This window comes from Exophiala aquamarina (genome assembly GCF_000709125.1).
Source record: "Exophiala aquamarina CBS 119918 chromosome Unknown aczIA-supercont1.15, whole genome shotgun sequence".
Taxonomy (NCBI): Eukaryota; Fungi; Ascomycota; class Eurotiomycetes; order Chaetothyriales; family Herpotrichiellaceae; genus Exophiala; species Exophiala aquamarina.
In genome coordinates, this window is record NW_013550573.1 from 526,918 (window position 1) to 774,108 (window position 247,191).

The following is a 247,191-nucleotide window of genomic DNA, read 5'->3' on the forward strand; positions in this document are numbered from 1 at the left end:
TGTTCTCCATGAGAGTCGGACAACGATGTGGATACATTCTGGCCTCCTGTCGAGAGCTCAGGGTTGGCATTGCCGTTGGCAGTTCGGAAATCGCTGTCATGCCATGTTGGGGCTCTTTGAACAATGTACCCCGACCTCTTCAGTCCAGCATAGACGTTGTACCTTTCCAGAGTAAGCCCGTCTTTGCCGATAAAACTAGCGTATGCGCCCTGGAGACTCATGGGAAGTTCCCCATCTTTTGGAGCTTTTTCAGATTCTGGGACTTGACCAACTTTGTCTTGATCCGCGTTCTCAGGATTTTCTGAGTTCTCTTCTGGGGAGATGTTCCCTGTCTGGTCACAACTGATATTCTCTGCCTCTGAGGAAATCTCGTCTAGATCCGGCCATCGAATGTCCAGGCTCCCGCGCTCTAGCAAGTAGAGTGCTTCTTCCGGGAGTAGCCACATCCAATTGTTCCTGTCCGCTTGACCCATATTCTTAGAGTGCGTACTCTTGAAATTGTGAATCACGACACATCTGCCTGTCCTCCTTACGACTCCATCTTCTTCCCACCTCCATTGCTCCTCGTCCGACAGGTACTGGCCTATGACATGAGCCCTCCCTGAATGAATCCTGGGTGCACTGAGAGCATTGTGCATGGCTAGACGGGAGGCATCGAGGGCAGAGGCTTGCGACCGGGTAGGATTTGGTTCGAAGTCCTTGGTGCCTCGCTTCGGGACCACAACGGCTGCTCCACTGCTCGAGGCGGCTGCAGTGAGTTGGGCGAGAAATCGAAAGTCCTGGGTTTCATCTTCCAGGTCGTCGGCCTCAGGCTGGTGGGAAGCCGATGAAATCGCGTCTTCGTCAGCGTCGGCCATTTTAGCTAGTCCGCTATATTTTTCCGCGAGTGGGAGGAAGGAATGAAGGGCGGACTTGTGGACGGTGAACACAATCCGTCCAGTGTCGTTTGTTCGTCGTTCACAAAGTCGGAGATTTTATGACTCAGTCTCAGAAAAATAGCTGAGCAATGCGAGTCAATCCTCCGCTCCAATCTTACGTATCTTAGCGTTGGAATATTAATTAAATACACACCTAACCTAAATACGGAGTACAGCAATATGCTCAGCTACATCTTCCACCCTTCATCAGAATAATATTAGTTTCTCAACGGAAGTAGTCGGATGACTATTTCCGGAGTACAAGAACATTTCCCGAGACAGCCTCGCCTTGCATGCATGTAGCACGTGCATAGCCAGGAAACATCTAAGATCACCGGCCGGATGAGTCACTACCAAGCAACGAGATCTCTAGCACCTCGCCTCGACGAATCGGTGAATCTGCTAACAGCATCAAAACTTAGTGAGGTAAACACGAAAACCAAACAGGATAGAAGATTCATCACTAGGGCAATATTGTGCTTTTATCCGTTCTCGGTCACAAAGATCCCTTTCTCCGTTCGAGCAAGGCTAGAAGCTCTAGCACACTCCGCCATCTTGCCTTCTCAACAGACGCATTCCGTAAATCTTGCCTGCTTTCCCGCCCCATTCAGTTTTGCATCTATCCGGCCAGCCTCTTCAAACAGGAACATGGCCGCCCCTCAGCTGCCAGCATCGCATTCAGACACCCCGACCAAAGCTCCCTCGCAGGACTCTTCGACACTCAACCTGATCTCCTCCGTTTTGGACTTCATTCGTGGGAATCTGGGCAACATCCTCGAAACTTGGGGCCGTGATTCCCCACAGTACCAGTCAGCCAGTGTAATTATGCAAGCGTATCTGGCTGAGAACGTGAAGCGGATCAAAGGCAAGGTCCAAGAAGGTGAGATCGAGGCATTGATGCAGGGGTTATCACTGGAAGACCGTCAGGGGACATGATTGAACCACCGGTCTGGTTCTGTGGAGGAAAATACACGGGGATTCAAACTGCAAGATTGCCATTGAGGGTGGCGCAGCTTTGAAGTATGGTTCTTGTTAATGGTTCTTGTTCCTTTCAAACATTTTCAAATCAATCCATCACCGACCGCTACGTTCAAGTTACTGTGCGAGCCACGAGAACTCTCCGTGTCGCCCGCGCTTTGAGATGGATCCGTAAAGCGGGTTCTAACCGCGAATCCTGCACCACCCCCTGCAGAAGGCAAAACAAATCAACACCACAACGCGGACCTGATCACCAATTTCGTAACATCACCAACTTCTGAAGATTCCCTTACAAGGGCCCCTACGCTTATAAAATATGCATCGAGAAAGGAATCAGATGTAGCGATGATGGCTCGGACAGTCGGATTTGTGGCTGCGACACTCAACTTTGTTCCCAATTTTGGCATTGATGTGAAATGAATAGAGCCTGATAGGATATATAGGTAAAGGGGAGTTTCGTACAGAGTAACACCCGCAGGTAATTGTTAAATGATATAGCAATAGAGGTTGAATTTTCAACCCCGTTTTTAGTATGAGAGATATCTCTTCATGTCCCATAAGCAGTCAATAGTAGGCTATGATGCTGATGGCGAAGGGGTGGTTCAGCCTCACACGTGACCCGGTCAAACCCATCGCATCTCTAGCCACTGACCTTCATCCAAGAAAGCATGTGAAGATCAGTGCCAGAGGCCACGCAGCTTCCAAAAGTTGATGTACAGCATGCAAGGCAGACCTGGATTCGCTGCTGAGAAATCCGGGTCCAGAGAACAATAACAGTTCATCTGGGTGTATGGTAATGGTGCAGACCTTCTGACACCCGCCCTGCTCCGTTGGCTTACCTAACAGTGAGCCCGGAGGCTTAAGAGATAGCCTAATACAACCAAATGTCCTGGACTTGGGATTCTTCCCTTCTTTTCATTCTTCGTCCGTCATTTCCAACCACCTTCTCTCCTCGGCTCTGAGATGATTGGTCATCAGACTCGGAAAGTGGCATAGCTCCGCTCGCTTGACGCAAAGTGCTCGGTTCAGTCATCTTTCTGTGTCCTGGGATGGGATGTCACGATGCGTAATGAGGCTTGGAATTGTTAATCAATCAATGATGTTCCGAAGCTATGGATCCATAGGACGCGAAAGCAGGAGGTGATGATGCGCCGCGGAAAAGAGGATGAGAGGACATAAAATGGGGCCTGAGAACCCGCGGAGCCCTAATCTCCATTTACTATCTATTATTCGTCAAGCATCAACCAGCTCAGTCGTCCCTAAGTCCTAAAGAAAAGAAGAAGAAATGGAACAGAAATGGCCGCAGAAATATCGGCCCTTCCAAAAGGAAGCCCTGATCCTGATCGTGATCACAGGCGTGAATGGATTCGTCGCCACCGAACTTGCGCAGCAAGTTCTCACACGAGCCTACTGAGTTCGAGGCACCGTTCGCCCCACGACGAGATGGAAATGGCTGGTCGATGATCTGTTCCGCGCCGAAGCCTCCCAAGGGACTCTTCGAAATGGTCACTGCTGTTGGTGCCCTGCTTCATCCTAAGCAGAATGCGTCCACGAATGGTTGGCTGTTTGCCCTATATGTAGTGACCTGACTGCGTCGTTAAGAGCTGGTGAGTGGAATTATCCCTCGTTAATATGACCATCAGGAAAATTGAATCCGCTGACATTAACAGTCACGCTCACCACCACCAACAGGCTATGTACTCCATCTATCTCCAAGGCGTGACACTCCTCCACCTCGCGGCTTTTCTAAATCCCTCCATCAGGAGTGAGCGGATTCAGACTCATTATACCATCGTCTCCACATATGTTGTTCCCATTGATTGAATGTCTTTCTGAAGTCGTTCTTTTGCTTGGTTCCAAGAGCCAGAACCTTCGGGGAACGGCCGTTGCTGTATTCGGTTACATAGACCCATTATTAAACAGAAGATATTAAAAGTGGCGTGGCGAGCTGGCCATTTGGGAACCACCGAGGTGTTGCGCGACCAGCCCTCACATTTAGATTTGCTTGGAGGGTTTGCCTGTGTTGAGCCGATGGGAGCCTAGGAAAGAACTGACAATTTCATCTACTTGAAATGATTGAACCCTTGGACAGAGGTTAGGCCCCCCCAAAACCAATGATCAACACGGGAACGATACACAAAACGGAAGCAAACCCAAGAGGTTAATCATGAATGTATATCAAATCCGTCATATCATTACTATCTCAAAAGCCTGACCTGACCTTTCCCAATCATGGTCTCTACCGGATCTCGAAAAACCCTCCTGAGATCAACGCCATGCACAAAGACATGAGTAAACAAATACGGCCCAACGCGTTTGTTCTCACGCGGCCAAGAATTCTGGTTTTCATCGGCAAAGCTGGGAGTTGCTGAGGGATTGCTGAACGAGAGCGGGCCCAAAAACTTAGTCTCGTACTGACCTGCTTGCTTTTTGAACAAGTCTGATTTTACGACTCCAGCGTGCAAAGTACACAGTGATTTCGTGCTCAAACTTGCTGAGCTGTCTTCGGTTTAATTATCAGTGTGAAGTTCTCCTTGAAGGCGGCAGTCGAATTTCTTGGATAGGCTCATTGGTGAATGGGATTTCCATTGCTGGTAGTGTTCGGTCCATCTTTGGAACTGCAGACTTCCGCTTTTCAGTCGTCCCAAGTCGCGTCCAAAGTTCCGATTTCTAATCTGTCTTACTCCTCAATCGGAAACAGCCCAATTTCATGGGAGGGCGAAGCCGGAGGAGTCCAAACTCTCTGGTTTTTATTTGTGGTAGCTGCATATCTTTCCGTAAACGAAACAAGGATTTGGCTGGTGTTCCGTCAACCGTTGGGGAAATGCAGTCCATGTGTTTCGTTAGTTTGAAGCGTCTGCTGTCCCTCCTTCAATCGATCAGTGGTCTCTTTGCCGTGCCTACGATTGCTACTCCCAAGCAGCTCAAGGCATTCGGATCCGAACTCCGTATTATACGGGCCAGGGGTAGGCGGGGGTTGTCAGCGTTCACGTGCGCTGCGTCTCGCGCCGCCTGTTCGATTGCTTCCATTTCTGCTTTACACGCAGCGTGGTCGAGTGGGCAAACGACAATCGGTTGTTTTAATACAATGTCTTTCGCGCCATTCATCGACGCCTGTAGAGGATTATTTTGTGCACGATTGACACATATTGTAACAACTCACCTTGATGGTCAAGTAATATTCCACCTTGTACAAGCCTGCTGTCGTGGTGAAACCCGTTACAGCGTATGACGGGAATGCCGCTTTGCCTCGGGGCATAATGCCATCTGAATCACGAAGATCATGTGCAGGGAATACAAGGCCCAAATTTGTGAAATAGCCGGCTTCAGGCATCTTTACGCCAACATTTTCGGTTTTCTTGACCAAGTTCTTGGTCTTTCTCTGAGGCTCATCCCCTTCATGATTGTAGATGACTTCTTCGTCAACGCCAATCTCGATCTTCCGTATGGTGACTTTGCGTGCTTTGGAAAGCCAATCTGGGTTTGGTGACAGTTTGATGTAAACGCTGACTGGGTCAAGTGGACCGTAGGACCATCTTGGTAGAGAGATGCCCAGAGTGACCAAGTGATCCGTCACACGTTCAGCAGATTCGGGGCGATTGTACATGCCGAAAGTCGACAGTGTATCGTATCGCGCAATGGGAACGGGGAAAGTATACTGTTTTCGATCGTTAGAGCCATACCCTACGGTCACGACCATCTCGTAGAACGTTTCAGCAGTGCGTCGGGGTAATTGAAGACTGGCGGGCGGAACCCTTCTGGCGGTCTCTTGTCCGCCCCGACCAAACGGAATGAATATCACAAAAGGCAGGTCCATATACATTATCTCTTCGTAGTCTCTATTGGCTGGGCATCGGAACAATAACATCTCTTTCCCCACGGTTTCGGTGGATTCCTTCCTGGGCGCAGCCAGATGCTTTTTGGTGACGGAGTCGGCATGGGGATGAATGCTTTCTCTCCTTTGGAGAGCGATCGTGACGATGGATATGTTGACGGGACTGGATATCCCGACGCCGGGACGGACTTCGACGGTTCCCTCAATGCGAGGCTATAACATGTCAGCTTTGACTAGTGCATCGCTCACAAGTGGGGGCAGAGAGTGCGCACCAGCGTAGCAGATATCCCAGGGTAACCAACGAGGAAATTTGTGTTCGGACGACCAGATACTCGCACGAAAGCGTTCATCTTCTTGCAGAGGTATGCCTTAGACGTTGACCATCAGGTATGGACTGCGAAGGAGTTCGTTTCGGGAGGCCTAGAACAGGACTTGCGATTCGCGGCGGCCTTGTTCTGAATGACAGTATGAAGCCCATAGAGACGTCTTTAGAGCAGGCGTTGCTACATGCGAGCAATCAAGCAAGGCGTGGGAGTGGGATCCTTTGTTATTCCATCAATGGAAGGCTGAGTCTGAGTGGGTGACACGGAATTGAGGGTGCTTTGGCACGGGGCGGAGGACAAAGCTGGCGTGGAGGTAGGGATGACAAAGGATAAAGATACCGCAGAGAGCGCAGGCAAGATCAAAGGGATGATATTTTTTGTGTAGCAAAAATGATTAGAAGCGAGTGATGACTGTGGGATAGACTCGTGTTTGGGCTGTTGTGAGGCCACTGGGTCTGTGTTGCTGAGCGCGGGATCGTTCAGTGTTCGGAGCACCAGGTATTGGGTTACGGATATGGAGTGCTTGGTTCAGATTGTGGAGGAGGTTCAGGTCGACGAGCACAGTAGGAGCTCTAGGCACGGAATAGTGTTAGGTGGAGGAACACACCGATAGGGCACCTGGGCTTTACTCGTAGGTGTTGCTCCGGACGCAGGAATAGGCACAACCACAAGGGTTGAGGGCTCGGGGCCTGGGGCTCAAGGGCTTCATGGTTAGCACTTGGTGGCCCATCGGGCTTTGATGTTCGTACCAATGAAGTTAGTCAGTACCTTGAGTTGACGGGCCATGGTAGGGCTAGGACTAGCATTCGGAGGAGGGAGCGCAGCTCTTACCACTAGCACTGTGCATACGTAGCCGCCAAGGCCAACTTAGTCAAGCACTTAAAATGTCAGTTACTTGTCCTCAACTCCCATCCTGACATTTGTACTCCGTACCCAAGGTACCCAGATTCCCAAGAATGCAACAAGTTGAATTTGGATAATCATATATGTAACTCGTTAAGTCACTAAATTACTTCCTCACTCTGGTATTTACATGACGACTGGGTTCTCGTGCCTCTACGAAGAAAGCGACAGCGCTAGCGAACTGATAGCAGAGCAAGAAAAGGACAACCTGCGTACGGAGTGCTCGTAGTATCCTAACTAGCACCATGGCTCACGACCTTATCTGCATTACTCGTAAGTACTCGTAGGTACCAACAAATAAGTCTGGTTTTGATCCTTTGTCGGTACTGTCTTCCGTACTCCGGGCTATCGAGTCTTGCAGCTGTCAACTGAATTGACATTCCGCATGTTCTTCCCCTGATCCATCCGGCTCAAGTAAACTACAATACTTTCGAGTCTTGAATATATGGATCCTGTCACGTCCACAGCCTTACCAACCTAATTTCTTACCGACCAAGTGCATGCGAATATGCAACTAACGCACTGACTGATTGATGTATGCATACACTTACGGCTTAACCTACATGCTATGGACCCCAAAGTATGCTCGCCTTCAAACCTTCTTTATTACCGGTAGTCGTACCTTGTAATTCGATCGGGCTTCTTTCGGCCCCCACGAAAGACCACCACTGCCACAGGGCCACCAAGACATAGGCGCCTACACGCACTCAAGTTTGGGCCCCTCGGGCTGCTTTGGTGCCAATCCTGCACGTTCACGTCCACCCCCATCCACATCCACGTTCATTTCACGTCCAATGCAATCAACACGTCAGTCAATCTGCAACCCGCTCTGATAGCGATTCTGAGTTCACGTGTATCCCTCCTGTTCCCGCATCAGCCATTGGCGTGCCTGATAAAAGTCCGTCCACGGATTCTCTTTTATTCTCCGTCGGCGGTACGTACAGCTGGGCATTGGATATTCTTTTGAGGCCAGCCATCCACGCCCGTTTGTGGGCCCAATAATAATTCCGTTCCCTGACACCGTCGTACTACTCCGTATGCGAACTACGGTACTCCTCAGACTTGATCACCCCGTGCCTGCCCCTTCCCAAGCCGGGCATCTATTGCGACCTATGTAATGAGGACCCAAGAGTGCCACTCTTGGGCCCGTTCGCTGCCAGCAGTTCGAGTCTTGCCTTGACGAAGAATCAAACGTCGCCACTTGTTCGGGAATGATGGCATCCTTTCGGCTCATCGCTGTCGCTTGCATGTTCAGCACTTTTAGCTGAAGTCATGGTTTCCTTCCTGATACGGTGTGGTGTAGCTGAGCCAACACCTCGACGAAGATGCAATATGTCTGCAAGGATCTCTGCATCCTGAATTTCCTGCCCTAGCTAGCCAGTGGGTTGGCATGGATCGTGACCGCATTGAGCGTAATCTTTTCCCCCTTTGGTCGGTATTTTTTGTCAACTGCGACAGCTTCCATCTTGTCCAGAGTACCTCCTTCCTCCGCTCCTTCGATGATGCGACCAAAGACAGTGTTTTTCCCGTCAAGATGTGGCGCTTCCTTGAAAGTGATGAAGAATTGACTTCCGTTGGTTTTGGGCCCCTTATTCGCCATCGAAAGCATGCCCCGGCCCGAATGTCGCAGAGCCGGAATCTTGATCTCGTCCTCAAAGTATTCTCCCCAGATCGAGGTCCCTCCCTTCACGACTGCGTCCGTTGTACCTTCACGAGATGACTGTGAGGTGTCGCCGCCTTGGATCATGAACTCGGGGATCATTCGATGAAAGGGGGTCCCATTATAAGCTCCGGACGCGCACAGTGCTAGGAAATTCTCAGCCGTCCTAGGAACGGATTCACAGAAGATCTCAATCTTGAGGTCACCGTGAGTAGTCTGCAGCTGGTTATTCATCAGCGGAAACCCTCGAATACCTCCAAAATACATACCGTGACAGACATGATTTGGAAACTTCGGGGTCTGAAGTGGACAGCTCCGAAATTCACAAAGATACCAGACCAGGCCCAATGGCGCCGGTAGTCTAGGCCGAAAATCAAATAACCTTTGCCGCACCTTCGCTGTCTCGATGTTAAATCCTATGGGGATGGACCGTGGGCTTGACGAATTGGAGAAGAAACTTGGTTCTCACGTGATCAGTGAGAGATGACAAGGTCACGTGGATTACCTTCTGGCCTCGCATATTCGTTGGCATGTACCTTAATGCTTTCTCTTAGAAGCAACACTCTCACGGGAAATCTCAACATCACAAAAGAATATACCCTGTCAATCGGTCAAACCCGTTTCCGAGCCTCATTGGTTCGCATGCCTAATGCCATAACTCCCCAAACTCGTAGCCGTCCTTCCCCTAGCCCTCACCTTGGGTGAGGGAATGCCTGTACATGTGCGTAATCTTTTTAAAGTACTATCCACAACTGCGATCATTCGTTCTGAGCTTTAACGTCGTAACAAGAAAAGAAGGGAAAAAAGGCCTGGTCCTGGTCCCTAGTAGTACAAGTCGAGCTATTGCTCTGACATGCCGAGAAATGAAAGTTGTACAAATGGATCCATCTAGGTTCATTGGCCTGAAAGAAAACCCCTGGCTTCGATGGTGCTCGCTTTTAGCTCGTTGCTGACAATAAGTTCGAGTTCTTTTTGCCCATCCAAGTCATTAGCATAGAATCAAGCTGGGATTGCATCTCCGCGAGCTTGCTCCGTTCAATCGAAAATAAATTGCTCATAAGTGGGTGGTCAGCCCCAACTGGTGTGATATTCGACTTGTCATGAACAATAATCAGGAGATCCTTGATATCTTGGTCATTCTCCATGTAGGATCTCAATGACGCGTCCGACCACGTTGGTGTGGATCGAGAGGTAGAAGGTGTGTGGGTTGCGGTAGAAGGTGACGGCTTGGATGTGCTGGCAGTCCCTTCAGACTCCGCGTGGCTGGTTTCGATTGGCAAGGGTGTTGACCGCATAGTTGTCTCCTGTCGCGCTTGCTGATTTATCGGTCCGATCGACTCTATCGGCGAAACTCGTATGGAGGAGTCTGAGCGAGATTGTTCATCCTGACCCTCTGCGAGAGGTGATATGCTCTTGCGATCTTGGTCTTCAGCCTTGGGTGTGTGTCCATCGTCTTCAGACCCACTATCATCAATGGCGAATCGTTCTTTCGCTCGCTTGGAATAAATCGGCTTAACAGGAGAGCTTGTTTCTGCATTAGCAGAAGAAGTAGATTTCAGAGCAGTAGTAATTGGCGCAAAGATGGATCTCTTCTCTGTGAGTGAGGGGAACCGATTCACCTGGCCAGTCGGTTGATTCTGTGTTGTGGTAGAAGACAAATCTTCAGCTAGCTCGGACTCAGATTCGACCTTTCGAAGTGTAGGCGGTGCTGGTGCTGGTCCTGATAGGGCGGGCGGGGTCACAACTGGCGCGGTTACCACGTCTCGCTGAGGCGCACGCGCCTCCGTGGGCGAAGACTTTGGTGAGGCCATTGGAGGTGTTTTCTGCAATTTGCTAGGTTTGCGCTCCAGGCCACCGTCAGGCTTCGAAAATGTGACTGATTCCATAGAGTCCTTTGATTGCGGGGATTGTCTCAATTCTTCTGACGGTCTTTCTTCTCTCTCTTCCTGAGGGGCACTGCCCTTCTTTCGCTTGAATAAGCCGCTTAGCATACCCTTCTTTTCCTTCTTTTTGTCCTTGTCCTTGTCCTTGTCTTTGAGTTTTTCTTCCGCGCCGACGACCTTATCAAACGTGTCCAGGCTTTGACGCTGTCGCACTTCTTGTTCTGCAGATTGACCAGACTCCGAGTCACCCCTCAATAACCGCGGAGTCAGTGAGATCTTTTTGGTCTCGACGGTGTCGTCTCTAAAGAAGGAATCGGTGTTGCGAACCACGCCTTTCCGGGACCTTGAGACGGCATCTTCGGTTCTGTTTTGCTCAACTGTAGCAACGTCTTGCTGCTGAGCCTTAGTCGAACTAGTCGAAGACAGGTCACTCTTCAAGCTGTCATTACTTGTCATTCGCTGGATTCCATTTGCTGAGGCGGCATTTTGTTGGGCTTGAGGTTCTCGATCTGCTTCTTGTCGGCTGTCGGCATCGTCGTCATCATTTTCGTCAGTTCCTTGGTCAAGCTGGCTATCATCGCCCTCTTCTTCTTCATCGGAATATTCGTAGTCGGAAGGCTCATAGTATGTGGGTGCAGCAAATTGGACTGTTTTTGCGTTTCTTCGGCGCATCGCCTTCTTTAGGGGATTCTTAGACTTTTCTGGGTTGTCTCCAAGCATCGACGCTGACAGCTATAGTCATGTTAGCAGCTATCGACCACTTTATCGAGTGACAAACATCAATGTTCCTATGTTTATTTAGTCGCGCCAAGCGCTCTGTCGGTGTTTCTATGTGCTCAGCGGGCAAGTACCCTGTTCGATGTTAGCATTTTCATCAAATGTATATGGGTCTTGATGACTTGCCAATGCTGCCATCTTTAACCACACGAACCAGCCACCAATAGCTGTTGCTATCATCTAGTAGCACCATGGTGTCGCCTTTTGTAGCGTTGGCTTGGCCCTCGACAGTGGCCACAAAAGTATGTAGTGCGTATACGAATTCGAAATCGATATCCTCTATTTCTCGTAAGCATTCTCCACCCCAACCAGAGTCGATCAAACGATCATCGTTGGAAAATTGGAAATCCTCAGGGTCATCATCAGAACTCAAATCAGGGTCCACCAGAGAAGAATCATCGTCTTCCCAGTCTTCCTCTTCATCATAGATGTATTCATCGTCCTGCGTCTCGGACACGTCTTCCAAAAGCGGGTCATCCACGGGCAGCAAATATCTCCGAAATTCCTGAGACTCGGAGAGCGGTATGCCTCCCAGCTGGGTGTCAATCCCACCATCAGAATACGTGGACGAAGCGAACGACGAATCTTCATCTTGCCGGGTCTCAAACCGTGTTGTACCATTGATCTGGTAGCCCCCACACTCACCAGGATGACTTGCCGATTGGGAAAAGTGCAGGGATCGCGACGGGAAACATTCAGGGTGCGAGGTAAAAGGTGAAGAAGAAAGGGAAGAGTGGCAACTCTGATCCATCGATGAAGCCGGAAAAGCTCCAAGATTGACCGAATCGGCTCTAGGGGGCCAAACAGGAAGGGTATATTTACCATCTTCAATTGAGGGAGAACTCGAGATCTTGTCCAACAGGTCGTCATCCATATCCTCATCATGGGAATCCCCACCATCTCCGTCATCGACATCCTGGCCATTATACACGAGTCCGTTGGTACCATTGGAATCATTTGTACGGTCGTCGTTTTGGTCGTCTTGGTGATTGTAGCCATACCCGCCATTGGCCCGGTCCTCGGACTCTCTGGGACTCGTGTGTTGTTCCTGATATGCATCATGTTCAGCCTGTCTCAGCGTCTGTGCTTGATGCGGTGCGGCGGGGCCATATCCATAGGGTGATGGTTGGGTCGGTTGGCGAGAGTGGTCTTTAGCAGAGGGGGCATCATGATCTTGCAAATCAAGAGTATCTGAAGGCACAAGGCGGTGAGCAGCAATTCAGCGAGTTAATATCGTAGCGCAACGGATAGTCAACTGACCTGCTCTCACAAGCTGAGGTTTCAAGGACGTCATGGCGCGAACCATTTGGGCAAAATACTGAGGCGGAGGTGGAGGTGTCGAGTTGGGTTCAGGCGCACCGAAACCAACAGGCCCTGGGCTGGTTCAGAGCGCATAGAGGAGCTGTCGGCTGTCGCACTGAGGATCAAGGATCGGTGACACGGCGAGGCTAGAGAAAGGAGAAGGGCAGCGCCAGTCTTGCTCGACAGAGTTGCGGTTGCGGTTGAACGGACGAGGCGACACGCGCCTGGGGTAATGACCGACGGAAGGGGAAAAGAGGAAAGAGGACCAGCTCGTGCGGGAAGGAGCGACGCGTTGAAAGATAGTAGGGAAGCAGGACGAGAGCGAAAAGAGAGTGTCAAGGCGAGCCTGGCGAAGACATGAAGGTATGGACGAAATGGTGGTGTTGTCTGTCGCTATACCAAGGCGCAGTTTGACGTTGCAGTTACAGACTCAGTCAATCGTGTGGTGTGGTGACTTGAGGAGAAAAGAGGTGCGGTGCGATGTGGTTCCCCTATCCACACCCAAAGAGGATTTGTTTGAAAACCAGGCACGGATAGAAATAAAACTGGCGCCAGGGTGGGTGCTGCAGGCTGGGACTGGGACCGGGACCGCGACTGGGTGTGGCCCCCTCGGTGCAGGGCCCAGGGTCTTTAGTAGCCCGGGGGGCCCAGCGGGCAGCTTAATCCTTGGGAACGAGGCGCTAACAGGCTTATTAGGCCATTGGTCGAGCGCCGAGTGGGGGTTCCTGGGGAGCCAAAGCGAAATCTCATGCAAGTTGCATGTCCAAGGTCGGGCCGTTGACTTTGAATGGCCGGAATGGGCGCCGTCGTCATTGATTGATGTCACGGTGCTTGATGGGATACATATCATTAGCTTTGTAAATAACACATCAAAAAGTCGATCTTCTTCTGCTTCAAGTCCGGGCCTTTGCAAGATGCAAATCAAGCATTTTTGCAGCAAGCAATCACCCTTTCTCCAGGCTGTCTTTGTGCTGGCACGGGTCACGAGCGCCAGGTGCCTCCACCCATTATGATTATTCTTTCACCTTTACGGGGACTGCCGCCCGCCTAAGGTTGCTTGCTCCTGCCAACAACCACCACTCTGGAGTCTGCACATGCCCTCCCACTCCCACTCCTCCAACTGCTGCAAATCGCTGCCTTTCACACGACCAACTCCGCGAACAAGCGCTTCTACCGTTTACTCCCTCTCGTTTTTCCACTCTCCTCCCACCTTCCCCCCGCCACCCAGCCTGTGCCTGCGTCCTTCTCTTCCACGTGCCGGTGAAGAGAAATTTCATCCGTCTTTGTCCTTCTGACTGAGCTTTCTCTATCTTCCCTTCTCACATCTTCGTCAAATTCACCCTGGGTCCCTTTACATTTTGTGTGACTGAGAAGTCATCCTGCATCATAGTTGATGGCGTATGCCAGTGCTGACAATCCGGAGCCGCAACATGAATTTGGCACCCAGAACACCTACGACATGGATCTCGCTGCACGAGCTCCTCCAGCACGGCCACGACTGAGCTTCGAAAGCTCAGCTGTCAGTCAGGAGACCATTTGTCCTACTGCCACCCCTCCAATCTCTATCCCGGTCCCCATCGAGAACTCCACCATCACCGAGTCAGACGAGACTACTTCGACCGCGATAGATAGATACATGCGAAATCGCGAGACCTCCATAAGCTTTGATGATGAAATCAAGCTGGATTCAGGACTACGCCAGAGTATCCAAGAACCCCTCCAGAAAACGCCATCGAGGGAAGATCGACGAGGAAGACCTTTCTTGATCCCAACCGAATCAAAGGCCAATCGAGCCCACAGCGAGTCTGAACGATCCCATTATGATCAAATTACGGGTCGCCATTTGCCCAAGTATTCGACCAGTCCACCAAGAGAGCATCCCCGTATTGGTGAAGCTCGCTTTCCGTTGCTACAGAGGACAGTTGATGAGATGGCTCGCGAGTCTACCACCGACCTCGGCCAGTCACCTAACATTCCTCCCCCAGAAGAAGTTGTGACTCCTCGTTATGACGATGATTATGCGCTCTCACCTACCATTGCGTCGCCTAGTGAAGGGCAAGCGTTCTCCTACGATGAATCTAGGCCCTTTCGTCGCACTGCCTCACAACGATGGAGGGATGGTGAGTTCTCAGCGTCGCCCCAAGATTTCTTCTCCCGAGCAGGAAGCTTGCGAAAGAGTATGCACGATATCGCAAGTCGAGCCTCACGTCAGAACACTTCAGGTTCCACAAGATCACCTAGATCGGCAGCATCGTCATATCTCCGAGCTTTCTCCGTCAGCAGTGGTACCAATGGTGATGGTCTTGATTCGATCTCAGCATCTGTGGACGGAGAGGGGCAAACCATTGGTGACGACTATGTTCTAGGCAAGCGAATAGGTTTTGGTGGTTTCAGCACAATCAAAGAGGTGACTCAACTTCAGGATGGTAAGCATCGGAAACTTGCTGTCAAGATCGTCCGTAGACGGCTGGAGGGTAAGAGCGAGGTTGAGAATGAGCAAGCACAGGCTGAGTTCGAGCACGAAGTAGAGCTTTGGCGCTTTCTCAACCATCCTAATATTCTACCGCTTGAAGCTGTCTACAAGCTCGACGAAGCTACGTTCTGCTTTATCCCTCTCAATGGAGGCGGGACTTTGTTTGATCTGGTCAGAAGCAATCGTAAGGGTGTTCCTCTCGAAATCGCCAAGTCCTACTCCTATCAGCTCGCCATGGGCTTGCGCTATCTTCATCTCGACGCAAGAGTAGTGCATCGAGACATCAAGCTTGAGAACGTTCTAATTGAGCCTTCTCAGGATGGACAGCCAGGTTTACTCCGCATTTGCGACTTTGGCATGGCCGAATGGATTTCCAGCGACAATAGCTCAGGGCCACCAAGCCCTTCAGTTCACGACTCGGACCGGCCGCCTCAGAAACATATTGGACCAGCAGATACATCGACATCTGCCTTTACCGGTGGTAGCCTTGAATACGCCGCCCCGGAAATCCTACGCATTGCGGAATGCCTGGATTCATGTGAACCTGCCGAACGCGCGATAGTTTCACCTGCAGTCGATATTTGGGCATACGGGGTATGTGTGTATAGCATGGTGGTTGGATCTCGGCCATTTAACGATGCTTTCCAGCCTCGTGTAACAATGAAAATCCTGGCTGGTGAATGGGATCGACAGAAGCTAGCTGACAAAGGCGGGGATGATGTTCTCGAACTAGTCAGTAACTGTCTGGCAATGGAGGACTCCTCTCGCTGGGATATCAGTCGTGTGTTGGATTCAAGGTGGCTGGAAGACCTTGCCGTGAAGGAAGAATCGCCTCAGCCTAATACAACGGTGTGGCGACTGTGAGATCGTTCAGCTGCACTCTTTTCTACGACTGAGGCTATGCAGCCCTAGCTTCGGAGGAAGTCCTTCAGTCTCGAAGGACACCCAAGACTTGTCGAAGGACTCGTTCGCCGAGCGAAACTGGGCAAGACAGGATGTGGAACACCCTGTCATTTGATGACGCTACACAACTTGTTACGAATCATTCAACTCCTATTGCCCTTCATTGGGCCGGGATTGGGAGGCGAAGAAAGATATAATTTACTTTATGACTCACGACTGGAACTTTGTTGCTTTTTCATGCATGGCGCTTGTGCTTCCTCATGGTGGGTTCTTGGGCTTGGAGAGTTGGACAACTTGACATCCGGAATGTACATTAGAGGGTTTCGGTGTTTCTGTCTCAACCTTGGTCCAAATGACAAGCATGAAATAAAGGCGAGCATTGAAAGCGTCTTTTTACTAGGCTGTTAATGATAATGAATGATACCCTCTTTCTCAATAGCTAGGAGAAAGTCCGTCGAGTATCCCTGGTACTCAGCAGTGTCGAGCTGTCTAGCCTCTTAAAGTAAGAAAAAGTCACGGATGCCTTCGAGGGGCCCAATAAGCTTTGGTTGTATACCAAAAGTTGCAAGGACGAGGAATTCGAGGCATCAGTATCGGAGTCAACCTCGGGCTTGAGGCCGGAGGCTTGAGAAGCGAGAGAAGGAAATTTTAGCGGTCTCAACTGGACCTACTACTAAGTGCCGCCATTCTCCATCAGGACTTCTCCATCTACTAATAGTTATTTCCACATAATACGGAGTACAATATCCGAATAACATAGGATATATACTAACAGGCTAGAGTGGTGTTGTGCACAAGGACTAGCTGTGAAATGGGAAGCCACTGAGCCACTGGGATGTGTGACATTGGCGGGCAGAAGACAAACAGTACCGTGCACTGAGGATCCTTTCCCAAGACGTGGAATATATCCACATATCTCCATCAGACTTGGGTCGCTTATCTACTCGTACACGATACCGAAATTCTGTTTACCTCCTGTTTTGCATCGTCCAATATCTTCCTTCGAGTCACTGGATCCTGGAGAGCACTTGAGGCAAACATGGGCATAGAAATCCATCCGATCACCGCAGCAGACATCCCGTCGGTGGCAGACTGCATCCAGGTGTCGTTTGCGGATGATCCATATCACCTGTGGGCATTCGACACGCGACCGGGCAAATTCAACAAGGAGCGTAACCTAGCTAGTCTGAAGGCCAAATGCGAATGGGGGATGCGACATGCGCTATTCTTCGTGGCCAAGGACACGGAAGACGCCGAGGGCAAAGTCATCGGAGTCAGCATGTGGATGAAGCCCAGAAGCGTGGCCGAGAAGGAGACATGGGCCGAGTGGTGGGATGGATATCTCCTATGGTTCAAGCAAGGCTGGAATCTGTTCCGATACAAGGGCCGCGGCGGGTTGAACAGCAAGCGATATTGGATCTGGAAACAGGAGCAAGCAATGGCCCAGGCTGAACTATGGGACGACCCGGCAGGATACTACTTCTGCAACATGGTCACAGTCAGGCCAGGGATTCAAGGGAAAGGGATCGGCCGCAAATTGTTCGAAATAGTCACTGAAATGGCAGATGCTGAGGGCCGCAAATGCTATCTTGAGAGTTCCAAGGAGACACCCAACATTGCCATCTACCAGAAGCTGGGCTTCAAGCTGGCCAAGAAGATGGTCTGTGAAGACGATGGTGTTGCCTGCGATCTCTTTTGCATGATCCGCGAGCCCCAGACGAAGCCCTGGACAGGGCTGGGTGGGTTATCATCGGATAGGACTACGAGCAATGAGGAGGAGGACAGCCGCTCATCATAGTACTCCGTATGCCTTGAGCTATTCCCCAAGATGCCCTGGAGCCTTGCACCCACTTGCCAGCGACGCCTGGATTGATAAGCATGCACCGGCCCGAACGATGCGCCATGCACACAACTACCGTCGAGCATGAAACAAAGGCTGTCTTTGTAGTACAAGGGCCTCGCCCACACGTGACGAGGCCTCGACGCCATCACGTTCTCACTCTCAAATTCTTGGCATCCGCCGTGCGAGTACTCGTGCTCGTTACGGAGTACAGGACGGAGTAGTACACAACAAGCAGCAAGACCTCAGAGCTCAGAAGCTGGAAGAACAGAACGCGAAAGGAGGCCTCTTCTCGGTTTTATCCGTCGGCCGGTGTTCTGCAACAGTCAAGTCTACATCGTCCGGTCACCGTTGAAGCAGCGGCTGTTCGAGATTCATCCAACGACCCTTGCTGGGTGGTGTCATGTAGGTCCCCTGACAGCGACGCGCCAATCAACCAGCCTCCAGCCCCTGTCGATCATACATCATCCTGCGTGACAGTCGTTCATCCCGCCCTCCACTCTTCCTCCATCCTCGACTCACGGTCCCTCGTTGTCGACAGCCTCGCGAGCCCTCCCGCACCCTCCCTAGCTCAGGGTCCTAAACTGTCGCAGAACAAATGCTTTCACTCCATGGTGAACCGTAGCTATGCCCTTTAGCAGCCGCCCAACTCATGGCGCCCTATCAATCGTAGCCATCTATCCCGATCACGCTTCACTGCCGTCGTCAGCCAGAACCTTCCTGCCCCCTGTCTGATCTCTGTACATTTCATGCAACACACTGATCTTTTCACTTCTCTACTCCATACCCAGCTGTTGCCCATGCAGCAGGCACTGCACTGACCATTTGCGATCCGTCATCATCCTCCTCGAGTTCATCGACTGAACCAGAGCACCCTTTCCTTCGCTTCGCTTCGCTTCCCGGGCTGGAATCCGACGGGCGTCTCGAGTCAGTAGATTTAGAAAGAGGCGGAGTACATCCAAGATCACGGCGAGAGCACGTTCCTATTGCAATATAACCAGGCTGCCCGCTGCGCACCCAACGGCCTGTCATTGCCAACTTACTGTTCGCAGCATCTGTGCACCCATCCGTTTCAGACCAGAGGTTGGGATCCGCTCAACAGCATCATCTGACGATCTCCCTTTCCCTATTTGCCCGTCGACGCTGCGCGGCTTTGATTGCGATCGGCAACGATCTGTCGATTGCAATATCCCTACTCTCTTCCGAACACTGCCTTTGCTTCTGACTGCAGTGTTTGCTTCGCGCACTAGGATTACTTTCTTGGAACGGACGTAGATCGTTGTTGATCCTGCTGGCACCAGGTAACCAAGAGTAACTTGACTCCCACCCAACGATTAAGAGACCCCTTCTAAAGACCGGGTGGCGTGGGAAGGAGACAATCGAATATCTTGGGCTCTGGCGTTGGCAAACCGTGACACGGTTACCGACGACAAAGTCACTCCGCGGCAGTCGACTCATTACCGGAATCTTCTGCTATCACACAACAAGCGACAAATACTACTGTGTTGGGGAATCCTCATCTGTGATGCCGCTGGTCTGAACCACCAAGCCTGTCCTTTCTCCCCCCGCTCCCTGTTTGCGAGACTACCGTTTGGCTCGATTGTTTGCGCTGCACTGCGCTCTACCTCATGTGGTATTGACTGCCTCACCCAGCATAACCGAATCGGCCAGCCAGACTTAAAAGCGTCTGTCACCTTACGAACCGACTGACTGATTTATATCTGCCCGTCTTTCCAAGAACGACCCAGCCTCTCCATCCGTCAAACATGGGTTCGAAATCATCGTCGTCCTGGGCATTGGCATGCCTCCTGTTCATTTTCGTCCAAGATTCAACTGCCACTTTCCGATTCTCCGACATTCAACTCGTCGTTGGATTTTCTTCTACTTGCACATCATCCTATCAAAGCAGCATTAGCAACTGCAATCTCAACGACTTGGCCGGCATTGGAGGGTCGGGTTCTTGCTCTTCAAATTGTCAGTCGAGTATTCGATCCGCCCAATCAGCGGTGCAGCGCGCCTGTAGCCGAGAGACAGCCGACCTGAATTCTTTAATCGGGAAAATCTTTGTGGGAGAAGCGGTTGAGTTCTTGTGTGACCCAGTAATAGAAACATCAACCACCACTACCACTGTGGGATCCGCCGAAACCACTGCTGCATTAACAAATACAGCGACAGCGGCAGCGACGCAGACCACCGCAGCGACGTCAACAGCGGCTTCAAGCAACTCCCAGTCTGCAAGTCCCTCAACCGATAGCACCACTGCCACATCAGAAACGTCATCCTCCTCCGCCTCCACGGACTCAACTACGTTCAGCATTACCTCTTTTTCCACCATAAGTACAAGCACGACCTCAGCGTCGGCCGCATCAACCACCACCACTCGTTCCAACACCAGTGGCGGCAACGCTGGTGGCGGTGGCAGTCCTTTCGACCCCGCTGGCAACACTGCCACTTTCTCCAAAGCTATACAGCCACATTTCTTTGTGCTCACTTTGATTTTGATCTTCTTGGTCTCGCTATGACATTACTTCCAGAACACAGATGAGACTCATGATACTCCTTTGGGGAGGTAACTGAGAGATAGTGATAAATAACCTCTTTTCTATTGCTCGACCCCTCCGCTTCCCCGCAAATCCAACCCTGAAGCTGGCAACCCTGCCGTCAACAACGATGGACAGGAGCAAAAAGAAACAACCAAACAAGAACTGAAACGAATCAGCATCATCTGGTAGCAGTTTCAGTCGCTGTACATCTACTTTGCAACAGCAAATACCACACGCGCAGAGCCGCATACCCTCTGACTGAATTTGACGATGAGATGAAACAAACCAACAAACTTTTGGGGGTGGGTGGGAGCTAGCGATAGTCTTCCTCACAACACACACATACACACATACCGTATGCGAAACCAGCTCGAACTGAGGGCATCTGAATGATGGTGTCTCAGCCAGAGGCGGTGCACGTGATCCCCCCGGCCCTACCGGGCAATCACAACAACACCTGTAATAACAACAAGCATAGCGAGAAAGAGCAAGCGAGCATTGGAATCGCAGAGCAGAGCATCAAGTATGGAGTATTGCTTAATGACGAAAACTTGGGCGGAACAGACGAGTGGAGCTCCAAGGCTAGCGAGGAAGCACATAGAAATTGCTCTTTGAAGCTATCGTACACTGCAGTGGATTGGATGTCTAGCTAATTCGAGGTGGAAGAGGGAACCTTGGAAGCAAGAGCCTTCTGAAGTCGACTATGACTTGGCTTGGCTTTCGCTTTGGAAGTTTCATGGCTGTCGAAATGCCTTTTTCCTTGTTAATTCTTGGTAAATGTCGGCGCGTGCACACATAGCCCTGGCCTAGCACTAGCCTGAAGATGAACATGATTTCCCCCCCAAACTTGTCTATCCCAGGAAACCCCCGAGTTGATTAGCTCCGGGAAACGCCGCAAAGCGGGCTACAATCGATATTCACCATGAACATCTCATGTTCTAATCGGCACCAAAAAGAAAAGAGTAATATCTATACCAAATACTCGGCCGTCTGAAATTGGGATTGTGTGGTTGGCGTGCTTGGGAAAGCTGCAACGATTATTGACATTCGGCTGGAGCAGTGTGAGAGGAAACCTCTTGTGGTACGTTGTTATTTGCCACCAAAGTATATGTGTGTCAGAAAGTAAAAAGACGAACAAATATGCACACCCGGCCGGCTGGATGAGACTTGTCTCCCGTGTCTTACTCGCGGGAGAGGGGAAGGGGGCCCTGCAGGCGTGACATATAGATGAATGCCGTGCTTTCCAAAAAGTCATTCGCCCTCGCCGCGTCGTCCTCGAATCAAGGGGAAGCAGTGAATGATCATAATTTACTCTTCGACTGCTCCACAGCTTCCTCAGGAGGGCTGGTGGTGAGGCTCGTCTTCTCGGCCGCCGACGTCGCACTGCCGCTGTTCGGGAAACGCATCATGCCATCCTGGATGGTAGTAGCCAGAACGCTACCTTCTGCGAAATCCCACAGGTAAGAGTTATGACAGCCTCTCTTATCCGCGCTGAAAGTCGTCCACGACTCTTGCACGAACCATTTGGGTTTCCCCTGGTCATCGACCATGCACAGCGAGTCCGCTGGCTGATGGAAGATCACTGTGTGCGACAGGGAGGCCATATCTGTCCGAATGCTCTGGAAGCCGGCGGCGTGTTGGAGGAGGAAGAGCGAGTTTCGGTCTGAAGCGTAGAGGTGTGCCGCCGCGTGGAGATTCAAGTCGGTCGGCTCGGTTTCTTGCTCGTCTAGGATGATGCGGTAGAAGAGTAGTTGCCGCCATCGGGTGGTGCCTTCGCCATCTTTCCCGCCTCCTTCTTTGACCACTCCGTTATACTTGTGCATATTGACTTTTCTCGTCTCAACACCGGGGAAAGCGGCGGCGGCGCGAGACCATGCTTCTTGCTCCTCTTCTTCCCACCTGACTCGTTGAAAACCATAAGCAAAATACCACCGAAATGCGCAGTCGATAGATAGCTCTTAGGAAGTTCAGAAAACTTACCACAAAGCATCCGCCCCGGGCGCCAGCGCATGGTCTTCGAAATCCTTCCCTTCTAGGACACTCTGGTAAGTGGTGGTGATATGGTCACGGGCAATGCTCTGGTGATTGAAATCTTTCCATTTCTTGGATCCTTTTTCGGGCCGCTTGAAAGAAATCGTGGCAATGAAACATGGAGTTTTCCCGAACCCTGCATCTTCGGATTCTTGGAAGACGTCCACACTTCTCAGGCAATAATTCCCGCCGTCACGAATCCTTCTGATTCGATACACAAATGGAGTGTCGATCGCGCCAGGCAGGATGAAGTGACCGGTCACTTGCTATAACAGCCACCCGACATAATTAGCTTCTCATTGGCCAGCTGAGCTTGCGGGGAGGGTCCTTGAATCTTCTTTCAACGTACATGCACAACGAAGCCCTCGCCGACGGTGTGACTAGCAGCGTAAACGGCCTGACTGTAAACATGTCCCCCAAAGGCTCTCTTGTGCGGAGCCGGCGGCCAGGCGGGCGTTACAGACTCAAATTGATCATCACCGAGTGGCCTGAGGGCTATGAGGCGCTTCCACGAGATGGGCACTTTGCCTAGTACAGCCTCAAATTTGGGTGTCATGTTCCTTCGTGGTGGAGTGGATGTGTGATCGCTGAACAATAGTACAGGAAAGGATATTTTCTCATCGAACCTTCATGCTGCCGTATGGCTTAGCAGCAATGCTGAAGTAAGATTGATCAGAACAACGACATCCACGCCGTATCACCCGCGGTGATCGAGGAATATAGCCTCGGACTTTCGAGGTTGAGGTCAAGGCCGTTGATAGCCAACCAGACGCTGCTCAATAAGGATTGAACTCAGCCGCTATTATTGACTTACCTCGGTCGCACCTAACGTGGCTTAGTTGCGGTTCGGACAATTATCTATTCCGCAACACATGTTACTCCCTGCAAGTTCTCCCAGTCAGTGGTGCAATCCAGCTGGATGCTCCTTGATGCTGTATAACGCAAGCAATGGTTCACCTTGTTCTACCATGCGGTGCAGGAGGGGCGGTCAGGATTGGACTTTCACGAGTTGCCAAAAAGCCGCCCAAACTTCAGCGACAGTACGTATGTATGATTGGTTGGGAAATGTGTCACGGACCAAGCTGGGACTCCGGGATACGGGGTATCATCTGAAAAGAGTGACATCATCCATCTTCATCCAAGATGCACCTACTCGTATGTACTAGCATATGATTGTCACTTCAACGCAACCATCCCGCTTGCTTTCATCCTCGAAAGACCGCCTTCAAATACTGACAGCCAGCCAGAAAGACTGTAGGTCAGTCGTATTGATAACCCCCCCCGCCCACTAGAACGAAATAAACACAGGACACCACCCACCACCAGTCCACGATGTCGTCGGACCAAAACCCAACCTCAGACTCTTCTCAGTCTCAACCTTCTATGATTGCAGGTCACGCAAAGGTACGTTTACTTCTGTTCCGTCTCGGTTATTGCTGGCCGTCGACAACCTGAACCTCGCTTGCTAACTGACACCACATCCATAGTACGTCCAAGGCACCGTGTCCTCTGCCCTGGGCTACGAGTCGGGTGAGCAAACCAAGAATGACGCGGTCAAGGAGATGAAGGGCGTGCAGGCACAGTCCGCCGACAGCCCACCTGCGAAGTCGCGAGTCCTGGGTGTGGTCGAGAGTGCGGCGGGCAAGGTCACGGGCTGCGAGGGCATGGAGGCTGAGGGCCAGCAGCGTCTGCCGCATGGGGCGGGCGCAGAGGAGGCGGGTGGCACTGGCTAATGAGGTTGATAAGGTTGCAGTCGTGGAGGGTGGGTGGTTGAGTGCTGAAATTCCGCTTGCTGAGTCGCTCAGGGCAGGGCACTAGGTGGAGACAACCAAGGAGGAGCCGCAATTTGCGTTCAAGTTCTCATCCCGCGGGAAGCATGCACAGCAGAAATCACCACCGAGCCTGCTTTTCAATGAGAGCTATTTTATTGTGTGCTGCACCGGACACCTCAGATGTGTAGGTGTTGATATCATCCTTCCTTCCTGCGAGTTTCGAGTCCTTGTCAAGAGTAATCACGTATCTCGTGTGCCATACCCATCCACCTTCTTTGCGCCTTAAGATCCATTCATTTCTGAAACTTGGCATCTATCGTGACTTTCGTGGTTCTGCATATTATACGTTAAAGCATCTTGGTCTGTTTCTTCTTCTCGTCCTCGATTCTCAATTCCCTCGCGAGTTAGAGCCCGTCATTAAAACCCAGTGTCAGCCCTGGGTGTTGGCAGCGGGACTTCGCCATCTGCTGCCGCTCTCTCTACAATGACACTGTCGTGAAGGTCTTCGCCGCCTTCTCTCATGCGGAACTCATCGTCGTGATCGTGGAGCTCGTCACGGCCCTTGTGAAGATCAACGCCTTCCCAGTCATGTGCGAGGCTCCCTTCAACGTCAGGCTCTGGGTTCGTTTTCGCTCCTTTGTCGTGATCTCGTTCGCGCTCTTTGGCCTTGACTTCCTCAGCGTCGTAGTCCGGCTTCTCCCAGCCGTCACCCAACTCACCGAGAGTCACACCGAGCTCCTTCCCCAGACGGGTTGGACCGTCGCTGGCCCGGTACCAGCCCTGATGCACCCATGCCGCGAGTAGCTCTTTGGAACTCTCACCCAGTGAAAAGAAACCCGGGTTTTCACGAGGGTAGAACATGGAGACGTGGGCTGTTGTTTCGTCCTTTGCTTTCTCGTTGATCGCTGCTAACCAGCTGAAGGCGGACCCTGGGCCCTGAGATGCCTTGATTTCCTGCCCTTGCTTACTGATGCTCACGGGGAGGTTGCAAAAGGTGCGGTCCTTGCCGGCGACACTACTCGTGATGCCGTAGCCCTCCCGTGCGCCTTTGCCCAGGTTGGTGAAGAGATTGGCACATGCTGATCCTCTCTCCCGGCAAGCATCCTCGACATCGTTGACTCGTTTCTGTAGCCTCTCTGGCTTGAACAGCTCACCTACAAATAGTAGATGATCTCCTGCCCATTGCCACCCTGTACTAAGTTTCTCCTTTTGTGAATACAGCGCTGCTGCACCCCCAGCCACAACTGCACCCGCTGCACCGGCGAACATGGCATATTTACCCCATGACTGCCATTTGGGTGCAGCGGCTGCATCCGCCGCAGCCGATGTAGGTGCAGGGAGGGCTCCCACCGCTTTGCTGGAAGAAGCCGCCGATCCCATGGCAGGCTCTGATTTCGAGCCCCAGCCAAATATGGAAGCCACTTCACTATAAGTGTTGTAAGCATTTGCGACAGCTTTGTGACCGCCTTCGATCGAATGCGCAACCATTCCCGGTGCTAAACCAAGGAACGGTGTGTCAAAAGCTAGAATGCCTTGAATATGTGGGAACATGAATGAAGACGTAGGGGAGTGGTCTCTATCATGGGCAGGAGTTGGGTGTGACGTAGAGGTAGAGGAATTCAATGTGGTGTTCGAGGGATAATTCGGTCTTTCGGGATTTTGTCTCGAGGACGCCGCAGGAATCGGCTGCTCTCTTGCAAGGAGAAGATATGTTTCTGCAGCAACTATGCCTCCCATCGAATGCCCAATTAGCATGACATGTACGGATGGGTCGATTGTAGGTGACGGAGTCTGGTGAGCGACCTCCAGGTCGATGACTTTATTCTGGAGCCTTCCGGCGCCGATTTAACGTCAGTTGATTTCCAGATAGTTCTGAGATGTTCACCTCCTCTTCGTTCGCACGTACCATTCTCTAAAGCGAGCGACACAGTCCTTTAGTTCTCCTCGAGTTTCGAATTTGGGATAGGTCACCGCCAGGACATCAATGTTTGGTAGCGCATGACTGACGAGGGCTTGTAAGTGCTCGGGGAAGTTTCCAAACGTATCATCACCTCCCTGAGCAGAATTGTGAGCATCACGATTACGGTATGACTCAATGGCACAAGGAAAGGAAAGAGTGTTGTCACTTGGTCCCAGTTTTGTTGGAGGAAAAGCTCACCTTAAAGCCGTGGATGAAGACCAGAAGTAGTGTCTTGCGCATCCTTACGGAATAGGCTTATACACGTCTTCCGCATCATTTGTATCGCATAGAGGGTGGTGCTGAAAAACGCTACAACTCCTCGGGCATTCTTTCTGATTTCGGGTCGAGAGCGGCCGACGGGCTATGATGTATTCACATGGTATGTACATAGTAGTAATCCAGAGTGCGGCGCTCTCTTGGCCAGACCACTAATTTACGAGGGTACAGCTGACGTTGAAATTACCTCGTGTTCGTGTCACGTGCAATGCCTTGGAGCCTCGTTCTGACAGGGCATTTAAGTCACGTGTTGCTAAGCTCTGTCCTGGTTGGTGAATGACGTCTAGATAAGCTCTTGAGATTATGAATAGATTGTCAACGCTGTGATTTAGGGTGTATAAAACTCTCTGGTTTGTGATCATTTCAGTTTGCTAGTCAGACTGAAATGATATGGGTAAAATCTATCGAGGAGCAATCCTTTTACAAGAACCTTCGCCTCGGACTGTGTCAATCCCGACGGATATGTTCGCCATAATGTACCTTTATTGAAGCGCCGTAAATGCATGTCGCTAAGCACAATTCTTCCGACAAGGAAAAGACGCCACGCTATGCTTGAAGCAGATCATGTCCGCCGCTTATAAATGAAGTCGCTGCCTAGGGATTAATAATGAAAACTATGGTGCTGCGCAATGGGAGTAGAGGCATTGCTGTGCTGCCAACTGTCAAGTGGCATCAGCGGCAAGAGTCCTACTCGACGCTGCGTGGAGACTTTGCTCAATGGTTGATAATGGATTTGATCGGATGGCACAGTCCTGACTGGTCCTTGTAATGCAGTTGAAGGTGGAGGGATCAGAAGTGTGTTTACGTGGCGGACTGGCCGATACGGAGAGGCTCGATGGGTCAAGAAGTAGGATGGAGATAATCCAGGCAATGTTGGTGTGCTCGTTTGATACCCGTTAGAGGGCGAAGTATGTGCTGAAGGAAAATGGGCAGGTTGTCTGGCACCCTCTCCAATGCTTGGGATCGGGTTCTGAAACAAGTTCTGAGGTATGGCAGACATTGGAGTTACCGGCTGGGAATATCCACTAGTAGTGATTGGGTAGACTGAGGACATCGCCCTAGTCGAGGGGACCGTCAGGGGAGCAAGGTGTGTAGTAGATAGACCGAGCGATGATGGCACTCTGGGAGCATCAAGCCTAGGCGCATCGAACGACACTGAAAAGCCTGACGGCTCTGCCAGGTGGCTGTTTGTTGATGGAGATATGCGAATATTGCTAGGAGGATGGAGCGTGGCATTCGGGACACCATTTGCTGGACCCGAAAAAGAGCCAGAGTAATGTGGCCTTTTGGCCGGGGGGAGGTCTGAGGAATAGTCCCGGCTTCTTTTTCTTTCTGGTTGAAACGAGGGGAGCATGGGTTGTCGCAGTGGTGAGTTAGGCAGCTGAGAGGACGCTGGTAGGGGATGTGGTAGGGTAGGGTAGTTGTTGCTTAGCGACCCCTGGCTTGCAAATGGGCTGACGCTGTGATGGGTCGATGGTGGCGACGGCAACTTGCCAGAGAAGCTTTGAGATGTTGGTGTAACCGGAGCCGTGATACTTTTATTCTCATCCACCGAAGGGAGTTTCGATGCTTTGTCATAGAAAGCGCCAAACCTTCCCAATTTGGCCTTCCACTGGCTCCACTCCTTAGCCGAGGCATAGAGATCATATCGCATATTGCTGAGAAATTCCACTTCCATAATGTGAATTTCAGTTACTGAGATTCCCGAAACCTCTGCCCATGTCTTGTTTGTATAGGTATTGTCGTCCAAGAATTTATTTCCCAACATCAACGCAATAGTTAGAAGGCGGAATTCGCTCCCACGTTTCCCACTCACGCTAGGATTGAACCGTTTGAGGCGGTAGATGAACATCAATGCTAATAGAATCACGTTTTTGCCCACCTGAGTGGTACTTATTATTGTCGTCACCCATTTTCGGAACCCGATTGATGGTGTTGCGTCTGGAAGTAGGCCCCTGTCGACGACACTGTCCAAGGGAAGATCCTCAGCATACTGGAGAGTTTTTGCAGTCTCAAACCAGAATAGACAAGTGATCTCTGCTGCAAATTCGGCCAGGCTTCCCTTGCTCTTATTCACAGACTCGGGAATTTGCAGATGAGGAGCGATTGCGTTTATTTTACTTTGGTCGACCGCATGAGGATTGTAGGGATTGACATCGTTGGGTGGAGGGGCGACAGCATATTGGCTGGTGCTGTTGCTCGAAGAGGCTTGCCCTCTCTGGGAATTGACACCATAACCTTCTCGATGAGTAGCTCCATCGTGTTGAATGGCCTGGTTGGAAAACCCAGAGTAGCCGTTCTCCAATATTACTCCAGGCATGGCCTTGGATGCCGGGGGAGTAGGGAGACCTGTAGCGTACGAAGCCCTGCTTTGTTCCCACCTTTTCAACCCATTCGTGATGGCGTTTTCGTGAGCAGGGTTGGGGTTTGACCTCGGCCAGTCAAGGTTGTAAAGGGGGTCGTGAAGCACCGACATGAGCAAATGCCGCCTGCAGAAGATGATGAGAGGCTAGGAAGGATCCCGAGGAGACATTCAAGTGATCAAGCCGATCGGTAACGAGCACGGCATTGAAGAATGACTGTGAGGTTGAGAGTGAAAGGTGAACGAGCTGGTTTGTAGGTGAAGGAGAAAGCCTTATGCAAGAAGGTTTCCGAAATCAAGGGACATTGCAGAACAAAAAGAAACAGTTCAGTCAGTTAGTTGCTAGTGACTTGGTAGTAAGTGACCAGCATGTCGGATGTTTTGGAGTGATGGGCTGAATTGGGGACTGGAATGAAGGCTGTCTTTCAAGGTGGATCCGCGAACGGAAGCCTTTCACCCAGGCAGGAGGTGATTATGAACGCAGAAGGGAGGATGGAGTATCAAAGCACGCACTTCAGGAGCAAGCCGAAAAAGTCAAAGGCAATAAATGGCAAGAACGCAAACACCGGGCGAGTTGGCAGGTAAGGTTTGTGGCGGCCCAAACGAATGGATCACGAAGACCAACCTGGGTGCTGGTGATGATCTCGCGTTTTGGGGGATTTCATGGATACAGACTTACACTGGGCCTTTTCTTGGATGGTGATGGCAGGCGGTTCGAGGCTCGGCCTGAGGTTGATGTCAGGGCCCTCGCTAGCCCTCGCTAGCCCCAGTCTGGAGCAACAGGTTGAGCAAGATGAGGCCAGGTCAGTTGCACTTGCACTTGCAGCAGGAGACGAGGCAGGAATCACACAGAAGGGTGAAGGCAGGCCGCAGAGGCAAGCTACGAGCTGGGTACAGGCGGCGAGCCAATCATGGATGAGGCGCAGGGACCTCAGGATGGAGAAGGAAAACTGGCGTAATGATTGCCAGAGTGGACTAAGACGGGATGGCGGAGTCCAAGGGCAAGTTTCCTGTAATGGAGGGGACGTTTTGGAAAGAAAAGGATTGCTAGGATGATGGGATGGGCTGGACTGGCGGAAGCAAAAAAGAAAACGAGCGGGAAAAACGGAGTGAGGGCGAGCAAATGACGAGCCAGTGTGAGTGGTGACGGCAACTGAGCGAAGGACCATGCCAACCGATGCGCAATAATGTCCACCGACCGCATCTAGCTCGGCTGTCGTATCAAAGGCTGTACTGTAATATTAATGTACAATATGTAGGTCCAAGGGATGGAATGTTGCAGTATGTGTGGTTACCTGGGGCACTGAGCCCTGACCTCCGCCCTGAGCCCTTGGAGGATATTTTCTGAGCTAAGGACTAGGAGAAGCCTTGGGTCTTAGTGAGCGAAGGGAGGGGGAAAAGGGGGGTGATGGTAGGGTGCACCGTACTTCTATTCAGGGATGTGGGTAAAGTGAGCACCACGAATACTCCGTCCGAGTAGATTTTGCTGACGCCTCCATGCTGTCGTCCTCGCTCACGCCGCCTGGGTGCCGCCCAGTGCACGCCAGTACTTAGTCATAGTACTACTCGTAAGTAGTGCACAGGGAGAATGTTTGGGTTCAAGGTAGACGGGTCCGACAATGGCCAAAACGGAAGGGAGCGACTCTGCTAGTAGTGGCCCGGACTTACTCGTACAAGGTACGTGCTGGGTACGGACGACTAGGGGAGAACGAAGCGGGGATGCTTCATGCTGGGCGCAAGGAACGTGCTACAAAAGGCCTAAGTGGCCACAGTGCACTTCTATTTCCTTGGGCGATAGGCAAGGGCTAGGGCTAAGGGCTTGATTTAGCTAGTGCGGGTCACGATTGTGGGAGAAATCTTCTCAGTCCCTCGTACCAGAGCTCGTACTGTAAAGGGTTTAGCCCAGAATGGGTGATTGACGGTAACAGCGATGGTCAAGTCCGACCAGGCAGGTCAAATGACAAAGTCAAGGGAGCGCACTCTTCCTAGGCTTGAGTCAAGGGTCAGGTGAGACGGTGGTGACTCGTGAGCGTCCGTCGGAGCGGCGCCAGACTCCAGCTCCAGTGCGCTAAGGGCTGAATAAGTGACGTGAGTAGACGCACGGCTCTGCGTTAATGGAATTACAGGTGAAATTGGAGCCTGGGTTGCAAAAGCGTCCGCCGCTTCCTGTTTGGCTGCAGGCTGCATTCCAGGTGGGTGTCGGCAATGATGAGCGCTGAGCGGCGTGGCCAGGGGCGCAAAGAATTGAGTGTGAAGCCTGAAAGCAGAACTAGGAGGGAGGAAGGCAGGTTTGAAAATTGCTGAGGGTGCTGGCTTGGGCCTGGTTGGATCCGCTAAGCCAGTCTGTAACCACATGAGGAGCGGCATTGGGCGGGGGGTGTGTGTGGCCAGCAGGGCTATCGGCGCTGGCCTGGGTCATAGCGTCTGGATCAGCAGCACATCCACACACCACTCAGTGAACAAAAATGAACAAAAATGGGGCGTAAGAATGCCCAGGATCCCAGGCGGTCACAGGCCGTAGACGGTGTGATATGGGCGGGTTGCACTCAGGCGATAGGCACGGGCTAAGCAGCACGACACCCTAGGAAGTCATGCTTCCTGCCGTAGCGCGGGTGCGGTGTTCCAGAGTCTTGCTGTTGTCTAGGCACTAGCCACTAATCCAAACTATCACTCCTTGACATTGCTGCCACTGAAATTGATGCAGCTGATCCTCCGACACGATTCGACGCGTCCTTGCTCAGCCTAGGATCGAGGAAACTTACCAAGTGCAGACTTTGTCAAGGCCGCAATTCCCAAAGTTTGTAGAGTGGACCTAATACAAGCACGGGTTCAGGCACGTCACTCGATGCATCAAGAAAAGTACCGAAATGCGGATACTCCAGCTGATTTCGTTCTTGACTGTTTCATTCAGCCAGGGCACATTTTCAGATGTCGTACAAGGGACTGAGCAGGCTGAAGCCTTCCGCCTGAACCAGGTGATGGATGCAGTCGGTCGGTAGGCAAGCCGCGGCTACTGTGCCACGGAGCACTCATCATCAAGGCCGAATGTCTACAATGCGCAATTGCCACCCACCTGCTCGGGAGGTTGAAGCCACAAGTATCCTGAGCGTCAAACGATAATGTAGTCGTACTAGTGAGATGTATATGGGTGGAACTGTCGAGAATGCAGAACCGAGGCCGGAGCCAGTCAGAGGGGTTCCAGGCATGCGGTAGTAACATGACCATGATGTGCAAGGGATGTTGGATCCGGCGCCGCGAAAGAATAGGAGACGATCGATGGTCGGAGAAACACCAGAGCATAAAACCTGCGTAGAGCATGTGAGTAATGGATCCGATAAGTCCACCCAGAAACATTTGGATTTGCATCAATACTAGTCGCTAGTCTAAGCGAGGAACGAGTGAAGGGCTACATTTAGGAATGTAGCACTGAATAATGACGATGCACGGTTTACGGGGTTAATTGTTAGTTCTCCCACAGACGACACGTCTTGGGTTGATATTCCGCTTTCCAGGTGGAGCGAAGTGCAAGAGCAAGTGGACGGAAGGGATCAAGGTCTGTGGCGTGTTGACGGCTGACGAGTCTTGACCGTGGCCATGAGCTGGGACATGCAAAAAGAGAAGGGTCACGATTTGAGGGAGGGAAAAGGACCAGGTCGTGAGTTAGGGTTATGGATCCTGGATCAAGATCTCGATTTCGCAGCCTCAAACACCCAATGCCAATAATAATCATAAATCGTTGAAGGTCTCACGGTAATACGGAACTGGGCCCTTGCTTGCGGATATCAGCCATTTTGTTGACAGCGGTCAAAGCACTAAACCCTAGAGCGAGATGCACGAAATAGTGCCAGGGAGTGGCCGTGATGTAGAAGCATGATAATACTGACTACTAGTGATACGAGTACATACTCATCAGTACTAAGTTGCTAACACGTTTTCCACAACAATCTTCGCAATCGAGCATGGATTAAGTTCCCGGACGGAGGATTTGAATTGAAAAGCGGGTCTGGCAGTGCAGTCGTTGAGTGCGAGTGCATTTTTCTATTTTGGTGGCGTCCATTTTTTGCCCTGCCTACAACCCTGCTACCGGTCAGGGAAGGATTGTGAGAAAGTTGAATGTCAAATCCTAAGGGTTGCCGAAGAGGAGACGCAGAACTCTCGGCAGAGCCACTCCTGCTGGGTGCCACACGCGACGATGATTACGAAACGGCCGAGTTGTCAGAAGGGATGTTGGGCCAAAAGGGCAAGGGCCCAAGGGGTAGGTCATGGGCTGAACGAAGATAGGCAACCCAAGTCAGCATCAGAGACATCTCGTGCACCCGCAAGGACATGGACGGTGTAGGACGATGGTGGCACCGAGAATTACATCGAAGAATCAGCATAGAACAGCATACCACCGGGCGCCAGAAAGGGGGCGATGAACCAAAGGCCCGAGTGCTGTACAGTAGGAGGCGTACTCCGTAGTCAAGATCCAAGACTCAAGACACAAGAGGCAACATCTAAACGACCCATGGAGCAACCCGACGTCTCACGCTGTATCTGTATAGGTACGAGGTCCTCCTGTACCGAGTATGATACATTGGTCTTTGCAGCTGGAGGACCGTTAAGTATCAGGCGATAATTTGATTCACAGCCCATACGACGACTTTTATGGATCACTTCTAGTTTGAGCGGGTCCGACACGGAACCCCTACGAGAAGTAACGAAGAGCTGAGAATGGAGTTGTACGGAGTACATATGGAGGACTCAGAGGATCAGCCCTGGGCCACAGGAATTATATCCACTCGTTAACATCGAGGTCGTGTCCGGCTCCAAGAAGTTAAAGGGGAAATGGGCGAGGACCGAGTCAACTTTGCAGGGAGATTCCCAGGGCATTTTCGAATCCGACAAAGCTATTCTTCCACCCAATTACGAGCGGGAGGGCCAGGCGAGCTGGCCGGCACAAGGTATAGATGGAGTGCCAGCCTGTGGGTTGTAATACCGTGAAAGACGGTAGTAGGTCGGTTGTAGGGACTGTTTCTCATCGTGTGCGTTGTGCATTTGGCAGTTGGCATCCATGCCTGCACTACTACGGAGTACTGGCTCTACTTACAAGCTACAACAGTAGCGGCAAACCGGAGGAGGTCAAGAACGGAAATAGGCAGGCCTTGACAGGCCTTGACACTTACTCGTGCAGACTACGGGGTCCTCCGTACCGTCCATGACCTCTGCAGCCATTATAATCGATCAACCCGAGAGTCCAGGAAATGGACTGGCAGCCAATCCCAAGCCGCTGGGAGAAGCATGACAGACTTTGACAGAAACGAATATTGTCGCCGACTCATTTGTAATCAAGGCGTCCGATGCACGAGTCGGGAACGTTCTTCAGGGAGCCCTCGGAAATATGGCCAGGAAACTCAAATGTGGGCTTGGGCTTGGGCTTGGGGTTGCCCTCAGAGTACGGAGTCCATACCGAGTATGTACTCCGTACCCAGGTACCTAATGGCTCTGGACGCTTGCTTGACCGTAGTGCCAGGTGTGCAGAACTAAGGTGGTTAGGGCCGAGGAATGGCCCTCAGGCCTCTCGGTAGCTGGGCGGGCGAGCTGGCCTTACGCGTAAGGATGGGCTCCTGCTGGCGCCAGCCCCCGAAGAGTCCACCTAATCTTGAGCCGCCAATCAGTCCCCCAAAGGCGTCAGTCCAGCTCTCAGACTGCACGCAGGCCGTTCTCGAGAGAGAGCGAACGCCACCACAAGCCTAGGCTGAAAATCAGCAAGGCCTAGCAAGGCAACTGAGGCGGGACGTTCAACCTTTCCAACCCTTCATCCTGTGTCGCTCACCCTTCGCCACCACCTGGCCAAATTGCAATAGCTGCAGAGCCCAGTAGCAGCGGCAGTGGTACTCCGTGCTCGTCGCTTTGGTATCTTACTCGTCCATACCATGCACCACACGTATCGACCGTTTTGACTCCTTGACGCACCCACTTGCACTACGAGTACGAGTACTTCCATGCCCACTCCTCCTTCCACATCATCCGAAGACGCTTGCTGTGACTGGAAGGTTCAAGTCAAGGCTCACATTACTCGTACCTTCATTAGCTCCGTGCCGGTTCATGCCTGGTCAACTGCTGATTGCAGTTCCTTCGTCCGACCATCAAGCCGGCCTGCCGATGCTCGAGGCAGAGATAGCCTTTTCTCTTGCATTGATTTGACGGTCGCTGTCTTCTTGGCCCCCTCCCGGACACCTTCCTTTTATGCCACTTGCTGCTGACCACGGTTGCCAGTGTGGCAGTGTGGCAGAGTCGCAGACATCTTGGTCCTTGTCCTTTGCTCGTTACTCCGTATTTTACCCGCAACAGCACCAGCATTGCATTCGCTCCACCACAACCATCCTGGCACCTTGATTGACGCTTGCGAGCCTTCGTCCCCTCTCGCATCGATGGTCGGTAGCTGTAGAATTGCCACTGGATCACCATCATGTTCTTGATCAGCCTTGGACCCCCCTCGTCGATGTCTGCCTAGCCTGAGGAACAACGTCGTCGAATATCCCTCCCTACTGGAAGGCAGATCGTTGACCTCTTTTAGCAGACCTGCGGTTCGGAATGGAACCCTTCATGATCCCCACCTGAAGGCGTCGTCAGTGCCCGGCCTACCTCGTATAGGAAAGCCTAAAATCAGGTAAGTTACTCTGTTTCAACTTTCGGCTTCTTTTCTTTTTGCACACTGCTGGCATACGACGACGTACAGTACGATCCACAACCTCCGCCAGATTACACTCCCTTACGGTTGGATAGGTACACCGAGACTGATCTTGGGATTTGCTCCGTCCTACACTATCCTGCCACTGCCTTTCGCGAGATCGAGCTTCCGTGTTACAGGCATATCTTCTTGCAGTGTGACCTCATCTCCACACTGGGTCGAAGTGTCACATCTGACCTCGCGTTGCCCAGCGGTGTTCTACATTGTTACAAGATCGGTGGGTGCCTTTTCATTCAGGAGGAACGCAGCACCGAAAATTTCGCGAGTGTGTATGGAAAGCACATCATACCCTCAATCCCCGGGTTCAACGATCTTACTGTCTTTGCTTCAGTCAGACAGCACGATATCCAATATCTCAATGTTGCTGATTGACATGCAATCTCCGGCCTTGAAGTATGATCAAGCTGAGAATTAGCGCTACGAGTAGAATCATTTCATGCAACGACTTCTCGGCTCAACTCATTGCTCGCAAGTATTTATCCAACGGAGTCAAGCAGGCGCAATGAGAGGCTGAGTGGTCTAGGCTTCCCATTCTTAAAGCAACGCGACTACGTAAATTCTGGGAAGACGAGGGATCTGTGAGAAGCCTTCTTCACGGCCACGAATCCACGATGGTTCACGTAGTAGTGGAGGCAATACCAATCATTAACATGGTGGTATTAGATTGTCGACACTGAGGGGCTGATATGACTTGCTGCAGACCCAAGTTGTACTGACGACCCCGATGTTCACTTGGTACTTGCTTATAGTGATGAGCGCAGCTTGCCAAATCATCATCTGCAGCAGCATTACCGCCATCAGGATCATGAACGCTCCGGCACTCGGCACTCGGCACCAATGGGCAAGATCAAGTGAGGAGAAAGCCACCAGCTCGCTCTGGTTGAGCCTGCTACGTACTCGTACGTGTGCACCTGGCATTCCCTACTCGTGAATCGATGGCTTCGAGAGTCCAACTGTGATTGAAATTAATCAAGACACATGTTTCACCTCATGCCTCTTGAGAAAGCCAGACTGGGATTATGCAGGGTCTGGATTGAACAACGTAAACTTCCAAAAGTCACCTGTGAGTACGATTCCCCACCATCATCGACTCACCTCGCGTGTCGCCAGCGGGCAGGGGCACTGTGAAGTGGGCCAGTCAGTCTCCGGATAAGCCATAAGATCTCGCGTTGAACGCTCCGCATCGGCTAGCCAGTTAGTCGCACCGACTAGCTGGAAGGCCTCCTCCACGTGCCGCTGGATTCCGAGCTGACCACCAGGGTCACTGGCTTCCTTTCTGGCGGCTGGGACTCGGTTTTGCTTGCTTATCACAACCTGTTGCCAAGTCTTGTGGGAATGGATGGATATTCACCGACATTGCATCTATTACCAATCTATCGTCACCCGGCACTCAACACTACGAGTACCTCATCCTAGGCACATATGGTACGAGGTATCCGGGTGTCATGCAAATCGTTGCACAACTCTCTTAACTAGTGAAGGGGCAACGGGGGGGATGTTAAAGCCAAGCGAATCATCTCACCCTCCTTTTGTCCACATGTGCAGAGGGAGGACCTCTTACCGACCTGTACCATGTTTGTACTCGGGTAGGCCGTCAGAGATGTTGTTCGTTTGCTTGCCTACATGCCACCCGATGGGGTCGCTCGGAAGGTCCCTCTCCCCCAACACTCACTGCGCTAATATCACCAAATTGCACCCAGTCCGAGTCTCGCTAGCTCGTCGTCCACATGTTTGACAGAGCTTGAACCGCCCCCTCGTGTGACTCTGATGCCTGAGAGCGCGATTCTGTAGCTACGAGGTAGTAGTAACTAAGTGCGGAGTCGCTGGGTCTCTCCGTCTCTCCAGTTGAGGCATCTGCAATACTGTCATGAAAGGGTCGACATGAATTGTTCTGTGGTCCCGTCGTCGATCACGTACAGTACCGCCCACACCATCGCGTGATGACGATGATGACGAGAATAATTAGGAGGATGACGATGCGGATGCTCTCCTTCGATCCAGCCTGCATCAACTCAACATTGCCTTTATGCTGGCCACCATCCACCAGAGGGTTTTCGCCTCTTCACATGCAACATTTGCGTCTTGCGCTTCATCCCCTCTGGGCAGGAGAAAAGGGCAATCAATTTCTGGGACTGCGATTGGGCCTATTACGAGTCCTACTCGACTCGACAATGGTCAAGGACACCACAGCCAACATGCAGCTGGCCACAATCGGGTCGATTTGCAAGCTCCACGCCCATTTCGTTTCATGGACTCCAAAATACCGCCTTGATCAAGAAAATCTAGCATTGCTGATCCCAGCCCATTCTAAGCGTTGTCCCAAATCTATGGTCAAATCACCACTGTTTGATACCATGAGCTTAGGTAGGTTAGATTCTAGCCGACATGGTCGACAAGTAGGCATTTGGAAAAAGCTTCCTGTGCTTGTAACTACTAAGTCATATCGCAAACCATCTTTTTCAGTCATATCGTGACTGTTTCATCATCACTTGACCCATCTAGCCTTCCCCCCTCTACTGCTCTGTTTATTTTTGTGGCGTTTAAAGTTGCAAACCAAGTCTACATTTTTGCTTACCGTGAGCTGTCATATCAAAAACTTCCTCTGAAATAGACTGGTTCCTCCCAACGATCATGACTTGCCCTTGACCCAGCAAATCTGAATTTGACTCCTTGCGAATGTAGGGCAATATTGGTTACGTCATTCCCAACGTTTTCAGCAAGAAACTCGCACCCAAACTTGTATCTAGCCAGCCTTGTCTAAACAGGGTCCGATGGCGGATAACACTTTCGGTTCAACTACTCAGACAACAAAGATGACTGCTGTGGGACGGCTTTGGCATGGGTAGAAACTTAGCATACCCATCGGCACGTCCAAAGGAGCAATCGTCGATGATTGAGGCTCCGGTGTCCAGAGCGGGGAAAGACCTTCAAGCCCACAGGGACCAAGACTCGTCTGAACAAACCAAGCTTACAGGATGGTAAGGATAACAATAAAAACACAAACGTCTCTGTCGTCGCATCACGACCGCCGTCCACGAGTGGAAAGGACTGAGGCTGATGACAGGCTCGAACTTTCCACACCATTAGAGGAGGGACGGAACACCCTTGCAACAATAGGCCCAAGGCTGTCGACAGACTTCGCTGGCCATCTCTCCTCCCCGAATCTCGAACACCCATGTGCTTATCGCATCTGCATCTCGGTCGAAACGACTGCGAGTCGACGAGCTCGCCCAAGACCCCTGAAGCGTCCTCCACGCACGCCGGAGAACCCATCAGGGCCATCGGGGGGGGGGGGGATATTAGCTCTCTGGGGCATTGCAGCACCGAAGCTGCCAGGGCCTGCAACTATCGCTGCTTGCTCACGACCACCATACCATGGACACCTAACAAGGCCTCAAGCTCGTCAAGTTCTCGAGCAGCAGGACGTGAGTCTTGCGTATCCTTTGTTTCTTAATCTTCATTCATCCCGACCGACAAAGCCGGGCTCTTCATGCCTCCTTCCCTGGCTGGGTCAAACAGCCGCCGGCAATTCAGGGCAAGTAGCCAAGCTATGATGTCCAGTCTTAACTTCCGTGCCTCTGCCCTTCTGAATCTGAGTTCCCAAGCTTGAGATGGTCAGTAGCCCGATGGCGCCAATTAGTGCTGGCCCCCCTCCCCCTTTCACCACCCCAACAAGGCAGGGCAAGGCTCTGTATGCTCTGTGTAGGCTCTGCTATCCTGTGGTCGGCTCTGCAGTACTTTGTTGTGTGTGCTTCGATCGTTGGAGCATGTCTGCCTGTCTTCACGTATTTTGATATACATTATCGAATTGTATTTATTGCATATCTGCAAGTTGGGGAGATATCACGCTATGCTATGCTATGCTAATACTAATGCTAATTACAGAGAATCCTTCATTCAAAAGGGGTATTTGTTTCCTGGTGCAATACCAATCTCAATCTGCCTTGGCCTTTTTGTCGTTAGTTATACCATTCAACCTATATGCTCCGCTGGTAGTTGTTGGGAATATCTAAAGACCTTCATTACTTGGATATCAAATCTCCTAGAAGACAAATCCACAACATCCGAATCTTAGCATGCCACTCAATGCCTCCCATCGGTTGGCTAGACCGTAGCGTAACGCCATGAGGTCTTGACCCAAGTGATATCCGAGATGAACAACCTTTGCCCTAGTATGAGCAGGTTGGCCGGGTTGACGATATATGGATGACGAAACTGCGACAGAGACCGACAGGCCTTTCAGTAAGTATACTCCCTTTCCCGATTACGATAATTCGGAGGCTGGGATTCAAAGTCCTCGTAGGTGCCTAACTGCTGTCGAATGTCTCCATACTGTAGACCTTGTCGAGGTTCGTATTGTGGGCCTTGTTGAGGGGCCTGGTCCCGGCTCAATGTATGGTGGGGAAGTATTTGAGGTTGGTACTCTAGGCTGCTTGTTTCATAAACGCTCTCTCGACCGCCTCCGTAGATGCTCGTACGGTAGTCCTCAGTGGGTTCTAGCAGGGATTCCTTGACGTCCCAATGCCCCTGCTTGGTACCCACACTGAACTCGAGGTCTTCTTTTGTGATACTGTCCCAATACTAAAAGCAAAATTAGTCCAAGTTGGGACACGATTCCAGAATTTGGGTTTACCTTGTAGACCATCATCACAGCCAATAAGTTACAGACAGTTGCGAAGAACAAACCGTCCAGATAATGATTTACTCCTTCGCAAATCTTTTTGGCAAAAACATACAGAATGACCTGACCTGCGACAAAGAAAAGCCCGCCAAAGGCAAGATCTCCCAATGGCCACCGGTCTTGAAGGGTATTAGCCACCAGGATTATTTGCATGATAAAGTAAACGGCCACACAAATAGCGTTGATGATATATAAGACAACAAAAAGGCCGGTGGTGTTGGTCGGGGTCAAACCAGCCCATCCCTTGAACGTGAGCAGACTGACAGCGAACCCAATGACAAACATGAGCACACTGCCCAAGCGGAGGAGCCAAACGGAAAGGGTGGTTCCGTCCTCATACAGTTGAAAACCCACAAAGCCGTTGATGAGCAGACTTGTGCATAGGGCGCTGGTCAGGCCATTTTGCACAGCAACAAACCAAGGGAACGGGCCAGAATTTGTGGCTTGTAGAACGCCCGCATCTAGGACCAAGCTGATGATGGTCAACAGACTGTAAATGTAAAAGAATGTCAAGATCTCTCTTCTTCCAACAGCAGTGAATTTGGACCGGACGTGAAAAATCATGATTGCTGTCATTCCCAAAGCCGCAATGTGGGCGAAGTCGGTGGCGGCCTGGAAGATGATGGTGTTGGCCAACTCAATAGACCTTGCGCTGCACGTTGGCAACAGCGCGGGATTGCGCTCAGAGGTAAATTCGGTAGGAGCCCCGAGGACGTAGCAGAGAGGAAGAGCAGCCTGCTCGCATATTGTGTCGAAAGAACCAAATCCCATCGTGGTTGGTCTGCCCGGTAGGGCCCTGAATCAAGGGGGTTTTGAGGCAGAGGTATATCAGCGATTGAAATTCTGTTGTCGAGAACAGAGGCGGTGGAAATCAGATCAGGGTACGAAGTACCGTCCGGCGTCTGTCGCGCCAGGAAGATTTCTCAGGTGGCGTGAGGTGGCGGGAGAGAGATGGGTGGAACAAAGAAGGCTCAACAGCCGGGTGAATTGAGATCGGGGACAGGAAGCAAATGCTCAGAGCCAAACGAAAGTCGAGGGAGCAAGTCGAAGCGTTGGCTGGAATAATCGGCAGTGAAGCAGTAACGAATGTCGCAAAATGGAATGACGGACTTGAAGCGAATGGATGCGATAAGGCGTAAGTGAAGAGGCGTTGGCGGGCAACGAGGAAGTGGAGGGACAGAGTCAAGGAGTCAAGACTGAATCTGTCTCACCTTTTTTGAATTCCAAGGAGGGCGCAGGGCCGCGCAGCCAAACACCACTGCCAAACACCAGTGACCACCCACGACATCGTTCTACTTCGAGTTTAGCGTTGGCCGCCCCGTTGCTGTGGCCGCCCCTGAAATAGAACCACTGCACTATCTGCTCTATGCCTCAGCCTACGTATTGCGTCTTGTATGGTTGTGATCCGACCGAGTCTCACCTCACTTCATCCGTCTCAAGCGTTTGCACCAGGTAGGAGCACTCAAGTCTTTGATCTACATTGTGTGATTGCTTCTGAACTAAAGGCTACTTCCCCCCGGGGTATCATCACTCAATAATCTTAGGTTGCGCACACTGATCATGCTTGCCCAGGCTTTGCTCGCTACCAGCAACAAATACACTCAAAACTGCAGTACTGCACCTCCGTGACCTTCCGATAGCAAACGCCGAAATGCTTCGTGCTATTCATACTCTCGTGTAGTGGCGGTCATATTCCATAAATTAGCCCTGCAAAGTAGCAGGCAATCGTCCCCTCATCAACCACGAGTTTCGAGACTCGCTTTGAGCCGCCTCAGTCGGTTCGCCGCTCGCGAGACCACGTACTGAGCCCTCCCTTGTGCAGAGGCAAGCCCGTCGACCACAACGCTGGTGTGTATCTGCTGCTTGATTTCAGCACTGCTTATCTGTTGCAATCGATCCAGTACTGTCGGCCGTGCAATTGTAAAACTAGCCAAGAGTTCCTTCAAGACTCGCTGTCCCTGCTCAAGTCTATTCCGTGAAACTACTACAATTTCCGCCCCAGCCATTTTGAGGTGATGTACAACCCAAGATCGAAAGCCCAGCTGCATGTCATCATGCAGCAAACCAGCTGCTGATACCTTCGCCCGTATCTCCCGAAGCTGGGCGTTCACAGCCATGCCAATGTCGTTGAGGTCATTGACGATTTTGTGAGCAGGGATATCTTTTGCTTCGGTGACTTGTCGTGACAAACGCGCAACAAGCTCTCGTGCATAGCCGTTGACAAAATTGAGGGCTATCCTCAACTTGTCATAACTTTGAAGGGACCGACCTCCAAATGACAAGGTCAACGTCTCTGTGATTGGGGGGTTAGACATTGTCAATGAGACCTCGATATCTCCATAGCTGTCCCGAGGCTCAAGGGTTACAATGAAAACTCCATCGAACAGCTCCTGTATTATGACGGGAAGGATTTCTACTCCACGTTTAAGGCTAGCATTCAAAACCGAACGCCTCTTGCTTGTGGTGGCTATCTTTGGTAGTTTCACCATTAGCTGGCTAGGACTCGCAATGCCAACCTGGAAATGGGCCTCTGGATCTCTTGCCATCTTATTACGACTCACCGAGGCCCTTGCCAGCTTTTGTTGCCAGGCTTCGTCATCTCGGGCCAGAGCCGCAAGCGACTGTTGCGTGGTGCTTGGCAATGATGTCTGTATAGTTTGTAGTGTAGAAGGCGTGGACCTGATTGCCGCTGTAGGCAAGTTGTCAGGCATTTGAGTGGTGAGGGCGGACAGGCCTGACGGAGAGCGGGCTGGTCGTGAAAGGAAAATGCTAAACAATAGACCAACCATGTAGGTCAATATGATTGCCAGTGAAAAGATAACGATGGGAAGGGAGTATCCGCTCCAGAAGAAGCTTGTGATCCTTCCCAAGGGCTGACTGGCTTTCTCTTCGCTTCTATCATTAGGGCAGAGTGTGAAGTCGGGAGCAATTCTAGAGGCAAGTGCATGTGCTCGTGCGACGATGAAAGCGATATGCTTGTTGAGTAGAGCAGACTCAAGGTTGAGAAAGGTTGCTATGTCCACAGGGAAATTGAGTGTGCTCTGAAGGATGAGTGGCGGCTGCTCAGATCCTGCCTTGATGGAGTGAAGGAGATCGCCTTCTTCTTGAATACTACCATAATTACCAGCCCATCCACGATCCATGCGGATGACAATCCTTGGGATCTGGTGCCGTTCTGTGAACTTGATCATGTTGTGGCTGCAGTGGTCTAGTTTTCCAGTGCTATCCAACTCGACACAGATGATGGCGAGATCTGGAGATATCCACCGTGATTGATTTACAACGAAGTTTCGCCCGTTCCACATCGACACGAATTCCGATGAGGTGCTTCTATTCCTCAGATGTAAGTTTGTTCTGCTGTAGCTAGACGCCATTTCGTCCACCTGGTCGTAGCAATCGAAATCGATCTGCTTGTCAATAGCAACGAGATCTGCAAAATCAGGTTCCGCTCCGGGGCCAAAAGTATTCGGAACAAGGTGGAATCTGGTGACAGATCCGCGAGAGCTGCATTGGCTTGAGCCTCCTTGCGAGACTAGAACATCACCCAGCTTTCTTTGAATTTCTGGCCGAAACTGCTCAATGCTTCTGCCAAGTAGTACAACCTTGAAATAGTCAAGGGTATTGAGGTCCACTCCTTGGGCCAACAAGCCCATACGGGTGACTCCTGAGTATCGTTCCGCATTGTCGGTGCATTGGAGATGTCGACGTAGTGCTGTGTTCTCATGCTCATTGAAAGGGGTTTCTGCATGATAGTCCATAGACAATGTGGCATGGGAACCTGGTGGCCCCGCCTCAGTGAGGGAAGCTCCGAGGTTGGAAGTAGAGTGATCGATGTGGAGTCCAGATCGATCCCATGGACTTAATGGCAATGATTGTTGGGAACTTGTGATATCTGCTCCATGGTCATCTTCTTCAGAGCTCTCCTCGGGGTCCTCTTGGTGTTCAGCATCTACGACACTATGGACATCATCTGAGCTGTGGACATCAAGGAGCGAGCCGACATCTGTGTGCTCTGAGTGGATGTCATCTTCATGTGAGAATTCAGTGCCTGCAAGCGAAGCCCAACTCTCTGCAAGGGATGACGTGTCGGTCTCGGACTTAGGCATGATAGGGACAGAGGACGGAGTAGGGGTTGCAGAATGGGCGAGTAAGGAGTCAAGGGACAGGTCGAGTGGGAGAGAAGGATAGGTAAGGTCAGTTACTGAAGAGAAGTCGATGCGGATGGTTGGTTCTGTGCGGTTGCCCTTTGCAGGCTCGTCAGTCATGATGCGGAGCGAACAGGCGGGATGTAGGTAGGTTAGTGGTTTGTTGGAAAGTACCGAGAGAGGATCAAGATTCGATTCGTATGTTTTTGGAAAGAGGTAGAAGACCTACCGGAAAGACGAGGATGGGCACAGAGAAATGAGGTTGAAACAAGTGTTGAGAGTAGCCAGTGTTGGAACCTGAAATCACCGGTTCGGGTTCAGCACGACTTCGACATTGCAAGTCAGAATGGCGATGAGCTGATGGTGAACCGAAAGTAGGCAGTTGATCCAAAGCTCCTTATCACTGTCAGAATAAAGCTGGGCTGCACCTCATGGGTGAAGCAGAAGGGAGAAGAGGAAGATTGCTACTAAAATGTCCTTGAGCAAAAGTTATTAGGCAGCAGGAGGCATCGACAGTCCCGAGAATGAAGATGCAAGGCAGACGAGTGACAAAGTCTTAAGAACCCCGCATGCCCCTCCGCGTCGCGTCCGAGTCGCGGCTAGTCGGTCTTAGCGACTCAGTCTGACAGACCAGGATTTCCACCCTTTGAATCCGATATTCGTCTACCGAATCTTGTAGGTGCACGGTGTACTCTGTATGTGGTACCGTGTATCTAGACATTTAACAAAGAAAGAGGGTGCATGGAATTCTTATGTGTTTTGCCAACGTTCGGTCAGCTGAAGGGGCCGGATGTCTCTGGGCCTTGCCTTGCAGGCGATATCTAAGCACGATCCAACCCGGGAGCAGCCTCGCGGAGAGAATCCTGTCAGACGGCTCCTTTCCTCTGTTGATAAGGCCTTATCAAAGTTTCCATCAGCCCTGGTAGGCCTGGACAAGGCTGTATCATACCTAGGTAGCCTTGCACCAGTGACATCCTTAAATTTTGCCAGAATCGAATCCATCTGGGCCATCCATATTCATATATTCTTTCTCATTGTACAGAGCATACGACTGTGTATGAACATTTCCCTGTCACCAAAAAAATGCTTGTAAAGTGTTCTCGAAATAGTTCCGAATCCCAGTGTTAGACCACACCTTCGCTGGCAACCGACCGTTCCCTGACCTTTTGTCACATGACACATTGGGCTTTTCTTTTCACGCCAGCAGTCAACCAACCACTTTTCAGCCGCGTCACTTGCGTCCGCAGTTCGAACAGTTGCTTGGCTCTTGCCGTCACTTGTGAGGCGCTCAGTCGCCGAACAAAGAGCATATATACTGTTCAGAAGTCCACGGCAGGCAGTCCAAGTGTTATACTCGACATCAATCACGTCTTTGCCCTGGAAGTCCGAGCCTCTTGAGACCTCCAAGCCTCCAGAATTTCAAGTCTTTGCTTGAAACCAAGCGCCCAACGCCGGATTGCTCAAATGCATAATCAAACATCTTGTGCCAGACATTAATGGAGCTAGTCCAGACGGCTCAAGGTGATGACCATCCGCCAGCGACCTCAACCCACTCAGCCAAGCAGCTTCCTTCCTTCCCTTCCACATCTCTGATGTCAGTGTCACACCGACACCGGCAGCCAACTCCATTCTCCTTGGGAACGTCCGGAGTTGCCCAGTACTCGTCCTCCTCGATCCGCTCTTTCTCATCTTGGGTTGTCTTCTCAAGCCAGGGAATACGCGGAAGCTGCCTCGCTGGGGCGTTCGCAGGACAGTGCTGGATGGTCGTGTGCCGATAGCCAAAGTCACGGAAGTAGTGGATATCGCGAGGTGACAAAAGTGCACCGGCGGCAAGCGAATGAATGGGAGCATCTCCCCACTAGTCAGTAGTTAGTGAAAGATTCAGCTGAGCTGGGTTGCCGGTAGTTCTTACTCTCTCCATCCAGAAGCCTCCGCTCTTATCCATCATCTCGAAAAACTCGTTATACTCTCGACTTCTAAACCAGTCAAGTCGAGCAATTTCGAAATTACTCCAGAAATGGCACATGTTGTACTTCTCTCCCTCCATCGACTCGGGGTCAATATCCTCGATGTTTTGATGACCGGGCTCGGTCTGCAGGATTTCGTTTGGTAGAGTCTTTGCCCTTCTCTCTTCCGGGGTTACCTTCTTCTCAGGTTCCTTCTCTACAAACATCTCCCACAGTCCCTGGGAGCTGATGTTGTTCTTACGCTTGTATGCGGACGCGTATCTGAAGATGTTGGGCACTGTTTCTTTCAACTCTTTGACGGCGATAGTGAAGCCGTATGTCTTGTTGGCCTTGGCCATCTCAATGAATGGATCATACGTGATATCGCAGAAATACTTGATCTCGGGTTCAAGTCTCCAGTACCATTCGTATTTGTCCAAGAGCTCGTGCTTGTAAAAAAACCCGGAGTAGAAGCGGCACATGTGGTGATAGCTCTCCATTCCACCGTACATGATGGCAGCATCTCCCTGCTTTCGAATACCTTCCCTTGCAACTTCGTGATCGACCCAGTCTGGATAGCCCCACATTGTTGCGTCAATCTTTCCAAACTCCACCGGGGCGCTTGTGTAGTTCGTGATTGTATCTTTAAAATCTTGCTCAAACTCGCCGTCATTGAGAAAGACATATGGATAGTTGAACCAACGGTTAAAGTGGCGCTCGATGCTTTTTATTGATTGGATGACGCCGTCCAGCTCTTTATTTCTGGCAAGCACGACAAACGCAGCATTGGCCCGGGGTTCTTTTGCGGCAATATCTGGGTTCTGGCATCCAGTGGCGAACACACGATCGTATCTTTCGTTGATTTTGCTGGTAAATGTGTTAGTAGGGGCGACTGTTAGGTTTTCTGGTGACATACCGAATGGAAGGAGGGGTTCCCGCTGGAACCAGTATACGTCCGGTGGAATTGGGGTGTTTAATGACGAGGATGAGAATTAATACAACCACCAGACTGGGGAAAAGAAGCAGAAAACCCAGTGGTATGGATATGGAGGAATTTCCCTTTAAACGAATGCGCCTTCGAAAGAAAGATAACTTCGACTGAGACCGAGGCTTCTCATGCTTCCAATCTTCCGATATGGATGCAGAAGGCACCGAAGGCAAGTGCTTTATGAGGCGTTGGACGAAGCTCATATCTGTGAAGCGCCCCCTGCCTCCGCTGACAAGTGAGCACGTTTGGCGCGGCTGTTTGTTGCTTAGAGGCAGGACATCAAAAAGGTACGAGAGCAGAGACGATGGCTAGGAACAAATCGAACAGCCCTGCATTGATAGATGTTAGCTGGGTTCGATGGGAGTCGTTGATGGGGAAGGTGAAATCGAAGTCGGAGCCGGAATTTGGGAAGAGATTGCAGATTAGGAGGATAGGGATGGTGAGCAAAAGGATGCTATGGAGAAGATCTGGGAGCAAATGACGGCAGCGCGTTACAATTATTGTTGTGAGAAATATACAGATCAAGACGATCTCCTCGAGACTCGGGGTGTGAGGACAAGGGAGTTGAGGACAGATCTGGAGAGTGCAGTTTGATTCCGATGGAAAAAAGGATCTCTCGCGTTGAACTCGACGGTGTTTGGCTCAATGTCTGTTCTGTCCCTAGGTTTAGCTTTAACGCTGTACCACCCACACTTTCTGCCTGCCCTGCCTGCGGTGGGGTGGGTTGCTAGTTAGAGTCCTCACCAAGGGCACGGCCAGAGGCAAAGGCAAAATGGGACGCTGGGGGTCGCAGGGTCGGGGGACTCGGTGCACTCTGCACCTGGGACCACGCTGCCAGGCTGGCGATTCCCAACAACCTTGGGAGGCATTGGCATTGGTATTGACTCGCGTCGCCAAGCCCCGAGCTGCTGTCTTCATCCACTGCTGTTTCTCCCTGCTCGTGAAGCCCATCCTTAGTCAACCGCTTCTCCTCTCCGTAGTAACACGATGCCCCTTTCCAACTTTTCCCTACATGTTATTACTAACTGACTACTCCGTCCTCCGTACCTAGGTAGTTAGTACCTAGACGAGACATAAGTGTCCTGATGAAGGCCATGCACCTTCCCAACCCAAAGGAAGTGCCCTCCAACCCATCCCACCGCTGGATCACATAAGAGAACTGGAACGACTAAAGCCAGAGTCTACCAAAATTCATCAGCAGCCTAGGTAAGCAAGTGATCACAGATCACATGTGTAGAGAGGCTCATCCTCTCGAGGACGCTCCAGTTATTATTATTATCCTTATTACAGAGAATTAAGACCGCTGTGCCCCTGAACAATTAAAGTTGTTGGTCGGTGGCCAATTAGTACCAGCCATATTTAGGTGCGCCTAATTCGGCAAATCATGCCTCTTCCTAGGCGCCTAGGCTTCTCTAGGTAAGCTTTACTTGGGGGGCTAGGCACCTACTAGGCAAAGGTTGCCACAGCACAAGCATCAAGCACTGGCACCCCCAAGCAGAACGTCACAGCAACCCCAACCATGGTGAGCCTCGCATCCAGCATCAAACCCTTTCAAGTTCCCTCGACGCCGATCAGCTCGGATTTGAGGTTGCCTGCGCCTTCCACAGTTTCTTCTCGCATCACCAACCGTTTCGACCTGCCACCAGGCCTCTCTGCCACTGCCACACCCCCCCCAGGCCTGAATATTAGGCGGATGTTCATCATCTCACACTTCATCAGCCTCAAACAATGGTGACCTGCAACGGGTTGAAAGCCAGCGAACAGCCCATCTTCTCCGTCCCGGTCTCTGAAACATCTGTTTGAGCGCCCTTCCCACTCAAACTTCCCCACCTCGCGTGTCCACCTGTGGCCAGCCAACACAACGAGTTCTGCCTGGTCAGTGGTGATATATTCTGTCATCCAGACTGTTTTCATTGTGAGGAAACGACGACCTGCAACTTGGTGCATCTCACCCTCGCAGATCTAAAATGGCTACCGCCGCTCAGCTTCCGCCGAGAACACCACCCCGGACCATTCTGAATGCTCCTCAACTCTCCCCCAGTCGGATGCCCCCTCCCTTCGTTCTACAGAATTCCTACAAATCTGGTCATCGGAACTTAGATGTCTTCTCACCAGTAGATCAGAATGGGAGCTTTTGTTTTGATCGCGAAATCCATCGTGGAAAGGTAAACCGACGGATCAAGAACAAAGGAGCATGGAAACCTTCCTGGAGGCCTGCGTATCTCGTGCTCCGGCCGAACTTGTTATCTATATATCAGAATGAAGATGAGACAGACTTAAAGGCCTCCATCACGCTATCGGAGGTCACAGCGGTCGCCCCAGTCCGAAAGGCACACACCGAGAATGTATTCGGTGTCTTTTCCCCATCCAAGAACTACCACTTTCAAGGGGTATCGGCAAAGGATGCCGCTGACTGGATATCCAACATTCGTGCCGAAACCAGAACTGAGGACGACGGACTAGACATGCTTCCTCCAAAATGGTCTCAGGGTCACCACGACCCATCTACATATGAATCAACAGACTTGTCGGCGGACGACCAACCGCATCCTCCGGGCTCACCAGACCCACCTTCAACTGCCATCAGAGCCCGGGCACGAACGGGGTCGAATCTGGCTAACCCACAGCGGCGAGCCTCGAATCTGCAGGAGTACTCTGGAAACGAGCAATTGACGACCTCACATTCAGACTTCTCTGATGTGCTGGGCAGCTCTCTACCAAAGAATGCCACGATGTCCCTTTCAAAACCCCCTGCCCTGACGCCTATTGCGTCCTCTCAACAGCTTGCCCCCAAATCTGATCTTAGCCCACTGGCTCAAACCACGATCACTTCATCTGCCGAATCGCACCAGGATCCTGAACGTGTAATTCGCCAGGGCCACCTACAGATTCTGAGATCGCATAAAACGGGTGTCAAAGGATGGAAATGGATCTGGGTGGTGGTGCGAAATGGTGGCATTTCCTTCTACAAGAACGAACAAGAATACTCGGCTGTGAAGATCTTCAACATGAACAGTGTCATCACAGCCGCCGAGATCGATCCGATCAGCAAGTCCAAGAGGTACTGCTTTCAGGTGATCATGGAGGATAAATCTTACCGATTTTGTGCACCAGACGAAGATGAGCTGGCCAAATGGTTGGGCGCCCTGAAAAGCGTCTTGAGCAAACGTGATGCGGCAAAGGCGAAAGCGAAAGGGAAGGCGAAGGTGTCGCCCGCAGACTTGCTAGATGTCACCGCGAGTTTGTCACTCAAGTGAGCTCTATCATCAGCATCACCATAAGAACCCGACAACGACGGGGTTCGGATCACAAGTATTTCATGATACCACGAAATGACGAACAAATTGCTTTTGGCTACACGAGAGCAGGCTTGTCAGAACATCTTTTAACGACCCGTGATGAATTCCTATTCCAACAACCCTATTTGCAGAACATATTGAGAAGCATGCTTGAATTTGGGAATGGGGACACCTGGAGATCTGTGTCCCAGTTTCTCAGCGATCCATATCCTCCTTGGAATGCCATCCTTGTTCTTCTTGGGGAGCAACGCGTTTTTGGTGTGGATCGTGTGTGGAAAAGAATACTTTATGGGAAGCGCTGGTGTTCATTTTGTTCGTTCTGGGTTTGGGGACAGGTTATGACGGACGCACACACCTTTGGATAACGAACTTCGCATATACCCATAGGAGGTCGCGAAAATGCAGGCATGATATGAATTACGTCTATGCTCATGCTGTAGAGGAGAAAAGCTTGTCTCTTTTGTATTTGTATATAGCAGACATGGACATGACCACGCTTCACGTCCGAAAGTAGTTTATCATTAATAGAACCACACATGCATGATACAACACCATTGAGCAATCTCCATTTCCATCCCCTTCTTTTCTACATTTGCGACTACGACAGCGTAAGACGACAGATGGGCCGTTCTTTCGCTAGAGCCACTGCTGCATTTGGTACTTATGGATGTGATATGTAGATGGGGTATACTGTACACTGATTACCCAGCTAGGTCAGGGTCTGGAACAGGAGTTTCCGCAGCTCAGGGGACTGTCGAAGCCATCTTGACGCGCTGCCTTCGGCTTGGCCTTACGTGCGATGGTCGAGCTCGAGATGGATCGTGGGAAGCCTGCGATCCTGTCTTCAAGCGATTCTTCATCGATCCAGAGAGTCGCGCAGGTGGTGCCTGGTAAATGCGAACATATGCTATCCCATCCTGCTTCTCGGACTAAACAGCCGGTCATTGGAGAGTTCATCGGCCGAAGACGCTTTGGCGCAATCGAGCGAAGAGGCTTAACTCTGGAGGCGAAGGCTGCTCGATCGGCGCCGAGTCGTATTCATTGGCGTTGGAAAGCGGTTGTTGCTCCAATTCCTCGGTTGGGCGAGTTGCTAGGTCCACTTTCACAGTCTCCCACTCAACCTTGGGCTTCGGTGACTTGTTTCCAGCCAGCAGTTCGTGAGGCATCCAGCCATCGTTGAGGCCCCCCCCAATGACGTGGATACTCTTGTTAATTTTGGGTATGGACTTCTCCCCACCATTTGGACTGGTTTTGCTGACGGCATACGGTTCGAGAAGACCGTGAATGACATTCTGTGGCCAGCTTCTGGCGAAAAGGCCGTCGTTCAGGTCTGCCCAGTACATCTTGATGTTCCAGCTTTCAGACCAGGTGGAATTTGACTTCCCTGCCTTGTCTTTTTCCGCTCGGGGTGACCCTGCCAGCAGCTTGACTTTGGCTTCTTCGATAGCATCACTAAGCCGCTGTTTAGCGGCTTCCTGCTTCTCAAGATTCTCTAGAGCCACCTTCTGCTTCTCGGCTATCAAGTCTTGGATCGAGGGAGCAGGGTCGCCAGTCGTAGTCTTGATTGTTTCATACTCCGTTGTAGCCTCTACTGCCGCTTGAGCGAGCGCGGCACTTCTCTTCCTCTCCTTGAAGTCCTCATCGAACTTGGCTAAAGCGGCTTCCCTCTTCTCCTTAACATGGGTCCATATAGAGGCGTTTGGATCGCTGGATGATGTATTTTCCGCGGAGTAAAAGGTTTTCAGAGCTTCATGCTCCGCCGCCTGTGAGATGGCCTTCCTCTCTTTGTACTCCTCAAGATCAATTAGCTGGGGTTGGATGGGATTTAGTGCCCTCCATTGCTCCTCTGCAGCAGATATCAATTTTTCTTTGTGGCCTTCCTGAAGAACACCATCGGACGAGTTCATGATGGTCTGATGCTCCATACTCAACCTCTCTAGTTGTACCGGAGTCAGCCTTGCGTTGGTTCGGTCATCGTCACCCTTGCTGTGGGACACCAGCTTGGCACGCTCCTCTATTTCCGCTTCCTTCTGGCTATGCGCTCTTGCCGCAGCATTGACCCTAGCACGGGCCTTTCTCGTCCTATCCTTGTGGCGTACGACTCGATCGGTCTCAATGGCAATCATCTTTTCCACAGGCCCAGGCCCCGAGCTAATCCAATCAAGGACAAATGCGATGTCGGCGACACTCGTCGCCTTCTGGTCCATCATTCGTCTTGCCCGTAGCTTTTTCGGCAGTAGCTCTCCCTCTTTTGGTAACTTCAGGCTGAGCTTCTCTTTGTCTTGCCACTTGTCTGACTGCTCCAGCCTTTGAACTTGCAGAGGACCACCCAGTTTAGACTTGGCAATATCGACGTCGTCTTGAGTGGCAGTAAGCATGGATTTCGTTGGTGACAATTGTCTTTGCGTTGACAGCTCACGCAGTCTCTTGAATGCGGAGAGCCCAACATAAGACCCGGCCAAGTTCTCAGGAAAATGCACCGAAAAGTATGGAGTCCACATGTCTCGACGGACGGCGGCCGGTACAGTTTTCTTGCCGTGGAACAGCATTTGCTTGAGGACTTGGGAATTCTGTAACATAAAAGATTAGCATCATCCTGGGGTGATGGTTTGAGGATGGTAGTGGGAATACTCACCTGCAACGACCTCGACAAGCTATAGACAACCTGATTCGTCCGCACGTGTCGGTAGGCATATATATCTAGTCCATGCGTTCTATGACGAAGCGCTTTGGTGACTTGACGGACTTGAACGTCGCGTTTGTGCTTTGTTGCGTTCGAGGTGGGATGTCGCCATTTCCCTTGCACCCAAAGCCGATCCCTTGGGGGCTGCCCAGCTGGCTGTGGGGTATTATTAGGATGAGGATCTCCCTTGAGCAGCCGAGGAGGTCTTATTCGTGGCACCGATGGCAAGGATGCCAGGTTGATCTGATGAGTAGCTGAATTGGCCATTGAGGTCGCCATGGCAAGAGTCGACTATTTTGCAGCAGGATTGAGGGAGATATGAGTCGGTACGAGAATCTATCAAGAGCTCATCTCTGCCACAGCTAGATGGCCCCACAAACTCTTAAACGAATGTGGTCGATCAACTACTCGTACTCGTGGCAGGAACAATTTGCAGGCCAGGAAGAATGGTAGCCCAGAGCGCAGAGGGAATTAGTGACTGCATAATTTGTAGCTCCTTCCCGATCACGGGTCCGCGGGCTTGGCATCGACCAGCCTTGCAGCAAACACCGTGAATGATGTGCAGAGCCTTGCAGGAAACTTGAGATTCGACTTGACCGATCGGCCAACATCGTCAATGACAAAAGATTGGTACTTGAACACATAGAAAAGCTTTTATAAACCACATTAAAGATACATGATGAACTTCAGAAACACAGTCATACTATGGCATCTGACACCATTTGCACCTTATTCAAGTTCCGGTAAGGGCAGCGTTACGATACCAAGCTCTGCTTTCCTAACACTGCCATAGTTGCCACCAATGTCCAACCTTCGCCACTTCATGTTCTCTTTGACCGTCCCCAAAATTCAGGAGCAGTGCTAACCGGAATGCGTCATAAAATGCAAGTCCGTAAAACACGATATGGTGCAGAGACACACACAATATCGGGGTCGTACAAAAAGTTCAGAGGTCGCGCCGGCATTCAGGCTCGGTTAGCAACAGAGGCAGAGGATGCCAGACCTGATTGAGTGGGCGTCGCCGTACCTGGTGCACCACCAAGTGGTAGCCAATTTCGCGGTATGTCCATACTCCTGTTGACCCTTCCGCCTGGGGTGAGCGGATGGTCTACCCTTGATCGATCTAAACGATCGTCCTCGTCTGATGTCTCATCCGCCAATCGAGCAAAGTAGTCAGCTAGAGCGCTGTTGGAATCACCGGGGATGATGTTGTCGTAGTGTGGTGGTGGTGTCACAAGTGGAGGGGGTGGGTCGTCATCGTTGAACGGTGGCGGATTGAACGACGGACTCCGAAGCAAGTGCATAGGTCTAGGTTGTCCAGCATTGGGATCGTTGTGCACATGGGCTTGGGTCGGCATCGTTAGACCTCCGGTATCATTGGTCCAGCTGCGCTGCACATTGGGCCCGTTAGGAACCGGGTTGGTAAGAGTAGGAACTTGATTTTGAGAAATAGGAGGAGTGCTACGTCTTCGAAGAGCGGCTCCCGGGCAACCACACTCAAATTCATCTGCGGGAGAGGGGGTGTCGAGGCCTGCGCTGTAAGCTGGCAGTGAAATATTCGCCTGGGTCGCTCGGCAGGAGAGGATATTGAAAGGCGAATCGATGGAGATCTCAAAATGACGACGCTTGGCTGAATCATTCTCGTCGGGCCGAGACAGTCGCATCACAATCTGCCATTGCGGTTAGCGAGGGTTGCTAGAAAGAGAAAGAGAACTAACTTTGATCCAATGGTTGACCTGGATGTTGGAATATGTGGTGTCGAAATGAAGTCGCTCACTACGGAGCTTCTCCTTCATTTGATGGCAGTTTGGTAATTGGACATTAAACTCCATCTCAGTAGGACCAATACTTCCTGCGTCGTTATCCAGATTCCCAAGGAGATTGGTTTGGTCCCTGGGTATATCTTCATCTCCGGCAGCCGCCGCCTGACGGTAGTCGTAGGGAACGCCACCACCCGCCAGTATCCGCATTGAGCTTCCAGGATATGAGGTCACACTGTGACCGTCTGCACGCTTCTCGAAGAGCTGGACCTTCCTTGTTGGCTCGAGACGGTGTACTTTCTTGTTATTTGTAAAATATTGGATGTTTTCTGTGACAAAGACTTTGATGCGATGGCACTGAACTTTGGCCAAAGGAGTCAATTTAAAGGCTATGGGTACGGTAGAACCCAGGGGAAATGACTTTCCCGAGATGACAATGTCATAGTGTAACTGATCTTCCCAAATTCTCGAGATGGCTATGGGCTCCACTTGTTCCAGAGAGCCCTCGGCTGGTGCCCTGATTAAGGTGAGTTCCTTGGTGCCGACCAAATTGGCACGAAAGGCGCCTGAGCGTTCAACAAGGGCCTCTAGTTCATATTTGACATGACCAAGATCAACATTGATTGACTCTGGTAATCTCGAGTCTAGCGGAAGTTCGAAATTATAGATGTAGTCACCAGGGTGGAAGACTTTGAAGCCTCTTTGTGCGACAGTGGGGCCGCCGTTGATGGATTCTCCTTTCCCAAAACTTCTAGACTGATTGGCTTGGAGGGAAAGTCGCTTCAACTCGCGAGAGGATTGGCCTCTGGCTGGAGACGAACTCCTCTGGAAAATGTCGAATGATGAAGTGGTGACGCCAAGTTCTTTTGATTCAACAGATGGGCCCTTCTGCAGCTGGACAATATCTGCACCATAGCTGTGCTCGGCCTGGGGAAATTGGGCATTGAAAAAGGACCAGGTATGATTCATGATGGTTGTTGTATCACGGAACTCGACACGCTTGGGCGGGATGCCCTCAGGCCACTCGGTCTCAGATTTGCCCTTGAAGTTGAGGGATATGGACTTCAATTTGGCTTGTTTTTGCACCCTGAGTAATAGACTCCCTCGAAGCATTGTGGTGGTATGGGTGGTAGGGTCATTGGCATCAAAGCCTTGCAGGAACAAAACGGGTTCTGCGAAAGATATTATGACGGAGACGCCATTGCCGGCAGCCACCGGTTTCTCGTCGGCTAGATGAGTGGCGTTGACGGCATCAGGATTTAGAGAGGACACCGAGGCATTGCGAACATCACTCTCAAGTCTCGGTCTGTGGATCATTCCGCTTACAGAACCACTGATGGAGCTATTACTTCTTCCTCTCCTCTCTGGGGACCTTCTGCCCACATCACTAAACCCAACCATCCCCTCCGCAGTAGCCGAGTTCCTGCGGTCGTGTGTTTCAACTCTTGAGGGCTGCAAAGTGACCGGTTGAAGGGAAGGTGGAGGAAGTGAGAGTCTGAAGAATCTTTTCGCGTGTTCTCGTGAGATCGCCAGGGCTAGAAAGCGGATCGACAACGGTGAGGTAAAGCCTGGCAGGAGTGAGGAAGTGCGGCGGCAGTGGGCGGAGAAGTTGGAGGACTGGCCCGTTAGAATCTGGATATTTTCTAGAAATTCAGTGACTGGCAGTTAAAAGCACGATAAAGGAAGGAGAACGGGTGACTGATTGCGGTTGGAAAAGGCGAGAATAGAGAGATGGTAGTTGTGCTGGTTTGTATAGAACCAGGTCATCAATCAATAAGCGCAAATGCAGCATTGGGCAGGTTGATGATGAGAAGTGCCACTGCCAAAGCCCACTCCATCACCTTTCGTCGAGCCGAGTCGACTCCGCAGTCTGGGGGGGGGAGGGCTTGGCCCAAAACGCACCTAATTTTCAGATGCGAGATATCGAGGAGGCTTTGCTCGGCTCAGAGCGTGCCGCATGCCAGGATGTGGCCACTCATCATCATCATCATTATTGGAGTTGATGCAGCATGGTTCTAGGACTGTTCGGTGTTTAGAGATCAGAAAGAAGAAGAGGAAAGGAAAGCAAAAGACAAGGTTGGTGCTTAGGGCTGTCAGCCTTTTGGCTCGGCTTTTTCTTCGCCCTAGTCCTGGTAACGAGTTTGTACAGTCATCATCAATCGCATTGTGCTGATCAAGAGTGTCCAATACCACTCGGTGACAATGTTGGGCAGGGCAGAGAGCGCCCAAGGACTGGCAGAGGCAATGGCCGTGCAAGGCAATTGACGATTACGATTACTACGACTAACGGCGGTGGTGGAGATGGCGGGTAACTCTGCCGGACCGGAAGAGCTGGCAAAGTCATGACCCACCAACTTGCACAGGCTAGCACCTGTCAAAGCACTCTGGAGTTTGGGCCATCTACGGCTACATCATGGTGGCCATCATGCTTGGTACCATAGAACCTGAGGGTAGTAGATTACCTAGCACCCCAAGGTAGGTAAGGTTAAAGGACGGAGGACTCCATACAGTAAGTACGTTCCTGGGTGCCTCCCCTCCTTTCCACGACGGCAATTGAGGGTCGGATGATTGGGCATTGGGTGCCACTAGTATCATGGGGCACTGGCACAGGCATAGGCACGACACGACGAACTCGGGCGTTTGGAAACAATTGAAGACTCGAGCAGTGATCTTCCTTTCCGTTCAATAATACTCGTAGGGTAGAATACGAGTCGGTACTAGGTACCCAACGCAACCTCCTCGTACATATTAGTAGCATCTAGTACTCTGTTCCCACGAGTAGGGATTTAATAGACAACCCTAAAATTGAAACCCCCTCAGCACATCCGTCCATCTTTGCAGATCACGTCTCCATCTATATATCTCCCAGTGACCCGTATCTGAAACTTAGTCATATCGTGTCATTCGATGAGGACTGATACATAATGGATGATTCAACTTCGGGTGTGTAGCTACCTACATCGTAGTAAAGACTGACCATTCATACGACAACCCGAGTGTCCCGCTGACATTGACCGCGTCTTTGCCATCCATTGTCGCTTTCTCTGCCGCTTCCATTCCACTGGCCGGTGCCGTAAACCGCGACACGCCTGAAGCTTTTAGCGGCAGGTTTTATGCGGTCTTAAACCCCCAAGGCATTTTAGGTTTTTCTTCGTCTTCCCGTCTGACAAAAAATCAGCCACAGTATCATAGTGGAGGTCAGCGCTGCCCCAACCTACCTTGGGTTGGTTGTATCCGTAAAGTACCGTCTTTCAAGGCTCAACACCGGCTTCCAAGTTCCAACTCTCCATCCTCGCACGTGCGAAGATTCATGATTATATGATCACGTGCAACGGTTCGCCCTCGCCCCCTGCAGCTCCGCCCCCCAGTGATTCCCAATCACTGGCACTTTGGACAAATAATGCTCTACAAACGGTACGCCTACGAGTTCTTTGGTCCTATGCTCGTATGAATCACCCATCACAAGATCCCATCAGTGATCTCTAATGAGGCGCTGCTATTGGCCAATCCAGACCCTTCTTTCAGCTCCACCGGACATATTCTGACCTATTTTCGACATGACACATGGAGATTTCGCGGGCTCGCGGACTCGTGGACAATGAGGCTGAGTGACAAAGGCGAGAATTACGGTAGTTCCTCTCCGTCCTCCAACAAATCACCTTCAGCCTCGCATCTTCTCCTGAATGTCTCACGCGCCCGATCCTTTTTGTCAAAGCTGTTATCTATATTCCACGTCCTCCCAGACAGCGCGTCGTCTCCACTATCGCCCGGTTGGCTATAACGCGGCCGTGGCTCAGCGGCTTCCTCGGATCGCTTACAAAAAGACACCCTTCTACTCGAATGCAGAGACTGCAAGGTGGAACTGCTCAACCTTGCATGATCACGTGGTACGGATCACAATGATCAGCGAACGGAAGCCATTCACCCGCTTCTCAGCTCAAATGAAGACTGAAGAACACGTCGTGTTTGGAGCTGTTGTGCCCTATGGCAAGACGCCCTTTGTAACTCCATACACACTGGGGTCATCATGTTCCAGTGTTTTATGTCACACATCAGAGGCGAAGTTGCTCAAAGTTCATGGCGGTGATCTCGTAAAACTCTGTCAAGGTATATCTGAGGACTTAGTTCTATTGCTGGCAATACCGTCACAGCTGGAATCACACTCAAGCACCAGTGACCTTGCTTCGTTCTCATGCACAAACCTTGTATACAGCCGTTTCAGACGATGGATTAAGGGTATGTTCAATTCTGCGCGTTCTGTTATCTTAAAGCTTACTACTAGCATCCTTGTTGTCCAATTTCACCACAAGCTTGCCAAATTGTGAGCCCCTCTGCAATTCGTCAAACAAGCTTTCTATCTGCTCGATGTCGTCCAGACCATTGACGATTCTTGATATTACAGGTTTTATCTTATGAACTCGGATGCAGTCCATCAAGTCTGCAAATTCCTTTCTTGATCCCATTGATGCACTCACCAGATCCAGTAAATGCATCTCTGCCTTCATTGGGAAAGGCGTGGAAGGGCCCAGTGTCATGCCATAAGACACTACCACACCAGCAGGCTTCAACAATCTCACGGCGGTTTTCATGATATCACCGCCCGCCCCGTCCAGGATCGCGTCGAATTTAGTCCTTTCCGGCGGAAGCAGGGCGAGTAGCTCCTCCTCCCAACCAGACTTCTTGTAGTTCACGCCAGCGGAAGCCCCCAACTCCTTTGCTCGCCGCAATTTCTCTTCACTGCTCGACGTCACGTAGACTGCGCAACCGGCAGCGAGTGCAAAGCTCATCGCCATCAATGCCACTCCACCACCAATACCGGTAATCAATATATTCCTCCCAGGCACAACATTCCTTGATTTGATTATAACGGCTCTCCAAGCGGTAAGCCCAACTGCTGGTAATGCCGCTGCCTCTACATCCGAGAGATGATCTGGCGTCAGCAACACGTCCTTCTCGTCCACAAGCATGTACTGTTGCAAAGTCCCAGTCCCCGCTGGACTGGCGCCTAGCGTTGTGTATCCGCTCGGGGACTCAGGAAAGTCCGGGTCTCGATCCCATCCTCTGCCTGGGTTGACGATAACACGACGATTCAACCACGCTGGTGAAGCGCCACTGCCCACTCGAATTACCACGCCTGCTCCATCGCAACAAATGGGAACACCAAATGTAATCTTCGGATATAAGTTTTTGCGGGAGAACAAGTCGCGGTGGTTGAATGCTGCTGCTGAGACCCTCACAAGGAGCTCTCTGCCTTCAGGAGAACGGACTTCGATGGCCACTTTCTCTAATGGATAATAGACCTGTCCCTTTAGACCCTCAACCTCTCGCAAGACAATGGCTTGGGACAGCATCTCTTCTTTATGGCTGCTCCTCCAAATTTCAGCCACGCTTCTAGATATAACTTGTTTGGGCCCCTAAAGGAGGACCCATCGTTTGTATTTGTGGCACTTCGACTTGAATGATTCTGCAGCCCTCCCTTCCATAATCCTCGGCCCGCGGCCTGGTTAACGGCAAGGTCTCGGATGCAATTGGCTTATGGAGACTTGGCAAGGCTGAAAGCAGCTTCCCTAATGATCTGGTAATAATGATGTACTCCGTACCACACTGGGCTCCTAGAATGTTCCTTGTATAGTCGAGCTGTCTTCCTGATCACTGACATTATATTTAATAGGCTCAAATTGTAGAGACTGAAATATTCAACATCTCCATGGCCATGCTTCAAGGCTAAATTTCTTCCATCAGGTTTTGCTAACCAATCTGTCTCACTTGCTTCTTGCCGATCCGGAGACGCGGGCAAGCAACGAACCACCTTCGCTTCAAGTGGGCAACGAATATTCTGGAAAATCAACTCCGCAAGGGATCTAGCGGTGGATCGGTGGCGTGATTTTTCGGACGGCGGACCCGCTTCCTCTGAGTTCATCACGAGCATCTTGCTTGGAGCCTGAATTGATCATTATTACAGTACTGTACGAGTAAGCTGCAACTTGTAGGCTGTGAGATTTCAGGGGTGGAAAGTGGGTCACCAGCCGTGACCAGGAATAGCGCTCGCACTCGCCCCACACGAGGTGTATGTAGCCAGTTAACCCGCATGGACTCGGGTCATTACTGAACGCTCACCTTCTGAGATGAATTGAATCCCAACCTCATCTCCCATTTCCCACAGATTAGGTAAAGGTAATCGGCTCCTCTACGGTTGGCGGCACATGCACCAGGATTTTCCAGGGTACACAACTAGTTCAGTTTAGCAATACCATGTGGCCATGCCTCGAAAAGGGCAGCAAAAAGTTCGTACTGGGTGCCGAACCTGCAAGTGAGTCAATTCCTCACACTTAACCTCACTTTGATCCGGAGGGCTCACGCAGCGGTTCTCTGTTGAATGTAGGATTCGAAAGATCAAATGTGATGAGTTCCATCCAGCGTGCCTGAAATGCAGATCCACTGGCAGAAATTGTGACGGCTACGAAGTTCCACCACCAGGATCCTACTCGTGGGAAGAGCTACTATTGCGGTCGAAACCAGTGCCCCAGAGCGTCTCAAGTGCGAGCTTTGCTAATCTGCGTGGATTGACTTTCTTCAGTCGAATCGTTGCACCTGAACTCAACGGACCTCTCAATAGCTCATTTTGGACCCAGGACGTGCCCCAAGCAGCATACAGCGAGCCAGCGGTGGGCCATGCGGTTCTAGCAATCAGTTCCCTCTATGAAAGTTTTGTGGTTCAAAGATCATCATGCACGATAGAGTCAACGCTCAGCAACGATGCGATCCGCCACTATAATTCAGCCATTAAATGTCTAACGACACCTGGCCCTGTGAGTATCGACACAGTGCTACTCACCTGCATTCTATTTGTGTGCGCCGAATTCCTTTGCGGTAACGCGCAGGCTGCTATCACCCATGTCACTCACGGATTCTCCTTGATAGACACTTCAGTAACTGACTCGGACGTTCTGTCTATGCTTCGCCATCTTGCAATCTTCCCTCACTTTTTCAGTCACGATATTCCCAACATCCCCTTGCCTTACTATGGCGACTGGCCGAAAATTGATGGAGCGTTGAAGTCACTGTCTTATGCTCAAGAGTCTCTCGACTCATTGTCGTGCCACATTGTGAGGCTGGTTCGGATGGCCGATCGTCATCGCCTTGGGATGGGACCCGAATTGCAATCTTTCGAATGTGCCATGTTGAAGCAGAAGGCGCTAGAGCAAGACCTCGAAAATTGGCGATCTGCATTTAATACCCTACGAAGAAACCTACGGCCTCGATCAAAGCACGAACTTTGCTTGTTGCTGCTGGAAATGCGGTGGCTCGTCGCAAGAATCTGGACATCCACTTGCATATCCCCGGATGAAATGATATTTGATGATCATCGTGAGAGCTTTTATCGCATCGTTGAGCTGGCAAGTCAGGCAAAGACGCAAAGAAACCTCGCCGGCAGTGCACGAGGTAAATTTTCATTTACGATGGGCTTCTCTCCTCTACTCCATTTTGTCGTCCTTAAGTGCCGCTACCTGAAGCTGAGGCTTACGGCACTAACGTTGATGTGGGATTTATCTTGCTCGCGAGAGTCGCTGTGGGATTATGCAACAATGTACGCCATAGGCACAAGAATTATCGAAAAGGAGCACGGGATACCAGTGTTGTCGCCAGAAAAGATTACAGAGGTTCGAGGGTGCCTAAGTGATCAACAAGCACTGCCTAGGGATTGGCAGCGTGTTCGAGATAGCGCACTAGAGCCAGACACAAAACTATTTACAGACGATCATGGTACCAAGATATGGAGGACTAAAATTCGGTTTCTGGTAAAACCTGGAAGTGGCCCTGTGCAAGCCATCTACGATTGGGTGTAAAAAATACAATGGCCATTGCCGCTGACTCAAGTTAGTGTGAAGTTGTGGCTCGTGTTTCATCTTTCTTCAACAGATGAAAGGACGTTCCTCATACTGCTGATCTCCTGCAGTACCCAGATTAGCAAAGACTGAAATTCCGGCATTGTCGTCTCATTGCTTCCAGGATGGAGGAGACGCAATAACGCGACATTGATGCGATGCTAGTCGGGGTCGAGAAAGCCTCTGGTTAGGCCCCCATGATACGGCGATTGGTCCGCTCGGAAACGCTCCACTTCGGATCTGTCGCACATTACAGGGGTGGGCAAGCGAGGCTGTGCCAAGTTGTTGACCATATCAGGTCGCGCTCTGTGGTTATGTTAGATGTCCGGTGCGACTATAAGAAGCGAATTCGCCTTCGCCAATAGTTCGCTTGGGGATGCATGCTTCGATTTCTCCAAATTTATTACCGCAGTCCCAACATGCTGCGATTGCTTCTTGCTGTGACACTGACTGCTGCGTTATTGGCTTCGGCACTCGCTATCGAGACGCCGTACACAATGAGCCGAGTGAAACGTCAAGACCTGCCTACAGCTACTTCAGCACTAAGCCCTTCTTCATCGACGGCGATAACTTTCACAACGACGAATCTCATTGTCATAGCCGGCGAGACAAATAGTGTCGTTACTATTCCCGCCAAGACTATCACCATTACAATCCCAACCTGTATACAGACTATCGAGCCCGACGAGAATGGCCATGTCCCACCAGGAACATGCGGTGCACTCTGGAACTACTATCCGACCTTCGGAGCGGCTATTGCATTTACCGGGCTGTTTGCAGTACTGGTCATAGTCCATATATGGATGGCTGCAAAATACAAGAAGGTTCGTGAGTAACCCAAGTCAAGGGAATCGCCACAGTCTCGCCATTCCAAGTTTTGCTATAGAGTTGACAAGAGCATGTGTAGAGATGGTGTTGGGTCATTATTATGGCTTCTATCTGGGAAACGACCGCCATGCTCTTCCGCGCAGTGAGCTCGAAAAATCAGCAGGCTAGCGGAATATACCTCGTCTTCCAAATCTTCATCTTACTTGCACCTCTTTGTCAGTGATCTCTTCAACCACTTCCTTCCCTTCGAGCGAAGCTGCTGACCGTGGAACAGGGGTGAATGCATTCGCATATATGACCCTTGCCCGAATGGTCTACTTTTTCCATCCCTCACGGATGATATTTCGAATGCCAGCAGCTATCATCTCTGCCGTTTTTGTCTTCTTCGATTTGGCCGCTTTCGTCATCCAGCTTATTGGTGGAAGTATGGCGGGCCCGGGCGACTCCCCGGAAGACCAGCGGCGAGCCGTCAACATATACATGGCAGGCATTGGTTTCCAGCAGCTCGTGATTGTATTTTTCGTCGGGCTCTGCATTGTTTTTCAGTTCCAGATGGCGAAGCTCGAGACACACCCTGGAAACTCTAGCACATATCGCGTCCGCACCAAATGGTTTCCTCTCCTCTGTGCACTGTACATCGCATTATCAATGATCACGGTGCGCATTGTCTATCGGCTTGTCGAATTTTCCGGCGGTATCAATCAGGGGAATGCACTGACGGCAAAAGAAATATACTTCTACGTTCTTGAAGCGGCACCAATGCTGATCGCCCTGTCGAGCTTCGCTCTGTTCCATCCAGCGAGATTCATGAATGGTCCTGGTTCCGATATGCCCGGGCCTTTCACCTTGTTGAAGAACAAGCTTCGGCGTTGGAAAGGGAAACAGGAAATTCTAGATGATGGACAAGAAAGTGATACACATGAGTTGATGTCAAAGGGTGACTTGCGCTAAATATATCAAAACAGGGTGGAGCCTACAGACTACTGGCGTGATTAGCGATGCTAAGCGATTGTAAAGGCCGTGGTCGACTATATCGCTTCGACGCATCCGAACTACCTCCGAGAGCTATTCGAATGCTATCGGAAGCGGACCCTAGAGCGCCCAGGCGCTAGTCTAGTACGTACTTAGGATACTATATAGTCTGACGAGTCCCTCGGACCGTCTTAGGAATGACCATGTCCCCTTCCCATCACACTAGCATAGCTTAATCTCAAACGGTATTCAGCGGCGATAAAACGCCGGGCGTTGGCACCCGTTTGAGACTACGGGCTGCCGCTTTACTCAAGCATCACGTGATATGGCTCAACTTTGGCTCAGCGTTAGCGCGAGTTGCTCAGCTCTGCTCAGGCCGCTGCTCATACTCTTCATCCTTTTCATCAGCCGCACTCACTCTACTTTCTGAGCTCCGCTGTCATTAGATACTTAGGCCGTACTTCTTCGGTATCTCTTCTCGAGTATATAGAAAGTTTACACGACTGTCCTCTAGGGTACAATTTTTGGAACTAGGACCTCGAAAATGGGACTCCTTGTAAAGACCGTGGATGTAATCTCTGGTAACTCACGCCCTTCGTGTTAAGATGGAGTGCATCCCCTATGTTGTATTCACTCTAGTGACAATTTCCCAGATAGCAACTCGTGCGCTGTATATATTGTTCTTTTCCCAATTATTCCCTCTATCCTTCATCTCGGACGTACTTGTTGCCGTCCACCCATTGCTCTTCTCCTTTTCATTTCTACTTCACTTAAACCCGCAGATTCTTCCCTCCTTTCCCCAAGTCCTTCCTTACTTTTAGCCGGTTATAACGGCTCATTGCGGTTGTATAAAATGGAGAAAACCAGATGCCCGAGGAAACTCTTCGTAAAGCCAAAGGCCCAAAGGAAAGAGAGGCGGACGAGACACTGGAATTGTTGATTTCACGCGAACTTTCAGAAAGCTTGACCGAGGAACGGAGAAAAACTACCACAGAAGTTGGCTGTCTGGCATTGGTGTGTAACCTTCGCCCGTGGCAGGACATTTTACTAATAAATCATGATAGGCGTCCTGGTCAACCCATAACATCCGTGACACCATGCCCAAGGTCAGTATTGTATCTCTCTCTGGCGCGCCTGCTTACATTGCCCTTGGCTAATTCCTCCCCACGGAAACAGCTTATGCACGGTTGCCAATCGACGCCCCCAGGGTATGCCCGGAGCGGCTGCGATCCTGTATTGCCGCACTTGAAACACGTTGCGGTCTCTGTAATAGAGACCTGGGGAGCTCTAACCAAAGCCAACGAACGGGCGACCTGCTCATTAGGAAGTGTGGCTGGTTCAGCGATGACATCCAACTCGGCATGTTTGGCGATCCTTTCACAACCCTGGCCACCCACGTTACACGGTGCCTTGATGTACACGGTTCCAGCTTGCCTGCTCACGGTGACCATCCAGAAGTCCCGGAGCCGACTTAAACCTTTGCCTGGGTTGGTGATAGCCCACTGGTGTATGGCCAGCATTTCGCCGCAATTTGCTTTGTTTGGATGCTTGGTGTTTGCGCAATCTTCCATGCCGCACTCGTCCAGCGCCTTGACCACAAGCTGGAGCTCCCGATCATCGGGCGAACATAAATTCAACCAGGAGGAACCGGGTTTCTTTTTCGTGGAAGAAGTGAAGTATAGCTTCTTGCCGCTGTGATCAAACAGGAGGGTCATGACGGTTGGAGAACCCTTCGCGTCCCTTCCATAATCTTTTACCCAGCTGTTCCAATTTTCCCTCATGTGTAGCCAGGCTTGCCTGGCGAGGCCGACAAACTCTAGCTTTGTAATGTCGGGTGACGAAGTTGTATCGATGACGTTCGAGACGAGGTAGAACTGTTTAGCCGCCGCCTCTCGGTCGACTCGGAGGAACAGATCATTCTCCATTTCTGGTAATCAAGCTTGCCAGGATAGCTTGAAGACAGGCAGATCGTGCACGATGTTATACCGTAGGCTCTCTAGAGAGTGTTATTCTTAACGCGATGGTTCATGTAAAGTTGATGAGATAACACCTGTGAAAACTGGTCTGGGTCTGAAGGAAAGGACGGTATAAATGCCTGCGCTGAGTGCCCGTAAGGCTGGAAACAACGTGTTTCAGTCTTATTGGCAGTGTTTTACCGCAGTCTTGTGTGTAAACGATGTAGCCTTGCTTCTTGCGGTGTCATGATCTCCGAACATCAGGTGGTACCAGAGGGGTTACTGCGTGTTAAGACAAGAATATACGCTTGCTTATAGGTATCTATAGCCCCTATAGTTCTACTTTGTTATGTTCGGAGACCATAGCACCGCGAGAGGCTTGCATCGCGTGACGATCGTTTGCATGCGCCGAGGCGGAGGCAGCGGCTAGAATGTACCGAACAAGGCTGAGACTTTGTCAACACATCCACTCCTGTGGTTTCCCACCTGTCAAATTTGGCGAACAAGACGAAAACTGAGAATCAAACTGACCGTGGATTGAGCTTGGTGTATGCTTTAATGAGGAATAGTATGGTCAGGACAGATAGACAGATCGCATTTCTCGTAGCCTATGCCAATGTTCAGGGTTGAAAGGCTTGTTATTCCTATCTATTGGGCGGGAGCCTCTGCTGCAGATAGTTGTAAATACACGAGACTGGGCATGCCTACTTAGTGGAGCTCCGGGCTGCCCTACTTCGACAGTCTAATCATTGAGAATATCGAGGGAGAAGGATATCTCAAAGGGGTCGCAAAGACGTCTGATGGTATCTAACTCCGTTTCGACATCTTCGACCTCATAATCGAAACATGTAATGGTGAGATACCTCAATGGCGCACGGCGAGAAGAACTCAGATATTCCACCAACTTATCACAAAATGACGAACAATCCCATGGAGTGTTGTACCATCCCCCAAAATCCCAACGGAACCAAAGCCGCTCTAGAGAATCCGGTAAAGTGTCCGATAACTTTTTTGGGCGCTCGCCATACCATCCGAGGAGCACCTCCGGGGCAAGCCTAAGTGATTTGAGTTTCCGATATGCTCGTAAGGAGGAAACTGAGCCGAAAGGACCCCAGGCAGATTGGTCACCGCCTCCTGCAGGGACGTCAAGTGCTGTACGAGCCTCGTATTCTATCGCCAATTTTAGACTTTTCAGTGTATTATATGAGGCGTCTAAGGCGTCTCCAAGCTCCTCAAAGTCCAGACGAGGTCCCACATGGCGACGCGTGGGATCGGCATATCGAAGTAGACCAAGATCTAGGTGTTGAAGATGAGGCACTGCAAGAATGATCGTTCGCAATGTTCCAGTCTCCACATACGCTTCGTGTAGGCATAGTCGGGTAATGGCGTTGCTAATTGGTAGCACGGCTTTGCGAAGTAGGCTCTCGGGACCTTCGTGCACTGTGAGTGTTGCGTTCTCAATCGTGGAATGTTTGAGGACACGTATGAGCGTACGCTCATTAACATTCTCTTCTCCGGGAATGCGAGTTGGCCAACGCGTGTTTTGACAATCGTATTTAAGAATTGATAGTGAGGTCGCGCTATCCAGCAAGTCACCCAGATCTAGAATTACTGGTCTTGATGACGGCAAGTAGTGTACGATGTGTAATTCTCGCAGTTCTGGACACAGTCTGACGGTACTGGATAGCGTAGCCAAATGACTGGATGCTTCGCTCTCGATATTTCCCTGATCGCAAACTTGGATACGAAGTTTCTTGACTAGGTGAGCCAGTTCCGAGACCCTACAACAGGATCCCTGCTGAGTATTGAGTGCTCCCAAGCCGACGACACCTAAGTTCAAAGAAACGTCTTCGTAAAGAATGGGAATCGCACTATTGTAGATTGTACGAGATACAAGACAAAGCGTGGCAAAGTCTCTCTGCGGCAAGTTGGAGTGTATGTGTCTCAATAGTTCCGGTAGCTGCCAGAATCTATAAGAGGCTGTTTCGGGATGCTGAGCAGGCTGAGCGTGGCCAGGGTTTAGTGTGCACATTTTCTCGAATACTTCGTCATGGGGTGTGTTGCAAAGACTGCGCATATCAACTGGGGTAGTTTGCCCCAAAGAGTTTGGTTTCACAAAGGTAGAGGAATTAGATGTTGATGTAGGACGAGCATGTAGGGTAAATATTGGCTCGGCAGGTGACTTGCTTACATAAAGTCATAGCCTAACCATAACTGAGTTAAACGCTTCGTTGTGAGCACTAGCTCAACTCCTTCTATATGGCCAAGGAAAGTAGCTAGAGTCATAATATGCATGGCCATTATCAGGGACTCAGTCTTTCTTTATTAACGCGCTCTCAAATTAATGCGTGTCGTCTTGCTTGGTTTGTTTTGCCACCGAAGCCAATGCGCATTATCTTTCCTTCGGCATGAATTCTACAATCACATGTTGTAGTAGCGGATTCAGTATTCGAATATCGAGGGAAATTTGTGGGAAGAGCAAACGCCGTCGAGGGATGTTGGGAGAGCGCAGGCAAATCTGATCCGTCGCCTTGGCGAATTTGCTCGGTCCGTTTATCTCTGTTTCTGGTGGGTCGGGGAAATCCCTCAACAGTCCCTACCAAGTCCATATAACGAATAGACACACTTCAAACACACCTTTTTTTTTTGAAGGTATGCAAAGCCTAAAGCTGCTGTAACCCCTAGCTCACTACGAAGTACCTCGTTGCTCGCCAAAGGTCTAGCAGGCAGCAGCAGCTTGGCCCGGAAGAGGGTCCTATAAGTACGTCAAGTATAATTAACTAGCGAGACGGCCCGGTTCAAAAGCACTGCCGTGCTTTTGAAATACCACATAATGGGAACCTAGGGGCAAATTGTGAGATCCTTTGAGGCACTCAGGGGTTCGCTCATGCTTCTCAGGCACGCCTCAGCGCCCGCGAAGTCAGGCTCAGGGTCGCACAGCCGCTGCACAGTTTGGCTTAGTCATGCCTCACCTTAAATGGTGAGTTATTCAGGTCTTGAATGGAAATGCACTATGGAGAGGTCAAGATTGGGCGCTGAGTTTAGTGGTATCCGTTTGCGCAATGAAACTACAGATGCACGAATTGGGCTACTAGCGGGAGCTATCCTGTACATTGTATGAAACAAACTGTTAAAATTGACGCTTTAGAGCCCTAGATGGACTCAATTCGAGGCACAACAAGTAAGCCAACCTCAAGGCTGTTCCGCCCGTCCATAGTCACATGACAAAGCTCCATGGACAGGGGTGTAGTGCATTATCCATAACCTCTTAGTTCGGATCAGCCCTGTTCACTCCCGTTAGGAATGAGACCCATTAGATCCAGTGAAGAGCCTGGAATTCATCTGTGGCGAGCATATTCATGCATCTGGACCATAGCACTACCTGAACGGTTCTTGGCTAGTGGGCCCCTAGCCGCGGCTGGCTTATGGGCCATGGCTTATGGCTTATGATAACGCTATATGCAATACACTACTTAGCCCCGTAGTCCACGAGTATGTACCCTCACTTGAGCTTGTAGTATTTAATGACCACGACAAGACTGCGGATGTATCTTAAATTAAGAGAGTAGATCCAACACGCAACTACGGCCACTTCAAACAGAGCATTACATTATCATTCTCGATTCACCCAGACCCCAGGAGAGTCTATCCAGAAAAGATGTCGACCACAGAAATCCACCTCATCGACCTCTCAGTCGCAGAGAAGTCAATCCCCTCGGGCGTTCCCGTCGTGATGATCAACCTCATCAAATTCAAGCCTCAGACAACATACCCTGCAGGGTCCCCTTTCACGCAAGTCTCGGGGGAAGAGGCATACACGACGCGCTACGTCACGGCATTTATGAAATTCGTAGCGTCTGTCAGCGAAGAAGGGTCTGAACCCCTGATGAAGCCGTTGTGGTTTGGTGTGCCACAGGCGAACCTAGTCGCAAAGCCGCACGGCGGGAACGAGACTTGGGATCGTGTTGGGATCATATGGTATCCGAACTTCGAGACGTTTAGGAGATGGGTGGACAGCAAAGAGTATGCCGATGGCCCGTTGCATCATCGGCTTGCGTCGCTTGAGGACTATCGGCTGTATGCTTCGACAGCGTAGGGCATTTGGAGGAGACGAGTGGTGATGGTATCTTTATAATCATCGTTTCGAATCTGAATGGAGCGCTTTTGTGAAGCGGAATGCTAACTCTTCCTCGGGCGTTTGCTGGGAAGAATAACTGGCCTTAGATGGCCTGCAGCATCACTCTCTCGCTTACCTATGTAATCTCCGCCCTCACACCTGTTGGTCTGGTTTGTTTGTGCACATTTGTTTCAAGTGCTGATGAGATTGCGGGATGTCGGTGACTAAGTTTCAAAGCATGAAAGACATTATATGGCAGAGGTTTATGACAAGGAAATTTTCATTTCTTTGTACGCCAGTTTAGATCCCGGAGTAAATAAATCAATAACGATGAAGTCTGCTGTAATCAGTAATCGATGCGCAGCGTGCTGTGCTTCAGAGACATACTTGAGGCAAAAAGAGGATGGTAATTTACTTGTCTGGGAGATGAGTTTCAGTAGTATCGACGAGATTGTGTTGTGCAAAGTGCAACGGCGGAGGTCTTCGGTGCCGGCGGTTCGGCACCAACGCATGACGTCATTTCAACCTACGCCACAATAAGAGTTCCCCCACGTCGCGCTTGACGCGTCGCGCCGTCAGAGGTTCGTGGCACCGTTTCCGCAAATCTGCTAAACTGCGAAGATCCTTGACCAAGAACATACGCTGAATATGTCTATGTGGTAGATTTCTATTGTGTTAACAAGATGCGTTATGGCCCTATCCGAATACCGAGGTGTGAAATATCGTTAATCTTGTGTCAGGCACATTGTTAACAGCTTCTTCCAGCCTCTGCCGAACGACCACTGCAAGGCACCGTACTATGCTTTACCTCAGTCGCCCCAGAGCAGCGAGTCAGTAAACTTCTTGGATATAAAAAGCACTGATTGGTTGACTTGGGAACAGACTCAATATGCAGACCTCGCGCTGCAGATGGGAGCGGAACACAAGCTCGATTTGACCTCGGACACGACTCACTTGATCGTTGGTAGCACCGATACCTTGAAGTACAAATACGTCGCCAGAGAACGAGATGACATCAAAGTCCTTCGACCCGAATGGATTGAAGCCATACGAGAGTATTGGATCAACGACCAACCGATGGACCTCGACCAGCTTGCCCTACAATACCGTGTGCCAACTCTGATGAATCTAAAAATCTGCATTACTGGTTTCGAGGAGCTGTCTTTTCGAGCACAACTTCAAAGAAACGTGGTGGAGAATGGTGGAGATTATACCGGAGATCTAACTAAAGATGTGACACACCTTATCGCTGCGAAGCCTGAAGGCAAGAAGTATGAATACGGCATGCAATGGCAGAAGAAGGTTGTCAGCTTAAAATGGTACAAAGACACACTTGAACGAGGTATGCAATTGGAAGAAAGTCTATACCATCCCACAGTTCCTGCCGCCGAGCAAGGCCTTGGAGCTTGGGTTCGAAGAATTCGACCGTCCCCTCAGTCCTCTAAACGTCCAAGGGAGGCGCCTACAGGCTTAGAGCCATCGCGAAAACTTCGAAGAACAGCCAGTGCACGCCTTGGCAGCCAGAATGAGAATTTGTGGACAGATATCGTTGGGGCCGCCGGTTTGGGCGATGATGACAAGTCCCAACGACATCTAAAAAGCTCCTCCTCAATGCCGTCTTTGCCGAAGACTTTGCCGAAGACGGAAAAAGTGGACCTGGTTAACGGAGAGCATGCAGAATCTTCGGGTGACAGTGTCGCTCCCAATGTCAGGAGTGGATTTCTTTCTGGCTACTCTTTCGAGATGTTCGGCTTCGAAGGAAAGAAAGTGAGTGTAATACGAAGGATTCCTTGTTCCATCCGTTTATAGCAATAAATGAGATTCTGACCTGAGACCAGGAGACCATCGTCCACAATATCTTATTAGAGAACGGAGCAAAAATAACGACTGAGAAAGAACATGGTACATTGGTTCTCATGCCCCACGACATTGAAGAGAACAAGACGACCTCTGCCAATGCCCCCAAAACAACAGCTCTCACCGTTTCTGAGCTTTGGTTAGAGCGATGTATTTGGGAAAAGTCATTCATAAGTCCCCAGGACTACCTTCTTGGACAGGTCATTCAGAAAAGGCTGACTTTGGGATTCTCGAACCTCACAATCAATGCCACAGGCTTCGACCCTTTGGAGACATTACATGTTTCGAAAATCATCACTTTACTGGGTGGGAAATACGTTCAAATTTTCACGCCGAACGTTTCTATGTTGCTGTGCAAGTCCGGAACCAGCAACCAACAAAAGCTCCAGCTGGCCCAACACTCCAGTATCCCTGTTGTAACAGAGGCATGGCTCTGGGCAGTGATCAAAACCAGTCGAAAGCTGCCGGTAGACAGATACCTCGTGCAACCAATCACCGGAAGTTTGTTAAAGACGGAGTCGGTGAACACTTCCAATCGTCCAATGTCAGGTGCAGCATATGTTGAAGTCAGCACAATACCATTAAAACATCAGCCTAGGCCCCAGCAAGGCAATCAGCCTCATCAGGGAGGACAGCGTCAGAAAGGCTTGAAGTCAACAGTGCAGGAGGATGCGACATCTGATCGACCTCAGCTACGTGTGCATAGTGACTTGACAGCAGAACCAGAGCAGCATATTGACCGCGGTTCGAGTCCTGAGACATCGACAAGCTTAAACTCAACGAACGGTGAGACACAGAATGCGTCGTTTGTGCGGGTAGAAGCACCTCTTAAAGAAGTGAACACCAACTCTCCTGTAAGGAAAGCTTGCAGTTGTGACGACAAGAATGAGCTAACACAGTCCAACAATGGTATTTATGGCATTCAAACCGTCGACTTGAAGATGAACGAGACAAGTAACAGTCGGTCTGAAACGAAAGATGTTCTGGTGGAGGATACGAATGGAAAGGCTGTGGCCGTGCAATCTCTTAACGGGGCGATTCGAGAACTCCTGGATCAGCAAAGCCGAAAGAAGCATTCAAACGCTATAGGAAACCCCGAAAGCTCGACAAAAGGTAGACTCGTTGGTCGTGCACTTAGCAACTTGTCCAATGCATCGGCAACGTCAAATGTCCGACTCTCAAGGGCGGACTCGGTCGAAAGCATGAACACAGACGGAATTGGCAGTGAACTTGTTTCTATGCCATCGGGCAACCAAAGTAACGAGCCGTTGACGACCGTCGAAAAAGGTAGCTTCAGTCTCATGGGACGTGCAAAATCAACATTGACCGGAATCAAGCCTTCTGTGCTCGGGTTAGATGACCCCGACATGGTTCGTGGGAATTTCCAGCCTGAGGAAGAAGCTCCTCAGATGACACAACTGGGATATGAAGACCCCGAAGAAGCCGTGTTACTGCGAGAAAAGTTGGCGGAGTATAGGCGCAAACGATCGAAACAGGGGCAGAAGGAGAGTGATCCAAAACCGGCAATCCAGCAAAAACAGGATCGGAAGATACGGGATGATGACGTCCTGTTGACTGCTGGCTGGGGCGCCGGTAGACGAACCAGAAACAAACCTAGAAGTCCCCCTGACCAGGAGATAACCAAGTTCTGAGTACGGGGTACTTGCAATCCGGCGGCATACCAGCATAAACATTGACAGCCCCAACCAGAAGGACCTCAATGTCACCACGTGACTTCGAGTCAAGTTCGCGTCGAGGCTCAAATGATAGAGTACTTTGGATGACAGGTTACTGGGTGCATCAATTAGGCACGATGAAATTGCAATGTTTGTACTCCGCAAGAGTCAACCACCGCCCTAATTTGAGGACAGTACGAAGTAGCTCAGCGCGACAAATCATACACGAAGCACACGAAACAACCACCCCAACTCAAACAACTAGTCTGTTAGCAGCGGGCGAGCAGCTGGCGTGTCCACCTTAAAAAACGGATACTGTCTGGATGAACGGGCTTCTAGAATTTAAACCCATGTGGGAATCCCCAGCGGACTGTCGCCTCTGAACGCTGTGTACCCATCCATCCAATCAAGAGTTAATGACGCCGCCTTGACGTGTCAGCTGGGTCGTCGAGGAAAGCAAAGTGATGGCCCTGACAGCTTCAAGAGGACCACCCAGCTCATGTAGTCGTGTTTTGACCAAGTTCGCCTTGGTGACATGGTGGATGGAGCGCAGTGAAGTCGAGGCAGGACATGGCATCAACTCCGTAATGCCAGTAATTATTAGCAGCAGAAGGCCAATTATGCATCCCTGCCCGGTGGAAAGGAGGATAAATATCAACCCACATTTACAAGTATGATCTGTGAGTCTTGGGGGCGTCCCAATATTGGGGCTGTGCGGACGCCCGAAAGGCAGCCACGAATGTGCTCGGACATTATGATTATGACAGAGCACTCCATTCGAGGTCTTGCGGTGGAATCAGTGACAATGTGCCGGAAATTTAGCAGTGCAGCTTGAGTCGAGAACGAATCTGATAGGTTCGATTTACACTTTGCCATGGCTTTGGAGCATCCATGGACTCGCCCATGGGACGGTGAGATTGGATCCGCGTGGGTGCCGTATGAGGGCCAGCCAAGTCTGAGGTAGACTTTACCACTCGTATCGGAAGCCGTAGGGCGAGAAAAGCAAATGTGCTTCAAACGCCATCAAGCATGCAATGCCGACTCGGGGACGGTGCCGAGCCCTTGGGGGCTACGGATAAACCTTAGTTGCCGGTCACTCTGCCTTCTAGGGCCATGGAACTTCACCTAACAGGTTATGATAGCACCAAAACTCCGGGATCGACGCCTAGACTGCATCCCTACCTCCCCCCCAGAGCGTCCCCCAGCGCCCCACCAAGAAGAAGTAGTCAGATCGCGTAAGCGATTGGCACCTCCCACCAGTGTTTTTTCCCCCGAAGGCGCCTGATACTGATACGCGCTCATGCAGGTGTCGTTGCCATCTCTATCTACCTCATGCTTCGCCTTTTGATTTAAACTACTCGGTACTCCGCCTCGCTGGTGTACTCCGTGACTTCGTGCTGGTAGTCTCTTTCTTGACCGCCATGTGCCAGGGCACGTTTTAATTAGGTTCACGGAATTGACAAAAGCAAGCCATCTCGTCAGTAGCCTTTGGGTCTTCCTTTGAATCCTCTCTGGCTCGAGATCCACCGTTGGTGCGGCATCTGCCCTGGACTGTGTTTCAAGCTATACCACCCTCGGTTTCCCCTGCGACAGACGTGTCAACCGCACATCACCAAACGTCAGTCGAATCACGGCCCTCAGCTGATCTTTTGCCTCTGCCGGTGAACTAGAGACAGTGATGCCCTTGTCACCAGGCTGGCTTCGAGTTTGACACTACCCAATCCACGACCTACTCTTTTGTCACAGATTCACTAGTGAGAAGTGACACTTGCCTGTCCACCCAAACTACCCGAGCGTCGTCTTTGACTCCATCGCCCACCGCCAGAGAGAGTACCGCACTACTTGACGCCCTATCTATCCAGCGGTCATATCATGGCCGACCTCGCTCGTGAAGAAGCTGACCGTTTCTTCTCTTCCCACGACCACCATATTTCTCATCCTGAAGATCGTGACGACCGTTCAAGACATTCTTCTGAAGATCCAACTGAGCCTGCCTTTGAACCTCAACACTCCGATCCTGGTACGGACGACGAAGATAACATGGCTACCATCACTGCTACCAGAACCACCTATCACCTTCCAACCCAAACCCACTTTGCAAACACCGGCCCAAAAGGTGTCATTGCAGATGCTCAATCCTTTGCCCGAGCGAAGCAGACAACCTTTCGACAGCGGATTGCAAGCTTCGCCAGTAATCTTACCTCCAGCAAGGCAGGACAAGTGGGTACTAGCAAGGCAAATAAGAGGAAGACCCTTTCTGGCTCCTCCGCCTCATCTGATAGCGATAGTCTCGCCCTATCAGACGATGAAGCAGACTCGGACTTCATGAAGGCGTGGAGGGCAAATCGTCTACAAGAGCTAGCCTCCCAATCACAGTCTCAACAGAACCCGCTTCGGAAACAATGGCCCAGTCAGCGTAGCTGGGGTACATTTCTCGAAGTAGATGCCAATGGCTATTTGGACGCGATAGAGAAAGTTCCGGACGATACTGTGGTCGTCGTCATGATCCACGATCGTACTTCTGCTGCTAGTGATCAAGTCGAAGAAGAGCTTGGTGTACTGGCATGCAAGTACAACACCACCCGCTTTATACGGTTACATCATGAGGTCGCAGAGATGGAATCGGTCGATATTCCAGCTGTTCTAGCCTACAAGGCTGGCGATGTCATTGCCACAATCTCCGGTGCCAAAGCTGAGGGATTAGAAGGTGTTCTCCTACAGTAAGTGATTGCATTCTCCAAAGCCATTCCATACTAACTTTCGACCTAGAAACCGGGTGCTCAAATGAAGCAAATGGTTCATACAAGATCGATCTATGTACTATGGCCGAACTGGATTCTCTGACGATTTTGAATTCGACCAGCAAGTCCCATCCTTTGTATTAATATACATATCTCCGGAGCGACCTGCATTCAGGCTATTTCCCTGAAATGCCAGCTTCTTGATCGCGCATCTCGTTGGGCGTACCCCGTGACTCGGAACTTCAAGTCTGGTTAAGACATTCATTTTAACGAGTCCGGTGAATCGACTCCCAGCAGGGGATCGAGCTTTAATGCAGTTCGAGATACATTTGCTATGCGCAAAGGCATTTGTCACCACACCGTCGATTATTGACACGGCTCGACTTATGCTCTCGAGCTATAATTTGGGTTTAATGGATGCGGGATGTGTGGGCGATGACTTACTCTGATCATTTAGCCTTCCATCAAGGGGTTGTAGCATGTTGCACTTGGATCTGGATTATGTCTCGCGTATGGTGGTGGAGAGAATGTTCATAAGCACGCGTGATGGAGTGCAATGCAATTTAGATGGTGAAGAGCAGTTTCGAGGAAGAGGCAACTTTGGAGTTGAGAAGCAATGCCTCTCGCGCAACGTGACTGAAGGCAAGCTTGGTATGGCACAGCAATGCCTACCAAGGTACCTAGCTAGGTATATTTGTACACACAAAACTTTCGTGGCGATTGATCAGCAGTGTTCTGGACAGACATCAAGCTACTAGATCGCGGAAAGAGGAAGGTCAACCTCTGCTCAATCAAGACATCCCAGCACGCTTCTTTCTAAGGATCATATTCTTCTCCTCCCCATTCATTCTGAGCTATCTAGCCCCTTGCTGTGGTAGGCGGATGAAGAGCCCAACACCATGTACCCCTAGAAATCGTTCAAACTGACGCGTACTAGTTCCTGACCTAGTGCGTACATTCTGGTGCCGAGAAACATCCAGCTCCGGTAGATCAACACGCACTCTCCCCTCCCCTCCCCTCCATGAGGATGATTTATTGGCTTTCACAGCGCGTAGTGTCACGGCCACGGCCACGATATGATATGAACCCGTCACGAGAATTACATGCCATGAATGAACCCGCCAAAACAACTTGGACCTTTCGAAGGAAGGCAAAGACGTGATTTCATCAGGCGATTCTTTCGGTGCCCGATTCATCGATCCGGGAGACACAGGGGTGCCGCTTGTCTGGACGTGGCGTGTGACCGTGTCGCGTCTCGTCACAGTATGCGGGAAGACGCTCAACCGGGATTGCTACGAGGTTGTCGGCGCTGTTAACATGGGCAATTGTGTCAACATGGGCAATTGAGACATTCTTTTGGTGCCCTTGTTCCAAGGCCATGCATGGGCGAAATTGGGACACGACGTATCAGTAGCAATAGAAAGAAATACTGAGGTGAGAGAAGCCATGCCGGAGCAGAGCACACTATGGCATTACGGATTTCTTCGCGCTATCTTTGATTCTGTAACATCATAGAATAGAGGTCGAGTCATCAGTCAAAACCTATGGCACAGACTGGTTTCCTCACTTGGGGTTGTAGAGTAGGGTATCTTGCTTTCTTGATGGCACATCTGGCTTGAGCAAAGTGGTACCTCGGAGTTTGCCCACTGTATGCGACAGCCATTCTGCTCTCAATCCATCAAAGACATGGTCTCCTGTTGTCGCGAAATGTGTGCTCTGCATAGCTGTTCCATCTTGTGGCTGATTTCCCCTCCATAACACCCGTAGCTAGCCGGAGGACGCGAAGAGAACAAATTTCGCTAATAAATGGAATCTCGCCTCCATGGTATCTGTCTGTAGAACTCCTGTCCCACTTATCCGATGCTGCCGGGCCCTGGTGACAACGAACTTAGTGAAAACCGCAAAGACGTCTGAAGTGCAGATGTAAGTTGGAAAGCATTCGAGAGAGAGCCTGATCTTGGTCAACACGAATGCAGGCTGTGCGTGTGAAGAGGTCACAAAGTCAAAGATATTGACGCTTCAGTGGCATGATGGGAATAGTGGTACAAAAATCGTGCTCCATCTTCATTAGCGGGAAGAATGTCGGGTAGACAGAATCGGGAGAAGCACCAGTCAAGACGATGACAAATTGTGGTCTCTTGACTCTCCATTGCGGATCATGCTGAAGCGGAAATGGCGTTCTTCTCGGCAGTGAAATCCCAGAGCATCTTGATAAGATTTTCTGGAAGAGTGTAGAGATCAACGTGGAATTCACCTTCTGTGAAGATGATCGTGGTCAGTCAGAGGAGCAGGGAAGCGTTGAGGACCGTCTACTCACGCTCAACATCGTTACGCATCCAGGACTCTTCACTCTTGTTGTCGTGAACCATCTGAACAACTTGCAGGAGGTCATCCTCGCCGAGCTTCTGCAGCCCTTCTGCCAACTTGTCCATGTCAATAGCTTTGCCGTCACTACCTTTCTTCTTCTTTTGAGTGCCACCAGTACCGACCTCACTAGCCCTCTTCTTGGTACTCACGTCAGCACCGTTGGTTGCAGCTTCACCTGGAATGGGACCTGAGTTACGCAGGGCCTCAAGAAGAGAACCTTTGGGATTCTTGAAGTTGATGATTTGCTTTGTCTCATATCTTGCGGTCTGAAAGTTGAGATCGTGGACGATGGTATGGATTTTGCCGGACAAGTCCTTCAATTCCAGTGACAACTCAAATTCACCCCAACCATCCTCTGCCACACGGAATGGGGGTTTCTTTAAGACTGGAGGGGCTTGTTAAATGGTTTTTTTGGGACGCAAGTGCGCGCAACTTACTCTGCTTTGCCTTGGGACCGAAAGACTCATGGAGATTGTATGTGACGGAATCAAAGACGTCTGCGTCGATCTCTTGCTTTGTATCTGCATGTAGAAGAACGATTTTCATAGACCAGTGACGAAGGGGGAAGCCTTCAACTCCACTGTCCGCACCAGGACTGCAGATTTAACGTAAGTGGCTGTCCGAATTAGGTAAAGATGTCGCGCAGAGAGGAATTTAAAGGAAATCAAACAAGAACAGCCGATCTAAGCCGAAAATACGCGAAGGGAACAGAACGACGGAAGAACGACGTACATGACCTTTTGCTCGGTAATGATTTTGATGGAACGCTTGACCTGTAGTGGTTGTTAAGACAGAAATTGTGTAGAGCTGGTGGGCAAAAAGGGCACTTACGTCCGGCATGTTGGGCGAATGGTGTGGCCGAGTCAGACTAACACAGATGAACGGTGGAGGATGGAGAGGGCTGTTGAGATCGGTTCAGTCGCACGTTGCGACAGGTGGTGGAGGTGGGGAGAAGTGAGTAAAAGTAAGGAACGTGAAAGTGAGTCCTGACACTCGCGATTGCGCGCCTCCCTAGAGGGGAAAAAGCCAGATGATATTGGTAAAGCAACTAAAGAGTTCTGAGCGAGTTTTGTATTGCTCTTGCAGGACTGTGTGAGGCGAGGATGGAAAGTCGCAGATGCGCGACGCAGTTGCCAGTGACAGGCTTGGGTTCCGCGCCTGAGTCTTCGACTGCGGGGGACCGGGAGGGCAACTTTGCCGAACTCGAACAGTGCAGCCTTGGCATTGATCTATATAGAGCCCAATCAGGCCTAGCGTCAGGAACACTCAAAACCACTCAAGGGATTGATTCAGGGTCAGCCAGTTTGAAGTGATAATTGAGATCTGCAAGTCAATAAGTCGATCTCTATCTAATTTGGGGGTATGGGCTTGACTGTCAGACGCTCTCTGACCAATGCATCTCCTGGTTCTGAATCGCTGTCCATCATCATCTGCTCATCTGCTCATCGACTCATCTGCCAATTGAAACATCAGTGCGGACTCGTCAAAAATGATTTCCATGCACGTGGCCTGCTTGCATTGTGTTCTTTATGCTCTCGCTTTATGCTTTGCTAAATAATGCTTCGTTCTCCTGTTGTGCCTTGATGAAAGCCTCTTTAAAGAGGTTGGCATCTAGTCTTCGTCAGTATGCATTTTCCGCCCCAAGATCAGGCCAGAGAGCAACTTACTCTCACTGTTTCCGAAACGGATAGCTAGCGTTTGGGCCTCTGGTTCACCCTCGCTAACATCTGCTGCAACATTCCATACCCAGCTGCGATCGCTGCCCACATTCGGGGAGAGCTTCATATCCGGAGTGACTGTGAAATAAGGTCAGCACACAGATACAACATAAATGCACCCAATCAAAAACGTACCGTAGTGATTGGCACAGACTTTAAGAGTCTTGTCACGTCTCATGACCAATCTCGTCTTGCCATTTTCCTTGTGCTTGAGCAGTCGAACATCACCAGTACCTCTTTCCTTCCATTCTCTTGAGTCACGGTCGAACTTGAATAGCTTAGCGCGCATCTTGAAGACTTGCTCCTCAGCCTCCTCGTTGGTCTTGGTGTCGACCTTTTCGGTCAGGCGGACAACAGGCACGAACTCAACATCGGCTTCCTCCTCCTCGGCCTTGTCCTGGAATCACCAATCTCGTCAGTGGCGCCCACGCACAAAGGTTTATTAGGCATTCCTTACATCGTCGTCATCTTTCTTAGCCTTGCTGCTGCCACTAGGCTCATCCTTTGCATCATCATCATCATCCTCAACCTTTTTCTCCTTCTTTGCGCCACCTCCGAACATGGAGAAGACGGAGTCCTTAACGCCGGTAGCGGCTGCGGTAGCGGTCTCAGTAATAGAAGCAGAGTCGTTGGGAGCTTCTGAAGAGGGATTTCCCAAAGGGTTCTGGACTAGATTTGTTTCATGTTGAGCAGGTCTAAGGTCCCCAGAGGCGGTTTGGTCAGCGGAGGGCGTTGGCTTGGTTTCGGTGGCGTCCGACATTGTTGTAGGGTGCCGCAGAGAAGGGAGGGAGAGAGGAAGGAAGAAGAGCGCTAGTGTAGACGAAAGGTCAAAAAAGATAAGCTGAGTGCACTGCGATCTCAGGAATGGCAGTGTGTACCGGGAATGGGAATGAATGGAATAAAGTGAAGACTTCAAGGTTGTTGTTTGTTGGCACACCCCACACTAAATGTTACAACCACAAAAGTCTGGCGGCGGCACGTAATTAAGCAGTTCTAGGCTCGCAGTAACTGGCACAGAGACAGGCAGCCCCTAAAGGATGGGCGAGGAGTCCCCTGGGTGTCCCTCATAGAGTCATAGCAGTCACAGGGGTTGGATCGACCGCCCGAAAGCCCCTAAGCCTAATGTGCCTATTCCACTGCCACTGCCAAGGCCAAAGTCACGTTTCATTCTGCCAAGACGGCTAGCTCCCTTGGAGCAGCATCGCCGAATCCACACCCCGTGACAAACCTTCTATCGCCTATGTACTCCGTACTCTATCTTCATTTATGTACTATAGATACGCACATGCTTTACTTATCCTGCGAAGCCACGATGCTCAGCAGATACCTCTGCCCCCATGAGAGGAAATTACACAAGGCGCTTCTATTGGTGGAACAGTCCTACTGTCCTTAGGTAAACCAACGATTCAACAAGGGAAAGTCAGGTCCGGCTAGGGAAGGCGTGCGTGGTTTACGCGCTTTTCATTGTTATTCCGCCAGCTTATGCTATTCGGATAAGTGCACCCCATTGACATATATTCGCCTCCGTTGACCTGCCGTATCAACTCTGCCACCTCGCCACCAATGGCCGCATACCACTTCGGATCTACATTATTCAGGCTCAAATACGGGCTGCAACCCGAGCCAACCGGTCCTTTCCTGTTCTCCATAGTCCAGCCCATGCCTAATTGCGCTCAGAGGAGCTTGAAGAAGTATTCGATCTCAAGGTCTTCGTAGCGCCGCTGCTCGATGACTTGCTGGTAGGGCATACTGGAGCCAGGCCAAACTGCGTTGACTTGGCCGGTCTCGTTGTTCCTGTACCAACTGTTGCAGTTGTCTTTCCAGACAGTGTGATTGATCCATTCTTGGGCGTGCTCATGAAAGCGGTTCAGTCTGCGGGTCTCATCAGCTGGCCATAACCGTGGAGAGATTTGTACAAGTCAAGCTCACGATGTCTTGCCGCGGCGTCCAGCTATGGATGTTTTCGTTCTGCATCTTCTTGATAAGTTGCAGTGCGTAGTCCGACACTCTGTGCAGCGACCCAATCACAGATCCGTTCTCCACCGGCCATGTCGGTCCACTGAAGATCATAAAGTTGGGAAATTGAAGCATGGCCAGGCCAAGATATGACTCGGGCCAAATCTTCCACTTATCTTTCGAATCAACTCCGCCCTTCCCAACAGTAGAAAACTGATGTCGCTAGGAGACATCAAATACTCCAGTGGCACACCACAATCGTGTCCACCTTGCGCTCAATACCGTCTCCCCCCACAACGCCGTCCTCCGTGCAGCTCTCGACTGGCGTGAAGTGCACATCTTCCTTCTGCTCCTGGATGGCTACCATATATAAATCCCCTGGTGTTCCTCGCCGGCAGCCTAATCCGAACTTCGGGGTGAAGCCGTCCAAGAGCCTCTTATCCTTGATAAACTCGGCCTTTCGGGAATATCAAATTTTGATTATTCACTGGCACAACCTACCGACAGTCCGCGGGTTTGGTGTCTGGGATTCACCACCATATTCTCGTGAACATCCTCACCAGGATACCTCGTTTCCAACCACGTTCCTATCACCTTGCTAGCGCATGAAGCCACGAAGATGAGTGAATACAATACGCACCGCCCCATGTCTTCGTTCTTTTCGAATGTGACGTGCTCGACGTCACTGGTATGTTTCTGGATCTGGTATGCCATCGATATGCCTGTGACCACACCATCAATTGTCAGAACGCGCAGCTTGCGATTTTGAGGATCCGTCTAGCTGACGTTCTGATCGATGTTGTACCCTGAGGATCCCGTCTTCGAGTAGTCAGCCTGCTCGCCGGCAGAGAGAATGTTGCTATCAGACACCATAGCATGAGTGGACAAACTTGATTCGGGTGTGGGTGCAAACAACTGACAAGTTGGAGCAGAAATCAATCAAACTGGTTTCACACAAAGGTCGCACTACGCTGTCATCACGCGTCTAATCGAACGAGGAAACCAAACACTGATGGTTGGATTTTATGTATTGCCCAGATCTCGGAGACGCCGCTGTATACATGATGGAAAGACGTTTGGAGTCTCATTGTATGCTGTTGGTTTGCGGAAACTCCGAAATTGCCCATCAAACCTGGGAGGGTGAGTCTCATGGAGCTTCCAAACCACATCTATTCTATCCAACTAGCCATACTAAACCATTGAATTCCACTGCCGGAGATACTTAGATGCTAGCATGTACCGGAGACATCCCGGATTTCACCGTCTCGGCTTTTACAGGCAGGCGCTCCCACTAGAGTCAGACATATAGTGTTCCTTATTAGAACATCAGTACTGACGCGGTTGAGGTTCAAAGGAAATCATTACTCTCACAACCTTGGTCGCTAGGTTCAATGTTGCCGACATTGTTGCTCAAAGTCACGGGATCAGAGGGGATTGCGAGGGAGGGAAACCTGACTACGATGCAATACTATTAGGTGCTGGGTTTGCCGGACTCCGAATTATAGTTGAGCTACGAAAACTTGGTCTCTCCTTCAGAATGCTTGAGGCAGGAGATGGTGTCGGTGGGACGTGGTAAGTATTCCAGTTTCCAGTGGAGAGACGCTTCAACACTGCTAGTTATATGCTCAAAGGTACTGGAATTGATAGTAAGCTAATACAAGAAACCTCGCGATAATCAACATATATTCATATTACCCTCTTTGTTCAGCCCAGGTGCACGCACTGACAGTAAGAGCTGGATCTACATACTCAACCTTTCCAAGGAGCTGAACGATGACTGGACGTGGAAAGAACGATCTCCTACCCAGCCCGAGATGCTCGAGCATCTCAATCATGTCGCAGACCGATTTCATATATGCGCGAAGATATCCAATTTAAGACACGGGTGAAGTCCGCAACCTGGGACAGGAATACGAGCCTTTGGAACATCAACACTAAGCCGGGCGTTGATTACACCAGCAGATACTTTATCAGTGCAACTGGTGTTCTGTCCGTGGGCCGAGATCTCCCTTTTCCTGGCGTGGAAGTTTCCGAAGGCGAATCATATCTAACTTATGTTTAGCCCGACGACAAAGTCGATTTCACTGGAAAACGAGTCGGCATCATCGGAACGAGAGCCACTTCTATGCAGGTTATATCAATAGTTGCTCACTCAGCGGCATCTATCACAGTCTTCCAGAGAACTCCAAATTATGTGCTTCCAGGACGGAATCATCCTCCGGCTACTGATCAGCAGAATGAGATCAAAAGGAATTACGATGCTATTTGGGAGTCCGCAAGAAGTGAAATGTTTGGTATGGTATTTACCGATTCAAAGCTAACCATAAAGGACACGAAGGACGAAACTGCGATCTAACGAGTTCTGGAAAATGGAGCGGAAACCGGCGGGTCTCGTTTCATATTCGATAGGTTCGCCGACTTAACAAACAGCGAAGAAGCAAACCACATCGCTCCTGAATTCGTCCGAAATAGGAATCGTGCAATTGTCAAGGATGAGAAGAAGGCCGAACTATTGTATCCTAACCACCTATAATGGCCAAGAGGCCACCCCTGGGTCATCACTATTTCGAAACGTATGTATAACCTCGTTGGAAACTCCATTGAAATCGTTGCTGACAGCTCATCCTATGGAATTAGATTTAATAAGACCTCCTTCTTAGTTTTTCAATCCTCAGTCGTGGAAAACGTGTGCTCCTGGGCCCTAGCGCTTTGGTCTACGGCGTGAGATAGGTTGATGACTGCTCGATACCCGCTAACCACTCATCTGCATTAGACCTCACGTCATTCTGATTGATGTCAAAACAACCCGATCAAGGAAATTTTCCCGTCGTACTTGATAGCAACGCGGACTGGATCGGCCAGTGTATAGGATACATGCAAAAGAAGAGTTATAAGATCCTAGAGCCTAAAGGGGGAGCAATGGGTAAATGAGGTAAATTGCTCAGTAATGTGTTTGAGATGACCATCTTGCCAGCAACTGCGAAGAAACCTGGCTCATGGTATATTGGGGCAAACATACCAGGCAAACCCGTCAATCCCTTGTTCTGGTTCGGTGGAGTGCCTTCCTATCTCCAGATCTGTAATGCAGAATTAAAAGCTGGGGTTTCGTCGCTACAGATGTCTTGATGTAGAAATTGAAGCATCAGTAGCCGGCACAGGACAGTCCGAACTTCGGATTCCGCGGTATTTTTTTCGATATATCATGTATAGTCGTTCATGCCACATAATACGATACCATAACATAAAAATTACAGTGGCATAACCCGTGGAAGAGACGAGGTACTTCTTAGCTCTGATATACTGTATGATAGAGGCCTATTAGCGAGGACCTTGTCGTCGTTAAATTAAGTTTTAGGTTCAACTCGATAAAGAGGCTAGGAACACCTGAGAATGCCTAAGTTAGGCAACTCGATTCTAGGGCAATGGGTGCAGGGGCGATTATTGTAGCCAGTGGCGGAAACCCGTTTTCTAGGCCTAGGGATGCACTCTTTAAGGAGCGTTCGAGTACACCGGAATACAATATCTAATCATGGTAGAGCTGTGATAAGAGTCAAAACATTACTCAAGTCAATAACCTAAATAGAGAAATGACCAATTTGTTCGACGAACGACATTACAGTGCAATTTCGGTCAATCGAGTTGTCCCACCAGCTGCGAGGCTGAATCCCATGGCTCTACACCTACTCGTATTCTGCTTTTAAGCGTCGTCGCTCCACTCAACAATCCTGCTATATTTCAATACTAGGAGGCTACAGCAATCTAACGTAATCACTTCGCCCGCCTTCCACCCAAAAATCTGCACATCCACCACGGCAGTGCCATGCAGTTTATGCTCGATGAAGATGATGTTCCCATTAACAGCCCACCTTATGGGTCCAGCGGAATATCGACCGGGTACCATCTCGCTGAGGTTCTAAATCTATTCCAGAAGGTTGTCTTTCCCCTAGCCTTTAACCCCGCCGTGGCACTCCCAGTACAAGTCTTCAAATATAAGTTCTTCGATTGTTTAATATCGACGTCGTTGTAAGCCTACAAGAACCGATTCACGAATCCCAGGATCTGCTCGGCCTCCTTACTGTTTGTTGACCTTGCTCTCAGGCTAATCTTGGATAGATACTATTTAATATTACTCAATATGAAATAATGACCAGAGACTACCGGAAGAGATGTTTGAACTTATGTCCTGCCCGGATCTCGCGGGCGGAAGCTGTGTTATGCATTGTGTCAAGCACGTGAGGATAGTTATACGCAGTTAATTCTTAAAATTCCGACTCCACGTTGTCTGCATGGAGTTGATCTACATCCATGGACTTTTTAAACCCCGGACTAAAATACTAACTTCTCTTTACTCATTCGGCAACTTCGGAAGTTGAAATCATACCTAAGACAGGGCACCGGAAACTCTGTAGAGCTGTCTCCGGGTTCCCAAATCATCGTCTCGAATTTTGTTGCTAGCTGCTTCACTAAGTACCAAGCATCTAACTTTACTGAGCAACCCGACTATAAATGTTGGGAGGCACCCGTGTATAATCCTCTCGTCAAGACCATCACAATGCAACATCGCTGCACAGATCGCCATCCCTTTTAGTGCTAGGAAAAGAATCAGTGCGTACGCTGTTGAAATCTTCAGATCGAAGGGCTTCAAAGTAAAGTATGCAAGACAAAGGGTAAGCCAAATGTGGTCATTTACGGTCGTGGGTATAACGGTGTCTATAACCTTGTGTCTATATATTAATGGGGAGAAGCGTTTGGTTGGCACCCTACGACTCCAGAGGAAAAGCTTTTCCATCTCCATCCAAGACTTCTCAAACGATCTGGCCATTAATACCACTTCGGCTTATGCGGCTGCACATAAAGCAATAATTAGCTTCCAGGCACTCCCCCGCTCTATTCCGAAGACTTTTATCTATACGGGCAACATTCTGAACGAAGGACCAGTGTCAGGATTTCTGACCCTGGGTACGGGAAAGATAGCTCCGGCGCATATGGTTGAACTCGGTGATCAGCTCTATCGAGACCAGAATACCCGGTTCTTCTTTGTTGATGAAAGGAATGCGGACGGAACACCCATGCTCACGGGCGCAAGGATGCAGGAACATGCAGACATCCTTCTATCACTAGCCGATAGGACCGCCGCCCAGCTACCATAGCAGATCACATTTGTGGCTGGGAAGGGTTACGTGGAGTTCCCACACAAAGCCCTCTTGCCTAAAGACAAATCTATATATACATTATCGGGACCCGTAGCACCTGCGCACTAATGGCAAATAGCAGTAGCTAGTCCGGTAGGGGGGACTGAATAGTGCCATTAACTAGACTCGCGCATACAAGAATATCGATCAGGTAAAAGGGATTTGCCGTCCTCTTTGCACGAAAATAAGCGTAGGTTATACTTATGCCTAACAAGGAAAGCCTGCCCCCGGCCATTCTATATATAAGACATTCAAGGTGCTGATAGAGGCTGGCAAGCAGCCAGTGGATACCCGGCAAGAGCGAGTTTATTAAAGCACGGACAGGTATCAGCCACCCCGTCCGATCGTGCCCCTATCTAGTTAGCGGGGCTACTGTTGGCAGACTTAACTACGCTGCTTTTGGCAAGCACTCGGGCATGTATGAGATCTCTATCTCTTTCAATCCTATGGACTCTGTTCTTGTTTATATACAAATTTATGAGGCATTTGATCTCCGTGAGCCCTTGTTTCCATGCTTTCAAATCACTCATTAATTTTCAAGCATTGCAAATGCTGATACAATGGCAATTTTATGACAGGAATCAACGGAGTTACTCACAGAGTTAGTAACCATATTTGTTAGCGCCTCACGTATTGCATGAGTTAGTACGCGCTAGATCATTGGCGCCAACAGCTACCATAATCTATCACTATAGCGCGCTAGCGTTGCTCGCCAAACCATGTCATTTGCTGAATTGATGCTTAGTGGGGTACACCTCCACTCCTTCAAATGTACGAGCAGTGTATCCGAGACGTGGCAGAAATTGAAGCACTGTGTACTCGCGGATTTCCCACAACTTGAAATAGTTCTAGGCTATAAGCGACAAGGGCGAAAGCGACCCATTTCGAAGGCAAGTAAACCGTTGCTCCTGTTAAACCTGCAGTACCAAGTAACATACTAGATTTCGTAGATCATAGTCCTTAATTAGAGCAAAAGTAACCGTACTAGCGCCATTTACTAATTGTGATCTTCTCGCGCTTAGGAAACTACGGAACTGGATATTATACTTTCATCCAGAACTTATAGGCTTACCTTGCCGTCTCTGATGTAATCTCGTAGCACCTATTCAGGGACAGGAGCGTCGGTCGAATTCAAAATCATGCAGACATAACAATACAACCCAACATGATGTACAAAAGCTTCCTTCCCTTCCTTCCCAAAGGTTACCATCAATATGTCCCAGTTCCCAGTGGCCCTGCGGAAGAGGACCAGGTGTGTTTAACCAGTATGCCGTTGCAACTTATACCACGCTACACCTCTCGTTTAGGTCTGCCGGCTTCTTTCCCGTCCGAAGTGTTTCCGCCTGCTCTATAGAAAGCACACCATCCTTTATAGATGCCGCAACATGACTATAGAGTTGAAAGCCAACTTAGAATCTTGCCCCCATGGTCAAGACTGTCGTGTTACGAGCATCGAGTGGAAACCCCAACTTGGCAATCCCGAGGAGGAGGTCCATCAATGCTTAGGATGTCTTCGGATCGTAGAGGATGAATGGGAAGCGTCCCATCAATGCTCCGCGCGAGACTTCATATATATATATATCTCCCCGTTCGACCCAAACGCCTGTTCTATGAATTGGTGGCAATGGTCGATTTGTCCTTGTTGCTCAAGCGAATACTCGTCGCTTTGAGAAGAGCCAAGACATGGTTGCGAGCGGTGATGCAACTGATGAACTGTGTACAGGCTTAGCTCCTTCTTTTAGAAGATGGCACAACGGACTGTTATACACTGTAATTGCTCTGCTTTGGATACACGTGAGAACAACGGGTTTGAATCCCACCGCCGGAGGGACATGTACCCGCGCCGGAAACTCCACGGACTTTCTTGTCTCCACTTTTATCGGCAAGTCCGGTGTTTCATTCAACAAATTGCCATTAGTATTTGTCTGAATGATGTTTCCACACATGTCAGTATGAGCCTTGTGATTAGCAATAAACATTAGTGCTATAGCAATTGTCTTATCAGGTATCACGAGAGTGGATCACTTCACCAGCAGCACGAGTATGATTTACACAATAAATATCCTGCGAGGCTGTGACCACATTCAGTTTCCAGAAAATATCATACCAGCATTAATAAATGGTAATTGCTAGCAGTCTAACCTGCTGACGCAAAAATACCTTGATTGCCACGAGCGATAACGCAATCCAACCCAATGGCACGAAGAATTGTCGGCTTATTAGGTGCGTCTGGAGAGACAGGCTCTTCAATTCTGAAGGGTCTTACTGCAGATGCAAATTTTGTAAGGCATCTTATCTATCTGTATCATCAACCACCCTTGCTACATGGTTAATTCTCTGGTAGGATATTGTTGCCTTTGCCCGTCCAGAGTCCTTGTCCAAGCCGGCCAATGTCGCTCTTAGGGATAAGGGGATACAATTGCGTGCTCTGGACTTGGAGGGTCCTAAGGCTGCTATGGTGATGGCACTCAAAGACATTGCTATTTTGATATCTGCCATCGGACCACGAGATCAGCTGGCGCAGCTTCCACTTGCTACCGCAGCTAAGACGGCTGGCGTAAAACGCTTCATCCCATGTGGCTACTCGACAGTGATGCCTGTTGGTGTAAATCAATCAAGGGATCAGAAGGAGGAGGTTTACAATCTTGTCAAGCGCCTACATCTTCCCTACACCATCATCGACGTTGGATTGTGGTATCAGATCTCGCTACCAGAGCTTCCGTCCGGAAAAATCGACTACGCCCTTGGTATCCCCGTCCGAAGCATACCTGGCGATGGCAACACACTAACAGCTCTGACGGATCTCAGAGATGTCGGTAAATATATTGCACACGTAATCAAAGACGAGCGGACTCTGAACCAAATGGTTTTCGTTTACAATGAGTTGTGGACTGTGAATCAGATTTATGATTTGCTCGAGAAAGTGTCTGGAGAAAAGGTTCCTCGAAAATATTCTTATGCTAAAGATTACGAGCAGCAAATTGTGGAGGCGGACGCAAGGCTGGAACAAACCCCGACAGATTTTGTGGCTAGGGCCGAGAAGCTCGGTGCCCAGTATAGCCTGTCTTGGGGGATACGTGGAGAGAACACGCCCGAATTTGCCAGGTATCTAGGTTACCTGGACGGAAAGAAACTGTATCCAGATGTTGACTTTACCTCATACGAAAGCTATGTTCAAGAGGTTGTCAGTGGCAAGGCGCAGGGTGTCTACGACGAGCTGAAGCACCTATTGAAGAAAGCTACCAAGGGAAACAGCTGAGGAATTATAGGAGCCATCGGTTGTAAACTAGCACCTGAGATGTGTAAATTCTTACAAAGCCCATGGATAGTCATTTCTACAAGATTAATTTCTCGTGAACCGTGTTTTATAATTTATAAACTGAGGCATCGCTCTCACACTTGTGGGGGGGTGGGGGGGGTGCTTTAGTATTCTCTCCTCCAATTGTGTGATTGAATTTAATCAGCCTTGCTACCACGAAATGATTGATAGTGTTACAATTGATGTTTCTATTCTAGCGCCCTGTTCCTCGACTACCACGACTCTTTTCTCCATGCAGACTTCCCCAGAATCATCCAGTTCACCAGTAATTCGGTCCTAGGCACCCTTGTCAATCCATTCCTGGGTCCAAGTCGGAGAACAGACTATCCCAATATGGCATGTCGAGATTGGGATTCATGTCGACATAGTCATTCCAGATATCATCGAAGTCGGCAAGGTAGCCCTCCGTTTCAGTGGGCACGGCTGATCCTACAACCCGGTCATCGTTATCCGGGAGTTGCTTGGTATAGGTTTTGGGACTGAGGTTGATGCTAGGAGATGGATCAGTGTCGAAGTTGCTTGTTTTATTATTGTTGTTGATGGTGGGAGCGACATGACGCAGGCGGAACTGGAATTGATGTCACTTGAGTCATGTTCTGGGTGGAGGCTGCGGCGGCGTAGGACGGCAGTCGATCGCGAAGATTTGGTGTTTGATAAGATGCGTTAGTGGTGGTATTGAGCTGAATCCTTGCATTATTCTTAATGCCCACAATTCCAGGTGGACGAAGTTTGACTTTGTATTTCCTCAGCACATCCAGCAGCGAAGCGAGATATGCGGTGCCCAGGCCAGGTGCGCTTTGGTCTTGATAGAGGGTGCGGCAGGCTTCTATGACCTCGGCCTTTGTCACTCGGTCTCATCATCATCATTATCAATGTCGTCACTGCTGCTGTTGTCGCAGAGAGATTTCTTGTTGAAGCACAGATCCATGACTAGGACAATGGTGGCCATACACACGATAACCCGTATTGCCGCCGAGTTTGTAGCGGTCTTTGAGGATGGCTGGTAATGACGCCTCGTCTTTCCTCAAGCAGCGCACGCGCAGATTCCAGTGATATGGTGCGTGAGAAAGCGTACCGCACGTTCACAGATCCACGGATGAGGACAGGTTGGTGCAATTTGCAACGCCTGCCTGGTCTTTGCAAGCATCGACAGAAGTTGACGTTGTATTCGAACTTGTGGATACCGAGCTATGACTTGCTCGCTTTGCTGGATACTTTGCTTGTCATTCCGGAGGGAAACAGGCAGCTCTTGAAAGAAACCTTCAAATCGTTGATCCAAAGCGATCACTTGCTGATAGTCGATGGTTGAGATGTCACACATAGAGACGGGTATCAGGTTGACGACCTCGCAACATAACTCCGCGAGTTCAATGCGCTGTAAAAAAATTTGATATTGCTGTTGGTTCAGAAAGAGGACGGTTTATTGGAGGATAGGTATGGTTCAGGTCTTCATCATCGATGTTGGAAGGGACGTTGACTGCCATCTGTCGTGGCTGCACAGAATACGTACCTTCTTGCGCGCCTACAGGGAGCGAGAGAATCCTTGAGATCTTCGTTAGATTGATTGCAATGATATGGAAGCAACAGATAGATTACCAGTCCGTTGTAACGATGTGCCACCAAACTCTACGCTTAATTTCAGTATCTAGTGGACCTCGAGGCTTCGAGGATCCTTTAGTATCAACGTTGTGTAGCGAGAGATCTCGTACTCTAGAAACAATAACGATCAAGTACGAATGTAATCTGGCAGAAAACCCCTCGACATTTAAAAGGAAAAAGCCTAGAAGAATCGTCGCCTGGATATCCTCGAACATGTCACATGGCTTATTATGATGGTACTTCATGATGTCGAGAGCGCAGCCAGCCCAGTACGTCGATAACCGAATGCTATCGGATTGTGAAGAAGGGAGGGGGTTTTTCCAACCTTGGCGTGACATCAGAACAAATGCGCTGGCAAATATGCTCAAAAGTAAAACGAAAACACTGACATTGACAGGTTGACCCGCCGTCAAGTCAGTATAGCAAGTGTTCAAGTGCTCTTGCACGGTTGGGAAGTGCAGAATATGATGGAGATCTTCGCGATGTTCTCTATAGTAATCGAGAAGAAGTACAGCCTCTTCTTTGGAGGGCGGTGTACAAGATATCACGGGTTATGGACCAGGAACTCTCGTAGGGCTGGATCAGAATTCAGAAGAGTGATATGTTGAATGGTCGCAATTCTGACTTCGGTTTTGACTGCGTCTGTGGGAAGCCGTGGCTCCCATTGGAAGTCGCTACCTTCCAGACTTTGAACAGTCTCGGCGTATACTGAGGCTGGCGTCTCATGGCAATGGTTATCCGGGCTCTCGCCTAGAATATCTTGTACATGGGACGCAATTTGGGGTGCGGGAGCCCTCCGTGGGATAGTTGACGCTATTGGAGTAGCAATGAGAGCAGGTCGAGAGCACTTGCCATTGGCTTCTATCTTCAGGCATCCGTAGTTTCTCTTATTTGAGTGTACATATATATTCTTGTCCCCCTTCCCAACCAACTCGTGCCCAACCTGTCTGTTTTCACGGCCCTGTACACTATAGGTAGTCTCTGTGATCCGCTCCATATGGCAATCTCCTAGTAGACTTCGTTCAAGTCCGTACACCGCCTCAAGTCCTTGACTCAGCTCAGCGGATAGAGATTGTGAATGTGACTCCGTGCTATAGAGAAAGTGTAATCATGGCCCCTTTTCTGCTTAGTTCTAAATGTTAGGCCCCTGCTTGCCAATCCATTCGATTTTTGGTGCAGAAAGCTTATCAAAAGCCTTGCGTGTGTCAAGCCACTTCTCCAGACTCAAACCCGCCAAAACTGGTGGTCCATGCCTCCAGGGGCCAGTGGAACAAGTCTGAACAGTAGGATTCGTCCAACTCAGGGCTCGACCAGCTTTCCGGGTGTCTTTCAAGGTGTCGAGTGTTCTCGTGCTGGAGACTAGCATTAGGTGGCGGCCCTTGAGATGCCACTTTACATTTACTAGGTGGCAAGAGAATCGAGAACCTTTTCATCAACTCTCGCTCCTTAGGTCCGGATTCGCCCGGCTGTAGATGCAAGCCTTGCCGAATGGTTGCAAGAACGCCTAGAAGAAGTCTTCTGTCAGGCCTTATTTTCACAATGTTTTGGGGTGATTTTGGAAAGTCTCACGCAGTCCTCGTTGACCCAGCTGCCAATATCTCGAATAGTGCGTTAAAATCAGTTCGGAAACTTCGTGGCAGTGTGGAAAAGGGTCAGGTGGTTGGACTTGAAGGCTCCCTGGAATGATCACGCAGCAGGACATAATTGGGTTGCTCAATGGTATATATTCAGGGGGCCACACTTGTCCGATTTGCACCAGATATGCTCTGGTACGTGCCGCTGCCGACTCGTCACTCTGATCAGCCACGGAGTTGTCGTCCTCCCCAGGCTGAACGGACGTGAGCCTTCCAAGTATAGTTTCACACCTGCACTTGTCAGCTCATGGGAAGGTTGACATCGTGAAAACTTACGCGATGATCATCAAATGTGTGGAGATTATCCAATTGCCATCGACAGAGGTCTGATCGTCCAGATAAAGAGATCGAAGCTGGAAACTCGCAGGCAAGGCCAGTTTGAGGCAGCAAAGTGCGCTCTCCAATTCTAATTTTTTGACAGCTGAGATTCGGGGCTGCTTGCGACCAGCCACGGCAATACAAGACATGAGATAGTTGCTTACTAGATACCAAGCCCGAGGATTCCGGTTTGGTGACCCCTGAAGGCTTCGCCACAGGTTAAGTGGTTCGCCTTCGAGGAGAGATGATCTTATTGGAACTCCAGAGAACCATTGTTGGTCGGAAACCGGCAGAAGGACTTTCATCCCTCCTCTCTCGATCGCGTAGGGTTGACGAGAAAGAGTGGCCACAAAGGTGTCAAGGTCCCAGATACTCCACCAGAGTCTTCGAAGCTCTTCTCTGCGAAGCCAAGCATCTGAATAGCCAGCTTCTTCTCCTCCATACGTCCTGTCATCAAGCGATTGGTCTTCATCGACTTTATCTAGCCCAAGGTCGTACGCAAAGCGTACGCAAACACTAGTAAGTAATGATCCGGCTGTTAGCCTTCCCGAGACAACGTAATAGAACGCGAGTATAGTGCAACCCTTGACAAAATCTAGTGTGGGTTCTTCAATCGTTTTAATGATGTCGTCCTTGATAGCTGCTGCTTTGTTTGCAAAAACTTGACCTCGATCAAGTACTAGGGAGTTGTGGAAAATTGCGGCTTTCGAAAACCTTGCTGTAAGTGCAAAGATCCCTTCTATCATGAATGCAGCATCCTGGCTGCTCTCCCTCCTACTTACAAGTCTCCGAGTTTGTTCCTCAAGTTGGGTGAATCTATCATAGAAAAGTGGTCGATGCATAATGGGTAGTATTGGTTGAATTTTCGAGAAGAAAATATCGATCCTGTCAGGAGTCGTCAGACTCCTGGAATGGAAACCCCGTTGGAACGCAGCTTGTCAGGGATACCTACAATTCAAGTGCCACTTCGTCCGGAATATCCCAGCCGTTGAAAGTAGGTTCAGTTTCGGTATGAAGCACGTCGTTCCCAATTTTCGACACAGAAGGTACCAGATTGTTCATGGATAGCTGTGGTGCATCGTATGGGCTCATCATATTTTGCTCCTCCTGGTGAGTGAGCAGAGAGTTTGTGGCTGTATTTTCAAGGTGTTCTTGGAATCCGTTGACAGCTGAATCTTGGGTCCAGTTGGTGAGGCTGTTGATTTGAGTCTTAGAGGCTCGAGCTAGTTTTGTGAGAAGATGAAGCCTTGCGACAGGGTAAAGGTTCTAACTCACTGATAGAGGTGTTGATAGGCCCTTCAGATGGAGCGTTCGAATCTATAACTTGAATGAGAGAGGCAATAGTTTGATTAGTACGGTACACAACGCCTTGTGAGCTTGAAACTAACTGGCAGGGCCATAAATCTCAGAATTCAATAGCAATTTGTCTCGTTTCGAGGACTTGGTGGTAGGTCTTCCACGGCAATGTGTAGGTTTTTGTCTGATGGGAAACAAGCAAGGGGTATTCACTCTCTGGCATAAGCCACAGGAGGGGCGGTGCATATCACATTTCACTTTCTTCCTGAAGAATAATACTGTCAAAACTTTGTGCTTCGGTAGGCATGAGATCAAGGAGGCTTAGCACTACCTATTACATCCTTGACAAGCTCTGTTCACCGTTGAGAAGTTTGATGCGGGTAGTTCGGATGGAGCCCTCTTTCTGTGGACCATCGCTGGAGCACACTTGTGACTTTGGCAGATCCTTGGTTGACGAGGTAATATCCTTCACTGTGTGAGATGTGATCCAGAATGAAACATCAGCACATGGATCGAATGAACCATCCAAGATACAAAGTTTAAAGAATATTCGGTGGAGGAATAAAACCAAAGTACGACACATGTCCCAACGAGGAACCAGGTCTAGCTACCGGCCCCCATATCTCAATTCTGCGGGGTTATGACGACGCAAGTCACCCTTGCTTCGTGTTGAGCCCTTGGATAGTACGAGTATTCGGTCCCCAGAAGAAGTCGCTGACCAGGTCCCATCGGTGGGCGACTGCTTTTGAAGCTCAAGCGGGGGCTGGCCATTTTAGTACTGAGAAGCGAGAGATGATCATCCACTCAAACCTTCCGCTGATTCAAATAACCCTTCGTTTCATTGTTTGGTAGCATGACAGGGTCTCCCTCCGTGTCTGTCTGATACCGGGCTGCCGAATAGACTGGCCAGCGATGCCGGCAGCCGTAAGATAAACGAATGCCGAGTAGCCTACCCACCATTCCCGTGCCCTCTTTCTGCAGGCATTTCTTGCCCCAGCATTGCCGTACCCACTTTGTCAATCCTTGTCCCCGAGACCATTCCTTGATCCAGATAGACTCATATCACCGAGACACTCGAAAGGGGAGTCAATGTCAGGAATACTTATTCAAAGTATTCCCCAATTCCCGCCAAAGCGCTAAACTATCGCAATCGACCACATGTCCAAAGCTGAGCCTCCGCCATGATCACGATACTTTCAGCCAGTGCGGCTATCTCTGTCCTTAGTCTCATTGTGTACACCCTCCTCTTTGTTGGCAGTCGAGGCAGACATTATCCACCAGGTAAGCGTGTCTGAATGACCGCTGTCTTTGCTCCTGAAGGGGTAAGCACCAGCTAAACGACTCTCTAGGACCACCCACATTGCCGATTTTGGGAAACGTTCATCAAATACCAAAGAAAGGAGCACACTTTAAGTAAGTTTCACAGTCTATGTCTAAGCGATTTCTGCCGACCCAGAAAACTTTATGCAGCATCCGAAGCGCTTCAGTAATAGCATCGTCATGAGTATAGGTACGCACGAAATTATTCTATCCCTCCAAAATCATTGATGTGTGACTGGATAGGCTAATTGCGGATGATGTTTAATCCAGTGTTCGGCATACGAACGCCCACCACGGACACGAACCATATGCTTAGACTCTATGAGCTTATGGAACACTGGTCAAAGGTCATGGAAATTGGTGCCACTCCTCCCGTGGATTTCTATCCTTTCTTGAAATGGGTCCCAGAACGCTTCCTAGGCCATTGGGTCACTCGGGCAACCGAGGTCAAGAAGAAGATGGACTCACTCTACCATGACGTCGTCGAAACCGTCATAAAGAGAAGGCAGTCGATGGGCCCCCGTGATTCGGTGATAGACCGAATCCTTGACCGGCAAGAAAAGCTGGCTCTCACCAAACATCAACTATATTTCCTCGGGGGCATCGCCATGGAAGGTGGTTCCGATACAACTGCCTCAGGCATTCTCGCTTTTATGAAAGCCATGACATGCTTTCCAGATATACAAAGGAAAGCTCAGGCTGAAATCGATGCCATTATAGGTGAAAATCGATCTCCCACATGGTCTGACTATGCTAGACTCCCTTACGTTAGCCAAGTTGTGAAAGAGTCCATGAGATGGCGACCTATAGGGGGTCTTGGAGTTCCTCATGCGCTCTCTGAAGGTTTGCTCACCCAGCTTTTCCCTCCTTGAAATCCTTGCCACTGCCCATGATCTAATGCGATTATTCTACAGATGTCTGGTTTGAAGGTATGTTCTTGCCCAGGGGCAGCATAGTTTTCTTCAACGTGTGGGGTCTCCACCAAGACAAGAGATACTATCCCGACCCCGACCGTTTCGACCCCGATCGTTTTTCTGGTCGCACTCTGCTTGCGCCCGAGTATGCCATTTCATCTGAATATGAGTCTCGAGATCACTATAACTACGGTAAGTTTACAGTAATGTCACGAATTCGCTTGCCTTATCTTTCGAACCTGCGTGGGCTGACACCATTGCGCTCGAACAGGGGTTGGTCGAAGACTTTGTCCAGGAATTCATCTTGGCGAACGGAATCTGTTCATAGGAATGGCAAAACTTCTATGGGCTTTCTCGTTCGAGAAGGCCGTTGATGCAAATGGCCAAACCATTGAGCCGGATTTCAATTATGAGACCGGATATAGCGAGGGGTTCATAGTCTGTACGAATGACTTTCCAGCCAAGATAACTCCACGATCGGGGGAAAGGGTTGAGACAATCATGAGAGAGTTTGATCAGGCAAAGGTGGAGATATTCTCTGGATTTGAATAGGACATGTACATGGACTGAATGGGCCTAGTAAGGGTAATCTTGGCGTCTTTAATTTCACAGTTGGGCATAACCATTAATCAAAGCGAGAGAGAAAATTTGGAACGTCTACAGAATGGCCCTACTCAATACCAAACCGGAGAACGTCGAAGAGGAAAAGGTTGCCGAGCGGGGATGAAAAGCCCATTTATAGCCGTTGAAAATGGTGATTAGACTAGGAGTCAAATGCTCCCTAATCTCTAGAAATGAGGCCTAGTGTTAGTGTTCTACATAGAACATAACACATAGGGTCACCCTAAATAGGACGAAAGAGAGAAAAAGGGGTCATGCATGTGATCAGGCTATGATAATTGAAAGACATCGGCATGATCGGGTGGCTCAGCATGCTGATAATCTCCATACATTTGTTTTGTTGAACTGAGTTGGGAAAAATGGGCTATAATCCATGCGCAATTGAACTTGGTAGGAAGTCAGCCATTTGAGTCCTGGGGTCCATGGTACATAATTGGACGGCGGCAATTCGAATGTTCCAAACAGGAAGAACGCCGACTCAAGGCCCCCCTTCTGTACACGGCATCCACGCTCGATAGTAGACACGCCTCCGATGCATCTGGACGGTGGCAGGGAGTAACACAGCCCGGCCATTGTGACAAGCGAATCTGCGGTATATTACACCAAGAAGCTAAGAACCCCTCATGAGACACCCTCCTGTGTTTGATTTGCATGGTGTGGCAGAAAGCTTCCCAACATGGCTTCTATCGAGACGATTCCGATCATAATTGACAACAAACCACTTCAGCCAATTGAATCGACCATTGCTACAACATATTCGACTTATCTAAAGTCAGAATATGTAAAATACGTCAGCGCGAGCGTGAATGATGCGGTAACGGCTGCAGATTCGTCCCAAGTTGCATTTCGATCCTGGTCTCAATCCTTGCCACGTGTTCGACGAGAGATCTTCCAGAAGACAGCCGGCCTACTACGCGAACATGCAGCGGAACTGGCAAAGATTCAAGTGGAGGAAACAAATTGCCCTGAGTGCTGGGCCGCGATTAACATTCATTGGGCTGCTCTGCATCTAGAAGAGATGTGTGGAAGAATTACATCTGTCCTCACTGGCCAGATCCCAGTCGTGCAGACGCCAGGTCAGATGGGCTTTGTGTACAAACGACCGGTTGGACCGGTTTTAAGTATTCCACCGTCAGTTCTTGTGCCTTATTGTAATGTTCGAGCTTCGGACTGACGCCAGTCTAGATGGAATGCTTCTGTCTTTCTTGCTTGTCGAGCAATTGATACTCCTCTCGCTGTGGGCTGCACCGTGGTGCTCAAAGCTTCCGAACAGTCGCCTCGTAGCCATCATTATCTTGCACAGCTTTTTCACCGTGCCGGTCTACCGCCTGGAGTGCTCAACGTCATTCAAGCACGGCGCGAAGATGGTGCAGCCGTGTGCGAGGCGCTCATTTCGCATCGCCATATACGGAAGATTGAGTTCATAGGATCCTCTGGAGTAGGCCGCCGACTCGGAGCCCTTGCTGGACAGCATTTGAAGCCGATCTTGATGGAGCGTGGGGGCAAGGCAGCGGCACTAGTCCTGGACGACGCAGACCTAGAACTCGCTGCCCAAGGATGCGTGTGTGGAGGATATACCCATAGTGGGCAGACATGTTTTTCCACTGAGCGCGTGATAGTGCATTCGGCTGTGGTGGAGAAATTCATACCGATACTAACTAAATGTGGAGTGAACTTTCCCATACCCTGGGCCGTCTCAACAACTGGCGCAGAAAGCACTTTGAGGTTGGTACAGGATGCAGTGAGCAAAGGTGCGCAGGTTCTGTATGGGGAAGTGAAACTCCTGGAACCCGCTAGGCTGCAGCCTGTCGTGTTGAAGGGACTAAAGCCGGACATGGAAATTTACGACAACGAGTCGTTTGGTCCTGTGCTTGCCGTCTTCACTGTGGATACTGATGAAGAGGCAGTCGAGTTGGCAAATAGCTCACAGTACGGGCTTAGTGCTGGGGTTTACAGCAAGGATATCGGCCGCGCTCTTCAGGTCGCCAACCGTATTGAGGCTGGGCAGACGCATATCAACTTCCCCTTGGGAACCGGTACAGATGAAGGTAAGGGGTTCCTATTCCGTTGCGACTGTGAACAAGCCCGTGTTGACAGGCCACAGCCACTCTCCCTATTGGTCTGTCCAAGTCTAGCGGCTGGGGAAGGCAGAATGGGAGCGAGGGTCTAGAGCAGTTTCTCGAGCTCAGAACTGTGCTTCTCACGAATCCCGCCGAGTTCAGTTCTGGTATGGCGGACAGTGCTATTTGACGGGGCTGTTACCTGCCATATGACTGCAATAGGTGTAGTGCGTAAGGAATAGCATGCTGAAGGGCATATGACTTTCATGACGTAAAAAATAAACTACATATAAATTTCTAACAGTAGACAATTACTGCTCGCGTCGATCTGTGGTTTCTTCGGAGCTTTAGGCCGGCATTCTGACACCAAGACACAAATCCCGGTATTGCCGTTCAGAGCGAGCTTTTGGCAGCGTTGCAGATCATCCGGAGCAATTTATAAGAATTCCAATTATCTCCTTGATCCATTCACTGCTCAAGTGAGACTGTGGAGGGAAAAGACACTTGCTGAAGGATTGGACATTTGGTTCGCCCGAAGGAAAATAGGTTCTATGCTTACCTTTGAGACATACGACAACCATTTAGTAGCACCATGAAGGCTCTGAGGTACCACGGTCGAGGAGATCTACGTCTAGACGAGATTGACGAGCCGATATGTGGAGAGGATCAAGTCAAGGTATGCACCTACAATCCTTTGTACTTGGGTTGCCCGAGCTGACCCCCTCAGCTTAAACCTGAGTACGTTGGGATTTGTGGGACTGGTACGGCCCCTGGAAAACACCCTCAGTCTACGACCGTGTTCGAAATCTAGTGCTTGCAAAATAACACTTACGTTATGAAGATCTGAATGAATACCTTAGCGGACCGTTCATCATACCAACTAGCGCCCATCCCCTAACCGGAGAGCAGCTGCCGGTTACCTTAGGACACGAGATTAGTGCAACAGTAACAGAGGTTGGTTCAAAAATCACAGACATTCAAAAGGGAGACAAGGTTGCTGTTTTCCCCTTACTGGCCGACAATACCTGTGGGCCTTGTCAGCGTGGGCTCCCAAATTGCTGTGCGAACTTCGGATCCATTGGGTTTTCTGGTATCTGGCTTCCGACTCTAAAACTGTGGAGGAATTTATTTGCTGATTTAGACCTACCTAGGCGCTGGCGGCTTGTCAGAATCTCTCGTTACCTCTCGAGGCAATGTTCTGAAGTTACCTGCGGATGTGAGCTTGGAGGCAGGTGGTCAGTGTTGTTCCTTTTTGCTGCACGGCACAAGGATTGAACAGTCTAATAAACAAGTCAACAGCTCTAGCCGAACCTCTCACGGTCGCTTGGCACGCACTCAGCCGGAGCCCATTCCAAAGAGGAGATGACGCTCTCATCGTAGGTGCTGGTCCTGTGGGTCTTGCCGTGATCCAGGTCCTCAGAGCGCGAGGCGCGGGAAAGATTCTCGTATCAGAGCTGTCACCGCGTCGACAGGAACTCGCACAGCATTTTGGAGCAGACTACATTCTTGACCCGACAAACCCTGACACGGTACAGATGTGTAAGACATTGTGCAGCGGCGAAGGGCCAGCTCTGGTATTCGATGCCGCGGGGGTGCAGTCCGGTCTCGACCTAGCTTTGGCGGCGTCTCGAACTGGGGCGACAATCGTAAACATTGCAACGTGGAAAACCCAACCACTGATCAGTTCTGTGCCCTTCATAATGGGAGAAAAGAATTACATCGGGACGATGGTCTACGTGAAGGGGGATTTTGACAAGGTGATTGAGGCCATGGGATCTGGTGAGTCGAGTTCTGTTGACCTGTTGACATTATCCCTTGAATATAAAAATGCTGGCAGGCGCTCTTCAGCCGACACCAATGATTACAGACGTAATTCCACTGGACGAGGTCATCGAAAATGGGATTCAGAAGCTTCTTTCTAGTAAAGATAATCTGGTGAAAGTGCTTGTCAGGGTCTAGGAATACCCACAGACTAGGCAGCATTGAGACCTGAATAGATGCTTGCGAAGCACTGAGAGGGAATTGAGGGTGCCTGCAAGGGATTGCCATCTGCCCCACTCGATACAATTCCTGGCCCTACATCTTCGGGATCATGACCTCTTCGTTGCCTAGTCCGTAAAAGAGAAAGACGAATTCGAAAATATGTGGTTTTGCCCCTTGATCCGTAGCCTCGTTCAGTCCTTGATAGGAACGGTCACTTCCGCGAGAGAGATCAACAGGAGACGAGAACCGTCATTAAACACAATGGACCCTCGCCTAAGCAGGTCAGGGCTGATCTTTGTCAGACTTCTGGTCTAATGGTGCCATTGAACTATGACACGGAAGATATTGGTATTTTGGATGGGGAAGGAAGAGCTGGTAATTCTGATACCGGTCAAGAAGGCTTGTCCCTTTAGGGACCCGGCAATAATAGACCAAAATTTGGACTGCTAATTACGTTCACGTTGGTCATATTTTCCCCAAGCCCCAGAAAGCGGAAAGCTTATCACATCGTGAATTGTGTACTTTGCAGCGCTCGGCCACCACGGTCCGGGGCTGGATAAGGGATGCAATCCAGCATGACACCCGTTTCACCTGGTGTTACCTGTGAGCCTGACTGAATCCCGAGCTTCGGTGAAGCAGAAAGACCTTGTCAATCAAGATTCTGCCAAGACACGGCGCGTGACTTGTTCTTTCCCATGGTTGTGTGACTGTCGCGTGTGACGTCAGCTGCGCCTGCCTCTGTTCACCAATTCACCCCTCCAAGCCTGTTTTGTCCAGAAGGATCCTCTGCCCAGGCCTCAGCCTCAACTGCAGGTGTTTGAAGGATTTTTATTTGCACATCATCCTTTATACTTGATGTCTTTCCTGGCAAAGCAAAGAGTAAAGCTTTCAACTGAGGACAGCAACCCGACGAAAACCGATTTGTCGTCTCCATCCACCGTCCGATCTCTGGATTGTCTGAGGCCTTCACCATGCAGCTCCTAGACCTCCCAGACGATGTGATGGTCATTGTCCTCTCCAATCTTGAACCTGAAGACTATCTGGCATTTTGTCGTACTCAAAAACCTGCTTATATAAGATATAGACAGGACTCTGCCTACTGGAGATCGAACACGTCAGAAACTTTCCGTCTGCCAATCAGCCCGCTCCTCGCAGCTGATGGAGCGCGCTGGTACTGGTTGTACAAGCGACTTAAGACCCAGACTCAGCTCTATACGTGGGGCCAAGGAACCAAGGGCAACTTGGGCCCGGGAAGGTCGTCGCCTGCGACTCTGAATCTTCCTCATAATCCCGGGCGACCTCCCCCTCCTGTTCTACCCATTATACCACCAGTGCCTCACCCTTCGAGGCCCACTCCTCATGTCGCCCCCAGTATAAACAATCGCCCTTCCCTGGGTACCCGAGTTCCCGTGAGGCCTCTACCGCGCGAGTTCTACATGCGAACGAGCTCAGCCTGGCCCACTGAGGTTCATGTTCCCGATGAAGTTGGCGTCATTGCTGATCTTCAATGTGGTGGCTGGTCTACCACGATCCTGAGTTCCTCGGGCAAGCTCTACACGGTAGGTTCCATCGATTCACTAGATGGCATAAACCGTGGGAGGGCTGCTCAATCCTTCGAGCAACTCGAGTATCTCACTCAAAGTACATCTGCTGTGCGCCAGTTTTCATCCGGACGACGTCACATTCTTGCCCTGACCGACGATGGAGAAATTGTTTCATGGGACAGGGTCAACGCTAAAGGCCTCAAAGTGTTCTCCAAGAATGGACGAGATTTCGGCGGTAAACCTGTTAGAGTTGCGGCAGGCTGGAATGAAAGCTCGACCTATGTCCCTCAGGTAGGGATAGTTTTTTGGACCCCAATCCAAAACGACCACTCGTCTGTAGAACTTGACGGGATTCATGTTAAACATCACGTTATTCAGAACACAGCGCGAAGACAGTCTGAGACTGGCGTGTTTGAAGTTCTGAAGCACATTGTGCTGGCAGAATTCATCCTCTACATCACAAGCGATTCCAAATTGTTTGCCTGCTCGATGAATATCAATGAGCCAGATCAACTCCAGCCTCCTCACCCGCCTTTTCAAGTCCCAGGATACAGTGGAGAAGGACGCGAGCTCAAGGATATTCATGGCCAATTTCAGCGGTTCGGGGTCTTTACAGCGACCGGAGAGGTTCTTGCAGGTGATGTCGACTATCTAAAGAAATGCTTCAATGCAGTCCGTCAACATCCTAATCGCCTTCAACAACCAGATGATTGGACAGCCTTGACAGAAATTCTTGCTGCCCGACCACGAGATATCCCGGCTCTCCAACATACCAATGTCATTGCACTTGCCTACGGGGATTATCATTATCACGCCCTACATGCCGATGGAAGAATTACTTCCTATGGGAGAGATTCTCAATCTTGTGGCTCTCTAGGCCTATCTCAACCTGAATCCGGCGGTCGGTTTCGTGGACTACGTCGCGAACGACCAGATAGGAGGAGCGATGCGGACCTGCTTCCCATCTCCAACATCCGAGGCCGCCAAATCTGGTTTGAGCCTGAGCGAAAAGACTGGTTGCACTGGCTTGAGGAGCAACTCGGTGAACCGCACCTAAATGTTGATGGTCGATCAGCACGGACCCTTTTTGATAACGATCAAAACAAGCAGGCTGCTTTCAGCGAGTGGGTTGAACAGGAAGGCCGACATTGGGATGAAGGTCCACCACGAACGACCTCCTCAACAGAAGAGCCCAAGGACAGTAAAGCAGACCGTGTAGGAGACTATGCTAACCTCGGTGTCTACTTCCCCATCGCCATCGCTGCTGCCGGATGGCACAGCGGCGCTCTAGTACTCAAAGACGATGATAGAGCGCACGAGATTCGAAGCAAGTGGGTAACGGCAAGGCGCAGAGATGACGACGATAAAGTCGCGATGCCCGGCGCCTTTGAAAAGGTTGCAGCGGGTGAAGAATATGTGTGGAAAAGGGGTGGGTTTCCGAAAATACGTCTCCCGGATGGCTTCGAGATGCCCGGTGATGGCGAGCCCAGAACATGGAGAGATGGTCTGCCGACCATGCAAGACTTGGGGCTTGCCGAATAAGTTTTGATTGGAATCGTAGCTGTTGATGACTTGGATGAGCTCTGACCCACTAAACGACAATGGTTCGTTGTGAAGCTTCCAAGTCTCCAGGACCAATAAGTACGACACCAAATTAAGTAGCAAGTTCTTCTTGAAGTTCTTAGTTTGACTGGACAGCATTTGGCGTGCTGTAGCTCGTCCGAATCGAAAAACTCGTTTGGCGAACCATGGAATACTCTCCCTCAGGATGTACCTCGTACTTGCCTCACGAGGCTAAAGACTATTCCACATTCATTTCATTGAGCCAGCCACATGGTCCAGCTGAACAACTCGTGTTCTTCAATCCCAAACTCATGCCTCGGACCACAGAAAATCTGCAAGAGAGTCCGGTCTAAGTCTGTGTTTCATCTCGTTGGTCTTTTGACTAATGGCGGGGATATACCCTATATATCCTATATACACATATGTCTCTCTCTATCTCCAGAGCTCTCCAGGAGTCGTTGTCTTCGGAGAAATTTTGGTCTTGAATAGTTCACGCGACTGAGTTCCGAGGGCTGGGGTGGTTCCAAAAAGAGAAAGAGAAAAAGAAAAGGGCTTGAGAGGGTTCTATGGATTTATTTGAAATCGCTATCATTGTCGAGAAGATCTTGCTCGGATTGGTGAGAGTCGTTTTGACTATTCTTGGGGAGAGAAAGAGAAGAAGCATTCATGCGTGTTCCTGGTCCAGCATGCGAGGGTGCGACGTCAGAGGCGCCAGAAGATCTGCGGCGCACGTGTCCTGGTCTATCTGCTGCGGACGCTGCTGAAGAGCGCCCTACTCGCAGTTGGCTGGAGTCCTGTTGCGAGGACGCTTCCCCCTCGATAAGTGAGTCTTGTGAGTAGGAATGCTGGCTCCGACCTGGGGGACCGCCCTGCGCAGTAAGTCCATCGGCAGTAGCCCAGCTGCTGGCGCGAGATGTCCGCCTGGGTTCCTGCTGCTCTTCGTCCTCGCGCTCCTCGTGGTCCACAAACAAGAAGCTGCCGACCACGATTCCGGCTCCGACCCAATAGACCCAGCCCTCGTATCTTCCCTGAAGAACCATCTCACCAACCAAGCTTAGTGGGATGCTGAGACTCAGTCCCACCGTGACCACCAACGGGCTCGTCAAAACCATAGCATACGCCCAGCAGATGTCGCTGAATAAACTGCTCACACTGTTGACCAACAGGACCATCCAGATGTGTGCCGAAGGAGGAGGCTGGAAGGTCTCGATACCGGTGTAATGAAGTATGGGGAAAAGTGGGCTGAGGAGAAATATGTTAAAAGTCCCCACCAAGCCAAAAAACAAGGGCATGTTCAATTGCCGTGGCAGTGCTTTGATGGTTGTTTTCTTCAAGCTGATGGTGTAGCCACCATAGATAACAGCAGATAAAAGCGCAAGTCCATCGCCCAAGGCCAGCTCGGCTGGAGATTTGTCTGGGAAACTGTCAATTGCCCGCACAGATGGCGAATTGGTGTTGTCGGAGGATGGATTGGTGGAATCAGCGCTGGTAGAAAAATCGACGCGAGATATGAGTATGATGCCCAGAAAGGAGCCCATGACACCTAAGAACTTGCGCCAGGTAAATCTCTCCATGCCAGTGGCGGCTCCAATGAGTAGGGTCCAAAAACTAGAAGTCGAAGTGAGGATAGTTGTGGAAGCGACTGTGGTGTATTGCAAGCACGCCATGGCGAAGTAGTTTGCGAGAAACCACAGGACACAAAAGGCGATAGAGAGGCGAGCGGTCGCGATAATTCCAAGATGTTTATCCTTCTCCTCCGTATCTGGGTCGGTGGTAGTTGGTTTATGTATGAATGCATGTGACTCTGAATCTGCCGCGTCTATCACTCCTGTGTTGGGGAGTGGTCTATATCCTTTATTCCAAGATAGATTCGAACGCATTGTGGTGTACAAGGTTCCACGCCTGTGTTGTCGGTATCCCGATCGTACTAGGGTGGGGATCATGGCCAGCATGAACATGGAGGTGTTGAGATATGTCAAGAAGAAGGGTTTTGCGTACGACTTGTCGGCGAAAATGCTCTGTTCGTGTTCAGTCAATGCAGGAACATGCCACAGGGGGAGCAATCATACACTACCCAGGAAATTGGAGGCTGTCCAAAGAAAGACAACCACGAGCAGGAGAAGCAGCCCCAGGGTGTGGCGGGCGAGTCCAGCAGCGCCGGTCTTCCGAGGAGGACGTGAGGGTTCATGGGGGAATCTCTGGGTTGAGGAAGTGTGTGAAATGCTCGTGTCGTCCATCTCAAATTCGTCATGGGGAGGGGAATCGTGTAAATGATGGTGATGGTGGTAAGTCGCACGTAGATCGCCGGCCATGACTACTGGCGTGCCCGATGGGCAGGCACGACATATCTATCCCGCGGACGAGGAAGAACAGCGATAACCAACGGTGGTCGCGTGCCGCAGGTGGCACAGGGAAGGTTTCCGTCCCGCTGACTCGTGCCTCTTCTAATTGTTATCAGTGTCCAACAGAAATCCAGCGCGTGTGGACTTGGGCGGAATCTTCAAGAGAAAATGGAGGCTAAGATTTGTGTCTGAGGGTCACAGTCCAGACACTGTACGAGTAGGCGTTGGCCGCTAGGCCTGATTAGCCGAAAGGGGCATGTCCACCCAGGAATTCGTGCCTGGCGAGCCCCTGGAAGCTTGGGAAGAGAGCAACCCCCAACCACCCGAGCACAGGCTTCAAGCCTATTAGGTAAGCTCCCGCAAGGCTGTGCTAAGTGGCTGGCTAAGCTCGAGTATACAGGTTACAGCCTTGCATATAGGACTATGCACGCAGATCGCTTCGTGAGTTCGTGCAATGCTCTGAATTAGTAATTTTCGACTATGCTGGCTAACATGAGATGGCCGAGCCGTCATCAACTTTTTGATCTTCATCGGTTGGCGTTTGCAGCATTTCCAATGCCTTTGGCCTGTTGTGATCAAGTTCTCCCTCGAGCCTCGTCCTCGACCTTTCAGTCCCTACTGCATTGCCGTTCTGATCATGGTCATCTGCTTCGCAACGTGCGTTGCACTATAGAGTGCCACATTTCGAACGCTGTGACTTTCCTTCCCCCCAGCTCATAGTTGTACTCATTCAGAGTCATCTAAGACATGACCATACAGTGCCACCCGAATAGAGTAATTGAGAGCGGCTTTGATGTTGGCGGTGATTCCTGATCCGGGAGTCGGGGTCTGGTAAGATAGGATAGGTATTCCCATAATCGAGAAACTCTTAGTACCTCCATCTCAACGTCGATGTGAAAGCCATTCATTTGCATCGGAGAACAGTTTGCTTTCTTTCACCTCCGTCCCAGGAACTTGACTTGCAGCGTAGACCTGACCGACATTAGCACAATTCGCGGTCGCGGGTAATCTCTGTGGAACATACCGCGTCCCACAATTTCCATGCTTGATCCAAACTCTTGGTCAAGTGGCCTCCTCCTTTGAGTTGGCCAAACCAATTATACTTTCCTTCCTGTTGTTTGATGCTTGTCTTCAAGGACTCTGTAATCTGCGCTTCCTCGTTGACGGCATCTAGATATGTTTTGACCGCGATTCCAAGACCTGATCCATTATCACCAGCAAATGGCAATCTAATAACCCTGTCAGTGAGGACGGCAAAAATGGAACGTACGTACTTCGAAACAAGGAAGGTCCAATCGTCTCGCTCGCGCTCGACATCTCCGTTCAGGAACATGCTCGTCGTGACCGTTTCGAGCAAGTCCCTCACAGATCTACGAACGGCTGTGATCTTCCACGCAAATGTCAGCAACTGTCGATCAAGAGGGCCAACAAAGCCCATTGGTTTGTGCCGGATCCGACCCAAGCAAGCAGTCTTGGAAATAAGGTTTGTATACACTTTGCGTGGATAGTCCTTGTCTGTTGATACATGAGTCATTGAAGTCCTCAGAGTTGGATTCACATACCGCTTCTAGCAACTGGAGTCCCGGTTGCAAAATTACCAGTAAACAAGCCGAGTCTAAGCATCTCAACTCCAGTGACGGTCGGTTCCTCATCTGCAATAGCAAGTGCGGCTTCCAAAGCCTTGCCCCAGGTGGTGAGCTTGTGGTTATCATCAACATAGCCGCGCACATGCAGAAATCGGAAAGTTGCATTCACAATAACCTCGTCCGCGGTCTTCAGTGCTGGATACTCCACTCTACCTTTGGTAATTGTTTTCTCCACGAACGAGCTGTCTTTTAGAGACTGCAGGCACGGGAGGAAGAAGGAGCTATGCTGTATGACATGAGCAGGAAGGATGTCAGGAATGGAGTCTGCCACTTACACTAGACTTGCTCACTACACTCTGTATGTCATTTCCCCGGACTTTCCACGGCGCCAGCCGTCCCTTGAATGCCGGGGTATTTCTGATCTCAATCGTTAAATTGCTCGTGTCCTGTGGCACCCAGGGGTCGACCTTGACAACTCTGGATTGATAGTAATAATTAAGAGACTCGGCAGAGATCTTGAGAGCCTCCGTGCGCAGGGGATTTAGGAGCTCTATTACTAAACGTCGATACGGTTCTGAATCCAAGACTCCTCCAGGAAGTGAGAGCACAATTTCACCAGAGGTGAGCCAATTGGGCACTTGCGCGCCTAGGAGACCCTTCGATACATAGAAAAATAACTCTTCAGGTAGTCTCTGGCCAACAAATTCGTGGACATCACCCGGAGCAGTGTTAAAGTTCAGTGGCGCGATGACACCATTCTTCTCGATTACCACATGATGTCTGATCGTCATGATGGCTTTCTTGTATCGGTCAGCATACTTGAGGGCCTGCACTTGGGGATGCTCTCGGTGAAAGGTGCAGAGTTGTATAACATTCTTGTTGGCGGTGTTCAATAAGTTGATAGCATCGACGATACTCGTAGATTTGCCAGGTCCTAGACCCTCGAGGGGAGGAAATGTCGGTGTGTATGAGGTACCAAGGATGAGTTGGGCGTCTCTCAAGGCGTCGGCGTTCACCTTGAGTAAGTCCTCGCACGTCTGGCGAGTCAGAAGGCTCAAGGTGGCTTTGTTGAGATTGATGTCGGTGACAACTCTGTCAATACCGAAGAGGAAAGCTTCAGTGTTCCCCATGACGGCGTCGATATATTGTTCCGGGAGCTTGAATAGATATGCCAACTACATCCATTGGTGGTTAGCTTCAGAAACGACAACGAACAGCATGAGACCGACCTGCGCAGTTGCACTGTAGGGTGCGACTAGAAACTGGACTTTATTCTCAATGAGAATCTTCTGAAGTGGCCGGGTCATGATGTCGACAGGATATTTCGCCTTTCCAAAGTCGGTGACCGTTCGCTTGCTGTCTCCACTCAAGTAGTGGTGCCAGGCCTCATCTTGAACCCGTCTGCTGTCGGTCGACAGCGAATCTGGGCGACTCTTGTTTACGTAGTCCAAGCCATTGAAGACGAAGATCAGTGTAATACCGTGTTGTCGCAGGAGGGCAATGTCATCTTCGACGGTCTTCTTGAAACAAAAGGGAATGCCCCCGAGGGCGTGCTTCAGAGGTTCTTCGTTGTTGCCGTTCAGGCGCAGGTCAAGATAGTAGGAAGCATCGACACCAATGACAGCATCCTTCAGCGATTGAAGTTGACAGAAATCGACATGCTTGCTTGCCCATTGGTCAAACTTTTGGACTGTCTCAGGTTGTCAGTACATGAGGTCCCATTGATTGGTTGCTTGCGCCGGTCTTACCTGACATGATGGGATCTGGTCGAGATGAATGCAACGAAGCTGTCAGAAAGAACAGAGCATGCAAATTTAAAAGCAGGCCGCAAGAAAACGCAGTTGAAGCGGGAAAGAGAGCTACCAGCAGCGCAGTCAAACCGTATGTAGCAGTTTGGGGATAATAGTGGGTTCTAGAGTCGTGCTCGCAGATGCAAAACAAAACAAAGCCGAAACTCACCAAACCCAAACCTTTGCTGGAGATGGAGATGCAGGGGAAGTGACGGCCATCCGCCAACTGGGTGGGTGGGCGCCGCCCGCCGCAGCCCAAGGCCCACTTGCCACCCCAACTGAAACTAAGGCCAGGGCGCTACTAGCGAGCACACTTGGTCTCTCGTGCCATTGGTCTATTTCTCAATACGAGGCTGAAGTTTAGGGAGCCTGCTGGCAGGCGAGGCTGTGGCACCCTTCCTACGAATAGCCATAGCACTAGCCGTGGCAGTCTAGAGTACGTCATCGTACTGTAAAGAAGGCTTGCTGTCACATCACTTGAAATTCTAGTGCCGTCACCACACATTCGAGCACACAAAACTTAACTGAGACTACATGGGATTCTGGAGCTAGGCATCACATCCAGACCAAGGAGAAGAGGCCCACTTGAGAGCAAGAAGGGGAGAGGATGAGGAAATGGTTTGCTGATGACGACTTGACATTATGCCATGACCAATTTTCTACATTAGAGATTCGAAGAATCTACACTTACCGAATATCTCCTGTGTACGTAGAGGACAAGAGGCATCCGATCCGAAGTAGGGCATAACTTGACCGTCGTTCATAGCCACTGATTACTGGATAAGCCACCTATCACTCCATCTCAAACCTCGATACCGTCTCCGCTAGCAGCGCCTCCTCTGAACTTGTATGTCGCCTGCAATCTATTTATCAGATGCTCCTGGGCGGTGATTGCTCTCTCAGACCCTGCCCCCCCGCCATGGCCGATCTTGGCGTCATCTTCCAGAGTATACTGTGCCACCAATTTGCTCGGGACAGGCACCAACTCCATGTCATTGCCAGGGTGACAGAAGTAAACGATGGAATACCTATCTTCCCCTCCCCGCTTTGAGTTGCGTGGGAATATGACTCGGTGCACCGTGCTCTTCAGCAGCCCGTTGGTCCAATAAGACAGCAAGTCCCCGATGTTGACGAGAATGGGAGGGAATGTACTTGAGACATGATAGCCATCGGGAATCACTGGCACTGGTGCCCAGGTATTTTCTGGTGTGCGGATCTCAAGTCCTGGCTGAGATGGCCGCTGGAACAGTAGAGTAATGCTTCCATAGTCGGAGTGTGCGCCTGCACGGATATCTACCTCTGGCCGATAGTCCACATCCTCTGGGATCGCGGGATAATGCAGAAGACGGACCGTACAGCCACTTGGCTGTGTATGACGCGAGGAGAAGAAGTTCGGTTCCTCAACTTCAAGTCCAAGGGCAAGCAGATCCAGGACTCGATCACACAGCTGCTTGCATTTCGCCTCAAAGCCCACCAGGTGGTCCAGATGATCCTGGAGTATGGGAGGCAGTGGCTTCTTTGGCTCCCCATCCAGGAACTCGCCCATGTTGAAGCCTTGCTTGAAATCACCCGTTCGCTGCGCTTTGGGATCCAGAATCTCAGCCTGCATTCCGACCCATCCATGGTTTGAATCATCAATGCGATACGGCTCCATTTCTGATTCGGGAAGCGCAAAAAGCTGTTGAGACAGTTTGAACTGATGGTTTACAATGTCCTCCGTAAATCCTGTCCCGCTCGTGCTGATGTAAAGGAAGCCGAATTTGGTGGCTGCGTTGAGCATTTCTTTCCCGACTTCGGTGCTGAACTTTGAGATATCGACGACTGGCAGCTGAATAGCTTCTACGGCATCGTTGAACGAACCCATATCGGACTAGTAGTTGAGAAAACAGATGAGTAACAGGCTGTCGAGATTACATGTTGTAAAGAGTGAACGTAGGAAATGCAGCATCCCTTAGAAACATTAGAGTTCAGGTGCGGCGACCTCCGAAACCCGTGCACTTCACCAGTCCAATGGCGATTTCGACAATACATCGTACCAATTTGGTCAAGGTGCAGTTGTTCACACCAAACACATTTGTAACCCTATGAAAAGCTGGCAGTCAGGAGAGCTATCGCTGTACACATATCAGTCTGCGCCGCAACGCCGTGGGTTGATAATTGTGATTAGATACTTGGAAAAGATTGAGGTTGAGCATATGTCATTGTCATAATGTGTGCACTAATCAAGTCATCATATTACACATGTGCATCAATAACAGTTTCATCGAAGACATGTCGTGTCTTGCACCATGACGACTTCCAAGGACCAAGCAATCCAAAATCCCGTCACCGCTCGTGCTCATCGTAAAATCAACGTTTCACCAAGAGCGTTGCTCCGCTCATCAATATGTTAGTTATATGCATCCTATGAGATTCGGTGTGGTCCCTCGTGTGGCGCAATTTGAAGCTGTACATCGTTTGTACCTGGAGTCAGAACTATCCAGGTTGGCTGTTTGGTTTCAGTCAATTTCCAAATACAGCAAACTCCCCCAACTCCAAGCGATAATCATCCACGCTGACTCCGTGGCTATGCTAACTCAAGCTTTTCGAAAAATTGTATGCGCTCACATCAACGTTGTCATGGCGACTGGCACCAATGTCTATGCATGCTCCAGGATTCGCGTTGGCATTCCTATGCGAGAGGTGTCAGTAAAACTCGTGTACCCATGCCTGAAAGGGGCAAGGAAACATACCTTGCTACAGTATTTGGTACGCCGGCAACGTCTGCATTTGGCGAACTGTCGAGTGAATTCTTCCCATTTACCACATTGATAATTGGCACATTGGCGGATACCTCCTCGGGCATCATCCTTTCTACACAAATTGCGCATAACGACACAGGCCCAATACTGCATATCTTTAGAGTGATGTCTCACGGTGAACTTTTCAACTAATGGGAAGATATTATAATCATCAGGCTGAAGAAATTCCTCGTTATCGTCTTCAGTAGGCTCTGGGAGGGGTCCTCGAGACGACGGCCCGTAGATGCGTTCGACTTCTTTATCAATCCGAAGTCTGGGCACAAGGTGTGTACTCTGAAAATAGTGTCGCAGATAGCAGTACTTTGATATGTAGGCAAGCAATTGAAGACCCATCAGCACGTCTTCATCTCGAGGCATCAGTGCTGTGGTGGACGCAGTTGCAGTTGCATTTCGCAAGAAGAAGTTTGGGTATGCGTTGAGGGGGATGGCTGGTGAGGCGGCAGTTGCAGGCACAGTTGGTATAGGAGATGGTCCCATGGCTTCGTGTGTGATAGGTCCGAGAGGATTGCCCATTCCAGCGACGATGGGCGTTTGCTGGGCAATGTCGACATTATCAATATCTCGGGCTTGCTGAGGAGGGATAGTGATGGTCAATGGCTGGCGCCCATCGATGTCTTGCGGATCGTGAGGACTAGGGTCTCGAGTAGGTACTCGACTTTGACCTTCAGCTCGTGCATCGGGGTCAACGATTCCCTCGTCGTCTACTGTCACATCCTCCATTACAGCATCATCAGCTTCGCCACCCATGGAGTTCTGGTGACGAATAGACGGGCGTCTCATTCGTCGTCCGACGGGAGAAAGCATGCCTCGATGGACGGGGGCTGACGGTGTTGTGGGAGAATCAGGATGTGATGTGACGCCCGTATTCAAAGCGGGTAGCATGGACGGGAGCCGATCCACCTCACGGACAGGCCGTATGGAAAAACCATCAGATGCGTCCATGGACGGCACTGCAGTTGCTGGAGGCTGCATGTTGAGTTGGCGTTGAAAGGTGCTCCGACCTTCACTGCTACGATTCTGGTGTTGGAGATGAGGGCGTGGAAAAACCGTTCGTTCGGGAGGGGATGTGAGTACTGATGCGGGTGTCATGCTGGCCTCCGCAGGGCCCGATTCTGTGGTGCCAAAGGCCTGGGAGAAGGATTGTGGAATATCCAATGAGGGCGGAGGTGCCTGGCGACGGGTGGATCGTAGGTCGGAGGAAGCATTGAGGTGTTCGAAAAAGGAGGACCTTGCATTTGAATCTTGAGACATATCGCGAGACAGATCGCGAGACAATTTGGATGACCTCGAGCTGTTATGGTGATGTGGTCCATTTCGTCGGGCCTGTTCAGCATCGGCCTTTGCCTTTTCTCGCTCGATCACCAGAACATAGTCCCAAAGGATAGTGGCGATGACGGGGACCATGTCGGCCTCAACGACACGAGTACGCACATTCTCGGAGCCTCGCACGCCAATGTTGACAATGCATTGAAAGGCAAGGTTCCATTTCCACATATGCATCTCATCTTTACTCCGCCCCTCTTTCAAGATGCAGACAAGCCGTTCGATGCCTCCGTCCACGGTCAGGATATCTCTTATTCGGGCCGAAGAAGTGGTCAGGTATGCCAGGTGGTTGAGGGAATTGATAAGAGGAAGTGTGGAGGTACAATCTAAGGCTCGGCGGTCATAAAGGGTGGTGGTTATGTGGACGGAAGCCTTATTGACATTTGGTATACTGAAATTGACCTCTCTCATGATGCTTAAGTTAAGGGGGTACAGATGTTTTCATGCGACAGGCTCTTGACAAGGTCGACCTCTCGTGGCCTTGAGCAGGTCACCTAGGTTGTATTGCTGAGTCGAGGAGCAATGAGATGCACGTTCTGCCTCCTGATGGGCTCTTGGCTGACCGGTCGACAGCACCAATACAGGCTTTATGCAAATGGCATGAATGATAGCAGGTATGACGAATGATTACCAGGCCACAATTTCGATGGATATTTGGTACGGGGATAGGTGAGGACAGTCGGAAGGAGGATCTTGTAGTTGTATGTTTTCAGCGAGACATGCAAAGTTTCAGAGAAGCGAAAGTCTGAGTGAACGCTCTGCTCGTGAGAGGACTGCTGAAGAATAAACTGGCGGAACAGTAAAGAACGTAGGAAGCCGAGTTGGATCGGATCCAATCGAGAGGAGGACGAAAGTAATTCGCGGAGTCGAAAGGCGGAGGTCAGAGGCAGGAATTGGGGGGACTCGAAAATATGTCACGCAGGCGTAGGAATCGAAGAATTAGGGAGAGGATGAAAGGGAGACGTTTGGCGGGGAAGGAATGATGAGGAAAACCAAGCTATCGAAGCTGAAGGGAGAAAGCTGATGATGTTGGTGATGGGAGGTGAAGTAGTAAGTGAAGGGAAATGAGTAACGAGGTAAGTTGCTGTGGTAGTGGTAGTGGTAGTAATTGGGTGGTAGCAGGATGTTTGCAGGCCTCTCAATGGCCGCGGCGGTGGCAGATGTGGCAGGCGGTGGCAGTGGCGGTGGTATTGCTGGTGGTGCTGGTGCCAGCGATCGCCTGGTTTCAAGTCTGCGTCTACGCTAGGTGGCTCCCTTAGGCTTTAACCCGGACTCCTGGCCCTCGCTGGACCAGGTTCGTCCTCAGGCTTGGGGACTGGGGAGTTGGGCTTGATCTTCTCCGGGCCAAGCCTCGCGTCTAACGCTCTTCAATTTCACATTGGTTGGGTCCGAGGCTACTAATAAATAACAGCCAAATGGCGAGTTCCCAAGCATTGATTTGCCGTCTGGCCACTACGGAGTACGGAGCACCATTGTGATCCATTTACCCACTCCCACCCCGAATATTCCACTTTGCCTGCTAATATCTGATGGCTCCTCGAGCCGCGATATCAGCTATTCACGCAATTTGCTCGTATTCTGTACGGAGCAGGTTAACTAGGCACTCCATAGGTTCGCAGTCCCTCCGCTCTCCTCCCCTCTCTCACGCGTAATGTCACGCTATCATGCCTATTATTTTGGCGTCATTTTTGAACAGGATGTCTGATTGATGATAGCACCCAACATGTCGGACATGTCCCTGGTGAACCCCAGCCCCACCATAGTCGAACCGCCTATCACAAGTCGACCTGCCCTCTATTCAATTCCCCCTCGAGCTCAGGGGTGTTATCTGCTAAAAATTGGGCACGGAGGATTTATGGTCTGCATCAACACGCCCAGCGTTTAATGCAAAAAGCGCTGAAGCTTTGGCATCATTATCAAGAGTCCCTCGTAATATCTCCCCTGAAGTCCATGCTGGACGGCGAAGAAAATTCTGGCATGAAAGAGCCTTCGAGAATCCATGTTGCGCAATTACTAAGGCGATCTGGATCATAGAAATGCTGCTAACCAGTAGTAGAACATGTACAGATGATCCACACAGTGGGTGGCAATTCATCGGCCCAATCGCCACGGGACCTTGCGTTGCAACAACTTGTCTTGAGAGAATACCACTTTTCTGCCAAAACAACAGACACACGTCGTTTGCCAGTTTCTTGCGGGGTAGATGGATGCTATCGAAGATCGATACTATAAGAAACCCTCCGCATCTGGTTGAAGAGCGTCTTTGCAGTGAACAGGAACAGACATTGGCTGAGATGCTGGATACCGCTTGATGCATCTCGAATTGGAACCTGAACACGAGCTTCTCGACCAAGACTGTTCATGGGATGTGGTCGAGGTGAGCCACACTCTTCGCGTTGACACCTGCAGCTTTGAACTCGTTTATGCAAAGCCATATCAATTGGTCTTTCCTCTTGAGTTTTGAGAAGCAGGACCCAATCCGCCGGCATACCAAGGCCTTGAATGCTATTTTTGTTGCTGAACCGAGGCGGCTATTCCACCAATCGTGGGTTAACTGCAAAGCCTGACCGAAGGCAAGCCACTTTACACCTCTTTTCCTCAATGTGGCTTACCTAAAATCCAATACTTCTTTGAGAATGAGTTTAACCCTGACAATATGTTTCGATAGCGTTACCTAGGAAAACGGCAGCGGACGCTCGTCTAGCCGCTCCCTTCCTAGGATAGGAACAGATATGAAATTGAAATGCGATCGTGTCAGAAATTGTCATCTTCTGGAAGCCATCAAGATTTGCAGTACCGACAGTCTCGGTCGTGTGCGGGCTACACCAACACAGCCGTAGATTGAGTGGTCACCGGGATTACCTCTGCGACATGGCCATTTTAATGCGTTCGCATCTTCGCCTTAAGTGTTGGGCAGAACTAACAACAATGCCTAGTGGATGTGCCTAGTGGATGTGCCTAGTGGATGTGCCTAGTGGATGTGCCTAGTGGATGTGCCTAGTGTATCAATATGTCAAGTGCATAAGCCCATATTGAGTCGGCATTTGATACAATCATGGCTTTGTAGATATTTTTTAGAGGGTCAACCTTCCTCGACTAGCGAATCCCAACGCAACCCACCCGGCGATCAAGCAGAGACCTCCAAGAGGAGTGACCGGTCCCAGAGCCTTGAATCGCTGGGGATCAAGAACAAGAAGGTAGATGCTCCCGCTGAACATTGTCATCCCGGCGATGAACAGGCCAGATGCCAACTTGTTCTTTGGAACTATAGAAGTCGCGATCAGAACAACCCCGCTATGGACAAGCTGTACTGCTATGTTAGATTGTTTTATTTGACAGGAGTTGGAAAAAGCCTGACTGACTTGATAATGTGCTGCGGTGGACCAATTCGCGAGTTTTTGCGGATCGGATATTCTTTTTCGGAGTCCATGAGCACCAAATGCACCAAATGCAACAGAGGCCGCTCCATACAAGCAGCCAATCTGCCACAACATGATTCAGAATTGATTAAGGTTGTACGGATGAAGCGGGTGATTGTCCAGTGCTTTAGTGTTACATACAGCCTCGCCTGTTCCAAGTAATTGGCAATCTTGGTGACAGAGGCAGCTCGAAAGCCCACGGATGACCGACAAAGCAAGAAGGAGTAATCCTTGGAATATTTGACACATTTGCTCCCAGGCATCAAGAGATGCCGGCGCCACCTAAACACCCGGGGTTGATCGTCCCATGATTTTGCTACAACGGAGGCCTCCGGGCCATTGTTACTCCAAATGAAGATGTCGCTTCCTCGCTAACGGGTTGCTTATTAGTGCCGATCCTTTCACCACAATTTCCAGCGTGACCCATTCAATACCACACTTGTCTCAAAACCGGATTTTCATTGAAAGAAGCACAGGCCCTTTCATCCAGAGTTTGCAGCAAAGAAAGTACTTTTGAGGTATCTGGCTTGGGCTGAATCATGCAAAATACATATCTGCACCTAGATCCCCATACTGACAAAGGGCCTGGAACGATTGCTTCCACTCACCTGGGACGTGCGATGCCACCACGGACCCGGTTACCGTTACCGGTCAGGGAGGGAGAAGTTCACCATGTGGGACTTCGAATGCCTTGGCATTGGGGACAATAATGTTCAACCTTGATTGGGGCGACTGGGGAGCTTTCGCGATCAATGAAACTATAATTGGCGAAGTGACATTGAATAAGGTGACAGAATTTGATGTTGAGATATCTAACATTAAGCATCGACGCGAGATGAGTGATGATAACACCTGCCCCCCAGAAAATACAGGGTGGGCAAGGATAGATACATCCACGTGTCGTTCACGACAGAAATGCAAATGATCAGCAAAGCGGAGGTGTTTCGTGAATCTGGATAAGAAAGCTGGAGGATCGTCCATGCCCTTATTTTACACTTTCTCACACGCTGTCAGGCTCCGCGATGCACCGAGTACTCCATACCTGGCCTCGTGTTACTTGCAAGGACTTCACCTGTGGTCCTGCTATGTACCTAGCCAGGTGGAGTGATTGGGTTTGCAGCGGGGCGCTTGAAAGACAGGCTCATGGGTCTGTGCCCACCGCCCAGGCCTCCCTACTTGTAACAACACGAATCGCTCCAAAGGGACACTCTTACGGAGTATGGGATACGAGTGTACCAAAGAGAGGTGGATCACTGACCAAGGATGGGCCCCAGATGCACTCAGAGGTTGGGCTCCAGTGCTCCAGTATTTAGCACGCAAGCCCCTTTCTGTGAGTGCTCCTCTCGTTTGCAGTCCCAAGATGGGTCGCCCACGATGATATTTGGTGGGGCACGGGCGGTGCCCGGCTTCTTTTAGGGTGCCACTAGCCGCGGTCAGGCAATCTCTCTTCCATTGCAGCGCCGCAAAACCCTCTCTAGATCGGTCGCTTGGGCCCTTGCACCCTGCACCCTGCACGCAGAGCCACCCGAGCCCTTTGCCCAAGCCCTGACCTTTGGATCCGACGTGTTTTGGGTTGGCGTTGAATGGCCACAATGGAATCCAAGAGACTCGTTATACCAACATCAGGTGCTCCATTGTCCTTACATTTGATAGCAATTGCATTCGTATGGAGTAAATTGTTCTGTCTGCCGTACTGTGGGCACTTAATTAGGTCTGTCGTGGATGACTCGACAGTTCTGAGGAGTCAGTAGGGGGACACAGCCAGTGGGTGCTTGAACCATCCAAACGAGAGTAGTGGCCGGCAAAACGAAGTGTAGACCTACAGGCCACCAATGCCGTCAGGTCAGTCGGCGTTATATGTGCAACCATGCTTGTTGTGCTTGACTATCTGCATCTACAAATTCACGACTACGAGTACTACAAGCTGTGCAAACACGCCCTCATAGAAATTAAATTATCAGCGGCCTAAACGGTTATTGATGCTACCAAACCCTGGTACAAGGCACTGGGTTAGGTGTGGGATACGGAGTACGGAGTACTCGCAAATCACCACTCACCACCCACCCACCTTGACCCATAAATTGGCTCCCGGGGCTCACCACTGTTCCTCATAGGCTGCACGGAGAACCTCGTAGGCGTAGCTAACTAGCCCGAGTATCTCTTAAACGCAGCGTGCAGAGTCCACCCGTCCACCGGCTGATTCTGTGCGGCATCCGCGCCCAAACGCCCCAAACTCGAAAGGCACATCATTAAACTAGTCTGTCCACCAAGGGAACCCCCGTCAGTCAAAGCACCGCACCGAGCACCTCTCCTCTCTACTCCGTAGTCCTCGTCTCTCATCTTTGGTCCCTCTGGCCTGCACCTCTGCACCACCAAACCCAGCACCACTACTGCCACTACTGCCACTTCTGCTACCAACTACCACTGCACTGGCAAGGAACCCTCCCACTCCGACTTTCCCTGGCTGCTTCCTTGGTCCAACCTTGCATTTCAAACTGTTCAAACCACCTTCGAATCTGTCTCAAGAACTTCTTCATCCATCTCAATTACCTTCCTACTCTCTCTGTGCAGCTGTTCCCTTCCAATCCCCTTCTTTGTCAGGTTCGCAATCCCACCAGATCTGCGGCTGGTGCTGTGGGCCGCCGCAATTGGTCCATCCCTGATACCTGCCTCGTTTGAGCTCCTGCCTCTACATCTTGCCCACCGTTGACGACCTCTCGATCAGGCATCTCGTTCATTTCGTCCTGCGCATCTCTCGAGCACGCCTCCACGGCACACGACCTGATCACCTGTGTACTACCATCATCCTGGTCCGAGAGGGCCCCCAATTTGCGCCATGTCTACCGACTTGACCGGAGAACAGATGCAGGCCAAAATCACGGCTGCAAGAAGAGAAGCGGAAGGCCTAAAAGACAAAATCAAGCGCAAGAAGGATGATCTGGCAGATACTAGCTGTAAGTACAACAGTTGCCTCCCATCATTCCCTCCGCCTTTTCCCCCTGATCGTCCAGATTGCTGATCAATTCGACCGAATAGTGCGACAAGTCGCTCTCAACAATACCGAAGCATTGCAGCGGATAGGAATGAAGCCCCGGAGAAATCTCAAAGGCCATCTAGCCAAAATCTATGCCATGCACTGGTCAACTGACAGACGGCATCTGGTCTCAGCTTCACAAGATGGCAAGCTCATCATCTGGGATGCCTATACTACAAATAAAGTCCACGCTATTCCCCTTCGATCATCCTGGGTCATGACCTGTGCATATGCTCCCAGTGGGAATTATGTCGCTTGTGGTGGCTTGGACAATATTTGTTCAATTTATAACCTCTCCACGAGAGAAGGACCAACCCGTGTTGCCCGCGAACTATCCGGACATTCAGGCTATCTCTCATGTTGTCGGTTTGTTAATGACAGAAAGATTATCACCTCCTCGGGTGACATGACTTGCATGATGTGGGACATAGAGACAGGATCCAAAGTTACTGAGTTCGCCGATCACTTAGGCGACGTCATGAGCATCAGTATAAACCCTACCAATGCCAACGTCTTCGTCTCCGGTGCTTGTGATGCCTTCGCCAAACTATGGGACGTGCGTACAGGGAAGGCCGTGCAAACATTCGCTGGTCACGAATCTGATATCAATGCCATTCAATTTTTCCCGGATGGAAATGCCTTTGGCACAGGCTCCGATGATGCCTCCTGCAGGCTTTTTGATATCAGAGCAGATCGAGAACTGATGTCTTATCAAGTATGGCTCCAACATATATCTACCAGCTCCATGACTAATGACTGCTTCAGAATGAACAAGTTCTCTGCGGAATTACGTCGGTCGCATTTTCGGTATCTGGCCGCCTCCTGTTTGCTGGTTACGATGATTTCGAATGCAAAGTATAGAGTTTTCCCCCCTCCAAAGCAATCTGTGTACTGACATTGATAGGTTTGGGACACCTTGCGCGGCGACAAGGTTGGATCGCTCAATGGACATGAAAACCGAGTCAGTTGTCTTGGTGTTAGCAATGATGGGATTAGTTTATGCACTGGTTCATGGGATTCTCTGGTAAGGCAGCTTTGCCTCCGCGTTCATGTTGTGTCACTAAATTTTCGTGCAGCTTAAAATCTGGGCCTGGTAAATGAAGTTCTGCGGAAGACATATTTTGTATTTCTGGCGTGGAAAGGCAGACGGCGTCTCGACATACAAGGGATCACCTCCTCACCCCCACCATCTCAATCTATTTCTTGAACTTTGTCATCATCGACAGGCTCTTCGACCCGGACTGTCTTCCGCCCTTTTGAGGTGGTGGACAGGGAAAACGGACAACACCAGATCTTCCGAGCGAGTCCTGAAAACTTACTGGATAGGCCTCCTCCGTGTTGAGTTTTTATGGGACGAGCAACAAGTCGGTATGCGAGGATTCTCACGTTGTTATATTGCTGGCTTCTTCTTTAGCCTCACAAAGAGCGCGAACTGTTTATTCCTGCCACGACTTGTCATGACGGCCTGGAGCAAGCTGGAGTTCCTAATTTTTCCTCCTCGATTCACAAAGCATCCTGTGTGACGTGATTGTGAGGTGTGTGTATTGTCTTGCACCGGGTTTCCACGATTATTCAATCGTCCCCCACCAAAAGTCTTTTGTGTTGTGTCTCCGAAAACAGACCAGACCAAAATTTCTCGCACACAAATACACACAAACACACACACACACACAACCTTTTTTCAGAATAGCGTGTCAACAGCAGCGCGAGGAAAAGCAGAATGTCACAATCTAAAAAACTTTGTTCCTGATTCGATTCGTTTGAGTTTGACCTTTTGTGCCCATGTGCCATCTTCGCTCTCCTGCTGTTAAAGGCTGATCTGCAAAAGTCAAATTAGCCGGCTTCACTAAACAGGTAGTGGTTGGATTGTGTGTTGCTCTGAAAAGACACAGTGGAATGCCAGAACAAGTCCACGTTGAAGTCCACGACCATGGGAGACTTTGGGAACGACCTGGTTATCTCCTGGCCAACAAATAGGCTAAGTAGAAAGCACACACAGTGGAGCTTTCTGTTACCGTCCTTGAGGCTAGCTGTGTCCCGCGAGACATTTGAGATATACACCGGGCTAGCCTCCCCTCTTTTGAGTATGCATATATTTGGCCCACGCTCATATTTGCCGAAGGGAGGAATGGAGGAGGGAAAGAAAAGGTTCCTTGGACCCAAACAACGCCAATGTGGAAAAGAAGAATCACTCGCAGCCCACATATCTCGGCATATGTGGAACTTAATATAGTACTCGTATGGATTTAATCTGCTCTCCCTCCTTAACGTGTCTCCGCCCGCCAACGACTACTGATCGCATCCGATTTATTGTGAGTATCACTACAGCAGCAACTAGAGAGAATGCGAGGGACAGAGGAAAGGGGCTCAGCGATAAGAGACGTGTAGCTGGAGCGACAATCCTTGGCTCCAGGTCTTGAATGGTGAGTGGTAGCACTTGCGAGTGAGGATGAAACGAGCGGGGAGTTCACAACGTAGGGAGTCGGGTTCAATCAGCATTACGGTCGCCGAGAAGGACACCGCCAGCACATTTATAGATGGTGGAGGGAAAGGTGGAGTCAAACAATACTTTCTCGCAACAGCGACAGTGGCGACAAAGAATTTGCGTTGCTCTGTTCTGCTGTTCTGTATCCTGTTATCTGTACACTCCTCCACTTGCGCCGACTCCGAGTAATCCTTGAGTGTACCACGTCCATGGGAGACGAAAACTGATAGAACCATGCAATCCAAAGCAAACAATCAAGAAAAGTGACTGGCCTCCAGGATCGGGGTTTATGCGGGCTGAACTGAACATACTTGCGCGCTTAATGCTCATGACCCCCAAATTTGCAGTCTATCATGCCCAGAAAGACGTCCAACGACGGAGAGGGCACATCAAGCAAGGCACCTGTCGTCGACATATAGCCTTGCTCGTACCGTCTCGTTCCGTGCCTGCTTAACACGCGCATCCATCTCTCTCCTGATCTAGATTGATGTTGATTGGATCAGAGAAATCACCACCATACTCTTCACTCTCCTCCTGAAGTAAAGCATTCCGGGCAATAACCTCAAAGGCTTGTTCCACATTGATGCTCTCCTTGGCGCTGGTCTCGAAGTAGGGCATCTGGCCACGACTCTGGCAGTACGCATGTGCCCTCTTCGGTGTGATCATCCTCCTGTCTTCGCCTAAATCAATCTTGTTCCCCAACACGACAAAGGGAAAGCTCTCGGGATCGCGCGGGCTTGCTTGAATCAGGAACTCGTCGCGCCATGAATCCAGGGTCTCGAATGACTTGGTGGAGTTGACGTCGTACACAAGGACGCAGCAATCAGCACCGCGGTAGAATGCGACGCCGAGGGACTGGAATCGCTCTTGTCCCGCCGTGTCCCAGAGCTGTAAGGTGACGATGCGGTCGTCAACAGTGACTTCTTTCGTGAGGAAGTCGGCGCCAATGGTGGCTTTGTACGAGGTGGAGAATTTCTTGTTCACCTGAGGGATAAAGATGGTCAGAACGTAGGCAGTACTGGTGCCACTGTCCGAAGCATAACTTACATATTGGTTCATTAAACTAGTCTTCCCTACTCCGCTGTCTCCCAGGATAATAACCTGTAGGATTGGCTGTCAGCGGTGGAATGCGCCAAATGGGCATGCATCGACGCACTTTCAACAATACCTTCTTTCTTGATGACATGGTGCTGGAATGTCTGTGTGAAAGGGTTGGTGCTGTCTAAATAGATGGGCTTCTGGCTTCTGGCTGGAAGCTACGTCAAGCGCAATGCAATCTGCGGGTGATTGTTTCCCCAGGATCAGCTCAAGCCGCTCGACGACGTTTGCAAGGCAATAGGTGGTTTCGGTTGTCTGAAAGGAAGTGGCTGCTGTCACGAGAAAGGACTGGAAGTTCGATATGGAAGACAGGCGTAGGGCTGGATGGAGGTGGAGATGGAGGCTTGTGACTTTGTATGTAAGTCGTGACTGGGAATTGGATCATGCATGGGGGCATCATGACCTGTTGACAGTAGACACCAATGCCCGTCGCCCACCGCCATCCAACCCCAAGGCGGCAACGGCTATCGCTCAAAGGGGACTAACCTTATCTTAGGAACGAAGTCTTTGGCCAGTTCGGCAACTTAGCCGACCCCATCTCAGACTACCGGGCATCGTGCCTCGAGGCTTACACTATTCTGCCTTGTTTGTATCACGGACGTCTTCATCGTTAGTCATAGCCCCTTCTCGCCTGTCACCTGGGATTTGTGAAGCCAAACTCCTTCAAATTTTCGTGTACCGCTTCCGAGATACTCCCATCATGCATCAAACTCGATGACACCAATGGCTACATGGACTGAGAAGTACCTGGCAGCCTTGCAGGCCAGAGACACAAGGGAGAAAGCCAACCTTGACCTGTACAATTACTGTATGCACCCAGAGATCCCGTCTTACTTGCACACCTCTTCTCAACTGCTGTATACTAGGCACCAAGCTGGGAGACGAAAATGCTGAGCTCCAGGCAAAACTCAAGCAAGCGCCAGCAGAAGACCCGGACCCAGCGGTGTCCGCACCGCCGTCCCTAGTAGGGCGAGGGCTGCGCCGAGTCACTTCACCGGCATCAGCATCAGGCACAGCCACAGCGGCAGAACCAGCCAATGTCACTGCACAATTTCGCCAGGACCTGGCCAAAGCCCAACAAGAGCGTGGTGATCTCCAAACCCGACTGGACGCCGCATTGAGAGAGCTCGAAGCCCTCAAGGGCAGAGGCAGAGTCGACGGCAAACGCATGCTCCAGCTGAACGCAAGCTTGTCCCAGCTCACCATCAAATTGAAAGACCGCGAAGAGGAACTGAGGGGCAAGGCCAAGTTGATCGAGAATGTCCAGGATGAGAATGTGACTCTGAATCTCCAACTCAACATGGCTGAGGAGCAGTCCGGCAAGCTGAAGAAGGAGAATAAGGAGCTCGTGGACCGCTGGATGGCGAGGATGGGCAAAGAGGCCGATAGGATGAATGAAGAACACAAGTTTGGCTGAAACTCTTGTGGTCCTTTCCTTTCCTTGCTTTTGGCGGGCTTGGCATACAGTATTTCAAGCTGTACTACTACTACACTGCCTCGCAAAGACCCTGCCAGTATCAAGGTAATACACTTTCTCGCCACCTACGCACGAGCTACTGCTGGTTGAGGTAAATGCCAAAACCGGGGAGGGAAAGCTGGGCAGCAGCACAGATGGGCATAGAGATCAGCTTCTCCCGAAGCTTGCTCTCAGTCGTCATCGACTTACTGACTGTGAGTTACCTGCTCACTACGTGCAAGCCTTGCCGCGCACAAACTGGTCATTGTGGTGCTGACAGGATGTGTTTCCGCAGCAGCTACAGCCACTGCTCAAGCTCTCAATGGATATCCGTCACATCAGGTTTGGCAATCGATACATCGCTGTTCCAGGACATCGTGTGGGACTGCTTAAATGGGTTGTGGTCGAATTGCGCATCTCGTGGTACAGAACACTCAAGAATTCAATGGAAGTGGGGGTTACAGTAATAGAAAAGCCTTCGCAACAAGATGAATTCTAGCTGCTTATTACTAGCGATATCTTGATATACCATGGTCGGCACTCGGCCGGGTGCAGCTTTGGAACTGAAGGCCGAACGCTGCCCAATGCCCACGCTATGCAACATGACTCTCATGATCTCATTTTAACCTCAAATGCATAACCAAATGCTGAACAGGACAAGGAAACCCCCCCTTTCACTTTGACTCTCCTAATTTCTTGACGAATATTTCTAGTGCTCTAGAATCTTTTCGCTGATGGTACCACTTTCCTGGATCATCTGTCCAGCTCACCATACCACTCCAGCGATCCTTTTCCACCACCTCCAGAACATTTATGGGATCATTGACGTTTGAGTCCTTGATTTTGTGTGCAGGACTGCGAAATGGCTTAAGACTGACGATTTGGGCCCCTTCTTTAAGATCAAGGAAAACATACTTCAACTTGTCGTTGAGTTCGGCCGTGAATGCTTGATTGTTGACTAAAATGACATCTGCCCTCTTCAGTACCTCTTTGATATCTTCATTCTTTAGAAAGTCTCCGTGGATCAAGTGTACTTTGCCAGGTTTGATGCCCCACAGTCGACAGCGAGCCGGGAACTCCGCAGCCTGAAGTTGAGCGAGAGTGTTGGGATTGTCCATGAACTCACAGCCCCACGAGTCACACCCAATCTCCAAAGCGGCTTGTAGCACGCAATTGCCGACCCCTGAGCCGAGATCGACGAAGATTTGACTGGATTTGAGGCTGGTTTCTTTGAAGATTCGACTCAAAAACTTGGGAAGTAATTCCCCATAGACGTTGTCGGAGAAGCTCTCGTAGTGCCTAACAAGGTGGACCTGTGGTGAGACGGTCCGAGCGTAAACCTGATTTTTAATGATGTGTTCGACCAGTTTAACATCGACGCGGACCATGGCGTCCAACTTCTTGGCAATGATGCCGTCTTTGCGTTTCTGAGACAGCAATGTGTTGAACTTTTCCACCACATTTATATATCTGGACTGAGCGCCAACGCGGCCCCGCATGGCATCTTTGGCTTCTCTGTGAAGCATTTGAACATAGCCGGAACCGTCCTCTTCGCTCGTCACTTTCCTTGCCGACTCGCTGTCAAGGTAGTATTCGGCAATGATTTTCATGTTGAGTTCGATTTCGTCCAAGGGTTTGAAATCGGAAGAGTCAGTGGGTTTGACCAGCTGATACTTCTCGGACTGAGATACACTGGGATACTGCAGCGTGATTGTTGGACAATCAGCCTCGTCGACTTCAAGAACTGTGAAGAAGTCTTGATATTTGGTTCTTGATTGTTCAACAATATCAATATTCGCGATGTCCGCAGCATGGGCCATACGAATCGCACCAGCGTCCCCCTCTGAGAACGAGGCTAGATCTCTAATGCGACGATGTTTGTCCAAATTGTCCTGGCCAGAGGTTCGCATCCGTTTCCTGGGTTGATCTTCATCTTCTTCACTTTCATCATCCGAGCTGGTAAATCTGGGGGTAGAGATGGCAGGAGAGGCGCGCTTTGTGCGACTCGATTCATTTTGTCTCACTCTTCCCAGTGGTTCCTTACTGGGTGGTCTAGAAGAAACGGATGCAGGAGTGGCGGACTTCCGAGGAGCGATGGCATGTCGAGGAGTACTGTTTGAGATATTCTTTCGAGAAGGGGGCGACGTAGAGATAGAAGAGGCTCCTTGAGGCCTGGGCGTCGGCTTGGAGACTCTGGTAACAGTGACGGTCTTGGTGACCAGTTTTGCGCGAGCCTTGTTTGCCTTCAGAGAAGCAAGCGACAAGGGTCTATCCTGCGATTGCAGGGGCACCATTGTCATTGACTAACGTTCACGTGGAGGGACTAGACCGAAGACTAGACATGGAAACAAGCAGATTGGCAATTCAAGGAAAGATAAGGATACAATATGAAGCAGAAGGGTTGACAAGCCGGCAGTGAATGATCACACGAGCGCATGACACCGTGCAGGTGGAGGGTAAAAAGAGGGCAGGGTTGAGTGAGTAAAAAGTTGTAGAACTAAAGAATGGGGCGCAGGATGCAAGGGTGGAGGGAAGGCGCCCGATCGGCCCACCTGTTCTGGGTTTTGGGGGAACGCAGGCAATGGCAGGCATCCATCAACTGACAGCCGCCAAAACATATGCAGGAACTAGCCTTGGCATACGTAACTGGACATTTAGATACTGCAACTGTAGTAGTCTTACAAGGACTCCGTGCATATTGCTACAAACCAGAGCACCACTTAAGCCTCGTGGACGATCTCACACTTCAGGCGATGAGCTATTGCGCCGTCTTGCTCGCTTGGGCGTATACTCGTGGTCTCTGCCCCCTTCACTCCAGCTTCGTTTCGAGCCCTTCCCTCTGTATTGAGCTCCTCGGCCGCCCATCCCACCCCTTCTGCCATCGAAGTGCCTCGGAAAATTCCTATCGTTTGGCGTCTCAGTTGGTGGGGTTGATTCTAGCCATGGCTCAAGCATAGCGGAAATCTTGGGAGCCCAAACATCCTCACCTGCCTCCATATCATCCATGGTAAGGGCCGTGGTGAATCCCTCTGGAGCAGGGTCGGCAATTGTATACTCCGCCTGACTGCTTCTGCTCAATGCTGCCATAGTACCAAGCGATCCGCAACTTATACCGAGATCATGTGCAAAGGAGCGCACATAAAAGCCACTGCTCACAGTCAGACGTATCCGTGCGGCGGGCGCTTGTGCTGGTTCCGCTTCTTGTGTCGGTAGGGGATGGGTATGTAATGCTGCTTTTTGATCTCGAGGGAGACAATTTTCTTCGTGTGCGACCTTTGGCGCCACTGACTTAGGTGCCTGCTCCGCAAGCAGTTTTTTCGTTGCTTCCGCCCCTTGCATAAGTTTGTTTGCAGTCATTTTCTCTTCCTCAGACGCTTGTTCGGCCGGATATCTGAAATCATGCTGGCCGGCTTCGTAAAAATCTAGGAGAGTGCACTCGGTAACTTCCACTCCCCGGCTTTCCAACTCTCGGGGGAGCTCTCTGCCACTTCGTGCATAATCGTAGAGCTTCATGCCATCGATCTTGATAGCACTATAGATTGGTGGGATCTGCTTCAGTTGCCCCCGAAAGTTGGCAAGTTGCTCTTCCACGACTTGTTTAGTGACCATGTCCGCAGGAGCTTCTGCGACAACTTGTCCAGCAACATCATAGGTGGTCGTACTTTTCCCGAATAGCACCACCGTCTCGTATGTCTTCTTGCATTCCAAGAATTGTATCAGGTGTTTGGTACCTCGGCCAAGGCCGACGATCAGGATGCCCGTGGCTAGTGGGTCGAGAGTGCCTCCATGGCCCATCTTGAAGATGTTGTCATTGCTGAGATGCCTCTTTCTCTTGTTATTATTCTGCTGGCGCATGTTCTGAGACTCCTGAAGCAGAGGAGCGAAGATCTTGGACTCGGCAAATTTGTGTTGCAAGTCGCGGAGGACTTGAGCAGATGACAGGCTCTGGGGTTTGCTGATGGCTGGACACGTAAGGAAATTGGTCAGGTAGCAATATCTTGGGAGAGGAATTGGCCTCACCGAAGATGCCCTCGAGGACTTTGCCGGAGCCCTGAGCCATGTTGAAGAACGCTCTAGCAGTCATGCAAATAGGATCTGTGTCTCTGTGTGTGTAAAGTGCGGGAACCCTCCCGGTGCACTCGCTGGCATTTGAAGAGTGCCAGTCGTAACTTGTAACCGTACGAGTAACTGCGACAAGGTCAAAAGTTCCCACGCTTAAACTTTCTTTGCGGAGAAATCTAAATCCATGTCGTGCCACGTGACTCCTGTGCGCCACCAATTGCGACAAACAACATCTCGAGTTCCATTCCCGCTCAAAGTCCAATTGACATTGGATCTGGGCTCCACCCTCCTCCTTGATGCTTTTGCTTAGTGCTGGTCTGGTCTCCCGCGACCACAATCATGCTACAGAACATCCTTTGGCCAGATTCGTGACAAGAGCCTATCCTAGTTCGCATCATCAAGATATCGGCCTACTGCTCAGTTACCCCTCCCATCAATCGACCAGGCCCCAGACTCGTCTCGTAATCTCAAATCCGACATGTCAGGCGGAATTCGATCCCCAGCCACCACGACTTGATATCACTACTCCGTACACCGCCGCAGCATGTGTCTCGGATCCTTCCACCGGCCATGTCCACTCTCCCCGAAGATCGCGTCCTCAAACCTCTAAACCCTGTACCAGACGACGTCAACGACTGGCCCGACTTCTCTCTACGTGAAGCCAAGATCTTTTATCAAGGAAAAGGTCGATATGCAGATCTCCTTGAGGCTTCTGAAAGTGTACCTCTGTGTGTTTTGGGAGAATTGATGCCTCTGGACGACGAACAGGATCATCTGAGTACAGCATTGCCCCCCCCCTTCATTCATCCCACTCCCTGCGCTGACGAGACGGGCAGTATTAGTAGAAAACCCCCTTTACGTACGATTAAAAATCGACAATGTTACCAACTATAGCTTTGGTCAAGACGATAATGGGAAGCCCGTTATCTGGGCGGCTGGGAAGGCTGGCTGGTTCGAGATCTCGCCCTCAGATCGTTACTTGAGTCATTACAATGACACCGTTGAGGCGATCGACTTGTTCTATTTTGCCGTTGACCAGCACCAAAAACTTCCTCGGAAACGACAACAGTATGGATTCATGATAGATCCTTTCCTTACGCTCTACCAAAAACACACTGGCTATCGGATCGACGACGATGACGAGGCGATGGAAACGATACATAAACACCACAGGTTTTTATTGAAGCAAATGATAGAAGAGAGAGAAGGCATCGATTGGTCACACACACATCTGTGGAAGCACTTGGCGGAGACATATGCTGATGAAGTAGAGGCATTGAAGGCCTCGCTCGCTACGCCCGCTCCTATTGAGGAACCACAAGATTCAGAGTCACAGTCAGAGTCGGATTCAGATTCATCAGATGCGGAGTCTGCGGACGAGGAAACAACACCTGAACAGCAACAGGAAGACCCGGACATGTCAGAAGAGTTAGACGTGACGTCTCAGCCTGCTTCCGAGGCAGCTTCAAGCTCGAGTAGCCAGTCCGAAGTACAGCCGGAGCCCATTGATTGGACCAAGCCAATATGGGACATGCTGAACATTCTTCGCAAGTCGTCCAACTTCAATATGCGCCATTGTGGGATCGATGAGGCCGCCACCGAATTGGAGAAACAGGTCACATTCGACGGAACCCACGAAGAAGCAGTTGCAGCCTTCGAACGGTCTGCGGAACCTTTGTTAAGACTGATGAATGAAGCCAAACTCCGGAAGAAATTTAATTGGTCTACTCGGAGAATATACGATGAGCTGGAAGCCACTTTGGCCGATGAAGTGGCCGATAAGATTATGAAGACGCCGGGCAAGCTCGGCAAGCAGAAACATCGCATGAAGTCGGTCCTTCGCCCCAGCGGTGCCCGCAAGGCACACAAACGTGCACGAGGCGCCGTTGATTCGTTCGACGATGATGAGGACATGAGCGATGTCCCTATTTCATCCCCAGTAGCGAAACGACAAGGGCCCCCTCTGCCAAGTCGGCTGCGTGAGGTGGATAACGACTCCGTTGGGAGTCGAGAGTGTAGCCCGAGTCGACAACTAAACGGCCATCTGGGCCCTGATGCCCTGCCTGATCTGCCACCCGGCCCAGAGGCTCAGGAGATGTTGGACCTGGTATCGCAGGAAGCCAAGAGAGTCGGTAGACAGCATCAGACTTCGAATCTCCAGGCGTTTCTGGGCCAATGGGTGGTGTGAAGTCGAATGATTTGGATGGTTGGTGGAGGTGGAGGCTAGTATTTGGCGTATACTCGACAACCTTTTAGATGACGGGGCTGATTGCATTGCGTGTGCGTTGTTGTTGTGATACCCCATTTTGCCTTGTTTCCCGCTCCACTCTTGAACTTATAAGATATGCCTGGCGGAAAAGGCACACAGAGAGACAGGAGGGGAAAACAGGAGGAGGGAAACAGAAAACCCCGGCATCTAAGCAATTCATATCATAAAAGTTTTGTTTTATTTTCCTTTTCCTTTCCCACCTCCCAGATATTCAATCTTCTCCCTCGTGAGCATCAACGTGCACCAGCTCTCCTACTCTTGCCCAGCCTGGTCGGCTTGCCCTTGCCCTTCATTTTGGACGCCGAGAACCCTCTGATGTCGCCACTGCTGACGGCGTCGCCGCTCTTGGAGAATCGCTTCTTGCCTCCAAAGCCGTACTTCTGCTCCCGCTTCTGGCGCTTGGGGTTCGGGCCTGCGCCTCGTTCTCGCCCGGACCGGTCTTTGGCGGGTCCGTCTTCAACGGCGATGCTCTGGAAGATGTCTGTATCGCCGCCCTCGTGTACTTTACCCGTGTCTTGACCTTTGCGTTCTGGAAAAGCGGTGAAAGTTAGTCGAAGAGTGATTTGTAAAAAGTGGGGAGACCAGGTGAGGACCTGACCGGGGCAGACATACTTCTCTTCAACTCCTTGATCTTGTCCAAAGTATTCCTCTTCTCCTTGGCACGCTCCTGCTCCTTTGCGACCTGGACCGCCTTGCCGAACTTCTTCGCATCACGCAACTTCCTCGCCTCCTGGGAAGCCTTTTTACCTGCGGCATCGTTGTACATTTTCTTCTTGATCTTGCCCATGTGCTCGTCGGTCTTGACCATCTCCGCGAAGTAGTCCGTCGGCCGCGTGAAGGGGACTTTCTCCTTCTGGAGCAGACTTCGCCCTTGGACCGCAGCGTCTCGTGCGATCCGGTAGAACTCTAGCTCGCGTGTGAGGTCGTCGTTGGGGTCGGGGATCGTTTCGTTGGCGGAGGGGAGGGTCGAGATCAGCGAGTTGTGGATGTGGAACGGAGTGCGTTTGTTCTTCGTGCCGGCGCGGTGTTTGCCGAGAAGGGTGATGCGGTTTCGTGAGGCGGTGAGGGCTGGCCCGTTGTTGATTGTCATGCGTTGATGCGGAATGGTGTCTTCTAGGTCCTCGTCGGCGAGGTCTGAGAGTGCGACGTCCGATTCGTTTTCGGCTTCTGATGCGGATGCGTCGGCGGGTTGGTCTGGTTGAGGGATTGTGCTGGTAACAACGTCGTCCTCATCTGCTCCTCCCTCTTTATCGTGGGGGTCTTCCGAGCCATCCTCTGAAAAGGCCTCAAAGTCGTGCTCTTCGCGCTGATCGCCATTCTTCAGTACGGCGCCAGCTTCTGTGGCGATTTCCGAGGCACCATCAGCATCGCTTTTCTCGACCTTCTGTCGCTTTCTCTTCTCGGCGGCCTTGACCTCACTTTTCCGCTTCTCTGCAGCATAGTCTCGCCCTTTGTGTGCATCCAGAGCGGCGAGCAGCTTACTCTTTTTTGCCATGTTAATATTATATCGTAAATGGATAGCTGAGTCTCCTGGAATTATGGGTTGCTTATAGATGAGCGTACAGCAAAAGCTAGAGACGTACGATATTAGAGGCTGTCTCGCGGAATTCTGTAAATCGGAATTTTGGACGAAATTTTTGGCCGCGCGGAGAATCAGAAACGCTGGAGTTGGAGATCGAAAATTGGAGGGCGCTTATCGCGTATCAAGGACTACGGTGGGTTTTTTGACGTACTGCGGTAATTATTGAAGCTCCCTACCTAATTCATGAGGAAATGCTGCACAGTTGATCAAAATATAGAAAGTGATGCTTAGGGTTCGTCTAAATACTATACAGCTTGGTAATGCTCATTCGCACGAAGTGGTAAAAGGTGGTCCTTCATATAGCGTGGACAATCTATATAATGCGCCGTATTAGACGCGTCTAGATGTCTGGACTTCGAGTTGAATTCGTATGTTTGAGCGAACTCTGTGATCTCCTAGAGTAGTGAGCCTTGCTTGTAACAACATTCAATCTGGGACGCGAGAGGATACGCAACATGCCTCTGAAGTGATTCATATACTGCGGACCCTAGAAAAAGTGGTCGGCAAAGGACAATCATTCCTGCTCTCTCCGACATTCTGAGAACCAAGAGCTCATCCAGCATGGTAAGCGACACTCTCATACCCTCCCACTCCTCCTCCCACTCTGAAAGGCAAGCCTAACGACCATCCCTTTCCTCCGACACAGGCTGCACCGAGCCCACCTCTATCGAATACCACGTCGACAGTGCGCGGTACCTCCATGAGGCCAGGCTCAGAAGCCACCGGGGCCAACGAAGCCGCCACAAAGCTCGCCGAGGCAATTGATGATTTCCTAGGCGACCTGCAGAAGAAGTTCCAAGGAATTAGTGACGAGATATTGACTAAGCGTGAGGGAGCCTCATTCTTGCCCTTCCCGGCCCTACAGATCCAACGAACAACATGACGAATTATCATGGGTCTTTTTGGCTGACGTGAATTTACTTTGAGGTATAGTGGACGACATGGCCGAGCGCTGCGATAGACTTGAGCAGGAGATGCTCTTGAAGGACGCAATGATTCTGGAAAAGAATTCTGGGGGTTCAGCTACGGGTTCACTTTGAAGTGTCTGGATGGCAACCGGCCTGCGCCCTTGTTCAGATACCCCTTTTGATTGTCCTTTGGATGGAAATTTGCTGGACTGAATGTTTCACTGGACCGGCGGGGTTCTCACAGATTATAAAAAGACATGAGGAAAGGATACGCTCACGTTGTTTGAATTAAAACCAAAAATACCCATTGTTTTCTTGGGTATCGAACGCCGCTACTGATACGCCGATGTACATGGCTTCTGGCATAAACCATTTCCTTAAGACTTTGATACTGCCGTCGCCCGTTCCATTCAAAAGAGCGCCTACAGCTCACTTTTAGACTCATCCTTGACCAAGAACTTCGCGAGAATGTTACTCCGTTTTTGGAGGTCGTCGATCTTCTCGGTGGCAAGACCACCCTTCTTCAACAGGCCAGCCAGTCTGGTCTGTTCCTTCATCGCGTATTCGGGGTTGCCAGTCAATTTGGACAGAGCCCGGAGGTAGTATTCGACAGACTTGTCTTTCAGGTCGGCCGCAGCCTTCTTAATCTCGGCTGTGGCCTTTTCGACATCCTTAAGGCCGTTCGCACTCACGTAGGTCGCGAGGATAGCGTCTAGGGCCTCAAGAGTCCCGGCCTTGGAGTTGAGCCCTCCGCCAGCGACACGGAAAGTGCCGGCCTTGGAGTTGACAAAGTCAACGAGAGCGTCTTCAGTTCGGCCACCGCCGTACGCCACGGGTTCGGTAGAGCCCTTTGGGAAGAACTTAATCGTTGGGTAGCCTGTGACTCCTTGCGCTTGTGCGGTAGCCTTGGAGTTCTCAGCTTCAGCATCGACCTTGGCGATAAGGACATTGGATTCAGAGGCGAAATCGGCTGCCACTTTCTCCCATACGGGAGCAAGAGTCTTGCAGTCTGTTGTGCAATCAGTTAGTGGGAGGCACTCTCTTTGACCATTGCAGTAGGAAAGACTTACGGCCACACCATGGAGCCGTGAAGGCGACTAGAACATCCTTGTCTCCACCAATCTCTTGTTTGAAAGTAGTATCGGTCAGCATCTCGACGTGGCTTGCCGCCTTCTTTGGAGCCTTGGTCTTGACGCCAGACTTCTCAGTCACAAATTTGGTCAAACTCTCGAGATCGCGGCCGCCGTTGTAGTCCTCTGGCTCAGTCCCCGGCGTGCCATCGAACCATTTTAACGTGGGGAATCCCTGGACTCCGAACCTCTTTCCGAGATCTTTATGTTTATCGGCATCGACATTGGCGATGGAGACCTTGTTGCCAGCAGCGGCAAATGCAGTAGCCAGTTCCTCATAGACGGGTGCTAGGTTCTTGCAGTGGCCGCACCACGGGGCGAAGAATTCCACCAATGCTGGCTTGCCGGACTGGAAGACAACAGTGTCGAAATTGGAAGGGATCAAGTTAAGGACATCGGAGGCCGCAGAGACGAGGGGCAGCGCAACGGAGGCGATGGAAACGAAGGACTTTAGTTGCACCATTTTTAGTGCTCGGCGAGATAATTTCAAAGTCTTAGGATATCAAAAGGTGGAAAAGAAGGGAAAGTCAAGTAATGGAAAGCAAGAGGACCGGAGCAGTATGTACCCTCTCAAAAGCAGGAGGTGCAAAGATAATGTGGGCGTGAGATTCGTATTATTCAAGTAGCAGTCTCTGCGGTTGGCCCATTTACGCTGCTTTGGCGGTGGGCTGTGTGGATTGTTAAGCACAGTAAAGGCCAGCTTGTCCCGAGGGTGTTTCAGCCTCGTCCATTCGTCCCTTGCCATTCATCAGCCATCTTGCGCCTAAAGATAGCCATTATTATTTACTCAACTCAATGAAGCGGATGCCAAAGGATGTGGCTCGGAAGACAAACATTCCTAGTATGGCAGTTCTGCCTTCTTTTATAGTTTACAAATCGCATCATGCTTTGTTCAATGCTGGAACAGATACTGAGGTTGGGGCCGCTCAGAGGTCAGAGTGCAAGTTAGAAAAACTACGAGGTACTATTGCTTGAACACTTTCGAATATCTGTCATTAGGTAATGGAGTATGAGTACATAGGGCGGAAGGAGATCCCGTAGGCTATAAACACAGGACCAGAACAATTTGGCTGGGCCCGAAGTATGGCCTCAGGATGTTGGCGGACCTATTTCTACGAAGGCCAATTGGAAAGATGGTTTGCGCTCTGTATGCTCGTCATTCATCAAATCACAGGTGTTTCGAACTGGGCTAAGTCATCGTCAGGGTCATTTCCTGGAGGTGGTATTTTTCCCTTCTTCAACTACCATATAGCTGGAGATAAGCATTGTAAGCATCAACAAGCACTGTCAAAGATTAGCTGGGGTGTAAATATCTCGATCAGGGGCTTACTTTGCAAAACCTGGTGTCGAGCATGTCTGCTCTCACAGGCACATTGTATACATCTCCCATCCTTGAGGTCAAGTAAAATGCTCCATGCCATCTCCTCTCTTTCTAAGTCGGGTAGTGACGGCTTCTTGAAGTCACTCAAATGATATTTTCGGCTGATACTCTTCATGTGAGCATCTGTCATTGGCGGCGAAAAGATTAAATACCCTTGGTCGTCCACCCGCATGAATCGTCGCTTCCATAAGAGTGAATCGGGAAATTGCACATTCACATCTCCAATATCCACAACATGGAGGAGAGATTCCGCGAAGGAATTTTGCCTCGTCGGTTCCCTCTGTTCTTGAATGGTGGTAGGATGGGCAGACTCTTTCGGCTGCGATTGGCTTTGTTTGCGAGAAGAAGTCAAATTAGATACTCGCTTCATCAATCTACTTGTCCTCGAGGATTTCTTTTCTTCCGTAAAGGACCCAGCATCGCTGACTGACCGCGCGGAATGTTTCTTGTAGTTGGTACGAGACATCTTGCTCTGACTTGACTCGGAGCGTGGCAGATTCACTTGAGACACCGAGCGATGGGAAGAAAATGAAAACCGCCCGCCTTTGTCCGATTTCGTTGGGCTTTTCGTCGTGGCCTGAAAGGAGGCGAAAGATTGTTCTTGACCGACGTCCTGATGCTTTTCATGTTCAACGATCAAAGGACTTCGGAACAGCTGCAAGGGCGTTGCATAGCTCGAACTGGGCGACATTGGAGGGTGTTTATTGTTCGGATCTCGGATAATTCTAGCAGTCACCGAAATAGTCTCACTCTTTGGTGCTGGGGGATTAGCATCACTTGAAGGTCGTCTAAGATCTTTGGTGGATGCGGCGAAGTTTGAGTCATAAATGGAGGTTTCCGGCAGCTTCTTGGGAGGGGAATTGTCAGTTGAGGTATTGGGTCCTGGTTGAGTTGACAAAAATGATGAACGTTTCATGAAGGTTGTAAAAGCTGAACGCGACTGCGTCGTCTCACGGACAGGAACAGATGGCTGCGCATTGGCCTCTTTCGCCGTTAAAACCTCGAGAGCCTTGATCCGTCGTGATATACCGGTGCCCAAGGTTGGCTTCTTGGTCAGTGGAATTGGTACTGCCTCCGACTGGGCAGGTGGCCACTGGGGCAACGCTGTTGAAACGCTGCGTATGCTACCTGACCTGTTCCTGTCTGGTGTTGTCGACGCACTTCTCCTTGCCTGGTAGCTGGAATTTGCAGTCTTGTTCACAATCTCTCTCAATCGGTCAGAGCTTCCCTTGGACATAATTGGGGTGACTGGAGAGCGTGCCACGGACACTGGCATAGCCTCATGAACTGTTGCGTGTTGTAATTCATCCATCAAGGATTCGTCATCCGACACCTCTGATGCGGAACTATCCATGTTCGAAGCGAGCTTCAAAGGCTGTGGGATGGCTTCCCGTCGCATTTTGCTCGGAGGCTCTGAGATAGGGGCTGATGGTGGAGAGGGTTCAATCCGAGGGGGGCCGTTTGCGAATGGATCAGAGGTCGAAGCCTCGCTCGCGGAAGGGTTGGCTCTGCAAGTGGTAGTGCTGTCAAGGTCATGCTCCTCATGAGGTGATCCTTGTGCAGTGATTGTGTCTTCTAGAGGAGGTCCCAGTTCGAGTGTCTTTGTGGGCCTGCTGAAAGGCCTGCCTCGAAGGTTATCTTCATTGGTTATTTCTGATTGTGTTACACTGTCTTGGACCGCAGCTTTTGGAGTAATAGACGAGCTTGTGGCTGAGGACAATGAGCGGCGCTTCCTGGACAGGTCGTCTGGCTCTGTAAAGGAGGATGCCTTTGTTGATTGTTCTTCCGAGATATGTGTCATGAAAGTCGGAGAAGTCGTGCTTGATGAATGCGTGACCTTTGATTCCTCATCAATGTTGGACAGCTGATCCTGGCTGGGGACCGATGAGAGACTGTTAATGGCAGGTTGAGCCTCTGCGGTCGAGTCTTGATCATTGGTCGCGCTAGCATTCAAGTTGGAGGAAAATGCTCCTGCCGAAGATCTCTGGGCTAAAAGCATGTTCCGCTTCCTGAGTTGAAGAGCCTTCATCAGTCTCAGCTTTTCTGGGGTTGCCGTCGTCCCCTCAGTGTTCACCGAAGCCGGCCTTGAGATTGTTGGTCGACTTTCAGATTGCTTATAGAGTGGCGCAAGGTGTGAAGGAGATGGCAAGGGGGGTACAAAATTGGTGTTATGGGACGAATGTGGAAAGCGTCCTGGCACGCTCCGAGTCGATTGCTGTGAACCTGGTCGAAGCGTAAGACTTACCACCGATCGATTAGTGACGCGGATTGAATTTGGCAAGTTCGCGACCGGACGAACATTCAGACTAGTCTCAGATGTACCAGAGGTCTTTGGGCGATGTCCAGACTCAACATGAGGACGAGGACCCAACTTTTTCTTCTTCGATTTCACAGACGCATAGGACGCCACATTGCTGCTCCATTGGCTGATACTATCAGACTCCGCAGCAGAGAGATGGCGAGTATGGGGGCCACGAGGAGTGAGAGGCTCTGATGGGTCAACGGCAGAGGACTCTAGGAGAATATGGTTGGTTGTTTCGTAGTCCAAGGGCTGGGGAGGTTCACCTTCGCTGGTGGTCGGAGGAGTCGATTCGGGCGTTACAGGGAGTGCCTTCTCTATTGTGGGAGGAACAGGATCTGGCGGGCCACGTACTGCAAGGCTGTCCTTGCGTGGCGGAAGAGGAGTATCATGGCATAGGGAGTCGTCTGTGCCAGAAGCCGCAGCCGCAGCAGCAGCATCTTCTTTTCGCTTTGCGAGGAGTGCCTTGGCCAGGACGGCACTTGCAGGGAGTTCGTCCAGTTCGTGCCTTCCATAGGTCGGTGTGGTTTCTTCCTTGGGCGGTTCGAGTCTTCCACTGGCAAAGGTCGGGATGGGAATCGATGGAGTCTCTGATTGTGCAGTGCCCGGAGCTTTGTCTTCGGGCAATTCTGCATTGGGCTCCTCAACGTCTTCGGTGATACCATCGAGTCGGCGCCGACGCAGCGATGAGCTGGAAGAGGTCAAGGACGCAGCGGATGGTAGCAGCATGGTGCACAGGCCCAGTGCAGACTCGGTAAGCTCGGACGCAAGGGTGAAGGAGAAGACGGTGTCGTGGGGCGTAAAGGTTTCCAGGACAGATTGAAACTGCACGGTAAGCCGCACTGCAACAGGAGCAAGTCCAAGTCAGTTGTCTTCACGACGCGCAACGGCGATTGCAGGGCGGACAGTGGCACGTACCTTGCAGCAAGCGTGAAGTTCCACCAGGCACATATTTGAGGATGACTTTTTTGCGCCGATACTGCACGAGGCCGTACAGGGGCGACTTCTCTTCATACTGCTGTATCACGGTCCTCGCTTCCTGGACCCCTCCTGAGCCCTTCTTCAGCAGTTCCACGGTGTCGCGACTGGCATATCGGAGCAGAAACCTAGCAACTCGTTAGCCATCTCCCGCCGCAAGACTTCAGACCCCACGAAATGAACATACCATCCTCCAGGTTCGGCCAGCGCAGCCTGGTGCGCCTCGGCGACCGCAACGCCGTCAAGCCCATTCAAGGACATCGCTCAGCATGGTCTGCCCGTAGGAAGCACAGAGCGTCTACAAGAATCAGTGGCGATTATCGACATAGACACAGCACTCGCAGGAGTGGTTGGTACGGAGTGACATTGACAGGAGCATGCAGGTACAGCAGGTCCAGCAGGAGTGACAGGACTGGGCCTCAGACTAGGACCAGGACTACGAGTGGGACGAATACTGGCGGCGGTCCAAGCACACACACCGTTGACCAAAGGCACCGCGACTCCACTAAGGTACCTGGAAATGCAGCATCGAGGGGAGCCCACACACGGAGTACGGATGGTTGAATGGAGCACACCGCGGAGTACTACCTCGAAGGTCTCTGCAGGTCTGCACTCTCAGGGGGGGATTAGGGCAATTACACAACAATGCTAGACACTAGCGCCATACAAGCGAAGTCTAGACAAGGATATGGCCCTCCCAGGCGTGGCCCATCTGGTCCATCTGGGCGCTGGTGGGGAGGCTTATCCACCCCGAAGGCGCTGTGCCCCCGAGCCTCATTCGACCATGTGCAGCCAATTTCCCGTGTCTGCCGCTAGACCCTGGTAAACAAACCAACAGGACTCCCTGGCCTGTACCTTATTTGAGCGTTTTCGTTCCAGCTGTTGTGCAGTTTACAAATTCAAAAAAGGCATTGACCAAACCCTAATTCGACTTTGGCGGTCGACCTAGATGGCTCGAAGCCAACGCAACTGCTGTCGATCTATCATGTCCCCGGAAAAGATCCGATCGAACAGACAAGAAGTTGATTGACGGTCCAGCGAACACTGACAATGTTCTGTGGGTGAGCTGATGTAGATGGTCTGCGCCAGAGCCCGCTAGGATCGCATGTCAATCACCTGCCATTGAACCACATGTCCGGGGAATTTCCCTCAGATCCCCATGATGCTTGTCCGCCGGGCACACGATTCTCTCGCGTTCCTCGTAACTCGCGCCTGGAACTCAGTATGATGCCAATCAACAGTCTGCACCATCTCCGCCCATAGCACGCTCCAAACAATGATCGCCCGCGCGGATGGGATGCCCCGCTGAACGTGGCCTATGTTTTGCACCATGTTTAACGAGTGCTCCATTCACGTATCATCCACGGTCGACTCTATCTGTATGTATGGAGCATATCCATCTTCCGTACAGAGGACTAGTTCCCAACAACTAACTATTGACACACCGTCGTTTACACGGCGATGGTGCTCAATCGCGCATACCCAAGTACTCCGTACGGACGAGGGAGCACGGAGTAGGTCAAAACAAGTCATCTTTTTCCTTCCTGGGCCGTGCTAGAAGGCCATAAAAGTGTTTCCAGCTTAGCGCCTAGCCCAGAGCACGGTCAAACCGTCGATAGAAGTCCACACCATCTTACGTGATGCTATCGTTCTTCGCGTGGCATCTGGAACTGCCTGATGATCTGTGGGTGTTTATCCTTTTTGAGATGTCCGCGTGCGTTCTTGCGGAGGACCGTGCCGTGTCTGTCATTGTTGGATCAGGTACCGAGTACCTTGTCACTCGGTACGTATACTCCGTAAAGACCTGAGCATAACCAGCACGATGGTACATAACACGTGATAGATTGGACAGGAAGAACTATTTATCCGCCCCTCCCGTCCCAATCAACACGGGCGAGCTCGTAGTTAGCAGATCCTCGTCCGTGTGTCTCGGGCTCGGTCCATCAAAGAAAGTTTGATGTCGAGCGATGCCAGATAAGAAGGCACCGTCTTACCAAACATTTCTCTCAGCTGCTCTATTCTCCACAGGATTCGTTCAGAACAATTCTAGAGGAAGCGCAGCAGCAGCAACAACAGCTCAGCCAGCAGTAATGACCACTCTCCCCGCAATATCCACCGTCCCGTCATTAGATGCGGAACGCAGGGCTCAAATCCTCGACACGCTGTTCGAGCGGTGCGCACAACTGCACACCCTCTCGGTCAGCCTCTTACGCGAGCGTGAGTTTGCGTCATACGACCAACTCATCGCCGGCGTGGGAGCACAACTGACCGAACTATACAACTCGCCGCTGGAAAGCGACACGAAATGGCTCGAGGCCATCCTCGTGGCTCACCCCCGCCTTGGCGAGAACAAGGTCGAGAGCGAGCAGAGCCGCCGAGAGCAGGCCCAGCTCAACCAAGGTGGTGCCGGCGGCACTGAGGAAGCAGACCGTCTTGCTGAATTAAACCGTGCTTATGAGCGCAAATTCCCGGGCTTGAGATACTTGTACGTTTGCCGACGCCTGACGCTTCCTGCCTTAATAGCTTTCAGGTTTATATCTACCCCCTAAAGGAGATCTACCATATACCTACTGTACTGACATGCCACCATTTCATTTATCCAGAGTATTCGTGAACGGACGAAGTCGCCCGACCATTATGGAGGACATGCAACGACGGATAGACCGGAATGATCTCGCACAGGAGAAGGTCGACGGCATCAAGGTATGTCCAAGATTGCCCCTCCCCCTTAGCCTCCATTCCCCTGCTTTTGCTCTCCATATATCATAACCTCAGTCAGCAACTCTGGAGGAGGACATGACTGACCGTGTTCTGTCTTTACATACAGGCAATGTGCGACATCGCGTCCGATCGAGCGAAGAAGCTGGGCGGTTGAGGCGTTGCTGACCGACTGACCGTAGCAGCGGCATTTCTTCCAACCACTGTCCATATATTCAGTATGTAGACATACACGTACAGGCGAGATACCGATGCCCATGCATGCTGTCAGCTGTTCTGATGTGTGCCGACTTTCAATTTCACCGGCATTGAAAATGAAATACAATGAAACGAGACACACGAACGGTTGGCCCAAGACCCGGAATACAGCAGTTGATTTCATTGCCCGTGTCCCCGTCGAAGCATGGCTCTATCCATCTTCGCCGAAGCGGTGGGACAAAATAGGTATATACCATAGTAAAACTACAGCGCGCTCCTTACCAGCGCAACAGAGTCATGAGGAAATGACCTTGTCTTGAGTACCATTCGCATAATGATAAGAACTCGCCGGTATTCCTTGGGGCCTTAGGAGATTTCACACCAGGCCATATTGCTGATTAGCGTCCACAACAAAGGTAATGACACAGAAATTACAACTTCTAGTTCTCTCCGTTCCCAACCAACGGACAAATGCAAGCGGAGCAATTGGAGTGAACAGTCCCCCATATTCAATTGACATGAATCTCTAGGTGAAGTTCCTCGTGTCCTTGCGATTTAATTTCCTCGTTTCATCGTCCGTGTCGTCTTCTTCTTCGCCTTCACTCCACTCCATTCCATCGTCGCCTACCGCAAAGATAGTCTCACCATCAAGCGATTCCCTTGGCCGCGGTGGTGGCGCCCTACTGCTGTTTTGTTGGGCAGGCGCCGGAGAGGATTTCCTTGGTGGTGCGATGTTGACCGCGTTACTCAAAGAGGTGGAAGCGTCTCCCGATGGAGGAACAGCGCGTTCCTCATCTTTGCGCGCCTGCTCTTCGTCGTCCGACAGAGAATCGGCAATACTACGGATCTCAAAGCCGTCATCGTCTTGCGCCAACTGTGGATGTTTGTTAGCGGGAGGTTCAAAAGCGGTGTTTTTCAGAGAACGTCGCATCTTACCTCATCACTCATTGCGAACCGCCTATTATTGGCTGTCGGACGCCACAGATACGCAACAAATGCGATATCGAAAAGATACACCAGGTTGAGCCAGCCATCAAGAACAAACCACCGTGTTTGCCAGTGCTCTGGAATGAAATTCGCCTCACTGCTTCCAGCAAAGGCGAAGCTGTTGACGAAGAAGAAGGCAAAAATGACCAGAATCGAGCCTAAGATACACCATGATAGTTTTTTGTACATGAGCGCCTTGGTCTTTTGTCTTCGGTCTACCAAGTCTTTGATAGTTAGATTCAATGAGGACAATGTCCAGACATAGAACGCTGTCAATGTGCCTGCAAGTGGCAGAATCACGAAGAGGATGAGTGGTCCAACAGATTCTGGAGTGACTGCCATCGAGGCAACTGCGTAGATGACACCGAAGACAAAGTGTGCAATAGCGAGTATGCGGATATAGATCATCGTCCTGCCCAATGAAGGCTTTACCACACCATAGCCCATGCAGACGATCAGAAGAAGGAAGAAAGACAGGGAGTTTCTTCCAGCGTTGAGGATGGAGACAATGACCATGAAAGCCTTGTTCAGTGCGTTGTTGCCGTGTCGATTCTGGTAGTCATAGAAACCCCAAGTCATCAGCTGCTCAATGATCAAGAAGACCAGCGTCGCTGTGATATAATTCTGTACTGGAAGGATGTCAGAACGGTTCTGTACGTAGAGAAATGCCCAGAAAGCACCGAGGACAGCATAGACGATGGTGAGTCCACCATAGAATGGTAGTTTTGCTATCTGCGCCGCCGGAAGCTCTCCGTAAGCATTCCTGAACTCAACAACCGCTCCATAGTCGCTACTTGAAAAGGCGTATGTCGAGACACAATAATACCCAGTGCGGCGGATAGGGTAGTTGAGTGCTTTGGGGTCCTTGAGGTGGATGGCCTCATTTATGATCGGGCTCTTGGACAACTCGGTCGCATTCGGTTGTAGTATATAGGAGCCTACTTCTTCGGTGGTACACATGCCAGCATTGACAGTGTCGGTGTTGCATATAGTCTCGAGATATGAGTCTTCTCCGGGCGGGCGCCTCCCTATCAATCCTTCATCCTGCCACTCAAATATAATAACACTTGCGACAGGATCGCTGTCGCCTTCGGTGTGGTCTGGAAAGAACTTGACGAGGATAAATGGATCTACCGAGCCGCCCCAGGATTTCTTGCTGTACATTCCTGAACAGCGTTGCCGGTTGGCGTCGTCTTGTTTCTGTCTTGGTTAGCCAACTGCGACCTGCGAAAGAGCGAACACTGACCAATTTGACTTCGTTGCCTGCGACTAATATGGCCAGACAGGCCAGGAGGCCTAGTGACGGTATTGATCGTCGCATAGTAGTTGCAGCAGCCTAACTGTCCAAGGAGGATGTATTTGATGCCGAGAGGATGTATGCAGGCGGAAGTTGATGGGTAAGTGAGCCTAGGTAGTTCATCTGCAGCACATTTCTGCGGCCAAACGCAGCTGCTTGAATATTTGATAAGGAGGACTTTGCGGTAGATCTGGCGGTTTTGGGAACGTTATTGCTGGTTGCTTGCAGTTATGTCAGGATAAGGACAATATGGATTGAGTGCAAGGTTGCCTTTGGAGATCAGACCAGGCTCCGCGATTTCCGTCGAAAGTGCAACGTTTCGACCCGCGCCTCCAAAAGTTCCAAGCCTTCTAACAGTCACCCAGATGCATGGACGCTTCTGCCACGTACCACTTTCCCCCCTTTGTTTTTGACACGCTCAGCTTCTTAGATAAGCCAGGACTCAGGAGTACAAGTAACTGCCATAGTGCAAGATGGGGAAGACTTATCCACCTTATATGGCTCTGCAGTCATGGTTGGTCTGATCTACAAGGCATATGTGCTGGTTTAAAGTCCAACTCTTCAACGGTCACCTGTGGTTCAAGCATCCCAGCCGGCTGGAATAGACTAAATGTATCATGCCAGGAAGGTTCTATATCTACCTAACTGTCGACTAAATACAGATCACGGTTGATTATAGCGTCTGTAAAGTTGATCTACCAGGCGATTTGTTCTTCGCCTTACCGATCAGGCTTCTCGCTGTCTCGCAGATGTGTATCTGTGGGCCATAAAACTTTGCGTGGTCCTTGTCATTGAATTTCGCATCATACTCAAGACGGTCAAGGACCTCACCAATCACCTTCAGAAGCCCGCTTGCCACGACACGGTTACTTGTGAACGTCAAAATCTGCTTCTTCCACCCATACAGAAAAACAGAGCAATTAATGGGACTGAGGCGCATCAAACTCATCGCTTGCGCTGCAACTATATAGGGGAATGGTTTCCTTTCTTCTCTGTCTGGCGTCAAGGGGTTCAGCACATCCTTTGGTTCGAAGTCAATCACTTTGATCGGAAGCTGGAGATCAGGCGGAACAGCATGGATCGACCGCTTAGCAAGAAGTTGTCTTAGATCCCGTGCACTTCTTTTGGCACAGTGACCCTCTCCAAGAATGATATCCGCCCGTTCACGCTCGGATTGGGTCCCCATGCATTGCACAATCTCTCGCATCCTCTGGGCTGCCTGCGAGGTGCATTGCAGTGTCTGATCAGCCAACAATGGATAGATATCGTTCCAAAGCATTGACCTTGACTCCTCAGCCTCCATCTGGCGCAGTATAGCCGAATGATATACCCCACTCAGGGCATGCGGATTCGATGGTATATGTTCTCTTCTCAGATGGGAGACATCCGATATGACGGCCAGGAGAATTGTGCAATCCAAGTTGATCTTGCCTGTGAGATGAACATGGCCATACCCCGGTAAAAGCTGATCTAGAATAGCAATTTGGACAGGAGTGCAACCGTCCGGGAAAAGACAGGAAGAGGGCAGAGTTGGAGAGCACTGCACAGTTGCACCTGTGGCACGAAGATCTGCCACAACCGCATCAATGTCTCCAATCTGGCCTTCTCTAATATTTGGCAACACAAATCGCACATGAGGGTGTTGAAACTGTGCCCTCGCACAATTCGACGCAGCTCGCAATTCGTGAGCCATACGAACCAGCTCTAGTTGAGCAGGAGACTGACCGGTGCCGCCTATTTGGCTGGGGCTTTCATTAGAGTCATCCTCACATGGATCGGCGGTGTACGACTCCCATCCTGCTTTCGCAATCTCGAAAAGAAGTCTTTTCTCTGCGATGGTCGAGATTTTGATCCACTCCAATCCATTGTTGGCTACGATGTCGACCAGAACACCTTTCTGATGCTGTCTTTTCGATTTGTCAGGCTGTGGCGTTCCACTCGAGCCGCCCTGGTCTGTACTTGAGCCAAAATCCTTGCCTTTTTTCTCCCAATGGAATCTTTTACTTAGTGCCGTCACTCGACTGCAGCTTTTTGCGATGTTCCACACTGATTCGTAGAAGGGAAGATTGGAGCTCTTTAAGACGTGCAAATGAGGTGAATCTGTACCTGCGCATGAATGCGCCATGGCATCAGACTGCTCCTCATCTGGAAAAAGCGGAGCTAGGTTTTGGAGACATTTCACCTCTGATTCGATTCCTCGCTTGAACACCCTGATCTCGACTTCCTTTTCCTTTTTGTGAGACTTAACATGTGCTTCGAATGCGTTCAGTTCTTGCAGAAGTGCGTTGGCCCTCTGCCGGAGATTCTGATAAAGTGCAGCCGAGTAGTATGTGCCAGATATTGTTTGTGGGTCGGAGACCGACATGGTGCGAGTGGCAAGTCTTGAATATGTCCGGACAGATTGTGGGCTGTTGGTATGCAAGCGCAACTGCCATCATACTATTGCGAGAGGCTGTCCACATAGAGCAATGCTGGCGCCAAAATAACTAGACTCGGGCTAGATATCGCAAATACATCCTTGCGCGTGCCGGTGCTTGGTGTTGTCAACGATGTAATGCGCAATGGTGGCACAGCAAACCTGGAGTTGTGAGAGTCCGATGGGAGGTGCGGAGAACGGGCTACTCCGATTGGCGGATTGAAACTCTCGCCAAGCGAAGATATTCCCAGAACATGCCGTCAAGATGAGAAGGGTGTTGATGGGTTCAGAAGCATCCTCTGCTATTCAAGTAGTTCACAGATCGGGGTTTTTGATCTGCTCGCTCGGCAGCCACATACAGACTCTGGTATCCGCAGTCGCCAACATATTGTGACGGGGATTGCATTGTACAACAGCACTCTTGATGCCCCGACTGGCCAGCCTCGCCGTTGGTTCTTGTTGTTCACCGGTTGCCACTTGGGTATCCCAGACAAAAAGATCAGGCTGATCACCAGTCCCACCAATAACAAATCTTCCATCTTGGCTAAAGCAGGCATCTCCTTGTCCTAGAGGCTTTCCTGAAGAAGATACCGGTGCCGCTCGCCCCGTCCCACTTGTTTTGCCCACAAGGAAAGATTTGAGAGTGCCATTAAAGGCGTCAAGGATGAAATGGCCGTGGTAGTCAGTACCAACGAGCATGCTTTTCCCATCATTTGAAAACTCCAACTTTGTCCACGCCCTGCCTTTTGTTGTTGGCGTGTACCTGTCCTCCGCTCCAGCAAGGTCAAAGGTTGCGAAAGGTGCCTTATCGTAGTTTCGAACGTCGTACATAAGAACGGACGAAGTGGATTGGGAGGCGATGGCCATGACGTTGGCAGATGGATCGTAGGCAGCAAGATAGGGTGTAACAAGCTTCAATTTCCCTTGTGGGCTCCTCGAGCTCAAGTCCCAGAGGCAGACCATATCGTCGTTGCCACACGAGAGAAATTGATCGCTTCCAGGAGACAGTGATATACATGTAACTTGTGCGGTATGGGCAGAGAAGTATCGGACAAAACTTTCGTTATGCAACTCCAGCAATCGCAACGAATCGTCTTGTTTTGTGCTTGCGAACAAGACGTTTCGTGGGTGATGGGTGAAGCGTGCTAGATGAATACCATACTTCTTGCTGGGGATTGTTTTGGTCCTCTTTCCTTCTTTGATGTCGTACACATGCATTGTCTCGTCATTAGAGGCTGCTACTAGGAATTCGCCCATGTCGTCGAAGTCGAGGGAGGTCACTCGGCTTTCCACGCCATCCGAGCGTGCCGATCCAGGGAATTGCTTGTCTGGTCAGCGCGTGCAGCCTACAGAATTGAAGCATGCTTACTCTAGCAGGGCGATAGTGCTTGATTACATCTTGGACTTTTTGTTGCACTGGCGCAGGAGACGCCATTGTTGCCTTGGGGTGGAAAATGGTCGGGCTGGAGAGGTGTCGATGGGAATTTACAACTCTGAAGGAAAAGGAGATATCCGGAGGAACACCGTAGAAACAGAAGGACTGAGAGAAATTCGTACCAGTGCGGCGCCCGTCCCAGACAAAAGGTGTGTTTCTTGGAATGGTATCAAAATAATAACTGCGGTTCAGTATTAGGGACGCAAACGCAGACGCAAGTTACCCCAAATGGTTCCACGCGATCTCCGATACCCCAAATGCTTAGACTGCATCGAACTTTAGGCAGTGACTCTAAAGCAATAAAGGCGCACTCCCCAAATTCTTGGTGGTAGGCAAGCCTAGGGCCCGCTGAGGGAGCACCTCGGCCGCTAACGACATGCACAACTACAGGTGCTACTCAGCCGGGAGCAGTCCCAAACCGGACCCGCGTTACAGGCAACTTCAGGCTCCCCAAATGAGTTGCGGAATCCCCTTAGCCTATGGCGTTCATCATTATTGCGGTCTCTGAGATTCGTGCCTTAAGCGAGACCTGGCCCCGGATTGTCAATGAGTCGGCTACTCACGGATTTTCATTATTGATCGTCTAGTCAAACCCGTTGTCCGAGCTCACTTCTAAATTATTTAACCTGAGTTGCGTGCCGAACTCTTCAGACACAGGCTGACGCGCCACCACCGAAAGGCCTTCTGCGATAATTGTAATCGTCAAGAGTATGGTGCGCCCGATTTTCTCACATCCACAATAAGTACAGTTGCGGGAGACAAGAATAGAAGGACTCGAGTGCAAGGGGGGAAAATCATGTCTACAACCACAGGTGCTTTCATCGCTGGAGGCATCGCTGCGTGCGGCGCAGTAACAGCGACCCATCCTTTCGAGACAGTCAAGATCAGATTACAATTACAAGGAGAACTACAGTCAAAGGATGTCGCCGTCAAGAAATACAAAGGTGTCTTCCACGGCGTCGGTGTTATCCTGAAAAATGAAGGAGTTCGTGGAATATATCGAGGAATTGGCTGCGCCTATGTCTACCAAATTCTCCTGAACGGCTGTCGCTTGGGCTTTTACGAGCCTCTGAGGGCAGCTTGTACAAAAGTCGTCTTCAAGGATTCCAACGTTCAGTCTCTTGGAGTCAATATTTTCTCCGGCGCAGCCTCTGGCATCCTCGGTGCCATGGCCGGCTCTCCCTTTTTTCTCATCAAGACTCGATTACAATCATATTCTCCTTTCCTCCCCGTCGGGACGCAGCACAAGTATCGCAACGCCTTTGACGGCTGGTCACAGGTGTACAAGAGCGAGGGTATGAAAGGACTATACCGAGGAATGGGCGCTTCGATGGTCAGAACTGGCGCAGGAAGCTCTGTGCAGTTACCGACATATTTCTTCGCGAAGAGGAGATTAATCCGCCACGCTGGAATGGAAGAAGGTCTCCCGCTGCACCTCCTAAGCTCTACGGCGAGTGGATTTGTTGTCTGTTGTGTCATGCATCCTCCGGTTAGTTCTTTTCACTGAGACAGAGGCGATTAGAACTAACTACCTCTAGGACACTGTTATGGCCCGTTTATATAACCAGCACGGCAATCTCTACAACGGCATCATCGACTGCTTGTGGAAGACTATCTCTACTGAAGGCTTCTTCTCCGTTTACAAAGGATTTACTGCTCACCTTGCCCGCATTCTACCCCATACCATCCTGACCTTAACATTAGCAGAGCAAACGAACAAGTTCGTTCGAGGTATTGAGACCAGATTACTACCCAAATCCATCTCGGAGAAGATCTGAAAGTGGTCTTGGGCATAATCTCCGGTTTGCATTCATTAGGTGTTCTGTTCATCAAGGAAAGGAAAATAACATATGTTGAAAGTCATACAGCATTATCGCCTAATATCTCGCTTGTGGCTGGAGGGCCATTCCTGCAGCGTTGATAAACAAAATGTAGATCAAAATGTGCGTTCAATCGGTTGGTGCGTACATATTAATTGAGCCATGCATATGTATCAAGTATTTCGTATAATCAGCCACAAAATAAGGACGAGTATATCAATTTGCTTGGTACAGTATACACCGTCAAGCGTCTGCAACACCTACGAGTAGTTTTTCCAGTTCCGACTTCGGCCTTCAATTCGGACGGCCGCGTATGAGTCACGATATGCAATTACTTACGTCAGCGAGGCTACGATAAAGCCGACCAGTTCACCATAAAACACGTGGGACAGTAGAGGTCACATGCTTGTAAACATCAACATATCTGTCGATATGTTGAATAGATGGAACAGTTCTTTGAGCATACTGGCTAATTATTTGGGTTACAAGTTGAACTGCGTTGCACAAGCTAATCTTCTATGTCTGCCAACCTAGGAGGTGGAAAGTGGAAAGTGCTAGGAATCAGCACGAACCTGAATATGAGGGGAGAGAGCAGACCAAAAGGAAAATAACTGAGACAAAGTGTTGCTCTTTCGCTTTCTTTGGAGGTTATCTGCTTTCTTCCGTGGCTCCTGTGGGTTGTTATTATCGCTGGTCTAGACTGAACAACCCGGTCTCCCGTGGGAGCCAATGGACAACATCCCAGGCTCAGCCAGAGAGATGTTGGGTGAGCAAAAATTCGCAGGAGCGAGAATCTAGAACTACAAATCGAGAATTACGGGACTTAATTGATGGGTTCTCATATACGGAGTGCTCGGTATCTCAAATTCAACACCATTCAGAGCAAGGAATGCAGAGATAATATTCCTTCCATTGAGCAGAACATGCTAGGAAACTTCACACTTGGATAGCAGCGTGTCTAGGGTCCTTACCCACACAGACTTGTGTTTCGTGACCACCAAGCACGACTATGCTTGATCGTTACTAGCGCTGAGCATGATCATCGACCAAGTTCCGGGTGAAGGATGGTGAACGTGGTGCGAGGTGCCGTGCCCAAAGCATGCAAGAGAAGGAAGTGGCTGGTAGACGTGTCGAGCGCGTTTTCCAGCAACGTCATCAAAGACAGATGATCTGATAAAATTAGATTAGATCAAAATTATCAGATGCACCCGTGGCAAGTGGTGTCGGGAACTTCAGGCAACAGTCCCAATCGGGTCGAAGCAGAGATTTCCAGCTCACAGACTGAATACTGGATTGATCAGAATATCGTAGTGATATCCACCAACGCCATAGAGTCTTGAGCTTGAGGATAAGTGAAGGAGCATTTGTTGTGGTCTGGTGGGGCTGTCCCAGAAAGTGGCAGCGAGACATTTGGCCGGGCACCCAGGGTGAATGACCAACGCGACACGTCTAGCGCGTAAACGTGTTTGTCGTGTCTTCTACTTTAAAGTGCCTTTGTCCGCGACTTTTCCCATTGACTTCTTCTCACTTAACCACAACTCCGTCAACAACATATCCCTCTTGCCTACTCTTGATTCACTACACCTTCTCTTTGTTCTTAATCAGCTTGAAATCACTCGTGAACAATGACTACTCAAGTCACGCCGTCCAAACAGGTATGTTCGCCACATCGTCATAGATTTCCAATGCTTGCAGCACCTATTGACTGCTCCAACCCACAGGCAGCTGCAAGCCTGGAGACCCTCAAGATGAAGGACAGCCCTGTCAAGAAGCTCGACTTCAACGCCGACAATAAGGAAAACATGCTCGAGGCCGTTGACTCTGTTGCTCCATCAGATCTTACCACCACAAAACCTACTGCAGAAATCAAGGCCACTCCAGCACCTACACCAGTTGTAAAGACAATCAAGGAGCTAGAAGCTGATGAACCCCTCCTGAGAGAGAATCCGCATCGATTTGTTCTCTTCCCTTTGCAGTATCATGGTTCGTACTCACTCCGATCTCACCGCCCGTTGGTCAGAGGTCCATCACATGCTAACACTACGCAGAGATTTGGAACATGTACAAGCGAGCAGAGGCTTCATTCTGGACAGCCGAGGAAGTTGATCTGTCCAAGGATCTTCATGATTGGCACAACCGCTTGAACGATGATGAGCGGTACTTCATCTCTCACGTTCTGGCCTTCTTCGCCGCCTCCGATGGCATTGTCAATGAAAATCTTCTTGAACGCTTCAGCACTGAGGTTCAAGTCCCAGAGGCTCGGTGCTTCTATGGGTATGTCAAAACTCCTTTCCCGTCCCAAAGTCAATATCTTCTCCACCTTACCAGGAGCTTATGTGTGTTGTATACATTGTCTAACTCTTGGACAGATTTCAATGTGCCATGGAGAACATCCATTCAGAAATGTACAGCTTGCTCATCGATACTTACATCAACGACCCCAAGCAAAAGACTTATCTTTTCGATGCTATTGACACAATTCCGTGCATCCGCAAGAAAGCCGACTGGGCCATGAAGTGGATCTCAGACAAGCAGTCCTCGTTTGCACAGCGTCTTGTCGCCTTCGCCGCTGTTGAGGGTATCTTCTTCTCAGGCTCCTTCGCCTCGATCTTCTGGCTGAAGAGCAAGGGACTGATGCCCGGACTGACCTTCTCCAACGAACTCATCTCACGCGACGAGGGCATGCACACAGACTTTGCTTGCCTCCTGCTACAGCATCTCAACCACAAACCAGACCCGAAGCTCATTGAGCGAATTATCACAGAAGCAGTCGAGATCGAGAAGGAATTCCTGACAGATGCCCTTCCCGTAGCACTGCTCGGAATGAACTCAAAGCTCATGCAGCAATACATTGAGTTCGTCGCTGACCGCCTCCTACTCGCCATGGGCAACAAGCGATTTTACAATTCCCAGAACCCATTCAGCTTTATGGAGAACATCTCACTCGCAGGCAAGACCAACTTCTTCGAGAAGCGTGTTGGAGACTACCAGAAGGCGGGTGTCATGTCCGGTACGAAGAAGCAAGAAGAGAAGTCCACGTCGCCCGGCGAGGAAAAGACCGAAAGCGACAGCAACGGTATCAACTTTGATGAAGATTTCTAGACCTTGGTATTGTACAGTGTCTCACGATTATCATTTGAACGGCGTCTATGAGGTGCACTGGGCTGGGAAATGTCTTGTCTAATGGGGACAACAGCATATGGGATTGTTTTCTCTCCCTTTTCTTTTATTATTATTATACCCTTCATACCATCACCAGGCTTAGCATGAAAGGTTTCAAATGGTGTTTTTAAGGGACGGGCTTTGTGCTTGTGAAGGGATCTTTCCTCATCAACGGTCTGCTCTGAGGAACGGCTTTGGTCTCGACTGCAATGAATGTCTCAGCTCACAACTCGTTTCTTTTGGGTTGTCTCATGGAAAAGGTCTCTCTGCACGGGACGAGTGCAGTGGGTTGTACGAGTCAATAAACTAAAACGCACACAAGTATTTCCAAAAATTAGGGGAATGTATGATGACTGAATTGGGTTCCTTGCCTGTGGGTGTGTAATCTTACCGGAGGGGACCGAAGCCCTTGGGACTGTATCGGAGTCGACAACGAGCTCCTTCCATGTTTGAAGTTGAGCATTACACACATCAAATCAAATCATCGTTGAATCATTCACGGTTTCCACGGTTCTTTTTGGTCTATTTCTTGAAGGTCTCCTGTCTACCACCTCGTTCTCGCAGCGCAGTGTAGCATTGAATCTGATATGTACAATTGATAATGCGACACACTTCGACGCTTCCATACTATTGGGGGAAACTGACCGATCCTGACCGTTTCACCCTCGATTCCTAGGAACGGCTGGCCTGCACCCCCAAAAGTATTTTGCTGTTTCTACACGTAGGTAGGTCTGGCGGATCATATTCCGACTCGAGCCGCCGGGGGGGGAACTTCGGTATTCGACTCTTTCGCTTCTGTGTCGGTGCTTCAACACATCCATTCATCCATCCATCGATACTCTTCTCATTTGGTTGGTTGAGACCCATACTGTAAAGAATAATACTCTCGCAAGCGTTGTCCATCGTGGGACGCTCGTTTGCGCTTCCTGCTCCCGATACGCATTACCTCATTTCTTGCCTTTTTTCTTCTTCCCCTTCCCACCACCACCAACCGTTTGCGTGGCGGCAGGAGGTGCGACTACCGCCTTCGCTTCTGGCTCTGACGCTACCACCCCACTGTCAATATCCATATTGTCGGGGTCATTTACACCGGTCGGTCTGCTTAAAGTCGCCGGTGTTGCTGTCACTGGCAATTCTATTATCTCCCCCTTGGCAAGCCGTCCCAACCCGGTCAATAGTCTGCCCACTTCCGCCGCCTTGTCTGTTTTGTACTTCAGGCATATTCCTGAGTCCGGGTGGTATGTTTTCAGAGTGAGGAGTGCAGAACGGTCGCGCTTGGGCTGTGTGGGCGCGCCAACTGCTGTTGAGTCTGAGGGTGTAGCGGCGGCAGCATCGTTTTTCCCCTTGGTGGCCGGTGCGCCGGCTTTCTTCGGTAATGAGTATTTGGTTGTGATTCGTGTGGAGGGGTAGGCTTGGATGAGCTGGGAGCTTCGGTGGAGATAGGTATTGAGATCCGTGAAGTAAGGCATTTCGACCACGATCAACGTTGGTTTTGTCGAAGGCTCCTCGGTTCCCCCCTTGGAGGAAGCGCGAGACTGGGTTTGCTCAACAACCGCGAGGCCGTTCGATCTGTTGACGTTCTGGAGTAGTACCGGCAATAGCGAGAGTCGCAGGTAAACTCATATGGTGGCTCTTCATACAATGAGGCCCAGAATGAGCAGTACGGCAACGCATGCAGGCCTTTCCACGGTGTTTGTCAAAGACTCAGTGGGGACGACCTGTGCGGAGTGGAATATCTTATTCCAACCACTGCGGGCAGATATGACATGACGACGCTTGGCATCTGTAGCATCCCGTCACCTGACAATCGACAATTAAACGGTAATGCTTCCCGGCAAGTTCCACGAAGTGAAAGAGTGCGAGCATAGTTAACAAATTCCAACCTATTTGTCGGGGCGTAGGACAGCCCTGCAGCGCAATTCGGCAGAGGGTTGTTACTATCTAGAAATCCAACTAGACCACCGGAAGGAACAGGATATTGAACTGATATTGAAATAATGAATATGTACAGTATGTTTTGATGACGTTGCTGCTACGATTGCTCAGACCCTTGGGGCTGGAAGAAACCTACACATCACCAGACGTGGAGTACCCAGAGCGCATTCTCCCAAGCACCTAGCAATCCAACTACGGCAAAAGCTAACCTCAACCTTGAGCGACCATATCTGGTATTAGCACACGATCTTGGTTTGACACTCCCTGTCGGGATAGCGCAAGAGGGAGCTTGGGGATTTCAGCAAACAACGTATCCATAGAATGGAACGGGACTTAGTTCATGAGAGAATGAACCGGAAGAACCCTCAATCAAACAGAAGTAGTCTTTCGGCAAGCCTTGAAGATTGCATGGGGTCGTCCTATGTCCTATGTCGCCCTGCCTCGGTATACTGTCGAGTCGCTACACGTCCTCGAGGTGCGCCGCTTCACGGTCTGTGGGTCAAATATTGTGTGGTCCTGGTGATTGGCTGAGCCGACGAGCTGGATGATGACAGATTGGAGGAAGGGCTTAGTTGGGATCAATGTGATACCGCTGTCGATGCGAGAGCGGAGCGAGCCTCGCACTAGAAGCTCATCAAATCTAAAAGGATGAGTTAGTAGAGGGTTATTATGGACAAAACATGGGGGCAAACAAATCAAGGAGGCATACCTCGTCCAAACAAGGCTCTCTTACTCCAATCCATGGCCAGCAGGATACGCGTTCGGATGCTGACGCTCTGAGCGAAGTAAATACTTCTCCACAGATACACAGCCATCAGCCCACCACTAAAGTTCAGTCCACCGAAATCAAAGACCGCTGCATTACCGATATAGGCAAGGCTGCCCATATGATGATACTCAAATGCTTTGTAGACTGCTTCGTCCAAGTCTCCGAAATCTACTTCATTCGCTCTAAATCCAGGGATGGCCGCTGCGATTTTATTGAATTTGCGGCCCAGGTATTGACCTTGTTGATTGGCTCGTTGGGCGGTTGCGGGAAGGGAGGTGAGTTTGTTGTCAATCTGTACGAGAAGCTCGTGGAGTTCGCCGAAGTCAAGAGTACCAGACTGGTCCTTGTCGTACTCTTGGAACAATTTGTCAAGACGCTTCAGATGGCCTGCAGCTTGCGGGAAGCGTTTTCGGACTTTCTGTGCCACAGAACGCCAATCTTGAAATGTGATGTGAAGCTTATCAGGATCCTTTCCTTGCTCGAACGCCATGCCGCGAAGGAAGGTCGTTAAATGGTCAGCAATATTGTTCTGTACGGTTGAGCAATCTCCAATTGCGTACACATCCCCGAGAGGAGTGCCCAGCAGCCTGAGGTGGGTGTCAGTCTCCAGAGCATGCCGATTGTTCTGGAAATCTCCCAGTTTGTTCGCAAGTTTTCTACTCAGCTCGGTTTGAGCGACACCAGTCGACCAGAGACAGAAACCCATGGGGAGTTCCTTGGCAACAGGCTTACCATCTTCCATTTGTGTGAATATGATTTTATCAGGCTGGACCTCCTTCACTCGGGCGTTGGTCAGGACCTCGACCTGGTCATGTTCGAAACGTTTCTCAGCGTATATGGACAAGGCCTCGTCGTAAGTATTCAATATGTGGCCGCGAGACTGGATGACATGGACCGAAACTTCATTTCGTAGCAGGCGTGGGAAGGAGTTTAAGAGATCTTCGTTGAGCATATCGTAAAGCTCGGCAGCGAATTCAACTCCTGTTGGTCCACCGCCGCTGATGACGAAGGACAACAACCTTCTTCTTTCCTCGTCTGTGGTTGTTGGTAAACATGCAAGCTCAAGATTGCGCAGGACTTTGTTCTTAATAAGGCGAGCGTCTTCTATAGTTTTCAGAAAATTGCAGTTCTCTAAACCTTTCACACCGTGGGGATTTGTGGTAGATCCTACTCCAACAACGAGCTTGTCATAAGGGAGATAGAAGGATTGTTTCTCTCCTTTGGCGTCAATTTGAGCTACTTCGACAAGTTTATGGGAGAAATCGACGTCAACGGCTTCGGCTCTGAGGAAATGGCCCCTCAATCGGTTGACGATCTTGCGCACGGGTTCCACCAGAGAGCGCAGCTCCAAGGTGCCAACGGTGGCGGATGGGAGCATAGGGGTGAAGAGAAAGTAGTTATCGGGAGAAACGACGGTGACATGGTAATCTCCCGGGTTGAGTTCTTTAAGCATGGCAACACTGCCCCAACCGGTGCCCAAGATGACGAGCTTGGGTTTGTGTTTTTGTTCGAGCATTGTTTGACAATCCTCATCGTCAACCAGGACCTGAGCTATTGGCAAGTTCTTTGGGCCCCCTCTTTCGGGGAACAGAGCAGCTTCTGCGACGGGGATATCGCGTTTGTGGGATTCTTCTTTGTATGTTGATGCATCGTAAACGAAGAAAGCGACCACTAAAGCGCCACTAAAGACGATGAAGATACCCGTCCATGCGAAAACACGATAGATAAAGCGTGCTAAAGGTCCATGGTGGTTGGGTAGCTCCTTGGTAGATATGAGACGGACGGCTCCAGGAGTGAAAGATCGCGGCAACTGGCGTTGAAGCCGGAGCTGGAGGGTAGACGAGGGCCGGTTCAGAGAAGACGAATGGGCTAGCCTGACGACGTGGGATGGGGTTCGCAAGGGTCGAAGAGAGCGGCATTGGGAACGCAGAAAGGGGTGCTGAGGAGCGCGGCGCAGGCCATTGCGGACGAGTCGAGGGAAGGCCTCCATGATAGAGGATAGGATGCTGGCGATCTACCTCATGATTTGAAAGAAGATATTCTCTATACGCAAAAGGACAGGAAAGAACTAGTCAAGAACACAGAAAAAGAAAAGCAGGTGGATGGTTCTGGCGGAATGTTAGGATGTGATTAGGAGCAGAGATAGGATTTTGGTAAGGAGGACCTCGTATGACGGAATAGAGAGGAAGGCTAGCGAGCAGTTCTCCACAGCACTTTGAACCAAGCTACCGAGTACTGTACAAGTTTATCCGTACAACCAACCCAGGGATGCCAGGATGGATACCAGATCCATTGGATGCACTCGCCACACTGACCATTGGGCTCGGGAGGCGGCTTTGAGCAGCGGAATCCCACGTCATGACCGCGTCCACCATGACCGCCAATCGCCAAAAATCTACTCGTCCCACATCCGCCGAAGCCGTGAGTGACTACGAGTATGTAGCCGTGAGGTAAGTACCTCAACTGTAAGGATACGGGCGCAGAGGGACCTTTGTTTGAGCAGTTTTTGAAGTGAATTGCGATAATTGAAGTATCTTTTCTCATTTCTCATCCTCATTCCCATCCTCTAAACAGAAACTATGTGGGGTATCAATGTATGCAGAGCCTGTGCCTGCGCCTCCTGCGTGTCTGTATCTGCATCTGTATCGCTGGTATGGCATTTGCTGCACATGCCGATGCATCTGTTTCTGCCAGATCATTGCTCAAAGTAAAACAAATGCGAGGTTCCCTCAACATCTCTCATCTCATCGTCATTCCTGATCGATGCTGCCCAATCGTAGTCAAATAGGTACACGACTTCAGCTTCCATGCCTCTCAGCCGGCAAAATCTGCATCGGGGTCTTCCATCGAAGAAATGCTCGAAGACCGTCGTCCGTTCTTAGGTGGCTTTCCACGAGGTCTCTTAGGTGTGCCTCCAATCGACCCTGTACTCTTTCGTTTCTTCCCACGGGGCGCACTCAATGATGCGTCAAACCCATTTTCTACTACATACGCTTCGCTCTCATCTTCTGCAATCTTGACCTCGTCGTCAATCGCTACCAACATGACAAACTCCTTGCATCTCGCCATCATTGTCTCGGTGCTCTCCAACGATGCCAAGACTGCGTTGCTATTGGTCCAAAATCGATCTCCTGTAATGCCGTGCACTTTCACCGGCTCTTTTGTCGCTTCCTTGGTGTGTTTGTTTTGTTGCATCGCCACCTTGACATCCCGCGAAATACCGTATTGTCGTTTCAAGAAATTTCTTGCCTCAGAGACCAGTGTGATTGCGCATGCTGCTACACAAAGTTGCCTGAGTAGCGCAGGGTCGACCTGTGGTTCTGGCTTGTGTTCACTGGGCTGAATCACAGCATCGAGCTCTCCATTGACTTCGGTCGGTTTTGCCTCTGGTGGAACAAGAGCTTCAATAACTTGAGCCAACTCCCCTCCATTCTTGCCAAAAGCCAGCTCCAGTTGCAGCACGGTGTGCAACAACTCATCCATCTTCTTGTACTCGAAGAATGCCATGTTTTGGGTTACAAAAAGCACAAATAGTAGGTGCGAAGGAACTTCCATGTTCTCGACATTCAACTTCGAATACTCGGTATTGAGTTTCGAGACCAGACTGCTAAGAAACTTTTTGACATATTTCGATCCACTGGTGCTGATGATAGTAAATGCTGCTGAAAGTTTTGCTTTAAATCCTGGGACCGTGGCACCCTGTGGATCTTGGAACACCTCATTCTGGTATCGAAATGCTTCATATACGGCATGAATGTACTCTCTTTCACAGACAGATTCATGTTGTTGATGTAGATATTCATGAGCGATCCTGGCCACACTGGCAACTCGTGATTCTGGACTCGTCTCCAGCGCGACAAACGCTGCTGTACTTTGCTTTGGATGCGTCATGCCTTGATGATCGACGCTCGCAAGGGTTTGAGCCGCAAGGAATGCCTTCTCTCCTTTCTCCGACATTGCAATGCGTAGAAGGTGGTCAACCAGCGGGTTGGTGATGGTTGAGATTGCACTATCATCTTCGCGGGCTTTGCTCGTTCCACCAATATTCTTGAGAGCTTGCACCTCGCTCTGCCCCTCGCCCTTGTCGGTCTCCGCCTTAGCACCAGCACGGGTTGCGTAAAGTTCTTGAAAAGTACCCAATACCACAAGCTGCATTTTCATTATGTCGTTCTCTGAAACAGACTTGAGCAAAGCGCCGTCGAGAATTTGGAAAAAAGTTTCCCGAATATGTTTTTTAATGAATTGTCCTGGCCACGCTTGACATATCGAGCCCAGACTCTCCAAGGCTTTGGATCTCACTTCAATCGGGACATCTTTGAAGGTATACGGCACGACGGAATCTGCGATGAATCCCGCGACAGATCCGCTTTTGAAACTGGGGAACTTCTGTCGGAATTCGCTAGGGTGCTGTTCAAAGTCGATATATTTAGTGATGGTCCCGATCAATCGCAACATCTTGGCGCGTGTGGCGTTTTCTCTAATGGTCACCTCTTTTGGATTCTCCTTTAGCAGCTTCTCCCGAACTTGGGCTGGAAGTTGAGGTCGAAGAACATGCTGGAGGATTGAAATCGCGAAGGCTACAAGTTTAGCTGTGTTGTGCAATACTCCATCAATGCTTCTCAAGCAGGACATGACTTCTTCCAGGTCCTCACGTCGAACCACCTTGGGACCGGCCTTCATGAGATCAAGCTGAACATCTAGCAACAACTGGCTCTGTGTACTTGACAGGTGGGGTAGAACGCAACGAAAGATCGTCACGACAGACCTAAACTTCAAAAGATCGTCAGACTGTGATAAGTCCTTCAAATAGCTTTTCAAGCTTGCTAAGTCTCCAGGAACGATCGTTTGAGGGCGGGCTTCTGCAAAGGCCACAAGGGTCGTCAAGTCCGCTGGTCCCGCCTCCGAGGCGTTTGCCATATCTAGGAGATTTTTGACGATCCGAGCATAAAGATGTCGTACCTGATCGGCATGTTTGGAATTCTTCAATTTCCAGACCAGAAAGTTCTTTAGCATAGGACCCAAGCCTATAGTGTCTTGATTCACACATGAGACGATATGTGCCTTCAGGTCATCAATAGCGACTTCCGCATGAGCTGATTCGCTTGAGGACGCCAAAAGGGCCAACTTAGGAACGATCCAGATATCGGTCAATGTCTTGCTTGCCAATTCAGCGACCGATGCCTCAAGATCTGAGGTTCGTCGTAGGAATTCCGTGGCAATAGTTGTTCTTACGTTGATCCTAGACTCTTTCAGATAGATATCTTTAAGGTGTCCGATAGCACGTTTCTGTACACCAACATTGCCGTCTCCAGCGCACGCCAGCAGCCGTTTGAAAGCCTTTTGTTCAAGCGCTGGCCTGGGTACGATGAACTTGGCAATCAGAGACAATGCTGAATCCCGAACCAAAGACGAATCATCTGATGCGCATTTGAAGACATCATCCGCAATTGTAGGGTCCCAATCTAGCAGACTTGAGTCGGTTTCCAAAATCGTGACAACACTCTTCAAGCTACGACTCCGAACCTGAGCTTGATCGCTGGAAAGTGATGAGGCAAGAGTTTTCGCAATCTCCGGGAACCGTCGACAAAACCGCATATTAAGAATGCAAAGCATGTAGGCTAATTGGGCTTCCTGACTCGTCACGGCTCGGTCATCCTTGTAGGCAGCCCCCGGTTCGTCAGGTTCGGAAAGCTGTTGAAGAAGTGAGTCAACGGTAGTGTCGAGCGTCAATACTTGTTTTCCTTCATCTCCTTGTTTAGTGCACCCTTTAAGAGTTCGAGCGACCATTGCAGCATACTGGACAAGGAAGTATGCTCTTGCAGATCGTGTTCTCAGACTTTCACCTCCCTTCGAACTCAAGTAAGAGCGAATAATTGAATATGGGCCGTTGTTCAGGATAAGCTCATCGTTTTGAAGAAGAAAATGGGCTCGGTCCTTCACAAGATCCGATAGGTCCCGAGCAATCAGAGAAGGGCCTGACTCTCCTGTGTGGATAATTGATGCTAGAGAACTTCTAGCGGATGCCCTCGTCACAGAAATAGCGGATCCCATCACTCCCAACGATTCCAATGCCATGTTCTTCGTGGAGGCAGCCCTATCATTCTTGGCAAGACTGATCATACGGACGGCGAGAACCGTAAGAAGTAATTCTGATGCCGGCCAATCTGTAGATGGAAGCACTATCGTCAGATCTTCAACGAAAAGATCAAGGATGTTCCTGTAGGGTGAATCCCCTGTTTTAGTCACTTTCGAAGCTTTATCAACCATCCAGCCAACGATGTGTTGGGCGCTTCTGAACGCATCATCGAAGAGTGACTCGGCAAGACTGCCGAGTTTCGACAATGGATCATCGTGATTGTTGGTCATGAGATCTTCGTCGGCTTCCGAATCACTTGCTGAATCATTGTCAGAGCTATCAGAACCATCAGTCCGCTTACTCTGATAGCGGCTCTTCTTCAGACTTTGCTTCTTGCTGATTGACATTGCTGGGGTTTGTACCAGCTGCATAAAAAGAGCAGAGACAAGCTGGATGCTTTTGCCGTTGCCAAGCTTATATTGCCTAGCGCTTCTGCTGTTGGATGGCAATTTGTCTAGCGAGGTCAAAATCTCGTCTAGGATGGCGTTTCTCTCTGATGGAAATGCTGCGTAGAGCTTGGCCAAGGCTGCCATGGCCTGTTTTCGAACGCGCTCATAAGTTTGGGATCCTATTGCGGATGTTTTGTCGTTGTAAGCATTTTGGACGAAAATGAGCTTGGAAGCCATGAAATCGGTTGAGTTAACGATGGACCCAGCACCTTTGATTTGAATGCAGACTCTTGCGACGAGGTCCAATAGCTTTCGTCCAGAATCGAGAAGCCTCTTTACTGCATCACTGTTTCGATATGCTAATTGGAATAAATGGCTATCCTGTCCTTCTACTCGGGACTCAACAATAGGAATAAGGCAATTCTCAAAGACGTTGACCAATATGTTCGGTAGCCATTGCAGGACTTCGAGGTTAACGAGTTCTTCTTTTTGAGGATTACCCAGTGCAATATAGATGAAGGTGCAAGCAGAAGCAGCGCCACTTTCTGCCTTGTGAAGTCGATTTAGCCAAACTTTGATGTCCTCCTCTGTTTGATCAGGTTGAGTTCGCAAATTGACAGTCTGTGCTGCTTCAATTGCAGGCTCGCAGAGCACTTGAAGGCGTCTTAGATACTCAGGTGAGGCGTCGATCAATCGGGCCGAGGTGACCAGATGACTTAGCGTGGCTTGCAACTTCTCGTGGCTTGCTACTGAAAGACGTGGTTCTGAATCATCATCCTCATCAAGGAAATCGAACACAGTCCTGTCGTGATTGGTGGCTGTGGTAGATGTGTCAGGCGCAAGCCGATCTTGTGCTTCAAATATCTCCAAAAGCTGGTTCTCAAAAGACGTCAAAAGGAAATCATCTTTCTCCTTCTTTGAGCTGACTGTCAGAGCAACGTTCCCGTTCATGTTGGACTCGTTCAGTTTGCGCCGCTTGGGAGATTTGGGCAAGGCCGCATACTCCTCCCTACGGAATGCCGGCGGCATTTGAGGAATCTCGACGGCCAAATTGGGATTGAGAGGAGTGCTCGAAAAAACTTTATCAAGATTTGACTTTGGTGTTGGTCTCTTCTGATAAGACTTCACTGATGGATAGGCATCGTCGATCTTGATGGGGGTGAAGGATGGGTAGGCATAGTCAATTTTGGTCTTTTGAAGGACCATCTTTTGCATAGGATTGAGATCGAGTTTCGCTTTTGATTCACCTCTAACTGGGGATCGCTTGAATTTGCTGTTTCTGATTAGATACGGCCTGTATGACTGGGAACGGCTCTGGTCATACATCTCGGAGAGTCTGCTTGGATCCAATAACACTGCTAGCCTCTCCCTGACTTTCGGATTGCAGAACTCAGTTCGATAGACGGACTGGCGTTCAGCATGGCTTGTAAGGCGAAAATTGTACGAGTGACTAAGTTGTGGAATAGGTATACGGTCTGAAAGGGTGGTTAGCCATGGTGACAGTGAAGACGGGGAGAACCCACCATGAGCAGGCAGAACCGAGGTAGTCAAGGGTGTGAATTGCAGAGCCTCGTCCACAGTAAGTTGCCTGGTGACGGGCCGGTTCTGATGCCTCTGTGGGACGAACACCTGAATAGTATCCGACTCAGCCATGTTGTTGGATGGGTTCTGGAGTTACTTTGAGGTGCCTGGTCCGAGGAGTTGTAGGGTTAGATTGCTGAATAGGCGGCTGAATATGGTTGACAATGAAAGAGCAAGGGAGGGAAGACATGCTTCTACATCCACATGCCTTTGCTGACTGTATGCGACTGATCACATAAACTCTTCACATGCATGCAGCGCGACAGTGAATTGGCCGTGTTTGCGGACAAACGCAGGCAGCGGAAGGCTGCGATCGCAAGCCTTGCGAATCTATTCTTCTTGATTACGCTAGTCTCGAATTGGCAAGGCCGCTGCCATCCATGTGCCAAGCCTAGGAACTGCCGCTGACTCAGCACATTTTTTATGTCGGATTTTCTCAGATTGGGAACGGAAACGGCAACCAACAACGACGTGACAGAACAGATACCACCATGGTCGCCATAGGTAGTCTACTGTTCTGCGATGCTTGTGGCTCGCTCTTGCCACGAACCACAACCTCATCAGACAAGGAAGATTTAGTGAAGTGTGAGGATTGTTTCCAATATACCAAGGACACCTCAAGCAAGGTCATCACATCACAATCAAAGCCCAGTGCTTTCCCTTCGGCACTAAGATCAAAGCATTCTGAAGTTCAGAAAGTGGATGCTGAAAATCTACAGGTCGAAGCGGTCCTTGCGAAAGACTGTCCTGACTGTGGGCGCACCGAAATGTTTTACCACACCAAGCAGCTTCGCAGTGCAGACGAAGGGACTACTGTTTTCTGGAGGTGTGAATGTGGCTACAAGGAGACTCATAACAATTGAATCTCTGGAAATAATTACTACATACTCTTACGCGCGCTGTTCAAGGAGAAACTGGTCTGTTATGCAGCCACTGACTCAGGAATGGTGGCGTATTCCATCTCGCCATTCTTCTCGTACTCGGCCATATCCAGTGCCACAATGACACTCTCGCGGACCACCTGCTCTGGGTCATCAAGGAAGCGTCTCAGCATCTCCTCTACCCCTGGTTCTTCACCCAGACTGCCAAGAGCCTCTGCCGCTTCATGACGAACCATACTCTCCTCTTTCCCATTTTCAAGCACCGAGAACAAGGCAGGGATGGAGGCGGGATGTGATAGTTGACCAAATACAAAGGCGACTTCGTGCCTGAACAATGCTGAAGGATCCACAAAGCCCGAAGCAAGGGCTTCGACGGCAGGTACAGCAGTAGGCAAGTCTGGAGGAGAAGCGAGATCTCGAAGAGCAAACATCGCCCGATATCGCTGAAACAGCGGCAAAGAGTTGTCGAGCAGCGTCCCCCGGAGCTCAGGAATTGATGGGGTATCGTTAATAGGCATGGGAGGAGCAGGGTCGATGGAAGCAAAATCGGATGGTTTAAGGGTTTCGACGTTTTTGCAGTCGGAGTGAGCCCACTTGATTCGATCAATGGCAATGTCACATGTTTCCCTCACTACTACAGGCTCTTGCTCGTCATCTTTCATTTGCTTCATGATCAGTAAACTTCCCCGGTCCCCAAGTGCACCCAGCGCTTCGGCCGCTTCATGCCTGCACATGGCATCTTCTAACCTGTTCTCAAGGACAGCCCTCAGGAATGGAACTGCTTCCGCGTTTTTGGTTTGACCAAGACAGTATGCGAGCTCGTGTTTCAACAGAGCAGAGGGTGAAGTGAATGCTGCGGCGATGGCTTCTATTGCCGCGGAGGTGTCTGGCCCGGGAGACTGTGAGGCGAGGTGTTTGAGGGAAAAGAGGGCACGAAACCGGCGTGCGAGGGCGACATCCTCTGAAGTCAAGTCTTTGCGGAGACCGGGAATGACGGAACCTGTAGACATCTTATATCCTTCTCACAGGACTGACCTCGAACGGGTGTTGTGATTGATGTAAAGAACCATTGAATAAACCTAAGGATTGTCCGCTGGCCAATATTTTTTTGTGCCGCGGGGTAATATCCAGCAAAAGTTTTTGAGCGCGACGGGATAGCGGTATCGGTTTCGCAGCCCTGCAGGATGACCTTATCTTAGCGCAGGAGGCTGCCTTAACTAGGTCCTTAGGCATGTCGAACCTCAAGGCTTCTTAACTGGAGACTTCCAGGCACTGAACCAGTGGAACGCTGCCTGCTGCCAAGGAGGCACGTGCTGCGTCATAAACTGTCATTTGATTTCTGAACAATTCCCACCAAGACAGCACATCTTGACATCGTCCATCGATTTCCCTTCCTCACTGCCTTCACGTCCTGCTAGACAGAGCTCAACGCTTTCTCGACCGATCACCGTTACAGATCTTGGAACTTTATCGTTTCAATTTCTCACCATCATCATGGGCTCTGTTGTCATCCCTCACCTTGTCACTGGATGGCACGTTGATCAGGCTATACTTTCTGAAGACTCGCGCCTCGTTGTCATCCGTTTCGGTCGTGATCACGATCCTGACTGCATGCGTCAAGACGAAGTTCTCTACAAAATCGCCGACCGGGTCAAAAATTTCGCCGTCATCTATGTCTGCGATCTCGATCAGGTTCCAGACTTCAAGCAGATGTACGAGCTCTACGACCCCGTCACCCTCATGTTCTTCTTCCGCAACAAACACATGATGTGCGATTTTGGTACTGGTAACAACAACAAATTGAACTGGGTTTTGGAAGACAAACAGGAACTAATCGACATCATTGAAACTATCTACAAAGGCGCGAAGAAAGGACGCGGTCTTGTGGTCTCACCAAAGGACTACTCAACTCGCTATCGATACTGAAAGGTTGTTATTGAAGGAAGGATTATTATCAACCAACCCAATTGCAAGTCTGCGCCACCCCTGCGACTGAACTCGAATCTGCGATATGGTGGCCTTGGACGACTGGCTAGGGAAATGTTTTTAAGGCATAGCATCGCCATGGATGGGTAACTGAGGATGTTTGGTTGGTCTCACTCGACTACAAGCCGCTCGAATGATATCTTGCTGACCTCGAACTACACAAAAGCTTCCCACAAGGCTCTCTTTCCCCTTCAATGTGTCCACCCTTTCCCTCCTGTACTAGGTACGTCAGTCTTCCAATCCCAAGGACGCGGAGGAAGGTGAGCTCAAAGTGCTAGCCGCAGCGTCCATTCCTCACTTTACAGTAGATTCTTTCAGATCGTTCCATTTTGTCTCCCAGTTGTCTTTTCCTATGATCGAACGTCAATTACGCTGTGTTGTCCCCGTGACATCACCATGGTGGTTATCAACTTACACAACCACCTGTTCACGCCGAGATAATCCTCGTGACACACTGAACTCACCTCCTGCGGAGGCCTCTGAATCATATCTGAATATTGAGTATCATGAGTATCATAGATTGAATGTCATGACATTCAGTTCCCAAAACCTGCCAAGATCTCTCTTTCCACGTGACCTTGTGAAAATGTCACGCTGGCCTTCCGTCCCCTCCCCCTCCACTCCGCCGCCTCCCCTGTCCTCATCCCTGACGATCGTCCGTGACACTGAATGCAGTAATTAATTTGAGGGTGGGGGTTCTCATAGGGTCGGCTTAGCGAAGCGACGTTTCCAGAGCGAAAACGGACATCTGTTCCAAAGCAACCTGCCCACGCACCTCCTCCTGGCCTGGCACCACTGGGGATTGTTGAGATCCGGCCACCTTTACCGCATCTTCGGGCTTTTGTCCTTTTTAAACTTCTCCACTGGTTCATGCGTCTAGCTTGAGAAGAAGGCAGAAAAGAGGAGTTTCTGCAACAGCACATGAACTCCCATGGCATCTGCATCATGAGCCTTCTGGTGCAGCCGCTAACCTCGCTGTGCACATCGCTAAGGTTGACGAGCTGCCACTACCTTCACCAACCATAGTTCTCTCACACGTCGCAATTTGATGATTCGGACTCGCGCCGTACCATAGGCCTTGAACTGGTCCCAATCGATCCTGGTCCGGTGCGAGTGATCACAAGACCTATTACAACCCAACATACCGCTCCTTTTACTCTACCATCGAGAACAAACGAACTTCCTTTCGCCTGAGGTCATCGCCGTCTCCCAAGGGCTGTGACTATGGCGGGCACGACGACTATAGTGACCCTCCTCCTTGTACCCGTTCTGGTATTCTTGCTCTGGCACATGACGGCGAGTTCACTTCCGCCAGTGCCTTCGAACCTGCGCAACAAGCGCATCATCCTCCTGATCGCGCACCCGGACGATGAGTCCATGTTCTTCTCACCGACACTGCAGGCGCTAACGCACCCGGCGCTGCAAAACCATCTGAAGATCCTGTGCATGAGCACAGGCGACAGCGACGGGCTGGGCGAGACACGGCGCAAGGAGATCGAGGCCGCTGCTGTGACGCTCGGTGTGCGCAGGAAGGAGGACGTGTTCGTGCTCAACGACGCCAGATTCAAGGACGGAATGAACCAGACATGGCGACCAGAGGAGATCGTGCGCGTGTTGGCGAGCGCGTTTGCGCCTCACCTAAATTCCACATTGCCCACCCGCGCTAGCTCCCCCGAAATAACATTATCGACGGAGAAAGAAAAGGAAAAGGAAAAAGAAAAAGACCGCCGGAAATCCAAAGGACCGAAACACATTAAATCGCCGTCCTCATCCGCCTCTGCTCCCCCCCCTCCGCCGCAGACCGCAGCGGGCCCACGCGCTACCATCGATGTGCTCATAACGTTCGACGCACAGGGCATCTCCTCACACCCGAACCACATCGCACTGTACCATGGCGCCAAACAGTTCATCCAGTTGATTATGAAAGGCCACCCCGGATACGCCTGCCCCGTGGCACTATATACCTTACCAACGGTAAACCTGGCGCGGAAGTACAGCTTCATCCTAGACGCGATACCAACACTACTAAGCGGGATCTACAGGTCTATCTTCGGCAGCAGCAAATCCGCCATTGCCTCGACCGAGTCGAAGCAAGCTACAGTAGCCGACCGCACAGTGTTCGTTAATGACATCCCCCGCTATTGGAAGGCTCGCGAGGCCATGGTCTCGGGCCACAAGAGTCAGATGGTCTGGTTTCGTTGGGGCTGGATTTCCCTCGGCAGGTACATGGTCGTAAATGATTTGCGAAGTGAAAGGGTGCTCGCAACGTGAAATTTTCGATAAATACTGCGGAGGAAAACGGGAATGGAGATTGTTGCTCGTGGACAGTCAAAGCCATATGACACGCAAGATGCACGCGTTTCCACTTCCTGTCTCGAAATTGGCGATCACCGCCCTTTCTCAATGATTATGTCTCTCGTCAGTTTTTTCAATATCTTCTTGACTCCCTGATGCGCATCGTTCAAGGTGTTCCTAATTTGCGTGGCCTGGCATGACCTAGTGTTCTTGATTGGTTCAGAGTACCTGCATAAGTACCTCGTCAATCCCCTTTTATATATACCCCCATTTCATACAGTGGAAAGATGGGGATGAGATCTCCCTTGCATTTCGAAAAAGGAAGTAAAGTAAAATTCTCTCGTATGTATCTAACCCAGGGCAGAAAATCGTACATAGAAGGGGCATGTAGTGTTACAAGTGTAGATCTATGTACAGCACCGGTGACACAGTAGCTGGATTTATGCGAGTGCTTGCTTCAGCAACAAGGAGACCATCAGTACCGAATTTGACTTCCCCTTGGCGGAGGGGGACCTGGCCATGGGGACCAACCGCTCTCAGGCCGGTCAGCTGAAGGCGGGTAGGGGTCTCGATAAGAAGGTTCATTCAGCCTCCACTTTCGGGTGTTGAACTCATCCTTCGCAACCCAGTCCACCGTCACATTCTCAGCACTAGGATCGTTCAGCGAATCAAAATACCTGCAAATCAGTTCATTGCTCCCCTCGCTAAGCACCCACGTGGCATGCATTAGCTTGAAAGGGCTAAACGTATCCAGCATGTTTCGCAAACTCGAAGTTCTTGTCATCTGCCACGTGTTTGTCTCCAATATCGCTTGCTTGCGCGTTTCCTTAAGGATCAGCATAACGTGACCAGTGGGTGTATAGTATGGGACAATGTTGGGCAAAAAGTCGGGAAACTCGAGGATTAGTTTGGGTAGACGTCGCCACGAGTACTCGACTTCTTTGCCACCTCCAGCGAAGTGGTTTTCCTTGAACATATTCCGAAGGTTGACAATCATCATCTGCAGATGGGCCTCCGTACGTAAAGCTGTGAGAATGAACTCTCTCCTCAGATTTAGGAAACCAACGGTGGCCAGGTCACCTTGGTGGGTGTCTCCATAATTGTCCAGCACGAGAACACGCAATTTATCGTACAGCGTAGAAAGTTGCAGTCTGTCATCGTCTAATTGTCTTAGACAGTCTCGCACATCGCTAAGTAGTGGGTCAAGCACACGCTTTGCCAGTCGGACTCGAATTCGATAATGTAGAGGGACGATGCCAAATTGAATATTGTAGGGCTCCCCTTGTAGCACGGCAAAAAGGGATTCGACAGCAGCAGCAGAAGGACGCCCGATATTGAGCCCTCTCCTCCGTTGCCAGGGACGCCCTTGACTGAAGAGGGAATATGCCCATCCTAACAGGTGATTCCAAACTTTGCTAGAGATCTCCATGTTGTAATGCCGTGATACATAGTCGAGCAGCGTTGACGCAGTATCAATTTGGTTATTGCTTCCGAAGATATGAGCAATGGTAAAGAGCAGGCGTTCTGAAGGTCGAAGTATCGAGTTTTCAACATAGAATGTGGGACTTTCGAGCTCCTCCTCGTCATAGGCGTTGAGACCATCAATGTCGATGTTCCATACAGATTTCAGGATACTCTTCACACCCTCCATGTCACCCTCCCGGCCCATAGCAATCATCAGATGGCAGAATGTCGCTTCATCGCCGGAGATTCCCTGGCGCACAAGGTCGTTAAAAATTTTGAGGACTTGAATTCTAATGGAATCCTTGTTCTCTGGGTTAGACGGAGAAGCGACACCATGGCCAGCTAAATTGAGAGGTCTGTCGTCATACGAGCGGAATGCCAGTCGGTCCCCAGTCACACGGAGTTTATATCTTTCGCGCCCACTATATGCATTGTTCCAGGTCAGAGCTTCCATGAGATAATTGTAACAAGCACGATCAGGCATAAGTTGATCCTCGGGCATAGATTTGTAGAAGACGTGCTTTGCTAGATCTGCCCTGCCACAAGCGGCGTGGCATTTTAGGAGATGGCAATGAACTCGCAAGGGTATGGCGCGGACAGCATTTATGCGCTCCTCCGTCAACTTGTTGAGGATGTTGATGAAGGTGGTAGTTCGTTCTTCGAACGACTTTACGTATCGAAACTGCGGCCGAGTCTCTAGAGTAGGTGATAAATGGTAATGTAGGTCGCGAAAAGGCACAATGAAGTATTCCGGATCTAGAGAGCAGAGTGCATCTGCGAAGTCCTCGTCGGTGGAGGTGGAAATGAAATCGAGCGCTATGTCTGGATTGAGGAGGCCAAGGAGGACACGATCGGGATGACCCTCTCGAACGATTTGTAGCATTGATAGTGGAGGAGGGGCATCTTCAAGGGCCTCTTGCTTGTGAACATTGTGTGGTATTGATGTGTGATGCTCTGTTTCGAGCCTATCACGTTGGTCTCGTGGGTGATACAAAGTGTCTGAGGACGCAGCACGGCGAGTAGTTGACAAGGGCGGGTGCTTGCTGTACGACGGCGAGCATTGCGATGATTTGGCTAGGGCTGCATGGGATGGCGTGTGTCGACAGCGGATATGAAGGGTGAGGTGGGGGATGCGACTGGAGGGAGTGGACAAGTTCAAGCTTCGGGTGCCATTGATGATCCTCTGGAAAGGGACAGAGCCATGCATCAATGCCCCTGCTCAGTGCAAGCAAATATCGGGAAAGGAGAAGGAAGAAGGAAGAGAGAGCAGAAGGGGGGGATCAAGAGCAGAAGAGACTAGGAGTTGGTAGTGGCAGGGAACATACCGAGTATGATCAAGATAGTACCGGCGAGGAGGTGATATCGTGTGCAGTGGCCTTTAGCTTGGGGACAATTTTGTCTGGAGTGGCGGAATGACCATTCCAAATTAGGACGGGCTCCTTCCCCAATAATTATGAAATACTTACATAGGCAATTGTGGGATGTGTCTGCACTGCTCCAGCTCGCCCACCACCACCACCACCACCACCACCACCACCGCGTCTTTTTCCTCGCTTCCACACCTTTTCTGAAAGTACTGCTTGTCTCATACAAAGCTTCTACAATGGCAGACGTTGGCGGTGAAGCAACATCTAGTGTTTCCGAGCCTCTGGACCTTGTGCGCCTATCACTGGATGAAAGAGTCTTCGTTCGCCTGCGTGGAGATCGTGAATTGAAGGGCCGACTCCATGTACACACTCTGTTGTACCCGCTGACCTCTTGAACACTGTACTGACTTCTCAGGCGTATGACAGCCATTGCAATCTTGTACTCGGTGAAGTGGAGGAAACAATATACACCATCGAGGAAGAGGAAGATGGTGAGGAGAATATCAAGGTCAGTTGGGCATCGCAGCCTCGATCTAAGCTTGTAAGATGCTAAGAGGGACAATGATGCACTTAGGTCTCGAAAAAGCAATCAGAAATGCTGTTCGTTCGCGGTTGGTCTCGCTCCCTTCTCTTAAATCAGATCCTAGCTAAGCCCTCCCAGGCGATTCCGTTGTCCTGATCTCGCCTCAATCAACTTCTTGACGGATATGCCACTCACTCGAATCTGGTGGTCTGAGAAGCTACGAGACCCATCAATCCTTCGCAGAAGATACTCGGAAATGACAACGTTACCCCAGAGTGCCAACACACAATGAGTCATGAAGCTGCCAAAGTCCTCTCTCATTGGAAGGAGGCGTTTCACCAAGTCAGCAATCAACGAAGTGGCTCTGAAGGAACGGGTGATTCACATTCTTGACAGCCTTGCGCCCCATTGGAATGGCATTGAGAAGAACCAGGGCTGTATCTTAAAAGGGTTCCCAGCAATACCAGGAAGGATTATTGTGGGCATCAGACAAGCGAGGCGTACTCGGTGCGGGGTTGTCATTACCTTGCCCTGGTTAGTCCTTGGGCGCCGTAAGCCAGCCTTGGGAGGTGCCACCATCCTCAAAAACGGGTGGGGTGAGTGTACTTAGGTACGGATTACACATAATAGGCTACGACAGGCTCAGCTGGACGGCGTACCAAAACCCTGTATTTGGTACCAATACGGATCCTTCATGACTCGAAAGAGAGGATCCCCGCTCGTAATGACTCCTTGACATGCCAGCACGCTCCATTTCATAAACACATTCCCTCAACCGTCACCATAACCAACTAGTCCAACCTTTTTCATTGCCATCGTCCATCTCAATTCTCACCAACACGATGTTTCTATAGGACTGTCAAATTCTCTTGAACCTACCTCCACACTTTCGAAAATGATCACGCGAATACCTTGACGAGCGCGGGGGCGATTCCACCATTCCAATACTACCATCAATTCAACCCCAACCGATACCTTCCAAACTCTAACCATTCCATACTATTTCCGCAATGGGCACCCGAATAAAACAGACGCTGCAGGATCGGCGGAAGGGAGAGCTTGTACTACTCAACCCCGTAACACTTTATATTTGTCCTGCCATCTAACCTTCTCCACAGGCACTCTCTGACTTTGCCGACTACGTCGAAAAGCAACAGTCAAAAGCTCGCACTAAACCCACCGAGTCCGTGTACAGCGATACTGGATATTCTACGGCGACCATCTCGTCCGTTAATGAAGATCATGCAGAGCTCGATGTTCTAGATCAGCTCGGCCTATCCGATGGTCCAAATCAGGTCAAACTAAAGCACTGGTTGCTTGATCCTTCGGACGATGCGGTCACAACGCTACAGCAGCTCGCTGGTCTTGTCCAGTCTAGGCTGGATGAGGGTCACGGCGAAACCCTATTCGACTTGGGCCTAGAGGATAGTGGCGAATCCATGGGTTTCGCAAAAGAGCAATGGGACCACGCATTAGCGAGGATAGTCGAGGCTTCTGCGTCTCTCAAAGCGGCTGTCCGGGTGCTCGTGACCTACAACGTAGGCGGAGAAACTGAAGCTACGGCGAAGGATATCAAGGACACATTCTGTCATGGGAAGCTCCTGATTCGGCAAACCCCGGCCACCGCAGAGGAGGTTATCGAGACGCGGATTGCGGTGGTCGGCAATGTCGACGCAGGTAAATCCACGATGCTAGGTGTCCTAGTCAAAGGCAACCTCGATGACGGCCGTGGTAAGGCACGAGTAAATCTCTTCCGTCATAAGCACGAGATTGAATCTGGCCGAACATCCTCAGTCGGGATGGAAATCCTGGGCTTCGATACTCATGGTGAGGTCGTTGTTACCAGTGTTCCTGGTCGGAAGCTTACCTGGGGCGAAATCGGCACTCGCTCTGCTAAAGTCATTTCTTTCACTGATCTCGCAGGTCACGAGAGGTATTTGCGGACAACTGTTTTTGGACTCCTTTCTTCTGCACCCAACTACTGCTTGCTTATGGTCGCGGCAAATAATGGTTTGATTGGTATGAGCAAGGAGCATCTGGGCATTGCACTTGCCTTGAATGTGCCTGTCATGGTCGTCATTACCAAGATCGACATCTGTCCGCCCCAAATTCTAGAACAGACCATTACTCAATTGACCAGGATACTTAAGTCCCCAGGTGCCCGCAAAATACCTATCTTCATCAAGACACATGAAGAGACGGTTATGACTGCAACCCAGTTTGTTTCGCAGCGGATATGCCCCATCTTCCAGGTCTCAAACGTCACCGGAGAATGCCTCGACTTAGTGCGGACTTTCTTGAACATCCTGCCTCACCATGGTCACTATGACAGCAATGCATCTTTTGAGTTTCATATAAATGACACATTCTCCGTTCCATTTGTTGGCACAGTTGTATCTGGAGTGGTAAAGTCGGGTGTGGTTCATGCAGGTGATACAGTTTTGGTCGGTCCAGATTCCCTAGGACAATTCCAAACAACAAACATTCGATCCATCGAGCGTAAGAGGATACAAGTCCCAGCCTGCAGCGCTGGACAGTCGGCTTCGTTCGCGCTGAAGCGAATTCGGCGAAAGGAAGTCCGCAAAGGGATGGTCGTCCTGCCAAAAATCGAAACAGCCCCACCCAAGGTGTACAGAGAATTTGTTGCCGAAGTCCTCATCTTGTCTCACGCGACCACCATTCGACCGAAATATCAAGCGATGCTTCATGTCGGCCCAGTCAGCCAGACTTGTGCCATTGTCGACATTGATCGTGAATTCATTCGGACCGGAGATCGTGCCACTGTGGCGTTCCGCTTTGTGCAACGACCAGAGTTTCTTGCAGTGGGAGAGCGGATATTGTTCCGTGAGGGTAGAACCAAGGGCCTCGGGATTGTCAAGTCTCTGGGTTATGAGGAAGGTTCATTGAGCAAGCAACCTGGCTTCCCTGACAGTGCTGGTGAAGATGAGTCCAAAGGCAAGTCTAAAGTTGATGACGCGAAGCCGGGTATAGCAAGCAAGCAGGCTGCGGTCGTCTCAAATGGGAGGTCAAAGTAGCAAACAGAAAAGTTGATGGTATTATCGTTTTACACAGCCGTGATTAGGGCGGATGTTGAGCATGAGTGTTCCGAATTTCAGGCGTTCGTGGGCCAGTGCACATACGGCACGGGTCGAGAACCGAGGGAAATACCAGCCCATCGGGACCAAATGATGTAAATGGCTATTGACTGTGTATGCTCTCCCTTCTGTCAAATACAGTGGTTGTGGGGGTTCCGTCCCGCCGCAAGAAATGTATGCAAACGGCCTTCTTGCCCACCCGCACAAAGCATCCCTGTCTCCATTTCCCCTATACTTCCCGCAAACCAATCAGCGAGTCCAATCGACCCAGCCTTGCGCCCCTAGCTCCAATTGGCAACAAGTCGGCCGGTCCCTGAACGACACCCAGTGAATCTCACATATCTTCGCTGCTGTCAACATGTCCCAAGCACGGAAAAGGAGGAGCAAAGGAAAGCAGGCCGTCAAAGAACTCAGGACTAGTTCGAGCTCGGACATCAGCCACGATATATTGCCGGAAGATATGACAGCGACGTCTTCGATTGTGGCTGCACTGCGCCGGCAGCCCGTCTGGATCGTGCTTGCGGTCTCGAGCGGTGCGTGTGCGGCATTCAATGGCGTCTTCGCCAAACTGTATGTTCACCTACATTTACATCTGCGGGTCAAGGCCACGCCCTACCATCCTTGTCCTTGCAAAGATGATCACGCGGAATGTCTTTCGAGCAACTACAATGCATATACTAACCAGAGTCCCGTCTCCAGAACCACGACTTCCCTCACATCGACGCTCTCCTCTCACATAGCACTGCTCCTCTCACTCTCTGCAACCAACAAGATCGTCGAGTTCCTCGTGCGCGGCACATTCTTCCTCCTCAACCTGGCCTTCAACGCAGCCATGTGGGCGCTGTTTACGGCGGCGTTGACGCGCGCGGACAGCACGACGCGGGTGTCGATCGTCAATGTCTCGGCGAACTTCATGATCACGGCTGTGCTCGGCTGGATAATCTTTAGCGAGAAGCTCAACGGCCTGTGGTGGGGTGGTGCGAGTCTGCTGGCGATTGGGAACGTGGTCATCGGCAGGAGGGAGGAGGCGAAGAAGCCTGGTGGGCCCTCAGGTCTGGACGAGACTGCCGGGCAGGCTGTGGAGAGTGAGGGCTTGTTAAGAACCTCGGGCGATGGCGAGGATCTGCTGGAGCTGGATAATACAGCTGATAGTACGAGTCCTCGTCTAGGAAGAGGTGGCGCTGATGACTATAGGAGACTAAAGAGAGCAGAGGAGGCCGATTCTCCTCTTTGATCGATGGATCGGTCATACGGCTGCTGAGAGAGAGACGTTCCGCTCCAACGTTCGAATGCAGCAGCTTTACACATTCTGTCAATTTTATATTCCCAAGCGGGAGAGGACGATTCATGAGATGTATGCTTTCAGACTTTGTGGGGCAGTGATTGACCATGTCTGTCGCCTATGTCAAGGGATCGGGTATTGCTGGAGCCATCGCTTGCGCCATGGCACCACAAGCCTTGATATCTCGTCCTTACTAAGGGACAATGGGTGGATTTTGTGTTAGGAAGTCGCGGCTATCTTTCAAGCTCGTGATGTTCCACAGCCCATCCATATCCCTCGTTGACTACGGTGCCAGCCCTGAACTGCAACTTTGTCTACGGACCATGTGACAGATTCAGGCAGTATCGAAGCGGAGTCTGTTGAGATATCTGAGCACATATAAGGCAGTGGCTCTAAGCTGAGAGTCAACCATTCCGCCTACTCTTTGAAGAGAAAGAGAGTTAGGTCTATCGGTGACCAAAGTATTCGGTTTGAGGATCACAACGCCAGTTCTTCTCGCATATAGATCTCATTCCTTTCTCCCGTGCTTGATCGGGTCATGCGGAGTTGGGGCTTCAGAGCGCAGCTAGACTTGCACAACAGTCACGATCTTGTGGAATGTGACAAAGCCGAGTCATAGCCGAAGGTCCAATGTTCACTAAGAAGATAATGATACCTCGTATACCTTCCTTATACAACCCCTAAAAGGACGCCAGTGACTCGTAATGGTGTGCAGAAGGAGAGTCTGGTGGTGTCACCATGCCACCGGTGTGCCCACCGGTGGCCCATCAATATTTTGCCCACCTCGTGCTTTTAGCGAGGCGCCCGGGTAAAGACGGGAGCGGGAAAACAATATTCCTTTTGGAGGGTTATTTTTGGGAGTTCTCAGAAAGGCTCTCCTGAGAAGGGGTGAGCATGAAGTCATTACCGCCCAAAGTCAGCCTGGAATGGGGCAGGTCGGCAATTTTGTTCAGGGGGGTTGATTGGGATACACCGCTGCTCTATCGTCATAGGGCTTGTGAAACGTGTCTCATGATTTGATCTGGTCTCGCCCGTACTCCGTACCCAAAAGGATGGTGCAGATTGCCGTTCGCCATGAACCGAACCCAACCAAATACAGGCGCTGTCATTTGTCGCAAGTCCACAACAAACATGTCAATCGGTACGAGAGTCTCGGGATTCAGTCCGAGCATGGGCCCAAAAGTACTTTGATTGTACAATACTCCGCACTACAGAGTCAGGAGTACTCATAAGGAGACAAATCCAAGGGTCATGAGATTCATTTCGCGCAGGAGGAGATGAAGCAGCGCTTGGTCGACCCACGAGATGATCTCAATGTGGGGTATCATATGAGATTGCTGAGGCATCAAGAGTCTCATTATTGAACAGCTAGTCCAATACTGGGTTCCTCCTTGAACGTGTTGTCACGAGTAACAACATTGGCAGCCGCAATTGACTGGTGGTGGAGTGCTCTGGAGGTGCAGATTGCTATTCTAGACATATCCAACATGACTGATGTTCTGACTGCATGCCACAGAACGATCAAGGCTGGTGGTAGGCAGAAGGCGATCGGCAGAGCCCAGAAGCCGAGACCTGGGAAGGTGGGCTGTCATTCTCGTTTCAACATCAAGATAGATCATGGCAAAGAACCTAAATTGAGGGACACCATCCTAGGATTGGGTTGCAAGAGGTGGAAACCGACGATGATTTGGCGAGCGGTGCCAATCGCGAGGGCAGGGCGACTGACCCTGCAGGTAGGCATGAGCGAAGGCGCAGGCGCGGGTGCAGGTCGGTGAAAGCCCAGGGTGGGTAGGCTTCGAGACTGTGCAATTGCGAAGTCTCTGAATTTGGGAGCCAAAGGAGGGCGGCACTGGCAGGGAACAAGGGAAGAGGTTAGGGAGAAGCAAACAGAGACAGCCCACTTTGTGAGGCACGCATGACACCATTGGATCAGAAAGCGCTCGTGTTGGGCCGAGATAGGATTAGCGGACGGGTCCCAGGGCAGGAATGTGCATCAGCCAAGTGGAGGGTCATCGTGCTCACATTTACCCGGCATGGCCTGCGCAGGGTCTGAACCAGTCAGCAATCCTCTCACACCCTCGGTATCAGAAGTGCGGTCAAGCGTCTGTCGACCTGCATGACCAACAGACCAGGGTGGCAACTGGCAACGTGGATTTCCGGCAAGAGCGCCCCCCCGCCGACCGGTATGTGGCAGAGGCAATAACCCAAGGACCTGGCGTCTGAACCAATGCTGGCCGCTGTGGCCTCGACATGCCTGTTACCAGGCGGTCATCGCCCAGTCGAAGGATAGCTTCCCAGCGCAGGGACACAAAATGACCAATAACACCTCCGTCTCCGAGCTGCGCCCAGCACCACAAGACCCGCTGCCGCACCTATGGCACCCATGGACTTAACTAGATCTAGCCTACTTCGGCTACTCTTAACTAGTACAGCCGTAAGTCGTAGTTGAACTCGTAGTGCTACGGAGGCACTCACAGGGTCGGGTCTGCTGGCCACCCGCCTTTCCCACTGGCCTTGTCTCTTCTTGTCGCTCGTCTCTCCATCTTTTCGTGCTCCTGCCCTTCACTTTACTACTTCTAGTAGTACTCGACCAACCCGCACCCGCAATATCCCAGCTTCCCTTCCGTCTTGAACCTGCCTGCACCTGCCTTTTCGCCATCCACCGCCAATTCGCATATCCTTCTATCACCGCCTCGTCTCACCCGCCATTTTCCCTCAACTCACATCACAGTCTCTCCATCATATCTTGTTCTTCTGTTTGGACTGCTCATTCTCCTCAACAGAATAGACTCCTTTGAATTCCAAAACTGCAAGCTCGACCCTCCAAGATTCGACTCTGCCTAATCCGTCATTGTTTTGCCACCGTTTGATTAGCTGGCCTCCTGACACTTCCACCGCCTCCAAGAACGCATCACCCTCTCCATTCCAACCTCGGAAACTCCTAAGCTACAAATCCAATTGAGAGCATTATGTCGACTTTCTTCTACGGCGGTCAGCATCATCAGCAACAACACCACCAAGTCCAACACCCTCACCCAATGCCTCAATCCCATAACCATCATGGACGCTCCAGGAGGGCACCACGCTTATCCTCGGCTCAAAACTCACACCGTCAGTTTCGTGGCCCCAAGATCGTTAAGGAGGTCGTCGTTGCGGAAGCTCCCAGCATTACTGCCTACCGAGCAAGATTTGAGGCTGGCCGTTCATTCGATATCGATGACGACCTTGAATTCTGTCCAAATCTCTTGACATTTGATGAGGTTTGTGCCGATTTTTCTGACCCAACAAGATTCCTTGCTGACCTCGAGAAGCGACAGTCGGTGACTTCAGGATCTGATCGTTCCTCACTGTCCAGTGGTTCTCCCAGCTCGTCTCCTCTTCAAACCCAGATCCAACCTCATCAAATCACTCCATCCCTGTCCATCTCCTCAGCTGCCACGTCTGCATATATGTCACCTCCAAACTTTACCGGCAATAACAGCAGCCTTAAAATTCACCAACCTTCCGCTATTCGCTCATCTCGCACGAGCGCCATTCCCATTGTAAATCCCTCTACCGGCAACCGCATTGCAAGCCCACCATCGTCCATCTCCCCTGGTATGATGCAGCAGACAACCATGGCTCGTCGCTGGTAGAGCGCTTGAATCCTTTCATGCCTCTTACTCTGTGCGGACCGCTGGCTGTGCCGCTATTTCTACCCTGGCTGATGTTATGATGTGTTGCTTTGCCTTTGCCCGCCGGTGTACGACAATTGTTTCTCCTCACCTCACTTCTTTGTTCTGTATATATCCAACATTACGATCCGACACTATTACTGTCAATCGAGCGAAAGGCATTAGCGATCTGACGAAGATTTACATCATGATACCAGCCATTTGTTGAAGATTAGGATCCGGGTGGGAGTATGGCGGCACAGCATTTTTCCAAAAAGACAACTTGGTTTAGCATTGGAGTTTTCGAGAACATGAAGGTCAAGAGATCACGATAGAAGACGATCATCATCATCGTTGAAGGTGTTTTTTATCCACGTGTTTGTTTTGGGGTTTATCTTTTCTTTGCACAATCAGGCATGTGTTCAACGGTTGGGTGATGCGAAACACAAAGATACCAGAAGGTTTGATGGGATCCTGGTTGGGTTGGGTTGACGCCAGGACGAAAATAAATGCACATCTCATGGTCGACGCCTAGTTTAAAACGAATCTAGGCTTGCGTGGGTTGCGATGGGTTTGCCAGCAAACGCAGTTTGGTTGATGATACCACTGCTCATGAGGTGTATTCTACGTATAGTTTAGAGATGTCGAAAATTCACAAGTTCTATCTGTGTCAAACATAGTTATCTGTACTTTCCAACAGGATCATGAGATTGATGAGGACTAGTGGTGATGCCTTGCTTCCTGACTACACGGCATATGCGGCAATCTACTAACAACCAAGGCTGAATTGGAAGTGCAAGTTTCTATCCCGTGGAACCAGGTATGTGCCTACTTCTAACTGCCTATTGACCTTACTAGGTCGCCTGCATCTACCACCATGTCAGGCAACACCTTGTTGGTGGTAATAGCCACGATCGCCACACTAGGTCAGCCTTGCGACTGCAAGCTCTGCAGGGGACAAAGTAGTCAGTGTCCAGGCACCGACTCGGTAGCTTGGGTACTCGTAGATTACTCCTATGTTTGAAGTCTCTATCTAGCAGGTGGCTGTGTTCTGAGGGGTAGAGAGTCGATGGTGCAATCCAGGATGGGAGGCTGAGTCAAAGAGGGGGGCAGCTGGCCTAATTAGCATAGGCTGAGCGGTGCTAGTGGTTGCTACCGAGGAGTGGAGCGTGAAAGCCTCATCCAGCATTGCCCAGTTTTCAGTCCCGAGGGGCTCATGCCCAGCCTCAGGCCATGGACTCGGGAATTCACAAGTCACTGCACGCCAATGTTGAAAATGGCGGGACGATTGCGCGTTCATCGTCATGTCACAACGTTGTCAGTAGATCTGTTAGGAAGAGCTGCAGTAGTGGGGCACTTTTCGCTTGTCGATGAATTCAGCTGTTGCTTGCACTGGATAAGTATTGCAGACGGTGCCACGAGGTTTTTGCCACAGACCAATAGTTAAGGCTCCTATATCGAAGGGTCGAGCACCTAATCACTAGTGGTACACTCTACGTGAAGCTTTTGAGAGGAATCAGTTGAAACCTGGGGAGAAGAGCAATGAGTGCTTGAAGAGTCTGAATATAATATTATCTCTTGGCGTTCAGCAGCCACTGACACAACGGGCACATCCTCTGGCCAAGTGATATCTCATTCCATACCATTCGCTTACATATTTCCTCCCCTTTGAAATCAAGCCTTTTATCTATCGATAATCCAGTCCCGCATTGACACAGAAGGCAATAATGGGCTTGCTCACTCGGAATGTGCTTCTGGCGGTGCTGCTCGGACTTGTACTGTTTACTTGTCGGGCAGATGCGTTCGGAGCAGGGAGTAAGTGGTTTATTTATTTCTTGATCTGATATTGATTTCTCAGGTTAAATTTGCCTGGGGGTATGTCGATGTATTAACTCTTCTTGTTTTTCTTGATAGATATCGCCTCGATCTCTGCTGTCGAAGGCAAGAACTGGCGTCATGGTGACATTGAAGACGTCCTCAAGACTATTGCCTGCATTCGCCATCACAAGTGGAGTTCCATGATGATCAAGCGTGTTTACTTCGGGTTGGTATACCCTCAAGCTCATGCCGTGATGCTTGCTAACAAACGTCATCGTCCAGAAACTGGCTGCGGGATTATTCTCAGGCCATGGACACAGGAGCTCTGAAGAAGGCTCAGCCAGAGACTATTCGTGTTCTGGTTTGGCTGCTTTCGTTCCTTGGGTTTGGGTATGCTACCGCCGAGTTCGAGGTCACCTCGGAGAGGCTCGGTGTCTATAGACCTGAGGAGCACATCGAGTAGGCATCAAGACTAGCTTCTGAAAGATTTAAGTTCTGACCCGACTTTAGCAATCCCAAGGACTACAATGACAACGAAGATGCGAGGAAATACGATGCTCGCCTCCGCGGTCCAGTTCGTGATGTCGAGCTCCAAATCGACATGCAAACCGGTATGAAGAACTATATCGCCAATGGGCATGGTGACTGGGCCACCTCCGCCGCTTTTGTCAAATACAGCTTCGAGCGGAGCATTCATCACGGTCGGCTCTATTGCAACGGACATGGCCTTTTCAAGGGCAAAGATGAAGACTTGGCTGAAGCTTTGCGATGCCTCGGGCAGGGTTTGCACACACTTGAAGATTTTGGAGCCCATACCAACTATGTCGAGCTTGTCCTGAGAGATATGGGCTACCATAACGTCTTCCCACACGTAGGCATGGCCACAGGGATCAATCTCCGTGGAAAACAAACATTCCCTCTCGTCACCGGCACCTTTGGAATGGTTGACTTCTATCACTCCGTGCTAGGTGAAGCTACAGACCATTTCACGCAGAGTGAAATTAACGAGATGGATAACGCTCTTGGGACTGCTCAGCAGGCAGCCCAGTCTTCCAATCCATTGACTACCCTGGTAAAATTGCTTTCCAAGGTGCCGGGCACCAAGGACCTCTGCGATGAAGCCGAGCGCCTTCAATCTAGCTCTCAGGCCCAAGCTCGTTCTAATCAACAAGGAGGATATAGCGGCGGCAGTCGTGGAATTGATGATAATTATGCTGGAAGCTCACGTGGAGCTGATGACTGGGACAGCACTCGCGCATCACATGCAGGTTTTCCTCAATCGCAAGGATACGATCAGTGGGGCGGACAGCAAGGTCAACAAATCTGGGGTCAGTCGCAAGGTCAGTGGCAGGGTCACGGCCAACAGCAGAACTACAACTCCCAAGATCAATTTTCTGGGGCACAGCAACACTGGAACCAACCTGCCCATCAAGATTGGCAGCAACCGGCGCAGCAGCAAAACTGGCAACAACAGCCACAATCCCAGCAGCAGCAGCAATTAGCACCGGCTGGCCTTGAAGGCATGCCGAACTTTGACCCGGCCAAGACCGTTTCTCAAATCTATCCCATCCTTGTCTTCCGTGATAAGGTAGTGCGAACAATTAGTTCCATCATCGAGAAGATTCCTGGACTGGAAGCGCTTGTTGACCGAATCACAGAGACACTCACGGTCTTCATCTTGTCTTTGCTGGCGCCCTTTGTGCGGCCACTAATCAACGCAATGTCGAAAACTTTGCAAACGGGGAGCGAAGGCGTGATCAACTCATCAGGAAAGCATCAGTATGAGGTTTGGACAGATCCTCACTGTTCTGACCCAACACATTCTATGCTTAGCAAAGATCACTTCAGCAACCTGCTCAACGAGCCGGCTGGTAATGTCGCAGCGGAGATCCTGAAGTACATTGCCCCGAGAATTCTCTACGCGTGGGAGCACCCTGACGTTCCAGTGCAACAAGTCCTGCAGGATGTGGAGAGCATTTTCCACCATCCAGCTATTCGGAACGAGAGGAATGAGGTGCATCGCAACATGTATAATGCTGTGAAGATGTGGGTTGATTCCCGGTCAGACAGAGGCAGGGGTCTGGAAGCAGTCTTGAGCTCCGAAGCCGTGCGTGAAGGTAAAAATCACAAGGGAGGTGTCAACGAGCATGCTCATATCAAGCCTCCGGGTAGTCAGACCCATGGTGGAGGACAACACCAATCCAGTGCTGGTGGTCTGGGAGGGTTTACAAGCTTTCTTCCTGGTCAGCAGCAGGGAGGAGGAGGGCATCAATCCAACTCTGGTGGTCTCGGTTCATTGGCAAGTTTTCTTCCTGGTCAGCAGCAACATGGAGGAGGTCATCAGTCCGGTGGTTTTAGCGCCTTGACAAATCTTCTCCCTGGCCAGCAACATGGCAGCAGCGGAGGCCAGAACAGCAGCCCGTTTGGGGCGGTCGGAAACATGATCGGAAGCTTTAGCGGGCAAGGTGGGTCTCATGGCGGATCGTATGGCGGATCTCATGGCAGTGGCGGAGGTGGAGGTGGGTTTGGGGATGTTCTCAATCTTGCTGGCAAGCTACCAATTCCTGGTGCCTCAAACCTCAGTAAATATGGAAAATTGATGGGCGGGTTTGGGGGAGGCAAGCGTGGACTCGACGACGACGAGACTGGTGGTTATGGGGGAAGTGAACTTGGCGGATCAAGAGAGTTGCATGAGGCGGCTGCTCACGGCAGTCAGTACGGCAGTGGACTCGAGCCTGGTGCTGCGCCAGCGAGATCACCTAGTCCCTTGCCTATACAGCCTCCATCAGGCTATGAACAATATGGCCAGGGTGTTGGAACCTACGGTCAGGAAGGGCAGAATTATCAGTACCAGACGTCCTACCAGGATCCTTACCAGAGCCAGTATGGCGGTAATACTGGAAGCGGAGGATATGGAGGGGAAAGCCAGAACTACTACCGCTAGGCGATCTACAGCAGATGAACCGGACCGATTGTCATGATAAAGCAATGCAAAGCTCTAAGATAGCCCAACTCCTTATGATAGACTGTTGTACGTGACGTGGAACTTTCAGCAAGTGACATGTGGATGGGGTGCTCGGTACCGTGGATAATTATATACCTGCCTACGAGTTAGCACTCCGTAAGGCAGTGCAACCAGGCGAGCCTTTGTCAGCCTTGCTTAACATGTAGCCACCGAATAGCCTTGTGTGCCACGGATGCCAAATATTGGTGACGTAATTGGAACGTGACCTGTCCATACGTGGGATAAAAACGCGTAATCTTAAGGCTGCATGTCTCTCTTGCAAATTAACGGCGGGATCTGTTTCATTTCAGTCTTAATTCCCGAACCGGGGGCGCCCAAGCTGTTACACATCGACGTGCAATACCTCGCGGTCGGCAACTGAAACTGTTTCTAGCAAATCGCTTGAGAGCCGAGAGATGATGCGTTTCATTTCTGCACCACGTGTTTATCTTGCCCAGAAGAGAGAGGCGTTGGCTGCGGTTGACAGAAAGTTGGCTGGTGCTGGGATGCTAAAACTTGAATCCGTGTTGCGGGGCGGCGCGTGAACCGAGAGGCCTTGGACTTAGGAGGGCTAGGCGCTGTGTTAGTTAAGCTAGGTAAAGGAGAAGGGGCTTGGCGGGAGAGCATCTAGGCGGTAAGCCGTTAGGGATTAGTAGGTCTCAATAAGATCAACTGGTGGAAGGTGCATCAGTGCTTCCCGCCTTGTTGGCGCCTCCTTCGTCATCCTGCGCCAACCGTTTCTCTCGCGATCGGTCGCCGTGATGGAGAAACTCACATACCATCACCAGTTTGCCAAAACTACGGGGAGTCAATCCCTGACAATGACACCAGTATCAAGATACGCAATCCCTGCTCAATCTTGAATTCTCCACCCTTTCTTTGCTTTACCCCGTTCTCTTTATCCTTCCTGCGATCTCGTGCCTGTTTGAGCTATGTGTGTCGTTCTTCTATCAATCCCATAGACAACCACCTTTGTCTCTCTTTGTCTCCCCTTTATTGCTCTATTTTGAGCAATTGGGCTTTTCATCGCGGTGTTGCTTACCAGCTGACCCCCCCTCATCTATATCGAAATTGCCCGTTTGCAATATCTTCGACCGAACCAACGGCAGTGATGCTCTTAAACCCTCTCAACCCTTGACTTTTGACGCTCGTGATCTCCAAACTCTATCCAAAATCAAAATCAAAATGTCTGCTGTTAACAACACTTTGATCCTTGGAGGAAATAGTACCGCCGCTGACCAGAAGAACGGTCAGAGTGCTGGCCAGTTCGCTGCCTCTCTAATCACTGCTATCGCCATCTTCGGCATCCAAGTCCTCATCTTCCTCCTGATCAAAGATCGTTTTGCCCGCATATACCAACCTCGAACATACCTGGTGCCGGAAAGAGAACGTACCAAACCAGTTGCCCCAGGATGGTGGGCATGGGTTGCTCCTGTTCTCACCACCTCCAACTCAGACTTCGTTCAGAAATGCGGTCTCGATGCCTACTTCTTTCTGAGATACCTCCGTACACTGCTCAAAATCTTTGTGCCCGGGGCCCTGGTTATCCTTCCCATCCTGATTCCACTGAATCTAGTTGACGGCCGTGGTGCACGCTTTGCCCTGGGCCAACAAGAAAATGCATCTAATGTCACTGGGCTAGATCAATTGGCTTGGGGTAATGTTGCACCTGATCATACGGGCCGCTACTGGGCCCATTGGCTACTTGCCCTGGCCTTGGTTGTTTGGGTCTGCTATGTTTCCTTCGACGAATTACGCGGCTACATTCGAATGCGTCAAGCATACATGACCTCCCCTCAACATCGTCTCCGCGCCTCCGCTACTACGGTCCTTGTCAGCTCAATACCTCAAAAGTGGTGCACTGTTGAGGCCCTTGATGGGCTCTTTGACGTTTTCCCTGGTGGATTGAGAAATATCTGGATCAACCGAAACTTTGATGAGCTAAATGAAAAAATCAAGAAACGTGATAAGCTTGCTTCGACCCTGGAATCAGCCGAGAGTGAGCTCATCAAGAAGTGCTTCAAGCAGAACGAAAAGAATATTGCCAAGGCCGAAAAGCAGGCCGGAAAGAAATTGTCAAAGTCTGATAGGAAGACAAGAGCTGCCATTCGCGATGAGGCGGGCGATAAAGCCGCCCATGGACATGGCATTACCACTGGCAATCCACACCAAATAAACCACAACCTTCGTGACGTTCTTGGCGGTCATGCAGGCCACGATTCCTCTGCGTCGTCTTCGGATGTCGAAGACGAGATCGAGGATCGCGGCGGCGGTCGACATCCTATTCCTATCCCAGTTCTCGGTCAAGGGATTTCAGCTGTTACTCATGGTTTGGACAGGTTTGGCACTAAATTGCTAGGAGGAATCAAAGGAGTAAACAAAGGAGTAAATGATACAATCGATACGACTAATGGATTCACCGCCGATAACATGGAACAGCGGGACTTGGGAAGGACATCTGGGGATCAGAAGCATTCTCATGACGCAGAGCCACGTTCTGCCGATGTGAACCAGAGAGTCCCAGGCCAGCCCAAAACATCTCATGTGAACGATGCTTCAGCACGGACTGTATCATCCCCAGCAGGCCCTGACGGATCTATCGATAAAAACACTCGGGATGGCCGCCGGCTCAGTCCAATCTCGCAATCTAGTACCATGCGAGAAGAAAAACCTCGTCCTGAAAAACCCCTCACCAAGTTCGAGAAGTTCAAAAGGACCATTGGTCTTGCATCCGAGGAAAAGGAGCCTGTTGACTATCCTGATGCGTTTGCCTCGGACTTCAACCACGAACCAGACGATGCATTGTGGCGTCGCTACCTGAAGGACGAGGACCGCGCAACCATGAGACTCCCCATATTTGGTTGGCAATGGATGTTTATCCTCCCATTCGTTGGCCAGAAGGTCGACACCATCGAGTATTGTCGGAAAGAGGTGGCCAGGCTCAACTCTGAAATCGAGGATGACCAAGCTCACCCAGAACGATTTCCTCTGATGAATTCAGCGTTCATCCAATTCAACCACCAAGTTGCAGCACACATGGCCTGTCAAAGTGTCGCTCATCATCTTCCCAAACAAATGGCTCCACGCTTGGTTGAAATTGACCCGAACGATGTCATCTGGGACAACATGTCAATTCCCTGGTGGTCGGCCTATGCTCGAACCGGGGGTGTGATTGCGATTGTTACCGGAATGATTATCCTCTGGGCTCTCCCCGTCGCGTTTACTTCTGCCTTGTCACAGATCGAAACAGCTGCCAAAAGCTTTTCATTTCTGCACTGGATCATGAGTATTCCACCTTGGTTTAGAAGTGTATTGCAGGGTGTCCTTCCTCCGGCATTACTCGGTTTGCTCTTGTTTCTTCTCCCTCTCATCCTAAGATTTTTGGTGCGGCTCCAAGGAACTCAATCTGGGATGCTTGTGGAACTATCTGTCCAACGATACTACTTTTGGTTCCTCTTCGTGCAGCTGTTCTTGGTCGTTTCGATTGCCGGGGCCTTGACCCAGTTCTTTGCCCTATTCCAAAGCGTCGAAGGATTTACCAATGTTCCATCATTGCTTGGGACAAACATTCCCAAAGCTTCGAATTACTTCTTCTCATACATGCTTCTTCAAGCACTTTCGGTAAGTGCCGGGGCACTTTTGCAAGTCGGTTCACTCATCGGTTGGTTTGTCCTTGCTCCGATCCTCGACAGCACCGCTAGAGCCAAATTTAAACGACAAACCAACTTGTCGAATATCCAATGGGGTACTTTCTTCCCGGTATACACGAACTTGGCCTGTATCGGCTTGATCTACTCAGTGATATCGCCACTGATCTTACTGTTCAACATCATCACTTTCTCATTGTTCTGGTTCGTGTACAGATACAACACGCTCTATGTCACAAGATTCACTCGGGACACTGGAGGTCTTCTGTACCCAAACGCCATCAATTTCACTTTCGTGGGAATATATGTGATGGAAATTGCTCTGATCGGCATGTTCTTCCTCGTCAGGGACGAAGCCGGTCAAGTATCATGTGCCGGGCAAGGTATCGGTACAATCATCATGTTGATCCTGACAGCAGGCTATCAATTGCTGCTTAACAATGCTTTCAGTCCTCTTTTCAGATATCTGCCTATTACTCTTGAGGATGATGCCGTGAGACGAGACGAAGAGTTCGCACGTGCTATGATGCAAAGGCATGGTGTCATTGAGGATGAGGACGATGGAGCCGATATTGAAGACCAATTGGAGCAAAGGGAACATGATGAGAGGGACGAAAACCGAAACGAGGAAGAGTATGAGTTGGACAGAATTGACTCAGAGAAGAGAGATCGATTGGAACGACAGAGATCTCGCAAATTCCCAGAACTTGAGCCATACGAATTTCAGAATCCAGAAATTGCAATGAATTTAGACGTACAGAGCAAGGGTGTTCGTTGGGCCAAAGCAGCTGCTCACAAGACCACCGGAACTACGAAGAATTTGATGCCACGAAATCTCTCTCGCAAGGATCACCGCGAGAGCCGAAAGTCATGGGCGGATCGTGACAACACGCGCAACCGCAAATCAGCGAATTTCGGTCAATGGGAGAGTCCTTCGAAAAGCCACAGCCGAGTTAGAAGCGAGGCAGGTAGAGCGCAGGGAAGTCATCCATCCTATAGACGCGGCCATCATTCCAAGAGACGCGAGCAGCCTGCTCGTAATGCCGGCAATGTTCTCGACACAATCAACAACTTCAACCCGTTGACAGGTAACGAGAAGGACGTTGAGGCACAGCGCGCGGCTCGAACTCAACTCGCAGATGCACTCTTCGCTGGTGTTAATGACGAACTGGAAGACTTGACCCCGGAGGAGCGTGACAAATTGGTCCAGCGGGCATTCCAGCACAGTGCACTGCGTGCTCGACGACCTGTCATTTGGCTGCCACGCGACGAACTCGGCGTTAGTGACGACGAAGTCCATCGCATGGGTGAATTCAGCTCGCACATTTGGGTTAGCAACATCAGACAAGGCCTCGACTCGAAGGGGCGTTGCGTCTACTCTGGCGCACCACCGGATTTCAGCGAGATCGATCTGATTCAGCTTTGAATCTCTTATTGGTTTTCCAATGCCTTTCACATATACCCTCGCCGCGGGTATCTTTACTCTATCAGCATTTCAGCAAGCGTATCACTGGTCCATTCTTTTCTTGCTTCAGTTTAAAAGAAACGTGACAGCACCCACAGGGCGAAAAGATTACCCAGGTCCTCGATTCTCAAAGAGACTTTCGAGATCCAATAATGACTTTAATGTATCACTGTACATACTTATGTATATTTACCCACCCATCCGTGTCTGCATTTCCCTCGGCCGTTCACATTGTGAGCCAGATTGATTGAGCTTGAAATGAACGAGACAAGACAGTAATGAGAGCATATGACTTCAGCCAGAATAAAGCATTAAATGCGTGTCATGAAAGAGATATTTATCGTCATATCATATCATAATCTCGATGTGGAAACGTAAGGTGTCTCGACGGGTTTGTTTTCTCCGCCGGGGGCCCAAGGTATGACAACCTCCGAGCGTAGTAGAACTAGTAGGGTAGGATGGTGATGGGCTGGAACATATATAAAATTATGTGTCTTGTAACTCCTTGTGAGTTGCTCGTTAGAGATCCCCTTATAGCCCTTCTCTGCACTCACAAAGGTACATTGCTCATAGCACCCCGACTGCTGGCCGCCGCCGCCGCCGCCTTGTCTGTCTGTCTTCTGATACCTCAACCAAGAAGAGGGGTATTTTTCAGCTGAAGTGGATTTGGGCACTCATACAGAAAAAGAGGACTTGATATGTTGCCGTCCGTGGCATTCGTTAACCTGACTAGCCTTGAGTGTCTGTATTTCCGCACTTTATTTGGGTCGATAGCAGTGTAGCATAGAAGTTGCACATGTTTGATCATGAGGATTGATCCAATCACGGACTGATGCTCATCTTGCTGGACTAGCAAGCCTCCACCGCCGACTGCTCTGGCGTTGCTTGGTCGAATTTATTTGTGAGCTGAGTTGGAAGAATGTTTCTGCTTATTCTTGAAGATGGTTGCTGCCATAAAGGGGTGTGCCTTTCTGTAGGGATGAGAGTTGTCAGCTGTGGGACTCGCTCACCGCCAGCCAGATTGATACGCGATTTGCAACAAATGTTGGCGGGTACTCGGCGTCGATCCGTGTAGCCAAGCCTTCTGTATAGGCATTGTGGGATGTAGTTTTGACATTGTCCGTCCGTCCTTCGGCCATGCGCACGCTCGGCCGACGGCCTCGCTGGTTTTATGAAAATGTCTCTTCATGGGCCGACCATCTGCTTTACCCTCTCAATCCTCGAGACGGCCTTTTCCAGCCTATCCAGCCTCCTCCTTTTCTCGGTGTCCCGTTGCTCTAGCACTTTAACTCTTTCTTCTAGTTTTGCCCTTGCTTTTCGTTCAGTTGCCACCATTTCGTTTGCCTGACCAAATAATTGTGCTGTCAAGTCTTCCAGCTCCGTCTGCGTCTGTGACAGGCTTGACTCCGCCCGTAGTCGCAGGTTTCGTTCTTCCTCCAAGGAGGATTGCAATGAGGACATCGTCACGATCTGGGAGTCAGAATGGGATGGCAGCAGTTGTGGGGCAGAGCTTTTGGTGAAAGGAGTTTTCGGGGGAGAAAGAGAGTTGCTGCCGTAGGCAATGTCATTCTGAGAAAAGACTCCAGTGTGAGGAGTGATGGGTAAATTTACTGGGTGGACTTCCTTTCTCCGGCCTGGTAATAATGCACTCAGGCTTGCTAACCGCGACTGTGGCTGCTGTTGTTGCTGTGATTGCCCTGGCATAGGGGGCGTGATAGCTGGACCGGGGCCTTCCAGGGCCAGACCACTCGTTCCACCCGTTTGGCTTTGTTGTTCGTGTCTGGCGTTCGCGTCTCGGAGATAACGCAACTCATCCTCGTAGTCGGCTAGCTTGTCGACCGCGGAGGCGGCTTTGGTATTCAAGATCTTAACCTGGGTTTCGAGGTCATGGAGTCGTCGGTGAGCATCCGCAGCTTCGGCGGAGGGGTCAACCAAGGAATGAAAATCGCACCCACAGTGGGAGCAGGTGTATGACGAGTGAGAGAGGTGGTATGAAGTATGATCGTTAGGATTCGGGGTGGCCATGATTGTCGGATCGAGAATCAAGGTCGATGTGGCCATGACAAGATTCTTCAAGTCAGCGAGAGAAGTTCTTCAATGCCCAGGAAGTCGACCGGCCCCATCGGCTGTGTGCAATGACTGCTTCGTAAGACGTTTGGCGCGTGTAAGATGCTTAGAGGAAGACCCAAAGGTCGAAGTGTAGATCCTTTTAACGTGGCAGGCGCCCGAACAATACGAAGCAAGCGCGAACTGGAGATTTGGACCACTTTTGATCCGTATCTCGTGACCCAACCGCAAGCCGCCCACCGCTGGCATTTGGCAAAACGACAATGTCAGCCTGGCAGATGTCACCGGATATAGACAAATCCGAAAACGTTCAAGAAATATCAATACCAGTAATGTGAAATCATGTCACCCTGGATGTTTCAACTGCTGTCAGACGAGAGACATATGGGGAACCCAGAGAATAACATCGGGTTCGTTGGTGACAGGCGAGGGTGGCCGACGGGTGGCCGACGAGGTCTTCGGCCTGTGACAGGGATACCCCAGTCACATGGATTGATAACGCTGGACGTATCGGCACGCTCCATCAACCTGTCTACTCCGTACTGTACATCGAATCTCTGTCTATCTTCGTAGGCTGTCTGTAAAGACCTACTCCAGGTATGCAAGCCTGAGTCGACCGACTACTGCATGGTGCTGAGGATTGTCTCGTTGAACACGCCTGACTCGGAAGCATGACCAAGCAACCAGACCGAGTTTGAACCTCCCACTATATCACACACATTATAAATACTTGTCCAGCCTCGAGGACGGCATCTAACTATTGCTAAGCTCTTGCTTCGTGCTTTGCCTGTACACACTGCTCCAGGCTGTATTCTCCAGGTGAGGGTTAGGAAAATAGAAAGCCCTCAAATGTGGACACTTTTTGTGAATCGGAAAGAATTTGGATTATCGGATTGTTCGTACTGGTAAAAGCAAAATTGAAGTTGATCGGGTTTGCTGGTGCCCCCTGACTCAATTCTCGAATAACCTCTCTGGGCAAAGGTTATTATTCACGAGCGAGGGTGAGAAGAGGCGCCGACCGCCTTCGACATTGGCGTTGATATCAAACATCCCCAGCTTAATTCGCCACACTGCACCTGCATCTTTCGCTTCCTGTTGGCCCTCTCGCGCTAGTATTAGGCTCTCTTCAGAGCTTCATGTTCATCTTCCTGAGAAAACTCCTAAGGTGAAAACAGTCATCCTCGCAAAAAAAAGCAAGAACCCTCTTTTTGAAAGTGGAAAATCAGAAGAAATATGGAATGGCCGCACTGAGGATGTTAGTTAACGAGAATATCCCAATACCAGATGTGGACACAACTTACGCGATAGCCAAAGTGGCTGTCACTCCCAGAACTGCCCGCGTCCTGACCTTCTCTCGCTTGAGTTTCTCCTCCAGCACCTTGGCCTTCTTTGCAGGTTGCACTGGGAGTTCAGCATCTATGTCGGACGGTTCAGGTTCCTGAACTTTTCGTTTCCTCGAAGCTTTTGGTGAGCTCTCCAGTGTGTTAGCCTCTTCCACCATTCTCTTTGCTGTTTCGAGCATCTTCTCTGTGTCTTCTGGTAGAGGCAGTTCTGGGAGTCCAGCCGGCATCTCGACAGTCACACTTGTATGTGTAATTTCCGTGGACCCCTCGACCTCTACTGATTGGTCAACCTCAACACGAACCTTTTCTTCTTCTGCGACAGGTGGCAATTCGGGTACAGGCGATGCAGCATCAACCTCGGTTCTCCCTTCAGTCTCTGCAACAGAAGCAGCATCGTCAAGAGCAGACTGGAGAGTGGCACTGGCAGCATTGGCATGGGCGATATTAGCCTCCTTTTGAGCCTTGGTCTGTCTCTTCCTAGGGGACGCTTTGGCCTTAGTCGGACTAGTTACTTTGCTTGGTGAAGAGGATCTCGTGGCTCGCGAACGAGGTGTCTTTGCTGTGGGTGCCGGCAACCTGATCTTATCCGTAGGCAGATCGAACTTTGGTGGCGGTACAATTGGCTTCTTCGCACTGGAAGGCGCCTGTGAGATGTCTGACGGGTCAAGCAAAGCTTTGATCCAATCAGTAAGGCCATATAGCTTTGCCAGTTCCAGAGCTACATGCAGTCAGCCTGTGCCGCAGGGGTAGTCGCGGGTTGCGACTTACCAAAATCTGGAGCTACCCAGACGTTTCCGGCCACCTCATCTTGACTGGTAGCATCCAAACTCTTGAGATAATCACGTTCCTCCTTCTCTTCAGCATGAGCGGCCCAAGGGAAGGCGATCTTAAACATTCCAGTCGCGCTCACAAACCCATCCTTGCTTCTCCTCTACGATGATGTCAGACTTTGCGTGGAGGTGTACAAGAACGCGATCGTACCATTAAGAAGTAAGTCTCTGGGTGGGCTTGATTTTGCTGAGATGCAAATATTTCAGAGCCGGTCAGGTCTTCCGGAAGAGGTGCCCGCAAATGCGCATATTCGAAGGGACCTAGATTCTCGGCCTTGGTCGCGTTCGAAGTTCCAACTTGACCTGGCTTGACCGTCAATTTAGTCTTGCCCAGTCGCCTGCGATTGATCAAGTCTTCATCTGTTGTTTCTGTCAGCTTCTCTTCAACATATCGCACTAGCCGCAGCCGGATTGCTTACAGCTTGGCGCAACGCCTGGCGCAACGAGAGGATTTCTCTTTGCGGGTAGGTTTCGCGCGCTGGACATTGCGAAAGTCTAACGGTTTGACGGGAGCGGAATAAAATGGATGGTAAAGCGGGCGAGATGAAGAGTTTGTCAAGTTAAAAGGCGAAGGCCGTTTTCGCGACTGGCTGGACAGCGATGCGCAGATATTGGTGGTGAGTTGTCCCAGATGTGGTGATGCAAGGTGATCCAAGAGATGATTTGACAACGAAATGATGCGACCAAAGAAAAGAAGATACTGGAGAGGGAGAAAAGAGCGCAAGCGGAATGGGAGGGCGAGTAGGAGGTTGACGGCGGAGTAGCGAAGATGCAGGTTCACGAAGAAGCTTCAGCTCGGTTTACCTTTCACACTGGCTGGCGCTGGCGTTGGCTGTCCGGGGGGCTCTGCCTCCAACCAGCAATCAAGTGGGAGGCAGGAAAATGGGGGAAGAAGCTTAGACCCGGGACCCCTGGGCCCTGGCACAACTTGAGAGCCTGGCTGGGGTATGGCTTGGGCTTGGGCTTGGGCTTGACCTGAGATGCCTTGTACGGATCGGTGGTAGGGGACGCAAGGTAGCAGTGAGGCTAAGGTGCTCTAGGTGCCCTGGGCGGCAAGCCTGAGTGCTCGTCAGAGGCAGGGGGGCCGGCTCGGCTCATTCAATTGGTGGCTGATGGTTGGTCGAGCGTCCGAATGAGTTCCGATCCGCTTAACCGCATCTATTGGATGCAGTTGTGGGTCTGATCCCGTGACTATTTCTAGTATTACTTAAGTGACTGCTCGAGTGTAGGCTGACCCGTGACTCTGAAGCGGCAACGAGTCTGCCAAGTCCAGTTCTCGATTCTTCCTAGTACCCATCTTCGTCTTGTACTGCTCATCCGCTCTTTCGTCACCGATGTCCAGTGTCTCGTCTCCACGGTATTCCCATGGCCCTACTTCACGAGGGCCATCTACACCCTCTGGTGGGAGAGCCCACGCTGGTGCTGGACTCCTGTAGCTCCAGCTCCCTTCTTCCACGTCCGCGTATGCAAGAGCGTGCAGATATATTCCCAGCTCATGCGGTCCAGGATCGGAATACAATGGCGTGTCACAAATGCTGCAGTTCTCCCCCGTCATCTTTTCGCCTTTCCGTTTGTTATAGTCGGCCACCATGTCCGCGTGCGCTTTGACATAGGCTCCATATTGAGCTTCCTCGTCTGCTCCTGCTAGGTTGCCTGCATGCAGAGTACCACTATTCAACGGTTTGAAGTTGGCGTCACTAAGTTTTGCGGCGTCAGAAGCAGTCATTTGCTGAGTCTGGTCGATGATCTTTGCCATCTGCTCTTCATGAGCTATCGAACTAGCGACTTCTGTCTTTCCCATCTTCGCTAGCCTCGCAATGACCTCGGCATCATCGCTCCCACTGGAGTCATTCTTCGAAAGGCCGGGCCCAAATACCGCTCGATTACTGTAAATAGGATCGTTGGTGATGGGATGACCTACAAACTGTAGATGCACACGGATCTGGTGTGTTCTGCCGGTTAAGGGCAGGCAGTGAACAATGCTGTATCCATCATTCTCAGTGCCTGGTGTAGGAGCTGCTGGCTGTATGGTCTCGGTACCGTTGACTTGATTTACGTGTTCGAAAGGTACCGCGCTGGTTGACTTTCGAGGGTAGTAGGCTATCCTTCTAAACAACGTCTTTGCTGGCTTCCCACTGGCTCGTGCTCGATTGAGACCAAGTATCGGACTGATTTGCAGAATGCTTTCCTCACAATCAACCACTCCACCACGCATCGGATCTCCACCCCATTCCTTGCCATCGGGAAACCTGCCTTTGACCCTAGCAATATACTCTTTACGCACAGTGCGGCCTCGTAGCTTCTCGCTCATCGCTTCCGCCTCCTGACCAGTCTTTGCAATGAACATGACACCACTGGTCAGGCGATCGAGTCGATTGCATGGGAGCGGCTTGAAGGTGAAGTGCCTTTCTGCTTTCATGATTTCCACCACCGAATTGTAGTTATACCTTCCCGCTGGGTGGACAGGTACTCCTGCCGGCTTGTCGATCACAATCATATTGTCTGTCTCACTGATGACTCGAATTGGTTGAGCTGTGACTGGAGGCTCGTGTCTGTGCAGGGTATGTGAGATGACGTCTCCATTTTTCACGACGGTGTGGACGTCACTACAGGGCTTTCCGTTGATCGAGATCTGTCCTATCTCAATGGCATGCTTGTAATATTCCCGTGATCGATCGCGAAACTCCGTAGCAAATATGTCCAGAAGTTCACGACCCCGCCATCTTTGCTTGCAGAATGTGTTATAGGTATAATGATAGGGCGCAACGCGTCGGAGGCCATTCTCCAGGTAATATGGTCGAGGCCAGGGATCACAGGGAGTTATCGCAATTGCAGGAGCGGGACGGGGATGTGCTTCCCTTCTCCCCAGCGGGAACGAGTCAATGTCGGTTGTGGTCAAGGCCATACTAGGACTTGGATAGCGACCGCGACTTGCCAGATAGGCAAGAACGCGTGGTGAGGGAGCCAGGAGTGGCTAGAAGAATGCCCCGTCACAAAAATGGTCGCATTGCGACAGAATGTTCATGGCACTATCAGTGGCAGGTTGGACAAACTTTTTTATCCCGTCAGTATTGGGAAAGTTTCCCTTGGCAGTTCAAGCAAAGCAGAAGCTGTACGAGTACCAAGTGTACCAAGCTCACGTGCGACCCACCCCGGAAGTTGGCCGATAGAGAACGATGCTACGTCACGTGATCTAAAGGCAAGGCTCTGCTCGGCTCCGTGGGATCTGAGGGAACAGAGACTAGAGCGACATTATATATACTAGCTGGCTAACCTAGATAGGACCATTCGTAGTCAACTTACTTAACAATCCTCCACTACAGTTAGGATAACCCGAAGGGGAATATTTCCCTTCCGTCTTCCTGGTCTTATACTTGACTGGCACTCACTCACTCGTCAATGAACCCCCTTAGTCAGTACTGCTTAGCGGTTTGGTTCATAACACCGGCTTTTGAAATCTCTAGGATACCCGGGATACATTGGTTTTAAGTTTTCGTGGTTTACGCCAAGGACAAATTGTCACACCTTGGCCACGGGGGGGGGTGCTCCATCGTATACTTGGCATATCGTTCCATATAAAGCTGACGGTACTTCACGTATCTCTTCGAATGACCACTTACTTCTTCTTTTGATTATCATATCTAGTAGCAATGCCTTGAGAGTCGCGTTTCTCGAGTGCGAGGCCCCACGGGCCTGCTTCGAAGTAGCGATCGCCAGTGAAGCATACACTATCCTTCTGATTCCGGAGAGGGCGGTCCACATTGGTGAAGAGATAGAAACTCCCATCCCTGACCTGGTATCCAAAGGAGGCTCAGTCACAGAGTAGGATCCAAAAAAGCGAGGTGGTCGATCATAATGAAAAGCGCATTTTCAGCCCCGACCGAGGAGCAATTTGAAAAAAGGTTCACAAGAACCAAGACGACATGCAAAAAAAGGTCCAGAGGTAGTGGGTTCATGGTAAAGGCACCAGAGCCCAATGTGAGACCAGACCGTGATTCCGTTGAGAGACGTTCCATCCGAATACAGAAGCAACACATTTGCCGGGCGAGTGCAGACCTGTAGGTCAAGCTACAAATAGGAGAATACGATACCAGTCTGAGCAAGTAGATAATAAGATTGTTACCACTTCACTTTTATGGTTTCATTTACAAGTGGTGTGATTGGAATCAAGGTTTCGCCCGAGGACAAAGGCCCGCACCACCCATAATTATGGCATCGACATTGCTCATACGCAGGACAGCTGGGGACATATTAGGACACTGTTGTATCGAGGAAGAGTGTTCCAAAAGCAAAACCTACTGGACGTCTTCCATGCTGAAGACCACATGCCACACTACCTCGAAGACCCACCCAACACCATAATCATCCACCATCTGCTTGCTTTCTTTATCCACCCAGTTCATCATCCGTAAGTAATCGCCCTTTGGTCGTCGGCGTATTTGGTCCCGGCTCACTGCAAATTGTGCACAGCAGATGCCTCCAAGAACATCTGGAATAGGCTTATCTGCCCCAAAGAGCGCCTTATATATCTGTGCGAAATAGGCACGCGTATCATGATTTTTGATATCAAATTCGGTGGGATTTTTGGGATGAACATGGCTTGGACATCCGGGCGAATGCAGGCATCGTAGGTTAACATAACCTTTTGCCCTCACGGCCTCAAGGCGTAGATTTTCTAGCACAATCTTGGTTTTTGGTCCAAATAAATCGTTATGCTGTTGGCTTTCACCGGCGTGGATGAAAATCGAAAACGGCGGCAACTGATCATAGTAGTCGATAACGAACGAGAGATACGCAGAGACTTCGCGGCCACGAGATGAGTGGGGAACGAGTAAATCTGTTTCGCGTTTCCTGCTCATGGAGTAAAAAAAGGGGTAGTGTTGGGCCTGGACAGTACAATAACGTTAGCAGCATAAAGCGTCGGTCTGGAGCTGTCTGCATAGTGCGTACTGGTTCTGGAGGTGTTTTTGGAGCCATCGTACGTCGTCCGACCGTGTCTTCGGTATTACCAAAGCCACATTCGTCGACTCTAAGGTATAGCTCCCCATCTTCCGAACGAGCTCGGATTGTGCTTTATGCCTTTGGATCCGTTCACCTAGGCATTTCCTCAAGATTAGCAGTGGTCGCTGGCACATTAGGTGTAGGCCTCATGGGGGGACTGGGATCGTAACGATCGACGACTTAGGTAGACAAACTGTTAAAGTAGCTGTGAGCGCCTAGCATCACAAGAAATGTGCATAAGAGTACACATCCCAATATCAACGGTCGCGGGCTTATCCATGAGCTTATCAATCTTCGGATTCGTCTAGGATGACCCATGCCAATTTGATCTGTTTCGTTCCGGATCGAGCAGTCGATTTCGCATTTTCGTCGAAAAAAGTTTACCTTTACAGAATGAACTGTGGGTGACTAGAGAAGCGAGAAACGAGGTTTCTTTGACTCTGGTTTCTCTCGTAGACTAGGCCCAAATTGACAGTGATGTGATGTTGTCTGTCGAAAGGACGCCTGGACGCGTACGCAGGGGCATGTCTCAGTTTCCGAGTATAAGGCAACCTATGCAACTCTTTGGCGGCGTTGTCGAAGCCTATACAAAATTGGGCTTGTGGAGCCTGGCGACAAACGACTTCCGTGATATTCCACCTATAGGATGCGACATACGCGCTCCTTGACGGGATCGAGCACAGAGAACCCGATGCAATGGCGATACTCCCTCGGAGTTTTGTTCTAATACTTGACACAATAGGCCCAGTCCAAGGTCGCAAAAATCCTCAAAAAGCCAATAGGTTGCGGCCCTGGTCACTTGAACATTCTCCGGAGATAAACCCTGATCGACAGACCCAAGGCTCTGAAAATTTTCATTCTCCGTAGTCGAAGTTGTAGATTTTTGAGATCATTCGCTTAACGGTCGCGCATTCATCTCGTCAGCTAAATTCTATCCGAATGGGCTTCTAAGAACCGTAAGCCCCCGCTATGGAATATTACTCACGTCAATGGATCATGGGTAGCCTGCCTAGAAAGGTCCGGTACAAGCATTACTGCAAAAAGCGGAATGGGGATATGCGATGGCTCGGGGCGCTGGGAACTCTTGATTCTGACGTACGAGGATAAGATCCGCGAACTTGCCAGACTTAAGGAGCACACTCATGGCCTCACTGTGGTTAGCTGAGGCCATTGCGGCGAAGACAAACCTGGTCTGTAGAAGCCAGTCGATTTCATGCACAATCTACTCATGTACCCCCACGAGGCTGATTTCTACGGCACATGCACAAAAGAGTCGATGGAGAAGGTGAAAGCGTTGGTGGATGGCTAAAATCCGAGGAAGGGAACCGATTGAACTTCCCCAACAGACTATCCAACCAGAGATTGAAGCGCGGTCAGAGACGTAGATTCTCCTTCTCAGCTTGAGAATGAGCAAATCACACCTCATTTTCACGCTCGGAAGCGGGAATCTCTGGCTCTGGCGAAATTCGGTATTGGGTGCCACCTTGGCCGTGGTTTTACTGGCATCTTCTTAATTACATACTCGTAGTTCTTACCCAAAAAGGGACGTAGCGACTTCAAATGACCAGCACCGGCTGCATATTTTGCTGCCGGGATTTCAAGTTGTTGTATGGTCTCCAAGGCTAGACTATTCGGACTGCTTTGATATGTTGGTCGCCGGCCTTCTCTCTTGCTGGAACGCGCAAGCCTGTGCTTAACATTTACTTTTGAAAGGACAGAGCCAGCTATGAGATGCTAGGACTAGACATCGCTTCTACAGGAAGAGCAAGCCAAACGACTATCCGTTCCACCTAGACTACTGAACACGATGGTGAATTGGCTCTAGTTAGAGATGCCTCAGAAATGACTTTGCTGACTGATTTCTAGGTCGGACAACGATGTCTACCATCACATGAACAACAGTATATATGCATTCTTGATCGACTCTATTGTAAATGCATATCTCATCGAATACTGTGGTCTCAATCCTGAAACGTCAGATCTAATTGGTTTAGTTGTCTCAAGTTACTGTGTTTACTTTGGATCTGTAGCCTACCCTCAAGTGCTCGACCTGGGACTCAGGGTTGTCAGGTTGGGGAAGTCAAGTGTTGTGTACGAAGTGGGGGTTTTTGAGCAAGGGCAAGACCAAGTCAAGGTGTTCGGTGGTTCGATACACGTCTTCGTCCATGCAGAGGGACGACGTCCGAGCGGAGACGGGATGGCGCCGCAAATGCGAGAGCGCTTGTCACAAATCCTGGAGAAAGAGGTCGCCAAATTATAGCCCAGACCAATATTTGACTTGAAAAGGTATCAATTCGTTCTGCGCTTCTGTAAACCGCTGCTCCGTGTCATGACCGGATTCCCAGCTGTCTAGTGTTGCAACGACTACCGTGTCGTCGATACACAATGGATCGTTTGGTGAAATGCTCTGCACCCTCCTTTGAGCAAATGTCTACCACCATGCGCTACCTCCACACCTCCACACCATCACACTCTAAGACTCAGTAGTAACCTTGGCCTTGGGGTTTGTAATCTTAACGCCCAGCGACTTGGCCTTTGCGATGATCTCAATTCGCTTTCTCGATGAGACGGCAGAGGCAATCTCGGCAGCGTAGGTTCGGTTGTGCATGAGGAGGATGTCAACATCGCGGGGGTTGTGAACGAGGAAAACTTTGTGGCCAGAGGGAATCAGGTGGCGAGTCTTCTTGTTGGAGCCAAAACCGATCTGTAATTCCGTCAATTAGCAAAAATACTTCTCGCCGGTGCGGTGTTTGCAGGATTCCATTCTAATCTCGTCCATCTCTATGTTCTCTGATCGGAATGTCGAAGAAAAATGCGCAGGTCTTGACGTACCGATGGCATAACGATTTGGCCCTTAAACCGTCTTCGGACTCGGTTGTCGATACCTTTTGGCTTCCTCCATGCTGAGGGCACGCACTTGAACATATCGGATTGATGTCTGTTCCATCTCTTCGGGTGCTTCTTCACGATCGGAACGTGCTTCTTTGCGGAGACCATCTGTACGGTGTTAGCTTTGTGGGCTTCTTCGATTTTGAAAATCACACACCTTGCCGGTATTGTGGTCTTAACGTCTGGTGTAAGTTCGAGGTGAAGTTGAATTGTGCGGTATTCGTGGGTCACAACTGCGAAATTTCGACCGCCAAGAGTTGTGTGCACTTGGGCTGCACTTTGGCTGCACTAGGGCATTTCGGGACTAGAGTGGGCTGCGAAGATATTTTTCTTGTCTGACAATGCAGACCTAAATTCTACTGCTAATTCAAGGATGAGATGCGTCAGACAAATATTTTAAGTTCCTTCACCCTTTCTGATGTTCAGGCCATTGAGAGGTTACTTTTATGACTTTGGTTCTGTGCAGCATCTCATTCTGACCCTAACAGCTCACGCTTCCCATTGAAGCGCGGGATATCCTCATTTGTGTCTGGTACATAGAGCAGTGCATTGATCAAGTGCTAACCTCCTGATGTTCTAATTTGTATGGCGTTCCGTCTTGTGCACCACTCACCAACATTGCTTCAATCAATTCAAGATCAGCGAGAGCTTCTTCCGGAGACTGCTTCTCGTTAACTGTGCCAGCCGCCAAAGCTTCACCCCATGCTCTGACCTCGGGAATAACTCCACTCCCTTCATTCGCAACTGCTTCCATCTTGCCATCGATTGTCACATCGGTGTACGATACACTGACAGATCCCTTGTCGGAGCCAACTGTCCATTCGCGGCCTTTTGCAGTTGTACCAAACGATATGGATATCGTTCCAATAGTGCCTTGTTTGGTTTTTCCCGTAGCCTGGACGGTATCAACTGGAGGAAGATGTTCTTGAAGCTGTGCAGAGTGAGCAGATATTGTTACGAGTGGATTGTCTTTTCCAAGTAGCAATCTCAAACCCGCCGTAAAATGGACGCCGCCATCGAGAAGAAAGCCTCCCTGGTGAGTAGGGACTTTCCGCCATCTTGATCCGTCAGCATGCACAATTACACGGGGTCTCTTTGAATCTTACGAAGTCTCAAAGTACTTTCCTCCTGAAACCAAAGCATGCATTTGAGTCCTGAAGGTTAACTGGCGTCCCATGGTCTGAAGCGCTTCGGCAGCATGAAGGAAAGATTTCAAATATCTTTGATTTTCAGCAACTGCCCAGGTCACGCCCTTGCCAACGATCTCTGATCTGTACCATTTGATCAATTCAACTGCTTCTTTGACGTTTTCCGCAACAGGCTTCTCTGACAGGACGTGCTTGCCCGCCGTCAACACCTTGCGAATGTATTCTGGTTGATTCTTAATTGGTAGAGCAATGATAACGGCTCCAATATCGGAGCGACCAAGCAGATCATCCAGTGACTTTCCCGAACCAGAATCCTCGGAGTATAAATCGACCTCGGAAGTGTCTGTCTCGAGAGTTTGGGCCGATTTGATTGACCTTGACCAGACAGCTTTTAGCGTTAGGTCTTTCGAGGCTTTCACTGCTGGCTGTGGCCTGTGTTAGAGGCATCTCTCTTTAATGAAATGTTGCTAATCCCAACCAAGTGTTCTTCACGGGCAAATATACCTAGACGATATCAGAACCTTGGTCATTGCTCAGTGTGGATGATGCTTACCCCCACCAAGAATTGCCAAACCAATAGCCATGGTAATCAATCTCAATCTTGATGCAAAGTCTCTGAACTAACAACGATGAAAAGCTCAAGTATTATTGAGTCGACGTCGAGGTATCATTCATATTTTCCGGACACATGTATTTCCGCCTCTCCTTCACCAGATACCATCGGGAAATGGCCACTACTGTAGCACTCACGGTGCTTCCCCGGCTCCTCACAAAGCGTGACCCCAACCATTTTGGGGAGGGGGTTTCACGTGACTTTACTGGACAGCTTTCTCAATGTCGTCATCCTCAACCTCCATAATTAACTTTTAGACCACCTCGCCGATCGTCACAAGACAAGGCACGAGGCGGATCTAGCCTGGCAAATTCCTAGCCGTGTATTCTGCCCATCATGCGGCGACGCGGGTCGAGTCCTCACTTCGCACGTTGCCAAAGGTTTGTCATTCCTTTTATCAGTGTATTTGTTGCTATTTGTTTGCTCCTGTGGCACCAGGAGCCGACTGCGAGATCCTTATACTTCAGCGCGCGGCCCTGGTAGCATCCCCCCCTTCATATCTTCCCTTATCCGATTGTTCTAGACCCAGTCGCAGAAGACCCTCCGACTCCAATCGAATATCGTATTCTTTCCTCGGACTTGACAAGATGGCCTCCCAATCCACGGGTGAAGACGAGACGCGGCCTAGTCTCCTAATCGAGCTCCAAGCTGCCACTCGGGCCAAGCACCATGCTCTCAATCTCCAGGTCTTGAATAAACTACCTCTCTGCATGCCGCCGCCGTCAGATTCGCCCATCCTGTACGCGAGAGGCATGACGGTATTTGGTCAGATCTACTACGCCTTTGAGAGCCACCTGAAGAATTCCCTGGAAAATGACGAACTCGACGAGACGCTGCGGGACATATACCATCGCATATTTCTACCTCGGCTATTGCGGGCGGCCCTATTGCAAAGGGATATGGAAATCATAAAGATGAGACTGGGTGAGCAGGAACGACAAGAAATCGACGACTTGGCAGAGCAATCGATGGGTTTCCAACGACGAATCCTTGTCAGCTTGTCCACGAAGCCGCATGTCCTCCTCGCTTATGCGTGGACCATGTACCTTGCATTGTTTAATGGCGGCAGATGGATGCGCAGTCAGCTTTTCTCGGCGGGCCCGTCTTTCTGGCTCGGGCGAGAACTGCCGCTATCGTTCTGGGACTTTGAAGACTGTGACGGAACTCCTTCGAACGGAGAAGACCTCAAAGTGGCTTTCAAAGGAGGATTCGCCCGTTCTGCTGCCTCCCTGAGCGATATACAACGCAAAGAAATCATCGACGAATCCAAGGCTTTGCTCGATCTGTGCTTGGAAATGGTGAGGTTTTTAGATGAATCTCTGTCATCATCTTTGGGAGCAGAAACTTGTTCCATTATTAATCGAAACGCCGGAAGCAGTAGGGAGAAGCGGAACAAGACCGACACTGGTAGCTCGGGCTCCCTGGTCGGACCTGCATGCCACTATGTGACCTCTACATTTCAATCAGTGGCAACATCGACCGCCACGTTCTGGGGAAGAAAAGAAATAAGCTCTGATTGAGACAGGAGAGTTGAGGTCAAATTAGCGCCGATGTGACGAGAGCACTACACTTTGTGCAACGCTGTTAATGAAATGCAGTCATCTCTCACAGTGGCCGAGGCAAGAAGCCGGATAGTTGCAAATGTGCCCTCCATGCTCAGTTCCTGCAAGCATCATCTAGGTATCTTTCTTTCCTCGTTGCTTGTGCCGCTGCACTTGAAATGCCGCTTATTACTGCAAAACGAAGAAACCTTCGATGAAGCGGATCCAAAGGGCTTGTTGACGGTTTCTTCCTTGGGTTGCGGATGTAGGTTCCAACAGAAATTTGTCTGCAGCACCCTATGCAGGGGATGGAAAGGATCCCCCAGTTTTGGTATTGCTAGAAAAACACCACCATTGTCTCCAATTCAGCCATCGATATAAAATTCCCCCGCCAGCATACAGTGAGCGATGGGCTGTGGCCTCCACCTGCCGCTCAGGCTCAGGAAACCATGATGGAGCTGCTACTACATACCGAGGAATGTACCTCGCACTCAGAGCTGCAGACAGTCCTTGAGCCGAATGGCAGACTGTATACATGATCTTGCGGCATCGACAGGGCCATCCAGTCGCTTGGGGTAATTTTTTTCCCACCCAGGCGGCCGGTTTCTACCTTGACTCTCGATCAGCTATAAGCATAGCTACTTAGACCACCTTAGGTAGATACTTTGTGTGCAAGTAGCATCAATCCCGGGCGTTCGAGCCGCGGGGGGGGGGGGGGGGGAATAACTCCTTTTTTGGTACCAAGACTCAGATATCTGTTCGGGAACGCTCTTATGAACTCTCTGCAAAGCATGAAAACAGTAGGTGAAAATGTTAGTAATATCGAGCTGTGATGGCATCCCTACCCATTGATTTTACGTTCCGTAGCTCCATACATGCCTAGGTAGCCAAGCCAGTTTCAAGCTTCGTAGAATGAGGAACTCCTTCTCCGGACGCGGCTTGACGCAATCATGGCTGGGAAGCTGCTGTGAAAAGGTAGCGATCAGGGGGGCTATGGGCCAAGCACATACACCTTCTACTGCCGAGCTAGCAAACTCAGGTTCCGGGATGCTGCAGAGCTTCGTTATCTACCTAGGTAATAACAGAGTTCGGTGATGGTTTGAGACATATCGGGGTATCATGAATTTATTTGGAAGTTGACTTGCCATACCGCGTATCGAGTACACCAACGGTTGATCAGCACGTACGAATAGAGTAGCGTCGGCCTTCGACATAAATAAGACACTAAAAGAGACTCGCCCTGAGAGCTATATACATATATATAGGAATTATTGAAGCTGCGGAATTTGATAGTTCAGCCGACTACTCCATGGTACCCTGGAGATTTATGCTCGTTTCCAAGGTATACTTTACGTTGGTGCTCCGTACTTGGTACCTAATTTACCCAAGATACCGGACACATCGGTCTCTTCGATTGATAGAACGAAAGTAGACAATTGCAGGTTGGGACGTCGTTGCCCGCTTTGCTAACTAGCCACTGTGAGGTACGAGCTTGATGAATTGAAGATGAGCATAGGGTTTTTTTGACGATCACCTACTGTAGCTACCTAGATCAATTTGCGACGTATCGCTTGTGCTACGACTCACGAGGTACATGGTACTTTCTGTAGCTCACGCTGCCGAAACTGTAGGCTGGGTGCTGGCATGGTTGGCCACTAAATCCAGCCTTAAGGGCGATCAGGGATGCGGATGGAGGTGGACAAGTCACCGGAGAGGTTTGATCTTATTCGTTGAACCCGCACGGATATTTTTCTCGTGGCCTGTACAGTACGTGGTCATTGTTAACACCTTTCTTAGCGTTGCAGAGGATTGGCTTTTGCTGGTGTCTTTAACCTTTGTTTGCTGCAAACGGGTGACATTCCAAAAGAGTTACATTACCTGGGGCGTTGGCGTAGATGGATAGTAGCAGTGATATGTCCGACTGTTCGAGACTGGCTCGATTGTGACACGAGGCGTGTGAGAGTCACACAGAGCAGTTTCGAATTGTATGGTTCTGGCAATGGCAGGTAAACACGGTTCGCCAGAACAGACAAGGCCTGTACTGAGCCGCGAATTGAGGGAGGACAGCATGTCAAGACAATCCCTGGATAACCAGGCTCGCCCAAGGCAGCGATGTTGATTCGTTGGCCACCCACGGCTCATCACGACTCACGAGGTGATAATGGGAATCTGCTCCAAGGGTGCGACAGTATCAGATGTTAAGCAGCAATTGACCATCCATACCAATGCGTAGTCTCGGTTCGTTTCAGTTAGTGACGAAGAGGGGGGTCCGTAGACAATGCCTTGAGAAGCAGACTTTGTACCGGTCAAGGGTCGATGAACAGGTGCAATGCGTCAATGACATTGATCGGCATCAGACGCTGCAGAACGGGCCTTCGCTTAGACGGTCATCCTCGGCCTGTTCAATGCCAAAATGATGACGATTGGCTAGATACACGATCGAGCGATTTTTCAATTCCCATCCAAGAATTGGAGCCGGGCTTAAGATGAGTCGGAAACAAATCTCCCCTGGCCTAGCCGTTAGGCCATTGCCCATGCTCAGATTCTGGTTAGCCTGGACTGAGATCCAAGAGATTAAGCTCCATTGTCTTGGGATGGTACGGGGGAGGTCTGTGCACGATGAACGGCGTGTCGGGACCATCTTTGGTTTCGGATTCGAGCTTGGCCGCAGCAAGGATATGAAATTGGCAGCATCAAACACCGATGCCAGGAATGAGAAGGCTAGACTGTGGTCTTGTGTTCAACATGCTCGAAGGATGTGAGGGAGGCTTTTTACATAGAAGCAAAAGAGGAAAAGAGCCACCATTCGGGAATACGGGAGATCCATCATACCCCTTAGTCAATTTCAACCATTGACCGTATTTGGAGGACGGGCTGTCGTTAGTCTTGTCAGAAAAGACCGTTCGGTACAGCTACATTCTGTGATGCTACTCCAGACAGAGCATCTCATACGAAGTACTTCAACTCCGTATACATGATCGACCTTGTTGGATTCTGTGTAGCGATCTACGTTTCAATTCACGAAAGTGACGCTTCGAGGAATGGTTCGAGGAATTACCCAGCACTGTGGCGATGAGCAGATCTGTCAACCCCAAACCGACGGTCCCTGTTTGAATGAATTTAATCACCCCCAATGGCTGCGTGTGGAAGGTGGAAGTTCAAGGAACTTGGCTCCGACCTACGAAATGTACTCCGTACCTCTGTTACTAGTACGGATACTGAAGAACGAAAAACCTAATTTCCATTTATGGTTCGGATCCTACTGTAGAAGAGCCGCATTAACCTGAGCTCTACGGAGAACGGTGTACATAACTGAGCCCTTAGCGGAGCATCACTAAACCCTCCCCGAGCAAACACACTTGGGGCCTATAATCCGGCTAATTATTCTTGCTTCCCAGCTAGGCATCCGTTTTAGACGGGCGTCGGGGAACCTGCCAGGTTCCCTGCCCTTACGCCTGCTGCCTAAATTTCGTTGCAACGCCTAAAGTCTCCGCCAAACTACGAACAACCGGGGAGCTATAGTACCGCATCGCGCTGACTCGAACCTCCCCGTAATGCCGCACAATAAGTTCCACGCGGCGAAACTGTTGGTTGGCCATTATACCACGGAACTTATAGACAAAGTAATCGTGTCTTCTAAACACGCGGTGTGTGACGCGAAAGCGCTGCAGACTTTAATTCATCTCATTAGAAGGGGAATTTACTACTTATCTTTCCTCCTCTCTATAGTCAAAAAATCTGAACGATAACGGGAACTAAAAAAGTACAAAAAGAAATGGTCACTACGAGGGTCGAACTCGCGACCTTGGCGTCAACAATTTTCGATGTTATTAGCACCACGCTGCTTCGAATTAGTTTATCTGTGCTTGAGATCTAGGAGACCGCGAATCGTACCTCTAACCAACTGAGCTAAGCGACCTGTTTGAATGTGAACTGAGTTTGTTTATCTTTATATTATATAGAAAATTTTAGTTCTTTCAGGAGGACTGTTTTGTGACGTCACGATATCTCCATCGTCCAAAATGCCTCGGTCTGTCTACATCTCCATTCAAGGTGAGCGGCAATCTCAGGCCGTTCTTTGAGGTCACGAACATACTGCTCAGGGGCGCTATGATGGCTCCTCAGCTATCTGGTATCGCTGCTCATACGTCAATTCCACCTACTGGGTTCCCTGTTCAGGTAGAGGTCCGGGAATCGTGATGGTTATCAGTGACCAACAAGACCTTGGGCTCGGATGCCCGTAAACACTTTATCCAAGATACTCTGGATGATGGTATGGCTGTGATTGAAGGTCAGTCATGAATTAGCACTGTCGGCTTTTCTCTAGTCACCAGGAACCCGGGATGAAGCCACATGGCCCCGAGCTTAAAGTTGTTCAGAGCTAACTGCCCAGCTATTCGTTGGACGCATGCGAAGCGCTCTTTTCATGTGTTTTCATCCGACATTTTGGAATATCTCAGCTTGCCCTGGTTGATTATGAGAGGGTCTTGCGCAAAGAATAGCTATAACGGACCCTATTGACCCAGTCCCGGCTGATTACGCTACCTCTTTCACCTGAAATTGACCTTCAATTCGAACTCGAGATCAGGGTGGATGGCATCAATTATCCCTGTCGTTCTTCTCCAGGTCCAAGGCAGAGAATCATGGCGGCGACTATTTGCTGCCAGTTGACATCGAATATTTTAATACCGATCAGGAGATCGACCACGAATCCTTCGCCCAATGCCAGTCGCCTTGGACTACGCGGGGATGCACAGCACCATTGACACCGGACCCTTGACTTACTGAAATTTATCTTTGGTTCCAGCACGTCAGTGCGAATACTAAATCGATCGTCTACACGGAGGATAGGGGCGATTTCCTAGGGCCCCTTCATTGAACCCACGCATGTCAACAGTAAAGTCTCAATTACGAACGACAGGCAACCTCAATTAAACTTGAGCGAGGCTACGGTGGGCGTGATGGTGTCACGAACAGCTCCTGATAACTGACCAAGTGTCTCACGTGATGGAGCGTATTTAAGTACTGTAAGTCGCACAGTGCACGCATGAGAAACACATTCTCTGTAAGCTTTCAGTTTTAGACGATGTATAGGGATACCTAACAACTATTCTACCATCGTTCTCTAGCTGATCCCCAAGGCTATCCTTAATAGGTGGGCAACTACTAAGCAGAAGGGGAGAGCGAGAGGCGACGTCCTTACGTCGGAACACAAAGCTGACTTCTCGCGGGCCTTCCAACGAAGTGGGCAGAGATTTATCATTGCCACAAAAAAGCGCAGCACAAGAGGCGCCCAACTAAGCAGTTCGAGCGCATTAAAAGAGGGTGGCGGGTTGGGGTCCCCCGGCATCCTAAACGGGTCCTATTGTCTAAAGATGACGAAAGTTGGTGTTCTGAATGAAGAGGAAGAAAGAAGACGAAGTGCTTAGGTCGACCTCAGGGAGCGATTGGAGATCGGTCAGGGAGCAGCAGGTGAGCGAGGGTGAGTAAAGTGGCCAGCGGCTAATCATAACGTTTTTTGCACCACACTACCTAAATTCTTCGAGAATGAAAAACCTATTGCCATGTATGGTCTGATCATCGAGGGTGAGCGGAAGCGGCGCTAACCTGGGCGTTACCTGGGCCACTACCTGAGCATCACTGAGTGCTCCTCGAGCATGCCTCTAAGCACACACCGTGGGCCTAATCTGGCCTCCCAGTAATGGGCTAAATCTTCCCCTTATCTCGGCATCTGTTTCAGACAGGCGTCAGGAGACTTACCAGATTGCCTGCCCTTAGGTTGCTACGATTCCACCAAACCATATTATGGTCCGGAAGCCCCTTGGCGAAGGGTTAGTTAGCTGACTTACCTCGGACTTGTGGATGATTGCACAGTCGCAGCCATCAGATCAGCCGCATTTGCTTGTTGTCCTACGGCAGTGACAAACGAGGCGCGATGTCGTCTGTTGATAGGCGTAATCTGATCGAGCAAACAAAATGGGCAGAGAGCTTTAAGGGAGGCTATACGCAAATCATGAGCAAGCCCGCCAGTACCAGTACAGACACAGTGAGAAGGTTCCAGGTTGGTGATTTATTTCGTCTGGATAGGATCACATTTTGAGTGGGCGATCGATGTGAACGACAAAGATCGCAGTCCATTTAAAGCATCTTGAGCCCGGTCTACTGATGGTTATGCATCATTCAAAGGCCAGGAACAAGGACTGACGGAAGGATTTGCCGCCCCATGCTCACTGGCTGGGCTTTAGAATAGATTTCCAACATAACCCGGACAGTCTTACATCAGCAGAATACTCAAATTTGAGTAACTTCTTCATGCGCCGCATGACCCTTGATTCCCACATCTTCGTCAGGCGCAATTGTGTTCCGACCAAGCCTTTCTTTCGTCAATCTGACTGCCGTGTGCTTGGTAAAGTACAATGACGGGTCTTTCACAAATATTGAAACCACAAAGGCTGCAACACCGAACGGTATGGAGACAAGCCAGGCGACCCTGAATGCGTCTGAATACCCCCAACGAACGGCTTGCGAGGCAGCCTCGACAACTTGTGACGGGACATTTTGGAGTCCGAGGGATGAGCCTGAAGCCAGGGCACGCACGAGACCTGGCACTTTGTCCCTGGGGTAACCCAAAGGTACAACAGCTGCAATCACCCGCTGAGGCACAGTCGTCGCTGAGCGATTGTTCACAACAGTTGTGAAGATGGCTGTACCCACTGCGCCTCCCAAGAACCGTACACCGCCGATCAAACCATAGGCAAGACCAATATCCCGTTGAGGAATGTGCAGCCCACAAGTGACATAGCAGGCTATCAAGATCCAGCCAAAGGGAATGTTGGTCAGTGCCTGAAAGACAATGCCCATAGCGATGCGATCTGGTCTTATTAGGGCCATTAACGCAGAGAAAGTCGACTGTATGGCAACTGCAGTCATAATTTGCCAATGGACGTGCTCGATCTTGAATACCAATCCACCGAGCACTGTGCCGCCGAGGGCACCGCACAGGTCCGCTGGGATGTTGTACACTCCAGCTTTTATGGAGTCGTTGGTGAACACAAAGCTGATTTCTTCGGGGATCAAAGTGTTGATCGAGATGAAGACGAGCCCTGTGACAAAGATCACCACAAGGAGGGAAGTAAACTCTCGAAATTTAGCGAAAAGCCGTCTAGGAAAGATGGGTCGCGCAACAGGCCCGTAAAAGTCCCAGAGAAATGTGGTACTGAAGACAATGATGCCTAGGATCAGTGGTGCCAAGACGTGCGCACTGGCCCAAGGATACGATGTGCCTCCCCAGCCGAGGCCGAGAAGAAACAAGGTCGTGCCGGCAGTATAGAGCAAGATACCGAAGTAATCAAGCTCGCCCAGGATGTCACGTCTGCTGCGGTCCCGGAACGGCTTGTTAGGCGGAGTGTAGAAGATAGCGGTTCCGGTAAGCGCAATGACACCGGTTATGGCCCCAAGAATGTAGATCCACCTCCAGGAAGCATTGCGAGTCAAGGCTTTGGCCATCAATGGACCGAAGGCGCTAGTAGGAAGAATTTGAAACTCGGTTGATGCTAGACCTAACGAACGGTATCTATTCGGAAGCAGCTCCGAAATACCAGGATATGTTCTGCGACGAATATCTTGTCAGGTATGGTGCACAAATGTTCGCAATTCCGGGCTTGTACTCACACAAAGGCAACCCCAGTCCCAGAGCCCAAGATGACCATAGCGGCAATACTTTGATTGATCGATTGGGAGCTTGCCCCGATGATGTGTCCGAGGATCAACAGGCACTGGCCGAAGAGTAAAGTGTGTCGTCGTCCAAACACATCACTCATTTGGCCGGCAAGTGTGAATGCAACACTGGCAGACAGAGACCACCCCGATGCCATCCAGCTGACATTCGCTGTCGAATCCTCGAGGTCCAGTCCTATCGGGCCCAGGACAGCAAAAACGGTGTTTATGGAGAAGCTGATAGATGGGTGAGCGGTGAAGCCCAGGAAGAAGATAGCTATCCACGTCGACAGGCCAACTTTCTGCTCGTGGTCCAGGTCTTCGAGGGCAGCCCGATGGGGGTCACCATGATCGTCTCTGATGTTGGGATCAAGAGCCTCGTGGCCGATTTCTCCTTTCGTAGGCTTGTTCTCCATCGACGTTGGGTCTGCTTGAATGCGTTGAATCTGACCCTCCATGTACCAGAAGAGACAAGACCGATGATTGCTTGACTCGTGCCTTGAGCAGCCCTGCTTCCAGAGTCTTTTTGTAGAGAAGGGTCTAGACTACAACAACATGATGGGGAAGTTACACGACCAAGGGAGACCGGTCCGACTTTTAGTGGCATGGTCGAATACTGCGCCGTGTACCGGGTACGAAGCCTCGGAAGTGTGGGTACGACATCTGCATCATGGTCCTCACATGAGCTTGACCGTGGTCTTGAGAGAATCGAGGGCTTGTGTACTGTCGCTGACTTGTATCTATCTGCACGAGCGAACGACACCCACTCGGACCCTCGGACCCCCGGACCGGAGGGGAATCGAGACGTCCTCCGAACTTGAGACATGTGACTGCTCCGCGTCTAGTAGTGTCGCATTTTCTAGCCCTTTGATGTCTACCTCGCGCAACTGGAGCATTGCGACACGGTGGGCGCTAACTTGCAAACCCCGAGTTCTATTACAGGTACACGCGAAAGAATGCATTCACTTGGTATCCCTCAAAGATCCTGAAATTCGACGAGGATTAGATCGCCATTGAAAGACGTGTCATTCACTCTAAAGCATGTGGCACTGTGTGTTGAGTTCGGACTTTCAAATGTTTGCTTGTGCTGAGCCCTTCTTGGATGATCTCCAGTTGAACAGTAGCAGATGAGTGGTAAAAGTGGGAACTTAGAAACTTCAGCTAATTGCAATGGGTGGTAGAACCAGCCCAGTGACACCACCGAACCCAGCTTTGCTCCCATCTGGTGTCCTAAACCAACCATCGATTGTGAGCCGGTCACCATCTTCCAGAAACGTAAACGGACGACCGTCGACATCCGGCAACTTATGGCCTACGATGTGAGCTTCCATTAAACAACCAAAAGTCATGAAAGATTTTTCATCAGGCCCTTGGGCGCTTCTCATATCCTGCAATCGCAATGTTAGCTGCTCTGTCAAACATCAACTTTGCCCCGGACTCGCTCGCATACCGGAGATGAAAACGTGCCGGTACCCAGGAGATCTCCCGTGTGGAGCCCACAGCCCGAGGAGGACTGGTAAGCGACATGCTGATAGGGCGTCCAGTAGCCATCCGCCATTTTACAACGAGCAAGCTCTACGACCTCTCCGCCTTTGCCTGGGTAGATGTTAGTGCAAAGGACCCCGAGGACAGTTGATGTTCCTACGTGATACACGGGCGCTCAAGTCAACGTCGAAAAGACCGTGATCCTTTCGGTCCAAGTCCAGCGTGGGACTGACTATCGAAGCATGGGTGGGAGGCGGTTCTGTAGGGCTCCCTCTCAAGGCATCAAGTGTCACTACCCATGGCGAGATGCTGGTAAGGAAACTTTTAGAATGGAATGGACCAAAAGGACTCATTTCGTAGCCTTGAATATCTCGCGCTGACCAGTCGTTCAGTAGGACGTAGCCGAAAATGTGCTCTGATGCTGTCATGGCAGAGACCTTCTCACCCATGTTCACTGGTTTGGAGACGAAGGCCCCCATTTCAATCTCGAAGTCGAGGAGCTCTGATGGGTGGAGGGCCGTCTTGTCCGAGCTCCGAGGCTTGAAGAACCCATGCGGGCGAACGACGTCCGTCCCAGAGATCGCAACTGAGCCTATACGTCCATTATAAGCCATTGGATATTCCCAGAAGGCTTGAGGGATAGGAATATTTAGGCTGCGACAGCCCTATCTGCCGGTCAGGACCTAGTCAGTATGATACGTTTCTTGGGACTCACGTTTTCCGCATGGACCAACGAACTGAAAAAGTCTGTATAATCGGTTATTGACATGGGAAGGTGCATCTGCACCTGCTCCAGAGGGATGAAAGCTCGATCATTGAGCTCTTTGTTCTCAAATAGGGGGGAAGACTGGGTAGTGAGATGTTTGATAATGGCGGCACGAATGTGTCCGCGCTCTGTCGTCAGGAACGTCGCAAAAGAATTCAAATTTGGCTAGATTGTAGATTTCAGTCAGTACGAGTGAGAAGTCGACATCAACGAATATGCTTTTGTACTTACTTGTAGGAAGACACCGTCCAACTTGTTGTCTACGCCACAACTGTCAAAAAGGCCGGCCTTCACAAGGAGGTCAAGCTCTAATACATAGGAGCCGACGGCTACGCCAGCTCTTTTTTTAGACTACACCAGAAGGTTCAGTAAAGTACCAGGATTCAACATTTCAGGACTAGACTGACGCCCAGGCCTACACCGTCAGGTGTACTGAAGACCCCATAGGGAATGTTCTGCACTGGAAAAGGGGAGCCGGCAGGTATTTCAAGAGGGTATCGAGGACCCATTGTCTCTTTTGAACGTGGTGCAGAGTTTGAGGCCTCGTGGTAGATGATGCTGGAGGAGGAAATGCTGGTTGTGCGGTTGTACTCTGAGCTCAGTTTTCTTTTAAGGAATCACCGTCCCAAAGAATTAGACCATATTTGGAAATCTCGGTCTCGACACCGCTGAGATTGACATGCTGCGCACGACAATGTTCATCGTACGCCGTACATACAGTACGGTCACGGCTGAGAAGGAGGCGTTGGAGTCGGGCCGGAGTGGGTCCTCCAGCTTGACGTGGATCTTTGGACGACCCGAGGGGTCGAATCCGGCTGACGGTCTGAATCGAGAACGAGCTAGAGAAGCTGGCAGAGATCTTTAAAGTAGTCGGCATGAGACACTTGGTGAAAATTGTATGCAAATTTGTGAGACCCCTTGTATTGTCTTCCATCAGCGATTTCGACATGTCCTACAAAGCTACTTCGCCATTGCCGGCAGCAAAGTCAGAAGATGCATATGTTCAGGTTATTCCGTTCGAGTCGGCATACATGACCTCGAAAGCATCTCTGGCGATCAAGGGTCTCAGAGGGACAGTACGAATGACCTCGTGGAGATTTTATATAACGCATGCGCCGACAAATACGAAGATGTGGTTCGACCTGGGAGTTTCGCATGTACGGCATCTGTCCCGTGGTCTGTCCGCGAAATAGCTGCTGATGCCTCTATCGCAGGATTTGACAATGTATCCGCCACGCATCCAGAACGTTCAGATCAAAGTTTTCAATACCGAACCGGCGGAGAGAAGCCCTGCCGAAGATGTGAAGTCCTTAGGCGACGACCCCAACGAGGTGAAGTATATTATTGTCAGGTAAGAGATTCTTAGCCAGGAGACCTTCACGTCAATTAAGCTTCGCCAGTCACGGCCATTGGGATCACATTTTCCCAGCCAAAGACTACCATCCAAACGCCAAACTTTTCTGTGGGAAGGGCTGTTTCGAGTACTCTACTCCCTCCTGGCCTACAGAGCCAGACAGTACATTCGATGGCCGTATTTGGGACCCCAAGAACTCTGACCTTCCCATCGAGGAGTTTCCCTCGCCGTCCGAAGCTCCTGAAAAATGGCGCCCGCTTGGTCCGTATAAAAATGCTCTCGACTTCTTTGGGGATGGTAGTTTCTGGATCGTCGATGCTCCGGGACATTGCCTTGGCAATATAGGAGCGCTAGCAAGAATGAAGACCAAAGCCGGCGAGACGAAATGGGCATTCCTAGGGGGTGACTGCTTCCACTGCCACCATTTTGTGCATTATCCAGAAGCTCCATACGGGACCGGAGTGTCGGTGGTCAAAACAAACACCTTCCATGAAGACGAAGAGGCGGCTAGAGAGATCATCCGCCAGACTGCCGAGCTCAAGAAAGGGGAGGGCCAAAATGCTCTTATTTGGATAGCACACACAGACGTGCTCGAGGGTGTCTGGGATTTCTGATAGATCTGAAGCCTGCCAAGGGAAGTGATAGAGTCTCCTACCGCAAATGCCTATTCAGTCGGCCGAGTTGCACCCCAAGCGACCTAATCTCCGAAGTCCTCGCACAGCATCGTACAATCGTAGTCTTCCTCGTACATACCACTCGTTATGGTTGATTAGCTTTTCTCTCCCTTGGAATCTTTCCCCCCGCTTTCCGTCCCCGTGGGTAAGAATGGTGCGGTGGACGTCTCTTATCCCCAGAAAAGCGGAACACTTCGCTCTTACATCCGTGACGGGCCCACGTACCTTTCATCTTGCCTCGCGAGCAGAATCATGATATAGAACGTCCCAGACTTGAGGAGTCGACCACCACTATTGGGTATACATCAGATTTCTCCAAAACAGAGTAATACTCTTTGATCGGAACAGTCGACGCTTAGTTGAGAAGCACGTGCCAGCCCACAGCGACAGGAGGTTGCCAGGGACAAAGTCCAAGTTAACCAGCTCTGAGAGAGGACATATTGCAGCCGACGGTCCTGGGGCACAAGTCCTCCAGTGTCCACTTCTAACAAGTATGTGGCCAGATGTCCACCATGCGCCCAGGCCGTCTATTTCCGTAATCTCATTGATGCTCACGGATGAACTTCAAATGAACAGAAACTCGACTGTATCGGCTATCGCCTCTTGAGTCTCACGATGCAGGACATTCCAATGAAGATGTCGCCGACAGCTTGCGAGCATTGTCGCTGCCAGAAGGTGAACAAAGTCACGAAGCCTTGGAACGGATGCTGACACAGACAACCAGATACGATGCTCAAGAACTATACCGATATGTTCGCGATGTTCTCGTCGCCAGTTTCACTGCCACTATCCTGAGCCGCCTCGTCGAAGACTTGTCGCCTCCACCAAGCAAAATCTCGACGAGGTGAAGAACCGAAGCACTTGCGTCGAAAGTGGTACAGTCGATGCTAGAGACGAGTACACCGTCGAAATCACCGCCGAAAGAAGTCTCCCTTCTACGATCTTTTCGCCTCCACAGACCGAGCATAGTGTGAGGCACCTGGTAGTGAGTTCACGCAGGATGCTCGCTTCGTACCACTCCTCGAGATTCCGACTAAAACGATGGCATAGGAAGCTGCCAGCTTTAATGGGAAGCCACTAGGGCGCTCTACCCCAAGGCATGCGACGCATGCGGTGTGCAGTCTACTTCCAGACCATGAAGTGGGCTTGGCCATGATCGAGATATTCCTCACCCGCCACTTCCCGGCTTCGCTGATCTTTCAACGAGAGCTGCTCATTGAAGACTACCGGGCGGGTAATGTTTCTGACCACGTCTTGCTAAGTATTTTGGCGGTGGTATCTCTGTAAGTTGCTCAGCCACCATGGTCGCGCTTGCGACGACAAAGTCATTAAATAGTTTTGAATATGCGACGCTACTGAAACTTCCACGCTCACCCCGTCAGCTTACTCAAAGGTCATCCGCACAATAGCATCGGCGCTACTGCTTCCATAACTCTTCGCGATGATCAAGGACGATTATGGGCTGAAGAAGCGAGCAGGCTGACTTTGTCTACCGCCGACCGACCCTCACTTGACACTATCCGGGCCAGCGAGGTATTAGGGTTCTATTGGTGGGCTGTTGGGGAGACTGAAAGGTCAGCATTCTACCTGAGTAAGTCATCCGCAACGTAAAGCACTGAAACGGACCGTCGCCTCGAAGTCATATGCAGCCACGCCTTACCTCCATGCTAATTCGAAATAGGTGTGACCCGTCACTCGCTACGTATGATGAAGAAAAGAGTGCTCTCACGCAGTAGCACTGATCCCACTGAGTTGAAGAGTCTCCGATGTTTTCACAGGCTGCGTCAGGCCTGTTGGATTAAGGCCAGCTTGCATGACGAAGCAAGATGTTCAGAGTCTTTCCCCCTTTTCCTCACGCCGCAACATGGAGGGATTGAAGCGTATCTGGAGGAGCTAAGTGCCATCGACGAAACCCTGGCGCCAAATGTTGATCCAAATGACTGGTTCACTTGGGATGAGGTGATGGGCCGAAATTGCGCCTCCTTATGTGTACGCGCGTTCGTTCTGTGGTAAGTCGTCCCTATGCTGTCCGTTCGAAGGGCGCTGAACTTCGACTAGGGGTGCAATACGGGATCTAGTTCGACAACAATGGTACGGTGCCACTACCGGCTATATGACGACACTGTTCGAGCATGACCGCAGATTGGAGGATTTTTACAGCAGCGTACCAACGGAATTGAAGGCACGCAATTCCGTGATCAGTTGCCAGCCGGAAAGACTGCGAAGGAACATGTTCTTCGTCAACTCGATCTACCATCTCTGTATGATCTTCCTCCATTCGTCGGCTGTTCCAGGCCTCTCAGGCAAAGGTGCGAAGATTCAAATGTCTAGCACACTCAGCCAGACATGTGCTCGAACCGCGCTCCTCAATGCAAATCTGTTTGCTAAAATGGCGCGCGAGTTCTTGTGCACGGCGCCAGACTTTTCGAAAGTTCCCACTTTTATCGGATATTGTGCCTTTATCGCGGGCTCAGTACACGCCTTCATGTTGAGTGCTGATCCTCGCCCATCGAGCAATCCACACTGGGCAAGAAGCCTTGTTTCTTTGCATCTACTTCAAGGGCTGGGGCACTACTTCCCAGTAATCTTAGTCTTTGTAAGTTCAAACTCTCCGAGTTCGACCAGAAGCTGACGAACCTTTCCCAAACAGTGGAGAGATCTGCGGGCGCAGTTGGAGGCCATATCTGGTAAACAGCTGTGCATCACAGACAACGCAATGAGAACTATCATTCATAGGACGGACTCTAAGGCCGTCGAAGAGGAGGATGTTTCTGCCATCAACAAGAGCCTTGCCGAGTTGGCAAAGCACAGACAAGGAGTCTCCCGGCTCCGTCCTTACGCTGTGACACCGAGTACCGACGATTTCGAGGATCAAGATCAGATGAGGCATGGGAAAACAGTCCAGCAGGAGTATCGGCATCTTGTTGAAGATCATCCGGCGCTTTCGCATCCGGAAACCCCTTTCGCAACAATTCAACATGACTTCAATGCTGTGGAAGCGGACACGGATCAGCGGCTCGAGACTCCATTTATTAATGATGCGTATGGGTCCCCGACATTGTCCTTGCCTTATACGGCTCTGCATCTGGATGACGAGCAGATGGAAGACCTGTTTTCAGAAACGCTCCAGTCCACTGCCGGTTTGACCGCGGCGGACTTGTTCGGCCTACCTGGACTGTTTTGATGCAAGAGATGGAATGCCTACGCACCAGGCTTGCGTAGCGGAGAGGAAGTGGGGTGGATAGTCCGTACACTTTGCCTACTATCCATGGAGCGCTTAAGGATCGCCTAGGAAGCACCAGATGAGCAGAAGATGAGCAAAGCGGCGAGCCGCTAAATGAGTTACTGTTTCATTTCGCCGCCGAACCTCGGTAGATAAAATATCGTCTTTAATCTCGCTGAGTACAAAGAGTCTGACTAGATTGCGGAGTTTGATATAGTACGTTTGAGGTCGATAAGCAGGAAGGTATAGTCATTGTCTATACTATTCGAATTGTGTGTATTCTGAGCTTCGCCATATTTCGTCATGCGATAGATCGAGATCAGTGGTAGGCCAAAAGCTTTTTGCCTTTCGTCCCCACTTTGGAACATTGTTGATTAGGGACGTCAATGCTTCAGGTCAAACTTGCACGGCATCTCCAGCCCAGCTTTCCCCTACCGGGTCCTGCTCTCTTATCAGATGGTATTGAATAACTGATTGAGCGGCAGCGTCCATTATCTGAGACTCTGTGTATGCTTGTTCACGTAGCATCCGTACGAAAGCCTGTGTCATGGACATGGTCCGTGGACCATATTACAGAAAGGGAACCGGGCCGTCCCAACTCGTCGATATTCAGCCTCTCCGCTTTCCGTCAACTTCAAAAGAAGACCATCAAAGTAAAGGCGTTAATAACATGGCTGGTTCTGAAATCGTACTCCAGAAGCGGAAACGCGTACCACTGCAAAGAATAAATGTGATATTTCCTCTTCGTCGTCAGTAGTCGGTAAGATGTCTAGATAAACGTTAGTATCAAGGGAGCCAACCCTCCAAAACTGGCCACAAGACATCATCGCCAGGGCTTTAACATTTCCTTGCCTTGTTCTCGCATCAAAGACTGCCGAAGAGCTCCCAAATGAATGATTTGATAAAGATACGACCCGAAGATGCTTTCCCGAAGGATTTTGCTGGAGTAGATACGTTGGCCTCAACTATCTCGGCCAGGGTCTGGTATTGAGCCAACCGTCGACGGTTATAGCTTTCGAGTAGGATTTGTCCTTTGATAGATGTCCCAAACCAAGTCGGGGCGACATCAACCAGAAGACGTCCCGTAGAACTGTTTCTTCCGATAACACGCGGAGGCCTCCAACAAAGGCTTTCTAGTAAGATAGGTCTCCAGAGCCAGGCCAAAAAGTCTTCGGCCTTCCAGTTCAGCGATTCGCGCATCCTAGAAGCTAAGCCAGAAAATGCAATTAGCTTGTCTTGGTTGAAAGTAAGGTTGCATGAATTGTATGGACGAGTGATCGCGTTCCAGACACTGATCTAGTCACTGAGAGCGCGCTCTTTCGTAGTGTCAAAGAGAGCCACATTGGAGTTGAGAGCCGGCCGGATTGAAAGCGTATCACCGAGGGGTTTGTGATCCCAAAAGTCATCTCGAATTGCATGTTCCTGCCCGAGTAACATTTCCGAAGCAGCCCCATGATGACATACCCAGAAGATGTCTGCGTGTCCAAGGTAGGCCACTGCAGGCGGAAGTAATTCTTCCTGCACGACCCACCCATGGGAGGCAAGACACTAATGCTTTCCTTTCTCGATAGATGTCTGTCTTCATATGTTTCTTCGTATGAGAGCTCACAATGCCAAAGGCTGTTTGCCATTCGCGGCCAGTTAGCACGGGCAACAAAACCGATTGCTGTGCAGACGTCACGCTGATGGAACAAGCCAATGTGACTTCCGCTTGAGTAGTCCGCGAATATGTTCAGCACCGTATTACTGTACACGTTGCACATCTGCGCAGCTTCGGCCTCCCAATCAAGCCAACTGTCCTGAACGATGCATAGTGAATCGATCCATAAATAGCTGTAGCCCAGTTCCAGAGTCAGAGTAATGGCATCTTGAAAGGGTTTTGGAATTGAATCCCAACGTATTGCAGTTTGAAATCTATTGAGATTCTTGCTGTTGAGCTTCAGGGTATCATCGTGCCTCCACCTGTGGCTGGGAGTGACATGAGGAAGGGATGTTGATAGATTGCCTACACTGAAAAGTCGTACGTCCGGAAATGGAGAAGAAGTCCATCGGGAGTGAATGTGCGGCCGACGTTTTGAACATGAACTCAAACGACGTCTGAGCAGCAGCAGTGATGTCTGGCTTCCAGCTGAAGACGACGGTATCTGTATGGTAACTCCTGAGCTGGTGGAGTCGCTTATACTGGTCAAAGTTCAAGATGAGAAAGCCTCCTTGCCATATGTGTCGTCGCATCGGAGGTAGAATCGAACAAGGTTCTTTGACCAGGGTAGACCACCGATTTCGACTAACTCATTGGTCGAAATGCTCAAGCGGGGGGCTACGTGTATGAGTGAACAAAGTGTACACTCGTGGTATGCCAACAAATGCGCCGGGCGAGAAGTTTGATAGATTTGCTCATTGTATGGTGGAAGGTTCCGGTTGTCTTGGTCGGTCAGACAGCCCGTCTCCCCCATCAACCAAGATTGCGAGAATCAATCCTGAGCGTTGAGGCAAAATGAGATCACCTGAATATCGATTTTCCCATTCTGCATATTCCGGCCCTTCAGTGCGTACAAGAAAGACCCAAAAGGCTCAGGCAGGACTCCTGTAGCGCTCCAGGCTCGGTCAGGGAGCGGCAGGTAAGCCGAGGGTGAGTAAAGCGGCCAGCGGCGCAATCATAACGCGACAACGGATGATAGGTTTTTCGCACGATACCACCTAGGTACGGAGTACTCGTAGCTGCTAACGCGTGAGAGGTACACGAGTCGTACTCGGACTACTCTGTAATACTGAGTCTCTCGTTTCTTCTGTTCGGGGGCTGTTCCGCAGTCAAGCACCCGTGACTTGCGTCCTTACGTGTTTCGATTCCTTGGTAGGAGCCACCAACCAGTGCAGCACCTCCATGGATTTCTTCGGGCTTGCCGGGAATGAAGGATGTTTGACGTACATGACACTCAGATCATCGGTGATTTCTGTTGAGCATTGTCAATGCTCAGCAGCTCTTTTTCGGCAACAATCATCTTCTGCTTGCTCGCTTACAAGTACGGAGAACATGTGCATTGATCCGGCAGACGGGTTCAAATTGTAAGAAGCTTTGACTACATGGAACCAGTTCATGTGGATTGAGGCCTCACGGTAATATGAGATGTTCCTATGGGGTACACGCTCCGTCCAGATAAAGGACATTTGAGCACATGCGGTGCTCCGCACTGATTTCCAAACAAGGGCACAGCGGACAGTTTGAGGGGCAAACGCCCATCAGCTGGTAATATGACACGGAGTACTAGTGCTCGGTAGCAGTGGTACGGAGTAGTGCCAGCGCCAGTGCTGCTGACGGCGATGGCTAAACTATGCCCGCGTGGATGGCAATCTAATTGATTCGCGCCAGCATGTCACTTGGAACTTTTCTGAAGGGATGCCCCTCAGAGATAAGGCAGTGGACTCATGCTAGGCGACGCAAAGAGATGTTCCAAATGTACGAGGAGGTGGTTGTCTGTCGGTAGCTCCAGGATGTCGTACGGAGCACGCGTACGTCCAGCGCTACTCCGGTGCCTCGTCATTGAACGGGTAGCCGGCTTTGACTATGCTCACGCCATGGTGCACGAGACGCCCCACGAATAGGTGGCATTAGTGGGAGCTACGCGGTGGTTGCTGGCGCTGGTTAGACGACCAACGGGAGACTGCACTGGTTGGGGAAGTGGTGATGGGGTTCCCGGAGCAGTAGCCCTCTGCAGGGACGGTTGTTTTGGTGGAAATCATGGGCATGGCGCAGGCATGAACCTGGCGCAGGCACTGGCAGGACGAGGTGGAGGAGAACGAGGGGAGCAGTGCCCGAGATGCGGTTCAGCTAAGCCGGTGCACCTGGCTTCTGGCCTACCACAACCCTGGGATTCCAAGTCGCCTCTGGGTACGCGGTACAAGTTGCAGAGAGTGAGCTGTGCTTGGGTGTGTGCTCGAACATTCGCGTGCACCTGAGCGTCATGATCATGCTCAGGAATACTCAAAGCCACGGTATTACCCAGCACTGCAATGCAGTCCGGTGCCACTGCCAGGCGCAGCTGCTGGTGCTGGTGCTGGTGCTGATCCTGGTGCAGGTGTTGGTTGGGCTTTGATCTCGAAGGTGCACTCGACGGTACCCCGTCCGTACTCGGTACTGACACAACGGCCGATCAATCTTGCATTTCTCCCTCCTGGTAGAATGGTGCCCATAATCATTTTGATTGACATTAGCTTTTGCTGCTACTAGTATCGGCAGTCAGACCATCTCCCCCATTGATATTGTAAGGGAAGGGCATCAGATGTGCAGCACCAGCCGTACAAGTTCAACAGGACGAGGTGCCTGTCTCCAGAATCCACCCGCCAGGAACGGCATGGTTTTAGGCTGCGCTGTCACTAGCAGCATCCGTCCTGGTCAACAAACTAACAAACTCCCTAGGGACGTGCCTCGGGACTGAGTTAGCCTTCGCCTGGTCCTTTTGGTGGGTGGGATCCAAAGCTAGGGCCGAAACCCCGGCAGGGAGTGCTAGTTAGCGCCAGCGCCAGTGCCAGTGCCGGTGCGACGGGGGCCGCGCAGTCTCCCCTTGCCCCTCTCTTCTCCCTCGAGTCTCGGGCCTCTGGCCTTTGACTACTGTACTGACTCGGCTGGGGCATGCCCAGTGGTGCCCAGGTGGTGCTTGGGGCTTTCGCAACGAGTACGGTAAGTTGCCACGGGTTGGATCTACTCGCACTGTAAATTCTGTAACTTACATCCTGAGTCTCGTCTGCTGCAATCTGCATCATCAGATAGATGTCTGTCCAGTGTCCAGTGCCCACTGTCAATGTCTACCCATTCCCAGTTATCTCCACACAACCCACTGGCACATCACGCAAGCCCATCATCGACACACTCTATTTGCCTTTCTATTTCCTCTTTCCTTTCATATTATTAGTCTCCACGACGGCCTTTTGTGTCGATCATTCTTCCCTATCCTCATCTCCTCATCTTCTCCCTCTTCTTCAGTCCTAGGGATCCTTGACTCTCCGTCGATCCTTCTGTCGTTTCCGACGCTGCCAGGGAACTTCCCATCGCCCTGCGGGTTGGACTGGACTGGACTGTCCTTTGGAATCTGGAGCTGGTGGCTGCGATTTTGCCGTGGCTATTTGACCAGTGGATTGGCCCACCGTCAACCTCTGCCTCCCACCACCGAGTTACAGACTTGCAGTACATACCACGACACACCACAGCCTCCCTCATCAATCTTCTAGCCGCCATTATCCACCAGAGAGCCAAATCTCGGGCTTGTCCCCGGTGTTCGTCGCCCGTTCGTCCCAAACTCCAAGCTCCAATGGTCCGCCTGCCTGGGACCAGGCTCACGTTATCCGACAAGTAGCATTCCAGTCCACTCCTCCGGATTTCCACCGCCAATTGGCACCTGACATTTCTTCACCACACCCAATTCCCTGGATTCGCCCGCAACCAATAGCTCGCTCGGACAGCCACCTGATCCTCCTCCTGGGTCCTGTCGTCGTGCCCTCATCTGATTACCTCCCACACTCCATGACCCGGTATTAGCGAGGCGTTCCATTCCTTCTCACCAATAATGGCCACTGAACAGGAACAACCTCCTAAGAAGGAGAAGAAGAGCGTGAAGAAATTATGGAAGAAAGTTAAGGATTTCTTCAAAGACAAACCTGCCACCCCTACTGCTGCTGCTGCGAGTACCTCTATAGCCGCACCCGCTGCATCATCTCCATCTGCACCTGCACCTGTCACTTCCAAACCAGAGTCCGCGTCTGCCACCAAACCGTATGTACTTAACATGACCATTTTGTGGACAGGGACTAACAATGGACAGAGACGAATCACCCGTACGGTCACCAAGGATCGAAGTAGATGATAATGTCGAGGATATCCCCGCTGCCACCACCCAAGGAACAGTTCAACTTCGTCCAATCAAGCCCTCCTCAGAGACCGGACAATTGACGGAGCCAGAGATGCGCTTCAATAAAGCCCAGGCAATCTTTGCCAAATACAATCTCGAACTAAGCGAAGCTGATTGGGACATGAGACCAAAAGTCCCGTACGAAAGAGTGGCCAAGAATATTCGAATGAGAGTGAGGTATACATGCCATAATTGCTCAACTACCTTCGGCCATGAGAGAGTCTGTGTGGGTTGTCAACATCGTCGGTGTACCAAATGCTCTCGCTATCCACCAAAGAAAGATAAAGCAAAGACAACCAAGACCGATGTGGCCGCGCCCTCGGCAGCCCCGTTAGATCCCTCTGAAAACAATAATGATGCCGCTTGTCATGAATGCCAGACGGGGTTCAACATAGGCACTGAAGAGTGTCCCAATTGTCATCACAAGATATGCGAGCGTTGCCTGCAAGAGGCCACCATTACCGTCGAGCATCTCCCCGGCGCGGCTGGCGCAGGGCAGAAGACCTCGACAGAAGGTGTTGGCACCGCCAGCTAACAGCAATTCCACTCATAGGCTTTATGCCTGCTATACCCAGTTGCTGTTTTGGATTGTTTTGCATTCTGAGCATTATCACGATGCGATGACGACCTTTACTTTTTACGATTTTAATTTTGGATCTGAGCGTTCTCGTTACAATCTCACATCAACTTTGAGTCATAAAATTACGATGTTTCAGCCGGTTACCGAATGAGCCTTTTTGAACAACAAAAGCGGGGGGTTATGGAGTTCAGGACCGAGTATTGGGCTTTGCCTTTGGTGTGATTTTGAACCAATTGGGGAAGATTCTGGTGCATGTAGAGGTGACTGCTGAAAAGGTTGTCGCGGAGATGGGAAAGCTACAGAAAAGGAGAAGAACACAATACCCGAGCGTCGTTGAGACTTTCAGTGATGCAGCATCATAATGCAGAGGCAGAGGACAGAACTCACACTATCTACTTATTATTACACGCTCACCACCAAAGCCTTGCTAATCCGATGGTTGACACATGTTCGCCCGGAGGTCAGGCTACGATACCAATGAAATAACTGCCCTACTTCTTCCCATCCGTGGCTCCATGCTCCATGCTCCATAGTGAATTACTCTTGTCGAAACAACCAAACCTATGGAGAAAGGGTTCGACTAGCAGACCAGGTGTCACGCGAGCCTGTCTACAACCATATCACCTGCAGTGCTTACTCCTTCAGGATAATACTTTTGCTAGCTACTAGAAAATCACTGCCGCCTCCCAAGGGCGTCCATAAGATTCGGAAGGAGTGACACATCACTTCAAAGCCGCCTTGGCTCTCGCACGGACAAATCCTATCCTCGAATTCCTTCAAAATCTGTTGATAGTTCCGGGCTGAGGGTCTTGAATTCGCAAGTTCCGAGTATGCCTTTACCTTTAGAAAACGCGGTTCTTAACGATGGATGAGGTTCCTCACTGCAACCCAAGCGTGTCGAACACCAGTTCACCTAACACAACGATGGTCAGCCTGCCACCATAGTTGCCTGACTGGTTTAACCGAACCGACCGACAGCCCGCTCGCTGGAGGTAGGAAAGCATCAGGCATCCTCAAACTCGCAGGATCGACGGTGCCGCCCGATCTTCACAGTCCCAACTGACCAGAAGGAGGGAGAAGCATATGTCCCTCTGTAGGACTCGTGCACCGACCCACTCTAGGCATTCAGGAACTGCTGCGGCATCGTCCACGAAGCCCACTTTTCCAGAACACATCACTGATCAACCAGCATCCACGTTTCAGAAGCAAGATTGAATGCGATTGAGCCAAACATAACGTCTGCGTGGACGGTGGACACCCGTCAGGACTTCCGCGCCCGGGGAAGCGGTCCCTTCCGTCTATATTGCAGATATCGACTATCTCTGGAGACCCACGGATCAGTGAGTCAATTCCTGGGAGGCTCCTGGTTTGTCACATCCGGCAGGAGGATTCATCGTCCGTCTGAGAAGGAAGCCTCGTGCACGCAAGCATGTCATACCTAAACCCTCGACGGGGCTCTACAATTAGCATTGCAGTCATAGGCTAGCTTTCCCTACGAGATGATGTTCTATTCCTTCCTTGATGAAACAGGCCACCGATCTCGGAATAGCGATCGTGAAGCGGACTGAACGCCTGACGTTGATGATAGAATATGTTCACTATAGCATCCGGAGATCCCCTCCAACTAAGGGAGGAGACACTCCACACGTGCTTGCTGATGCCTAGAAGCACAGCAAGGCTCTAGTCCTTCCGACAACTTACGAAGGTCTCCCTAGTACGGACACCCCGCAACAAGGACCGCTTCTTGCGAGATACACGGGCTTCAGTACGATGCACATACCGTAGAATCATGCTCTCGGAGTCGAGTAATCCCGGCAAGAAGGAGTATGTTCCCTTCGGGCTTTACAGTAAGCAGAAGAAAGCTCGTTCTCCAAGGGTTGTTTCGGACACCGTCTTTCAGGCGGTTGGATAGCGCGCTGACCACTGGCAAATTCAATCTTCATTGTCGTTTCAGGCCGCTGAAAACTTGTATCTAATTCACTCAGCTTCACAGTCCTTAACAACTTATGCGAGTCGTATGCCTCGGAAAGTCTTTCGAAACAGCCCCCAGATGCTTGTGCAAGCCTTACAACTTGAGACCCTTGAACTAATAATCCTTGAGCTCCCGCAAGATCATTAACCGTCACCGTGTCGAAGAACGAGTTGACAAGGTAGTGTCATCCGCATGCTACGCCGTCCGGAGCTCATGGAAAACTCCTGCTACCGAGTCTTACGAGTACTACTGGTCCGAGTCGGAGGTTCGAAGCGTCACGAACCGTGGGGCTGAACGCCTGAACTCTGCTTCCTATTGCTAATGGACTGTGCAAAACTGTAAGCATTTGGAAGTGGAATAACACGTCCAGCTTGACCGAGACATTGACCTGTTCCCTGGCGTATCTACCATCCTCAAGTGGGTAACTGAGAAGTGAGCTCCTAACTGGGATGTTCGCCCATTGCCCGGGCTCAGAAAAGTCGAAAATTGGATAACAATGTCGAATGGAATTACGGAGTCAGTGGTGGCATGATTGTGCTTCATTTTCCATCATCCGGTAAGGCTTTCCATCGAACGCTTTTATCGCGATCAAAATACGGAGTATTAGCAGGACTTGAGTCTTGACCGCATCCATGGTTTCACCTGGTCTTTCGAACCGAGATGATCGATTCGGCTGAAGTGGAGCCCCAACTACTCGTAGCCTGCACTCCTTTTCGCTCACCAAGTCTAGGCCTGAAACTGGTTTACCTTACAATATGGCGCTGGCGCAACAAATAAGGCAGCGAAGGCTCGGATTCAGAACGAAGTGTTAATCATTTGAAGCAGTGTATAGAATTATTGCATTGCCAGTGAGGGCATCACTTTCATCGGCTGCTCAAGGCCAGAACTAGTTATCAGCCCTGGGGGGAGTTCGATCTCGAATCCCGTATTCGCTCGCTGTCTCTAGCGAAGTGATGTACATCGAGCCTACTGCTGATCCAATCTCGCAGTTTCATGATTACTTCAAACATGCTGAAAGGGCTCACCGGGCTTGAAAAACCGTTCGGTCCCACCTTGTTACGGTACTCCGATCTGCTAGCCATGCTACTCAAGCAAAGTGACGCAATCCATTCCTCTAGTGCCAATGGTGCCGCAAGCCAGTCCCTCACATGTGTGGGCGTGGGCGGCATTCCCACGCCATCTTTGTTTGTCATTGCTATCAGACAACGTTTGCCCAACTGTTTCAAGCGAGAGCTATCTATCTAATCAGGAAAAGAATCCACATTATTGAGACAGCAAATATCACTATCATCTGATGACTCACAAGTCGAATCACGTAGTGCGGAGGATGAAGTATCCATAAACGATGCAACGAACCCCGCTTTCTCACCTCATCATCGAGTCCTCTACCATCCAAGTCAACAATACTCTGTACTCCTTAAGCCTCTACCGGGAATAGGGTATGAACTGAGCATTCCACTTGATGCCCGCTCCACGCATGACGGCACCGGTCACCCGTGCAGACATTACAGCAATTCGAAGGAATCGGTGGGTTTACTACTTGACCTGCGGGGAGCGCAATTAGTTTCCACAGAGTCTTCTTTAGCGTTTGCATATCCCATTTTACTAGAAAAACCCACCAGAGCAACGGCTTGACCACTATTGACCGAGCGGAATAGACAGAAAGCGGCGGACTTACGGTATGCAGCTAAAGACAAGCATGGTGGGAACGGGAGTATTGGATACATCCTGCCGAGAAAAGTACCAATGAGCCCGTATCTAGGCTAAATCACGCGATGTCTGCATTTAGACTAGGGAGATTGACGAACAGGATACCAAGGTCCAACGCAGGAAATGCTCTGGTTGGTGCATGGTGTTCGGATCAAGCGGAACGATAAACTGTCCAGATAGAGAACCTTGCTTGAAGGAAGGCTCATTTCGTTCTGGTTTGCTGGCGTGGCCATCAAAGGCTCCAGACATAGCTCCCCGACCGCGGCCTAGCTACCTGGTAAGACTGCACCATGCATATCAGTAGAATTGACCATGGTAGGAAGTCATCCACTGCTCTGATGTGGAATATGGAGTTCGTGCAGAGACTGTGCTTGGAAGGAGCCTCCCGCAGGGTCCCCAGCTGCCAAACTTTAGCTCACGGTTAGCTTGTGGGAATGGCAGCGGGCCGAACCTCCCGCGAGCAAATCACCACGTACCTCCTGGATCCACCGCTGGGTTCTAACCGTCCGGATCAATTGCTTCTCCGTCTTTCCCGAAGCCATCGTTTTGTGATGTCTGCGACAGGGTATGAGGTACTCTGTACGAGCACTTCGTACAGCACCTCGACCCATTGGTTAGCCCTGTCTTTTGGGCAGCCATGTAAGTCCACGGTAGAGGAGCATCATCATCATCAAGAAGTCGGCTGTCGGCTCACCCACACGTCCTCGCGAAAATGCTGGCAAGCCTGACTCTCACTGTGCTGCGCAGTAGCCAAGCATAGCTTCGGTCCAGTTACCGCCGAGAGCAGCGTCACCATCACCCCTAGCCGTATGTAGTACCAACACTATAATCATTGTCGTCAAATCGTCATCCCTAGCACATTCTTTGTGTGTATGTGTGTGTGTGTGAGAGAGAGAGAGAGAGAGAGAGAGAGCGAGCTTCCAAAATCCGCCCAATGAGGACAAAGGTCAACATTGATGCAGCCTCCTTCCACGGGAAAGCCTTGGCTGTATCCTGAGCGAGAGCCAAATCCCCTTTCTCCGCTGCGAAAATTAGGCTGTACGGTCTGTTACTTGATCCAATCTCGAGATCAGGTATCCTCTGCCAACCTGCCAGCCTTCCCCTTCCTCTACGCACAGGAATTACTTGGATAAAGACCTAAGACAATGCTTTTATGATAGATGTGAGTTTGTGGTAGATAGAGTGCCCGCCGTGTCAGCTCAGAAGCGACAGCAAGGCCAGGGGCCCAGTGAGAACCGGACTCAACGAAAGGACGCTCACTAACGATTATAGACGGTCGGTCTGTGATTTGGCTTGGTACCCACCGGCCATGGTTGGGCAAACCCGGTATCCAACAAGAGTGATGATTGATGATTGCGATTGCTGCATTACCCAGAGATGAGGCCTCTCCGCACCGCCTTTTCATCCTCGCTATCTTCTTCCATTTCCCCCTCGTCGCTCTCCTCTTCCGTAGAGCCCTCATCGTCGTGCCCCTCGCTCTCGGTCTCCTCTTCCGTCTCCTCTTCGTCCTCATCCTCATCCTCACTTTCAGCAAGCCAATCATCCAAAGTGCGCGGCTTTACATTTGCCTGCTTGGTGGATGACCCTGCGGCGACCACGTTCTCCAGGCCTTGCTCCCTGACCGCGTCATCCAGCCTTCGACTTGCCGCAACCGTCGACGCCGCCGCCGTCCTAGCGGTTACAGAGATATATTCATCCTTGTCGGCACCATCGGCTGCATCTCTCAGCTTCGAGTCTGGCTCTTGTCCCTCCTGGACCCACTCCGGTAGTTCCTCGTAGCCGGGGAGTCCGAGGATGCCGGCATTATCTTTCCCCAATACGAGCGTTGTGCTACCGATCAGCAGGCCTTTGCGAGACTGTGACGGCGAAGGCGCGTGCGGGACAGGCTTGGGCGCGAGCAAGAGGAGCGATGCCAGTTGAGTGGACTCCGGGTTGGCGAGGAGTGCTTTGAAAAGCCGTGCCCGGTCGCGCAGATCGTATGACGTGTCATAGCGTGCGAGGAGTTGGATGTAGTTCCACAATTTGGGGACAGGGTGGTCAGACGATGGCGAAGATGGCGAGTGTTGTTCTTGAAAGCCTTCGCCACCGTCTTCCTCTGTGGTAGTGTCTGCGACAACGGATTTTTCCGCAGTCTTGTTTTGCAGGAACAGGAGGTAGACTTTAGCGGCGAGAAGCACGATCTGCTGTTTGGCGGGCTCACTCTCGTCAGCAAAACCCTTGGCTAGAATCCGAAGCACATCCGGTGCGATATTGTTGTCGGGGTCGAGGTTCGCGAACTCGCCTACCAACCAGATGATGGTCGCGCGAGCTTCTGGACTGGTTGTTTTGTCTAAGTTCCGCGCCAGCCTTACCACTGTCTTCCGGTGAGAGGCTGGATCTTGCTGGATCAGGTGTCGAATCACAGTGAGAACCTCAGAAACCAGAACATTGTCAAAGCTCGATATCTGATTTAACAGGACCCGGAAGCATCGGTGCGCGTTGTCCGGGTCAGCCTGTGCGCATCGTCCTATTGCCTTGACTGACTCTTGGATCAGCTCAATGTCTGAGCTGTGAGAAAAATGCTCCAGCTCGCTCAGTATAATCGATTTGAGATGCAACGCCGCGTGTGGGAAGACAATTGTCAACAGTTCGATTTTCAGCTTCCAAATATGAGGCGAATCCTGTGCCCGAAGCAGGAAGTGCGAAGTATACGGGACAAAGAGTTGAGGCACAGACAGTGATACCATGACAATATTGCAGAGAGCTATCTCCTCCACCTCCGGAGCGCCATTCAGGAGTCCAATCAAGGGTCCCACCGCCTGTTTGAGATATTCTGTCGTGCCCAAGTACAGGAAACAGCTGGTTACAGAAATGATCACAGCGGTGCTCCGGCTATGCAGAAGATTCTGACAAGCTTTCAAGAGTAGCTCCAGGTCTGGGTCCAGGGCGCGGACTACCTCGCCGGTTTCGACTTCATCGTCTGGTTCATCGTCGTAGAAGCCCTTCTTATTGACTTTTGTGACTCTATGGATCTTCTGAGGGAAACAGAGGCGACTATAGGTCAGAAGCAGTCTCAGCGTCGCAAGCTGGCTCCACTCGTCCATGTCGACAAGCTTTTTCACAAGACTCCGGTAGTGTTTGTGGATCAGGTCCATGCGATCTGGACATAGTTGTAGAAATGTCTGCACAGCAGGCCCAACGACAAAGTACTGCTTGTCGCCGAGTAGCGTAGATAAGTATTCCAGCAATTGTGGCAGCGTGTTCGGGTCAAGGCTGTAGCACTTCGGAATAGCCAGTGCAGCTGCCTTCCTCACGTGCGGGCTCATATCACCTGCACCACGTTTGATGGCCAAAGACACAATTTGGCTGATGACCGGAACCCTCATTCCCGACATTGTCCGGAGGGCCAGAGCACGAACTTGTGGGTTCTGATCTGTCAGGGATTTTTGAATCGCGTTGACCGAGAGTAACGCCAAGTCCGGATCGGACTCGGCGTAGTGAAGCAAGTAGATGTAGACGAGTTTCTTGATCTCAATATTGGGATTGGCGACATTTTTGACCACAGACGAGAAGTATGGCAGACATGGTTTGTTCTGATAGATCATCTAGACAAGATTCAGTTGCATTTTCCACGTTCGTGGGATAAGGCGGAGCTCATTACAGAAATCACTCTCTTCAAACCTTCGAGGATATCACGGTCACTCCGGCTGTCAAGAAGTCCCTTCAGCTTCGCAAAAGGGATACTGCGGGATGACGAGCCTCCTCCTTTCAGCGCCTTTGATAATCCAATGGCCTGAACCGCTTCAACAGTCAGGTCCCGTGCTGAAAGTTGGTCAGTATAATGGAGCCATGTGGGATCCATTTTTCATGCTTACTGGGTTCCATCAAGGAGGAAACACGCGAAAGTGACTCCATCCTGCCTGAACAATTCAATCTTCAACTTTGTGTAACCATAATACCGTGGCAATGCAGAGTGGCGTATGCCCGGGCGGGGTGAGAATTAGGTGTTGTCAAATGCCAAGACATGTCCTGCTTGGGGGAGGGGGCGACGCCGCTCTAAGCTCATACGGGTTTACTCTTCGGGGCATAAAAGTCATTTGAGGTTCAGAATATCCTATTAGTCCGGATGGCCACCCTTTCTCACAAGGCCGCCCCCTACGTTTCAGCCTTGCCGGTTTCACATTGAGCATCGGCCATGTCTTCTCGAGTTTGGCTTGAATGATGCCTTCACTGAGCTTTCTATTGGATGCAAACTCTCGTAGGGATGATTCTAGGCCTCCGACTCCATGCATCAGCCATGTATTTTACCTCGTGGCTATTAAAACCACGAAAAGTAGCGGTCAAACCCTCGTCCCTCCAGCTCGCTCATTCCACAGTTCATGCACCGTTACTATATCACACCTGCTCACTTCCTCCAATGATCTCCAAGACTGCGTTGCATAGTGCCGATAATTCGGCCCCAAGGCGCCTAGTTACCCTGACTGGCTTTGCGCTTTTCGGTGGATTAACCACCATCGCCTCTTCCACCAGATCACGTAAACTAGCCTTTCAGCAAAAATTCCGAGCGGAGCCCCATCGTAGCTGGACCTCGGTCCTTTAATCAGTACCACCAAGTCGATCTCTAGAGGGAGCAACTGCTGCTGAATGGTATTTCTAAGCTTGTCCGCCTAGGATTTTACAGGCAAGAGCAAGAAGGGACAACACCCAGAGACAAATTCGGACGTCCTGGACCACGACCTTTCTTCCGGGGCCCAGCCAAAATCTGCGTAGAAGTAACGGAGGGGGAAAACCTTCTTCTTGCTCAGGACTTCGCTCATCGTCTCAGTATCATGTCCATGTGACTTTCCATGCGAGTGCTTCCAAGATCGAGGACTCGTGATCACGGCAAAAAAGAAACAACACTGAGATTCTCTTCGACCTGACTCTCATAAATGCGAGTTCTCATGTCGTATTAACCAGCATTTCGCTCAAATATTGTTTGAGTGAGCAGAGATTCTTGTTTCCCACATTCGATGATCGATCGTTAAAGCATTATGTCCTAATTGTGTTCAGAAAATCTTTCTCTCCCTCTCTCTTTCTCACTGGCTAAGAAGAAGTTCAATATCTGGCTTTAGAGAACCTACTTCAGAGCTTGGACATTCACCATCTCGATGGCTGAATAAGCCTTGCATCTCTGAAAACTACAAAAGTGTTAGCGTCATTGAAAATAGGTCTTATTGGGCCAGCAAACATGATAAGCTGTGTGCAACCAATTGCTGCGTCCTAAGGTCCTGGTCTTATTCAAAGCCGCCCGTCCATCACACAGCATTGGTTGCGCAGAACATTTACCGTCTGTCAGCATGATCAAGAGCACGGGTTTTCAAGACTTGCTCTAAATCTTCGATCTGGTCACAGAGGCACACCAGCTGTGGACCGGGGGTCCACAGCTGGATGCTCAGAAATATGATCTTGGTTGTACGTCCTCAACCACCTTTTGCTGAGGCGAACATGAGGTCTCCTCGTCGACACTTGACTGCCGAAAGGACCGCTCACTATGCTTATCGAGGGCTGCTGTCTCGGATGTTGGTCAGACACATTCATGTCGAAAATCTGGTAAAGGGTGTGTTTTTACTGCACTTGACTTTGCGCCTACGGCACTTCCGACACATACGAGCCAGGCGTCGACAGTTCCGGGGTTTGTTGTAGAACGCCATCACTGCAGTGAAGTCTGCTGCACCGTATTGAAAGGAATCACGAATCCACCAGAATGATTGTAGTTTCCGGTCAAGGGTGGAGGTAGAGATCGCGAATCCTATTCGCGAGGAGCCTCGGCCGCCTCGCCTCAAGTCTGGCTCTAGCATCCATTGTCCCGTCGGATCAATCATTTCAAATGGAGCGTAGACGTCTTGAAAAACAGACCGAGTTGTTCTAGATTGTGCCGTCTTGAGCGTCACTCTTCGGGGCGAGACGGCCTTATAGATGCATGGTGTCAATAGCATGTATTCCACGCTTCATAGAGACATTCCAGATCACCTGGTGTCGAAAAGGACCTCTGCCCAACACTTCTCAACTGCCGCTTTGCCATTAATATTGGCCAGCCCTGGATCGTGACAACAGGTTCATATGAGTTAATTGACTCGGCCGAGCGCATTTCCGCCTCTTCCATTCATCTTGCAGTCGCGATCATCTTAATATATTGCTCCTCGTTTCCCAATCACTCCAGTTCTTATCGTGAGCATATATCTCAGGCATGACGTTCACTCCTAAACTGAAGATTGTTGTTATAGGCGCTTTTCCTCGCTAGCTTTGCAACGGCTCGAGTGATGCGAGAGCACCATGATGTAGTGGTTTTTCGAACGTGCCAGTCCTTGCAATGCGACTAGTGGGCATAGGATCTACTTCTTCCTATTACGAACTAGGTCACTTGAAAGGTTACTAAGGGAATCAAGGCACCTACCCAAGGAAGGAGGTTAGCCGATGGAGAACGAGGCTAAGTTAGGTGACTAGGCTAGGCTAGATCCCCTAGATCCCTTAGATCTTATAGGATCTCGAGAGATTCGGGGGGAGCAATAAGATCTAGGAGAGCTACTAGTATTATATAATATACGCTTATTACCCTAGATAGGACGGTAGTAGTTAACTTCGTTAGTAATTCTATACCTATATTTTAGGATATAGTTCGACGAATAAGTATTTCCTTTATTATCCTAGTCCGCACTCTAGTACCTACTCTATTAAGGAACCCTACCTTAGTTAGAACTACTTATAGCTCGGATTATAATACTTTAACTACTACCTTAATTAGTATTAGATATCTAACGTAGGATTATCTCGACTTAGATTCCTACTACCTAGCGTACGTCTAATTATAGCCTTAAGTAATTCTTTAAAGACTAATATCGTTTAAGATAGTAGTTCCGACGAAGACTCCGACGTAGATATAGTTAACGTACTAAGACTTACTAATATATCTCGGGATAGTATTAAGGTAGAACTATTCTATAGAAATAGGGAGAAGCTAGGATACTTCCTTATATAACTTAAGACTACCTTTAAGCTTAATCTAACTAAGTATACTAGGATAGAGGATAAGGTTATATTCGTAGTAATATACCTTAAAGGAGTAGCGTTCTATTAGTTTAAACTAGTATAGAATAACTACCTCGAGTCCTCCGACCCCGATAATAAAATTAAGGTATACTTTAGGAACTTTATATAGTTCGAAGTAATAATTAAATAAATCTATAGTACGATTAACGAGGCTATAGTAGCCTCTCGTACTATTTATATCCTTAAATAAATAAGATCTATAGCTAACTATTATTCGGAATTTAAAAAACTAGTAAAGGAACTAGAGTATATAGACGATAATATCTTTAAGGATACGTTTTATAATAGATTAAAGAAGGAAGTTAGGAAGGAAATAATAGAGCGTCCGGAAATATATAAAGATATAGTAGATAAGGCTATTAAACTTAATAATCGACTATATAAACTACGTATAGAAGATAATTAAGGAAGGAGCTTAGGAAAGCGAGAGTACCGAGGGTATCGATATTCTCCTCGAACTAATACGAGACGCCTACGAGACTACGGAGACTCTATAGACCTAGACGCTATAGAACGTTATAATACCCGACGAATAGGCCTAGGTAGAAGCCGAAATACGAAGCGAAAGGTTATAGGAGGACGAGATCGAGAGAAGAAAAGATAAAGAAAGGAAAACCTATACTACGAATATAGTAAACCCGGATACTATATACGTAATTACCTAGAAAAGAAAAGCGCTCGAGGACTATATATAATAAATATAAAGAGCGGTAGTATAGACGACTTAATAGCGAAAAAGGCCGATACTATTAAAGAAACCTAAAGATCTACCGAGAATAAGGGTAAAATAGTATAGAAGGACTACCGAGAATCGGATAACTCTTAAGAGTTAAGTAAGTTAAATACTAAGTAATTAGAAGAAGAGTTCTAGTTAAGATATTAAACTAAGAAACCTAAAGGACCTAAGCGTAAGACTTAAAAGAAAGAAAAGTTCGACGAACTCCTAAAGGGAGAATAGTAGAGCGAAGTAATATATAATATAAGGAGAAATATCGTAAGATACGCTTAAGAATTATAGTATTTCTACTACGAGGACGACTACTAACTCTATTTAGCTTTAAAGATCGAAAAATAGTAGTTTCTATATAAGGATAGAAGGAGTATAAAACCTCGAAAATAGGAATAGAGGATCTAGAAAACCCTAGCTATAATAATAGTCGATTTCGAAAAAGAAACGGTACTTATAAATATAGATAATTATACGATAATAAGAATAAGATTCTAGAAGATAGTTAACGAAGTTATAGTATTAAATAGAAGAGTAACGTAGAAAGCGTTTAGAACGACGTTAATCTATAAGTACCGAACTTAAGGATACTAATAATATAGATATACCTATACGTATACGAAGGATAAGGAACTATATTAACTAAAAATTTAGCGAGAAGAAGATAAATAGATATCGATAGACGAAATACTACGCTAATATAAAAACTCTATAAAATTTTATATATATTTCTAGGATAAAAGGAAAGGAGAAACCCTATATCGTTATAACCTAGGCGCTACTCCTAGAAGAGAATAAAAATATATATAGATCTAGAAATATAACGACTAGGAATACTCCTTATAAGCCGAATATACGTACGATACGTATAACGAAGAGGCTTACTTTACGACCTTTAAAGGACTAGATAAAGAATTAACCTATACGAAAGGATAGCTAGTTTAGCTTAACTAAGGACTATTTAGTTTTAGGACGATAACGCTACTACCGCCCTATTATAATATATCGATAATAGAAAAAGGACCCGCGGATAAGATTATACTAAATAAGCCCGACCTAGTAATTATTCGAACCTACTACTAGGTAGTAGGGCTAGCGGAAAACCTCGGGATATAGTATAATCCCCTAGAATAACCGAAGAAAGAAAGAATCTATATAATAATCTATAAATATACCTAGAATAAATACGAGAATAAAGAAAATAGCTATACGTACGATTACGTAGACTACGTATTTCCTTTCCTATTTAGAAAAGGAGAAAACGATAACTAATTAGAAGAATTACGATAATAGTTAAATAAATACGAAAAAATAAGACTACGAAGGATAATATATACTTATCTCGACGACGTAGTACTAATAGAGGAAAAGAATAAGGTAATAGTATCGAAATATTATCTTATAGTATTTATTACTAGCTATTACTAGGTAAGTATTAAAGACGATATCGAAAAATTAATATTCTATCCTAGTAGGCTAAGATAATTAACTCGAAGGATAGTTAACCTAAACGAATACTACGACCTAGAATACTTAGCGGTAGCTTCTTACTATTTATATAATATAGTAGGGGGCTAAGTAGTACGATACGATCTACTAGCGTAAATAATTAGAGAAGTATAAGTACGATTAGTATACCTAGATAATAGAGAAGAAGAATAGGAAGAAGTAAACGCTAGAGAATTAGATTAAGACTCCGAAATATCGTTAGAAGAGGAAGAAAAATATTATATAGCTAAGATTATAAGGAACTAGATTAAAATTATAATAAAATACTAGAAATATAGCGAATATATAGGATATAATAGCGAGGCCGGAAGATACTTCTATATCTATTATAATCCTAGAATAAAACTATAAGAATAATAGAACGAAATTAATATATTATTCTATTAGGATTACGAATATAATTAAGTATTAATAGTATATACCTACGTATAGGAACTAACCTACGAGTAGATTATAGTTAACCTCGACTAGGAAGACGTAAAGAAAATCTAGGGAACGGAAGCTCTAATAATACGGAATTTATATATAATATAGGAGGATAAGAAAGAAGATATACCTTATATTAATAGACGAGTAGACCCGACGTACCTATTTAATTACTTTAGTTACGCGGAAAGAAGCTACTAATAGTATTTTAAGCTATACTAATACTTATAGAATATAAGCTCCGATCGACTTCGAATCCTAATTAGTAAGATAGTATATCGATCGATAAACGAATACGACGAACGTACTTATATAGTAGAACTAGGACTATACGTATATTTAAAAAACGACGAAGGAATAACCTATTAAGGCTAGGTTACCTACGGTAATAGCCTTAGACTCTATAAGAATTAGATAGAGGTAAGGCGGAATATATAGTCCTTACGGCCGTTCTATAGAACCTTCCTATACGACTTATAATAGACTCCGAAGTAAACGGGAATTACGTCTTATACTACGTAGCGTAAAGGTTAAAAGACTATATAAAGGTAAAGACGGAACTATACCGACTTATAATAGTAGACGAATCGTTAATAGAATTTAAGAACGAATAGATAAGAAAAGAACTACGATAAGTCGAACTAATAATAGAAACTTATTAAGAAAAAATAACCCTAAATATAATAGCGATAAAATATAACGCTATACTAGGAATAAGGTAGCTAGAAAAATATAACCTCTAAATAAACTAGAAAATAAGAGAACTCGAATTTCTAGATTATAGTTACGAAATAAAAATAGAAGACTAATTATCTTTAAAGGTTTCCTTTATAAAGGCGATATAGATACGGCCGAGAGGTAGAATATTAGCTTAAACTAATATCGAAGAGCTACTTTCGGAATATATAAAATATAAAGAACTATTTATAGAAAAGGAAGGTAAGGTAGCGCTTCTAGAATATTAATCGTAGGATTATCGAATACCTATAAAAGAAGGAAAAGTACTTAACTATAAGGAATAGTTAAAATTATTCTTAAAGAAAAAAGAAGACTTCCTAAAAGATTATATCGAGAAACTAGAAGTAAAGGGCTCTATTAGAAGAAGTTAACTAAAGGTAGAAAAGTATAGATCTATATCCTATAGTATACTCTTCGTAATAAAGAAGGATAGATTACTACGACTATATATTAACTATAGACTACTTAACGATAAAACTATTAAGGACTATTATTCTATTCCTTAATAGAATAAGCTATAGGATTACCTCTTAGGTATAGTATAGTTTATCGCGTTAGATACTAGGAACGCCTATTACCTAATTAGAATAGCTAACGGAGAAGAATAGAAAATAATATTTCGAATAAGATAGAAGATCTACGAATTCTTAGTTATACCTTTTAGACTTACTAATATACTATTAACGTTTTAAGAATTTATAAATAATATCCTAAGAGAATATTTAGATATATTTATTATCGTCTACCTCGACGATATTTTAATCTTCTTAAAGACTTACGAGGAATATATAGAGTATATAAAGAAAGTAATAGAAAAGCTAAAGAAAAATAAAATTCTACTTAAGCTATCTAAATACGAATTCTATAAGAATAGTATTAGATTCCTAGACTATATTATATCTTCGAAAGGACTCGTACCGAACTAAGAAAAGGTCCGAGCTATTAATAAATAGCCGAAACCGACGATAGTTAAGGAAGTATAGGCGTTCTATAGATTAATTAACTATTACTAAAAGTTTATTAAGGATTTCTTAAAAATTATAGTACTAATTACTAACTTAACTAAGAAGGAAATAATCTTTAATTTTAGGGAAAAATATAAGAGTACCTTTAAAGAGCTAAAGCGACGAATAACGTCTATATTAATCTTATATATTTTCGACCTAGAAAAGGAAGCGACCGTAGAAATAGACGCCTTAGATAAAGTAATAAGAGGCTACCTTAAATAAAGAGATAAATAAGGAAAGCTCTATCTAGTAATATATTATTTAAGGAAACTAAGCGGATCTAAGGTAAATTACGATATTTACGATAAGGAACTACTCGTAGTAGTAGAGTACCTAAAAATATAGAGAGTATACCTAGAAGGAGCTAAATATCTAGTATAAATATACTTAGACTATAAGAATCTAACGTATTAGACGATAACTAAAGAACTTAATAGAAGATAAGTTAGATAGGCTAAAACTTTAGCCTCTTACGATTTTAAAATTATATATATTCGAGGAATAGAGAACGTTATAGCCGATACCCTTAGTCGAAGAACGAACTATATAGAAGGACTAGAACCGAAGCTAGCGGCGCTCCTAGAAAAGAGAGGAAATTACTTAATATATAGAAAAATAGAAATAAGAATAATTATAATATTAGAAATAGATTTAATACTAGAATAAAAATAGAAAATTATATAAGTAAGGTATAATAATAAAAGCGTAGGATACCTAGGTATTAATAAAATAATCGAACTAGTAATACGAGATTTTATCTAGGTAGGATTAAGAAAGAATATTAAAGAATATATTAGAAATTACGATATATACTATAAAGCTAAATACTTAAGATATAAACTATATAGCTTATTATAATTAGTAGAAAATATAGATAAAGTATAGTTAAGAATAGTAATAGACTTTATAATTAAGCTACTACTATCGAAAGAACCTATAATAGATATAACTTACGATAGTATACTTATAATAAACGATATACTAATAAAATATATTTACCTACTACTATATAAAGAAGTATTAATAGTAGAAGAACTAGTATATATAGTTATAAGAATAGTATTCGCGTAGTACGAAACACTAGAAGTTATTATTACGAATAGAGATAAACTATTTAACTTATAGTTTTAGTAGTCGTTAACCGACCTATTAGGAATAAAGTATAAAATATCTATATTATATTACCCGTAAACGGATAGATAAACGGAAAGAACGAATTAAACGATAGA

At 49.9% G+C, this 247,191-nt stretch overlaps 86 protein-coding genes across 86 annotated transcripts in view; 39 read left to right on the plus strand and 47 right to left on the minus strand.

Annotated features, from left to right (window-relative positions):
• The window catches only part of A1O9_10971 (uncharacterized protein), a gene marked incomplete at both ends in the record, with an annotated part of 1,509 nt that extends 652 nt beyond the window's left edge, over positions 1 to 857 (minus strand). The window contains one exon of the mRNA XM_013400199.1: positions 1 to 857. This exon is cut by the window's left edge and continues 652 nt beyond it. Within this exon, the coding sequence (XP_013255653.1) occupies positions 1 to 857 (857 nt within the window).
• Positions 858 to 1,565: 708 nt separating this feature from the next.
• On the plus strand, positions 1,566 to 1,853 carry A1O9_10972 (uncharacterized protein; the record flags this gene model as incomplete). Its single annotated transcript, XM_013400200.1, has 1 exon — positions 1,566 to 1,853. The coding sequence occupies one exon, from the start codon at positions 1,566 to 1,568 to the stop codon at positions 1,851 to 1,853; it is 288 nt and encodes a 95-aa protein (XP_013255654.1).
• A 2,913-nt stretch (positions 1,854 to 4,766) lies between these two features.
• On the minus strand, positions 4,767 to 6,080 carry A1O9_10973 (uncharacterized protein; the record flags this gene model as incomplete). The annotated part of the gene is made up of 3 exons (XM_013400201.1): positions 4,767 to 5,009; positions 5,059 to 5,943; positions 6,003 to 6,080. The coding sequence occupies 3 exons, from the start codon at positions 6,078 to 6,080 to the stop codon at positions 4,767 to 4,769; spliced, it is 1,206 nt and encodes a 401-aa protein (XP_013255655.1).
• Positions 6,081 to 8,325: 2,245 nt separating this feature from the next.
• A1O9_10974 (peptidyl-prolyl cis-trans isomerase-like 3) lies at positions 8,326 to 8,850 on the minus strand (the record flags this gene model as incomplete). The annotated part of the gene is made up of 1 exon (XM_013400202.1): positions 8,326 to 8,850. The coding sequence occupies one exon, from the start codon at positions 8,848 to 8,850 to the stop codon at positions 8,326 to 8,328; it is 525 nt and encodes a 174-aa protein (XP_013255656.1).
• Positions 8,851 to 9,554: 704 nt separating this feature from the next.
• Positions 9,555 to 11,219, minus strand: A1O9_10975 (uncharacterized protein; the record flags this gene model as incomplete). The annotated part of the gene is made up of 1 exon (XM_013400203.1): positions 9,555 to 11,219. One exon carries the CDS (start codon positions 11,217 to 11,219, stop codon positions 9,555 to 9,557), a length of 1,665 nt encoding a protein of 554 aa, XP_013255657.1.
• A 154-nt stretch (positions 11,220 to 11,373) lies between these two features.
• A1O9_10976 (uncharacterized protein) lies at positions 11,374 to 12,570 on the minus strand (the record flags this gene model as incomplete). The annotated part of the gene is made up of 2 exons (XM_013400204.1): positions 11,374 to 12,467; positions 12,537 to 12,570. The coding sequence occupies 2 exons, from the start codon at positions 12,568 to 12,570 to the stop codon at positions 11,374 to 11,376; spliced, it is 1,128 nt and encodes a 375-aa protein (XP_013255658.1).
• Positions 12,571 to 14,037: 1,467 nt separating this feature from the next.
• Positions 14,038 to 15,915, plus strand: A1O9_10977 (CAMK protein kinase; the record flags this gene model as incomplete). Its single annotated transcript, XM_013400205.1, has 1 exon — positions 14,038 to 15,915. The coding sequence occupies one exon, from the start codon at positions 14,038 to 14,040 to the stop codon at positions 15,913 to 15,915; it is 1,878 nt and encodes a 625-aa protein (XP_013255659.1).
• Positions 15,916 to 16,993: 1,078 nt separating this feature from the next.
• Positions 16,994 to 17,752, plus strand: A1O9_10978 (uncharacterized protein; the record flags this gene model as incomplete). Its single annotated transcript, XM_013400206.1, has 1 exon — positions 16,994 to 17,752. The coding sequence occupies one exon, from the start codon at positions 16,994 to 16,996 to the stop codon at positions 17,750 to 17,752; it is 759 nt and encodes a 252-aa protein (XP_013255660.1).
• Positions 17,753 to 19,560: 1,808 nt separating this feature from the next.
• Positions 19,561 to 20,316, plus strand: A1O9_10979 (uncharacterized protein; the record flags this gene model as incomplete). The annotated part of the gene is made up of 1 exon (XM_013400207.1): positions 19,561 to 20,316. One exon carries the CDS (start codon positions 19,561 to 19,563, stop codon positions 20,314 to 20,316), a length of 756 nt encoding a protein of 251 aa, XP_013255661.1.
• Positions 20,317 to 21,638: 1,322 nt separating this feature from the next.
• A1O9_10980 (uncharacterized protein) lies at positions 21,639 to 22,924 on the minus strand (the record flags this gene model as incomplete). Its single annotated transcript, XM_013400208.1, has 3 exons — positions 21,639 to 22,236; positions 22,321 to 22,634; positions 22,718 to 22,924. The coding sequence occupies 3 exons, from the start codon at positions 22,922 to 22,924 to the stop codon at positions 21,639 to 21,641; spliced, it is 1,119 nt and encodes a 372-aa protein (XP_013255662.1).
• Positions 22,925 to 23,855: 931 nt separating this feature from the next.
• Positions 23,856 to 24,101, plus strand: A1O9_10981 (uncharacterized protein; the record flags this gene model as incomplete). Its single annotated transcript, XM_013400209.1, has 1 exon — positions 23,856 to 24,101. A coding segment is annotated over one exon (246 nt), but the record flags the coding sequence as incomplete, so codon positions are not given.
• A 456-nt stretch (positions 24,102 to 24,557) lies between these two features.
• A1O9_10982 (uncharacterized protein) lies at positions 24,558 to 26,340 on the minus strand (the record flags this gene model as incomplete). Its single annotated transcript, XM_013400210.1, has 3 exons — positions 24,558 to 25,971; positions 26,047 to 26,195; positions 26,299 to 26,340. 3 exons carry the CDS (start codon positions 26,338 to 26,340, stop codon positions 24,558 to 24,560), a joined length of 1,605 nt encoding a protein of 534 aa, XP_013255664.1.
• A 637-nt stretch (positions 26,341 to 26,977) lies between these two features.
• On the minus strand, positions 26,978 to 28,852 carry A1O9_10983 (uncharacterized protein; the record flags this gene model as incomplete). Its single annotated transcript, XM_013400211.1, has 1 exon — positions 26,978 to 28,852. One exon carries the CDS (start codon positions 28,850 to 28,852, stop codon positions 26,978 to 26,980), a length of 1,875 nt encoding a protein of 624 aa, XP_013255665.1.
• A 10,858-nt stretch (positions 28,853 to 39,710) lies between these two features.
• A1O9_10984 (uncharacterized protein) lies at positions 39,711 to 40,923 on the minus strand (the record flags this gene model as incomplete). The annotated part of the gene is made up of 2 exons (XM_013400212.1): positions 39,711 to 40,052; positions 40,105 to 40,923. The coding sequence occupies 2 exons, from the start codon at positions 40,921 to 40,923 to the stop codon at positions 39,711 to 39,713; spliced, it is 1,161 nt and encodes a 386-aa protein (XP_013255666.1).
• A 965-nt stretch (positions 40,924 to 41,888) lies between these two features.
• On the minus strand, positions 41,889 to 44,417 carry A1O9_10985 (uncharacterized protein; the record flags this gene model as incomplete). Its single annotated transcript, XM_013400213.1, has 1 exon — positions 41,889 to 44,417. One exon carries the CDS (start codon positions 44,415 to 44,417, stop codon positions 41,889 to 41,891), a length of 2,529 nt encoding a protein of 842 aa, XP_013255667.1.
• A 1,396-nt stretch (positions 44,418 to 45,813) lies between these two features.
• Positions 45,814 to 47,434, minus strand: A1O9_10986 (mannosyltransferase; the record flags this gene model as incomplete). Its single annotated transcript, XM_013400214.1, has 3 exons — positions 45,814 to 46,155; positions 46,210 to 47,110; positions 47,160 to 47,434. The coding sequence occupies 3 exons, from the start codon at positions 47,432 to 47,434 to the stop codon at positions 45,814 to 45,816; spliced, it is 1,518 nt and encodes a 505-aa protein (XP_013255668.1).
• A 1,764-nt stretch (positions 47,435 to 49,198) lies between these two features.
• Positions 49,199 to 50,488, plus strand: A1O9_10987 (uncharacterized protein; the record flags this gene model as incomplete). Its single annotated transcript, XM_013400215.1, has 1 exon — positions 49,199 to 50,488. One exon carries the CDS (start codon positions 49,199 to 49,201, stop codon positions 50,486 to 50,488), a length of 1,290 nt encoding a protein of 429 aa, XP_013255669.1.
• Positions 50,489 to 51,483: 995 nt separating this feature from the next.
• Positions 51,484 to 53,492, minus strand: A1O9_10988 (uncharacterized protein; the record flags this gene model as incomplete). Its single annotated transcript, XM_013400216.1, has 3 exons — positions 51,484 to 51,914; positions 51,984 to 53,100; positions 53,166 to 53,492. 3 exons carry the CDS (start codon positions 53,490 to 53,492, stop codon positions 51,484 to 51,486), a joined length of 1,875 nt encoding a protein of 624 aa, XP_013255670.1.
• A 686-nt stretch (positions 53,493 to 54,178) lies between these two features.
• Positions 54,179 to 56,290, minus strand: A1O9_10989 (uncharacterized protein; the record flags this gene model as incomplete). The annotated part of the gene is made up of 2 exons (XM_013400217.1): positions 54,179 to 54,883; positions 54,932 to 56,290. 2 exons carry the CDS (start codon positions 56,288 to 56,290, stop codon positions 54,179 to 54,181), a joined length of 2,064 nt encoding a protein of 687 aa, XP_013255671.1.
• A 2,948-nt stretch (positions 56,291 to 59,238) lies between these two features.
• A1O9_10990 (uncharacterized protein) lies at positions 59,239 to 60,324 on the minus strand (the record flags this gene model as incomplete). Its single annotated transcript, XM_013400218.1, has 1 exon — positions 59,239 to 60,324. One exon carries the CDS (start codon positions 60,322 to 60,324, stop codon positions 59,239 to 59,241), a length of 1,086 nt encoding a protein of 361 aa, XP_013255672.1.
• Positions 60,325 to 61,233: 909 nt separating this feature from the next.
• Positions 61,234 to 62,820, plus strand: A1O9_10991 (uncharacterized protein; the record flags this gene model as incomplete). The annotated part of the gene is made up of 2 exons (XM_013400219.1): positions 61,234 to 61,283; positions 61,356 to 62,820. 2 exons carry the CDS (start codon positions 61,234 to 61,236, stop codon positions 62,818 to 62,820), a joined length of 1,515 nt encoding a protein of 504 aa, XP_013255673.1.
• A 967-nt stretch (positions 62,821 to 63,787) lies between these two features.
• On the plus strand, positions 63,788 to 64,638 carry A1O9_10992 (uncharacterized protein; the record flags this gene model as incomplete). The annotated part of the gene is made up of 2 exons (XM_013400220.1): positions 63,788 to 63,902; positions 63,962 to 64,638. 2 exons carry the CDS (start codon positions 63,788 to 63,790, stop codon positions 64,636 to 64,638), a joined length of 792 nt encoding a protein of 263 aa, XP_013255674.1.
• A 5,634-nt stretch (positions 64,639 to 70,272) lies between these two features.
• A1O9_10993 (uncharacterized protein) lies at positions 70,273 to 70,710 on the plus strand (the record flags this gene model as incomplete). Its single annotated transcript, XM_013400221.1, has 1 exon — positions 70,273 to 70,710. One exon carries the CDS (start codon positions 70,273 to 70,275, stop codon positions 70,708 to 70,710), a length of 438 nt encoding a protein of 145 aa, XP_013255675.1.
• Positions 70,711 to 71,414: 704 nt separating this feature from the next.
• On the plus strand, positions 71,415 to 74,240 carry A1O9_10994 (uncharacterized protein; the record flags this gene model as incomplete). Its single annotated transcript, XM_013400222.1, has 3 exons — positions 71,415 to 71,443; positions 71,472 to 72,498; positions 72,570 to 74,240. 3 exons carry the CDS (start codon positions 71,415 to 71,417, stop codon positions 74,238 to 74,240), a joined length of 2,727 nt encoding a protein of 908 aa, XP_013255676.1.
• Positions 74,241 to 76,136: 1,896 nt separating this feature from the next.
• A1O9_10995 (uncharacterized protein) lies at positions 76,137 to 76,988 on the plus strand (the record flags this gene model as incomplete). The annotated part of the gene is made up of 1 exon (XM_013400223.1): positions 76,137 to 76,988. One exon carries the CDS (start codon positions 76,137 to 76,139, stop codon positions 76,986 to 76,988), a length of 852 nt encoding a protein of 283 aa, XP_013255677.1.
• Positions 76,989 to 79,161: 2,173 nt separating this feature from the next.
• On the minus strand, positions 79,162 to 80,212 carry A1O9_10996 (transcription initiation factor TFIID/TFIIF subunit; the record flags this gene model as incomplete). The annotated part of the gene is made up of 5 exons (XM_013400224.1): positions 79,162 to 79,262; positions 79,323 to 79,757; positions 79,810 to 79,967; positions 80,105 to 80,145; positions 80,204 to 80,212. 5 exons carry the CDS (start codon positions 80,210 to 80,212, stop codon positions 79,162 to 79,164), a joined length of 744 nt encoding a protein of 247 aa, XP_013255678.1.
• A 700-nt stretch (positions 80,213 to 80,912) lies between these two features.
• On the minus strand, positions 80,913 to 81,850 carry A1O9_10997 (uncharacterized protein; the record flags this gene model as incomplete). Its single annotated transcript, XM_013400225.1, has 4 exons — positions 80,913 to 80,983; positions 81,040 to 81,168; positions 81,226 to 81,487; positions 81,548 to 81,850. The coding sequence occupies 4 exons, from the start codon at positions 81,848 to 81,850 to the stop codon at positions 80,913 to 80,915; spliced, it is 765 nt and encodes a 254-aa protein (XP_013255679.1).
• Positions 81,851 to 82,649: 799 nt separating this feature from the next.
• A1O9_10998 (uncharacterized protein) lies at positions 82,650 to 83,512 on the minus strand. The gene is made up of 2 exons (XM_013400226.1): positions 83,020 to 83,512; positions 82,650 to 82,970 (listed from the first exon to the last, which is right to left on the minus strand). The coding sequence occupies exons 1-2, from the start codon at positions 83,179 to 83,181 to the stop codon at positions 82,764 to 82,766; spliced, it is 369 nt and encodes a 122-aa protein (XP_013255680.1). The 5' UTR covers positions 83,182 to 83,512; the 3' UTR covers positions 82,650 to 82,763.
• Positions 83,513 to 84,583: 1,071 nt separating this feature from the next.
• Positions 84,584 to 84,935, plus strand: A1O9_10999 (cyclohexanone monooxygenase; the record flags this gene model as incomplete). Its single annotated transcript, XM_013400227.1, has 2 exons — positions 84,584 to 84,618; positions 84,755 to 84,935. 2 exons carry the CDS (start codon positions 84,584 to 84,586, stop codon positions 84,933 to 84,935), a joined length of 216 nt encoding a protein of 71 aa, XP_013255681.1.
• Positions 84,936 to 87,827: 2,892 nt separating this feature from the next.
• A1O9_11000 (uncharacterized protein) lies at positions 87,828 to 88,235 on the plus strand (the record flags this gene model as incomplete). The annotated part of the gene is made up of 1 exon (XM_013400228.1): positions 87,828 to 88,235. A coding segment is annotated over one exon (369 nt), but the record flags the coding sequence as incomplete, so codon positions are not given.
• Positions 88,236 to 90,433: 2,198 nt separating this feature from the next.
• Positions 90,434 to 91,497, plus strand: A1O9_11001 (uncharacterized protein; the record flags this gene model as incomplete). Its single annotated transcript, XM_013400229.1, has 2 exons — positions 90,434 to 90,520; positions 90,583 to 91,497. The coding sequence occupies 2 exons, from the start codon at positions 90,434 to 90,436 to the stop codon at positions 91,495 to 91,497; spliced, it is 1,002 nt and encodes a 333-aa protein (XP_013255683.1).
• Positions 91,498 to 92,282: 785 nt separating this feature from the next.
• Positions 92,283 to 93,686, minus strand: A1O9_11002 (uncharacterized protein). Its single transcript, XM_013400230.1, has 3 exons — positions 93,154 to 93,686; positions 92,440 to 93,099; positions 92,283 to 92,404 (listed from the first exon to the last, which is right to left on the minus strand). Exons 1-2 carry the CDS (start codon positions 93,492 to 93,494, stop codon positions 92,925 to 92,927), a joined length of 516 nt encoding a protein of 171 aa, XP_013255684.1. The 5' UTR covers positions 93,495 to 93,686; the 3' UTR covers positions 92,283 to 92,404; positions 92,440 to 92,924.
• Positions 93,687 to 95,062: 1,376 nt separating this feature from the next.
• Positions 95,063 to 96,170, minus strand: A1O9_11003 (uncharacterized protein; the record flags this gene model as incomplete). Its single annotated transcript, XM_013400231.1, has 2 exons — positions 95,063 to 95,993; positions 96,061 to 96,170. 2 exons carry the CDS (start codon positions 96,168 to 96,170, stop codon positions 95,063 to 95,065), a joined length of 1,041 nt encoding a protein of 346 aa, XP_013255685.1.
• A 1,811-nt stretch (positions 96,171 to 97,981) lies between these two features.
• Positions 97,982 to 99,190, plus strand: A1O9_11004 (uncharacterized protein; the record flags this gene model as incomplete). Its single annotated transcript, XM_013400232.1, has 3 exons — positions 97,982 to 98,567; positions 98,639 to 98,830; positions 98,910 to 99,190. 3 exons carry the CDS (start codon positions 97,982 to 97,984, stop codon positions 99,188 to 99,190), a joined length of 1,059 nt encoding a protein of 352 aa, XP_013255686.1.
• Positions 99,191 to 99,935: 745 nt separating this feature from the next.
• On the plus strand, positions 99,936 to 101,509 carry A1O9_11005 (uncharacterized protein; the record flags this gene model as incomplete). The annotated part of the gene is made up of 3 exons (XM_013400233.1): positions 99,936 to 100,390; positions 100,445 to 101,307; positions 101,364 to 101,509. The coding sequence occupies 3 exons, from the start codon at positions 99,936 to 99,938 to the stop codon at positions 101,507 to 101,509; spliced, it is 1,464 nt and encodes a 487-aa protein (XP_013255687.1).
• A 402-nt stretch (positions 101,510 to 101,911) lies between these two features.
• A1O9_11006 (uncharacterized protein) lies at positions 101,912 to 103,241 on the plus strand (the record flags this gene model as incomplete). The annotated part of the gene is made up of 5 exons (XM_013400234.1): positions 101,912 to 101,995; positions 102,047 to 102,080; positions 102,161 to 102,409; positions 102,471 to 102,554; positions 102,619 to 103,241. The coding sequence occupies 5 exons, from the start codon at positions 101,912 to 101,914 to the stop codon at positions 103,239 to 103,241; spliced, it is 1,074 nt and encodes a 357-aa protein (XP_013255688.1).
• A 1,032-nt stretch (positions 103,242 to 104,273) lies between these two features.
• On the plus strand, positions 104,274 to 106,388 carry A1O9_11007 (uncharacterized protein; the record flags this gene model as incomplete). Its single annotated transcript, XM_013400235.1, has 1 exon — positions 104,274 to 106,388. The coding sequence occupies one exon, from the start codon at positions 104,274 to 104,276 to the stop codon at positions 106,386 to 106,388; it is 2,115 nt and encodes a 704-aa protein (XP_013255689.1).
• A 593-nt stretch (positions 106,389 to 106,981) lies between these two features.
• On the minus strand, positions 106,982 to 108,721 carry A1O9_11008 (uncharacterized protein; the record flags this gene model as incomplete). Its single annotated transcript, XM_013400236.1, has 2 exons — positions 106,982 to 108,427; positions 108,479 to 108,721. 2 exons carry the CDS (start codon positions 108,719 to 108,721, stop codon positions 106,982 to 106,984), a joined length of 1,689 nt encoding a protein of 562 aa, XP_013255690.1.
• Positions 108,722 to 109,633: 912 nt separating this feature from the next.
• Positions 109,634 to 112,092, minus strand: A1O9_11009 (uncharacterized protein; the record flags this gene model as incomplete). Its single annotated transcript, XM_013400237.1, has 7 exons — positions 109,634 to 109,723; positions 109,776 to 109,980; positions 110,026 to 110,266; positions 110,314 to 110,623; positions 110,673 to 111,512; positions 111,567 to 112,027; positions 112,086 to 112,092. 7 exons carry the CDS (start codon positions 112,090 to 112,092, stop codon positions 109,634 to 109,636), a joined length of 2,154 nt encoding a protein of 717 aa, XP_013255691.1.
• Positions 112,093 to 112,929: 837 nt separating this feature from the next.
• A1O9_11010 (uncharacterized protein) lies at positions 112,930 to 116,662 on the minus strand (the record flags this gene model as incomplete). The annotated part of the gene is made up of 2 exons (XM_013400238.1): positions 112,930 to 113,997; positions 114,860 to 116,662. 2 exons carry the CDS (start codon positions 116,660 to 116,662, stop codon positions 112,930 to 112,932), a joined length of 2,871 nt encoding a protein of 956 aa, XP_013255692.1.
• A 2,663-nt stretch (positions 116,663 to 119,325) lies between these two features.
• On the minus strand, positions 119,326 to 119,745 carry A1O9_11011 (uncharacterized protein; the record flags this gene model as incomplete). The annotated part of the gene is made up of 2 exons (XM_013400239.1): positions 119,326 to 119,556; positions 119,614 to 119,745. 2 exons carry the CDS (start codon positions 119,743 to 119,745, stop codon positions 119,326 to 119,328), a joined length of 363 nt encoding a protein of 120 aa, XP_013255693.1.
• Positions 119,746 to 122,506: 2,761 nt separating this feature from the next.
• Positions 122,507 to 123,565, plus strand: A1O9_11012 (guanine nucleotide-binding protein subunit beta; the record flags this gene model as incomplete). Its single annotated transcript, XM_013400240.1, has 3 exons — positions 122,507 to 122,624; positions 122,707 to 123,419; positions 123,470 to 123,565. 3 exons carry the CDS (start codon positions 122,507 to 122,509, stop codon positions 123,563 to 123,565), a joined length of 927 nt encoding a protein of 308 aa, XP_013255694.1.
• A 2,074-nt stretch (positions 123,566 to 125,639) lies between these two features.
• A1O9_11013 (Ras-like protein Rab7) lies at positions 125,640 to 126,375 on the minus strand (the record flags this gene model as incomplete). Its single annotated transcript, XM_013400241.1, has 3 exons — positions 125,640 to 126,173; positions 126,237 to 126,290; positions 126,346 to 126,375. The coding sequence occupies 3 exons, from the start codon at positions 126,373 to 126,375 to the stop codon at positions 125,640 to 125,642; spliced, it is 618 nt and encodes a 205-aa protein (XP_013255695.1).
• Positions 126,376 to 127,010: 635 nt separating this feature from the next.
• A1O9_11014 (uncharacterized protein) lies at positions 127,011 to 127,704 on the plus strand (the record flags this gene model as incomplete). Its single annotated transcript, XM_013400242.1, has 2 exons — positions 127,011 to 127,095; positions 127,154 to 127,704. The coding sequence occupies 2 exons, from the start codon at positions 127,011 to 127,013 to the stop codon at positions 127,702 to 127,704; spliced, it is 636 nt and encodes a 211-aa protein (XP_013255696.1).
• A 713-nt stretch (positions 127,705 to 128,417) lies between these two features.
• On the minus strand, positions 128,418 to 130,037 carry A1O9_11015 (uncharacterized protein; the record flags this gene model as incomplete). Its single annotated transcript, XM_013400243.1, has 1 exon — positions 128,418 to 130,037. One exon carries the CDS (start codon positions 130,035 to 130,037, stop codon positions 128,418 to 128,420), a length of 1,620 nt encoding a protein of 539 aa, XP_013255697.1.
• Positions 130,038 to 130,482: 445 nt separating this feature from the next.
• On the minus strand, positions 130,483 to 131,803 carry A1O9_11016 (uncharacterized protein; the record flags this gene model as incomplete). The annotated part of the gene is made up of 2 exons (XM_013400244.1): positions 130,483 to 131,705; positions 131,764 to 131,803. The coding sequence occupies 2 exons, from the start codon at positions 131,801 to 131,803 to the stop codon at positions 130,483 to 130,485; spliced, it is 1,263 nt and encodes a 420-aa protein (XP_013255698.1).
• Positions 131,804 to 132,375: 572 nt separating this feature from the next.
• A1O9_11017 (uncharacterized protein) lies at positions 132,376 to 133,993 on the plus strand (the record flags this gene model as incomplete). The annotated part of the gene is made up of 2 exons (XM_013400245.1): positions 132,376 to 132,583; positions 132,711 to 133,993. The coding sequence occupies 2 exons, from the start codon at positions 132,376 to 132,378 to the stop codon at positions 133,991 to 133,993; spliced, it is 1,491 nt and encodes a 496-aa protein (XP_013255699.1).
• A 314-nt stretch (positions 133,994 to 134,307) lies between these two features.
• A1O9_11018 (uncharacterized protein) lies at positions 134,308 to 135,569 on the minus strand (the record flags this gene model as incomplete). Its single annotated transcript, XM_013400246.1, has 2 exons — positions 134,308 to 134,603; positions 134,687 to 135,569. The coding sequence occupies 2 exons, from the start codon at positions 135,567 to 135,569 to the stop codon at positions 134,308 to 134,310; spliced, it is 1,179 nt and encodes a 392-aa protein (XP_013255700.1).
• Positions 135,570 to 136,356: 787 nt separating this feature from the next.
• On the plus strand, positions 136,357 to 136,539 carry A1O9_11019 (uncharacterized protein; the record flags this gene model as incomplete). Its single annotated transcript, XM_013400247.1, has 1 exon — positions 136,357 to 136,539. The coding sequence occupies one exon, from the start codon at positions 136,357 to 136,359 to the stop codon at positions 136,537 to 136,539; it is 183 nt and encodes a 60-aa protein (XP_013255701.1).
• A 447-nt stretch (positions 136,540 to 136,986) lies between these two features.
• A1O9_11020 (protein disulfide-isomerase A6) lies at positions 136,987 to 138,157 on the minus strand (the record flags this gene model as incomplete). Its single annotated transcript, XM_013400248.1, has 2 exons — positions 136,987 to 137,573; positions 137,635 to 138,157. The coding sequence occupies 2 exons, from the start codon at positions 138,155 to 138,157 to the stop codon at positions 136,987 to 136,989; spliced, it is 1,110 nt and encodes a 369-aa protein (XP_013255702.1).
• An 811-nt stretch (positions 138,158 to 138,968) lies between these two features.
• On the minus strand, positions 138,969 to 142,613 carry A1O9_11021 (uncharacterized protein; the record flags this gene model as incomplete). Its single annotated transcript, XM_013400249.1, has 3 exons — positions 138,969 to 142,216; positions 142,293 to 142,480; positions 142,540 to 142,613. The coding sequence occupies 3 exons, from the start codon at positions 142,611 to 142,613 to the stop codon at positions 138,969 to 138,971; spliced, it is 3,510 nt and encodes a 1,169-aa protein (XP_013255703.1).
• A 1,829-nt stretch (positions 142,614 to 144,442) lies between these two features.
• On the plus strand, positions 144,443 to 145,227 carry A1O9_11022 (uncharacterized protein; the record flags this gene model as incomplete). The annotated part of the gene is made up of 3 exons (XM_013400250.1): positions 144,443 to 144,837; positions 144,956 to 145,055; positions 145,180 to 145,227. The coding sequence occupies 3 exons, from the start codon at positions 144,443 to 144,445 to the stop codon at positions 145,225 to 145,227; spliced, it is 543 nt and encodes a 180-aa protein (XP_013255704.1).
• A 567-nt stretch (positions 145,228 to 145,794) lies between these two features.
• A1O9_11023 (uncharacterized protein) lies at positions 145,795 to 147,419 on the minus strand (the record flags this gene model as incomplete). Its single annotated transcript, XM_013400251.1, has 2 exons — positions 145,795 to 146,142; positions 146,205 to 147,419. The coding sequence occupies 2 exons, from the start codon at positions 147,417 to 147,419 to the stop codon at positions 145,795 to 145,797; spliced, it is 1,563 nt and encodes a 520-aa protein (XP_013255705.1).
• An 806-nt stretch (positions 147,420 to 148,225) lies between these two features.
• Positions 148,226 to 149,917, minus strand: A1O9_11024 (uncharacterized protein; the record flags this gene model as incomplete). Its single annotated transcript, XM_013400252.1, has 1 exon — positions 148,226 to 149,917. One exon carries the CDS (start codon positions 149,915 to 149,917, stop codon positions 148,226 to 148,228), a length of 1,692 nt encoding a protein of 563 aa, XP_013255706.1.
• A 366-nt stretch (positions 149,918 to 150,283) lies between these two features.
• A1O9_11025 (uncharacterized protein) lies at positions 150,284 to 151,403 on the minus strand (the record flags this gene model as incomplete). The annotated part of the gene is made up of 2 exons (XM_013400253.1): positions 150,284 to 151,291; positions 151,338 to 151,403. The coding sequence occupies 2 exons, from the start codon at positions 151,401 to 151,403 to the stop codon at positions 150,284 to 150,286; spliced, it is 1,074 nt and encodes a 357-aa protein (XP_013255707.1).
• A 796-nt stretch (positions 151,404 to 152,199) lies between these two features.
• Positions 152,200 to 153,181, plus strand: A1O9_11026 (solute carrier family 25, member 46; the record flags this gene model as incomplete). Its single annotated transcript, XM_013400254.1, has 2 exons — positions 152,200 to 152,892; positions 152,942 to 153,181. The coding sequence occupies 2 exons, from the start codon at positions 152,200 to 152,202 to the stop codon at positions 153,179 to 153,181; spliced, it is 933 nt and encodes a 310-aa protein (XP_013255708.1).
• A 1,667-nt stretch (positions 153,182 to 154,848) lies between these two features.
• A1O9_11027 (ribonucleoside-diphosphate reductase small chain) lies at positions 154,849 to 156,325 on the plus strand (the record flags this gene model as incomplete). Its single annotated transcript, XM_013400255.1, has 4 exons — positions 154,849 to 154,878; positions 154,945 to 155,206; positions 155,272 to 155,497; positions 155,593 to 156,325. 4 exons carry the CDS (start codon positions 154,849 to 154,851, stop codon positions 156,323 to 156,325), a joined length of 1,251 nt encoding a protein of 416 aa, XP_013255709.1.
• A 1,007-nt stretch (positions 156,326 to 157,332) lies between these two features.
• Positions 157,333 to 157,854, minus strand: A1O9_11028 (uncharacterized protein; the record flags this gene model as incomplete). Its single annotated transcript, XM_013400256.1, has 1 exon — positions 157,333 to 157,854. The coding sequence occupies one exon, from the start codon at positions 157,852 to 157,854 to the stop codon at positions 157,333 to 157,335; it is 522 nt and encodes a 173-aa protein (XP_013255710.1).
• Positions 157,855 to 159,015: 1,161 nt separating this feature from the next.
• Positions 159,016 to 161,079, minus strand: A1O9_11029 (NADH dehydrogenase; the record flags this gene model as incomplete). The annotated part of the gene is made up of 1 exon (XM_013400257.1): positions 159,016 to 161,079. The coding sequence occupies one exon, from the start codon at positions 161,077 to 161,079 to the stop codon at positions 159,016 to 159,018; it is 2,064 nt and encodes a 687-aa protein (XP_013255711.1).
• An 824-nt stretch (positions 161,080 to 161,903) lies between these two features.
• Positions 161,904 to 167,267, minus strand: A1O9_11030 (uncharacterized protein; the record flags this gene model as incomplete). Its single annotated transcript, XM_013400258.1, has 2 exons — positions 161,904 to 167,089; positions 167,138 to 167,267. 2 exons carry the CDS (start codon positions 167,265 to 167,267, stop codon positions 161,904 to 161,906), a joined length of 5,316 nt encoding a protein of 1,771 aa, XP_013255712.1.
• Positions 167,268 to 167,686: 419 nt separating this feature from the next.
• A1O9_11031 (DNA-directed RNA polymerase I subunit RPA12) lies at positions 167,687 to 168,058 on the plus strand (the record flags this gene model as incomplete). The annotated part of the gene is made up of 1 exon (XM_013400259.1): positions 167,687 to 168,058. One exon carries the CDS (start codon positions 167,687 to 167,689, stop codon positions 168,056 to 168,058), a length of 372 nt encoding a protein of 123 aa, XP_013255713.1.
• Positions 168,059 to 168,117: 59 nt separating this feature from the next.
• A1O9_11032 (deoxyhypusine hydroxylase) lies at positions 168,118 to 169,086 on the minus strand (the record flags this gene model as incomplete). The annotated part of the gene is made up of 1 exon (XM_013400260.1): positions 168,118 to 169,086. The coding sequence occupies one exon, from the start codon at positions 169,084 to 169,086 to the stop codon at positions 168,118 to 168,120; it is 969 nt and encodes a 322-aa protein (XP_013255714.1).
• Positions 169,087 to 169,570: 484 nt separating this feature from the next.
• Positions 169,571 to 170,002, plus strand: A1O9_11033 (mitosis protein dim1; the record flags this gene model as incomplete). Its single annotated transcript, XM_013400261.1, has 1 exon — positions 169,571 to 170,002. One exon carries the CDS (start codon positions 169,571 to 169,573, stop codon positions 170,000 to 170,002), a length of 432 nt encoding a protein of 143 aa, XP_013255715.1.
• Positions 170,003 to 171,286: 1,284 nt separating this feature from the next.
• On the plus strand, positions 171,287 to 172,333 carry A1O9_11034 (uncharacterized protein; the record flags this gene model as incomplete). Its single annotated transcript, XM_013400262.1, has 1 exon — positions 171,287 to 172,333. The coding sequence occupies one exon, from the start codon at positions 171,287 to 171,289 to the stop codon at positions 172,331 to 172,333; it is 1,047 nt and encodes a 348-aa protein (XP_013255716.1).
• A 499-nt stretch (positions 172,334 to 172,832) lies between these two features.
• Positions 172,833 to 174,704, minus strand: A1O9_11035 (uncharacterized protein; the record flags this gene model as incomplete). The annotated part of the gene is made up of 1 exon (XM_013400263.1): positions 172,833 to 174,704. One exon carries the CDS (start codon positions 174,702 to 174,704, stop codon positions 172,833 to 172,835), a length of 1,872 nt encoding a protein of 623 aa, XP_013255717.1.
• A 720-nt stretch (positions 174,705 to 175,424) lies between these two features.
• A1O9_11036 (uncharacterized protein) lies at positions 175,425 to 175,858 on the plus strand (the record flags this gene model as incomplete). The annotated part of the gene is made up of 3 exons (XM_013400264.1): positions 175,425 to 175,550; positions 175,604 to 175,696; positions 175,763 to 175,858. Coding segments are annotated over 3 exons (315 nt in total), but the record flags the coding sequence as incomplete, so codon positions are not given.
• Positions 175,859 to 176,721: 863 nt separating this feature from the next.
• On the plus strand, positions 176,722 to 178,746 carry A1O9_11037 (uncharacterized protein; the record flags this gene model as incomplete). The annotated part of the gene is made up of 2 exons (XM_013400265.1): positions 176,722 to 176,772; positions 176,830 to 178,746. 2 exons carry the CDS (start codon positions 176,722 to 176,724, stop codon positions 178,744 to 178,746), a joined length of 1,968 nt encoding a protein of 655 aa, XP_013255719.1.
• Positions 178,747 to 179,164: 418 nt separating this feature from the next.
• A1O9_11038 (uncharacterized protein) lies at positions 179,165 to 180,040 on the plus strand (the record flags this gene model as incomplete). The annotated part of the gene is made up of 2 exons (XM_013400266.1): positions 179,165 to 179,376; positions 179,506 to 180,040. 2 exons carry the CDS (start codon positions 179,165 to 179,167, stop codon positions 180,038 to 180,040), a joined length of 747 nt encoding a protein of 248 aa, XP_013255720.1.
• A 3,017-nt stretch (positions 180,041 to 183,057) lies between these two features.
• On the plus strand, positions 183,058 to 183,723 carry A1O9_11039 (uncharacterized protein; the record flags this gene model as incomplete). Its single annotated transcript, XM_013400267.1, has 1 exon — positions 183,058 to 183,723. One exon carries the CDS (start codon positions 183,058 to 183,060, stop codon positions 183,721 to 183,723), a length of 666 nt encoding a protein of 221 aa, XP_013255721.1.
• Positions 183,724 to 185,468: 1,745 nt separating this feature from the next.
• Positions 185,469 to 188,503, plus strand: A1O9_11040 (uncharacterized protein; the record flags this gene model as incomplete). The annotated part of the gene is made up of 4 exons (XM_013400268.1): positions 185,469 to 185,556; positions 185,656 to 185,785; positions 185,842 to 186,018; positions 186,070 to 188,503. 4 exons carry the CDS (start codon positions 185,469 to 185,471, stop codon positions 188,501 to 188,503), a joined length of 2,829 nt encoding a protein of 942 aa, XP_013255722.1.
• A 1,245-nt stretch (positions 188,504 to 189,748) lies between these two features.
• On the plus strand, positions 189,749 to 193,636 carry A1O9_11041 (uncharacterized protein; the record flags this gene model as incomplete). Its single annotated transcript, XM_013400269.1, has 1 exon — positions 189,749 to 193,636. The coding sequence occupies one exon, from the start codon at positions 189,749 to 189,751 to the stop codon at positions 193,634 to 193,636; it is 3,888 nt and encodes a 1,295-aa protein (XP_013255723.1).
• A 1,224-nt stretch (positions 193,637 to 194,860) lies between these two features.
• A1O9_11042 (uncharacterized protein) lies at positions 194,861 to 195,700 on the minus strand (the record flags this gene model as incomplete). The annotated part of the gene is made up of 1 exon (XM_013400270.1): positions 194,861 to 195,700. The coding sequence occupies one exon, from the start codon at positions 195,698 to 195,700 to the stop codon at positions 194,861 to 194,863; it is 840 nt and encodes a 279-aa protein (XP_013255724.1).
• Positions 195,701 to 196,964: 1,264 nt separating this feature from the next.
• A1O9_11043 (uncharacterized protein) lies at positions 196,965 to 198,401 on the minus strand (the record flags this gene model as incomplete). Its single annotated transcript, XM_013400271.1, has 5 exons — positions 196,965 to 196,989; positions 197,044 to 197,803; positions 197,854 to 198,016; positions 198,067 to 198,275; positions 198,335 to 198,401. The coding sequence occupies 5 exons, from the start codon at positions 198,399 to 198,401 to the stop codon at positions 196,965 to 196,967; spliced, it is 1,224 nt and encodes a 407-aa protein (XP_013255725.1).
• A 721-nt stretch (positions 198,402 to 199,122) lies between these two features.
• On the minus strand, positions 199,123 to 200,820 carry A1O9_11044 (pseudouridylate synthase; the record flags this gene model as incomplete). Its single annotated transcript, XM_013400272.1, has 1 exon — positions 199,123 to 200,820. One exon carries the CDS (start codon positions 200,818 to 200,820, stop codon positions 199,123 to 199,125), a length of 1,698 nt encoding a protein of 565 aa, XP_013255726.1.
• Positions 200,821 to 202,210: 1,390 nt separating this feature from the next.
• A1O9_11045 (uncharacterized protein) lies at positions 202,211 to 202,892 on the minus strand (the record flags this gene model as incomplete). The annotated part of the gene is made up of 2 exons (XM_013400273.1): positions 202,211 to 202,801; positions 202,866 to 202,892. 2 exons carry the CDS (start codon positions 202,890 to 202,892, stop codon positions 202,211 to 202,213), a joined length of 618 nt encoding a protein of 205 aa, XP_013255727.1.
• A 1,755-nt stretch (positions 202,893 to 204,647) lies between these two features.
• A1O9_11046 (uncharacterized protein) lies at positions 204,648 to 205,176 on the plus strand (the record flags this gene model as incomplete). The annotated part of the gene is made up of 2 exons (XM_013400274.1): positions 204,648 to 204,726; positions 204,783 to 205,176. Exon 2 carries the CDS (start codon positions 204,808 to 204,810, stop codon positions 205,174 to 205,176), a length of 369 nt encoding a protein of 122 aa, XP_013255728.1. The 5' UTR covers positions 204,648 to 204,726; positions 204,783 to 204,807.
• Positions 205,177 to 205,389: 213 nt separating this feature from the next.
• On the minus strand, positions 205,390 to 205,913 carry A1O9_11047 (60S ribosomal protein L32; the record flags this gene model as incomplete). The annotated part of the gene is made up of 2 exons (XM_013400275.1): positions 205,390 to 205,620; positions 205,749 to 205,913. 2 exons carry the CDS (start codon positions 205,911 to 205,913, stop codon positions 205,390 to 205,392), a joined length of 396 nt encoding a protein of 131 aa, XP_013255729.1.
• A 445-nt stretch (positions 205,914 to 206,358) lies between these two features.
• Positions 206,359 to 207,483, minus strand: A1O9_11048 (uncharacterized protein; the record flags this gene model as incomplete). Its single annotated transcript, XM_013400276.1, has 3 exons — positions 206,359 to 206,863; positions 206,912 to 207,378; positions 207,475 to 207,483. 3 exons carry the CDS (start codon positions 207,481 to 207,483, stop codon positions 206,359 to 206,361), a joined length of 981 nt encoding a protein of 326 aa, XP_013255730.1.
• A 670-nt stretch (positions 207,484 to 208,153) lies between these two features.
• A1O9_11049 (uncharacterized protein) lies at positions 208,154 to 209,086 on the plus strand (the record flags this gene model as incomplete). Its single annotated transcript, XM_013400277.1, has 1 exon — positions 208,154 to 209,086. One exon carries the CDS (start codon positions 208,154 to 208,156, stop codon positions 209,084 to 209,086), a length of 933 nt encoding a protein of 310 aa, XP_013255731.1.
• A 6,312-nt stretch (positions 209,087 to 215,398) lies between these two features.
• On the minus strand, positions 215,399 to 217,281 carry A1O9_11051 (uncharacterized protein; the record flags this gene model as incomplete). The annotated part of the gene is made up of 2 exons (XM_013400278.1): positions 215,399 to 216,716; positions 216,779 to 217,281. The coding sequence occupies 2 exons, from the start codon at positions 217,279 to 217,281 to the stop codon at positions 215,399 to 215,401; spliced, it is 1,821 nt and encodes a 606-aa protein (XP_013255732.1).
• Positions 217,282 to 217,980: 699 nt separating this feature from the next.
• A1O9_11052 (uncharacterized protein) lies at positions 217,981 to 219,583 on the minus strand (the record flags this gene model as incomplete). The annotated part of the gene is made up of 6 exons (XM_013400279.1): positions 217,981 to 218,211; positions 218,274 to 218,419; positions 218,469 to 218,973; positions 219,024 to 219,239; positions 219,306 to 219,425; positions 219,482 to 219,583. 6 exons carry the CDS (start codon positions 219,581 to 219,583, stop codon positions 217,981 to 217,983), a joined length of 1,320 nt encoding a protein of 439 aa, XP_013255733.1.
• A 714-nt stretch (positions 219,584 to 220,297) lies between these two features.
• On the plus strand, positions 220,298 to 221,042 carry A1O9_11053 (uncharacterized protein; the record flags this gene model as incomplete). Its single annotated transcript, XM_013400280.1, has 2 exons — positions 220,298 to 220,425; positions 220,466 to 221,042. 2 exons carry the CDS (start codon positions 220,298 to 220,300, stop codon positions 221,040 to 221,042), a joined length of 705 nt encoding a protein of 234 aa, XP_013255734.1.
• Positions 221,043 to 221,717: 675 nt separating this feature from the next.
• Positions 221,718 to 224,286, plus strand: A1O9_11054 (uncharacterized protein; the record flags this gene model as incomplete). The annotated part of the gene is made up of 7 exons (XM_013400281.1): positions 221,718 to 221,777; positions 221,827 to 222,087; positions 222,153 to 222,385; positions 222,485 to 222,693; positions 222,784 to 223,111; positions 223,161 to 223,698; positions 223,753 to 224,286. The coding sequence occupies 7 exons, from the start codon at positions 221,718 to 221,720 to the stop codon at positions 224,284 to 224,286; spliced, it is 2,163 nt and encodes a 720-aa protein (XP_013255735.1).
• Positions 224,287 to 225,219: 933 nt separating this feature from the next.
• Positions 225,220 to 226,370, minus strand: A1O9_11055 (uncharacterized protein). The gene is made up of 2 exons (XM_013400282.1): positions 225,667 to 226,370; positions 225,220 to 225,621 (listed from the first exon to the last, which is right to left on the minus strand). Exons 1-2 carry the CDS (start codon positions 226,086 to 226,088, stop codon positions 225,552 to 225,554), a joined length of 492 nt encoding a protein of 163 aa, XP_013255736.1. The 5' UTR covers positions 226,089 to 226,370; the 3' UTR covers positions 225,220 to 225,551.
• Positions 226,371 to 229,883: 3,513 nt separating this feature from the next.
• On the plus strand, positions 229,884 to 230,760 carry A1O9_11056 (uncharacterized protein; the record flags this gene model as incomplete). The annotated part of the gene is made up of 2 exons (XM_013400283.1): positions 229,884 to 230,089; positions 230,139 to 230,760. 2 exons carry the CDS (start codon positions 229,884 to 229,886, stop codon positions 230,758 to 230,760), a joined length of 828 nt encoding a protein of 275 aa, XP_013255737.1.
• A 5,094-nt stretch (positions 230,761 to 235,854) lies between these two features.
• On the minus strand, positions 235,855 to 238,328 carry A1O9_11057 (uncharacterized protein; the record flags this gene model as incomplete). The annotated part of the gene is made up of 2 exons (XM_013400284.1): positions 235,855 to 238,071; positions 238,128 to 238,328. The coding sequence occupies 2 exons, from the start codon at positions 238,326 to 238,328 to the stop codon at positions 235,855 to 235,857; spliced, it is 2,418 nt and encodes an 805-aa protein (XP_013255738.1).
• Positions 238,329 to 247,191: the final 8,863 nt, after the last annotated feature.

Bases quoted from the DNA above. Each gene is read 5' to 3' on its own strand.
- A1O9_11055 (XM_013400282.1), bottom strand. From the start codon at position 226,088: ATGTGCAACGTGTACAGTAATACGGTGCTGAACATATTCGCGGACTAC. The intron at 225,622-225,666 runs GTGGCTCTCTTT...CTCAGTGACTAG, and splicing joins GGCCGGCTCTCAACTCCAAT to ATCAGTGTCTGGAACGCGAT.
- A1O9_10998 (XM_013400226.1), bottom strand. From the start codon at position 83,181: ATGCTTCAATTTCCCAACTTTATGATCTTCAGTGGACCGACATGGCCG. The intron at 82,971-83,019 runs GTGAGCTTGACT...CCAGCTGATGAG, and splicing joins GGACGCCGCGGCAAGACATC to ACCCGCAGACTGAACCGCTT.
- A1O9_11002 (XM_013400230.1), bottom strand. From the start codon at position 93,494: ATGTCACGCCAAGGTTGGAAAAACCCCCTCCCTTCTTCACAATCCGAT. The intron at 93,100-93,153 runs GTAATCTATCTG...GAAGATCTCAAG, and splicing joins CACATCGTTACAACGGACTG to GATTCTCTCGCTCCCTGTAG.